Source organism: Pieris napi, chromosome 1, assembly GCF_905475465.1.
Source record: "Pieris napi chromosome 1, ilPieNapi1.2, whole genome shotgun sequence".
NCBI classification, from domain to species: domain Eukaryota; kingdom Metazoa; phylum Arthropoda; class Insecta; order Lepidoptera; family Pieridae; genus Pieris; species Pieris napi.
The window spans coordinates 10,463,182-10,719,045 of record NC_062234.1 but is presented as its reverse complement, the minus strand read 5'-3'; the positions used below and the strand labels follow the sequence as shown (position 1 = coordinate 10,719,045).

The following is a 255,864-nucleotide window of genomic DNA, read 5'->3' as shown; positions in this document are numbered from 1 at the left end:
ATGGATATGGAACCATATTTAAAATGATAATATTATCTTATGAAGAATTTTATCATAAGAATTTTATCATAAGAATTTTATTACATTTTATGTAATATGTAATAATACTAATAATTAGTTTTTTACGCACACTTCGAGTGCGGAAAGATTGTTGATGATGATGATGTTTATAACATTGTTCTAAATATGTATACATTTATTATTTATTTAAAATGTCAATGAAATGATCCATATTTTTTATATCATATTATATTATATGTAGTGGTTTTGATATTATGGGAGTTTAGACATTTGAAATTGTTATGATTTTTGCCGATTTTACTTATTGAATTACACACTCAATTGTATATTATTTAGCTAGTGTTCGTACGCATGGAGAACTATTTGTTATTGCTAATACTTTACTTGAAGGCAAAGTATTCGTTGTAGTCACTCAAACCTTTCTCATTGTTCCTATACTAATTGTTTTCTTATTCCTACAACTGATAGTTGTTTGCCCTTTTTTATTCGTATTGAAGCCATGGATATATCGAAGCGAGGTATGTACTCTTAGCTTACTATTTATTGTTAAAAATGTGTATGTAAGTTTAATCACCGACTTAGAGCCCTCCACGCTTCAATTAATAACGGCTGCATATAAACTTAGCACCGTACGTATCACAAAGACTCCCAAACATCTGTAGGTATTGGGACAAGTAAAAAACAAACAATGCAGCATCGCATGTGCAGATCACACGTGCACAGCACGTTCTTGTATCGGTATTTGCTTTGTATGCGTCCGCGTCTTTATTGAGCCGTCATACTGCATCAAATTATAGGCTTACAACTTGGCATGACGTGGTGGAATATGATTGGATAATTGAACCCAATAAATCAACGACAAATTATACGTTTCTTTAAAAAAAAAAAAAAATTATGCTTAGTACTACAAAAGAAGTTTGTATTAAAAATACATACAGACCTTTCATGTAGGTAAACGGCGGATTAAACAAGAATTAATCTCGCCAAGTCGAGCAAAAAAGCGGCACGGCGCGGGTACTTACCATCCTTTTCTAGAAACAGTTCAGGCCGTATTCGATCTTCCTATCCACTACGTTGTGCATAAAACTAGAATCCTGAATTTTAAATACATTATAGTGACGACATAAGAAGACGTTTCAGTCTTATATTGACCATATCGATATTAAAAATCTTGTATGTTTAAAATAAATAGATTGACCATCGCACTAAACAATCTAATTTATTATGTATTATAAGATACGTTGTGTTTTTATGCGATCATGGGTAAGTCATTCGATTTATTTAAAACATTAAAGATTTTTAAAATGGATATGGTTATTATAATATATTGTTATGATAGCTAATTAAGTAATAACTTAAGACAGAAAGTCCCTTAAGTAGGAACTGAATCAATTAACCGCCTTTCTATTTACATGTTGTCAGTTTGATAGATCTCACATTAAGAAGAACTAAGTTGCGAGATATGGTTTCTTTTCATGTTATGTTTTCATTAATATCAGTATTTCCAACACTATACATCTCAAAACATATAGTAAAGAACTTTAAAGAAACCTACAGTTTGTTTTAATCGACTCTGAGTGCGGCTTAAGGGCCTGATCGACGGACGAGTAAGACCGCGGTTTTAAATACCGACGAACCTGGCTCGCGGCTCGTTGGTGCTGATCGATTAGCAAGTAAAACAGTCGCAAACATGTCTTGTTCCGAGTCTGAAGCCTTATGTTATCTCGCCATAGGATAAATAAATTTTATGTTTTTATTTTATTTTTTTATTATTTTTATTTTTAATGAATTTTTTTCTTAATATCGGTTATATCCGAGTTTGGTTCATATTTTTTTGCAATATCCACAAGTTTATTATATGCTGCAAGCCTATTTGCTTTGTTTTTATACTCGCTTGATTTAGTTTGCCATAAACAGGGACAGTCTCGAAAGACATTTATAAATTGTATCATAAAATCGTGGCTACAAGTACGTAGATCCATTATTGTGTCACGGACTGAGCACGCACAGCTCTTCTGGCGCACATCCGTCCTCTAGCGCTGTCGCCGAAAAGTGACGGCTCGGCTCGCCGGCCGTGATCGACACGCGGTTTTGCATGGCGAGCCGAGTAAAAAATATAACACGACGACGAGCCGCGAGCCAGGCTCGGCGGTATTTAAAACCGTGGTTTTGCAATGATACACCGGCGAGCTTTACCGACGAGCCATAAAACCGCGGTCTTACTCGTCCGTCGATCAGGCCCTTTAAGCCTATGATCGACGGGCGAGTAAGACCGTGGTTTTAAATACCGACGAACCTGGCTCGCGGCTCGTTGGTGCTGATCGATTAGCAAGCAAAACAGTCGCAAACATGTCTTGTTCTCTTTCCTTCACGCGGTTTTGCATGGCGAGCCGAGTAAAAAATATAGCATGACGACGAGCCGCGAGCCAGGCTCGGCGGTATTTAAAACCGTGGTTTTGCAATGATACACCGGCGAGCTTTACCGACGAGCCGAAAACCGCGGTCTTACTCGTCCGTCGATCAGGCCCTTTAAAGACATTAAGACTTTGACATCGAGTCATAGTTCGCATGAATCCTCAATTCTGAATCATATCATATAAGCAATGCGTACATACCTTGGCTCCAATACGAAAGTAAAAGGCAAACAAGTGTCAGTTTTTGGAATAAGGAAACAATAATATACATTATTATTACTCGTTAACGCTTTTACGGTTAAAGCTTTTAACGTTTAATGGCAGTTAATGATATATGAAGTAACAACTATATCTAACGTAAAATGTGTATCAGTAACAAACCATACGATAACTAATAGCATTCCCAATCTTGTTCAACAGGTGGGGTCTAATGGAAGCATTGATCGAGAACTTTTTGCGACAACCCACGCCGGTATGACCATGCCTTTAATTATAGATTCACTTTCGTTGCCTTTCTCTGGTACCCTCACATCAATCAATATTTATATGATAAAGCAACGTTAGCTTTCTCGGTCAATGTTCTTTCTTAACTGAATAAGGAAATTGTATGAAGGCAGAGTGGTGTAATAGAAAAATAACTTTTACGCTTATTAAATAAATCAAAATACACGAGAAGTAATTACGTAAGTACGTACTCTTTTAGTAATTTTAAGTAGTAGAATATCGTATAAATAAAACCACCTGTGTAGAATTGAATATAGACAGTAGACACTAAAAACAACAAACAAATCTAGTCTACCAATACATCTAAAACGAAAAGTTCTGGACTGTGTTGTGATGACAACTCTACTGTATGTCTGCCAACTTGGACGTTTACCAGAGACATAGTTAACAAATAAAAGTATTCCAAAGAGGTAAGGAGAGAAGTACGAGTATACTTAATATCAAGCGCACAAAAAGAAGACGAAACGCAGATAGAAAAATATCAAATGAAACCGATGCTATGGGCAGGTAGGTCGGACACATCGCAAGAGCTAAAGACAATCAGTGGAGTGAACTAGTCCTAGATTGGCAGCCACGTTACGGTCCGAGAGCCCGAGGACGCCCGCGGCTGCGTTGATCCGACGACCTGGTGCAGCTGGCAGGCGGCACACGTACCCGGCAAACCAATGCGAGGGAACTAAGTTAAGAATTTGTATTATAATTTTTTTTTAATAATATTTTTGTAAATAAAAGGCTTATAGCAAATCACAAAAACTTAGGAATGTTTCAAAACAGACAAATCACAAAAATAGGAATTTAGGATGTTTTATAAAATTCCTTAAATTTTTATTTTAATCCAACTCAGTGAAACCCATATTTCAGCATTTATAAGCGAAAAACTGCCAACGAAGTGGCAGTCTGTCGCTGACTCAAGAACTATACGCAAAATCGAATAGTAAGGTTATTAAAGGTACATGCAACTCTTTGCATGCAAAATTTAAACAAATTATATGGAGAAATCGATACGAGCAATCTATAACTGAAAATATATACGAATACTTATTGAAATTATAAAATTCCTCAGTAAAACTTGAAACTTTAATATATGTAATAATTTTATGTGTAATTTCGTTTATTAATCAAAAGATTTTTCCGTACATTTTATAAACTGTAGTCCAGTTGCGTTTGAAGGTGATAAAATAAAAAAAACTACAGAACAGGTTTTTGTACGGTTTTCACGGAAAGATTTAGGTGTATGATTATGATTTTATGTCTGAAATATAACGAATATAAACTTCTGGATGCCCAAAAAATCAAAATAGATGTTGATAAAGAATTGGGTCACCTCCTCCAGCAGGATCAAAAATGATGTATTTAAATTTCGATCTGTTAAAAGTATTGTAATTGCACCTGCTAGTACTGATAAAGAAAGAAGTAAAAGTAAAGCAGTAATTCCTACTGATCATACTATGTAATGGTATTTGATCAAAAGATATATTTCTAATACGTATATTAATAATAGTTGTAATAAAATTAATTGCTCCTAAAATTGAAGAAATTCCAGCTAAATGTAAAGTAAAAATGGCTAAATCTACTGATGAGCCTCTATGAGCAATATTTGATGAGAGTGCCAAAGAAAATTTCCAAAATAACCACTCTGCGGAATCTTGTTAAAGTTATTAAAACACTAGATCTCATAATGCAGTTGGCTCTAGGTAAATAAAATGTATATTCTATAAAAAACATAATTGCTAGTCGCAGTAAATCAACCTTTGACACGGTAGAAAATTGTTTTATGTGCAAAGATTACAACTACGTTGTTCGAAAATGTTTCGTCATTTTAAGACTTTACGTCATTACAGTGAAACGTGTAAATATGCATGAGCTAATAATAATTGTTTGCACAAAAAAATCTTAACTTTGTGCGATCAAAGACTTGGTAGCTTGGTAGCTAATACTACTGGTGGTACTAAATACTATTTTAATATTTTAAACCTTCTTAGCTCGTGTGATTTCTTTAGCATTAAGTCTGCGCGAATGAATATCTAGTATTTTGTCAATATGTAAAAAGATTTATAGAACACAAGAATAGAGTATCTTCCATTTATGAGAACTTATTAGTAAGTTAGTGCAGATCAAATTATCCATTATATTTTTTTTATTAATCACTTAAGATAGAGTGTAATAGTTAGTCCTTACAAACATTGTGTAAAACAAAAACTTGGCGATTAAACGAAACGAAATTTGAGAACTGGCAGTAAATGTAAAATTAGAAGCATTTAATATGTATTTCTTTATTGCCGTTCATAAGTGTACATTGTATTACCTAAATGAATAAATGATTTTGCATTTGATTTGATTTGTCTTAGTAAATACGAGTATTAAAAAAAATATTGAAGATATAGTCTTCTTTGTCTCTCGTTCGCGTCATATCGTCTTTTATAAAAATCTGTTATTTTAGTTATTAATATTTCATTTTTCTATAATTCCTCAACCAAGGTGAACTCCCAATTATGTTAAACAAAGAATATTATGCCAACCTAAAATTAATATTTTTACCGCGATTCCGATAATAATGCCGTGTGGTATAATATCTTTAATATCAAAACAAACTAATCCATATTATAAGATAGATAGCCACTAAGCCCCGGAATGTTAATAGTTCATTTATCAAATTTTAATTCCTTCCTCAATTTTACGCATTACTAAATTTATCCTTCCATTCCATTCTGGTCTGTAAAACCTAACTGTACGAACTATTTTCGAGCACTGGAGCTTTCTAAAGGCTTTTATTGGTCTATGTTTACGGTGCATTTAAGCATAATGGAAACCGAACACTAAAAATTTATTTTAATTTATGTATTTGTATAAAATGCACTTTCCTATCCTCTTAAAGGATTTGTAGCTTGAAGAAGATTTATGAGTGACGGTTTCAAGATTTTGATAAATATTAAGGCGTATCGATTAAGGCTGTTATGCTATTAGAGAATTGTCTGTCTTCAACTAATACATTGGCCTTATGAATAGTTAATACGTACTGTGAGCGTCATTATTACTAAGTTGGCTTAATAATATATTGCAATCGAAGATTATACATAGGGGACCACAGCAAGGTAAACTAGTGCGGAAATCCTCGATATATTGCAAATGTTTTAGAAAATAATAAATGGAAATGTATAGATACATTTTTAGTAACATACATTTTTCCCGAATATGTAACGGAACTAGTAAATTATATAACATTGTTTCTAATAGTTTAGTGTTTTTTTTTTATAATAGCTATTTATAGTACAAGCATCTATAAACAATATTTTTAAGAATCTTCATTTTATAATAATATTTTTGCAGTGATAAGGGAGCGTTCAAGTATTACGTAACGAATTTTGAGAGGGGGGGTCCTTTTGTAAAACGTTACGATTCGGGGCGGGGATTGAATTACGCGTTATTGTTAATATTATTTTCACTTTCCAGTACTTTACACCACATAATGGTAACTTTTAGGAATAAAGAATCATTGGGTGGTCACGAAACGTTTTACTATACTTGGGAACAGTACTGTACTTGGGTTCAGAAAAACGTTACGGCGCGTTACAGGGGGGGAGGGTGTAAATAATCTCCAAAAATTGCGTGACGTATTACTTGAACGCTCCCTAACGCTAAATTGCCACGGTTTTAAATTGTATGTTTTTGTGTTCATTTGATTTTATTAGACAAATAGATGGTAAGCGTCACATACGACGTCATTCATTTGTCTAAGTGCGTCAAAGGAACTCAATGTAATTTGTTAACCAAAGACAGAAAGACACGTGATTTCATGCTAAGTTCAAATTAAGTCGTTAAATAATTTTCAGGAATTACAAAATCTGATTTAGGGAGCGTTCAAGTTCTACGTAACGAATTTTGGGGGGGGGAGTCCTTTTGTAAAACGTTACGATGCGGGGCGGGGATTTAATTAAGCCGTTATTGTTAATATTATTTTCGACTTTCCTATACACCACATAATGGTGACTTTGAGGTATAAATAGTCACTAGGTGGTCACGAAACTTACTATAGGTACTTGGGTACAGAAAACGTTACGGCGCTTATATGGGGGGGGGGGGGGGTCAATAATCTCCAAAAATTGCGTGACGTAATACTTGAACGCTCCCTTAGTCAAAGTATTTTTATCCATAACCTGCTTCATACGGTGAAGATCGTAAAGAAAATAAGAATAAAAAAATAAAAAATATAAAGAAATAAAAAAACGGTCAAAACGTTGTTGGATTTGACATACAGAGATCATACTTTGCGCTAATTTCCGACTTAAAGTCACAGGGTAACCAAAACCAAGATTTGCAGGACTGCCGCTGTATACAAACGTTTAGTTTTGTAAAATAATTGACACACATGTAGGCAAAGTGACCCAATAATTTCTTGAAATAATTTAACAGGAAATCTGTGGTAAGGCTATATAAGAAAAACTAAACCTAGCAAAATGTAGTCAATACAAATTAATCGTATATGGCTGCTTCATATACGCGAAGTATTTATTTGAAAGCTCTGACATTAATTATTGTTATTAATGAAAGATCTCCATGGCATTTAGCTTTCGCATTCATGAAGCTTTTCAACTTAAAGTATTTCTTACATAAAACTTTCGAAATGCAAATAACGGTTGAATATTTAGTAGATTGAAAAGTGTTATTAATCAAGGAATGTTTGGATTTTAAAAACTAATTGAGGTCTGCACAAAATACTAGAATACGCAATCTACATTTTGAATGTTCCATTAACGTTAAATATCCAAATATGTTTTCGATTTATGAAGCGAAAGAGCTATTTATGCTTCTAATTGAATCGCTTATTACGTTTAAACATTTTAAGGTTAAGTAACCATTAACTCTTAATAAACTATTCTAAGTATATCTGTATGACTATTCATTACATCCGTGGCTTAATAGGTAGATAAATAATAATAATAATTAAGTACACACACATAAAACTAACTATAGTTTTTCAAGTCCTCCACCAACTGGCTCCATCTCTCTCTATCTTGTACTACATATTTCTTCTTATCTTCCCCACCAACTTCTTTTAGCTCGTCAGCTCACCGTGCAAGAGAGCAGCTCCCAGCTTTAGATTGGTTGCCCTTTCCATCTTGTTACCCTTTCTTGACACCAAATGCTTTTCTTGTTCTTAGAAAAATTGTTTTTGTTTTTTTTATGTAATAGGAGGCAAACGGGCAGGAGGCTCACATCGTGTAAAGTGGTACCGCCGCCCATAGACAGTCAAAGTGCGTTGCCGGCCTTTTAAAAACTGGTATGCTCTTTTCTTGAAGGACCCTAAGTCGAATTGGTTTAGAAATAGTTCAGTGGGTAGCTGATTTCATATACTGGTGAGGCGCGACAAAAACTGCCTTAAAAAACGCTCAGTTGTTATAAACATTGATATGCCTTGAGCTTATTTAAACCCCCCCTGGATTGTAGGTCTTCTTGTTTCTTTCTTAAGTTACTTGAGTGTAGTCTCGATGGCTCAGCTTTTAATAAACACACAAATAGAAGTAGAAGAAAGCCTACTTCTTAACGATTAAAGTAACACGGACTCAGATCGCAATAAATGCAGGGCATGCAACTCAATATGTGCGGCGGTTTGCGGTCGCGTTACATTGACACCGGGGTCGCTGACCCCGACTGCAAACAGTAGCTAATAAACTTTTAATCAGTAAAAACTTAATGACAAAATAACATATAGTTCTATGTATGTAAATGTAGTAATAAGTTTAAGGACAGGTGTAACTGCAACACCCAATTGACATGCAGCAAGAGCAGGCGTAGACACATTTTTGTGGCTGTTTCGATGTGATTTTACAACATAATTAGTTATATATATAAAAGATCAATTACTGTAACGAAATTTTAAAATCTATTAAAGTTTTTTTTTAATTAAAACATTGTAGGTAATAGGAAATAGGGACGTTATGAACCAATATATGATATAAATGTAAACATTTAACCATAAATTATATACAGCATTACAATATAATAAGTTGATTGATTTGACTTATCGTCTGATATACCATCTGGTCAATTAAGGCGAGGAATATGCTATATTATATGATTTTCAAGATATCTGTGAGAACATTTTAATAAAAAACTTTCGTGTGTTGATCTAATACACTTTTACACCGTAAGTATATCACCAAAAAAAAACTCACGTCAAATCACGTCAACTCAAATGTAAAAAGGTTCTTTGTTTCAATTCGTCCAGTATTAATAATATACTCAAATTTAAAGAGTCACCATATGTATTTAAAATTTATTCATGGTCAGAGCTTGCTATGATGCTAATTTCAGACTTCCATACACAGATGGAATGGAAGAGCTAATGCGTGGACATTTTAGTAATAAAGTTAAGATATATTCAAGAAAAAGGAGTTTATTTGTCACGTCATTATCATAAATAGGAAAATGATCACGAAAGAGGAAAATCAAACTGTCCGTTTTGCCGAAAAGATACAAAATTCAGTATTCAAGCTACAAAATAGCTTTTTTGCTCAGTAGGTCACTGAAGCGTAAATGAGGAATTGTGAAGTGCAAACATTCTTTGAAATGAAGTTATTCAGAGCGGAAAATCGAGGTCTAAAAACGCCTTGAAGTAACACTGAAATGTGCCTAAAGTTTAATTTGTGAAAATTGCATACTTTTAACACGAAAAACAATGTCTCTATAAAAATTATTTAACATTGAAACTTCTCCTTAAGAAATGAATATAATGATTTCAACTATAAACAAATCATTGTCTGTCACTACGCGGCCAGGACAAATTTATTGTCATTTCAATGGCTCGGTAAGCGGGTCAGTGCAATTGATTCACTATTATGCTTTATCGCCCACTACAACTAGTATCACAGTTGGATATAAATAGTCCTTTATTGTAAAAAACTATAACATTTACAAAATACCATTAGTATCACCTCGACGTCCGCCGTTCCACAACTGAACGTTTTCTAAGGCAGTTTTTGCCGCGCACCACCACTATGTGGAACCAGCTGCCCACTGAAGTATTTCCGAACCAATTCGACTTAGGGTCTTTCAAGAAAATAGCGCACGAATTTTTAAAAGGCCGGCAACGCACTTGAGAGCTTTCTGGCAATGTGAGTGTCCATGGGCGGTGGTGTCACTTAACATCAGGTGAGACTCCTGCCCGTTTCCCTCCTATTACATAAAAAAACACTGTTAAGCGAAAAGCATATAAAAGCCACATTAATTTGTTTTATTCGATACGTGGCGAAATCACCAAGCTAGCTGCATCAATACTGTGCTACTTGTGGTGACTGGTCGGACATGAATTCGTGTATGCGGTGATATCAGTTATTTTTGACTATGTATTTGCGTGTTGTTCCCACAAGAATGTAAGTGCGTACTCCTATTTCACCATGCCTCCTGCTGATAGAGGACAATTATTCTTTGTTTTTAATTTATTTTAGTATTATAAATTACATAAGATGTCATGTCCTTACAAACGTTGGATAAAACAAAAAACTTAGCGATTAAAAAGAGTAGCGGAGAGTTATTACCAGTTCTTCTCTTCCATTCTACGCCCTTGATTTGGGAACTGGCAGTAAATTTAAAATTAGAAGCCTTTCATATACATTTCGTTTTTGACGTTCATAAGTGTACATTGTGTTATCTATATGAATAAATGATTTTGAATTTTGAATATTGCTAATAATAATTCTATTGCGTACATCATCAATTAAAAGCGGAAGAAATCCTGAACAGTTTTTTTCGACTAGTACGAAAGCATGGCAGACTGCCAATGGCAGTGTCGTGCAACCTTTAATATATGCGCTCGGTTTAAGAATAATTCACAATATACATACAACAGACCGGGTAAATATTGTTGAAATAATTCCATGGGAAGAAAATTTGACTAGAACTCTGATAATTTAGCTTCAGCAACGGGACAAGAATCAAACTTATTAAAAACAGAATTAAAAGTATTCGTTTTTGCTATGTCTGCATAATGAATAATAACCAATATGTACTTGCATTTGGTTTAATTATGTAATTGATAACAACTTTGATGTGCCTATGTAAATAATACATAATAAATAATATATTCAAACCTTTTACACAAATCCCTCCATCTATTAGTGAATATGAAATTTCACTTGGTATTTAAGTCAGCCGCGAACCGACTCACACAGCGGGATATTTGTGAAACAAAACACAGTTAATCACAAGTCATCGTCAGGATTTGTTACATAATCTGTCTAAAAAATAGCTTTGCACTTACTAGCAGTTTTGTCTGGTTTATTTTAATACAAAGTCACTCGATAGTGATAAAAATAAAATATTCTATATTCTATTCAATGTTTTTTAAATTTTGAGACTTTGACGTTTATCGTGTATCAAAGTGATTGGGGCAGAATAACGAGATAAGAAAATTATTTAATAATATGTAGTAGTTTATGAGCAAAATGGCCTTATATAAATAACCCCTGTGTACAATGAAACACATTATTTATTCTTATAAAAGGACAACGGTAAAGCTGCTAGCCCTGACCACGATAAGTGACGCAAATACACATTTCCTAAAATTATGAGTTCGCAAAAGTTCAAAGTAACCGCCTTTCAATACAAAGAACTCTGTTAAAACAATAAACATGTTTATACTATTTTAACTGATAAAATGGATAATTACCGTTGTGTTACTCTCAAGTTGATGTCCGAAAGAAATACTTTATTCCTAACAAAAGTTTATAGTTTTCAGAGCGCGGCTATATTATATTATATGTAGTAAATCGCATGTATACTAATAATATTTTTTTAAGTAAGAGTACGTATATTTTAATGCAGCAAAATCAAAATTATTATAAGAGTTTTCCTAATTGGAACGAAGTTCCTTATCGCGCGTTGTGAAAGGGGGCTAGACGGAATAAATTCTTACGAAAAGTTGTCTCGACACTTTTTTGCTATTTGCTATTGTAATACACCGATTCTCGTCCGATCACCGAAGTTAAGCAACGTCGGGCGAGGTCAGTACTTGGATGGGTGACCGCCTGAGAACACCTCGTAATGTTGGCTTTTTTTTCGTCGTAAGATTGGTGTCGAGAAAATCTATCATACTGTTATGATACCAATTAACATATAAATTAATCGAAAGGAATTTCGTTCCATCCGGGTGTCCCTTGACACCTCTAAAGTTTTTATTATTGTGGTACAGCCAATATATCTTTAAGGTATACGACATTTTCAAAGTATAAAATAGACTTGGCTTTCATATGTAACAATTCAACAAACAAATGTGGTAAAAGTTTCGTTTTGCATAAAAGGTTAGTTTTGTTAAACGCGTGACTCATACAGATGTTCTGTAGATACAGAAGTCCTCAACAGGATATTAGTCACAACGATAGATAGTGTTATCAAACTTTCCCGAAATGCATTATTGTTCGAAATATAAAAGCGGTACGAGTACGATAACAGTCAACCATGCTACTGATTGCTATGTATTTTTCCTTACTACGATATATGCAATTAATATTATTGACGACTCATTGGTCTAGTGGTTAGTACACCTGACTGCGAATCCATGGGTCCCGTGTTCGATCCCCGGCTGAGGCGAACATCGATGTGATGAGCATTTGGTGTTGTTCTTAGGTCTTGGGTGTTTAAATATGTATTTATATGTATATCTATCTATAATATGTATGTATATCCGTTGCCTAGCACCCATAACACAAGCTTCACCAGCTTAGCATGGGACTAGGTCAATTGGTGTGAATTGTCATTTAAAAAAAAAAATTATTTATGGTAAATATTCTATTTCCTTGATATACATATTTCTTGCAATACTTATCAAAAAGCAAACACAAAGTTCCGGTGTAAAGTATGACGTCTAACTTATTCGTTTAGGGTAAGGGAGCGTTCATGTATTACGTCACGCAATTTTTGGAGATTATTAGCGCCTGTAGCCTCGAGCGTGACTCCTAGATATTTGACGGACTTTTTCCACGAGATGGCTTGCCCGTATAGGGTTACTTCTTTTTTGAGTCAGGGATGTCGCCGGTGAACAGCGTGAACAGGAGGGGCGCGAGAACCGAGCATAGAGGGATTCCGGCCTTCGCTATGCCAAAGAAGAGCGCACACGTGACTCTCGGTTTCAGGGAGGAAAATTATGAGCTCCGTGATCATATGGACTCGATGAACGCACGAGAGGGCCGGCCTGAAGCCAAACTGCTCGTCGGTAATGAGCCTCTTATCTAAGGAGAAGGCTAGGAGGCGCTTTTTGACTACTCATCCAGTTTGCTCAGCGTATTGAGAAGGCTGACACTGGTACTGGGCGGTAACTGGTGGGATTGAAAATGGCCACTAGTAAGTATAACAGATAGGGCGGAGTATAGAAGGCGACTTCACTACTCAGTTTTATATTTTAGTCAATCGTACCTGCCATCTGTCTGCCATTATCTATCATCTTAATCGAATATTACTATTCCGGGGTTAGAACTCAGGTCCAAAGTCTAGAAACGAGAATCTTTGTTACATTTTAAAAACCTAAAGAATGATTACATAAGTTTTTTTGGTGTATAGCCAGCACGGTGACTTTTCATTACAAAATTTTCAAGCGTAAGAAAGTAGTTGTTAATAAGGCACGTACTTAATAATTAATACTAATTCACAGTTGCATAACCTTACCATTGCTAGTTTGCTTTTTTATTTAGTTTACAACTAACAATTTTATTGATTTAGCAAGTGAAATTCTTGTGTAAGCAAATTAAAAGGAATGACGCGGCTTTTAAAGACAAAAAACAACAGTACCTATCGTATATTAAAATTAATTTAATTTGTTTGATAACTATTTTCGACCTTTAAATTACCCACTGCAGATTATATACATATACGAGTACAAGAAAATATTTGGATTGTAGTTACAAAAGAAAGATAAAATCTTATACATGTATAATAATTAATAAGAACATCTTTTTACTGACCATTACTACTTAGAAAACAAAGAATAATTACAAATATATATTGAAAAAAAAACACTAACTTTTTTTTTATTATTCTTTAGCATCTAAGTTTGTGGTTGTCTTTTAACATAAACCCATTTTTAACAATTCTTTTTTTTTTCGTGGGGAAATGCGTTACGCATACCCTCCCGCGGCATGGTTGACCTGGTGGGGAAGGGTTATGTGGGACTCGCTGTTGTGCATACCCACTAAAACCCCACGGCGCCACCAGCAATCGCCCGGGGCAGGACACGGTAACAGCGTAGCCTTGTCCGCATCCAGCCACGCGATCAGCCGTTAGTATCACGGTCCTCTACGGCCACGAATGATGTGGAATGGTCCTTGGCACAGCAAGGGCCTTTCACATCGGCCAATTCATCCTGTTTTATAGAGCTGGATTTTTTTTTAACCATTCTGTTTTATCCCGGGATAACCTGCTTCGTATCTTTGGGAAACCATCCTCCTATCCTTTACTCAACGCCCTCTCCTCCTTTTGCCTCATTAAGGATATACTTCTGTTCTATTATTATATAAATATATTATTCCTTCGTTATTGCATTTTGGTGGCTTGTTTTCTCACTTGTTTAGGTGCAAAGATAAACATAATTTCAAATTGTTTTAAGTAATTTCTATTTTCTAATTTAGCTGCGTTAGAATGTGGTGTAATACGATACTTTGGTTTCCAATGAAATGAGAATTGAATCCGATGCATTCTGTGTAATCGTAATGCTTTCTGCAAAATCGAATGTCACATTCAATGCCCTATTTATTGGAGAAATCGAGAAGTTTTAAACATTCATTGAATTTAACTTTTCGCACTTTAAATGCGAAAATTGGATATGTAATTCGATGACATCGCACATTAACGGAGATCAAAATTAACTTAATAACTGAATTTGCAATTGTTTTTGCAATTAACGCGAGCCCCAAATGCCGTTTAAAAACACGTTATACGTGTCAATTATTAATATTCTGTGATATGATATTCAGAAGGGAGGGCAAAACTTGCTGAGTTTCTTGCCCGTTCTTCTCAGAACAAGGCCTCCTGGTAGTTTTGCGATTTGTGTGGCGTAGTCCTGCTCTTTCGTGAAATTTGTAAACGTTGTTGACATTCATAAGCATGCTCTAAGAAGCATCTAAATTGAATAAACGTATTTTGATTGATTGATTGATTGAGACAAAAGCAAAGTTTTTGACATAAATTTATGAAATTTGGGGATGAATGACGTTTTTATCACAGGAATTAAAAAGCTTTCACAACGCTTCATGAACGGCCTATTTTGAATACTACTAGGTGACCGGGCTCGTTTTGCCATGTATATCATTAATAATAAAAAAATAGGGGTTGATCGTAGAGGGGTGAAAGTTAGGGGTTGTATGTATTTTTTAATGCTATATCATAAAAAAAAAAAAATTTATCGAAAAATTAAAAAATAATAATTTAGGGGTGGACTACTCTAAGAAACATAGATGTCCGATCCTTAGACATACCCAATATGCACACAAAATTTCATGAGAATCGGTCGAGCCGTTTCGGAGGAGTTTGACTACAAAAACCGCGATACGAGAATTTTATATATTAGATTATAACCGTATTTGTGAAAATTCTATCGGCTGACGGTTTTTATTGCAAAAACACATGTTAAAAACAGTATCCTATTTATAGAACTGTAAAAGGTTCCACGAAACCAAATCTGCCTACCGAAGTGCTTGCGTTCGTAATTTTACAGTTTGACTCATAAAAAGGTGGATGTCGCGGGTGGTCTCTTATTGTAGGCTCACATACAAATCAGATTAAGCATCTATTGTTTAAAACACAAACAACACATGGTAACATTTTAATAATTTATGCGCTTCGATGCCGTGCTTAAAATACGAAGGTCCTATGTTCGATTCCCAATGAAATATAAATTAATATTTTGATCTTTCTAACGATTATAAACACTGGAAAAGGTATTCACCTCCTCATTCCTTTGTCGGACTTTTTCCTTTTTTTTCAGGATCTTTTAATGAGAGTCTGAAGAAATAATAAGAGAGATTTATCAAAATTTTATAAGCTATAGATGGTACATTGAGTTCAGTGCATGTTGAAGGGTTATTTACAGGAATTTTAGATTATAGTTTACTCACAATCAGTCATATCAAAGATATTTGGTGAAAGATTCTGAAAGACACCTCAACATCAAAGGCCTATCATCCTACACATCCGTCATGCAACAAGGAAATACAGAGGGAAACCAAACGCAAACACGTGGCAGGTCAGAGAGTTCATATTTAGTAAACAGTAATTAAACAAATGAATGCGTTCCAATTGCTTTGCATTACGAATTTAGAAACCGCGTTGCTCAAAAGTTTTTACGAGATACAGAAATGCAAAAGGCATTATTTTTTTTTTTTGATTGGACAATTCACACCAAAGTCAAAGTCAAATCATTTATTTCAATTAGACCATCTAAAATGGCGCTTTTGAACGTCAAAAAAAAATATATAAAGAAGATTCTAGTCGCCCCTTCCAAAAGGTAGTTTCGTGTGGAGAAGAATGGGCAAGAAACTCCACACTTACTCTTTTAAAATAGGTTTACAATATTTTGTTACATTTGTTAAATAATTATATGTGAAGACAATGTACTCTTAGAATAAACTACTATACTAAAAAAGTTAGTATACATGTTCCTCACATATTTACAAATATCGAAACCGTAGAATATTAACATTAAAGAGTAATAAAAATATTAAAAAAACACAACAAAACAGTGTGTAAGATACAAAAAAAAATTAATTACATTTGTAGCATTTATAAATTTAAAAAAAATAATAATAATAACAAAAATATAAACACCAATTGACCTAGTCCCATCCCAGCTGGTGAAGCTTGTGTTATGGGTACTAGGCAACGGATATACATACATATATATATAACACCCAAGACCTAAGCACAACACCAAATGCTCATCACATCGATGTTTGTCTCAGCCGGGGATCAAACCCGGGACCCATGGATTCGCTGTCAGGGGTACTAACCACTGGACCAATGAGCCGTCATATATAAATAGTAATATATTTTAAATAGTACTCGTATACCACACTCCACGCCTATTGTTTAAAAAATACGGTACATTTTCAGTACACTCAAGAAACTAAGAGTGCATCTGGCATTTTGAATCCATTACAACTGACAGACGGCGACTTCTAAGCAGCTGAACAGGTAATCTTAACCGCTATGAGCAACGTTTTACTATGAAATACGACAGCTAAATACTTACCGGGGAAATCGATCGTAATCAAAACATTTAATGTTTCCATTTCCACGAATAGGAATCAACATAGATCTGACATGAGTTCTTTTAATTGATACGTAATTTTATTACTTTGTTTACTGATTACACAGCGTAGGTATAACTATTTAAACTTCACTTAAATAAAACTTACTAAATTCTTGTCATCTCTTCATACCGTAAAATTTTGCATTAATTATTATTCATTAATATAGTTTGAGGTAAATTTGACAATACGATGCGCAGTAGTCGTTATTTCTATTATTATTTAGTTAAAATCTAGCCAAGTTATTATAAACCTAATACCAAATTGTTTTCGCTAATCTTAAGGATTATTTTTGTTATTTCGAGGGCGGAAAACGTAGAGCGCGAGACAGAGAAAGTAGAGACCAATTGTACGTACATTTGGCATAGATTAAATCTTATTAGTCTTTTGTCGTTAAATTGTTGAAAAATACTAATAATAATGTGTGGGTATTGAAATAGATATAATTTTGACATTTTAGAATAATATTTGAGATAGATGACGGCGTGTTGATACCATCACGTTATCTGATCAAACAATGAGAGAATTGTTTAACTTAGATTTTGAAAAATATTTGTACAATCAGTTTTGCTCTTCCGGAATATATACCACTGTTATCTGTGTCTTTATCTACCCTTTTATTCTAAACCCTTTCAATTTAGGAAAACATTACCAATATTTGATTTCACGTCTCTTACGCAACTTTAATGTTAAAAGCATTAAACTATATTACATAAGTGCCGCATTTTAAGGCGTTTGTGTTAAGGAAACTTGATTTGATTAATGCTATTGTGATATTAGAATTGAAAAGAAAAAGAGTATAAAAATGCAAGATCAATTTAAGTTTGAGCACATGGGCCTAATAAAATCAATACAATATTAAAATAAGCATACCATAGATCCAATCAAATGGTAATTATTTACCGATCTTTTGATCGACAATGCCGCCTTCTTGAATAGCGTGAGCATAGGCATTTTCACTTTAGTTCATTTATTAAAATGGAACTTTCAAATAATATCAATAATATTTTAACTGCTTATAATTAAATAGACAATACAGAACTACCATAGCTATTAAACTACTGTTTATAATTACTGTAATCGAGCCGCGTCGACTATAATCGTAAATAAAACTTTCAAACAATATGGCTTATTTATCTAGGCGATCTATATAGCGTATAAATACAAGAAAAATTGAGGTTGTCATGAACAAACCGATAACGGTATTGCTTAGAATATAATTAATATTGCGAGGACGCCGACAGATGTCTAATTAAATGCTCACTGTTCAGATATTGTGACAGCCGATACGCTGAGAATAATGAGTTAGCCTACCGAGTGAAAGCTTTCTGAGCTTTGATCAAGAGTACTAAGTTATTTTGATGTGGTATAGAATAAAGCTTAATCGCGATATTATTGAGAAGCCGACTCAGGTATGTCTCTGTTAACGTAAAATTGTAAACACCGTTAGATTGTAATCTATCTCGCGAGATTATAAACTGTCGAAAGATTGTGAACCTCAACGTACTGCTTACAATTTAACGTATTATTATTCGGTAGATTATACTACACTAACTTAGTTATCATTCAAACTTCTTTGGTCAATTACAGATTAATTTTACTTCCCAACAATTTCATATAACTACCGAATAATAATACGTTAATTTGTAAGCAGTTCGTTGAGGTTCACAATCTTTCGACAGTTTATAATCTCGCGAGATAGATTACAATCTAACGGTTTTTACAATTTTACGGTGACATCTCCATGCCTTGTTGAGATCTTTACTATAAACCATAATATATGCATTATGCATAGAGCTTGACGTGTTTGACTCTGGAATATGATTTCCTAGGTGAATAGAATTTTTTAGCTGGCGTGATCGACATGTTTATTAGCTATGAATATCTGTTCAGGCGTTTCAAATTTACCGGCTTTTTGTTAGCGGCAAAAATTAATTTTTAAACTTAATTTTGACCTATTGTTGTACACCCAAGTATACTGTTACCACTGAGACACTCAACACAGCCACGAAGATTGTATATACTTAAAAACTTTAAATTTATAAATACATATATGCATATATATATTGTATAAGGAATAACAAAGTTCCAATATTTGGATTTGTCATGACCGGCGAACGTTTGGCTAATATCCAAGTCGATGCAAAATAATGAACAATATACCGTCTCCATTATATCCCCGCTGAATCTGATATCGTAAAACAAATTTCGCTACCGTATAGCACCGAGTATACGTTAACATAGACAATCGGGAAACAGTGGAACCAGTAACTGTTTTCTAATAAAGATTCACTTTCTCGCGTTATGAAATCTCTGCTTTACCAGCTTTATGTGAAAGTTTTACAATTGTTCGGCAAGGGTTTTCAACGCACTAAATATACCAGGGTTGCCTGGAAGAGATTGCATAGTAATAAGACCGCCCGTTACACTATGTAGCTGAAAATTCGTTTAATAATACGCTGGTGACATTTAAGGAAGATTGCGTTAGTAAAGACATTAAAAAAAGAACATAAAAACATACATTTAAAAAAAGATAATAGAGGAGAGAGTAATATCTTTTATTAACCCTTTTTAATGTTTCTGTCTGTATGTACAGACTAAGCTCCAAAACTACTAAAAGCATCACTAACAAGTTAAAAATTTCCCGCGAAACATAAGAAAAAAGTCTAATCCAGTAACTTTAGTTAACTTAAGTTTTAATTAAGGAGGCGTAATTTAAGTGCTTGTGTTATCATTAAATAAAATACCATGTACTGATAAAAAAGAAAGAAGATCATAATAATTTTATCACGTGCAATAAAAAGTCGATTTTGCCTTTCACAAGTACAAAACATCATTCAGAAAGAATTAATTATGTCCCGTTGAAATGGTTAGTTCATAAACGGTCACAAGCTTTTGCGACGTACCTGTGGCTATTCAATTTTAACTCTAATATAAAATTAGTTTACGAAATGCTAAAGGAATATTTACTTGCTTACTTTCATTCACGTTTTTTTAATCTTATCTTATATTATTGTAGATTTGATATCAATAAATTAGTAGGTTATTTTTATTCCAATTTGTTCGTAGTAGAAATTAATAAACATTATAACTACGTAACATTTGTAAAATAAAATTTGTAAAATACTAAAATTTCTTATAATCTTTGTCAGCGCCATCTCTTCGAATTTGCGCAAACCGCTTCATGGTGTATAAAGATTACAGGGTACAGCTGCTCTGTTAGTTTACAAAACATCAAAAATGTATTCTATCAGAACTTGGAGATGGCAGCACTTATTACCAAAACTAGAAGCAAATTTTATTGAACAATTGAGGTATTTTTTTTAATGTGTTGGTGATAGGTCCATCGAGTACTTTTGTCAATTATTATACTTAAAGAATTTATTTTACTTTCTTTTTCATAAAGCAGTTAAGTGGACTATTTTCATACCATTTTCAATTCCTTTTTAAACAAAAACCTTTCATTTAAGAAGTTAATATTTCACTTAAAAATAGAAACAAAGATAAGTAAATGAAGTGATTTTATCCAATTTTATCAAACTTGATGTAAACATTTTGCTTCAAATTTTAAGTCAAGCAAACATATAACATTGTACAGCGCTTAGCACGCCGGTGACGTAGGTTGCAGCACAACAGGTAAATCCGAAAAAACATAATGCTATCCGTCTCATTCGATTCATAATGAAACAAGAAGTTAGAAAGAGACAACCGACCGTGGCTCGCGTCACAGAATTCAGAGAGCAAACAAGGCTTTCCGACTCTGTGAGTAACACTCTACGGGTTGGAAACGTTCAAACGAACGACCGGCGCCATTGCTCTCGACGTATCCGTACGAACGTGACTGTGCCTACTTTCCGCTTGTGTTTCTTTACATCGATCGTGTTAAGACATCATTACTGCGCAGTGTAAGGTAAGGAAGTTTTTATACATTGTTCTGGAAGCAGTGCGTTATAAACCGAAAAGTGTGTGTCGAAAAAAACAAAAATTACATTGTTTGAGGAGCTTTCTCGATTATTTATGCAAAGAATTTACCGAGGGCGGTGAGTACATAGGATTGGAGGCTCTTAAGGCGAGCGGCGCAGCCTTAGTCTCTTGCGCAGCGTAGGTAGCGATGAAGTGACAAATTTAGTAATAACCATGACTTGTTTCCGTGATGGCTCTTTGTGTACATCGTGGTGTTTTGTTTAGCAAAGATTACACTTTAATATTAGTTATTTATATTGATTCAATGATATATAGCAAGTTAGATCCTAAACAATTTGTGTAAACGTCTTTGAGTGCCTTATCACGCCTAATGTTTAATGTAATGAACTAATAACTGTTGCACATATTTGTGTAAGACATAAGTCACGTCGCGGTTCTGAGTCAAACATACTAAAAAATTAATTGCGAACTCGACAAAGGAAACGACAATTTATTTACATATACTGTACAAATATACACATATGCCCTTAAATATCAGATAACTTAAATTTTGTAAGCGATTAACCTTAATTGCTATCAATTATGAATATCTATGAATTTTAATTTAAGTTGATTTAGTTCTCAACTCCTATGTAATTTCAATGTATTTTATATTTTACACAATAAGTAAACTAACGATAGAGGGCTCTAGCGGCTAGCCCCACCTTCACGTGCCTTATCAATAGATATCTTATCACCATCGTTCATTTAGAACACCTACTCGAAACATAGTATTATACGCCTTTATATATGTATGTCTAAAGCAGTTTTTCATAATAATCGTTTCTCACATAATCTTTAATATGAAAAACAAACAGTTGAAGTACTGGTGGTTTTTGTTAGACGATTTGAAATCTTTATCAATGTGCTCATAACAAATTAGATAATGTCTGATGAAAATATTAGAATTATTACGAGTAACTGCAATGAAAAAGTTTAACCTTCGCTCTTAGACTCGACAATCAGACAGTCTGCCATACACTTCACTGAACATTATCAAAGCCTTGGCAACTGGTAAAACCTCTTTTGTCCCAAACTGCCATTCAATACCGTTTGGGGTATGCTTTATTTGCATAAAAAAGAAACTCTTGTCGCTTAATGCCCTTTAGTTAGTAGTTAATAGAAAAAAAACTTTTTTTTTTAAATTTACTTATACTGTCTTTTTACGACACCTTTAAAACGTGAATAACTTAATATTTATCGTCCTCCGTTTGGCAAAACATAAAGCAAATTAAATAACTAACCTTTAATTATTATTTTTGTGTGTGATCAATGCAATTATTCCCAGAAATTTCGTTCATTGTTCTGAGAAATTCAAACCGAACCAATTCGAATGATTTGGCTTTTGTGGTATTTTCTAACCGAATGAGTGACGTGTGACCTCGATATTGATCCTCAGGTAGCTGCATTGAATTGATTCCATTCGCTGCACAAAAAGAAAAATCAATTATTTTATTTCCTGTAATTTTGTTCTTAAAGAGGATATTGTCGATCGATCAAAACCATTAATATTGCATCAAGGTAAAGGTTATTTTTCATGTCATAAAGACGATCTTTAACTGCCCATTTAATTGCCATTCTAAGCCAGCTAAATTATAATACTTGATAGGCATTATTCTTCTACTTTCTCTGCGGTTATAAACCGCCACCGCCGCGTATTGATTTGCCGAACTAAATATTTATTATTCTATACTTAGCGTCATGACTAATAATATCGTTTAAAGCGAGGACCTTCTTGGTTAGTTTGTAAGATACATTATATTAGCTGTAGGTCCTCAGTTCTGTTTTCAGTCAAGAAATTTGAAGGCAAATAGCTTTTTGGGGCAACAAGGATTTTTTTAATAGAACGGGCAAAAATGCACCTAATGTTATGTAATACACACACAATGCTGGAAGGCTTTCAAGTGTGTTGCCGGCTATTTAAGAATTGGAAATTATTTTCTTGATAATCATTCATTCTGATGTCGTAAAATACAAAGCCATACTAAAGATTCAGTCAATATTCGAAGTATTTGCATCAGTGCTTAACCGAGCGCAAACAATAGCGGAACGAAGTCCATTATGGTTTTTACCAAGTCTTGTAAAAACGTAAAAAGTATCTTGATATAAAGAGAAGATGACGTCAGCTTGCCAATGATAAAGATCAATGGGCTCAATTGGAGCGGTCAGATGGCCCCAATAATCCGGCTTAGACCATTTGACCAACAATTGCAAATGCCAAATGATTAGTTACTGAGCCTTAATAAGCCGTTACAAACTTTGATACTATGCCGTTGAAATATCATGTATGTCTTAATGCTAATATATAGGATATAGAAGGCACAGCTTAGGGTGGTTATAAACTTTTATAAGTACACTTTTTTAAATAACCTTTTTCCTAAGAATGGCAGCTACATTCTTTGGTTTGTACAGAGAGACAGTTATCTTCTAATATATAAAATTCTCGTGTCACAGTGTTCGTTCCCATACTCCACCGAAACGGCTGGTGTGGAACCGATTGTTATGAAACTTTTTATCCATATTTAGTAAGTCTGAGAATCGGCTACTATCTATCTTTCAAACCCCTAAGTGATAAGGGTCGTCCACCTCAAAAATTTAGAGGTTTATATATAGAGAAAAATCACAGAAAAACCTAAAAAGTTTTCATTCTGTAAAACCGAACAGTCTCTGGGGTAGCATAGCAAAATGTTCCATGTTGGTATGTTTTAAAAAGGTAGGCTAGGCATTAAGGAGAAACAAATTTCGCGGCAGCTAGTACTATATAAAACACAATTACCACGTCTCATTCATTACCTTACCACGTTTTATTTCAAAGTGGAAGGGGGATGTTTTTGATGTTTTCGTTTAGACTCATTGGGCCTCGCTTCTAATATGTTATTAGTTATTACATGAATTATTTGTTGGGAGCAAAAATCTTTTGATTACGTACTCGAAAGCATTGCAATAACAGATATTTCCTTTAGAGTTTAGGGGATGTGACATTTTCCTCTAATTAATTGGTAATATGGCCCTTAAAATCCTTCACGACCATCTCCTAGTTTTATGTACTCGAACTCGAATAGGACAGTGATTCGGCTGAAATCTCACTTTTGGATTTTATACATATTTTTTTTATTTACTTGTCTCATTTAAGTCGAAATCACAATTTACCCTTGACCTTCGTTTGAGAATAGGAAAAACGATACGTTTTTGGATTTTTTATACATACGGGGCCTAGTTTCTTGTTCTAAAGATATTTTTATTTGTAAACCTTGCATTCCATGAAGTGTTGTCACCTTATCAAACGCTAATCATATCTGCAAACTTTTCATCTTTGATATTTATCGATTACTTTTAACCTTGTGGGTCATCAATATCGTCTGTCCCCAGCGATTATATTAAAACATAAGTTTTGAACTAATAGCAAAAAATCAGCAAAACATCCTATTAATTTTAATTATCATAATGTCTAGGTCACTGTGTTAATTGGGATAAATGTAGCAGGTAATGTATATAAACAGAGATTTTTAGAATTGTAGAAAAATATTCAAACATTCCACGTTACATTAATTATCTATGACTGTAATATGTATTACTTTTACAAAGTTAGTTTCCTCTAAATCAAGTAAAACAAGCTCAAAATCCAGTAATAAGCCCCATGTTTCTTGGAATTGCATACGTACAATCCAAGATTGTATTGAACAAGCATTGTACGTCGCTGGAAATAGTTTTGTATACAATTTACAGAGGAAAAGGAACAATCTAACGGTTAAATATATCTATTTTATTCGAACCTTCAACGCAATGTCTTTAAAACCACTAAAACAAGATATAACGTAATTTATTCAATAAATGCGACGTCGGATTTATAATGGGGATATATTTAGCTTTGTTTTTTATTAAATTTATGTTTTATAGAGTTTCTTATCGATAAGTGCCAACGCCTAAGCAAAATATAACAATATTGTAGGAAAATAATTTTAAGGTTGACACTATTTGCTTAGAAGTTCATGCACAGCGTATAAATATTCGGGGCTAAAAAATTATCTGTGAAACAGGTGCATTATGTCTGCCCCCGCATATCACATAAAATCTGGATATACTAGTAGACCGACAAACTATTCGTAACTCAGAACCTAAAACTCTACAAACACGGAAAAAACAATTATGGATTTTATTCAATTTTTAAACTTAAAATTGTTAACTTGTACGTTAGCGAAGAGGATGCAATCTCACACATAGCTTTATACATTTAACTTTGGTTTTCCCTTTGATATACGGCAAAGACGTAAATAATACGGCAATTAATTGCAGATTGTAGTAATAACCGCCACAGTAATAAATTTTTATGGCCTTAAAATTCCATTTTAATCCAAATAAATTCTCAAAATTTAACATGTCAAACGCGTACATGGACAGAAAATTCCATTGGTGCACAGCCAGGATTAAACCCTACGAACTCAGGGATATGAGTCGCACGTTTAAGCCACTAGTACACTGCTTTAATACAATAAATATGACATATTATTATCACACGACGATGGCAAAACGTCGTGAAGCGCATCACATCTGGCCCTAATATTACAACTACTTCCTAGCGATCACGACCGCTCTGTCAAGAGTGCACCGAATAGGAAGAAGATTATCACCCAAACTTACGTGGCTTATAGCCCATGTACCTTGGCTTTACTTTTCTGCATTTAGGCCAAAACACTTTTGTGTCTGTTTTTTGGCAAGTTAATGGCGTACATAGACAATTGAGTAAGTAGGGTCGGGGATAGAACTCGAGTGGAAAATTGCACGCTTAACTACGCTTTCCTTTTTTCACATAAGTGCATGGATTTTTATATCTTACCTATTCAAGCATAACTGTATTACTCGATAACCTCGTTTTTCATATCACAAGGAAATTATATCGAGTCAATAACCTACCAATATGGTATTTATTTGAAACGAAACAGGTAACAACTGGGTAAATACTGTTTATTTTCACCACCCTTGTTCGGCTCTTATAGAGCCTTTGTCCACTTAGCATAGCACATGTAGCATTAAAATTATATTGTACGAAAGACACATTTAATATGTTCCTTAGTAGTATAGAAATGTCCTAATACACTTAGTATAGGCCCTAGTTTCAAATGCAAAAGAACATGTGCTCGTACTTAACTTGTTCTGTACGTGAATTATTTAGTTTATTATGTGACATATGCCTCTAACACTATCTATAAATAAATAAAAAGAAAATATAATGTTTATGTAATAATTACAAAAAAAGAACATAACAATATATGGTAACATCAGGTTCAAAAGACACTGATTAGACACTATTTAGTTATAGTTTTAGGGCTTCTATACGGGATTGTTAAACGACGCTGTTAAAATATGCATGGTCCGCGTACCGCATTGTATTTAAAAAAATAATGGTAATAGACTATTTGAGTGATATTAGCCCACCCAAATAGCTAATCACACGCAATATTTAATTAGATACGCGGTCATGAAAGAGCTCAAAGCCTTATCAGTGGAATGTTAGTCCAAACAAGTACAAGAAAAACATGTAACTTCACTCTTTATAACCTCTCTCATTTCTTTATAGATAAGACTAGCAGACTCGGCCAAGCTTTGTTGTGGCTAAAGTTTTTGTTATATTACATAGTAGTAAACTATTCAAGGGAAACGGTAGGAGAACACCAGTCATGGGGACCCATCGGGACCATGCTTTTTTGGTTATGCCATTAAATTGTAGCTTATGTGAAACGTTGGTATACTTTCAACACAGCGCCATCTGTTAGAATTGTGACTGTCAAATAATAAAAAAATAATATTACGGGTATAAATGAAGATGTAAGCTATCCTATCTTTTAAGTTAGTTCAAACTGCACACGGTATGCAAATTTGATTAAAATCGGTTAAGTAGTTTAGGAGTCCATAGCGGACAAACAACGTGACACGTAATTTATATATATTAAGATTTATGGTAAACAGGGCCTCCCTTAATAAAAGGTGTATGCGATGTGACGTTTATATTGTACAAATTAAATAATGGTTAGTTTGCCTTAATAATAAGTATTATTTCGTACCTTAAAAAGGTTTGTAGATTAAACAAAGTCATACTAAGACGCGGCATAAATTTAATTACGTTTTGCTAATTGCTTTGCAAAGATTTATCGAAGAGAATGCTGAACTGAAATTTCATCAGATTTATTTCTCAATCGTAAAGTGATAGTTCAAATATTATTATCTTAATATATATAAATTACGTGTCACGTTGTTTGTCCGCCATGGACTCCTAAACTACCGAACCGATATCAATCAAATTTGCAATTAGTGTGATCCAACTTAAGAGATAGGATAGCTTACATCTCAATTTATACCCGCAATATAATTTTGTTGCAAAATATTTGTTTATTATTTGATAGTCACAATTCTAACAGATGGCGCTGTGTTGAAAGTACCAACGCCTCACATAAGCTACAATTTAATGGCACAGCCACCAAAAAAGCATGGTGGATTGTTATTCTCCTGCCGTTTCTCTTGAATAGTTTACTACTATGTAATATAACAAAAATCTTAGCCACAGCAACGCTTGGCCGAGTTTACTAGTATAATATAATTTTCTATACGTGTCCACTATAGAAAACGTTGGAAATACTAAACATTACCTAACCAACATGAAAACTTTCCTTCGCATCAATAAAACGTGAATTGTATCATGGTAAGTCAAGGTGAAATCAATATATTTTCAATGCTCACATGATGCAATGCACCAAGCATTCCTTTCCTTTTCGTTATTAAAACGAAAAACAAGGATGGGTATACACTCCATTCAAGAAAAGTTCGTAAATAACCAACATAACTTGACTCCTCTCTAGTACCCCATAGATACGGTTTACAGACCATTCACCTCGGACCTCGGTAGGTGTTTTTATTTCTAAATGCGTCGGCGGCAATAAGTTATAACGTAAACATTTGCGTAGTGGGTATTTAATGGAGGTCGCTTGATCGCTTTGAGCTTTATATCAATACGAGTTAGATTACTTCTATATAAATATTGAATACTACGTTTACCCGTTTACGAATTTCAGGCTAATCGACAAAGGAGAACTATTATAGAATACATATTTGGACAAAGGAATACATTTAAATTTGAAAGAAAATAAAAAACTATTTTATTTAGAATTATAATTTAACTAAATTGCGACTAGCTACCAAATTTAAATATATTTAATTTCAAGTAACAAAGATAAATACATATGATTATTTAACTCGCAAAGTTTGAAAGTATTCGAGTTAAAAAAGGAAAAGAAATAGTTATTTGTAAACTACAAGTTCTACTAATTTAGATTATACATAAGAAACGTATTGCCGCAAAACAGGCAAATAATATTTTGTCACGTTCGTGTAGTTAGAGCATAATAAGGACAAAATACATTAGCTATTTGTTATTAATCTTTTCAGTACGTTACATTAACAATTAAATTTATTTTTCGTAATGATACAGCTGAGTATGTCCTCTAAAGCTGGTGATATCATACAAATACCTGTAAGTCGCTGTTTAGTATTCAAACAAGGCTCGTATTGGCTAAGTGATAAAAGGCAAAACTTGATACATCTCAAAACAATAACTACACACATGGACTGTTATTAAGTCATCAATGTTAAGTTTTAAAAAGATTCGATTGTAAATTGCACATAAATTTGAATTTAGGTACATTATTGCTATGAAACCTTTTTTATAATAGAGGCATTGTATGAATTTTTGTACAAATACCTCCGTATACACATAAAGACTATCTTTATTACAATTTACTGTTCTGCCATGTATGGCGATCCATTATTGAGTTTTAGATTTGGAATAATAATACTTTATAAAAATAAACGACTGTCAAGTAACAAAACTGTTGAAAGCTTGAGAAAATACATTATTATTAACGTAAGACGCCCAGTGAACGGTAAAATCCCATCGTTCCCGGAATGTTTGAATTTCGAATAAACATAAGCCTTGGTTTGTTTCCTTATCAAAGATCTTTCGTAATATTGACTCTGTAAATTAACAAAATTAACTAAGTACTTATGCATGTTTGAAATTCGAATTATATTAGAAAAGAATATTTATTTCTCTTATAGACTTTTATTTATTCTCATACATACATATGTTTACATACACAAATTAAATAAATAGAGACATAGAGTTCTATTGACATGGTATACTTTCTTATATCTAAAAAAATATGTGTCATTCAATTCGAATTAAGAATGATGAAGCGGCGGATTTAAAAAAAGTGGATTATTCTAGTTTAGGAACTCGACCCAGTAATTATACAAACGTAATGTAAATGTTTTACCTTGTAGAGTCGACACCAACTAATGTAATCCAACCAATTATCTACGTACCACCACTTACTCAATACTTATCTATGAAAACTATTATGCATAAACGTATTCCACACCTAAAATATTGAAAATTTTGTCCTTATCTTTCTCGTGTCATTTAAAAAATAAATAAATGTGACAAATCATTTATTTTCCATTTGAGACATTTATATTTTCATAGTCCGTTTATGAATAAGGTCGTGGTATCTTTAAAAGAGAAAGTTTCTAAACGAATAAAACATATTTGTTCAACATAACTATATATGTATGTGAATGTTTACTTTTGACTCATAAATAAAAAATATTCCTTATGTAAAATTGTTTTTTTTTATGTTGATCTATTTAAATCAGTTTATCGTTAAAACCGAAGTGTTTTTAAAAACTACAGTTTTCTGCAAATTCTTTGAGACTAATACAAAGTAAAAACCTATAAAAATCTGATAGTATTAGGTTTTAGTACACGATATGCATATAATCGCATTGAAAACAAAACAAACATCGCATCTGTCGTTAAAATTGCAAATGGGATGTTAATTATAACCGCTTCTTTAAAATTCATAACTGCCTTAATACAGGTGAAACATTTCTTGTCTTTCGAATGCAAATTCGAAGTTTAAATATGTTGAACTACATCAGTAGATAACAAATTTGTCACTCGCCGAACGCACAGACTAAAATATGTATGAAAAAAAACATGACTGGCCAGCAATAGAAAAAAAAAGTATAAGATTGTCACTCGTCAAAGTCACTCGCATTTTATAAAAAAAATTAATGGCAAGCAATAAAAACAATAAATGTTAAAGTATAGCTGTCGCGCAAGTTGCTTGTGTATGAATAAATAGGCATATGGTTTATTCTGCACATGTGCGAATGATTAACGATTTGCCTCCGAGGTTGATCAAACATTGTTTTTTGATTTACACTCAATGTTGACGCGTTTCATGATCAAAATAATTAATTGGCTGACTTGAATTTATTTGTTGCCAATATTAAAAACAATTAAACCGTGTAATGAATTAGTAATTGGAAACAATAAATACAAAAGGCTTAACACAAATTTTTGTACTTTACAGTTGTTTATAGAAATTTATTCGTTCAAACAATCATGATACTAAGTTTCAAGGAGGACAACGTGTTTATTGCCTTATATGAATACGAGCTATGTCAATACAATAGACTGGATGACCAATCATTCCTTTAAGCTTAGTAGTTCTACGTGATTTCAACAAATGACAATGTAAAATCTAACTAATTTAATAGAATTAGTCAAGGAATCAGGGCGATAATTTAAAAGCATTTTTAAATCTTGAAAAACATTGTTATACTTTTTACAGAGATTGCGTAATGACAGAGGGAATTACCGACACGTCAGATGTAGTTTTGATCCTGTTTAAAATGCAACAATGCATTTATGTATAACTAATCCTTCTCGCAAGACTTGGACACAACTTTCTCTTTAGCGTGTCTAAACTTGTTTATACATATACCTGATTCTGCCATTTAAGTAACTCTTATGTTTAAACGACATAGAAATTTAAATATCGAAGTTCCAAATTTAAATTCGCTATAGCCATTTCCGTTACCATGTGTTGCCACTTTAAAATATTTCTAAATATGATAGGAACGCTCGCCTCCCACTGTGAAGTGCCAGTTACGGCAGAGCTATAATATTACTTAAACGTCACAACACATACAAACTTAGCCAGCCTTCGCACCTCTGTACTATTCAGGCACGTGACGGAATACACAGTAATTCAATGTACCTATATGGTTACTTGCTTGGTCATAAGATTTTGTAGAAATAAGATATTATAGCAGTATAATTAATATCTGCTACATCATGCTACTCACTACTTATCTGTCCTGTTACTTCACAGGGTAGAAAAACTTTACTAACGGACTGATATTATATTAATATAGATTTTTTACGATTTAGGTAAAACATTTTTTCACCGAATTCAATATATTTTATTTCACCGAAAATCACTATACATAACTTGTAACACTTTCTCTGAAGAAATTACTTCATATGGTTACGATCAATGTTAGAGCGTCACACGCAAATGAAAAATAACAGTATCAATAAAACGAGTTCCGTAATATTTGGATTTAAGTACCAAAATGTGTACGTAAACTCGTGCGCAGCGTAATCATGACGCATCTTTATGTGAAAGTCGAAAACTTTCGACAGACTACATAGACTATCGAATTTAATTCGATATTACCTCGTAAGCTAGGTACACTGATAAAATACATATTCATATAATATAGAAACACGGACAGGTACACACCTTAAGTCAAAAGTCAAACAATTTGTGAAGTTTACCTGCCTGCTCTTGCTACCACAAATAAGTTCCAGAACTTTTGCAATATTGTATATACATTTTATTATAATATATAACATATAAACGTAGTTAGCAGACGTACTTGGAGTCTTCCTACGTAGTAGTAGCTAGGTTAATAATCTATGGAGCTAGGAAATTTCATGCTTAATTCCGATTAGTTAAAGACCGATTAAAGGAAGCATTAAGTAAACGGGATACGGGGGATAACGGGAAAGTATATAGATTTTACCCAGTTTTAAATATTAGGTTAAGTGTAGTACATTTACCTATATGTGTATAATGCGGTCCATTGATATTTATAGCCTATTGAGAAATAGCTGAATGGATTTTCAGATGACTCATCGCAGGAAGTAGGAACCTCCAACATAGAAAATGAAGAGTCGCTGACATATATAACACCTTGACATTATAAATGTTAGAACCTTTAGTAATTAAATAGGTCAATGTCCCATTTACATTTCCTTTAGTAAAAAGTTATAGGGCGCCATAAACATGGTATGACGCACAGGCGTACAAGGTGACATTTAGTGATATACTGATATGACTTTGCTATTCTTTATCCCTTATATAGATACAACAATGCTAAAATAAGCACTCTAAGAATATTTATTATGTGATGCAAAATAATACTACCTTTTTGAATTAATTAGAATGTTTCGGCAATGTTTTGTTGCCAGTTTATAACCGACGAACTGCCTTCGCGAGTTGCACTGTGTGGCCTCGGAGGTCCAGGATTTAAGTATCGATGACAAAGTAAAATTACGGAAAACATTACCAACATAATTGAGGGCTTAAGACTGTCCCCAAGAGCCAACCCAAATACTTGAAAATTACTTAGATTGTAGAATGTGCAAAAAAGAGCTTTTTATGGCGACCGGAACTATCTATATATGCTTTGCATATAACAATAGACACACGCCCTCAATACATGTTTGGCGAACAGAACAAAACATAGATTGCTCTAGTTTCAGAAATGAGTAATCCGGTTTGCCATGCAGTAACAAAACATTAATTACAAGAAATTTGTGCTCCTGCCCCGATTAAACTTCGGAAATTTCGCAACAATCGATACGATTAGATTTCATTTACAAACATTAACAGCTATATTTGATTCCATGCATAAAGAGTAGAGTTTTGACGTATGTTAGTGCATAGACGTTTTTAGATATCTTTGACATTTGAAGCTTGTATTATCTGTATTTACAGATATTGGATTGTGAAACTTTATTTAGTGCAAGCTACAGGATATAAAATCAAAAAGAAATCGCCTCTTAACAGACTTTCCCGCGGGAACAAACTAAGCAAGTCTTCGCAGATGAAATCCATTCGCGGTCGTATCTTCAATGGCATATTTAATTACGATGTCACATCTCTGTTTATCGCATATGTGCGAGCAGGACAAGTGCATAATATATCTCTTTATTTGCGCAATTATGTGTCGTAACGAGTTTTTCTCAGAGCGGTCACTGTCTGCCGACCAAACGGAACAGGTATTGCTGGTTGCACCTGGCTTACACATATGCACTTTTTACCCGATCACTCAGATTTTTTTACATTTGACATAATTTGCAATAACCTTACTGCATTAGTAATAACACACACTCGGTACGACTCAGGTACGAAATTGAATTACCGATTTATCTATATAATCATAATTATAATACGTATTTTACGTTAGGTTTAAAAAAAAATTGTAGAGGTACATTGCACCTCACGGACCCAACCCCACGCTTCCCGCGTCAGTGGCACTGTCGCCCAGGCGCGGGGGAATGTACATTGAATTATCAAAAATAACGAATAAGGTTTTACATTTTGTTACAGAAAACTAAAGGTTTAAAGCAGAAATAATTTAGGTATGTACATTGACATTGTTTATCACAACATTTTTGAAATAATTTTCACAATTACTAATCAGTAAAGTTTCATGTCGAGAATAAGAGCAAGGATATGTCAAGTGGGTCGAGCGACAGTGTAAACTATGATAATGTATCGTAATAGTTGTATAAGATGGATCGCTGTGAAACTTATAGTCGTGGCACACAATTTTTAGATTGTTTTTTCTGTTTAGATTCAGCCTTCCCGAAAAGCCTGTTTTTATAACGTTATAATCACTGGTATTATTTCGACCTAAAACATTAAAGCATTTTTAAAACTATTTAAACACAAATTTAAATGTAATCTTGTCAAGTATTTATGGAAATTTACCAAATCGAATCGGTTCGTTAAAATATTTTTTCTGTGCACGATTGTGAGTCATAAAGTAACAAACGACGTATAGACGAATGTGGCCAGAGAACCGTAAAAAGGAATGTCACCAACATTATTGTTACTCGAATTTGAATGCTTCGTTGTAATATTAAACTCATTATTACTACTTTGTGTATATGGTGTTTCATGCACTTACATATTATATACTTTTTATAGTGTATTGTCGCTCTATATCGGGAAGGTATTTTGTCGTACGTCCAACCAAATACAATTTTGAATCAATTCAAACTTTAACATTCATAATTTATGAGTTTATATTTAACGTTTTATTTTAGGTTTTTTTTGGTTTTTCACAATTCACCGAACAAGGAAAAACAATATTTTAACGATAATTATTTTTCCCGTAATCAATAATGATAATCAATTATGTATTGGGCATTGGTACCTATCAAACGTAACACCGTTTAACATGTTCAAGAAAACATGATTTCACTTTATTCGCGTGATTATTCTTTAATAATATAAGAATTTTCCCGGCATGCAATTTCATATAAAAATCACAATAAATATATAAAATAATGACTCAACTGTTTAGTTTTTAGTTGTTTTAGAATTGCGTACTTCTTACGAAAATTCTCTAGCGATTTAGCCTAATTTAAAATCATCAATACGTAACCAAAAACATGCGACCGTCAATAATTTACATTTATTATCGACGAAGCCCCGTCGGTGGCCAGGTGCTGGTAATCTGATAGCACCAAAAACTACAGACTACCATTCGCAAAAACCGGTACCTGCAGGTGTTGTATTTGCTTGTCATTAATTAGATTGGACACCTACCTGCATTAGTATTAACTAAATAGCCTTTTAAAACAAGCCACGCGCTCGCGCTCTGTTCGCTGTAGCGATTAAACAGTACCTTCCCAGACCAACGTACCTTAAAAATAACGATTACAATAGATAACACATTCATCAATCAATTCATCAATCATAGAATATATTATATTAATAGGCTATACTTTGGTGTTCTGAACCATATGAACTTGCATTTCACAATTACGGCATCTCTATTTCGTGAAAAAAAAAATCGTTTTAAGAATAAATGATGTGTGGGTGAGGTGAGATAGCTAATTTACAAATCAATAAACGTTTCTTATCTATTAATAAACTATAATATGTTGATAAGTTGGAGCGTTTCCAAAATGTATGCATCTGATTCATATTTGGACTTCGTAAATTTGACCATATTTCGGAGTTTCGACGAAAGCTCTACGACTACCCATTCAATTGCGGCGCAAGATGCACATTTTACAACTTCTCTATAATGTTCTTTTTAATCCTAAAACTCGTTATTTAACGGAAAATTTTAAGTTCCTTTGTGGCGGTAGTTTTGATTTGCGTTCCCTTGGCAATCTAATTGTTCAAAAGTTAATTCTATCACTCCTCCTTTACTGTGAAAAGTATCCTGCTTTGGAACTCTTACCTCTTGATATCAAACGAGCTAAAATTAAATATTATTTCTCAGTCTTTAAATTCATTAATTATCAATCTTCTTTTTCAGCATTTATCTTTTGCCTCGTAATTAGCTACTTATATATATTTATTGTGACTTATTAACTCTAATATTAGCCTTTTTGTTAATATCATTATTAATTTTTAATTTCTTTTTGATGTTAGTGTTACATTTTATTGTTTGTTCTTTTATGTTAATTATTTATGCACTTCTTGTACTTCACCCTCTGTATTTATTTATTTTATTATTTAGCCATACTAGGATGGCCTGGAAGAAATCGCTTTCTAGCGATAAGGCCGCCTGTTGTCTAATAACTTATGCCTGCTTTTTTATATCATATATGTATGGTTTTGTATAAGGTAACGAAGTGTAAATAAATAAATATGTTTCTCTGTCTGGGTTCTATCTAAGAATTATTGAAAAATGGTTATTTGATAGACAGTCGATATCTTTCACCATCAACGCATCACTCAAATAACAATTTTTTTTGCTTTATGAATAAGTTAGAACTAAGTAAACAATTGTTAATAAACGTAGCTTGACAAGCGACCCTAGCCTTTATCAAAAACAGTCACTATAAAAATCTCTATCTATCTCTCGATCTCTATCTATCTATCTCAATCTATCTCTCAACTATAGTACAGCTTATTAAAGTAACACTGTAAAAAGGGCATTTTGGAACTGTTATCGTGAACAATACCTGTGTTCTATGTTCGAAAGTACCTATGCATCCGTCGCAAACAAAGAACCATTAACAACCATCTGCACAAAACCAGTAACAGTTATTTTAAACGATTATCACGCATTACGATTTCCCATTCAACTCTGAATTTACTGAACCATAGCGATATACAATCTATATTTGATACGGGTTTAATAATAACAGAAACGCAGAATAATTCAGATTCGTAATAAAAGTTCAGAATGTGAGTAAAAGTAATAATCAAACATATGGAGAAGAAAAAAAGATTATCTTAGAAATAGTTATTATTATATGACAATTGACAGGGCATCCTTTAAATCAGCTATGATAGTGGTTAGTTAACCCCAGAAAATTTATGAATTTTTGTTACGATTTATTGTATTTACTAAAGCACTAACGCTCGGCTCACTGATACATTGGTACATAAAAACAGTATTTAATGTGACAAGCATTTACAGGCAAACAAAAAAATATCGATTCATAAATTATAAAAACTAAAGGAAAATTTATTTCAGTGTGAGTTTTATCTTGAGTGTTCTAATTGTTGTTCACTTTCAACGACAGTCAAAATTGCATATCTACTGCAATGGCACTTCAAACCTTGTACTAAACATTATTATGTCCAACTTTACATCTAACCTATCCGACGGTGTTGAAAATAAATTTGTTATCGTCATGAATTTTTGGCAATCTTAAATTTTGCTTTCTTTATGTATATTTTGTCACGTAAGTATGACATCGGCAATTTGATAACAATACATGAAAGGTGGTACTATCTGGTACGTGTTTTTGAAACAATACTGGATAAAGAAATTATAAATGTTAAAAGGCTAGCAAGTGATATTGTTTGCGTCCATGGGCGGCAATCACTACGCATTTTAATTCTGGCGGACTTTCTTTTTTGGTATTATAATTTAATATTTTTGAACAAATACTTTGTAATACGATGGCTATATGGAACTAAAAAAACTTGGTTCTTTCTATATTAGAAGAGTTCTCAAACAACGTCAGTATTAAGCTACAAATTTGCATGTAGTGTGTAGTAGCATAATATTGAAAGGTCGGCAACGCACTCGCGAGCCCTCTGGCATTGAGAGTGTCCATGGGCGGCGGTATCACTTAACATCAGGTGAGCCTCCTGCCCGTTTGCCCCCTGTTCTATAAAAAAAAATATATTCATAGGAAAATTCATAATGACCAAGTTTTAATAGGTTATTATTTATAAAAATAAGTTTACAAATCGCCGATGACGCCTATTAGAAAAATAAAATATTCTAGCTTTTTTTATATGATAAATGCCTAAACAAAGAAGCTATCTATCTATTGAAACATAATACTTTCTCAGCTTTGTCCAATTTGAAACGTAAAGCATAGGGATTATATTTTATCTGTATCTCGGAATATTCTAGACATTTCAATCTTATAGCCTATTGTTTAAGAACCAAGATTACTCTCGCGTCTTGACAATAAGATAAACCTTCATATCTCGGCGTGAAATTCTTTAGTTGAGGACATGTTTTGTTTGATAAGGATGGTTCGTGTTCTAAGCATTTAAGTAGAGTGTTCTATAGGTGGCAAGACGATAACTTCGTATGGAACAAAGATGTCTCTTTGTATGTTACATAGTAAAAATACCACATTATACTTACTTGTCAGTAGAAATTAAATGCATTATCAATAGTTTCCAGGTCTTTTAGTATTTTTAATGTGTACGAGGTCCTTTAAAATCTTCAAGACCTCCTTAACGAAACAATGTACCGTTGTCAATGTTGTGCGCCATTATTTTGTCTGACACATTATTATTCACACCGCGAGTAGATTTTACGACCTTCATTCAAGGCGCCTTTTTATAATTTATTCTATATTTAGCCGCGCCTCCGTCCGGACTCCTTTTTGTAGTGACGTCACTGTAAATGAGCTTTAGGCACCTAAAAGGACAGACAATATATTTCTTAGAAGCTTGTGTTCCGAGCGCAGTATTACTATAGAAAAATTACTGACTGAAAGAATTACAGATAAACGATGGTACTATTTGATTGTGATTGGTCAAAGACACACCTGTCACGATTCGTTCTTCTGTTGGGCCATCAGTCAAGCCAAAAAACTAAAAGGAATACTTAAATGGCTTTTCATGAAAAGGGAATTTTCACGTGACGATAATCAACTCTAATAACATTTTGAAAACAGCAATATCACATTAATCTTTATGGTTCTAACTTACCTTTCGTTTCCACATTCAAACGTATATCGTAAGACCTAAACTTGTTAAATCTTGTTTAGAATTATGTCACGTGGCAGAGGCGATGCGATCTTGGAGAATGATCGTGGTTGGTTACATAGAAGGCAAAAGATCACGTGGCCAACCAACCAGATAGACCAATCCAGTGAAAGACTCAGTCTTCAAAACTGTACAATAAGATAGGCACTGGACAGAAACCAGTGGAAATAGATAGTCCGCTGCAGAGGTTTCCTTGCTGACCACGAGGCTAAGACATGAGCTAGCAAACGACTGTAGAGTGAGTCACGTGGCTTACTCCTATACAATTTGAGTGAAATAGAGCGATATGTAAGAGGAGAAATTCATATTACACTTTTCATACTTACACCATATTGAACTCAACTCGATACGCCTCCATTTCCTTCATATTTTACAATCTAGCTGCGGCTCAAACCAGTTTGTGTACTCGCCTCTTGGCCTCGATATTGTGCATAGTGGCGCGGGCGCATCAACACATTGGTTAATTCTAGTGGACAATATTTTTTACGTTTTTGTGTCTTTACTAATACGTAATTGCCAAGTAGGATATAAATAGAGTAAAAGCTATTTCATATTTCATGCAAGCTTTAAAGCTCTATAATTTGATAGTAAATATCCGATGCATAAACAGAAACATAACACCAGGTAAACTATTTTTTTACGTAATAAATTAATTGCCTTTGTGGCCTTAAACTTATTTTATCGTTTATAATAATTAACGTTTAGAAGGTAGACCCATAAATTATACAGACCTGCTTAGCTAAGTGGTATACTAAAAATTTCGGTATAATCTATATATTGTAAATAAATACTATATACTTACATATGTATTTCGGTTGTTATAATTACTAATAAAAAATATTTATATATTAAAAACTATTATTAATTAGTAGTGTACACTCACCTTAATAAGTCCAGACAGTTGTGTATTATACATTTTATAACATACTATTTTATTGAATACCAGCACGTTGGACTAATCTTTATGAATTTAATTTGCAATACGATATACTGGCAATAATTTTACAACCTCCCAGTATGTGACCCCTTGCGGAACAGTAATGAAAATTTTCAATGTTGTTTCGGCTGGAAATCTACTCATTACTGGTAGATATTTTATTGGTATTTTTTATTTGGACACTACCTATATTGCGCTGTGCATTTTTATCTCACCGACTTAAAGGAAATATCTGATATACAAAGCCTTTGTCATTGATGACGTCCGTCATCAAAGTCCATATGAAGATATGTTCTAGGAAAACTGTATCAAAGTTGACGCCCAAGTTATTCGCTGATTTATAAGTATCAATATTCTTTTTTGCCGATAGTCGGTTTCGATGGAAAAGTTATGTACAGTTTCTAGGGTGTTTATTGTGACCGAAAAAACAAGGATGATGCATTACATAAAAATTGGTTGCATCAAAGTAATAAAAACGGATGAAAATTTAAAGAAATCATGTAACAACTTTGCAGTGTTCATAGGAGACACATTTAAAAAAATATTTATTTTAATTTCTCTATTATTTATTACTTATTCAAAATAGTTGTTAATTCTTAAGACAGAAGCTCACTTTTTCTTAACGAGAGTCCAAAGAAAAAACGATTTTTATATATATTTTTATTTGTTTCAGGATCTAATAAAAGAACGTCGCTTAGAGGCTGAACGAAGTCATAGAGGTAAGATACAAATTAACCAATACCAAAATAACATTTAGATTAGATTTATTGATAGATTTTTTCTATTATATTTAGATGCTTTGTTAAACGATTTGTTAAGTTACGCAGAACTAAACTTTCCGCAACTCTCTCAATATGGCCAAGTTCTACCAAGACACAAGGAGGCAATCATAATATTCAGTTAAATAATTTGCGTTTATGAAACCTTTATATCCAGTTATTTAAGTAATAATTAATTACTCCAGGATTAACTAACGCGGAAGTAACCTAAAGGCTATTTTATTAGCATTTTATGAGTAGGCTGGGTTTATACTCAATAGGTAATTATCGCTAGAAGCTTACTTATCAAAGGATAATGTGGAGTGGAGGTAATGTACGGAAACGCATAAAGTACTGGGTCCCGAGGAAGGACTTTTCATTATAAAATTCCTGTTTAACTATAGATGACATCCCGTAACCTTTCTTCCTTAAAATAATATGATGCAGGAACTATATTTTATATTAGCCTTATATGTAATTTATGAAAGGATCACAATGACATTAATATAAAATAAACAAATAAATTGTAATAATAGTTTACTGGCAACAGAACGATCGAAGAAAATCTTGACAGTTAAAACACACATTTAGTGTTATAAATATTAAGACTTCGCTAATAATAGAAATGATAAGAAAAACTATAAAATTCACAATGCTACAATATTGGCGCAATATTTCGTGCCTCATATATCGAAATCGTTATGAAATATATGACACCGACTGGAAAATATTAAAATTGCTAGGCTAGTTGATAGATTCTCAGTTTTCTGTATCTCTTGTTTGCTTCCTTATACCTAATTAACTAATTGGTATACATCGGGACCTATGTCGAAACAATAGTTTGCAAAATAAACATCATTAATGACTAGTCGTGGGCGTCAAATATAACCTTTTATAACGTTACTGCTTAGCAATAAAGGTCAGAATGCTCAGAGGACATTACAACGTTCAAACAAATTCCTTTGCTGTCTCTGCAAACATTGACAGAAACGTTAAATACCCTCGCTTGTTTAACTATTTTGACCCGTATATTTGTTGGAATAGAGTTGATTAAGGCGAACACGTGTTATTAACAATGCCCTCATTGCAAATTGTACCATGACGCGATCTTGCAAAATTACCTTTGTGTTGGAGATGAATTCATCCACCCAGGGTTTTATTAAACGGCTGTTATGCTAACTGCTACGCGAATTCATTTTCATATTCCCTTTAGCGTCACACGTTTTCTTATGCGCTAATTTTTTGCTGTGCTCCAAATACTAAAGGAAAAATATTATACTTACGTATTAATTAACATCTCTCACATATTCTGTATCTTATTTTATATTTAATTAGCCAATTATGATTTATTTTAATTGCTTAATAACTTAAACTATTTATTATTTGCGTCATTCTAGGTTGCTTTACTTGTATCCACGAAATAAGTATTAAAACCCTTTTTAAAAATAAATCAGTTTAATTGCACCGTTTTAAGTGCTCATGTCTCTTTTTATCATAGCGTTCACACAATTACATATAAAAAGCCGGATGTGCCTTAAATATTGAAAGCAATTAGACTCATTTAGGTTTTACGAATAAGGTTAGACTTAAATAGGAAGTGTATATTTCAATCTCTAAACCGCATAGGTATAACCTCCAGTACGTTAATAGGAAAAGGATAAAGTCAATCGGGGTCAAATGCAGGATTATAATGTTTATAATAATATATCAGGCGCCGCAGTTGGCTAGGACGATATGCATATTTGCACGCACACAAATGTATGTCGATTGTATGCTAAGTGCCAGATTGCTGACATATGCCAAACATAATGAATGATACAAACAGCTTACATCATCAATAATTCTGATTTAGTAATAATAAAAAAGAAACATCTTGTAAAAATAAAGAGTGCAAGAAAACTCAATATTATTTATATAAACAACATGTCGAACAGCTACAGATGCACAAGCTGTACATAGAATTTTAAAAAGCATGTGTTGTATCACCTGCTATTATTACTTATAATTTACAATTGAAATGGCTAACGAATAAAATATTTCATATTACAAATCGATGTTATTTTAATTTGACATTCAAATAAAGTTGAAAAATAAAGGGACTAAAATGTAGCGACCAATTGTCTGATTCTATAAATGTAGCTGTTTGTGTCTTCATTATATCTATAATCTCAATACGAATAAACAACAACTCTGTTGTTTGAAAAAAAACTTGTGTAACAAAGGATTCTATATCTCGACGTAATGAGAAGTCGACAGATGGATAAATGCCAGATAAGATTTCACACAAAACAAACATCTGTTTTAAAACCATTTGAATGATAATATGGCACAGCCATTCCAAATTGGTGTGTTATTTAAAACCGAGTATTGTAACGAAATTTTAAGTTAAAGCAAAGCTTTCCAATACTCAATAATAAAATAATAATAAAGAACTTTGTATAAATAACTGGTGCCCTAACTTTACTTGCATACTACAGGGTGGCGCAAAAGAACGTGCATTTATTAAGTATAGGCTAAAAAAATAAATACAAAAGGTATAGTTGAAATAAAATATAGGACGATTAGGTAATTAAATGAAGTTTATTTTTTAAAAATGACGACCCTCCCGAAGACGACACTCCTCTAAACAAGAACGCAGATTTGTGAAAACTCTTGTCAATAAATCTGGGGTGATAATAGCTGCCATCTCCCCACGGATATTTTCCGTTAGCTGACTGATGTTCCTCGGATTGTTCATGTAGACTTTATGTTTGAGGTGTCGCCACAAACACATACCCAAAAAAAAAGTCAGGAGGCGTCAAGTCAGGGCTACGTGGGGGCCAAGGGATATCACCTCTTTTGGAAATTAGTCTTGCAGGAAACATCTGTCTCACAACCGCCATAGAGACATTTGATGCGTGACAGGTCGCTCCTTCTTGTTGGAACCAAGTCCTCTTATTCGCCATTCTCGATCTCGCAAGTTCTGGAGTCAAATATCCCTCTAACATCGTAACATAGCGGTCTGTGTTAACGGTGATGTTTCGTCCTCATGAATCTTCAAAGAAGAAAGGGCCAATCATTCCTTTGCTTGAGATTGCTGCCGTTACTTTCGGACTATGCAGTGGTTTTTGATGTTTCATTTTGAGGCTTAACTTTGCTGACTGAGGAACATCAGACAGCTGAAGGAAAATATCCGTGGGGAGATGGCAGCTATTATCACCCCAGATTTATTGACAAGAGTTTTCACAAATCTGCGTTCTTGTTTAGAGGAGTGTCGTCTTCGGGAGGGCCGTCATTTAGATGATATTACTTTTAAAAAATAAACTTCATTTAATTACCTAATCATCCTATATTTCATTTCAACTATACCTTTTGTATTTATTTTTTTAGCCTATACTTAATAAATGCACGTTCTATTGCGCCACCCTATATAACATCGGCTTTTGCGTCAAAAATGGGAAAACAATTAATCAACATCTAAATTCTTTCTTTTATAAAAAAAGTCTAATAACATAATTGATGAGCGGTAATCGCTTGTCGCAACTAACAATGTTTTCAATCCATCCCCAGCTGTCACAGACGTTATCTGTGTACATGTTAATTGCTTTACTGTTGTTTAAACTTTGCTCAGGTTCACAGAAACAATACTTACATTGTTTGGCGACTGTATTGATGTTTAGCGGTTTTTTTCTTACGTAACTAGGGTAACAAAAATCGAGCCTTTTAATAGTAATACCGTAACTTACTATACACGTTATGTTTCAGAGTTCACAACGACATGGGAGCGAGGTCCCGGGAGATACTGCTGCTCCTGGCAGTGTGCGCACTTGCTATCAGCGAGGCCGTCAACAAAACAACCAAGAAAGACGGAAAAGAAAAGGACTCCGACAACTTTCTCTTCCAGTATGAAGATTACGATGGTGGAGATGAACAGGAGGTCCTATTTAATGAAGACAGACCGTGCCCCAGAGATTGCATATGCACTGTATCCCAAGGTTATAGAATAGCGAAGTGCAATCGCTTGGAAGTTGGTACCCAGAAGTTTGGCGATGACATCACAGATCTCGTTATTGAAAATGCAGACCCAGAGTCACCTATCGTTTTGGGTGACTTTATATTCAAAAAGTTGGGACTGCATCAGATCGCAACTGTCAAAATTGTGAACAGCACAATTGCCTCCGTCGGACCCAACGCATTCCACGGTCTTCATGAACTGTACGCAGTAAATCTGTCTAACAACAAACTGAAAGCTTTACACCATGAAACGTTTGCGACTAACAAGAAACTACTATTGTTGACGCTTTCTAACAATCCTCTTAAATTCCCTGAACCTGGTACACCAGAATACTTTTTAAATGCTTCTTCAGTTCAAGAACTTGACATCTCCTACTGCAACATGCAGTACATTACAGCTAATACCATCAAGAATATGCCAGGACTAATGTACCTTAATCTTGCTGGAAACAACTTGGCAGACATGGAAGCTGATACGTTTAAGAGTTTGCTCGACTTGGAAGAGTTAGACTTGAGCGACAATAATATCAAATCTCTTCCTGAAGACCTATTCTCTGAAAATACTGAGCTGGCAACGCTCCATATTCAACGTAATCCTATCGATTCTGTCTATGGACTTCAAATTTCTGACTTGCTAACATTGAACGCTGGTCAAACGAATATAAAATTCGTAGGTCCATCAATGTTTAACGGTATGACTTACATTGCTAACCTTAACCTTAGTGGAAATAATATTGAAAAAATCCACAACCAGGCATTCCACAAATTAGTTGAACTTAACTATCTCGACCTCTCTTTTAACAACTTGGACTTCATTTCTAGTATACTTATCAAGCAAAACATTGAATTGGATATTTTCAAAATTTCAAACAATCCCAGATTAAAACACCTGCCCAAAGATGGTTTTCTATGCTCTGCAGAACAATTTAATATTTACCTATTTGAAGCAGCCAATTGCGGTCTTGATGAAATTTTTGATGACTCTTTGAAGACTTTTACGGCTTTATCTCAAATAAACCTTTCTGGAAACAACATCAAATCCATCAGTAACCAAGTCTTCTCACGATCACCAAAATTAGTCGAAATCAACCTCTCGCATAACCAACTCATGACTTTGGATGCTAAAGTTTTCGAAAAGAACAAGGAGTTAGGAAAACTGAATCTGCAAGGCAATCCGTTGAAAGTATTGTCTGTTGAAGTATTTATACATACACCCATGCTCACATGGTTGGATATGAGTCACGGTGAACTGACAGCACTATGGAAGTCCGATAAGAACCATTCTTCCAACCTTGGTAACTTGAGCTTCTTGAATGTTTCACACAATCGCATTTCTGAAATTAAACAAACAGATTTAGACAGCCTTAAGAAATTACGTACTTTAGATATCAGTAACAATTTACTTGCATGTAGTCGAGAGTTTGAAAACCTTATGTCATGGTTGAGCGAGAAGAAGGTTTCTCCCAACGCAAATTCCGCCAGTATCGCCAACTTGGCTAAAGATAATAAGGACGACATTGAAACATATAGCTGGGAAGTTCTCACCCAAAAAACTTGTGGAAGCAGTGGTGTCATTGTTCATCCTATTGAGCCTCTACCCGCAGCTGATGAAGAAATATGGGAAAGAATTGACAAAGATACAGTTGGTGATTTCGATTTAAAAGACACTCTCGATGACGGTAAAATCGATACGGTAAAATCGATAAAATCGACGGCAGACGATACAAAACTTCGCTACGATAGTGAAGCCGATGCTGATGATGACGAAGATGATGCTGACGACGAAGAGGAAGAAGGTGATGAAGATGATGATTCCGAGGAGTATGAAGATGATGACCAAAACTTGGACCTCAAAGTCAAACTTGTGGAAAAACCAGCTCAAAAGACTGAAGTGAAGTCTTCTACGCATGCACCAAAAACTGAAGAGAGCCGACAGGATAAAATGAAAATCGACATCAAGCTGTTTGAAAACGATAACTTCTACGATGATTTGGAACCTGAAGTATACGTGAACGAATCCGTTCAAGAGTCTGAACACAGCCGTTACGCATACTTGTGGCCTATTTTGATTGCAATTTTGAGTGCTTTACTGCTCCTTATCGCAATTGCAAAGGTCGTGATGGTTGTGTGTGGAAGAAGGAACAAACAAATCCGGTACAACAGTGCCATAATCGCCGCTATGAGTCACCAGGGGCGTACTAAGAAAGACTGCGGATTAGTGTACCAGCAGCTATCGGAGGATCTAACAGGCCCCGCAACACCTAAGTTGAACCGCTACGCTCCGTTACGCAACGTGACAATAAACGCGTCCGGCGTGCAGTCTTACGAGAGCAGTCCTTTCCACCACAGCAATATCGTGCCGGAAGCGGTGTGAGCACAAATGTTACACTACATTAATACTGTGTTAACTCTTAAATAAGCAGTAAGTGATAGATGAAGCGCTAGTAATCATTACTAACAAAATTGAGCATTTCAATAGTGCCTTCAAATGATATTTTTCGAACAATTTTGAATAAAGTACCAAACTAGCGCTTTGTATTATTAAAATAACAAATCGAAGTCAAATTCAACAAATTAATTTAAGATATACATAATTATTATATATTATACAAATTAGTTGTTAGGATTATTTTATGTACTTAAATTTATTAAAAATTAAACACTAATCACCATGTCTTTATTTATTTTCAAAATAGCACTATTAATTAATGACTACTCGTTGATAAATGTATATTACATTCTTATAAAATATACATGCCAGAAAATTCTATATAACAGGCAAAATAATAATAATATATTATAATTCTATAATCAAACAAATAAACTTATTTTACTTGATATACTTAATAAATAGTTAACGAGTCTTCCAAAATGTGTTGCAAATCTTCTTTTGTTTGAGGCAAAGGAGTCAGTTTCAAGAGACGGTGCTGCAAAAACAATTTACTTGATGTATTCTTTGCAACTGAATTTATACATTATTTATATAGTCTCGAGTGCCACTCATTAGGCGTGGAAAACTAGTTGATAACCAACATTTAATTATAGTTATATTATACAAAAGGTCAATGAAAGAGGCCAATTTAAATAGCATTGAATTAAAGCTAGCTTAAAAATTAAGTTATTTGATCTATTACTAAAATTAACTTTTAAACCAAAACAACGGTTTCGTGCGTTATTCTGAGCTTGACTGCATAAAATATTTGTTTTATTTGTAATCAAGAATGGCTAAGCGGAAAGGATCGCGAAATAAAGTAATTACTTTTTAAATAATAAAAAATCTCTATATATATATATAATTCTCGTGTCAGAATGTTCCTTACCATACTCCTCCGAAACGGCTCGACCGATTCTTATTAATTTTTTTATGCATATACAGTAAGTCTGTGAATCGGCTTCTTCTAACATCTATCTTTCAATCCTAAGTGATAAGGCGTGTCCCCCAAAATTTTATTTATTAGATTTTTTTTGTTTTTATTTTTTATGATACAGCATACAAAAATTCATACAATCCCTAATTTTCACCCATCAACCCCTATTTTTTTATTAATGTTTGTCGGGTCAGCTAGTAATTACATATAAAGAGTGTATAAGTGTAATAATATAAACACTATAATGTTCCTCATACATTACCTGTGGTAATGCTCCTTTGACTAGTTGTGGTATATCATCAAGTGTATAACCAAGTCCAGTCAGACCATTGTCAATCTTCATCATTTCCATGTATTTCAATATTGTGTCTGACAATATCTTCCCAGCATCTTTTTGCTTTTTGCCCGAAATATCTGTTCCTAGGAGATTAGAGGCCTCTAAATGTTTGTCAGGGTCACTCTGAGCCGTGAATTGGAATACAGCTGGTGCCGTTACGACTACTGATAGCCCATGTGGAATTATTGGATCCTTTCTAAAAGATGCAATTTATTATCTAGAACAATCTGGTTTAGAAATGTCTCGTCTAGTATCTAAAAGGCTGGATCAGCACTATAATGCAGTTTACAGTTCGTTCTCGGTCTGGTGAAATATTCTTCTTTGGATTCGACCAGACCTTCGCTATTAGGGATAGTCTGAGCACACATTGTTTTTCATTTAGGACCGCTAGCGAGCCGTGAACGGCATTAGTGTGGATACAGCCTAATTCAATCATACGTACACGTACACGTACAGAACTTGTAGCGTAATTTTATACATAAATCGTATCCCAAATCAGTAAATCACTGCGCATGAGCTAAACTAAATTAAGTCAACGATATACAGAACATTTTAAATAAATGTATGTCCCACAGTTACATCAGTTTTATATTTGAATGTCTATATTTTTTGAAGTTATACTTTAGGCGCGTTATGAAAAATTGATGAGGGTGAAATTTTACGATGCGCGCGCACCGTGAGTCGTGACACAAAATTTACAGAATAAAGTCAAGAAAACAACATTCGAATAATAATAGAATTTATGTTACACTTAATGTAAGAGAATAATAATAAATATTTACTTATTAAATTTTTCAAATGTAAACTGAACTTTATTGACTCCTTTTCCAGTCTTTGATTATTTAATTGTAATTAATTATTTGCATGCAATCAAAAACTATTTTTAATAATGCCAAAGAAGAATAACTTCTTACGCGCGTACACAAGTACACGCACCCTTTTTTTAATATACCCATAGATGGCGCGCATTGTATATTCATTCCACTGAAACTGTAAGTATAAAGTAACTCCACTGATACTTTTTGACCTTGGACTGTGCCCTGTACCATTGAAAGATTCAACACAATTATCTTAGATAAATTATTTTGTGTTTATAAAATGCTAACATGGATCGATAATAACTCGTATAATGAAAATGTTTATAGCTGTAAAGTTAATTATTTAGTTGTAGTTAAAAATTTTCAGAATAAAGTCAAGAAAACAACATTCGAATAATAATAGAATTTATGTTACACTTAATGTAAGAGAATAATAATAAATATTTACTTATTAAATTTTTCAAATGTAAACTGAACTTTATTGACTCCTTTTCCAGTCTTTGATTATTTAATTGTAATTAATTATTTGCATGCAATCAAAAACTATTTTTAATAATGCCAAAGAAGAATAACTTCTTACGCGCGTACACAAGTACACGCACCCTTTTTTTTAATATACCCATAGATGGCGCGCATTGTATATTCATTCCACTGAAACTGTAAGTATAAAGTAACTCCACTGATACTTTTTGACCTTGGACTGTGCCCTGTACCATTGAAAGATTCAACACAATTATCTTAGATAAATTATTTTGTGTTTATAAAATGCTAACATGGATCGATAATAACTCGTATAATGAAAATGTTTATAGCTGTAAAGTTAATTATTTAGTTGGGGTAAAAAAAATTGTTCTTACCCATAATCTTCGGGTACGAATTGTTTAACATTTCCTGCAATTGGATAAGCAAGTCCATGACACAAATGCACGCCTGCATTTCCGATACCTACGCCAGCCATAGTGGCCGCTAAGTGCATACTAGATCGAGCCTCGATATCGTCCGCGTTGTTTACAGAACGGGAGAAATATTTGGCAAGACTCTGTAAGATAAGATCTGAAGTCAAAATGACCTACTGGGCAAATGGGCAGTGACGAGTTTGTTTGAACGCTATCTGTATGAAACCCCGTAACCCCAAATAAGCTTGGGACACACACACATATCATTGATAATATTTCGTTATAAGCGAGTAGGAGGTCAGTTTTCAGTGACACATGGCTGGTTAATTTGTTTTAATACTACAAGCTTTTTAATTGAGAGCATAGAAAATACCCTTGTGTACAGCCGGGCATTGAAAGCAGAACCAATACCAATGCAAAGATTGACTGTTGACTTGTTGAGTAACTGATCTACTAAGTCATACAGATGAAAGGCTATACAGTATAGTAGTTATCCTTATAGCCTCTCATCTGTCCCTTTTCATCACAGAGTACACAACCTGACAGAAAGAGACAGAAGAACAGTATATCAGTCAAAAGCTTGCAAAAACAAAAAGACTGAGTTAGCTATTATGAATAAGGAAGTTTCGCCGTATTTATTTATGTACTAGCTGACCTGGCTAACTTCGTTCCGCCCTACAACCTTATAATATCGTTGTTACTTTAATTTAACTTATTTTAGGATTTCATTAATGTTAAGTATTACATTAATACAACTCTTTTGCAAATACAGAAATGTTTTATTGCTTGCCATTGCGAAAGAAGAATGGCAGTTTTACACATTAAGCATCTTCTCTCTAGCGTCAATATGGCGATACTGCATGTTAAGCACTTTCTGATATCCAACATCTTTTGATCAGGATCAAAGCATGGTTATGCATCTCCTCATTCACCTCAAGATCGGAATTTCTTGAACTGACACGAATTCGACGTAAAATGATGCGTAGTTTTGTCAACAGATGGCACCATATGGTTTTTGCATTCGTAAAATTAATTAATTTATTTATTGTTATTCGATAACTTATCCTATATTTTATTGCTTATTCTGCTATTCGGGACGGAAACAAATCCAACAAATCAAAAACCATGGCAATCGGTCCAGCCGTTCTCGAGTTATAAGTGTTGTAACAAACACGACTTTCTTTTATATATATAGATTTGTTGGAATCTTAAATTACTATCGGCTCACCTGTAAACAAAATCTTGACCACACATCAGATATAGGATTACTTCCCTGATAAACAGGTCTCAGAGCTGGATTGGTTGGCGCAGGCCCTCTCTCTGAATATGGAATAGCCGTAAAACTCTCCAACGCATGACAGAAAATATCAAAACCAGAATAAATTGCAACATTTTTTGGAACGGAGAGGGTGTGGAGAGGGTCTATAAGGGCCAATAACGGTCTTAGAGCAGCATTTGCAATAGCAGTTTTGGCCTGAATAGCTTCATAATCAAATATACTCATTCCTGTAGTTTCACTGCCCGTTCCACTGGTTGTTGGTACTAGAAATAATAGTATGAAACTTTTATATTACAGTTTTCAAAACACTGAAAATACCAGATGTGATTTTATAAAATACAACGCAGTAAACTCATTTGCCTCCAAAAAAATTAAAGAAATAGAAGCAGAAAGCTGTGGACTATAATGCCAATTACTTAACTTGCCTTAAGCAATGTTAGCCTAGTGGCTTCAGCGTGCGACTTTCATATCTGAGGTCGTAGGTTCGATCCCCGGCTGTGCACCAATGGACATTCTTTTTATGTGCGCATTTTAGCATTTGCTTGAACGGTGAAGGAAAACATCGTGAGGAAACCGACATGTCTTAGACCCAAAAAGTCGACGGCGTGTGTCAGGCACTGGAGGCTGATCACCTACTTGCCTATTAGATTTAAAAATGATCATGAAACAGTCAGAAATCTGAGGCCAAGACCAGCCCTGCGATTCTGTAACTAACTTCACAGTCGTGAAGCAGTCATTTTATGATTTTGCATTCTGATAAACAATAAACTACAACCTCCCACCTTTTGAGCTCACCTCACCTCGAAAAGTGAGTTACAGAATCGCAGGGCTGAACAGGCGCCACTGATTATTATTTTTTTTTTTTTAAGGTATTTTTTTATTTACTTATTTTAATTACTTAACCTAATATTGCACTCATAGAATAACAAATACATACTGGCTATTAATGGCTTCAACTGTACAGTGACCTCTTTTCCTTTACCAATAGGTTGATTCACATAATCCAAGAATTCGGCCTCAGGATCACAAGAATACAAGTTAGCTGCTTTACAGGTATCCATTACAGATCCACCTCCGACAGCTACAAAACTATCAAAATTGCCAGCCTTTGCAAAGTCTATGGCTGCTTTAAAGCTGGAATTTTAAATAGAATTCTTTTTTTATACTTTGTAAGAACTGGTACTACAACCCTTAGTTTTGGCCACAAATTTCTGTAACTATTTCTTGATATATTTTTTCTTAATTGAAAAGTAGGCAAATTAACCTCTGTGCATGGCACACCATAGATTTTGGGTCAAGCCATGCCGGTTTCCTCACAATGTTTTCCTTGTACTTGTACAGTGAGTACGTGACTGATAATTGCTCATAGCAATAGATGCAATGCTACTACATCAGTATTTCAAATGCAGTTATGCCATGGCTTAATTTATTTTGCAATGGCAGAAACCACAGAAAAGGCTATTTTAATATTATTAATTTAATAATACTATCAGATCTCTATGATAAAAGATATAAAATTGTAGCATAATATAAGATCTATTTAATACTAACCTAGAATCCGTTGGTTCCACCCTTACTCCATCATAAACTTTGTAATGAATCCCATGTTTGGTGAGAGAATCAAGAACTGCCTTAGTCGGACTCAAAGATACAACATTAGGATCTGTCATTACACAAACATTTTTAGCTCCAAGATTAAACAAGTCCAAACCAACCTCCTTTGTGACTCCCAGGCCATATCTCACAGTAGAACATTTGATCTAAAATATCAGTTATTAAATATAATTAAATTTATAATGTTAGAAATGAATATTTGTTTCTCCATTAAGTAACATTTTAGATATGAATTTACAAATTTCCACATGCCTTAAGATATTTTTATTGTTTAGAGAAGCTGATAGAATAAATGCATTTTTTTCAGTCACTTACTTCAAAAGCATAATCTTTGCTAGGAGTTGTGTTTGTTACGTGTATATTGCCTCTATGGCTATGAGCTGGACACTGGCAACTGTATGTTACAAAAACACCTAGTTAATTAATTAAAATAATCTTTAAGAGAAACCTCAAGCAAGTGCATCAAAACATAAAGAAAACTACTTTGTATGATCAATGGTGTTTTAAGAAATAATTAATAAAAAAGAACAATGTAAAACAATGAAAGTTATAAGTTAACTTATATAAACAAACTTCTTTAAAAATGTATTTATGAGGGAAAAGTAAATACTTTATAATTTATATACTTACGCAGCAACATTAATTGTTCTCAGCAGATCAAAAACTCGTTTACGAGACATGTTTACCTATGAATTATAAGTCATTGTAATGTAATGTAAAGCTAAACAACTTATTATGGCATACGTTGTAAATACTTTTGTTTTAAATGTATGTATTATCAAATAAGTTATCAAGCTAAAACAGATAAGAATTACAAACAATTATAGTTTGCCCCAGCAAAGACCTAGTGTTATCTATTTATAATGTCCATGTGTGTAATATAATATAAATAATGGATAAAACTCATGTCATTGTATTTTTATTATTATTTTAATAGTATAAAATCGGTTATCTTTATTGAATAATGAATACTCTTATCTCAACATGACATTCAGATTCCACAGAAATGACGTCTGTGTTCTGACTCTGACATACCACAGACTACTGACAATTCAATATTAATGCAAAATGCAAATACATAGTACAATTAATTTTTAAAATCAAATATTTAATAAATTTGTCGCAATTTGTTAAGTCCGATAAATCCGAGGAAGAATATAGATTGAATTTATCAAAGTGTTAGAATATACATGAATGGGCCCATGTCCCTTAGCTTCGGTAGAAGTTTGAGTAATATAATATCAACAAATTAAGCTGTACCCTCTTTTAAACATGAGATATTATTACAAAACGTCATTTAAATGGCTTGCCTAATGTTGTTGTTACACTCTTGAACACAAGCAATCTAAAAATATGCCGTAGAAGACACTTTCGTTTTGTTTACTCGTAAGCTCGTAACTGACTTTTAATATAAATATGTAGTTATTTCTGTCATTAATTTATGATTTAACTTATAGATCAGTTACTTTTCAACATCCTAAGCCAAACTAAAAAAGGAGTTAAAAAAACACTTAATAAGACATCGAAATGATGTAATTCATGCATTCTTATTCAGGAAATACACAATAGAAAAAGGCTTTAAACTACAAATACATTTAATATGCTACAAATTTTTGAATTAGAATAAAACATCTTAATAGCTATAGCATCATTTGGTTACAATTTTAATAAGTATCATACTGACAGGCTAAAATGGCATTAAAATATTTCATCACAATAAAGTTTTTTATGCTAGGTACTCTGTAAAATAAATATAATTTACATGGTAAAACTTTACAGGAAGATATATTGATTTAAAAGATTCGACGAAACATAAATAAATTAGATAATTAAAAATGTTTGTTTATGACAGTGACAGTACACTCTCGCATATAGTCTGTTAAGAATAAAATTCATGCTTGTTTTGTTACTTTTCACCTATTTTCATACAGTCCAAGTTTTACTCGCATAAACATTTTTCTAAATACGTATTAAAAGGATACAATAAATTATTTTATTGAATATTATTAAACAATTTTGAATAAACCAAGAGTTGTGATTAAAAGAATATTTACATTGGTTATATTTAATTCTATATTTGTAGGAGACAAAGGACAAACCCATATTAATTGATTGTTATATTGAATAATACTAAATTATGGCAACAAACTTTAACTTAGGTAACTTTACACAAAGCTGGAATTACTTACAGCTATAGGAGCTTAAATTACAATGAAATTACTTGGGAATGTGTATAAAGGTAATATATAATTTAAATATATGGTCAAAGGTGCAAATTAGAACAATACGGATATAATAAAAATTAACCAAATTGATTGGTTTTCATAATTATTTTCAAATCCTTGAAACATTAACAACCAATACTTCAATCGTTGAAATATTTGACTAAAATTTTATTTTTAAACTAAAGGTGAAACGATTTTTATAAATAATCAACGATTGAACAATCGGTCACATGTAATAAAATTTCACATTCATAACAATTATTATCAAAGTTAGTAAAAATGTTAGAAGTAAGCCGTAAGTTATGTTATTATTTGAGACCAATTGCAAAATGATCAGTGTTCATAGATGGCGCTGAGAATACAAAACACATATAAATACTGTCTAAGGGAGCGTTCAAGTATTAGGTATAAACTAATTTTTTTCCTTTTATAAAACGTTACGATGCGGGGCGGAGATTGAACTACGCGTTATTGTTAATATTATTTTCGACTTTCTAGTACTTTACACCACACAATTGTAAGTTTTAGGTATAAAGAGTCACTGGGTGGTCTAGAAACGTTTTACTACTCTTGGCGTGACGTAATAAATCAAAATCAAAATACGTTTATTAAATTTAGATGCTTCTTAGAGCATGCTTATGAATGTCAGCAACGTTTACAAAATTCACGAAAGAGCAAGACTACGCCATCCGTTCGCAAAACTACCAGGAGGCCTTGTTCTGAGAAGAACGGGCAAGAAACTCAGCACATATAATACTTGAACCCTAACACAAAATGCATCGAAATAAAAATTTTGACGCTCGATGATAAATTTCATCTCACTAGTTGACTTGGATGCCAGAAACGGGACAAATAGAAAATATTATATTAGGAAGTCCAGTGGACCGGTGCTTCAATGAGGAAATAGGAAAATAAATTTCTCCGTTTGTTTCATAGATTCTCTATATTTGGATTAGTCTTCCGTGACTTCTAGTTCTAACCACCAATAACAATTATTGATTTAGGTTGTTGTGTAATGATCAAATGGATTCCAAAGTTTTTTTAACATCATTGTTCTGTATCCCAAAATTGAATAACACTCAAATTTCACGAACATACGTGATGGTGAATTTATGGTTATCATGAGCGTAATTCTTACGTAACTTACGGCTTAGAACAAATACATAGATTTCTATAGACAACATGTAGCAACAATCTATATGATTCTACGAGAAACATCTACAACAAACTGGTCACTGGTCCAATAGATTAATAATTATTTACATTTCTGAAATATTTGGCAAATCATTATGAGCTCAAGTATAAACAAAGATAAGCGAATTAATTTTTAGGCCGTTTTTCACCGACTTTTCACCATCACATTTTCTCAAAACCTTTCAAGAGATAACGAAACGTTAATCAGCCAACTTGGGACTTAATTTACTCTTTAGAGATCAAATAACTTATATTTATTGTACAAAATGACAAAAAAACACTTTAATTTTAAAATTTCTAATTTTCAGCCAAAAAACGTTTTTTTGAGCAAAAGTACTAAAACTATAAGTGAAAAATCTTAATGGCACTACATTGAATATTTAGGATTTTATGTTTTTCACGCCTTTGAGCAAAACGGCAAACGTTTTAATATGATTTAATACAATTATTAATAGAAAGTATAAAAGAAATTGTGCGTTGCAAATTGGATCGGAATTTAATTAATAATATTTGATAAACGCACAAGGAATTAAATATATATTAATTCCTTTAGTAGTACATATTCATACACGAAAAAGCCTAAATATAAATAACGAACAAAATTTTAACACAAAATACATAGATTATAAATGTCTTTTCATGCTCAAACTAGAAAATACACTTTTACCGAAGTAAAATGCGTAAACTCTCTGACTGCAGAGAATTATTACTGGAGCTAAAAAACAAAATTCCAATAAAAACATTAAGGTATAATTAAATAGTATGTGTACATAACTTATATAATTTATTTTAGAGATGTGTTGCTATTATTGAGACGAAATGTATTTCTTAGTTATTGCGAACGTATTTTAAAAATTATTAATTAAATTTTTTTAACTCAATCTACTAAACTTACGTATATATAAGTTATACACACATACAATTATACCTTAATGTTTTTATTGGAATTTTATTTTTTTGCCGCAGTAATAATCCTCTTCAGTCAGAGAGTTGACGCATTTTCCTTCGGTAAAAGTGTATTTTCAAAACACTAATAAACGCTGACTATATTGTCTATATATTATATGAAGTTGTCAATAAATAAAACCCGCGAAGGGACGGAGTGTCTGTTGGCACTTACAATATTGGTGTTATAAATTCGTAGCAGTATAGAAATTCCGACGCAACTGTTGAACCTGCATCTATCTCTTTTCTTCATAATTACGAAGAACGAGATGGCAGTATAATCTCATTAATATGTTTCTTTAGTTTAAAAGTTTCGAGCGTTATGAAATGCTTTACAATGTATATAAATGGTAAAATACGAGACCATGTTAATACTGTATAAATTGTGCTTAGTTATCACAACGCCGTTAGATTTATTTCTAAATGGCGCCAAGATTGCATTATAAACTGTTGTTTTTACTTCAGTATGAAGACTTTGTTGAGTTAAGGCATATTACCTTTTCAAACATAATATTCTTTGAATTCAGCTCGTTTCAAATGCTTTAAGCTCTTGTGAAAGTTTTAAATTCTTTAAAATGTGTTGCATCAATTGTAATAAAATACCCATACATGAATGTTAATTTCCAAAGTACATAATGTATTGAATACAAAATACTATATGTAAATAAGCTCATAGCCGTCAAATAAACGCCGAAAGCTTAGGCCCATATCAAGTTCAGTATATATGGAAAGTCTCAATAGATAGCTTGAGCTAAAGTATCACGAAATCTCATACTTGGCGTTTCGAAGATCGCTAATATCTACCACCTTCATAATCGTATAAACGTACTGCTTTGTCTCTATCAAACAAGCAAGTTTATGCATTTGAAAGAATGAGACAAACAGTATAATTACAAATTATGAATAGCCTAATCTAGAAGAGACAAATTGTTTCTACTCCGGACTTCACTCGCGTCTGTTTGAAAATAAATAAAATGATACAATGTTGTATACTGCAACTCCGATAACGAAACGTTACAGTAACATTTTAAGCTGAACTGTTGCAACTATATCCGTCTCCGTCTCTCTAATCTGGTAGCATGTGTACGAAAGAGACGGGGAACATTCCCCTACGATTCGTTCCTTCTACCTGGCCTTCCATCCAGTTGTCGTCTTCAGTTCTCTCGTTGATAACCACAATTACTTCGCCTTCGCGGAAGGATAACTCGTCCTCGTTGTCAGCGGAACAGTCATATAGGGCCCTACATCGTCTCGTACCGCCCATCTATTAAAAATTTCCGTACATTAATAAAAATATCACTTCAACGTCGAACACAACGTGACTTTATATTTATATATTTTAACTAAAAAAAGGGTGCGTGTACTTGTGCACGCGCGTAAGAAGTTATACTTCTTTGGCATTATTAAAAATTGTTTTTGATTGCATGCAAATAATTACAATTAAATAATCAAAGACTGGAAAAGGAGTCAATAAAGTTCAGTTTTCATTTGAAAAATTAAATAAATAAATATTTATTATTATTCTCTTACATTAAGTGTAACATAAATTATATTATTATTCGAATGTTGTTTTTAAATTATGTCCAATGCCGTAGCATCTTCCGTGGGCAACTTCATTCTGTTAATTTTGTGTCACGGTGCGCGCGCATCGTAAAATTTCACTATCATCAATCTTTCATAACGCGCCTAAAGATGTAAAACTTCAAAAATTTATCTTATTTATACATTCACGCCTTTTTCCTGAAGGGGTGGACAGAGACCACGGATCTCCACTTGATACGGTCTTGACACACATACCTCTCTCGCAACATCCTTCATATATTTCATAACTCTATATATTTTAATGACGGTACATATTAAATAAATCACGTGAAACATCGACACATTTGTATTAAAAAACACAGGCATAATTTGTATGTATTTTTTTAAAGTTCTCCTCCCGATCTTTAACAATACAAACAGAGTAATATGAAATATTCGCAACATACCATAGTTATAGAAGCCGATGGTGACCTTGAATGAACACTAGAGGTGTCAGAAATATCAAGTGAGCGACTGTCACTCCGCCGCGATCTCTCCCTCGAACGCGAACTGTCACACGACAACGCTGACTGAAGACGACTATCGTCTAACCCGTCCGATATATCGCATAGCTCCAGCGATGAATCTTGACTAGAACATTCCTGAAAATGTATGAAAGACGCGATGAAGATCATAAGAAATAATTTAAGAAGAACGTTTATTAAACGTCCAGACACAGGTCGATATCATTGTGTAACTTTTTGATAAATAAAATTCTATGATCTTCAAATTGTTAATCGAATTCTCAAATAGAATAATTACAAATATTAATTTAATCTTCATTAAACTATTAATTTTATTTTATGGACCATTGTGTCTAGACGTAAGCTAGAGATCTATGTGCCTTCTAAGCACGTTTTCTAATATAAAAATATAGTTTGGGAACGAAGTTTGAAATATTGTAATTTTTTATTCACTTAAAAACATGCAATATATCGTGTTAGTATAAAATCCACAAATCTTCATTATTTACACGGTGACATTAAAACCCTACAATTGGAGATCTATTGTTAAAATATATATATTCATAAACGCACTATACTCGTAAGAATATATTGCCACCGATTATTTATTGACGTTTTTTTTTCACGTTTATATCCATTTAAAATTACTGGAATAATAAAACGGCATTCAATTGCTTTAAGTATGTACGTTTATGAATAAGTACGTGTTTCTACTCTTGGAAACTAAGGTTTTAACTACATTTCTATACATGCAGTAAACAACGCATTGAAGCGTCCTTTTGAAGATTTTATTTACGTTACTGTCAAAAGGCTACAAGAAAAAAAACTTATTTTAATGGCGAATTAATTGGAAAACGTTCTAGGGTTTGAATTTTTTAATGATCATGATTTCTTAACAATGTCTCTAGTCCAATCAAACGCGTTCACGTGCACGCGTTACGCGTATCAATCACAATCACAATCAAGTTGGTAGAAGTCAGTTGAAGTGCTGTTTAAATTTTTATTTAAACGGAATCAATTCTGGGGGTTTCATTATATTTATATGCTACCTCTCATGTATCCACAATTCCTGGAGCTTTGACGCAGACTTATCTCTACGTACTAAATTTCATTTATAATTTTTATTAAGATAAATTAATAAGTCTTCTTTCAATCCAAATACTGTTTCGATGGGGATCGGATCCAGGATCTGATAATCCTATATAACTTTTGGTTACTAATGTGTTGACGCTCATTGGTGACCAGAAAGTGGTGGTCAGAACTCATAATATATTTTCATACACTATATATTATAATTGTTATCCTTGTGGTCTTTTGACAGCATTAAATACGAAAAAACAAATATCGGGGGTGAAATTAAATCGGGAAAAGCGATTAATTACACTAAAGCTCTCTCGTCTTTACCCTTCTCAGTTTCGTTTTGTCAGCCTTTTCCGGTTGCAATCTATTTTTCTTCTGAAGAAAAAACAAATATATTCTATACTCATTTCATTCTCATTATGTTGAAATCACTATCACCTATTTTTTAAAATAAACGAAATGAGATTAAGAAAACGTATGTTTCTGATGAGAATTTTTACCTAAAATGTATGTAATCCAGAAATGTTTTGGGCAATTCTTGTAAGAGCTTATAATTCTTAATTTAATGCACGATATTATTGTTTAACAATATTCTATAGTTAAGTAACGTATAGTTCCTAAGTTTGTAATAAAAGTACGAAAGTCTCGTGTCCGTGCTCGTGCTCCAAAAACTAATGGTACTATGACATGTGCACTAAGCACTCTGTGGTATGTACAGATCTTGACATCATCCTTAATAAAAAATAATTCTTTTTATTTACCATAGATACTCAAACGACAGCCTGTTTTTGTCAACATATTTATGTTATCATTATAAACAATAAACAAACAATTTAATTTAAATACCTTATATGAAAAGTGTAAATTTTATCTAACTAAAATATTTGGCAAGACCATAGAGGATCACAATCAACATCTTTCGCTTTCAGTACTAAACTTTCCTGACATATTTTGTTATTAGTATCTAATATAATCATTTTTTTTTCTTTACCTACAACATTCCCATAGTCTATACAAAGTATGAATACAGATTAGATTAGAATCATTAAATATATTTAAAATAGGCGATTATAAATTACCTTTCTAGGCGGCGGCGTCGGTTCGTCTGTATGTGCCCCGTTATGCATGGAATGTGTTGGTGGCGGTGTAGGAGGCGGCTGTTGAGGTCGATATTTCACTGTTCCACCTAGAATATGTGGTGATACTAGTGTTTATTTATGATTAACAGTACATAATAAAACATCCCTACACTTTAGACTCAGTAAAAAGTAAAAAAAATAATATAGGTAACATAATGTACACTTATGACATGTCAGTAAAGAAATACATATTAATGCTTCTAATTTTACATTTACTGCCAGTTCTCAAATCAAGGGCGTAGAAAGGGAGAGAAGAATTGGCAATAAACTCTCCGCCACTCTTTTTAATCACCATTTTTTTTTTACAGAACGTTTGTAAGGAGGCCTCAGGCCTTCTCTACCCGAACACTGAGGTTTGCAGACTATAAGAGAATTGTGTGGGGAACTTAAACGGGAAAGAAAATATCTACCGATAGAACTAGTTCCTTGATAAACAATATCCCTCAAAGGTATATTATGTCAAGACTCTCGGGCTATTTGTAGAATGTAAAAAAAAAAACATGTCAAAACATTCTTCAAGATTATTATTTATAATTGAGCGTGCGACTCTCATCAGGTCGTAGATTCGATCCCGCCCGTGCACCAATGGATTTTCTGACTATATATATGCATCATCTAACACTCGCTCGTATGGAGAAATAAAACATCGTGAGGAAACGTCTCAAATAAAAAAATGACACGTGTCAAACAGAAGGTCGATCATATACTTGTCTATGAAATAAAAATTATCAAAGAAACGAATACAATTTGACCCTTATAGAAAGATTGTGGTGCCATTGGATTATTATAATTTAGCTTAATATAAAAAATAATAAAATGAATACTCACTATGTATAGATCTAGAGTCGGAAGGCGAGGGGGAGGGTGTAGAGCGATGGTGGGGGTGGGGGTGAGGTAGCGATACGGCTGGTGGTAGGGGAGCCACACGCTTCTTTAAGCTGTTTAGGTTATCTGTAAGGAACAATATACTTCAAGTACATTTATTTCACTCGAATGCTATCGTTTATGTTCATTAAAGTAGTTTTGTTTTATTATGCAAAGGATATTTTTTATACTTACAAACATTTGGTTTCCGTGGTAACGTGGTAGGTGTAGGGGGATGCTGAAGCGAGTCGCACGTCGACGATCGCGATCGGAGTACGGGGGACTCCCCTCCCCCTCCGCCACCCGCGTACGAAGGCGGACGAGAACGCGGACATTTCTTTTCTGGAGTCACGCTGCCGTTTTGCTATGGAATAGTAATAAACCTCCTTTTATTTTTGTGTTGTGTTGTTTTATGGGTGCAAAACTAAATCGGTAATGTATATAACTTATAATAAATATAGCAAAAGTAGTATAAGTACGAAGTATGATTAGGCATGTCACGTTAAAACTACGGAACTAATTTTGATGCAGTTTTAAATATTAAAAATTATTCTAAAAGACCGTCAACGAGCCTTCTGACAGAGTATGACCGGCACTTAATATCATATGAACCTCCAGCCCCCCCCAATTTATAAAATCAATCATTATAAATTCTTGGACACGAATGCTTGAGGAAACTTTATTAAAGATTTGTTTGTTTCTTAGAAAGGAACCAAAAACTGTTAAAAATATTTTACTTTCAAATTGAAACGAGATAATGATAAAATATAAATAATTAGATTAATATGGCATAGATAAACTAAGAATCTAGTTTATCGATACAATACAAAACTACTTACTCGTTCGTCAATTACTGTATCATCATCTGAGAAGTCTGTTGATCCTTCATCATGTGATAAGTTCCAATCAATATTGATATTTTCAAATATACTCTTTTCTCTTTTATCAACACCCTCCAACTGAAAAATAATAAGTAAATTAATATATTAAAAAATCTGTTATTATAATAATTCAATCAGCGGTTTATGGAAGCCGTTTAGCACATACTATTTGCCCCAAATTTAATAAAAATACCATCTTAAGTAAAAAATAATGTTTTTCCGAATCATGCTCACTGAGTTAAATTCTAAAATTATTTTTAGTGCAGAATGCTACACGTATAGTACGAATAATACATAAACATTCCAGAGTTCGATCCCGGCTGTGGACCAATGGACTTAGTCTAATACGCACGTAGCTCGCTTGTACGATGAAGGAAAACATCGCACCGGCATACTTATACTCCCAATACGACGGCGTGTGTCAGGCACAGAAGGCTGATCACCTACTTGCCTATTAGAAAAAACAAATAATCACGAAATCTGAGTCAATCAAGTGCTGAAGTACTATTGGTTTATACATAAAAAAATCGGTTGTCTGTAAAGTCGGTTTACTGACGATAGTTGAACGTGACAACGTCATAAGAAAATACTGATGGAATGGTTGCATTTTTCAAAAGAAAATTGTAATTTTATTTATTTGATAGATATTTTGTATGGATAGAGAAGGAGGTCACAATTGAATTGATCGATTACAATATAATCGATATAGTAAGATATATACTTTATATATAATAAAGATGCCGAACGCGGAGGCCGATTGTGCCTCTTTGTCGCTCGTTCCGCGCTCTCGCTTGCACTTCAAGCATTAAATGGAACGCCTCAGAGAGAGGTAACGCCGCATGCGTCATGTTTTTTCGTGCGTGCAGCCGGCTCCATCGAATTATAAGACGTTGTCACGTCAAAAATAAACATATTATCTTGTAACGTACATCGAGTTTCGCGTATTGAAAACAAAAGCACACACAATAAATTTCCATAATGTAAAAACCTCACCAATTCCTGGCAAGCAATATGTCCCAACTGTCTCGCGACCTGCAATGGCGTCCGTCCATTTCCATCCCTCACTGAAATATCAGCTCCAGCTTTTAGCAGGAGTTTCATCGGCTCTGTCCTATCTATCGCCGCGCACAGGTGCAAAGCCGTCATACCAGAGGCCGTGGCCTTATCCAAGAGCTGGGAGCCACCGTTTTGGACTAGAAAATCTACTATATGTAAGCAGGACCCGTCACCCAGTTCGCGAGATATCGCTAGGTGTAGGGCTGTTTCACCGCAGTCCTGAAATATTTTTTAATATGTAATGTATGGGAAAGGACATTGTTATTACTGCACACATGCTTAAACTAAATATACTGAATACATATACATATTTTGCTACCACCTTAAAAGCTCTGGGTTTTTTTTATAAAGCGCATTATATAGCTGTTCTATAGAGAAATATATAAATCGGCTTAGGGAGCGATCAAGTATTACGGTAACGGCGGTCCTTTTGTAAAACGTTAGGATGCGGGGCGGGGATTGAATTAAGCCGTTATTGCTAATAATCTTCAAAAAATGCGTGAAGTAATACTTGAACGCTCCCTTATCAGATATCACTTTTTTAAAATTAATTTTAATAATTAGGTACAGCAATTAAAATAGAATTCTCTCTAACTCATAACCGAAAAGTCCTAGTCTTTTCTTTTTCACATAGTTTAGGATAGTCATAGCTTAAGCTATATCTTGTTTCTGAATCTAATCGTTGTCTAACGAGAGTCTTCTTAACGTATTTAATATTTCATATATATATTATATGTAAATATTCTGTAAATGTCTTTGTAATTAAACTCCTCCCAAGCTGAATCGATTTTCATTTATTTTTTGTGTGGGTTCAAGAATGATTTTTTTTTAAATTAGATAACTTTTCCAGATTGAATTTTTTGTATTTAAAACGTACAGGACAACGTTGGTCGGTAGTTATACACATAATATAAAAAAAATGTTGATTTCGTTGCGGCAATTTATATAGCCAAATGGCCTCATATGAATATTAAACAGAACCTACCGAACTTGGCAATGTGGCAGCCAAATCAGCGCCTTCCGCATACGCCTGCAATAGATTCTGCAGATGTCCATTGTTAACCGCGTGTTCAACCTCCGACAACCTCTCAGCTTCATCCCTACACGTACGCGCCGCCCACGCACGATACACATATTTCTCCCGAATGAACCTTAACCTTTCATCCCTGGAAAATGACAATTATAGCGTCATCAACTGTTCATAATTAAGTGCCGTTATTACAACTTAGTTAATTTCTGTAGGCGTCTTAATTTGTAATGCCGGGCTTTTATAGCCGTAGAAGGAAAGTAAGGTCAAATATTAAAGTAAAGTAAAAAAATCATTTAATCATGTAGGTAACATAATGTACTTATGACTCGTCAGTAAAGAAATACATATTAATGCTTCTAATTTTACATTTACTGCCGGTTCTCAAATCAAGGGCGTAGAACGGAAGAGAAGAACTGGCAATAAACTCTCTGCCACTCTTTTAAATCGCCATTTTTTTTACACAACGTTTGTAAGGAGCTGCAACCATTACACCATGTTCCACATGACATATCAAGTAATTAATAATAATAACATAAATTAAAAAAAAGGGTTGTCCTCTATCAGCAGGAAGCATGGTGAAATAGGAGCACGCACTTACATTCTCGTGGGAACAACACGCAAACACATAGTCGAAATAAGCAACATCACCGCATACACGAATTAAAGTACGACCAGACTCCACAAGCAGCATGACCCGTTCACGAGCATGACGCATGGCCAGCCATATTACTTATGATTAAGAAACAAAAGAGCATAAAGTAAAATCCAGTTTACGTAAGAAATAACAAATATATTTTAATAGTGTCTCTGGTTTCCTGTAGGCACAGATCACCGTTTTAAAATCAATAAAACAGAGCATTTGAGACCTCAAAGAATTCCTTTTCAACTTACATTGTACTACCAGGTTTTAACTTCAATCTCTCGTCCAGCGTGTTCTCCATGACGTCATTGAATGTCTGATTGCCCATGTGCCGTGCGAGGAGTAACTGTGACGTGCTAAGCCGGTCCAAAGTCAAAGATTGTATCCGTGAGATGTGTACACCGAGTTCCCTGTGGCTTCCAGAACATTCTATACACACTATTATACCGAAGTTTGTTGACAGCCAAGTCGGATCTGGAATTAATAGAAATACAGTTTAAAACGTATTTTGTCTATATCTTCTGATAAATTCCTGGTAAAGTAAATCGATAACATCTCGAAATATAAAAAATATCTTTTTATTTATTTTAAAATTCGTAAGTTGAATATAATTAAACCAAATGCACACAAAACCCTACGAAATATGTTGCTTTTAATATTTGTAATACAGTTATATTGCCTATATGTAATTAACGATTACAGTTGAATAATCGTCGTGTATAAACAAATTTTCATATTTAAAAGAAATGCTACTACAACTACCTTGTTGTTTGAACATTTAAAGTAAAGGATTTCTTTACTGAAATAATCATCATTTAAGGGCTCGTTTGTTTCCTTAACATAAAAGGCGAACTCGTCTTACAACTCGTGAAACAGGCTGTCACCACGATCTATGAACAAAAACCCAACCTATTTACCTAGTGTTGCATACACAATGCATAATGTTACGCAACGATGACTACTCAATGAAAACAATACACTCGCACTTTTTATCCGTTTATCGACACTTGCACCTAATTGCTCGGTTTATTGGATACTGTCATGTTACACAGATTATTTATAGAAGTGTTTATTGTATTGTCAAACGCTGTCAACATATTCTTCTACTTCGTAGTTTTCATTACTGAAGGTCGTCGCCAGTCTTGAAAAGGCCTAACCGATACGTCGATTTGCTGCTTCCAATGATGTTAAGACGCATAATTGTCTTAATTTGGTCCACCAACCACCAACGGGTAGGCTACCCCGGTTTATTACCAGCTTGCCGAGACTATTCGGTTCCCTCCTGGCAATGTGGCCAAAGTAGCTTAGCACCAGTTTGTAAATGATAGTTGACAGTCTTGTGCTGATTTTTAGTTGGTTAAGAATGGACTTATTGGTCCTTTGTGCTGTCTATGGTATTCACAACATTCTCCTCCAACAACACATGACGAATTTCTATATCTTTTTTCGGTCCTTTGCACGAATTGACCAGGACTCTGGTCGGTACAAAAATACACATCCTAAAGCACGCTGTATCTGTGCCCATACTTATTGATCATTATCGATTGACCGTCACTTGCTCCCAAAACAAAAAACCCTGAACGTCATCACGTAACGGCGAAATTCAATTTAGATCCTACAAAATCTGTAACGCTGATTTACGTGGCTGAATATTTCTACAAATACACAGACGTAACGCAAACATTTTCAAATTAAAGTTATAAATTAAATTCCCTTCTCAATTAAATACCACTTATTAAGATGTTGATGGAAATGTCAGCTAGGTTTCATTTCGCTCTTGAAACTAAAATATACAATACAACAGTTTCATAACTTTGTATAACCGGCGTAATTTCCGCCGAGACGGCTATTTTGTCCTCAACATAGCTGCTTCTAGCGAACTTTTGTACAATATTTTTAATCTAGTTGAGTAGTTTCGTTTATATGCTGAAATTTGGAAGTTTTTTTCATATCATATAATTTTACGTTTATTGCAGTGTTAGCCGAGTGGTTTCAGCGAGCGATTATTAGAAATCATCTATTAAGAAAAATAAATAAACGTAAATAAACCTTCAAGGTTGTAGCGCCAATGGCTTCTCATTATTTTTTACTATTATAGAAAATTTATATACCCGCTTTACTATATATATATGTGTTTATATAAAATAACTACAAAAATAAACACGCAAAGGTATATATCAAGTAAAATACATTAAACTTGTGTGAGTTTCATGGTTCACTCAAAGGAGGTGACAAAAATTTAAAAATAGTTAAAGACCTACATATTAATGACGTAACTAAGATACACTTACCATTAACAGATCCACAGTCACAGCAGACCTGGTTCCCTGGCATGGACCTTACAGCCCTGATGATAGACCTCTGCAGATCCAGGAACGAATGACCCGTGTCGTTACTCTCACCCCCTTGTTGATGGAATGCCCTCATCAGGGCTCCTTCTTTGCAATTCACAAGTACTGAAGTCCAAGCGTGCTGTTCGTTCTCATCATCCGCTTGGAAATGATAGGTACGGCTACCTGCAATTGTTTTATGAGTATTTTTCATTCATAAATATTATACGTTAAACAATGCAGAAACACGCTAAAGAACATTAAAAAGGACAACGAGCGGAGACGATTTTAAAAATAAATATCTATTTGTTAAAATATGACAATAACATATTAACATGTAATTCTTATAACGTTCAACAGTTCAGGAAAATTATTATATTTTTAAATTATATTTAATTGGTATATTGATAGCTGCGTATCGTTTTATGTGCTATTTTAATGGTACAATTTCTTAACAATATTTAAAATACATATATTTAATTATGTATAATCGCGGATGCTTGGCAGACCCATGCGAATTCTTCAATACAAAGAGCGTAAGCTGTGCGCTGCGATGCGGGCTACTCTATTTAATTGTGATGAAGTTGCATGGACTGCGCTGCTTAAGTTCTCAAGTACAGTCAACCCTGGGTAAGTGAGAAGACTCTATAAGTGAGAGTAATAGCCGGGACCCGTCATTTAAAATACAAAAACAGAAACCCAAACGAGATTGACGGATTTTTTAAAGAGTAAATAAGTTCTAAATAATATAAAATATGTAGATAATACGTGCACGTTGGCACATAATTTTATCATATTACATATTTACTACATTCGTACTTGCTGTGACTTGTTATTGCTGCGTACCTCTAAAAGAGAGAAAAGGTACCCATGTACCAGCATTAGCGAGAAACTCGGGTTAATGAGAAACCTCTAGAAGCGAGAATGAGACTGTGCTCCCTTGAACTCTCGCTTATCCAGGTTTGACTAAATATCCTTTCTATAACATATTTTCATAAGTATCAGTTGTCCTTCTTGTCACATGTATGATGTTTGAGAGCAAAAATGATTACAAACCTCTTCAATTTAACTTAGATGAAGTACCAGCTGCTCCTTTGTTACAGCATAACGATCTATCCATTATCCTTACTCCCCTAAAGTACTTACATGAGACTAGATCGAATGCCCTCTTGTCCTCCGCTGCTACTTTAATCTGACACAATAATAGGTTCACTCTCGCCGGGGTCTTGTTCTCGTCCGCGTGAAAAATATCCAAGTATCCTTCAGCTGTGACTCGGCATCGTCTCTTCTGCCAAACCCGTCTCACTTTGCCTTCTGATTTTTTTAGAAGGTACCCGCTACGGGTGACACCATGCTGCTTGTCACCTTGGAGTTGGTGAAGAGAATAGCCCCCGACCGTTGCAGCGGCCTAAAGGAAATCAGGCCTTTGAAGTTTATCATCCAACACAAATATTAAGTTTTAAATGTAATATATTTCATAAGGTTTTTATGCATTTGTAACTTGCGATCTGTTATTCGTAGTTTTATTTGTGTTTAATATAAGAACTAAATTGACCTTTAAACTCAAAGTTCTGTTGTTAATATAAACACAGAGGCGTATATCATATCAAAATGCATTAATCACCAAACAGTTAAAAGTTTAAAAACAACGCCCGCACAATACGATAAGGCATATGGAATGCAATAAAATTAAATGATTTAAAGAAAAACGTAATGTGCAATGACGCATTCGTGGAAGTACGAAGTGAGGTGTATAATACCGGTGTAATAATAATGGTGAGATGTCATTCCGACTTTAACATTTAAATCCTGACAAGCACCTATCAAAATAATTCTTACTAAGATATGAGGGCCTCAGATTCTTGTAACTGTTACATAATTATTTTTCAATCTACTAGGCAAGTAGGTGATCAGCCTTCTGTGCCTAACACACCCTCAACTTTTCCTCACGATGTTCTCCTTCAATGCGAATGTTAAATGCGCATATAGGGGATCGAAATTACGACCTCAGAGAGGAGAGTCGAATGCTGAAGCCACTAGTCCAACACTGCTCACAGTATCATTATTAGATAAACTAACTAAGCAGATAACATTCGCTATAACGAAGATTATTTTATACGTTCAACGATTAGGTCAAAATCAATAATAACGACAGAAAAATACGTATGTTTAATTGTTAATTTTCCTACAGATAAGACGTCGATTATGAACGCGATGCCAGAACACCTAAACTATTGTTACCTCTCTATCCTGTGGAGCGGCCGCCCTCAACATATTCCGTAATTCAAGAAGCCTCCTCCTCTCGTCGTCTTGTTGCTGTCTTATCTTCTGCAGTTGTACGCTTAGGTCGGCAACGTACACTCCAAAATGCTCAATAGTTTTCAGTCCATCTTGAAAATAGTTCGTCTGGGCGTGGTAATATTCTACGAGGTGTTGTAACAACTCTATCCCTTTTTTCGTTTTAATCTCGTTGAATTTTATCAGATACTGAAACAACAATATTTGTTACGTTTACTATTAAAGTGATATCATTATAAAAATCGAGGCCAGCATTATGTGGAATCAGCTACCCACTGAAGTAATTCCAAACAAATACGACATGAAAACAGCGTACCAATTCTTAAAAGGCTAGCAACGCATTCGCGAGCCCTCTCATTGATAGTGTATATGGGCGGCAGTAACACTGAACATCAAATTGTTCTATTTAAAAAAAGCCAAGCAAACATTAACAGACTTAGATAGGCTAATTAGAAATCATTTCCAATTTCAGCTTATAACTTGAACTTTATTGTATGCGGTCGCTTTGTAAAGTGTAAAAAGTGGCCCTTCCGTACAATAAAATATGACGCACGCGCATAGCTCCCGATTCGCTTTTTGCTTGTGCAATATTAATAATATACGACCTTGCTGAGACGTCTCGACTATATTTGTATATTTATTTGGCAGGGTTCAATTGCATCAACAAATATGTTTGCGGACGTCATCCGCCGTCAGACGGGTGTAAGTCGCGTAAGCTCGCAGACAATTCATTTCTAGAACTGATTTTGCAACAATTCACTCTAAAAGGATCTTGTCAGACAGGCAAATTCAAGTTAGGGTCATGACAGCACGGCCCTGCGCTGCGCAAGGCCGGTCATTAACCTGCCGCCATTGTTGCTTATGCTAAACCTTTCTTTTAAACACTAACGAACTCAACAACATTATTTTTCCATAGTCAATTGTTACCTAGTAAGTTAATAGTGACGTCATCACCATGCAAAAATACCTACCTCCACTTTTACTTACAAGTTACAATGTTTAAATAGAACACCATAAACGTCCAGCACGAATGATACGCTTAATAGAAATAAACTCGAAAACCGATAGAATAGTTTAAACGAAGTTATGGAATACATAATTTATTCGCGCATAGGCTCGACTATTTTTAACTGAATAGAAATCAATAAACTAGACAGCTTACAAGACAACTACTATCAGTAGAGGACACATTTATTTTGGCTTAAAGCTAAAACATTGAAATGCTGCTACATAGTACTTAATTTAGTAAAAGGTTTTGTACACAATAATATAACATATATATTCGTGTACGTTTACGGGGTAGATTGGCTGCAAAATACTCAAAATAGAGATGAGGCCGCTTGGAGCTCTTTACTCTATACCCCGTACAGAGTAAAGAGCTCCTTGAAAAAAAACGTTATGTATACGTACTTATTTAAACATAACTTATTTTCGTTCGTTTCTATAATATTCGTGAATAAACAAGTCTTAATGGCACCAAAACTAAGTATCTGAAGCGATTATAATTTATATAATGTTATTTAAATTTGTAATAGAGTATTGTTTTTAAGGTAGGTACATAAGTTATGAACATTATATGCAGTACAAATAGCATTAAGCTACATAACAATGGTCATTAAAGTCCCAAATAATAATAAATTAGCTCCTGTCAGAAACACTAGCGCTATGCCAGATGCAATTGCCATAGCATTAATTTGTTATACGCATATCGAAATAATATAAAAGACAAATGATATGTAACGTGAAAATACTATTTTGTCTAATCAACATTGCTATGTATTATTACATTTATACGTAAATAATGAAGTGCTTGGCGTTTTAAAACTTTGGAATACAACAACAATCCAATTGTCTATATACAATTTAACCAAATCCCAAATTCGTATTGTTCCCATCTTTAAAACAACTAGTGGTTTCATTGTGCAAATTATTTGCTCGATTTTCCTATGAGCCTTTAATAACCGTCACCCACGTGTGACTACGAGGACTTAAGTTGGTACTGTATTTGTTGCCAATGTTATTTCCATAGAAACAGTATGGTAACCTCACTAACAAATATCGTACTAACCTTATAAAAAATTATAACAAGACTGTTAATATTTTAAAATCTTGCACTTTTAAAGCGTTAATACGGCTGTCGCCATAGCAATGACCTCCATAATCATCGTAACACAATCCTCAAACAATTTAAATAAATCGCGTTCAGACTTTGTTGGCATATAACGGTACTCCACACAATATCACTTGCTCGGTCACAGGGGTATGATGTAGCGTTTTTAAAAGTACTAAGTGTACAGAGAAACTTATTTCTGAGTTCAGAGGGGTCTGATAAAAGAATGCGAATGCTCTTCTCGGAAGAAATCACTTTTGGAGCAGGTGGTGACAAAAATGTTTGCTTTGACTATGTTCTTAGTATTATGCTATGACTCATAAATTCATGAAACGAATTATTAATATAAAATATAATAAGATAATTTCGTTAAAGAATATTTGTATCATCTAATTTATAGAGTCTTTTTTGCTTAGGAACTAGGTCTTTAGAAGATTAGATACGCAACGTCGCTCGCGGTACTGATTCTTTTTGCTACAAATATTAATTACACACCTCAATACCAAAATCTTTTTCTTGGAGAAATACCGAATTAGTCTATTACGTTTTTTAGTGTTTATTATACACGAAATCGCAGTTTCTTCAAATATTTAAAATTATTAACTAAATAAACATTCCGTAAAATTTCTACAGAATACCGTTGCCGGATATCAAAAGAAAGTAGAAAATATAATCAATACAAACAAATGTCTATTATGTAACATATCAAACACCTTTCACGTGGATTTCGAGAGCTTATGATACATAATTAGATAATACGCATTAAGATTTTATCAATATTATTGAAGCGTTTAATTTGCATGCAATTACCATAAGGGGAAATTTCCAATGAGGTGCTAAAGATGTGGTAAAAATATCGATTATAAGGGCTGCTTGATAGTAATAAGACTCATTTTTGTTTCAATTTGTTCATTGTTCAAATCATTTAGCGTAACTTTGCGGAAACATAATTCATATTTGTTTGTTGTATTTTTAATATTGTAAGAGAGCTCGTCAGTCATAAATCCAAAAGATCTTTCTGAAAATAATAATTCATATATTCAAATTACAATCGAGTATTTAAGACCTCTTTTCTCCAAGAACTGACACTTCTTTCTGCAAGGGCTGTTCTTTATACTCCTTATCACCTCTTCATTTAGATGTTACTTTAATGGTTTATAAAAACTAGTGATTTATTTTCTTTACTTTAACTATCTCTCACATTTGCCAAATTCTATTATTATTACCCAAAGTTTAATCACGCCGTTATCAGGCGTAATTTGCCGCGCATCAACACTACATGGCACCGGCTGCCCATTATGATATTTCCAAACCAATTCGACTTTAGGTCTTCCAAGAAAAGAGTGATACTTAAAAGGCCGTTAACGCACGTAAGCCGCGACAGTGCATCGATGGCCTGAAACTAAACATCAGGCGACCCTTCTGCCCCAACGGTTGCCCCATATTCTAAAAAATATATATTAACGTCAACACACTATTTAATGAAACCGTAACGAAACACCAAAAATCATAAAGCACCGTTCGCGAGTGAAACTAATAGTGTCATTGTAAGGTCGGTCATTCACACAGTCGTCATATCTTATATCTATGTAATATATAACTGTTAACGTCTCAGTACATAGACAAGTAGCAAATAGTATTATTTGACTTTGATAATGTTATCTTTGGAAATTGGATAATTTTAGCTTTTACGTACGTATTAATAAACTTCGGTTAGTCTAATATGTAGATATTTATCACTTTTGGAGTAATACCTCTATTGAATATTTTAAAACAACAGAAGACTATTGGGATTTGTAGTGAATTCAAACTGATTCTGTTAAAGGTATTAGGACGGGAGTGTGTTTAAAAATTGTAGTAATTACACTTAAAAAACTAACAGCATGCTGGTGGTAATAGCCGGAGGACTGGATTGCCCTTACATGGGTCATTGCAATGGACTGCAGGTCAGTTTAATTTTGTGATTTAATATACTTTAAAGCTAACATACTAATATAATATTTATGACAATATTGTAACTAACACAATAATAACCATATGGACTTATGATTGTCTGCTTGAACAAATAAATAATTAATATTATTAAAAATACTACCAAGTTTTATTCGGTTTACTGTACTTAATTTTACTACCATAAGAAATCCATAAAGTTATCTTTGGAAATGACAAAAACAGCTAACTTAGGTGTGATATATTTCAGATTGCATAAAATGTATAAACATTAGACGTATAGATCTTAATGTTCAAGATTTGTATATTTTAATAAATGAAATCGAATATTAATGCCCACAAAGTCGTTACGAAATGCACATAAATATTACCGAATAAAATATCAATTAAGCAAGATTTTACTAAAACGCTCGTGGCAATTCTATTGCCCTCTCGAGTCAGATTCGGAACCACAAATTGCACTTACAATTAATTACACGGCTAACGCAGACCCGAGCCAAAACTAATTCTAGACTGAGATTTTTACTTCATTCCACTTGGCTATAAAACTGTATGTAAAATGTTTATATATTTTTGTTGTTATTCAGACAAATCTATAACGAATGATGTTTTAACTACAAAAACTAATCAGTTGTTTAAAAACGTTTTAAATACCAACCAATATTGAAAAAAAACTTAATTACTAAGCTACCTGTTATCTACAAGGAGAGTCAATAACGTGGGTAAAATTACTATTAAAGCTATTCTTCTAACAATTAACTATCAGAGTACCGAGTACCTTAATTACACTTTGTTCATTGTCACGATATGACAGAATAAAAATACCTGTATTATTAGAGATTTATATCAGAGGGATAAAAAATTATATTATGATAGGTATAATTAATTAACTAAGCACCATTTTATTATTGATACAATAAGATATTTTAACAAATACTAGGCGTATTACGAAAAATTACTCCGACAGGAACACCAACCGGAAAACCACAGATTTCTGTTATAAACAAATTTCCCTGGATATAAGAATTCAATGACGTCTGAATTAAACGATAAAATGTAATTAACGAATTTATTTAAGCACATCACGTTTTAATAGGGATCGGTAGTGAAGTCCCATAACGACGTCACGAGGCAGATACATTTCTGTTCATTAATTTTAATTTTACACGCGATCACCCCTTTTTCCCTTCTAAGCACTTACACAAGACATGCCTTTAGGTTATATTCATTACCAATTCAGCCATAGATTAAAAATATACGATAAAACAAAAACGAATCGTTCAAATGTTTACCTCGCACATTTGCAGTTGAAATAATCTCCTCTCCTTTTCCATCTCATCAGCAATTTCGGCCGGCGTCACCTCACTACGAATAAGGCCGGCTTCCTTCGCTTGTGACTTTTTCTCCTTTTCAATTTTCAGGTACTTCGACTCATAGTCTTTGGATGCTTTGTCGAACGGCCTTTTGAGGTCACCCTTCACACCTCGTAGGTCTCCCTTCAAAAGGCTGTCTATGGGAAACATGACTATGTTGTTTATATTCTGCATCTGTGAACAATAAGAAATTGATATTGGTAAGACAGATCTTCGTATATATTACGTAAAAACTATTGGAAATATGTAATAGAATAAGCCCTAATTGCACTATCATTTAAAACAGGAGACAATCTAACAAAAATTGTATCTGTCTAAAACAGTCATCTCCGTCTACAAAAACTTAAATAAGACCTTTCTGACTTTGAACGGGTTCCTTAAGGAAAGGTATTGCCGTTATTTAAATCGCAAATGCTAAAGTGTATTTTAGTCCAAGGCCGGGTCATTTTAAACTGCTTTAATAAAAGAAATCATACCGCAGTTCTGTCAACGTTCGTTTATTCTATGTGAACAAGCGACACCTAGATCCGCCCTTGCATTTGTCAAGTGCTAATTTCTTAGTAATGATTTAGCATCTCCCTATATTAAACTATATCAGTTGAACAGAAAAACATAACACAAGCAAACAATCAAACAGTACTGTTTATCACCTATTGTTTCGCTAGCATGGTAATCTATATTACAACATTATGTCTTACTTGTGAACACTACGGCAACAAAATACTTGTTTATTATTTCATCAGTTATGTGTCAAATGCACACAAGGTTTCACAAAATATTGAAACCAAAACGAATTCTCTACAAAACCGCTCAAAAGATTACAGATATAGAATGGTTCAGCTCCCCGGTGTATTGCACAACTCAACTAGAATTCCGCTAGTGTCGGCACGGTATAGCTCAGCCTCTGGGATTGCTTCATATCGTTTTGATAGACTATTTACTTGTAAATGCACCGCCCGCATCTAAAGTACCAAACGGCAATGAGAATTTATAGCCGAGGTACACTTGTATGCAACGAGTTTAGTTGGCAATGACCTGTAAAGATACGTGAATTCTATTGCATAGAGTTATTGATGTATGGAGTGCTTCACTCGCGGTGTATGAATAAAATCCAACTAGTTCAAGTGCAATGTTAAACAAGGTCTATATTGATTCGAAGAAAACACATCACAGCATATTTTTTTATAAATGATTTATTTTTACGAGAAAAATATACATATAGCCTATTTCAGGTAAATCTTGTTATATATATTCTCTAATAAGGCATATATATATATAATCGATAATCAAACGATTAAAAGAAAGCTTACTTTAAGTTTTTTATCTCTTATGAAATAACGACACTGCCCCATTATTTTTGTCTTCAAAACACAAGCATATAATTGTTCAAAAATGATTACTCTTAATCGGGTTAAGTTTAGTCTATTATTAATTATAAACAGGTTACACGGCCCGCCGTCTTTTAATTTAAATAATAAATAAATATATCTAGGATTTAAGAGAACCTTAGTTTAACTTTCAAGTACGGATTAACATTGTTCATTTAAGTGGAAATTCTATAGACAGCCATCGAAAAATCATTGAAGCGAACACATCGATAACAAGGAGCCCGAGGGACAGCGTTTGACATGAAACCTTTCCTGGATAGTTCGCCAACCCTAATTTCTAAGTACGATGTGTTATATGTTTAATTATACGGTACTACTACTATTACTAACTTAGATTTTTATAAACCTTTATTCCTGTGCCAACAACGGAAAATAAGTCATTTAATTACTATATCCCGACGTTTCGCGTGGTTACACTTGCATGGTCACAGGTGGTCATTGCAGTGATAGTCGTGCGTTATAATTCAGAAAAGGGTTTTTGTTCTTGTGTTTTTATGTTTAAATGAATACAAAAAGTGTTTTATACTTTTAATGTGTTTCGCTTAAGACTTTAAACCAATTTTGATGATTGTTACTCGTACTTTTACTGCACTGCATCAGGTATTATACCTACTTCAAGCGTTAAACCGGAAGTGTGTTGTAGTTCTAATCTCGGACAAAAAAAAGTTTCAATGTGGGCCTTTCTTACTACAAACTAATCTAAGTAAACAAAACTAAAAACCATGAAATCAGAACGTTCGATTAATTCGTAACAGTAATGATGAAATCTTTTTTATTGATATTTACTGTGAATAATAGGTTTCGTGTTTCTTAAAATAAAATAGACAATAACGCTGTGGCAGTATAGACTATAGAAGATGGATTCGATATGGAGCCTCTTCATAACTCACAATAGACAATAGAACATCGCATTTCTTTGTCTTATACCGGAGATATAATAAAATCTTTTATTTTCTCAAGTTTACTAGTACAAAATATGGTTATAGCTGTACTAGTTGGAGATGCAATTTCTACAATACTTTTTGTTTACAATTTTGAACAAAGATATTATATACAAATAAATGTTGATGAAGAAATAGTTTTTTTTTGTAGCTTTTTAAGAAAATTATGTTTTTGCTCTACATGGAAAATATACTAGTGATTTTTATAGAAAACTACTTTATACGGAAGTTATTAAACAATCATTGTCTTTACTAACTTTAGCTTCTGGCAAGTTCCGGTGATTTAAAATTTTATTCGCATATATGGGCCTTATAATCTCGGTAACTATGAAGAAATGATTTCAGAACTTACCACTTGCATCAAAACTTATCCTCAGATTAAAAGACTAATCGCCAAGAATGACTCCTGTGAGTCAAATCTATACGTTTTCACTGACTGGAGTCATATTAAGCGCCGACTCTGAATCTCACCCTAAATGTCAACTATTGGCCTATATTATCTATTTCGTCTTCATTTCACTTAAACTTTAAAAGCTTCTTAAACTCAATGATCAAAAGGAAGTCACAAACCGGAAGTTGGCAACGGCGAGCACGGTTACTAATTATCCGTTACACGACATTACCGGCTTATCTTAAGGGAAACGCCATAATACCATAATAATAACATAAAAAGGGCAGTTTTTAAATAAATGAGCTAGAGTTATTTAAATGGACCATTTTTGCACACCGCGAATGGCTAAGTTATTTTAAGACTGGCGTATAGGAGTACAATTTTCAGAAAGTACAAGCCATTTCGGTTGATAGGCACAAAACGGTAGTGACGTCAGACCGGAGACCAAAGATATTAATTGCGCGTTAACAATTTCTATGTATGCCCCTCCCCTTAGAATTCTCCCCAGAGGCCCGTTACGAGGGTTTAAAACAGTTTTAGGCACAAGTGTCACATTTTCTACTCGCCTTTAAAAAAAAACAATTAACTTGATCGTAATTGAATTTGTTTCATAAGGAAGGCGCCGCCATACATAAAACACTTTTTCTCACAGAGTACACAATAATAACAATGATTACAGATAATTATAATTAAGAACGCGTGCGTAAAGCATATTGTATGTAAATCAAACGTCTGCTTTTCTCCCGTAGTTTTACCCACCTTGACCGTGAATTAATTTTCTTAACAAACCAAATTAGTACATAATCTACTAGTATTTTAATTAGAAACTGAATACTGAAAATATTTAGTGGACAGATCCGGACAGTCAGCTGTTTAATCAGCTCCTAGGGAAGACCTCCACTGGTAGCTGATTACACAGCTCGCTAGTACGCATAAAAATCACTAGTTAAGCAAACTATGAAGGACCAGCCATTGAGGGTTATCCATATCCACTTTGCCATCCAAGATTGGCAAAACTAGTGTTAGCTCATTAAACTTTAGTATCGCTTTTAATATTAATTGGAATTCAGTATTAATGAAACATTTGGAAATGTAGACTTATTCTTACTTAAGGACTACTATTATTACCACCTTATTGAACCGAAATCGTCAAACGACTTAACTATATGTTTGAAGACCAATGCTAAAAAGATTGTCTGAGTTCTGTAAAACCTATCACCGTTTAATTGTACTAGAGTGTTCTCATTTATATTTAATATGAGTAGAACAGTTATAGACGAACAATATATATTTACAATACTTTTGTTATCTTAAAAACTGTTCTCACTCGACGAGCTAATACTATATCAATAATTAATAAAGCGATTGCACGTTTTGTGTGTTTTTGTTCAGGAAATAATATATTTCGTTGTTATAGATAACTTTATCGCTTCGGCTGGTATCTATGTACCAGTAGCTCCAGATTAAACTACTTAGCGATTATCATTAGGCCATAATAAACAAAATATCGAAGACGTAATAAAACCGATAATATTTAAGGACAAAGGATGTTGCCGTGTCAAGGGCAGGGCGAGGATTCTGCGCACTACCCTACACCCAGATGCGACAGCTCCGAAAGAAATTGAAGTAGGTATGAAAATTAGGGCAAACAAAATATATTTTAAGGGAAAATTTGGATGCCTACCCTTGATTTACTTGCATAAAGTATTTCCGGTGAAATTAAAACTGGTTAATTATCCGTTATAAAATAAGGATTCTCTTCTCCTATATTTAAATTATAATGATCATAGTATCCTTAAAAAAACAGTGTTTATATATATTGACTAGCCTGTTTGAATTGATTTTTAAAATAGGCAAAACCTTCAACCTTAGGATTTAAGAGTCTTTATTATAAGATTCGTTTCATCACTGAAAATCATGGTTCAGAAAATGTAAAAACAATGCCTACTTGGTAAATAGGTGATCTAAAACCCTTTTTACAAACATAATATACTAACGATCGTACTTAAAGCATTAAGTGTTAACGGTTTATTTGATTGTTTTGATATTTGAATCTTTAACCATTCTATGGCCATACCGCATATGGTATACAAATATTCAGCGATATGCATATAATTTATAACAGGCAAACGAAACAAGATAAGAGCCGGCTTTCGCACATATTTAAAATTATGATAAAAAGTTTATTTTTTATCACAAGGGCGCAACTACGGTCAAACTTTGTTACTTCCAATAGCGATAGCCATACCGACAAAGGCCTCCTCCTTTCATTCTGCGCTTACTCGCCCTACTCTTGACCATACCTTGCCGTGAAACAGTTTTAGTCTTCCCATCTCTTGTACCTACTGTCCGCCTTTTCCTTTCTCCAGTTACATCTTAGTTTTAATGTAAATATTTCTAACCCTATCTGTTTCTTTATATTCAGTAAAATTTTCTCTATTGCTCTTTGATAAACCTCAAATTGTTTGATTTTGGCGGGGAATTGGTGTTTGAGATGAAACTAATATTAATAAAAGTATCTAAATGAAAATTTTGGAAAAATTAATTTAAATTTTTAAACATCTTTTTTTATACTTAGACGCAATTCCGGCAGTCAAAATTACTTGGAGAGGTTCCAATCAAGGTCCTCTGAGACTCCTACATAATCAGTATCATCAAATTCAAAATTTAGGCGACTTATTTTTGTAAGGGTAATCCCCAAAGTATCCCCTATCCCCAAATAGCAAGGGTTGGATTTAGAAATAAGTCACCTGAACTTGATGATACTATATGATAGTTCTTCGTAAACTAAAGTAATTGCAATTATGCACCAACTTATCGCAAAGATAAAAAATGTAGACGGAACGGGAAAGTGGAGATAACTTATCTTTGAATGTAACAAATTTGCTGGAAATATTATCTTAAAAGATAAGGGGAGGTCATTAGGTGCGATATCTGGCTTTGTCTTTTAATTCTATAAGTTTTCATTCACATCTGTAATAATGCACAGTCGACTATACAATATCCCATTATTCATACAATCGCTGTTTCCTCCCTTTCTGTCAAATTGTGTTTACGCTGTGTTAAAAAGAGATAGATTTGCACATTAGAACGGTGCCTCTTCTCCTTCGTAGTCTTCATTACTGAAAGTTGTGCCTGTCTTGAAAATCCCTAACCAAAACGACTTGCTGCCTCCACACCGCTCTCTCCTCAGCTTGTCTCAGGATATTAGGGACGTTGAGACCCATAATTGTCTTAATTTGGTCAGACCTTCAGGTAGGCGATCGACTCCGACTTCTCCTACCATCACCACCATCACTCCACCAGTTTGTCGAGATCATCCGGTTCTCTCCTGATATTATGACCAAAATAGCCAAACACAATTAGGTAAATAGTTGACATTCTGTTGGTTGATTTTTGCAGTCGATAGTATTCGCATCACCATATCTCGAATACCTCTATCTTATCCAAACCACTGCACGTATTGACCAGGACCATTCCGTCCAAAAATTTACCAAAGTTCTGACGAGTCTGCTCTTAGTAGTATTCGAATACTTTCTGTTTTGTTTTCTCAGTTTGCTCATTGTTGCTGTAGTCACCTGTGTTCACCTACGGGTTTCACTGTCATCATCAAATTCTTCAGAATGCGTGAGGACTCCAGCCCGATCCACTTCCATCACTTTTGTCTTTACCCTATTAATAGAATAATTAATAATATACCCTATAAAATTAATATACCCTATAAGACCAACCGTTTCGCTTGCCTGCTGAACTCTGGTAAACAGTTTCGCCATTTCCGGTTCCGAGGAGGCAAATAACGTTGTGTCATCTGCGTATCGGAGGTTACTAATTCTGTTGCCTATCCCATCTCATTCCAACGCTACCCTCATATATTTGCCATAAACATTGTACAGAAGGGAAGACAGAATACAATCCTATCGAACCCCTTTTTGCGGTTTGAAAGGTGCAGATTCTACGTCAATTACCTTGACCGGGGAGTCTTCCTTATTTAAAAGGCTGGCAATAAATTCCACTAAGTGTTCTGGAACAACCATTTCTAACAATTTGTTCTCGTAAAATATAACAAGGTCGGATTCGTCTGGTACATAATAGATGTTCTTCTTTTCCCTTCCTTCTAAAAAATATTTTAAAAAACCAGTGACGCTACAATCTCTTAGGTCTGGGCCTCAGACGTCTGTATTTGTTTCCTTATCGTTTGTTTTTCTAATGGTAGGTGATCAGCCTTCTGCACCTAACACCGTCGACTTTCCTTGCGATGTTTTCCTTCACCGTACGGGCGACTAAAAACTATATAGACAATTTTCTGCCCCAGTAAACATTAGGCCCTTTAATAAATAAGTTCAAATAAATGTAAGAATAACCATAGGGAATATTCCAAATCATGATTGATGTTGCTTGGCAAAAATACAGGGTCAAATTGCAAACATCACCCTGACCTATTTGCGAGTAGGTGTACAATCTGCGCCCACGCACCTACGTCAAAGCGTTTTATGCCGATCTTCCTCGAATATCAACCAGATTTTGATTATATTAACTTGCAATCCACATCCGACACCGAGCTTTATATTCTAAATTCAAAAATTAAAGGAAACAAAATCAATTTTATTTATAGTGACTATATTGTGTGGATTGTGTGGAAAAACACTGGCCGAGTCGCGGCCCAAAGAGAAATGAAACTATAAAAAAAAGAAAATTGTTCATAATTTAAATTTACCACGTCATCCGCAATACATATACCAGTTATAGTAAATCTTGACCCTAGCCATGCAAATAGGATGAGGAAATGAGGCTACACGTACAATTTAGATTTATATCGTTCGGTCCCTTCTGGTATCAGACTGTCCGCTGTGAATATTTCTATCACACCACTTCCGGTAGTGAACTATCACTGTTTATTAATGACGAATTATCAAATCATTCACTTATAAAACATTTTTTTTATTCTCGGCGTTTCTATGCGTTTTTATATAAAATGCAATTGTAATCCCAATACAGCCCTGCGATTCTGTAACTCACTTCACGAACTCACACAGCGGTTTTCGCATCGGCGGTCTCTCTCAAATCAGTCGTGAAGCAGTCATTTTATGATTTGGCATTCTTATAAACAATAAAGTACAAACTCCCACCTTTTCAGAATGCCAAATCATAAAATGACTGCTTCACGACTGATTTGTGAGCGACCGCCGATGCGAAAACCGCTGTGTGAGTTACAGAATTGCAGGTCAGCCCTGCGATTCTGTAACTCACTTCACGAACTCACACATCATTCATTCGTCATTTTATGATTTGGCACTCTGAAAAGGTCCCACCTTGTAGTTTATTGTTTATCAGAATGCCAAATCATAAAATAACTGCTTCACAACTGATTTCAGGGCGACCGCCGATGCGAAAACCGCTGTGTAGGTTCGAAAAGTGAGTTACAGAATCGCAGGGCAGAACCGGAACCTGGGGTGTGTCCAATAATTGTTCTTATAAATCAAATCCACTTGTTCTCATTAAATGTACCTAGGCGCTTCACAAAAGCCAGAGGCTATTTAAGACTATTTTTGGGTTACTATATATATTTTTAAACACAGCAAATTATCACACAGAAAACTTTATTATGGGACGAAATTGTTTAAATATTCATAGTTATTATCCTGACATGGTAATTAGTTAAAATATTTTAATAGCTTTATACACGATAACATTAAATTCTTCAGTAGGCTATCGCTTAACGTTCTATATTTAAAATATGTACCATACGTAATTACTAAGCAAAGAGGTTCACACAAAATCGAAATCGACGAATCTTTCCAAATCATCAAAAATGTATAAGAACTGTCTCAGTGTTTATATTTTAATCTCTGATACAATAATAGACTTTTCACTTAACTAAGAATTATATAGATAACTTAATCGATTCCTACATTTGTAGGTCACACACAAAGAACTCTTTCTAACGTATAGTAAATACCAATTCATGTTTCGCCTTCACTTTCTTTCGATTTTATTGAGGACACGCGTGAATCATTTACGGACAGAATTTTATTTCCACTTTAACTGATAAACGTGTAATTGATTTTAAATTACTTTCTGAAATGTTTTGATGAAATAAACTTGAACTTCTTTCCAACTTCTATATAACTTTATACGAAACTACATTTTAGTTAGTAGTTCCAATTGATAGCAAAATATTATTTCCCCACTGTATAAATGATATATCAACGATTACATCCGATCACCGATTATAGCATCCGATCGCATCATCAAATAACGATAACATTTTAATAAAATTTGCGTTATTTCACTTGCTATTTATTTATTACTACGGTTAATATGTTATAATTAACAACCAACAATTAACTTATAGAAACAATTTAATACAGAATATCAATTCAAAAAATACGAATCATTCAAATTTACTTCTGTTATTAGTTTACTTCAGTTTCCTCATACAATATTTGGCCTTTATATAAAACGGAGAAGACGTCTAGGGTATATAAAACTGTAGTTAGAGCGAAAATCTCTCGAAAAGTACCGGTACAACGCAATAATATTCGAGCGAGTCTTTGAACTTTCACTTCTGGTAAACATATTATGATTGCTTCTGTAAGACTTTCCTTCAATATTACTTGTAGAATTTCAAGTCTTATTACGTTCGTTTTACTCGATTAATTAATATACCAATAAACCATATCATTATATTTACGATACATTTAACTTTATTGGAGTTTACTCCTTAAGAAACGATTTGAGTTATAAGGCCCGGTACGGAAATTTTATGAGGAGTAAAATCAAGTGTAACACGAAAAGTTGAGGCGTTATGTAGAAAGAGACAAATGGATTGAACGTGTAAAAGAATGAGATGGAATACATTACACAGACTTTTCTATTTTGAATTCACGTTTTGACAGCCACGTTACAACATTGTCAGTGTTGACAGGTGTAAAAAAATAAAAGTAGATTGTCTAGCGTGCCATAGAGTTTTGTCAATCGTAATGATCAGTGAAATTAAAACTAAAAAGATTGTTCATTCTTATTCTTCTCTTACTATACGGTAACTTTGGTCACAGAAAGAAAATCCTATTTGGGCATAGATGATGGAGGTACGTTTTATTACTACTACAAACATTTATATTATAAAAACATATATTCTTACCACCTTTAGTATGAAAATATGGTCGACAGCCACAGAACATTATCGCCATTTTATCGTTTGTAAGGAGTAAACTCCAATCTTGCGTCGTAGCTGACACACACACACTTTATTTCAACCTACCTACGGACGCAACAAAATCATTTCTCCTAAATAGGGCTGATGAAATCGTTTAGTGATTTCCTAATTCAGTCTCTAATGACGCATCCGAAGTGTTAAATAAACAAACAAGTAGACCACCTTTAGGCTTAAGTAGTACTGTATTAATATAGGTTACACGGCAAAAAATTTAATTGAAACAAGTTAAAGGCGCAGTTTATTAATTATTAATCCGGTCCTCAGTCGTAAGTTACCGTTTCGTGCAAACAACATGAACTGGGGCGTACACATACAGGTAAATATACGAATACGTACTTTAGATAAAGCAACTCATTAAAATTCAAACGCTTTCCTCGTTATGTTTTAATCTACAGGTTAAAGTATTAATACGGAGTAGGTATACATGCAATGAAAAATAGTTTATAAAATATCCTTTATTTACGGGATTGTCGCCACAGCCTATTCGATCACGTGTTGACGCAATCAATGGAGAAGAATTTCTTTTAAAAAGGTGTGGCAGCATAACAATAAAATCCCATTTATAAATTTAAAGCAGCATGCATTATAACTATAACTTTTTACAAATACTCAAAGACGAGATATATCTAATTCATTATTTACTTATTCATAGAACAAACATCTATCCCTTCAATAAATTTTAAGAAGTTAAAACAGAATTTGAAACGATGGCGCGTGTGTTTTGTTTGTGGTTGGTTAAAAACAAAAGACGGATAGTGTCGCGAAATTGGAATAAAAATGTCTGTGACAAGCAAGCTTAATTGTGTTTACAATTTCACCCATCAAGGCAGTGTCTTTATTCTAAATTCAACTGCAAAACTGTTAATACCATTTTAATACACGAGATCTTGTAATACTTTTCCTAGAAACATTCTTCTAGGACAAACTTAACACAATATAAAGACATAAGTGTATTTTTTATTTCAAATCTACATACTACCTAAAACTTCAAAATTTGCTACAGCTTGCCCGACGGAGAAGACGAAAAAAGCGAACACCGCAATTGGAACTACATAGAATAGATCGCAGGAACATTGCAAACAATGTGTTTTCAGTTCAGGCAGGATCCCAAAGGATATAAAATCTAGAACGTTTTTATTATGAACTGTTGCCATTCTGATGTATGGAGAGTAGATGTACCACATACATGCATGGCATTCACTTCACATTTCACAAATAGTTTACATGCCGTGTACCTACCGCTGACGAACGCGAATTTTTAAAATACCTACCTTTTATAAGATAGAGATATTTTAAAAAGTTTTTTAATAATATTTGAGGTTCCAGCATTAGTTTTACAAAGTAAAGTGCTAAAGTGTGTAATGTAATTGTATGTAAATAATTATGCGCTTAAAAGTTCGTATGTAATACTTTTAAGTTTAATATATTTTAAACGTTTTATATTTACCGTAAAATTTTAAGGAACAAACTAACCAAATATGATAATCTAATATTACTAATTCTCGTGTTCGTTCCCATACTCCTCCGAAACGGCTCGACCGTTTCCTATGAAATTTTTATGCATATTAATTAAGGAAGTCTGAGAATCGGATAGCATCTATTTTTCATCCCCATAAATGTTAAGGTTGGTCCACTTCTAAATTTTATTTTTTTAGAAAACATTTTTGTTTTTACATTTTTCTGATACAGCATATTAAAAAATACATTCAACCCTTATTTTTCAACCCTCTACGACCAACCCCTATTTTTCATTAAAGTAGATAGTTACTTTTATTGAACTAAAAAAATGTTTCTAGAAATGTGACTAGAAATAATATACTGTATGGCAAAACGACGTTTGCCGGATCAGCTGGTATAAAACAATTTGGAAAATAAAAGGTGTGGAGGAAAGATGTGCGTTTCATACGATATAAAGGGAGGATATTCCGTCAGTCAGAGTCTGTGGTTAGACTGGGCGGCCCAAGGTCCTTGTGGCTAACTTGGAGAAGTTCTATATATAAGTTTAGGGGTCGGAATAACTTTATTACAGCGATTCAGAGTATATTGTATTGTTTATGGTCGCAAATTGTAGGTATCTCTACAAAAGCTTTATTATCAGTTGTGTAAGAACATGTATCTTAATACTTTGAGTAGCTACGGTAAATACGCTCTATAGTGTATACATATATGTAAGTACTCTTTGTTATAGAAGTAACGCGGTCATTACAACATTATAGTATAACCTATTTTAAATCAATAGACGTTTAAAAAACTCTGATGTTGGCACGGAGTCAAATATTACAACTAAAAAGCCAAGCGCAGTCAACTATTCGCTATTCACAATAGTTGAGAATTCTTGTGGCTAAATTCTTAGCAAACATTTTACTAAAATATTATCGTTAAGTTTGATTTATATTTATTTCATACAAACTTTTATAAAAGTGCTAAGCGTTTGATGAAAGTAAGAATTTTAGCTTAAGATGTACGTTAAGGCTATGTTCACATGTAACGCGCGTTAACGCGCGATCAAATTTGAAGAGCGTTCAGATGATGAGCGCTAACGTGCGTTGCGAGAGTACTCGTCAGTCTAGTTCGGTAGAACGTAGAAAATGGACGTGGAAGAGGCTATTATTTTGTGGTTATATTATAAAGAAAAATATAGAAAAAGAAAACGTACACATTGGGTTCATCCAATTTTGAAAAAAAATACAAATTATATTATATTTTTTATACAAATTTGCTATATTCCAACTTGCTGGCCTTTTGTCTACTTCATCGATTAGTAAGTCGATGTCAATATCTTCAATTTCACTCATTTTAAATGCGAGAACAAAATATAATTACGAAAATTAACAAGATTACATGCGATCGCGATGAAAGCGCGCGCTCATCTGAACAGCAAACGGACATTACATTAATATCAAAGCGCGCGTCAACGCGCGATCACCTGCGTCTAGAGACTTTTTCTCTGAGCGCCGCGTTGACGCGCAAACAGCACAGTTGAACAGTTGTATGAAAATACCACAATGTCTAGTCGCGCGATTTGAAAACGCGCGTCAAGTTTTTGCCATCTGAACATAGCCTTAGAGAGCCATAAATTAGGAACTTACCAAAGTTTTCATAAGTGCAGACAATTCTTTGGTGACGACAGCAAATTTGAAGAAGGCGGCCCCAATGTCTGGCTCCGAGTCCTTACTGAGGGCATTCCCTCCGAGCCTCTCCAGCGCCCGAGAGAGGTACATTTCATTGTCCACGTGCGCTGAAAAAAAATTAATTTCGTAACTTATATGACCTGTTTAACAATAAAAATGAGAGGGCGAAACAAAAGTAAGGTTCTTTATGCATTAACAATACTTAAATTATGTTATTATTATTAATTACTTAAAATGTCACATGGGACATGGTGTAATGGTTGCAGCTTCTTACAAACATTTTGTAAAACAAAAAAATGGCGATTAAAAAGAGTGGCGGAGAGTTTATTGCCAGTTCTTCTCTCCCGCTCTACGCCCTTGATTTGAGAACTGGCAGTAAAATATGTAAAATTAGAAGCATTAATATGTATTTCTTTACTGACATGTCATAAGTGTACATTACCTATGTGATTAAATGATTTTTTACTTTACTTTACTATAAAAGTGTATTTGAAACGAAACGGAAGCACAGATATTAATTGTTCGATTAGAATTCGTGAATATTCTAAATTATATGGATGTGTCCGAGTTCTAAACTGACATCATATCGACTATTATCCTTAATTCCAGTGAATCAGTGACTGTTTCAGTTTACGAAACGTTAAGCGGGCCATAGACGGACCGCATGTTGCAGTCAAGACCGACTGCAATATGCGGTCGCCGCACGGCGATCTGCAGTTTCCATACTAAATTCATATTCGCAATACACGGACCGCTCGAGCAGTTCCTGAGCAAACCGCATATTGCAGTCGGTCTTGACTGCAACATGCGGTCAGACGGACCCATTTACAATCTACTTTCTTATATCAACATTTAATCAGTGCTGTAAAATATAATCTTCGTAAAAATAATACATGTTGTTTTTATCATGTTATTAAGCCGAAATTACAGATATGTAAATGTATTTAATTAAGTGAACCACTCATAGAGTCAATGTTAACGAACTTCTTTTAAAGAATACAATTAGAGGCTTTCTTTCTTCAAAAAGATTATCCCAGCTTTGTAACAAAGACCTCTTCCTCTAGTGCCTACAATCGTGAGTCGTTTGTTGTTATCCGATATTCAATTAGTTTTACGGGATTAAGCTGGATCTTGCTTGATGATGGGCATACAAAGCTAGTTTTATAGATGTACACTACAAAGTATATTGTTTCATAAAAAATAGTCTCGGTTAATTTCTGTACAGTTTGTAAGGAAAACAGAAAATTTAAACATTGAAATATTTACTTTGTATGTTAGATTAATTATCGTCTGTTTGAGTGCTTGCATATATAATCGTGGATACAAAGTGACAATTCTTACGCTGCACAAATCCATAACGTATGATTAATTGTAATCATGTATTACGGGGCGTTTCAGCAGAAACAGTGACAATGTAAGTTATCCTAATAAATACTTTATTTTACAAATTTGGGTAAAAGATTCCAATTTGCCTTCTCAATCAACTGATTGCATACTCCACTTTCAAATATCCAGTGAGAGTGTTTATCAAACCACTTCGTATGGATCGGCGCAACTTTTCATCAGAATGTCCGAAAATCAAAGTGAAATAAACATAATTTCCCCGCAGGACTATTGATATTAAAATTTTGACAGTTGTTTTAGATTGATTCTGTACTTAATGGAAATGAAAATGACAGGTTGTGTTTATGATGACGTAAGTTTGTTGAACTTAATAAATGGGGGGTACAGAAATAAGACAAAGTAGTATGGTTGGGAGTAAAGCGTAAAATTTTATCAGGGCAACTAATAGTAAATACATAAATTTAACTTTTTGAGGATAAAATTTCCTACGTTCGTATATTATAATATTTTGTACACGATACACGTTATTGAAATGTAGATTTTGTAGATTTACGTAATAAAATAATTCAAATGATAACATTTAAACAAAATAATATCTTCTAGCTCTTTCTATTAATTGCGTTTACGCTGTGTTGGAAAGAGGCTATTGTTTTTCTAACGCATTTTTTCCATTGATACTTTTTAGTTGCTTGACACATGTCGACTTGTAGGTAAAGAACCAGATTATTTAGTTTTTGAAATACGGGATTCAGTCTCGATTCTGAATCTTTGAAGACTTTCCTCAATTTTGTTTTATTTAGCGCACGAGCAAGTATACAAATAGTTAAAAAATTACATATAGTATTGTCGTTTAAAAATATCAAATATAAGCACGTGCGATTCGTCGCCCATTACGATAAATCACAAAGAGATTCAAATACAAATGATTTTCCACCGTTTCTTGGAACAGAGCCAAGGGTAAGGCATAAACGACGTTATATTGACGTTGCTAAATGTCGATTTTAAATGCATGACACCAAATGCAATGTACTTGAAATAGAAAAGTATTTCTACAAAACATTTCGTGAAAAATAATTTACCGCCGATAGAGACATTATATGTCGAATGAATTTGTATCTATCTGGGACAGCTTGAAAACGCCTGTACTCAACTTTAAAAAAAATTGCTTCTAGAACACGACTTATACAGGTTGGTTGTTGTTGTTTTTTCGTCCTAGAAACATATTAGAGCGACTCATGGCCACGTGTAATACCTTTTCAGAATCCCTATTAAACTTGTAATACAGGGTCACTTTTCGGTAGAGTAATTTTTTTTCACAGTGGGGTCCGAAGGAAACAAAAGTTATGATTGAAAAAAAAAATTATATCGTATAACTTAATATTATCTTCAATACACTCAATAAACAACTATAAATAGTATGTCTAACGCAAGAACTCATCAGTATCAATCTAGTGGATATTATGAAAAAGATACAGAATGTAGATATTTTCGAATTTTAATAAGAATAAGTAAAAAAAAGTGAATTTTATTATATAAAACACAAAATAAATTATAACACTGCAGGGGTTGAGCTTAGACACCTCCCGTAGAACAATTTTTTGCAGCTGATGACCTCATCTATCCCCTATTTGCGTTTGATCCACGACTTTTTAACCACCCTGTATAAATATTAATATAATAAACACACATTCTCACGCTTTTTCCTCTAATATTTGCTTCAAAAAAATCCAAAACTCAAATCAATATCCCAACCAAAACCGCCAATATTCTAGAACGCTTCGTATGCATTCGTTTTGCTTTTTGCAGCGACCTTGCGCAGCTGCGACCCGCGAAACCAGTTACCGGCCCGTAAACAAACCCTAGCACGCGATGGAATTACATGTCAATAAACTCTTTTGAAATTCATTCGTCTTTTACATCTGTGACCCTTTAGCCATTAGATATTCTTAATCAAATATGCATTCCACTTCTCTATGCAGCTGGCATGAACTTCTGTTATTAGTATAATTATTGTAATTATCATTTATATAAAAAATTCTCGGCTCTGCGGTCCAACCCGCATTATTGGTCGTATTCCGATGTTCTATAGCCGAAAAGCTAGTCTCACTAGACTTGAATATTAAAAAAAAAAATTACTAGACATAATATGGTATCACGGACTTTTTTGTAGATATTGAAAGAATTGCCTTCTATAAAACTGTAGTCCATCACTTTGCTCTATTATCAATAGTTTCCGCAGCATATAATATAGCATCCGCTAGCATTCCGCAGCATAGATAATTGGTGTTCACGTCTTGAGTTACATTACCGAAGTTAGGTATCATACTACTAGGTTCTAAAGCCTATGATCAGGGATAACGTACGGTTCTAATTCACGTAATTGTGAAATAATTTTTCAAATCAATCCACTGTTGTGCTGCCAAACAAACAATCAAATCTTTCCTCTTTATAATATAAATGTAGTTTAATTCACAAAAAAATTTAAATTGAACAAAAAAAATTTGAAGTATATTCTACTATACAGAACTTGTTTTGAGGTTAACAGAATAGCAGAATTAATAGAAAGTTTGTCGACGTTTTTTCTCTCCATATACTGGTTTTTGCTGATAACCGCTTGAAGATGTAGGTCAGTTAGTGAACTAATAACATTCATTTAGTTAACACAGCAACACAACGCGAGCTTTAGATCGTTCGCTCCAGTTTTTAAGTGTATTAAAAAAGTCCGATGTCTTTCGTATTTTATTTAACTTTTTTTTTTCAGACGTAATTCAAGTGTTTTTGTATGTGTGGATCGCACAACAATACCACCAAAGTACAGTGTAGCAGTGACTCCTGTCAATATGTTATTGCTACTATTTAATTTAGTGTGAAAGTATAGGTTTCAACAATCAGTATAAATAAATATATAAACACGCATTCAACAACTTTGCGAGACTTTTATTTCAAGTATTATTATTATTCTACTGCGATATGCCTTAAAGTCTCAAACTTTCGATTTGCCTCATGAACGGATAATGCAAAGTAGGTACCTGTACTACATACATCCCATTATTGGTTTAATGAATTGTTATTTATTTACAATAATCTCACTTACCAAAACAAAACAAAATTTTATGATCAGTTGAGCATAACATTTCAGTATTAATATTCCAACAAGAAAACTATATACTTCCCCTATAACATAAACATATTAAAAAAACATGCTATGTAGTAAAATTTGTGTGTGATCGAAAATGCCGCGGCCGGCATTTAATACCATGATGTAATAGTTTTAATAATGTTTAATATCATGGCAACTATATTGATCTACTTGCTTCTCTAAGATGATTATTTAGGATGAGCCCTAATTACGATTCGGACTTCAAAGTTAAATATTATAACAACACATAGATAAACATAGAATCTCGTGTGGCCAACCAGACGTGCGTCGACCCACTTTCCATCTGTGACACGTGAAGGGAAACTTCACTTGGACCTCTCAGCTAACTTTAACGATTTAGAATTAATTCATGAAATTCGGCTGTCGGCTTTCCTAACTGGATGGTGCCGTTAAGATATTTCATGTAACGAAATGTATAGTAAGAAGAAATATTAAAAAAAATTGCATTGATACTATGTGAGTGACAACCAGTTATATCTGTAATAACTCCAGTAATTAAATAACGATTTACACCCTCTTATTCCTGTTAAGTAAAGCTTGCGTCAGAAGAAATGTTGCTATTTTAAACAGTGATACAATAATTTAGTTACCATCGTACAATATATATTACGTACATACGAAAATGTTAGGGATTACTAAGTATGCATATATAAATAAGCTTTCGATTGAATTTGACCTTTACAATTAATATGTTCTTGACATATATATAACAAATGATACAATAGTACGTAAGGTACTTATTATAATAATAGATTATCCGAAATAACTGAGCCCCGAGAACAAAGAACCTTTCGGCGCGTATTCTATTATCTGACCCAATCCACGTGAACTATGAAGCTCGTTGTATCAGAATGTAGGCCAATGCATTTCATCGCTCCAAATTCAGGCAAAATTCAATACGTCCCTAATCAAATCAACTACTGTCTTACTATACATACCTATCCATCTAGCAGCTATAGAATTATAGCAAACATAAGAAACTATACACATAGAAAAAATATAAAGTTTTAATATTCTATTTAGTTTAAGTTTAAATTTGCGTTTTTACTTTTGCTGTTTTGACCATATTTTTGAGTTTTTCCTTACTTTTTTGCATTTTTAAAGCATGTAATCCAAGTTTTTAAACGTATTACTATGAATTAGAAGTAGATAGACAAAGTGCTGCCTGTCCTTGTGTCGATACAGCTGCTGAGACAGTGTTGCATGTTCTGACCGACTGTCCAATGCATGGATACGACAGATATAACACTGCTTGCACAGTGGGCATAAAAGTAACACAGACGAAAAGGAAATAATGTTCAATGTTAGGTTAAGGGGTATCTTAAGGGTCATACAAACAGTTGTTAAAAGAAATATGTAGTAGTATTTAATCATTCGGGTTACCAATATCATTTACGTAAGCTATTTAATACCTCCGACGACTACATAGTCGGGGAATTATCTAGAAAACATTTATTTAAAAAAAAGTAGATACGATAATTAAGTATGAGCTTAGTTAATATAACTTTTGCCTCTGTGCTTGACACGCTCCGTCCTCACTCAGAATAGAGACGCGCGCCTAGTCACGGCTCTACACATTCCCTCTTCCACTCTACATACAGTTTAAATAGAATTAAACTCTCAAACACTAAAGGATTTCTTATCGATACGAGTGATGCCAACGAGCGGCTATTTAAAGCTACCCCGACACTTCCGAAACTATTTTAGTGCAAACTCATGTCCTCTGTGGAACGCGACTTCGTATTACTATGCACCCGATTCTGTTTTTAACTAATGCATTCCTTAGCTAAATATAAAATAAATTATGACACGAACGGAATTTGTTACTAAATCCGTGCTATAATACTTATGCTGTTGTATGTTCAGCCTTGTATAGATGCATTTTTAAATAACGTTTTGGATTCTAAACCCCCTCAATTTATATCGGATTAAATAAGGTTTTATACAGGACAATGTGTAACATTTCAATAATTAAAACTAGAGCATAATTGTAATTTAATAAAAAATAGTTAATAATAAAATAATTTAATAGCAAAATTTATTTTTATTTTTAATGAGCTATTTTGACTTAAAGAAGAAAAAAACATGACCCACAAAGTTTTTTAGGTTTGGAAAAAATGCAGCAAGTATGTCCGAATTACAATTGCATACTTCAGTCAAATCTGTAAAAACTGATAAATTCTCTCTGATAAGTAAATATTGAATCACAGCTAGATAAAATCTCTGAAAGTAAATAACATAAACGTTTACAATGTTACACAATAAAATCATTCGTGACAAGAATACGACATAAGGTAATTAATCAAAATCAAAAGACTGCAAACGTCCTGTCGTTGTTAAAGCGAAATAACAAACTTATTTCAGACTGTACACATTTCTAATGTCCGTAGATTTTATTGTCTAATATAGACTATAAAACCGTGCCTATAAGTAGCCATTAACTACAATGTTTCGATAATAAGGTATATATTTAACTCAAACTCAAAATAACTTTATTCATATAGGTAAACAAGTACACTTATGAACGTCAGAAAAGAAGTTAAATTAATTGTAAATTTACATTTACTACCAGTAGGCCAGTCAGTCAAGACAATTAATTCATTATAATTCCAAAAGTTTTCAAATTTTGATGTAAGGTCGGGAGTGGTATTAAAACAAACTATAAAATTTTGCAACCTGCTCTGCGGTCCGGAACATTGTTAAAAATAAGTTTTGGTCGTGAAAAAAATTCCAAAAGTTCTGCAAACTTGGGGAAGTTTTCGATATAATATTTCATATCACGTATAAAATTTGCAACCAACCTAAGTGTACGGAACATTTTTTGTTATTAAAAATTAATGTTTTTCTTTATTAAACTGAAGGAAAACGTTCCAAAAGTTCTGCAAATTTGACAGATATATCGAAAATAAAATAAATAACAAAAAATGTTCCGTACACTTAGGTTGGTTGCAAATTTTATACTTTAGACTGGTCTACAGTTCGCAAGTCAACGGCGTAGAGCGGGTAAGAAGAACTGGCAAGAAACTCTCTGCCACTCTGTTTAATCGCTAAGTTTTGAGTCATAAAAATTTGTTTGAACTGGAACAAATCAATCCCAAGGATTAGGATAATTTAAATATTCGTCAAATTTATAAAAAGCGTTATTGATTAAATGTACGTTTAACGAGAGCTTTGAATTTATTTAGTGATAATTCTCTAATTTCGCTTGGCTTGTAAAAACGAATACAATTTCCAAATAAGGAGTGGTTTATCTTCTGGAGCCTGGTTGGTCGTACGCTTAAATTAGTTATTAGTTCTGTTTCGAGTATTATACTGGTGAAAGTCACCATTTGGTTTAAAATCGTTTATATTTTATATACAACAAGGCTTCAAGAACTTCGAAACTATCCATAAAATTGACTTACCATTTCCAGAATTGTGTATAGCTTTTATTGCTTTCTTGAGTTTTGTTAGGCCATCTCGGTCGAAATCTAGCGTCTGAAAAAGAAAGCCACGGACATTATTTAAGCACTTCCTTAAAGACCATAAAATGTAATATGTAGCTCGGTAACACCTATGAGACAAGCAGATATTCTTTATAGGCTCAGTCAGTGTTATGTGGCTCATATACAATGGCAATACAAGGCAATAACTTTTTTGTAAAATCAATAACTATACATAACTAGCAGACCGGCCAAGAATTGCTGTGGCTAAGGTTTTTGTTATATTACATAGTAGCAAACTATTCAAGGGAAACGGTAGAAGAACACCAGTCATGGGGACCACCATGCTTTTTTGGTGGTTATGCCATTAAATTGTAGCTTATGTGAAACGTTGGTACTTTCAACACAGCGCCATCTGTTAGAATTGTGACTATCAAATAATAAACAAATATTTTGCAATTAAATAATATTGCGGTATAAATGGAGATGAAAGCTATCCTATCTTTTAAGTTGGATCACACGGTGTTCAAATTTGATTGATATCGGTTCGGTAGTTTAAGAGTCCATAGCGGACAAACAACGTGACACGTAATTTATATTATATATTAAGATTATGTTAGTCACTTATATGGCATATGTATTGGGATAATTTAGCGCATAACTCGTTGCTTAAGTACGGCATAAGCTAAGGGTAATTCAGATTTTCACTTAGCACTCCGTATCACTGTAGCACCAAAACAGATAAGCCTCGTACAATAAACTTAACCTCATTTTTATTGAATGCATGTTGGTAGTGCAATCGTATATTTGTTCACAATAGAGCCACGAGCTATTCAATTTGGTGGAGCAGCAAACATCTGCCGCGTGGCACCGGCTGGCGATCGATCTATACCCCTCGACATTCAGAATGATCTCTACAAAAATTTAATTTTTAACGGATTTTTAGTGAACGATCTGCCGTCAAAACGAGAAGACAAAAATATTAAACACGAAAATATTTTATATGCCTATTGCCTAAGATAAAATTCATCTTTATATACTGATGAAAGAAAATTTCAATTTTATAAATACATCGATGAACCTAGTGTCAGTCGAACTCATTGGGAATTATCCATCTTTTTTTAGTATTGCGTAAATAATTTTACGGAATAGCTAGTTTATAAAATATAACTTTTAAAAAGGTCGTGCCGCAAAATAGGTCACAAGGAAACCGAGCTTCTAAGTACTATTAAAATATTTTGCTTCGTTACGGCATAAAAATAAATACCTGTAAAAATTACATAAAATGTTGTGTCCCATTCTATTTCTTGTTACACAAATCATTATCATTAATTAATACTTTACGATTTAAACAGCAGTACCAATACAGATGATTATTATTAATTCTAAAACTATCGATACTAAATACGAAATATCTATTGCAGTAAATAATATGTATACGCATAAGAATTAATTAATGGCAAGTGAGACCTAAATTTAACAAATATTAGTATCAACGAACACTTTATATCCTATGGTAGGGGAGCCCACGATGCTAAATGGGGATTTACTCGAGCGTCGTAGAGACCTATTGGGATGCAAAGCTTAGATAAAAAGAAGAAGAAAATGTTATATGATAAATTCCTTTTCATCGGTGGGGGAAGCGGCTATAGATAGTTAAATATGTAAAAAAAAACTGTTGCATGGACATCCTCGAGCGCGTCAGATATTGATAGCATCTATGCCCTACGTATTTTTAATAATGTACGTATGTTAATCTGATCGTTTGCATGATGCGGGTGGTTGTATTTAAGGGTTGAAAATGAAAAAAAAATAAAAATTATCGAGCGCGTCAGATTTTCTAAGGGAGTGTTAAGTGCACCAAAAAAAAGCTCTCATTCACTAATCTGACGATTTCGATGGGACGCAAACCCACGGCCATTTTCATAATTTGCAAAAAAAAATCGCAATTTTGAAATACTCAAGCGCGTCAGATTAAGATACATGTGGTTCATCTCTATATTCTAAACGTACTGTCTCATAATCTGACGATTATCTAGAGGGATTCACCTGATCTGACAAAAAAAATTTAGAAAAACGATTCACCGAAAGGGCGATTTCTGCAACTTCCCACTACTTCCATTCCTGGGCGCTTAAAATTGATATTTTGAGCTCGCTGAGTTCAAAGAAATAACATGTCTATGCATTTGAGCTCTCCCAGCTCGAAAGTCTGATAGAATTTTCATAGAACACTATTTTTGTAATTTTCAAACCGCAATAACTTTTGAATGGATCAAGCAATTTTCACGCGGTTGGCGGCATTCGGCGCAGTTTTATCATCATCATAAGTAATATTTCAATTTTAATTGATAGAACCACAAATTTCGGAGTAATCCCGAAAAAACACTTTTTCGGGTTTCTTTCGTTCACGATATCTCTCGAACTAATCAACCGCTTTTGACGAGCTTGGTAGCGGGCGACGTGGTTTTTCAAGCTCAAAGGCGGATTAGTTTTTGAAGTTGATCAATAAAGAAACCACTTTAAAAAAAAATATTTCTTATTTTTTTAAGATTTTTCAAAATTTCTCAAAATCTATCGGTCCGAATCGGTTCAAATTCACAGGAAATGTAATTTTGAGGGAAATATTTAGAACGCCGTTTAGTAGATTCCAATCGGTTTAAGGAAATGTAGGCATCACGCAGCTGCACGCATTTAACTTTATCGACGATTTTTTGTTATTTCGGCTTGCGGAAATCGTCAGATTATATATTTTTCATTATTCTGGAATTATTTCCTTCAAAATAAAAAAAAAATTAGCTACGCTCGAGAATGTCGAGATGACGTTTTTTTTTTACAACTTTGTTGCCCTCCCCTTTTTTTCCGTCACTCTCAAATTGTCAGATTAGTGGAATATACACTTTTTAGGATGTAATTAACTCACCCTACCTTAATCTGACGCGCTCGGGAATTTCTGATGGTCAATTTTTTTTTACTAATCTGATCCTGTCTCCTTCACGCGCGGCCTTATATATGGGCCTCATATTTTGTGGAGGTACTTAACCGGGTACAAGGTATCCCCCTATATATTAATCTGGCCGCGCTTTAGTAAATCCCGAAATCCCCTCTTGGGCTCCCCTACCATATAATCATACAGGAAAATAGTATGAATTTCGTAATCAATATGAACATAGGACGAGCGTCGTTATTTGACATACGCTAGAAATTATTTAAAACCCAAAATTATATAAAATAATTGCTATTGTTTTGAAATTGATGAAAGTTACAAAAATGAACACGTTTTTATGAAATATACCTGTGACCTACTTGTAATTGCTTTAATGAGTAATTTGCATGTAAATCAAATGTAGATATATTTTAACTATTCGACAACACAAACCGTATCGGTTACAAAATTAACAGATGTTTTTACTGTGTCACAACCATTTAATCTTGCTTTTCTAAACAATTTAATTATTACAGTTAATTAAAATGGATGAATAATATTCTAAGTTTATGAACAAAATAAAATTAACAAAGGAATGTTGTAAACGCGGCATTTTTCGAGAGAACACAATGTGTTACTTAATCTGTACATAAAGCGCGATTAGCACAATGTATTGTTTACTATACCACAGACACAAAACAAAAGAAATATCTGTATAGGGATACACTGTATGCCTGTAAATGAATTAAAGTTCCTCTAGGTGTATAACTGGTATTTGCAACAAATTAAAACAAAAGTAATAAGCATAATATTATTTACATAGATTATATGTCATACAATAAATAATAGTAGACTAATTACCATGTAACTGTAGAACTATGCTAGCTAATTGAGCTACACTTCAAATGCCCCATTAAGGTAACAAATGATTTAAGGCAAAGAAAGATTTCTTCTTAATCCTATGCAAAGCTTATTTAAATGTTTACAATGTGGCTTAAGTTACTGTTAACTCTAAATAAAAGACAGAGTAAGGCTCTACTAACACCAAACCCAGTGGCAGGACCCATGGACACTACACTATGATTATTTTACTCTTTTTAATTTTTGCACCAATACAAATTTTTATTACTTACATACTCAAAAATTATTATAAGCTTTACTCATAGTATTCTGTAAGAATAGTATGTTGTGAATGTATTTATTTCAACCATGTATCAATATGATACATGCAAAAATATGCACACTGCAAATATAGGCATCATGGATAATTCAATTAATAAATAAGGTGAATTTGAGTAAAGTAAACAATGTAATTATTGTAATAAGTTACATTAATACTAAATTAATTTTATTTTGAACAAAATAAAATTAATTTAGCAGTAGTACTTGAATTAACTGATAAGATAGTTATTGTTTTCATGTGTATTATTAATATTGAATTAATTTAAATATTCAGTAATTAATTATATGGTTATATTTTAATCAAATTAACATTTTCAATTTTTATATTTCTTCTACATTATAATTTATAAATTATAAATAGTCATTTATATATAGTCTCATCTAAGCTAATTTATTCTCTTATTCTCTAAGATGACAAGTAGTGAGTAGGTAAGTAGTATATATACCTAATATAAATTAATTAATTAATTTGTTTATATTATGCAGAATTTTAATCAAACATTTTTATGTTAGCTTGTTGAAAATCATTAAGTGTTTTATATTATAATTATAAGTTTTATAATATATTATTAAAATATAACATAATCTAATAATAAGTAGTTGGCCTTTGTAAAAATACTGCTTACAGGAACTTATATAAGTATTTTTGTCTAAATACAAAAATATTTAATATAAAAATGTGCACTAAATATTTTTCTGTGGCACTATGGATTTTACTAATATGTAGATTTTAAACATCTTTAAAGTCTATATATACAACAAAAAAATGCTAATCTAATAATAATATGACTTTTAAAGCCAAGGTATGTGGAATAATTTTACTGGCTTGTAATATTTTATCAATAAGCCATAAATGCATTTCATAATATTATTAAGTAGAAAGTTATTTTCATGTACCTTATGTCAGCAGAACTTTCGCCTTATATTATATTTCTGAAACTATTCAAGCTTTAACACTGGTTAGTTTAAATAAATTTAGTGGCATTTGTTGTACAACCCCATACAATTATGCATTTACATTTAAAAATTGAATTTACAGTTACTTTTCAGGGATATGTTTTGTCTCCAAAGGGTTTCCTTTTTAAAACAATTCAGTTTATTAAATCCAAAATCTAAATTAATTGGTCCAGATAAGGGAAAATATTTAATATTGAATGTGTTAATTGTATTTACCTCTTCCAATGCAGTGATGGTTTGTCGGCATTGTGGTATTCGTGAAACAAACGTAGAGGTAGTTGGGGAATTGTAATCCTCTCGCGTTTCCTCGATAAATTCGCCAATGCCAATAAGACCCGGCATGGTAGCGGTGATCAAAGGAACAATCACTATACGAAGAACACCGATTTAGTTACGTATCACACTTCATTATTCGATTAACTAATAAGAAAATGCACGTATTATGTAGACCACATCTTTATTGCCTCACTAAGAATCACTGCAGTTTCGTTTTCAAACATTTATTTCGTCCATAAAAATACACAATTTAACACACCCATCCGCGAAATTGTAAATGTATAAACTGAAGGATTTTGAGTATGACTTATAAATGAATGAAATATGAATTGAAAGATTGTGTGCCACTGTCAAAACTCAAATGTCGAACATTGTGAGTGTTTCAAAACATAAAGTAAAGTATACACTTCTGAACCGTAGACAGAGACGGGAGAATAAGATAGACGTCACCACTAACCGTCTACAGAACAGGGTTCACAACCGTACGATAATTATCGTACATTTGCGATAATTTCATAACTACGTACGATGTACGATGGTACATGACTATCGTACGCAGATTTTACGATAATTTCCAGTCTGATAAAAAATTTGATGATTACACAGATAGCCCAATAACAATTACAGTTTTTAGTGTCAGTGGCAGTCTATTGGCTTATTTTTCTATTAGGAACTTATGCTGTCACAAGGCAACTACAGCAGATCATGAACAAAGCGTTAATGTACAAACACAAAAACGCATCAGAATGCACAGCCAAAAAGTTCACGATTTGTATGGTGACGCAGATTTGGAAGTCTTCGATAACATTTTAATACCTAACGAATTTTAAGTGATAAAAATAATATGCGATGTTTACGGACAATAGGTATATCACTTAGAGCGAACACTATATTGTTCAACGAGAAAATATTGCGTATTTTTGTTCCTCTTTGACGGAAGAGATTGAATTATTATTATTTTTTTCAATTTGAAAAACACAAGTTGACAAGATTTAAACTATAAATCGTTTGCAACATTTTATTTTCACGTTTCATATGATTTTTAAAGTATTTTTAGCCATTTTCCTGACTGTACGATAATTTATCGTATATGGATCACATATACGATAATTTTACGGCCCTGGTACGATAACTGCCTGGCTTCAGGTTGTGAACACTGCTACAGAACCGTTTGTGCCCTGTTCGTATCATTACATTGAGATAGATATAGTTTAACATAATTACAATATGTTAAACTATAAAGAAATAAATAAATAAAATAAATAAATTCTCATGTACATAATATTGTGGGTAGTGTAATAAGAATAACAGCAAATGGACGCGTACATTTCTAGGACCTGTTTTTTCTAGTATCTATTTTCAGCAATATTATAATTTATAGAACCACTCATGTAGCCACTCACGTACCTAATCAGATACCTCTCTAACAGTTAGACATCACCAGTTTAAAAAAATCTTTTATGCCAGTTGACCACAGTACTCACAATGTGAGAAATGAATAGAATTGTTAATGTGAGTCTCACTGCTCACATTAGACGAGATAGCGCCGTAAGTAACTAGGTTCACATTCAGATTTCAGAGTCACACTTAGCGCTAATTCTGACTGTGAGGGCTAAATAGAAAGCATATAAATATCGCTAAAATAGCGTACGTAGACGTATGTCTTGTATTATTTTTCAATGTCTATTGCTTAAGGAGATAAAAATGTGAGTTATGACTTATGAGTGTGACAGTTTACACTTTACCGTGTATTTATTGTATTGAACAGTGAACTCCACTCCTCTCTAGTTTTTTTCTGTACGCCTCAGCAGTCAGCATTCTGTGGCAATAACGATGACGGAGTTGTCACGAGGTATGTATTATCAATACTGAAGTATCTCAAAAAATTGTCTAATAGATTTAATAGCATAAATATTTTTCTTGTTACTTTACAGAAATCGGTGAGGTGTGGTCAAGATTATTTGACCATAGACCATTTCTTAATGGCGAGATTAAGTTTATGCTAAAGGAATTCGAGGTAAGCATCTGTAGGCAACGACTCGAATTATTCTTATACATACTTTAATGATCACGAACTCATTTATCATTATTTCAGGAAAAACGAGGGGATAGAGAAGTAGAAAACTTGTTCAACATCCTTGAAAACATAACTGATATAAAAGATACTCAAGTTGACAAAATTCACCGAATTGGGTCAACAGCATTACCAGTGTTAAGTGAAAAATTACAACAAGCATTGCTGTTGACTGAGGATATAGAGACGTTTTATACGGACATACAAAAGGTAATATATATTACAAATTTAATTTATTATGGGTCAAGCTGGTGGGTTGTACATCTCAATAGATAGTATTGTTTGTTGTCAGCAAGAGGTCACTGGTAAGCGGTAAGGTTACCCATTGTACTCTTTGTATGACGTTTTCTCATTGAACCAGATTTCTTATGAAATGAATTGTTAACATTGATTTGATTCCCATTCATGCAGTCAACTCTTGGAGGCTTGTGGTTGTGTTGCAGGCCATTTGATCACTCATGTAGTTAACCCTAGTGTTCTTTTTTTATTCCAGGATTGTGCAAAGAAGCGCCTTGAAAATAAGGAGAAAAGAAAAAAAGAATGGGACCAATTTATTGATGATATGAACTTTAAATGTCAAAGAATTGATAACACATTTGAAGAAAAGGAAGAAGAATTAAGGGATTTGTATGCAGATCTTAATCACAAGTTGAATATAACAAATAAATAAAAAAATGGATCTAAAGGGCCCCCTTGTCAACACTAATCTTAGAATATATCCTTCTCAAAAGTTAATAGAGTTTATTAAAACTATTCCTGTAACAAAAGAAGTTCCTGGAAATATTGTTACATATATTAAGAGTGAAAATAAAACCAGTTTTGAAATAAACTATGATGTTATTGATACAAAGCAAACTATGTTGACAGAGACAGATTATAATATTATAAATAAAATAAAAACAGTAGTTGAATCAGATGAAACAACTAAAGATAACAATGAAATAAAAGAAAATGTTAATTGTAATAAAGATTCCTCTGAGTTAGAGGACAGAAATGATATAGTAAATATACAAAGCAAAAAGGAAGAACAAGAAGAGGATGTACCATTCCTTACAACCTCTGATTTAGATTGGCTCTATATTTATTTAAAAAGTAAACATGACAATGGTGAAAAAGCACCATACTTACATGCATTATTACAATCATCTGAAGTTAAAGTACCTCAAAATAAAATACTTAAAAGAAATCCTGATTTAGAAGCAAGGTGTGTCAAACTGCGTGCACAACAAGAGGCAAGGGAATATAGAAAAATGACAAAAGGTGTAGATAATGTAAGGATCCGTTATCCTGAGGACAGTATTTCTTATCAAAGTAAGTATATTAAATTTAAATACCTTAGATAGTTAATTTAATTCTGTAAAAACTTTATATTATTTATTTTTTCAGTTAAGCAACTAAATCGTCATTTGATTGCAATTGGACAGTTCTTACTATCAATTTTTGCTGGTTTTCTCTTTGGATTTCGGGGTGTTGAATGGATAGTTGGCAACTTAGACTTCGGATTTAGGCTCTTACTTGGTGTTATGTGTGCATTAGTTATTGCTCTTGCTGAAATATACTTCCTGGCTAAGAAACTGAATGAAGAATTATCAGTACCAGAAACTGTTCAGCTCGGTGGACCTGTCAAGTTTGCTAATGAAGTCAATTATGTCACTGATAACAAGAATGCTATTACAAAAGAACATCAGGATTAGATACTTAAAGAAATCTAAACCTTAATGAGATATATCTTAGTATATGGATATATTATACAAGATATAAGATATATATAAAATACATTATTTTTAGTTCCCAAATGTGTACTTTATAGACCACAAGCCCATGAACAAAAAATACCTGTGAAATGACCCAACCTGAATTACGCTTAGAAGGCTGTTACTATATCTGAAAATAGCTCTGAGCACTATGCCGTCATTTCTGAGCGGTACATGTGAGTACGTGAGTGAATGGACTTTCTCAGGTACAATGGGGGAATTTCGACTAATTATTAATGTACGGCTTTGTTATAAGTGTATAGATGATTAAAAATAAATGTCGAAAAACCTAGTGCCGTACAAAAGTGATGGTGCCGGAAGTCGGTGCAAATTTTTAATTCGACGACAGTTGCAGAAGCAATATAGGTCATTTATTACTGTACGGCATTTGTGTGATTCCTTTTGGACACATATACAGATACTTTACCCGTAAACGCCGTACATATTCCCAGCGGAGCGGTCGAAAGCCAAGGGTCGCAACATATGTCTGATTAGCATATAGGTGATGATGATATGAAACAACATAAAATTAAATGATCTTGAGAGTACTTCACAAATAGATAACATTTTCCAGCATGCCGTACATTTTTTGTGGAACACATAGGTGTATGGGGTAAATTACTTTCCTCAGAAAAGAGTCATTTTCCGGTGACTTTTATCTGTACGGCAATAACACAGGTTATTAATACTTTAGACAATCTTCAATAAAAGATAAATGCCGTACACTTTCGATAGTCCGCTACCACCGCCTACCAATACAGGGCGTCCCAAAGTTATGGGAAATGAAGGGAAAGTACCTTAAATATCGTAGATAGGGTATTTTACTAAAAGAAGACTTTATGTTATTTTTAATAGTTATTAATTCTGCATTCAAAGATTTTTAAAAAATAACTTCCCTCGTCTGGGAATCGAACCGACTTAAATGTAAAAAAAAACACCCCTACTTTTATGATGCCAATCGAAAGAATGGCCAAAAACTAATAACTCTTCTTAAGTAACATAGTATTTTAAAAGAAAGTAACAGCGTGAATGTTTCTTTTTAATCAAATTAAAAACATTAACTATCGTATTCGGCCTAAAAAAATCCCCTACGAGTCTGTTACTTTAGAAAAGTTATTAGGTTTTGGCCATTCTTTCGATTGGCATCATAAAAGTAGGGGTGTTTTTTTTTTAATTTAAGCCGGTTCGATTTCCTGACGAGGCAAGTAGTTTTGAAAAATCTTTGAATGCATTCTGCATACAACTACTAACTATTAAAAATAACATAAAGTCTTCTTTTAGTAAAATACCCTATCTGCGATATTTAAGGTACTTTCCCTTCATGTCTCATAACTTTGGGACGCCCTGTATTATATTTTTATTTTTGTTAAAAATATTTTTCCTTTACCTCTCTCTGCTGGTACGATAAGGCTGTAAATATACTTTACAGCCTTATGGTAGTATACTCAGATATGTACAGTTATTAATGACCTTAAGGGACACCTCAAACGTCGTCGAAGTTTTTATCAGCTGTAAAGAATAATCTGGAGTAAAATGTACGGCATCTGGTTTTTTTTGTTTATTTATATTTGTTACATATAAAATAACAATAATCTTTGAAAATATTACTCCCCATATTACTCTAGGAGCATTTGAAAAGTCATCTAAATTTCGGAAATTTCATATATTTTTTATCATAATATTTTTATTTGTTACCATTTATAATGAACGGCTATAATGTACAACGGTAATATTTAGTAACATTACGTAAAAAAACAAGTTGCCGTACATTATTCTCTGATCTTACAGCAGTAAGGACTTGGTAAATCCTGAAATTTCGATAAATATTTAATTACACAAATATTAACTATAATATTTGGACGGCATAGTTATAAAACATTATTGTCCGTGTTAAATAATATTTTGAACATGTTGCCGTACATTTTACAATGACCTTAGGGTATATGGGTGTAGGGGTAGGGTTCCGACCCTTGGCTTTCGACCGCTCCGCTGGGAATATGTACGGCGTTTACGGGTAAAGTATCTGTATATGTGTCCAAAAGGAATCACACAAATGCCGTACAGTAATAAATGACCTATATTGCTTCTGCAACTGTCGTCGAATTAAAAATTTGCACCGACTTCCGGCACCATCACTTTTGTACGGCACTAGGTTTTTCGACATTTATTTTTAATCATCTATACACTTATAACAAAGCCGTACATTAATAATTAGTCGAAATTCCCCCATTGTACCGGAGAAAGTCCATTCACTCACGTACTCACATGTACCGCTCAGAAATGACGGCATAGTGCTCAGAGCTATTTTCAGATATAGTAACAGCCTTCTAAGCGTAATTCAGGTTGGGTCATTTCACAGGTATTTTTTGTTTATGGGCTTGTGGTCTATTAGACTACACTAACTTTGTTTCCATATCTGTAACACAGTGAAGTAAACTCCTTAAAGCTTTGAATGACTGTATTTATTTTTACTATTATATATATATATATATATATATATATATATATATGTATATATTTTTTTTATATTGTTAAAAAAAATCAAAGGATTTTCAAACATTCAAAAAAGAACAACTGTCTAAATTGTAATGCGTTTTGATTGAATCACAAGTAAGGTAATCTATGAATGGTATTATTAAAATTGTTGGAATTAGTAAATCTTTCTAAAATTTGGCTTTATTCAACTAAAAATGTACCTACAGGGAGAATGAGAATGTTCCTGCATCTCTATATAAAAACATTAGTGTGACAAATATCTTACAGGATATATTACTCAAAATTATAACAATTATATCTTTGAAAGTATTTATTTCCTCAATATATTATTCAAGATTCGAAGCCTCTATTTCAACTAATACAAGAGAAAGTTTACAAAATATAAATGTATATAAAAAGAAAAAGTTCTTTAAGATGGTTTTGTTGCACAGCTGCAGCTGTCCTCTTGTACAGCTTGCCTTTGTCGCACAAAGGCCTCCTCCAACTATTTCCAGTGCTTCCTATCCCTGGCATTGTAAAAAGCATAAGTTTAATTTTATTGAAATATACAATACAATAATTATTGGGAAATATTATGTTATGTGAAGTGCAGACTTTGAAAGTTGAATTACGCCTTTTACTTCAATTTTTTTTATTGTATATTTATAAAGCAGACTCTCACAATGTGCCTCGTCATGACTATTCACTATAAGCCGCGTACTGACTGAGCGAGCAGCCTCGCGAAGCAGCCTCGGACGTTTGCTTCGCAACGTTTGCCGCGCGAGGCAGCCTCGGTCTGTAAGTTTTCTAATCCGAGGCTGCCTCGCGCGGCAAGTCCGAGCCATCGTGAGCATCGACGCTCAGTTTAACTTGAAGTCGAATAGAGACCGCGCGTGCCCGTATAGTTTGCCCGAGACCACCATGAGGCCGCACATTCGGAAAGCTGTCGCTACCACTGCCTTTTTAATAATTCTAAGGCTTGCAAAAAAAAGAAAACAGAAAACTAAACGTTTTTGGATTAAACTCTTATACAAAAATAGATTACAGGCTGGGAACAGATTATTTGAAGAGTTGTGCTTCGATGACGAAGAAAAAAATTTCACTCGAATGAGTAAAATCGAATTTGACAATGTGTATTCTCTCATAAACGCCAAAATAAGCAAGAAGGACACAAATTTTCGAGAAGCAATATCCGCTAGGGAAAGATTATTAGTGACGTTGAGATTTTTGGCCACAGGAGATTCTTATACCAGTCTACAGTATCTATTTCGTATATCAAAACAAAGGATATCGGTTATAGTTCCTGAAGTCTGTGATGCTATAATTGAGGTGTTAAAGGATTATGTTAAGGTAAAATAAAATTACATATTTTTATTATTTTTTTATTAATCTGATTAGAAAATTGGACAAATAATATAAGAAAATTAAACAAACAAATATTTAATGATGAGGAGCTGGAGAAGGAGGAGGGGGAGGCATCGAAATTGGTGAGATAGGAGGCATTGGTGAGGCAGCAGGCATCGGTGAAGTAGAAGGCATCGATGAGGCAGTAGGCATCGGTGAAGTAGGAGGCATCGGTGAAGTAGGAGGCATCGGTGAGGTAGAAGGCATTGGTGAGGCAGCAGGCATCGAATATGTAGATGGCGTCGATGAGGAAGAGGGATGAGACATATATCTTAAATTATCGTGTTCACCATATGATTGAGTATAATAACTATAACCACTGTATGCTCCCATGTCTGCATCAAAGATAATTTTATTTATTGCATTTTTTACGTATGCTAATGTAATTTTATCATACTTTCTCAACTCATTTCCTATATATTGGCCATACACATTATAGGGATCATTTTTTTCTGATATATTATCGCTTGCACACTGTTGTAAGAGTGTTAATGCTTCAGATATGGCGTTATCAGTAAGATCATCACTTTCGTTCATTTTGGATCTCTTTTTAGGTCTAGTTGACTTTTGTTTAGGTCCTTCCGTTGTCGTCGAGTTTGAAGTTTCATTTTTTTCTTCGTTATAACCGTCATCATTTCGAGTATTATCCAGACTTGCATTCTGTAAAGATAGAAATTATTACTTAATTTTATTTACAGATACCATCATCCGAAGAAGAGTGGCTTACCATAGCGAAAGAGTTTGAGAGCAAATGGAATTTCCCACATGTCATAGGAGCAATGGATGGGAAGCATGTTATATTACAGTCGCCGATAAATAGTGGCAATGATTATGACTGTTACAAAATGTTTCCAAGTATAGTGCTGTTTGCTTTAGTTGACGCTAACTATAAATTTCTGTACGTAGACGTTGGCAGCAAAGGACGTATATCAGATGGCGGTGTGTTTAAAAATACCAATTTATATAAAAAGGTCGAAAAGAAGGAATTGAACATTCCTTCACCAGAAATATTACAAATACCGTATAAAATTGCAGTGCCCTATTTTATTCTAGGCGATAAAGCTTTTGCTCTCAATGATTACACATTGAAACCTTATGAAGGTACTCCAGAAAGAGGTTCAATGGAAAGGATTTTCAATTACAGGCTGTCCAGAGCAAGAAGAGTTGTGGAGAATGCCTTTGGCATTTTAAGCTCCGTTTTTAGAGTACTGAGGAAGCCGCTACTATTAGAACCAGAAAAAGCTACGAAAGTCGTATTGACTACCATATGCTTATATAACTACTTGCGTAGAGATTTAGCTTCCTCACAAAGGTTCACTCCCCCAGGATCATTCGATGCCGAAGTTGAAGGGACAGTAATACCCGGCCGATGGCGACAGGATACAGAAATGTCATCAATGCTATCTATTCAAGCCATACCACGGCGAGGATCAACAAATATAAAAGAAATACGTTCACATTTAGGGAGACATTTCATAACAAACGGAGCAATTTCTTGGCAGAATAATTATCAGTAAATAATAGGTACTCACTTCTTCACCTAAAGTATCTTGTGTATTTCCTGGGTGATTTCTATCTCCTAGAAAACTGAAGGCTTCATAGGCATACCAATTCGAAACATATATTTCACCACGACCTGCAGTATAAAATAAAAAAAAATAATATTAGAAATAATATTAGAAATAATATAAAAACCGATGTAACTTTGAATATAATAAAATGAATGTTGTTAACCCTAATCATAAACATTAAATAATAAATACCTGATCCTGTGATTCGGCTTTTTTTTTCTCTCGACTTTTCCCTCCTGTAAGACCCTAGTAAAGAGTCCATTTTTTTCTTTAATTCAGCTATTGGAAGGTTCATTTCCTGGCTTATTTTTCTCCATGCATCTTCCCTTAGTCCTCTATTTGTGTAATCAGGACATTGCGCATCCCAAAGTCGTCTATATTCACCATATAGTCGTATTAATTTAAGACACTGTTCTTTATCCATGACGCACAACTAACACGCAACGAATAAGCGAGGCAAAACACTACCGTCTTGAGTGAGCGCGGCAAACGTACTGAGGCGCCTTTGAACATCGACAAAAACCGACAACGTTCGGCTCGGGCCGCGGCACGCTCGGGCGAGGCAGCGCGTGCGTTTGCCTCGGGCGAGGCACGTCTTGACCGACCGAGGATTTGCCTCGCGAGGCAGCCTCGCGAGGCTGCTCGCTCAGTCAGTACGCGGCTATAGGCGAGTCAATGTATATCGCTCGAGTGCAGAGTGGTAGCCGTCCAAATTCCAAACTCGCTTTATTTAGTTGCTCGCTAGTCGCTGCGTCTACGACGTAATTGGAATGACTTGGTTAGCTACTTTGTGTCTGTCTACCAATATTACAATGGCTTGGGCAATATCACAAATATAAATGAAGTACAAATATAATTTAAGATTTTTCTTTCTTTATGCTCTTAAGCCCCCTTGCGTCCTTTGACCCGCGCCTCAAAAAGCGGAGAGGCGGCACGAGCGCACCGTCACCGCTCGCGTCGCCTCGTGGCGAGTATGGATGCAGGATGAGCAATAATAATCTATATTACAATTATTCATTCAATGCACATTCTTAAGCTTGATAGCTATATTGATATGATATTATACAAAGAATATTTTGTTTTGTTTAACCAACCTTAGTAAATAGTTTTATGTGAAGTTCTATAGAAAAAGAGAATATCAACGTAACATATTGGACAGGCTGAAAAAACATGTTGCCTTTTATATTTATGTACTTAAAATCATAAGCCACCGATGAAAATTGAAATCTGCCGACTATTGATTGTTTTTTTTTTTTATTAATGGCTCTGGCACGATTTGTGCATTAGCCAGCGTCAAGTATAGGATTTTTTATAATTCGTGCTTGTCTTAAGAAATTCGACCGTGTCCTCCATGTACAAATTTAAAATAAAACTCGCCCTCGAACCGGGAATCGAACTCGGTACCCCTCACCTATGACCTAGCTGCCACTTAATAAGACCGCTAGGCTAGGCTATGAGGCCCCTAATTGATTTAGTTTTTAACAAAAACGTATAAAGCTATTAGGCCTGGTCATTTGTACCAATATGGCGGTTCTACAGCGGTATTATAACGAAATAAAAAAAAAGGATTTTGATGGTCATAGATAGCGCTGGTAGTTGGTACAGGCGGCCCAAGCGTGTGGGCGACGGGCGTTAGTCGAACTCGTCGGATTAATACCGACTTTCAAAGGATTTGTTCCACAAAAATTCTAGTATTATCCGATAGTCCATAAAAAAATAAGAGGCGGCAGTGTTATGCCATACTTCTCCGGTGTGACTTACAGCCCGCCATACCGACGCGTATGCGTTGATTTAAAAAAAATGTGTGCGTGTACTAGGTGTACCTACACACGTAAGAAGTGAAACTTATATAAAACCTTTGTTGTACGCAGAGCCATAATTGGTTTGTTTTAAGTTTAGAGGTCCGAAACTATTTCTTTAAACACAGTAAATTTTGATACACTGCCTAGCATACAATTTACAAATTAATTGCTGCTAATTGCGATTAGCGTAGACGTCCAGAAGCGCAAAGCGAGCATACAAAGAATTAAATACACACAAAACATGGATTCAGAGCCTAAGAAACAGTCAGAAGAAAGCAATAAATAGGGAAGACATCCTAGAGCTTGCAACCAACTTTTACCAAGAACTTTACAAAAAACAACCAGAAATCACAAAAAATGAAGAAGACAACGTATATCCGAGAACGACTCATCAGGAGCATATAGATATGGATACAACGATCATGCCTATAAGTAAAGTCGAAATATTGCATCACATAAAAACCCTTAAGTCAGGAAAAAGCCCGGGGCCAGATAACATAACCAACGAGGCCCTGAAATTTGGAGCACCTATCCTACAAGGCACCTATCCACATATCTGACAATACTTTTTAACATGGTAATAGAACGAGAGGAAGTTCCAAAACAATGGCGCCAATCAAATATAGTATTGCTGTACAAAAAAGGCAACCCATTAGACATTGTGAACTACAGGCCAATCAGTTTGGTATCCGTAATATATAAATTGTTTTCATCAATAATACTAAGCAGAATATCAACAAAAATTGACAATAACCAACCAGTAGAGCAAGCAGGCTTCCGCCCAGGATATTCTACTATCGACCACATCCACACTATCGAACAAATCATCGAAAAATACAATGAATTTAACAAACCACTCTACATAGCATTTGTAGACTATTCGAAAGCGTTCGACAGTATAACGCATACATCCATATGGAAAGCGCTTAAAAATAATAAAGTAAATGAAAAATATATAAATATATTACAGAACATATACAGCAATAGTGTTGGTAGAATAAAGCTAGAAAACAAAGGCCGAGAAATTCGAATTGAAAGAGGTGTAAGACAGGGTGACCCACTTTCCCCAAAATTATTTATAGCAGTCCTCGAAGATGTATTCAAAGGTATAGAATGGAATAATAACGGCCTCTGGATACGAAACAAACATCTTACTCACCTAAGATTCGCAGACGACATAGCCGTCTTCAGTGACACCGCTACAAAATTAGAAAAAATGCTCCAAACATTAGACAGGGAAAGTCAAAAAGTCGGGCTTTACATGAATACCACAAAAACAAGAATCTTATCCAATGCCAGCCAATCAGAGTCGACAGTAAACCTATAGAATATGTTAACAACTATGTATATTTAGGAAAACAAGTATCTTTCGATAAGAACAGCAGTGAAAACGAAGTAGATAGAAGAATAAACGTGACTTGGAAGAAATACTGGACCCACAAGGAAATTCTGAAAGGAAACTAGTCTACAACACAAGAAGATAATGATGGATTCAAATATTTTACCTTGTCTTACGCATACGTGTATACGCAAGTCAAACGTGGGTTTTCAGCAAGAAAACAACTAGAAAAATCCTGTCTTGCCAGCATGCAATGGAAAGAAGCATCCTAAAGTTAAGGAGAATAAACAAAATAAAAAATTTTGAAATCCGTTAAAAAACCAAACTTACAGATGCACTTGAACAAGCTCTAAGGCTAAAATGGAAATGGGCAGGTCATATTGCTAGAGCGCGGGATAAAAGATTCTTCTTCTTCTTAAAGTGCCTCTCCACTACTGGAGGTTGGCGGTCAGCTCGTCAAACTCCTTCTTATTTTTCGCCAAGCGCATCAGCTGTTCTACGCTGGCCACTCCCGTCCATTCTCTAATATTGCGGAGCCACGACTTCCTCCTTCTGCCAGCGCGTCTTTTCCCCTCGACCTTGCCCATCATGATTACTTGAAGAAGTCAGTACCGTTCGTGTCGAAACACATGTCCCAAGTAACTTATCTTCTTCTTTTTAATGCTCAACGTGAGTTCTCGGGATCGTTTGACGCGCCGTAGAACTTCTTCGTTCGTGACTCTATGGACCCAGCTTATCCTCAGCATTCTTCGGTAACACCACATTTCAAAGGCGTCAAGTTTCTTAATGGTTGCCTCCTTCAAGGTCCAAGCCTCGCAACCATACATTACAACTGGCCAGATGTAACATTGAAGCATCCTACTTCGGAGGTGCAGACTGATGTCCTTGTTGCAAAGTACCTTTCTCATTTTGTTGAAGGAAGCACGAGCAACTTCTATTCGGGTCTTCACTTCATTTTCAGACTCCCATGCTTCAGTCAGCCATGTGCCTAGGTACTTGTATTTATTAACTCTCTCTAAAGTAGTACCTGCCACCGAGATTGTTGGGTTTAAGTCTTCTCTTCTGCTCATCACCATATACTTGGTTTTGGCGAGGTTCATTGATAGCCCCGCTCTTTTGCTGCACTCATAGACGTGGTCAACTATACTCTGTAGATCTTCAGGTGTTGTTGCTATAAGAGTGGTATCATCGGCGTATCTCAAGTTGTTAATTATTTGCCCATTGATCTTGATACCCCACTCTTTGCCTTCCAGTGCTTCAGAGATAATTGCTTCTGAATACAGATTAAATAGAAGCGGGGACAGAATGCACCCTTGCCTGACTCCACGACAGATTGAAATTAGTTCGGTTTCATCACCGTCCACTCTCACCGTGCTGGTTTGATTCCAGTAGAGGTTTTGTATTATCCTCATATCCCTGCCATCAATTCCGACTTCTTGCAGACGACGCATAAGTACCTCGTGTTTGACACGGTCAAAGGCCTTTTCGTAATCAACAAAACATATAATGACGTCTGTCTGTAAGTCTCGACATTTTTGAACAAGCACATTCAATGAGAACAAGGCTTCTCTGGTTCCTACTCCAGATCTGAACCCGAACTGGCTCTCCGAAATTTGTGCATCGCATTTGCCTCTAATCCTCTCATGTATAATCGAGAGAAAAAGTTTTAAGACCTGACTCATCAGACTTATTGTGCGATATTCTGTGCATTTCTTAGCCGTAGGTTTCTTCGGGAGGGTGATGAACGTTGAATTTAACCAATCCTTCGGCATAATCCCCGTTGCATAAATACAGTTGAAGAAGTTGGTTACCGCATCCACAAGGTGTTCCTCTAATAGTTGGAGAATCTCCACATGAATTTGATCTGGACCTGGAGATTTTCCAGTTTTGGCTCTCTTTAGAGCTTTTACTACCTCTGCTCTCAATATAGGAGGTCCAGTTTCATTTCCTGGTGTTACTGTGATTCTTCTAGTTGCATCTGCGAATATGTCTTCAACATAGAGTTTCCAAGTAGATTTCTTGCTCTCTACGTCTAATAATACATTACCACTATCATCCACTAACGTATTCCGGTTTGTCCTTTTCCGCAATCCAGCCATCTCTTTGATCTCTTTGTGTAAGTTAAAGCTGTCATGTTTGGCGTTGAGCTCTTCCAACCTAACACATTTGTCCTCATAAAATTTTGACCTAGCTGCTCGAATTTTCCTCCTGATTAACTTATTTAGGGCATTGTATGCGTGTGGATCGAATTGTTTAATCAGTCGTCTTTCTTCCATGAGGTCTAAGATTTCATCTTCCATCCACTGTTGTCTTTTGTTATATTGCGTCTGACCCAAAATAGTTTCATTAATATCGGCAATGGTTCTAACTAGAGCATGATTCACTTCTTCTACAGATGCAGTTGTATTAAAATTTTCTTCAGCCCAGCGGTTTATAGCCTTGGAGACTTTTACTCTTTTTTCCGGATGTTTGATACTGCGTATATCCGGACGACAGATGATTTTAGTCTTTTTTAGTTTTTTCAGGTTACAGCACATTTTAACTATAACGGGGTTGTGGTCAGAGTTGATATCAGCACCAGGATAGGTTTGAGCACTTTTAATCGAATTTTTGAAACGACTATTTATCGCTATGTAATCTATCTGGTTGCGAACTATGTGATCTGGTGTATGCGCTGGTGAGGTCCATGTGTAGAGCCTCCTTGGGTGAAGTTTGAACAGGGTGTTCGTGACTACGAGTTCATGTTCTTGACAGAACTCAATGAGCGCTTCGCCCCGTTCATTTCTTACCCCTAATCCATAAGGTCCGATCACTCCTGGTACCTCCCCTGCACCCACCTTTGCGTTTAGATCTCCCATTATAATATTTATGTCATGTTTCTTCGTGTATTGTAAAAGATTCCTAACTTCCGCGTAAAATTCATCCAACTCGTTCTGGGGTTTGTCGGCTGTCGGGGCATACACTTGTATGATATTTATGTTCTGCGGTTTAGCTTCCAGACGTAACAGCATACTTCGGTTGGAATGTGGTATGAAACCGCGAACGGCTTGAGCAGTTTCTTTGGTGAGCAGGACTGCCACTCCATAAGGTTCGGTTGAGCCATTTTTACCCGAGTAGTACAGTACTTCGCCCTCTGTGGTCTTGTATCGATCGTTTCCTGGCCATTTAGTATCACTAATACCCAACACCCCAATTTCTAGGCGCCTCATTTCTTTGATGACATTATGTAGTTTCCCATGCTGTTTAAGACTCCTTACGTTCCATGTTCCAATTTTTAGCCTGTGTCGTTGTTTTTGTTCGTGATCCCCTCCGGAGATTCTTCGCACCCCTGACCCATTTAAGGGACGCCGGAGACTCAGGGCCGTGGCTATATTTGTGCTATCCATGCTTAATGATCAGAGCTGATCAACTAGGGAGTATTATGACGGTGGTTTCCCGTTGCCTTCCGTCATCGCAGATTACCGCCGTACCGCCATCCTAGCTCCGCCGGTAATTCTCGATATGAGCCCATCTCTGGCCTCGATATCGTACTGGCCCTACTGCTGCCTAGCGCCAGGCTGTCGTATTAAGCTCCTACAGCTGAGCTTGCCTCTTCCGCCGATGTCACCGATGTGATCTTCTAGATCTACGCCTTCACCGCCGTTAAGGTCTTCACCTGTAACCCTAGGCAGGGGACCACGTTATACCCCGTGGTGCTGGGTCCTTCCCTGAACTCGGCCATTGAGATGTCCCGAGCCTACTAGAACACTCAATGCCCACCCCCGCGGCTTGGACGCGCCAGAGAAGAATTACTCAAGTGGCCGCCAGAGAACGTGACTCTGGTGACCCTTGAGCCGGGTTAACGGTTTTGTATGTTACCAAAACCGAAGGCCGGATAAAAGATGGACACTAGAAATAACAAAATGGACTGGACCTACTGGAAAGAGACGTATAGGACGACCAAGGGAAAGATGGATAGATGACATTGTAGAACTAGCGGGGGAAAACTGCATGAATGTTGCGCAAAACAAAGAAAAATGGAAAATTATGGAGGAGGCTTTTACCCTAAAAGGGGCCATACAAAAACCAGATATAAAAAAAATAATAAATAAAATCTAACTTAAATTTTGTTAAAACTTACTAACTTAACTAATACTAATAAAATATTAAGGAATATAAACTAACAATTGTTGTATGTATGGATTAAATAAAGCTTTAATAATAATAATAATAATTGCGATTAGCAAATTTCAAGTCGAAAATGTAATCCGTTGTCAAACTTCAAAGTCAAAAACATACTATATGTCATATTGTAACGCCGATAAAGAAGTTTGACTTCGAAAATGTAATCCATTGTCAAACTTCAAAGTCAAAAACATACTATATGTCATATTTTAACGCCGATAAAGAAGTTTGACTTCAAAAAGCAACATGGCGCGTAACGGAAAAATGTGACGCGTAACGCAAAAATGTTACACTACATTTTTTTCCAACCCCGATAAAGAAGTTTCACTTCAAAAACTTCAAGCCGAAAAATCTGCAAAAAAAATGGCAGTATGGCGGCCATTTGGAACCGTCCGAAAAGTATGGCATGGTGATTTTTGTAAATGGCTGCACGACGAAGATTAACTGTGCAAAAATTAGCCTGGTACAATTGGTTGAACTTTTTTTTAAATCAACGCATTCGCGTCGGCATGGCGGGCTGTAAGTCACACCGGAGTAGTATGGCATGACACTGCGGCCTCTAATTTTTTATGGACTATCGGATAATACTAGAATTTTTGTGGACCAAATCGTTTGAAAGTCGTGATTGATCCGACGAGTTCGACTAACACCACCACGCTTGGGCCGCCAGTACCAGCGCTATAACCATCAAAATTCTTTTATTTATTTCGGAATAAGACCCCTGTAGAACCGCCATACTGGCACAAATGACCAACTATTTTCTGTCACTATCTCCTGGCCTATATCTTTACCTCTACTAAATCTGTGGACCTATCAAAGAACCAGTGTTGCCAACTTAGTGGATATTCCACTAGATCTGGTGGTTTAGATATACGTTTTAGCGGGCGAATTTTGGTTTTAGTGGCTAGTGGATTTTTCTAGTGGTTTAGTTTGTTTCATTCAGTGGTATGGTACGACATTTAACCACTAGCACGATTGATATCTTTACAGGAAAAGACGAAAACGTTTACCTTATAAAGGAATATTTTGTCATTATGTAGGCAACTCTGTAAAATTACGTTCGTTATTTTCGGGAATTTCCCGAAACAAGTTTATCAATTTCTTAAATTATTTTGATTATGGACTTTATTTGTATGACTAATGGGTCAAATTTGATTTGAATTAATGAGATTTGTATGTGTTCGTTTCGTATGCATGCACAAAAATAGAAATACACAACACACATACTTAGTAGTTTTGGTTATGCTATGCATCGGAGCGACCTTGTTTGTTTGCAAATGTTTAGTTTATTTTTAAAACAAAATGCCAAAACTGCAATATACGCAAAAGTTCCGGGATTGTTGGTTACGGGACTCCCAATTAAAGGACTGGCTGGAAGTGGTGGAAAGTACAGCTGGTGGCGGCTGGAATTTTGGTACGAGGTGCTGGATTTCGAAGACATTGCAGGAGAAAACCGATTTGAAGATTTAGCCACGATTGCTATATCTTTATTCGTTCTACCGCACTCTAATCCTGAAGTAGAGCGATTATTCAGCATGATGAATATCGTGAAGACAAAACACAGAAACCAAATGAAGCTAGATCTACTGTCATCTATTATGACAATCCGCGCAGGTTTAAAACGCGAAGGAAAGTGTTGCAATAATTACATCTTGCCAAATTATGTAGTCCAGAAAATAGGAACGAAAGAAGTGTACTTAAAATCAGGTGTAGAGGAATCCGACTCAGCTGAAGATGATTTTTAACGATTTTGTATGTCTTCTATAAGTTTTTTTGTAATGAAAATAAACTAATTTTATAATTCAATTAATAATATTGTTCTTTTATCAAAAAATATATCCTAGCTGTATGCTATCCATCTAAAGTAAAGAGTGACATAGTCCATAGACTACTGTTTACTTCAGTAAAACATGTGTTTCCCGCGGTAAAAACAAAAAAATAGTGCTCGCGGGCTGCTTGCCTAACCTCCTATCTGCGAATATAAAAATCACATCGATCCTATATTTCCTTTGGGCGTGAAAAAAGGATAAATAAACAAACACACTTACATTTATAATATTAGTTAGTGTGTTGTTTTTCCGGACCTAATAAATAGGCTTAAAAGGCGACAAATCCTAAGTCTTGATAGACACGGTTGAAAGAGAGGAGCAGTCTCGATGGAGATTTTGCTTTGAACGCCTAACAGCTCTCAACACATCTGCTCATAGTCTAGCTGACTGATTGCAAGATAAAGACTTATAAAAAAAAAAAAAAAAAAAAAGTTAGTGTGGATTTTAGTGGTTTTCTGGTGGGTTGCGACGGCAAAATTGGTGGGTTCGTTAAAATTAAGTTGGCAACACTGCAAAGAACTCCAAACCTGTGGTTCAACTTAAAACTCAAAGTCATAAAATTGGACCTGTTTTTCGTAAACGAAACTCTGAAATCGTATAATTATTATACTATATTGCACAACTATTTAATTTGTCTTCATAATATTATTCTCCAATGTTCGGTAAGTGGTGAATCATTTTATACTAACGACGCGTACTCAAAAGTCCGTTTACCTACTACATATATAAAAGTGCGCCCGTAATAACATCATTTGTAGTTTGTACTCGTTCTCAGTGAAAGGTTGTTGTGTTTACTACGTATTCGCTGTTAAGAGCTTGTTTATTCCGTTTTTATCAGAAACTAAAGGTTGGTTTCCTTATTACTATACAGTTAAATCACTACAGCAGATGCCAATTTAAATTGAATTGCATGTAGTGTTCATGTTTTAGTTTTCTATCAATCAATTTTAATTAGCAAATCAAAATGGATTCTAACTCAAATTATTGCTTCATCACTCTTATATGTAAAATTATTACAAAAATAAATTATATACTGATGATACCTGAATGTAAATAATAGTTGTAAGAATATTCTTTTAGCTTTAAGAGCAACAATGGAGGTACAATTTAAAGTCTATACATTTTGGAATGAGAATGATAAGCCAGAAGTGAGAAGATTTGGGATAGACAAAAGTGTTGTAACTAGCTTTCAGTATTTGAATGCTAAGCTTCAAGATATTTTTCCTAAATTGAAAGGAAAAACATTCTCCGTGCTTTGGAAAGGTATGTTTTGTATTAAAAAAAAATCGAGCCTTCATATGGTACAATTCCTTTGTGTTCCTATTGAAATATTAAGATGATGCAATAATAACAAATATATTAAATGCAATGAAACATTCTAGGCCTTGAGAGTTTGTTGCTTCCACACAGAGTGGATTCACATTCCTTTTTATCATTATTACTAAAGTTATGAGTATATAAAGAATTTGTTAGGTAAGATTAAATCTTTAGCTTTTTGTTTAATTTTGACTTAATTTAATAGATGAAGAAGGTGATGATGTGATGATTTCATCGGATGATGAAATAATGATTGCACTGACATCAATGTCTGATGATCTTAAAAAGCTCTATGTCTACTGCAAAGACCCTGGAGAACAGCATGATGAGTGTGATATTGTAATTACTTCAGTAGCTGGTAATGGACAGAGTAAGTTTGTTTTATAGGCATGTAACACAGTAAAAAAAAGGCTTCAGGCTTGTTGTTTTAATTTTCCACAAAATTGTCAAATTTAGTTTTAAAAAATATGTAAGTCCATTAAATAGGCCAATTTTTTAATTATAACTATGGTTGTTCTTGAAAACCAGTAATTACCCTTAGTGAAATAAGTGAATAGAAACTCTTAATTACTGTTGTGGCATAGTTAACATGCATAACATATAACCAAGGTTTGATTTCTATCAAAACAGTTTCTATTATTATTTTTAATATAAATATAATTCTGCCTAGTGCTATAAGACTTTACAACAATTAATACTTAAAACCCTTAATAGGCAGTAGCAATGTCATACACAGTGGTGTGGTGTGTGATGGTTGCGACTCTCCAGTAACTGGTTTCCGCTACAATTGCACTTACTGTGATGACTATGACCTGTGTTCCAAGTGTGAAGCAGCAGGAATGCATCCAGAACACTGTATGGTGCGAGTACCAGTACCTACTTTGCCAGTAAGTGCTTTTCACTTTTAAATAAACTTGAGAATAAGAATTAAAGGGCAATTGTAAGTTAAGGACACATTTAAATTCCACAAAATCAAATTATTGCAAATTCTACATTTCATAAATTTGGATGCTATTTAACAATAAAAATATTAATTTCGTTTATCATATCAAAATAACTTGCAAACACATCTATATATAAAAAACATGTCATATGATTTCATAATTTAATCGACTGTCCACTAATCATGTTCTGTACGCGTCACTAATAAAGATTAACGTTGCAGCGCCCCATGATCAAAGCTGCTGTAAAAAGGTCGCGTTATTTCTTAAAATCATTACGCACGGTTGAAGAGCAATGTAAGAAACAACGTCATGAGGGCGAAAAACAGCGTGAGCATACCCATGGTCATGGTCATGGTCACGGTCACGGTCACGGTCATCGTCGCCAAGGGCGCGATGACCACCGCCGTAAACATATCAGCTGGCTTGATATCTTTGCCTCATCCTTAAATGAATTCTCGAACCCCGCCGGTGATATCCGTGGTGCGGCTCAAACCAATCCAGGTAACCAGGAAAATGTAGGGCAGAACGCAGCAAAGTCCCAAGAAGCTACCTCTAGTGCTGCATCAGGCGAAAACCCAAAACCTCCCCAATGTCCCTTCACAACTGACAAAAAAGCCTATATTGAAAATTTTATAAGGGATTACGTGTTGGGAATACCCAAGCCATCAACATCTAAGCCGGATGTAGAAATCGGGCAGGGTGATAGAAAGACAGAGAAAAATGAAAAGCCTGATGAGGCCATGTCAAAAGCAGCTGAAGATTCTACGTCCAAGCCAGCTGAAGATTCTATGTCCAAGCCAGCTGAAGATTCTACGTCCAAAGCAGCTGAAAGCAACAAAGATGAATCTCCTGATAGAACTGATGGCTGGACTGTGATTAACGAAGGTAAGATGTCGTATTATCAGTCTTTGACCCAATTTTTCAATCCTTAAAAAAAATACTAAAATTTCTCAGGTTAAGAGAACATGCAACCGCAACAAAATAACAAAATTTATTCGTGGGTATGGAAAACCAGTTTTACCTGTGTAATACGCAATGTTTGTTTTAATGTCTTGAATGACACAAAGCGTGTTGATTTAAACATTTCACTGATTAATTGAATAATGAAGCGTAATTAAGTCAAAAATCTCATTGCAGTCCAGGCAGGTCAAAATAATCACAATTTTCTAGTTTTTGAAACTTAATCTATTCATCACAATTGTGTGCGACTTCCTTAAGGAATCGTAATTAATTACGATTCAAATTCCGTTGTGCTCTTTTTCTTAATCGTACTTAATTTTAATATGTACAAAATGACACATACAATCAAGAATGCGTTTCTAAAGATTTTTAAACAGCTTTACCAATGTTATTATAGTTCTTCATGGGATGGTACATTTTACATAGAGTTCCTTGTTTGATTATTTGTGCTATTTTCGAAAAGTCGAATCATCAGTTCAATATTTATTTCATCTAGATGTGATGGAAACAGATGCAAAGGCGACTGTACCAGAGCGTCCCATTGGCTTTAACTTGCCTGAAGAGTTCCAAGAACGAGTGCGCATTAGCGAAGGGCAGAGTCTCTACCCGCCTCTTAACACTGCGACTGCTGGTAAGTAATTTAAAACAGGTTTCATATACATATTTTCATACCCTCAGCAATATTCTGTGATTTGAGCTAGCAAATCAAAGTTTGAGCATTTGTTGTAAAACATCTAAAAAACGACTGCCGCACATAACTGACAAAAAATATTTTTTGGTAACTATCCTAATATTTTTTTTGCATTTATTGCATTTCTTGTACTCTACCCTCTGTAAGTGTTTCTTTTTCATTGTTCCACATTGGGGTTGCCTGGAAGAAATCGCTTGATAGCCAGTCGTTCTTTGCCTTATAACTTTTGTTAACTGCTTTTTTAGTTTTGTTATGTGTATGTTTTTTAATAAGGTAATAAAGTATAAATAAATAAATTATAAAGATTAATTTTTTTATATGTTTGTAACGAAAAATGAAAAAAAAAAAATACTGTCCGATTTTAAAATTTATAACACATTCATTGTTATATATATATTAGTCTTGCTACTGGGTAGTCATGGTTTAGATTGCTGTATCTCTTCATTTTCACCATCATTGATTTTTAACATCTAGTGATGAATCCCAAAGAAGCTGTGATGGACCAAGCAGCAAAGCCCAGTGCTCCGGAAGAACCTGAAAAGGAAGCCACAAAGCCTAAGGTGGCTGAATCGAAACCCAAGGATGCCAAGCCTGAGACTGCTCGTCATCCAAGTAAGCATGTCTCCATTAAACTCTTTTTATTTGATTAATTCATCAAATACCTAAGCTTGAAGTTTTCGATAATTTTGCCAAGAAAACTTTTTGCAAATAACTTTAAGGAAATTTACGCTCTATCGTCGATATCAGTTAATTTAATAAAAATTTAATTGTCTAACCGTGTGTATACTTATAATAGGTTTTCTTGAAAAACCGATGTACTTTACAATAAGAAGTGGTTGGCTATAAAGACAAAAGATTTTTTCACTTTTTTTAATTAAATAAAGTTACAAATCTCTCTAGCCAAAATTACAGCTTGAATCCTTCTGAGCATGCTTCCTTCCACGATGTTTGTGAATAGGTCAATTGGATTGAGGTCAGGACTTCAAGATGGCCGACGGATCTCAAATTTTTGCACGTACGCTGCCACGTCGCCAGAACGGTGCGGGCAAAAAAGTGGGAACGTATTCCTCAAAACGTTATACAAACACCTTGAAATGAATGCCTAGATGGATTTTTTACATTTGTAATTTTATTAATTTGAAAATGTTAAAAATCTTTTTGGCTTTATTGCCAATCACTTATTGTCCATCAGTTTTAAAGAATTCACTTCACGCGTATTAATTAACACGATTATAAGTATACAGACTACGACAGACAAATAAGTTTAATTTAATTATCTGAAATCGACCTTCAAATTAAAACTCGCGTCGCCATTTAAAAAAGTACTCGTTTACTTTAAATTATAACATAAATTTATCGCAATTTTTCAAATAGCATGATTCGCTGAGTTTTATTTTTAGTTCTGAGTCACTGCTCCGATTACACATGCATTTTATGTAGGCTATAAATTTTTAAAAGCAATACACGAATATAGCGACGAATTATCGCAGTGCATTCTTGTTATTTTAACAAGGTCTAAATTTTTTAAAACTTGATTCATTTTAGTTGTTGTTCGGAAATTTATTATATTATAGTATTCGTCCAGTAGCGCTACAACGCTATGTAACCATAGTGTATTTTTTTTTATGGCTCTGGCACGGTTTGTGCATTAGCCAGCGTCAAGTATAAGATTTTTATAATACGTGCTTTTTGCCTTAGAAATTCGACCATGTCCTCTATGTACGGTTTAGGCATTCGCCCGGTACCGCAAAACCCTCCCAAAGGCCGAACAAATTTTAAATTAAATTAAAACTTGCCCTCAAACCGGGAATCGAAACCACAGCTTTCTGTCTGACACGTCATGCCGTCGATTTGAGACATTGTTTTTTTCACGACTTTTCCCTTTACCGTACCGAGTGTTATATCAGCACATAGACAGAAAGTTTATTGGTGCACGGCCGGGGATCGAACCTACGAACTTAGTTAACACTGCTATTTAAAAAAAAAAATGCACTTAAATCATTTCAGGTAGGTGACTAATATTCACTACTCAGTTGTTTTATAAGGAAATATCTTTTTCAGTTGCTCACATTCAAGCAGCTCTAGAGCAGATGATGTCAATGGGTTTCACCAACGAAGCTGACTGGCTCACACAGCTCCTTGAGACCAAGGATGGCAACATTTCTGCAGTCCTTGACTTGCTTACCCCCACTAACCCTAAGAAGTAAATGCCACCTGGCATATAAACTTCATTATATTAATAATATTATGTATGCTAATTCTATTCCTACAGTAATATAAGTAGGGTGCTTCTTAATTGGACATAATTTTTTTTCTTATGATGCGTGTGCTTTACCCACAGAATAGTGACCGGTGACCCCTAAAAACTTATCTAAGAAAAAAATATAGGTTTGTTTTTAAGGTGATAGAAGCGCATGGCGGTCTGACGCAGTAATTCAAAAATAAGAAGCACCCTAATATAAGTATTACAAATTTAAATACATAAGTGATCAGTATGGATTTTTTAATATCAAATTGATAATTTGTGTCAAACAAATATAATATCTGTTTATTTGAATGCAATTATTTAATCACAGAATGTAATGAGTAAAGCTCCAATCTAAAAGGTATTTCCTAACGTGAGTAATAATCAGCTGGTCTGTTATATAAAAAGGATAAATTTATTATTATTAAATTAATGTTACTGTCACTTATGTTTCAAATGTTCTTGTAGGTGATATGGATATAATCTTGCCTAATATATTGCCTTATATTCCTCTAGAATGGGATGGTTTTTAATTTAATATTATTCTTTCAAAAACATTGTGATAAGTGATTGATTACAAGACTGTATTGTGATATTTGGTGGAGGAAATGTTAGAATAATTTATTTTCCCTCTATATAATCTAATAAAGGTATTTTGGTGGCCAATATTGTTTAATTTCACCCTAAACCCCATTTACAGACACAACATATATTTTTGATTTTATTAATAACTATATGTTATTGTGCTTTATTTGAATACCGACGAAAATATTTAGTTTTTTTAAATGGCTATAGAAACTTTTATATTTTTTGACAACTTTTGATTGTATAAGTACATATATTTATTGTGATAAGTTCACAATTTAGAGACGCCAATAAAAGAAGCGCGATGATGATGCAAGTGAATCTTGCATTGTTTTTAGTATAAAACTTAAATTTTCCAAATTCAGATAAAGCTTATGTGATTTAAAAATTCATTAATTGTATTCATAATTTTTTTATATTTTATTTTAAGAAACCATATGAATCTCTTTTATATGAACAAACATCTTCTTTTTCGCGCAATAAAGATCTTCCCAATGCACTATCTAGACATTTTGCAGCAATGCTGTAACAAAACAATTAAATGAAAAATACAATTTCTTTCTAGTTTGGAACGCTATTGTGTATTTATACATATATCATTTCAAGCTCTACTTTTGAAAACACATTTTAATTAAGTATGACTATACTTTAAAACTAGAAGGACCACCTAAATTATGAGATGTGGGCAAACATATTATACATAAAAGGTACAAAAATTATTATAATTAATATAAAAAAATTAACTTACATTCCCTGACTAATAGCACTCTTCAATGTATCAGGAACAAGCCCCCCAACCCCGCTCATGCCAATAGTAGTGAATTTACACTCTACATTATCCATTTTTTCTGTAGCGTAATGTGCAGGGTTACCAGACACACCAATGACAACTGATACAATGCTACAAAATTCCTCCTCAGCTGATGGATCGACTACAAATTTATTTCCAATTTTACACAATGTAACCTAAAAAATAACTTAAATAAAATTTCTTAAAACTTAATACAATTTACAAATACATATACATTTTTTTGTGCATGAATATTGTACAGTAATAATCTTGTTATGTTCCTGTAATTTAAACTACCATAATTTTATCTGAGTGGAAATTGGATAGAATTGCACTTACAATAGACAACTGATGTTATTTCATAATTTTAACATTAATTTTGCTTAATTTCAAGATATATTTCTATATTTTTCATATTAATTATCTAGTGAGCCTCCAAACAAACTTTTAAGTAATTCAAAGAACCCAGACTAGACTATAGACATTATGAATTACCAAAGTTTAGTTTTAAGATTATACAATAATTGTTAGTTAAATTTTAAAATTACCAACAATGGGGCAGTCCCGACAACCAAAGGTTTACTATCAAAAGGATCATCAGATAACTGTAAATCCACATCTCCACCATCCATTAATGCTGCTTTGACAAATGGTATTCTTGTAGTAAAAAGTGCAGCCTTCACTGCTAATGATACAGCATCACATAAATTTCCACCACATTCAAGTATCTGAAATATATTAAAAATAAGTGATACTTTTTTAAAATAATTATTGATATGTTTGTATTTGTGATTTTGTTATAAAAAATGTAGCTAGACACCACTCTTCATTATTTAATAAGTGTGTAGGTTAGTACTCAGTTTCTGGTATGCATTGCTCCCAAGCTCATTAAAATATTTGATTATTATGAAATGGACTTTCACATTAATCTATTAAAATGTACAATAAAATATTAATTATTAAGATTTATAATGCTTATATTCCTTTATGATGGCAATAATCGTAGTTCATATATATACAGTATCCTATAATAAAGATTAATAAAAAAAAGTACTCACTAAAATATCTACATAGAGTTTCCAACATTGCTTTCCTTCAAAGATACACAACTGTTTGAGATTAAATGCTTGAGATGCGTGGTAGGCTCTTTGGAGTATATTGGATATACGGCTAGCTAATTGTTCTCCACCTCTTCCCTCAAACTCTGGAGTTGCATTGGCTGAGCTAAAATTTTGTTTTCTAGAATTATAATAGAAAAAGGCAACCAAATATTTGTATTTTGTAAACAGCTGTAAAATAAAGTTTTGCATGTATGGATTGCCAAAAAGCATTACTTTTGTATTTAGTTATAATAAATATATAAAATATTTTTTTATTCCAAAAATACTAGAAACTAGTAAAAATTATAAGTTGGGCTTACCAATCAACAAAAAATTCAATCTTTCCTAATCCTGGTGTTTCAGGTTTTGGAATATCTACTTCTGTTTTAACACCAACAAGAATATCAGTATTGGCTAATCGTAACCTCGCCGACCCACTTGCATGGCTTACAACATTTGTCTCCAACTCAATCGGCCTGTAGTCATAATTGGAGCGACCATCTGACCTGAAATCTTCCTAAGGAAACAAAATTAATGTAGAATATTAGCAGTAAAACTAATCAAGCCGATAATTATGTATACGGTAAAAATTCTAACTAAAAAAGTGTACCTCAATGCCATTGACAATATAAACTTTCTCAGTTCTACTTAAAAGTAATCCTGCCATTATGTATTATTTATTTTAAAGGTTAAAGTAAAAACATTTTTCACAATAATTCCATGTGTTTTTGTTTACTAAATGTTTACTTTCCGCTGTTACCTGTGGTTTATTCCACAGGTTACTAATTGTGATAAAAAATTTATATTATAAAATAACACACAGATTCATAATGCTATGTAGACTGTAGACTACAGAAGACCATTAGTTTTGAATTATTTCGAAATTCTAATTTAAGCGACAGGTCACAGGATTCAAAAACTAAGAAACCCGCTATCACAGGCACATGATATTTTTCTATAATATTATACTAATGTGTATTAAACTATATAATGTTATTTTAGATGATTAGGTTCGTAGTCATATTTTGGATATGTTCAACGCATTAAAAATTGCATAAATCTATTATTAAAACTATAATAATAATAATAATATAGCCTTTAAATTCCGAAACTCTGTCACTTTATATATTTTCACTCCAGTATATCTCGGAGTTCAGTTTGCCTCTTGGCAAAGGCCTCCTCTAACCCTTTCCACTGTTCTCTATCTTTTTTAGTTCGTCCTCCCATCTCTTGCGTGGTCGACCTCTTCTTCGTTTTCCGTCTCTAGGGTACCATTCCGTCACTATTTTGCTCCATTTTTCATGAGAGCTCTTTATTAAAACTATGGCATTCTAAAATACTAACGGTAGTATTAACCGTAAAATTCTAGCTTTTAATTATTTAATGTGCTTATTGTTTAATTCAATTGTTTTGTTTTAATGTATGTAGGTGCAATTTGTATACGAAGGTTGAACGATAAAGTTTTTTTCGATAGTGAAACGTAAATTTAAAACAAAGTTAATCAAACTAACACGTAAATTTCTTATATGTGGCTGTTTGGCCACGATTGTAAAGGATAAGCAATGACTCAAAAATTGATGATTCCAAATAAATATTTAGGTTTAAGTTACCGAAATTGTACAACGAACGATATTTCGATGTTCCTGCCAATCAGCTATATTATTTAAATGAACCAATTTGCAGTAATGTCAAGGTTAATTCTTCGGCTTTGGTCTGATCCCGATTCATTGTTAACTATAAGGGGGATCTCGCAACATCCTCTTTTAAATTGCGAGTTATCGTAATTTTTTCATTGTAACAAATTGAATTTGTACGAACTTACTAGCCATTTGACGTCTAGAATCTGAACGAATATATTATTGATATCCGAAAATGGAAATGGAATATGTATCTGATATGGTTACAAGAATGCAAAAGTTTTCGTGGGTAGATTACGTAGTTTTTGTGTTTATGTTAGCCATAAGTGCGTTTGTCGGTGTGTATTGGGGGTTTATGAAAAAACAGACGACGCAAAACGATTACCTACTCGGAGGAAGGAACATGAAAATATTGCCTGTTTCTATGTCTCTTGTAGCCAGGTAAATATAATATTTTGGTTTAGTTAATAAAGCTTTTTATTTACATGCGAAGTAATTGCGAAAAGTTTGAAGGCTCTACCAAAATCCTTCCGCGGGTTAATAGAGAGGCAACAATCAAAATAACAAAAAGTAGTAACAGACTGTGTTGGATACTACAAACTATACGTACTATAATACAGAATTAATATCATTTGATATATTCCTCATTTCTTTGTAATAACGTTTCTTTATAAAGAGACAATTTTATTTCGCTTGTTGTGATGCCTCGATGATATTAACAGTTTATTTTGTTGTTGAACATTCTATATTGGCAATTTGTAGTGCTGTTTTTGGTATTAATAACTGAAACATTTTTTTCAGTTTCATATCTGGGATAACTTTGTTAGGATCTCCAACAGAAGTATACATGTATGGAACTCAGTATTCATACATTATTATCGGCATATTCCTTATGTCAGTTTTCATGACACAAATATACTTACCAGTATTTCACGAGCTCAAGATGACGTCAAACTACGAGGTTTGTGTTGTTGTCCTTTAGATACGGCTTAGTTTTTTTTAATTGTAACAATTCTGTCTTATTTTCAGTACTTGTCTTTACGATTTGACAACAAAGTTAGATTGTTTGGTTCGGTGCTTTTTGTGTTTGCCATGGTGAGTTGAAATCTATTGAATTTTTTGTCTATGATCCGGAATAAGATATACCCTCAACTGTTATTCTATAATAACAATTTATAAATAGAAATATTAATTTCAAAATTGTATCCCCGGTAGAGTTTAAAATTAGAACACAATATATTTTATCTTAGAAAAAATTACAATGTTACAGTAAATAAAACCGTTTAAAAAACTTGACGTACCAGTTAGCAAGTTGACGGTATTCCTCAGTCTGCTCACATGATCATCCGTTCTTGCCACAGGTCTGTTCCCATTGGAATATTAATGTTATGGGATAGTGGACATGCACTCTAGCTGCGCACACCATTGTACACATATTATCTCTTAAATAATAAATTTAAAAAAAATGTCTTTGTAGCCGAATCGGACTTACAACATCTTTATTATTAATAACAGATGAGGGTATTTATTTCTTTATCTGGAAGTATTTCACTCATAGTGTGTTCTTATTTTCATATGCCTGGTTAGATTGGTTGGTTACCAATAGTAATATATGTACCAGCTTTGGCATTTAATCAAGGTGCGTAAAATTTTGTATTTGGAATCTATAAAAGAAAGGGTTTTTATAATGTAAAGTCTCTTTTCAGTGACCGGAGTAAATATACACGTCATAACACCTATTGTGTGCTTAGTTTGCATTTTTTATACGAGCGCTGTAAGTATTTTCAATTCAAATTGACATCTTATTCCTAAATCACCTTATTTAGGTAATATATGTTTTATCACATTTAGTTAGTTGCTAAAATGAGCCATAAGGACCGATCATTCAATAGCTATTTAATACGTTTCTGAATAAGGATCTTTTTTCTCTCCTTATTGTAATCGTGGAGGAAGGAAGGTTCTTTCTCCAACCTAGAGGAGGAGTCCTTTACTGAGGAGAAAGTAAGTCCGGGCAAGTAGGTCATCAGCCTTCTGTGCCTGACGCACGCTGTAGACTTTTTGGGTCTAAGGTAAGCCGAACTCCTCATGATGTTTTTCTTCACCGTTCGAGCGAATGTTAAATGCGCACATAGAAAGAAAGTTCATTGGTGCACAGCTGGGGATCGAACCTACCACAGAGATGAGAGTCGCATGCTGAAGCCACTAGGCGAATGCTCCCAATATATTACTTATCGTGGTTAATTTTCGAAGTAAGTTCTCCGCAGCAATTTTGGTAAATGTACGATAAAGAATAAAATTAAGACTTAATCATTCTGTTTCTTAAACATAACAATATATGTTTATTTATAAATTTTTAGGGTGGTCTTCAGGCGGTAGTATGGACCGATGTCATACAAATAACAGTGATGTTAGGAGCTATGGCTCTCGTAGCTATAAAAGGCACGTTGGATGTCGGAGGATTTGGAGTCGTATGGCAGCGAAATATGGAAAGTGGAAGAATCGAAGCACCTAAGTATGTAGTTAATTAATTCTGTTTTCTGTAGTAAAAAATGTTTAGTGTTTTTTCATTAAATGTTTAGTATTGTTGAAAAAGATATGTATACCAAATATAATCAAATCAGACATCGGCGTATTTGCATCGGACATGCGCCCTTATGGCAAAGTCAGTGGATTGAGGTTTCAACTAAGTAAGTTTTTTTTGTTTATGTTATTATGTATTTAAAAATTTTATATTTCTTTGATTTTCGTTATTTTGTGTATTTCTGTGTGTGTGGTCTGTTAGTAATAAATGTTATGTCTATGTTTTAAAGTTTAATATCCAAATAGAATCATCAGAGCTTTCTATTCATACAATGTTAGAGATTCTTGAACAAAAAGAGTGACGTGAGAATTATTTTAGCTGGGATTTTAATCCTACCACCCGACATACAATATGGAACCTAGTCATCGGGGGTGTGATCTACTGGCTTCAAGCCAACTCAGTGAACCAAACCATGGTTCAACGGTATCTCGCATTACCCACATTGCGAGCAGCCAAATGGTAAGAATTTTTATCTATCATAATTGAGATGCTACCGAGCATCACAACATTAATTCGAAAAGTAGTTTTTTGTGTTTTTGTTGAAAGATTTACATACAAATATTAGAAACAAACTAACTTTCCTTTGTCGTGTCAAACGCTTCGTAGAACTGCAGTGTCATCCAGAGTCTATTGCGTCTCTCTCTCTAAGGAATAGCGATACCGATCCCGACGTTTTTGTAGTCGAAGTCGGATATTGAGAGAATTACCTCAATATCCGTAAAAACTCAGTTTTAGACTGTCAAAGGATTATTGTCGATGTCTCTAATGGTAGTTACAGGGTAAAGGCCTTGTCTGGTTTAGAAATGTCAGCAAAGAAAATAAAAAAGTACTTCAAATGTTTTGTTTTATACCTTTATTGCAGCTAACTTGAAATCATTGCAGGTCAGTGTGTCTGTTCTGTATTGGAATATCAATCCTATACTGCTTTTGTTTATATTGTGGACTATTGATTTACGCGAGATTTTACAATTGTGACCCTCTTCAAACTAAGGTTAGTAACATAACATTTACAATCTCTATAACTCAGACCTAGTTAAGTCGAAATCCTTAGTAAGTCGAAAAATTCCCCGAAATAAAAGCAATAAAATCCAAAGTAAATGTTCGGGTTTGGGGCTTCTAATCTATTGTTTTTGTCTTGTACACATTAGTGTACATTCATTAGAATGAATACATTTATTGCTTACACTCGAAAAATAAAATTTGAATTCGCGCCTCTGTTAAGTCGAAAAGTTCTTGTTAAGTCGAAAACTCGTTAACTCCTTTTTTTACATTTCCCTTGACATTCAAGTTATAGATATGACACTGTATTAAGAAATAAATATATACACTTTATTCTTTTAAAGCTCTTTTCTTATTCAACAATTTATTACTTCTACCAAATAAAAATAAAATTTAAATTATATCCCTCTATTTAATTTAGTGATTCATCTGAAATTTTCAGCTGGCGAAGGCAAAAGACCAGCTACTACCACTGTTGGTGATGGATGTTCTTGGTGACTTACCGGGTCTACCGGGTGTCTTCCTTGCTGGTATATTTAGCGCAGCATTAAGGTTTTTACTTACCTATATAAAATATAATGTTTTGGGAATTTAAAAATATAAATTAATAATAAAGACTCGAGCATTCAATCTAGGAGCGATATTCGAGCAAAATCATCAATTATTGTTTTAAAATTAAAACCAATATTTTAATTAAAATTTAAGTTTGCGTAATATCCTAGATTAAGAGATATATTGAAATAACGTTTTTTTTATTAAATATTACTATAACTTTATTTAATTATATCCAAGCTATTATCATACCAAGAGTTATATTTGTCTACGGCCTACGAAGGTATTTTATGCGTCAATTTTTTACCTATTTTTTATTTTTCCAACGTAAAGATTGCACCGAAACAGAAGCCTGTTAATTTAAAACTAAAATTTGATTATTTGTTTGAATCACTTATATATTAGAAAACATATAATTTAAAGTCCATTTAACAAGAAAGGATATGAAATAAATGTGATTAATGAACCCACTATAATATACTACATTGTCTATAGTTCTCTTTCTACGAGTCTTAACTCGATGTCCGCGGTTGTACTTGAAGATTTTTATAAACCGTTCTACAAGAGACAGCTAACAGATACACAGACAAACTGGCTGTTACGAGGCGTAGTTGTTGTCACTGGAGTGCTATGTTTAGGTAAATTACTTTATACATAAGAATATTAAAAAAAAAACAATTATTAAATGACACTCTTTTAACGTGTATAAAGTCGAATTTATTACTCTCGTTTTTAGATTTACGTGTGTTAAATTTATTTTAAGTGTGTTCCTTATTTTTTATTAATTCTTGTTTTATGTGTGAGAATTTAAGAAAATATATTATGAATATTTTTAATTTATTAATTGAACAATATTTAATTTATCGGCTCGGCTCCAGCAACTAATCACTCCCCAAATGTTAGCTAGATTTTATACTACAACCCTCCCTTACAAGCCTACAGGTCCTTTAGAAAAATAACCTTATTGAAGTTATCAATTACATACATACACAAGAAGGTTGTACTGTAAATTCTAAATGTACTTGATTTCAGCTTTAACCTTTATCGTTGAGAAGCTCGGTACAATCCTTCAATTAACAATGACGTTGGAAGCGATTACAATGGGTCCACAACTTGGAGTGTTCACTATGGGGATATTGATGCCGTGGGTGGATGGATTGGTAAATACTAAATAGAAGTCTGTAATTGTTTATGGACGTATTTATATTTTTTTGCGCCTGATATTTAAGTATGATAAACCGTGTGTATGTGCTTTAATATAATATATATATATATGTACTTATTATTTTTATAAGTCTCCGCGATTTTCTGTCATTCATTTTTGCACTGTAATAAAAGGAACATTGCATTAGTGAAAATACTGCAGTATGAATTATAAGACTGAATTATTATCTATGAATAAGAAACATTGTTTTATTCATTATTTTTTCAGAATTTTTAGTTATTTCAGCATTAGGAAAATGTCAATAAATTCTAAATTTAATAAAAATTCTTGAGTCTCTTTTTTCTCTTCTGATTTGCATTTAACGGCGTTCTTCTTTTAAGGGTGCTTTAATAGGAGGCCTTAGCGGATTAGTAGTAATGGCATGGTGGTGTTTATCAGCTCAATTAGCCATCGCTAGTGGTCATATAACCCGCTCACACAAACCTCTTAGTGTTGATGGCTGCCTTTATAATTACACGTTAAATGCTAACAATATGCACGTTACGGAAAGGTAAGCTTTATAAACTCCAGAATTATATTATTATTATTAGAATTGTTGAAATACTTGTTATTTATTTCGTACTTACACAACTTAGTTAAATTATTAAAAACAATTATAAGAAGGTTAAAGCCAAATATGGATTATACTACTTTACGAAACATAGAAAGGAATATCTAATATATAAAATTCTCGTGTCACATTTTTCGTTCCCATACTCCTCTGAAACGGCTCGACCTATTCTTATGATTTTTTTTGCAGTTAGTCTGAGATTAGGCTACTATCAATAATTTTTATTTTTTAGACAACATTTTTTGTTTTGATTTTTTTATGATACAGCATACAAAAATACAACCCTTAATTTTCACCCCTCTACAATCAACCTCTACTTTTTTATTATTGTAGATAGTTATTTTTATGGTTTAAAAAAATGTTTCCTTGAAATAATATACATGGCAAAACAAAGTTTTCCGGGTCAGCTAGTTTTAATGTAATAATTGTTTTTTTTAGTGTGCAAGTTAATCCAGTGCTTCATGTATCGTACATGTGGTATACACTAGCGGGCTGCTTAATTACTATGTGTGTGGGTATGGCCGTAGCGGGTGTGAACAAAGCCTTAGGTAAAGCATATGTGCCTCCTGCACCAAAGTTACTTGCGCCGCAGATAAGGGGGTTCTTCAGGGACCCACCTCATCCAAAGGAGGAGCCTTTTATAAACGCATATGATAGCCAAAAGGTAAGAAGAATTTGTTCATATATGAAAGTCTCTACAGTCAAGTCAAGAGTAAAGAAACTTATAAAACACTAGTAGACTCGGCCAAGCGTTGCTGTGTCTAAGATTTTTGTTATATTACATAGTAGTAAACTATTCAAGAGAAACGGTAGGAGAACACCAATTCAACATGCTTTTTTGGTGGTTATGCCATTAAATTGTAGCTTATGTGAAACGTTGCTATTTATTTTGATAAGGATCAATACCTAGGTACGAATAAAGAGCCTTTTCTAGCGGTGGTATTTTAATAAAAAAAATTAATAAAAGGACGCTTATTGTGACGTAACTATAAAAGATAGCGATTGAAGGGAGTTTTTTGTTTATTTTTTTACACCTTGGGTTAGATTATTCAAGTTTTAGTAAGCAACCCCATATTTTTTGAAAATGAAACATAGCCTATGTCGTATGGTGAAAGAATTTTTAAAATCGGTCCAGTAGTTTCGGAGCCTATTCATTTCAAACAAACAAAAAATCAAATCTTTCCTCTTTATAATATTAGTATAGATCATGAGGTAGTCATAAAATGATGTTGGCAATAGGTTTGCCTGATTTTTGGGAGGTTAGAGGTTGAGGAAGGGTTATTATTATAAAGTAGGTTTTTGTGTTAGAAAAAAAACCACCCATCTTAGAGATCAAGATAAAGTGAACTGAGTACGTTAGAAAAGCCTTTTTAGAGATTACATTTCAGTTGTATATCTACTTATATGATTTCAGGAAAAAACACAAAACTCAACTTCAATAAGCATGAAGCCAATAAAGGAGATTGAAGAAATGAGCTCAAACTTAACGTTAACTTAGTTGCGTAGGACTTAAGTTTAATAAAATTTTCAATATATTGCCATTTTTATTTCAAGATACATACAGTCTATAAATAAATTGAACGAACAAACAAAATAGGAAGTGGCTAATCAAGGGACCACCTTAGCTTATGTAGGATGTGTCGGTCGACTCAATTGACTACGGTTGAGTGTGTAGGACTATAAATAAGTCGTGTTTCTTTATAGTATTAATCAAAATGGAAAAACTTCAAGTTTCGAATTTCAAAGCCTCCTTACAACACTTTTCATGGATAGATTATTGGGTGTTTGTTCTATTATTGAGTGTTTGTGGTGGTATAGGAATTTATTTTGGGTTTATACAGAAACAAAGTACGCCACAGGAGTACTTGATGGGTGGAAGGAAAATGAAATTACTACCCGTGTGCTTTTCACTAGTTGCGAGGTAAGTTAGGCCCTGCAAAAGATATTTTAATTTCGATTTGTATTAATTTTTACCTTACAAAACAAAACAAGAATAACGTTGACTTAATAAGTTTATGTATATAGTTTAGCTATTAATATTAGTTTCCTTTGGGTGGGAAAACCAAAAATCTAAGCTACAACATAAACTAACAACATAATAAATATAAATTTCAAATTTTTTATCGTTGTCAAGCCAATTCTAGCATTATTTTAGTTTTATTTCAGGAATATCACTTTTAGGCATACCAACAGAGCTATATGTTTTCGGAACGTCATATTTTTTCACAATTATTGGAACACTAATGATGTCTATTATCATAAGTAATACATTTCTCCCGGTTTTGTTTGATTTGAAGTTAACGTCTGCTTATGAGGTAATTTTACTATAAGATTTGCAGATATGGATGAAATTGCGTCTCAAAATTCGTGAATAGAAATAAATTTATTTATATATTTTTATATATTTGTTACTCGTGGTAAGAAAGCTGAAAGAAGTCACGTAAGTATGTATTAATTTACAATTTCCTGAGAGATTACTTGTTTCTTTAAGAAGTTATTTTGTAAAGATGCCGTTACTACTATTTATTACGCTATGTATTTATCTAGACCATTTTATTTTGCAGTACCTACAACTGCGTTTCGATAAAAGGATCAGAGTATTAGGATCAATTTTATTTACAACGTATTTGGTAATCAAGTTAAATTATACTTTTTAATTTTAATACAATCTTCCAGCCATTTTATAAAAAGTTTATTTTAGTTGGCGTGGCTGCCTATTGTAATTTACGTACCGGCATTGGCTTTTAATCAAGGTAAATATCTATTCAATAATCCTATCATACTTATGAACGAATCCATAAAATAACTTCCAACTTCCAGCTACCCTCTCAAATACATGCGCATACACACTCACTCATTTACTTCATTTGTAACACTAAATTTATTACTATTATTATTTTTTTACTATATTTTTTAAACTAATTTAAACATTTACCACGTAATAATTGTTTTCTAGTTACACAGGGCCTCCCTGGAGACTAGCGATATATGAATTCTGTCACAAACCCTTTTGTCATAAATAAAGTTTATATTATTATTATTATTATATCCATTACATATAGGTTATATCTAAATTAAAAATAACCAACTTTCCCTTACGCACTCCACCAGACACAAAATCCAAAATTTAACATTATCAAGGAGGTTCAATTACTTTGACATATTCTGAATTTAACGTATCTGTAGCGCATTACCGGTGTTGCGGCTTAGGATTTTTGGCGTCAATCCTGCAAAAGTACATTTTTTTTAGATTTCATGATACTTTTTACCTGTACTAATATAAGTTTACTAGTAATAATTAATTTAATCAAATCTTTATTTCAGTAACTGGCGTCAATATTCATATAGTGTCTCCAGTTGTATGCCTTGTATGCATTTTCTACACTTCTGTGGTAGGTATTGTCCAAAACATTGCAATATACGATTTCTCAAGATATATGAATTGTATTTAATCTGTTCCTAAATAATAAAAATGCGCCTAAAGGTTACCGATATCTTCGTAATTCACATTCAGTGTCGGTTCAAGTTGTGTTGAACTGAATAGAATTGTGTATCAAGAATGTAAGTTTCATACTTTGTAGGGAGGGCTTAAGGCTGTTGTTTGGACCGACGTTATTCAAACTATCGTTATGATTGGAGCAATGATTTTAGTTATCGTCAGGGGCACTATGATCGTTGGAGGTTTTGGCAATGTCGTTCAAAGAAACTGGAACACTAAAAGAATTGAGTTTCCTCCGTAAGTATGTCCGAAAACTAAGAACCTACTGTGGTGATTGTCCTAGTGCCTTGTGGCTTAGTAATTTATGCTCACGGCGTCCATATAACGCGGAGAAAGAATCCGAAGATGTGTTAATTTGAATTCTTAGACAGATGAAAGAAAAAGATATTGTTCCAAATAAATACTTTACTTTCAGATCAAATTTTGACTTAACTGAGAGACATTCTATCTACGCTGTAACAATAGGGGCCACGTTTCATTGGATTGGTAATATTGCTGTTAATCAGTCAATGATGCAAAGGTTTCTAGCGTTATCGGACTTAAATTCTTCTAAAAAGTAAGAGAGGTCTATTAAAAAATTATATTAAAAAGTTTTAACTCCGAGTATTGAAAATTAAAACATTTTTTATTACGTTACGTAATATAATTTCCTTTCAGGGCTGTGTGGGGATTTTTCTTTGGTGTTTTATTAATTATGTTACTTTGTGGCTACAGTGGTATGCTAGCATATGCTAGATATTATGATTGTGATCCCCTTGACTCCAAGTTGGCATTGGCTAAAGACCAGCTCCTACCGTTATTAGTAATGGATGTGCTGGGCGATTTGGAAGGTATGCCAGGGGTTTTCGTGGCGGGAGTTTTTAGTGCTGCCCTCAGGTAATCATTACTATAAGATTTTTTGCAGAAAAGAAGAGAGAGATTAAAATATGTTTGATGTAATATTAGATATGAATATGATATGTATTTTATTGGCACGTAAGTATTTTAATTTTTGTTTCCATATGCGTTATAAAATAAAATAAAGAACTACATGACACAATTTGATAAAGACATATCAAAAAGGTTAGTCGACATCACAGGAGACCGAAGATCTGGCAGCTACCTCGGACAAAGAGGTAGTGTAGCTATTCAAAGGGGGAATGCTGCCAGTATCTTCGGAACCTTGCCTAACGGGACTCCTTTTAATAATATATTTTAGTTTGTTAAGATTAGTTTTTTTTTCTTTCAATGTATATTATTTGATATATATATATCTATACGTACATACCATCAATTCGGTAACTTATTACTAAAGTAACAATAATTTAACTAAATTTATTTAAATTATCAAAGCTATACAATTAATTATTCTGAATATTAAACTATAAAACTGCCCCGACGTTTCGGGCAGTCGTGACCATGTTTACGATTGATTAGAATTCGGTTATATATTTTATATATGCGATACTATTACAATATTTTAATTACTTACAGCTCTCTATCTACGGGACTTAATTCTATGGCGGCTGTAGTATTGGAAGATTTTTGCAAACCATTTTTCAAGGAGTTAACCCAACGCCAAACGCAAATATTAGTTCAATCAGTCGTAGTAATTTTTGGATGTGTATGTGTTGGTATGTATATTATTTCATGATACCATATTAATCCTATTCGTTGTACCCACACTCCCTATAAACAACGCAACTCTTTATAAGTTAATTTTAAGAGATTTTAAATTAATATTAGGAGTGAGGACAAGGTACCTAAATTCTTTTCTAAAAACGTAATGTTTATATAATAATCCTTTTAAATTATTTGCCAAATAATTACGAAATAAAATTATTATACGGAATAATACTATCATAAAGTTTATTTGGCTTTCTACCAAAGACAATTTTCATCGAGTATAATACAAATTTAATTATAAATGCGTTCCGACAGGGAACCGACCCCGATACGATTATATTAAATACAGCCCTGCGATTCTGTAACTCACTTCACGAACTCACACAGCGGTTTTTGCATCGGCGGTCGCTCTCAAATCAGTCGTGAAGCAGTCATTTTATGATTTGGCATTCTGATAAACAATAAACTACAAGCTCCCACCTTTTCAGAATGCCAAATCATAAAATGACTGCTTCACGACTGATTTGAGAGCGACCGCCGATGCGAAAACCGCTGTGTGAGTTCGTGAAGTGAGTTACAGAATCGCAGGGCAGTACTCTTACGATTTTCATAATTGTAGCCCTGGTGATTGTTATTATATTATTATATATTTAAGGTCTCGTGTTTGTTGTGGAAATGTTGGGTCCTGTACTGCAATTGGCTATGACGTTATGCTCTGCATCTATGGGACCTCTAACTGGGATATTCCTAATGGGACTATTTTTACCATTTATTGATGGGACTGTGAGTATTGATATAAATGGTTATACAAAATATTTCGGTCATAGGAATCACTGTCACGTTAATTTATATAACAATGATTACGACAAGTATAAACTAATCAAACGCGTTATAAACAAATATCGAACTCGGCCTAAATATCGAACTCTTATTATCGTAGTTCAAGAATACTCTCCTGTTTTTGATGTGAAACTTCTTTAGGCGCATGAGGGAAATTTTACTGATGAAACGCAATAATTATAATAATAGCGTCACGAAGATGTGCAGCGTTTTTGTCCAAGAAAAGGGAGAGAGCGATTGAGACCGATTGAGAGAGAGTGAGAAAGGGAGAATGTAGCATGAAGCAAATTGCCATGGAGCGAGAGTAAGCAAGCAAGTGAGAAAGAGAGAGTGAGATAGAGCGAACGTCACATCACGCACAGTGCCTGCCATTAAGCGAGAGGTGGGAGAGAGCTATAGGGAAAAAGATTGAGAGAGAGAGTAAGGGAGGTCGAGAAAAAATACACGCTATTGGCTGATGTATTCGTTTAGTAGTTACATATTACGACTTTAGATGGCAATTCTGTCGCATAACGTCTTGTGCAGTAAACGCAGATTTTTTATTTATTTATATTATCATTACAGTGTGTAAACAGTGTGAATATAGATATACAAATACACAGAGTGATCATATACTAATTAATTTACAAAGAAGTTTCACTTCTGACATGTGTACTTTGTACTCACGCACTTTTTTTAAAATAAGAAAGTGATAGTAAAACAATAAATAGGTGTTTGAAAAGCAAAATGTTGGAACTTTTTTTTAGAGTGCCCTATTTGGTGGTCTTGTTGGGATAGCATCAGCTGGCTGGATTGCTGCACAATCACAACTTGCTCAGGCACATAGTTTACTTGTATTCAAAGAGAAACAGAGGTTTACATACAACTGCACTTATGAATTTGAACCTGCATGGAATTTAACTAAAACAAATGGGTAAGATTTTAACAGCATTATTTACGTTACATTTAGTAATATACACAGAAATAAACGTCACTCGCTTATTATACAAAAAAAAATATTATTTCACAATTTCATAATTAAAAAACTTTATCTGAGTAAATTAAAAAAAAAATAACACTACTGTTTACAAATGCGTCGCACTGCGACTTGCGAGTTCAGAAAACTATTAAGCTACGAAAGCAAGCATATTAGAGTATGCTCACGATGTACGATATTTTAGTGTCTTTAAATATTTTAGAAGTTTAGCTCTTTCTATCAAATTGTATTTTTGCTGTGATAAAAAGAGACTGCTACTTCAGTTGAAACGATCCAATTAGAAATACTTTATATCCCTTAAAAATTTAAAGAGTGTCATTGTCTAATTAATTATTATTTATATTTTTCTTCGGTCTATTTGTATATATTAAAACAGCAAATGCCTTTTGACTTTATTAAACATTATTCAAAACACTATTAGCTTTTTATGCCTTACCACCCGAAATGCTTCACTAGGAATAGAGAACTCCTGGTTTAAGTGTTGTTTTTAGTTGAACATGATATTTGCTACTTTGTGTATTTGAGTGATATGATATTACGATGATTAGAAACCTATATAAACTAAGCATTTTATGTAATAATACATTTGAAATTATCTAGGCCAAGGAGTAGAGATAAAATGGTAATCACTATCAATCAATATGATAAAAAAATTCTCAAAACTAGTTATTGATATCATGATTTGACAGGATGTTTCTGGAAAAACTACTTATGAACTGCCTAGCAACGCCGGTAACTCGCAATAGCAATCCCAACGTCACTGTTGTGACGAATACAAAGATACATCCCAACTGCATACAAATCGTGAGGATGGGTATTGAAAGTTATAGACTTTGCGTATTACACATTATTCAGCTATCACCCTGGGTTGCTTTTTGTATACATTCTATCAACAGGAAAAACATTCACCAAAAAGAACTGTAAATTATTTACAGATAACCAATTTTCAAGTCTAGCACAGTAATGAAAATGATTTAGGCATTGATTTTGGTATCTATCAATTATGTTCGGGATCCTTTGATTTGAGTAATTAAATTTTTTTTATGGTTATTTCAGTTGTCCTGTCGTTTTTTCAGAGACGTTCCTTACATATACAGTCTATCTCACTTATGGCTGACGGCTTTGGGGTGTACTGTAACCATTATAGTAGGATCTTTGCTAAGTTTAAGGGAACGCACCGTTTACGAAAAAGATGAAAAACTATTCTCTCCCGTGCTAAGAAAATGGATCACAAATAAAAGATGTGTATGTAAATTTTAAATGTAATAAATCCTAGTTTACACGAAAATTTATAAAATAAAGTCTAAATAATACTGTTCGATTTCTTGCGAAACGATTGATTTGGTTAAAAAACAAAAAGCTTCGATATGCTTGATAGGATTTTGAGGCTTACTGTTTCCTTTATTTTGGGGAATGTAGCAGATATATTTCCACGTCTTGCTACATAAGATAAAAACGCAAGCTTAATTAATCAATAAGCGTGTGCTTTTAATTTATGTAAAGTAAATTAATAATAACTATAATATTTTTAGGTACCGGATTTGTATATGACAAACATAAATAAAGTATGAGAACTTGCTATGTTTTATTTATTGTTATCCTAGACTTAAGGTAAATTGTATTATTTACAAATTTATTATATTATATCAATATATTTAAAAAGGAAAGCGGTTGCCAGTATTAACTCGAAATATGCCTGATCTGGAACAAAAAGGCATAGGTTTATATATATTAAAGTCAAAATTATAGCTTAAATATGAACTTATGTAAACGAAAATGTTTAAGAACGAGTAGGTTTACATGCGACTCCTTTCCTAATGTGATTCTATTTCATTTTTTTAAGTAATAGCTGTTTAACAAGTCACTCAATAAATTTAGTTAGTAATTGTAAAAAAGGGAAAATAATATTTTTATAAACTTTTGTAAAAGAAGCAACTCTTCGTATTAAATGTGTTAAATAATTAATATTTTAGTTAAATGTAAGCAATGAAGTTAGACGATTACAATTGTAATATGAAACGCGTTGTAATTCGACAAATGTCACGATTTTTCGGGCTTACAATAATGTAATTTATTTTAATATTGAAACAAAAAAGCTCTTAAATATACTTACCTTGACTTAGACAAAACACCATTTCCCATGGGATACATATCTCCAAAGCATTTGTCGTCTTCCACATTTTTCAATGTGAAGCATTCTCTGGCGACTAGATGATTATATAAAATTGTAGCTGCCATATATTCATATCCTTTGCTGTGTGAGCAAACATTGAACCAACATCCGGGCATGATATCACCTCCGTTGGGAAAGAAGTCTGCATGCCCACAAAGCTCGGAAAACCCATACAATGCTGTGTTTGTGTGTATTATTTCCACATACTGGGCGCCTGTTTTATTTAGACGATTCTTGTCATGTTTCCATAAGGGACCGGCTGGATCTAAACCTAGAATTTGATAGTGTTAATTTGAGCTTATTATTTTTTTTATATTTTTAAAAAGGCCGGCAACGCACTCGCGAGTCCTCTGGCATTGGGAGTCTGTTGCCCGTTTGCCGTTTTGTTCTTAAAATTTTTTGCAAAACAACATAAAACCTCTCTTCTTTTCAATCTTCTATCTTCTTTTAAGTATTTTTAAACGTATTATTAATTTAATAATCAGTAACATCAATTAATTAATTAAAAATCGTTTTAAAAATTAGTTCATATTAAGTGTACATTTGGACTTTCTATAGCATTTTCTCCATTAATGGCAAAGAAATAAATTCAATACAAATTCTTTAGGGTCGAATAATCTCCTTTTCACATCGAAAATGAGTGTAATTAACATAACATAACAATTTATAATTAACGGCCTGGCCACGGGGATCGGCGGTGCGAACGGCGATGCGGGAGGCGAGGCGACCATTCGCGCGGGGCCGTTTGCAGGCCACGGACCAGTCACGTTTGCCGCCGCGACCAGTAAGGAAGTTCGACAGCGAAATGTCTTTATCGAAATCATCTCGATATTGCTTGGAAAGTAATAGCTTTTGGTGCAAGACCTAATATTTGGAGAAATTGTGGAGAATTCCACAAGCAGTATGAGAAATTCAGAATATATCCAGAATTATTTTTTTGAGTATACCAGAATGAGTATTGAAACCTTCAATTATATTCTTATGAATATTCAACCAGAATTGGAGAAAAAAGTTAATGCAAATAGAATTTTAAGTGCCGCTGAAAAATTGTTTTTGAGATTAAGGTATATTAAATTAATGCTGTGGATGGCCAGACTTCCAAATAGCTGGTCTAGCCAGTATTTCAGTAACAAAAAACTCTGTATTCATTTTTCGCCGCGACCACGACTAAACTTATTTATTCCCTTCTCTATTCGCCGCGACTGCCGCTCGACTCCGTGGCTTGCACCGTACTGATTCATGCATTTGTTTCGCTCGCCCGTCGCGACGTCAGTCGCCCGCGCGATTCGCTCGGTACATTTCGCCGGTCGCATCGCTGGTCGCCGTTGCGCGTGGCTTGATTAGTACATTGCTATGAGTTTATTTCAGTCGCTAGACGCATCGCGGTTCGCACCGCGCGAATATTCGCGTCGGCGAATGTCCCGTGGCCAGGCTGTAATACAGGTTTTAATTAATAAAAAGTGGCATTGTATTATTTTTACCTGTTATTCTTTTAACGCGACCTTGGGTGGCCTTCCCAGCATTTCCGACTAAATGGGCACCCAAACTGAATCCAACTAAATGAATGTTATTATATGATACATTAAATTCCTTATAAAGCCAGTTAATAAACTCTCCCAGCTGTTGACCAATAGTAGCCACTCCTCTTTTTGCAGTCATATAATTTCTGGTTGCTAGAGCACTCCAATCTACTACTATAATATTTACGTCTTTTTTACGAAGGAATGCTGAAATTAATTTACAAATTAAAAAAAAAAATTAAATTAATTTTTGATTGTATAAATAAAATTATATTTATGTTATTAAATATTTCCACTTTAAGAAGTCAATATTTTTTGAAATTTTAGGGCACCACAATTATACATCTCTCATTCTTTTACCGACCCAAGAAGCTGTAAATTATTCATATTTTTTGCTGTTTCAAGTAAAGCTTATTATATACAACCTTCCAGGCCTAGGCCTATCTTCTATCAGCTAAGTAGGTGATTATCCTTCTGTGCCTAAGGGTCAGTACTCACATATGGTGTAACTCGATAGTTTTACTCGAAGTCGAGTAAAAATCAACGTGTGGATCGCAAAACTCACAGCTCGAAGGCTCGCACCGAGCCGGCCCGATGGAATTAAATGAAAGTAATTTCCTTCGAACCTACTCGAAGCGAGCCGTCAATCTTGACTCGATCGTGTGTACGTGACTGCGAGTGGCGCGAGGCGAGCGTCAGTCTGGTACTGTTTATCGTAATTGAACGTGTTTCTAAGATAAATGGATTTGCGAGTTTATTCCAAAAGCGCTATAGAAGACTTTATTAACACCTATAGACAGTGGGAGTGTTTATGGAATGTCAAGTCCAAAGATTACTCCCACAAAAATAAGAGAAATGAATGTTATGATAAATTTCTTTTCATTTTCATTGATTTTCTTATAAAGCACTGTGAGACTTGCTAAATACAGCCACCGTCTCCTTTGTTGCACAGTCATCCTTTGGCTCGAACGGTTCGTTGAATACTGAACGGCGCGCCTCACTCGATAGATCAATGCTCAATGTGTGGACGAAAGCCCATGCCATGGATTTACTCCACAGTTTAGCTCGATCGAGTTATACCGTATGTGAGTACTGACCTTTAGAGTAGCTTATAACGTGCGTAATTATTAGTAATTTGCTTAAAACTCAGAGTATTGTTTTTTTTATTCTAGCACAATGCAATTTGACTATGTTAAAATTGAATTCTTTCGTTATTCTAGCTAGGCTAAGACAGAAAAAGATCAAGATTTTTATTGCTTATTCTAGTAAGTGCTTACCGTCAGTTAGCATTCTATTCATTTTATTATCTCCACTGCCAAACCATCCATGAACTAAGAAAACGATGTCCTTATCTTTATTAAAGTTTGAGTTCAGGATTGACTGTTTTGTGCCGTGACTGATTACTTGCGGTGTTGTGGGATTATACCTGTTAAACATATTCGGGTATTCTGTGCCGTTTTATGAGTGTGATTACATTGAAGCAGAGACAGAATACTAAATTGAAGAATTAAATCCTAGCCAACTAAACTGTGTTAATTGTTTTAGTTTGTTGAACTTATTTCCTAATTAACGTAATATCGAGATAAAAGTATTTGAACAAAAGGGATTCTCTTGCAGATTTTATAAGCTAATATATTTTAGTAAAGTAATGATTAATAAGTTAATTCTCTTTAAACGTCTTACCTAGAATACAACCAGTAACGATGACTCATAGGATTCTTTCTAATTTGATAAATTATATTATAATCAATCGGCTCCATAATATCTACTAAATGAAGCATATTATCTCCATCTCCAGGAAAATAAAAATATCTATCTCCGTCTCGATAATCTTCATTGGGACTTAAAGTGGCTGTGTAACCTAAATTAATGGAAATATTTTTTAAATGTATGTATTTAGGCAATGTTACTTTTTTAGTTTTAAGCATGACATTATTAAATTAATATAAATTGATTGATAATGTTTGGGCGTTTAACAATAAACTTTATTATTTATATTACATAATACTAACGGTTTCTATAAATTGGTAAATAGTAATTCTGAAATTTAATACTTGCCTGATGCTATTCCAAATATTATGAGAACCAATTTCATGTTGACGAATATTTTGATATAAATCACTTGTATTGTTTCAAGATCTTCTATTAACTAATCCAAAGTAGTTACAAACAACAATTAAATATTTATCAGTTTATCAGAACAATGTATTGTTTTAGGTTAAGATTGAATTGTTCCAATCTTGCTTATATACGTAATATTTAATGTAGGTTAGACAATTTAATCTTTACATTTCAAGGCCTCGAATCGAAAAGTTTGTTAAAATATTAATTATTGGATTCAGGACAAAAAATATATAAATTACTAGCAGACCGGCCAAGCGTTGCTGTGGCTAAGGTTTTTGTTATATTACATAGTAGTAAACTATTCAAGGGAAACGGTAGGAGACAACAAATATTAGCAATAAATTAAAATTGCAACTATAATTTGAGATTTAAACCTTTTCTATCTATCCTTATCTTATCCTATCTGACCCTATCTTTTAAGTTGGATCAAACTACACACGGTGTGCAAATTTGATTGATATCGGTTCGGTAGTTTAGGAGTCCATTGAGGACAAACATTGTGACACGAGATTTATCTTATATATTAAGATATATATTAAATCTTGCATTGTTGGGTTTAGCGTGCGACTCTTATCCTGTCGGCTGAGGTCGTAGGGATCGACCCCGGCTGTGCACCAATGGACTTTCTGTCTACGTGCGCATATAGCATTCGCTCAACGGTGAAGGAAAACATCGTGAGGAAACCGGCTTACATTAGACCCAAAAAGGCGACGGCATGTGTCGGGCACGGAAGGCTTATCAACTACTTGCCTATAACATTAACAAAGGATCATGAAACAGCTACAAAAATCTGAGGCTCAAAAAAATCTGAAATCAGTCAAAAATCTGACCTAGAAAAGATTACCGCTACTGTTTTTTATTTTATTTGTAAATGATAATTAATCGCCCATGGCAACCTGACATTCTGAATATCAACAATCTATCTATTTTAAATATATTAAATATTTTTTATCTCAATTGCAATTTTGATTTATTATTAAAATTATGATAAACAAATTAAAAGATAAAATAGCTCTGACGTCATTATAATCAAACTACCGATCAGATTAGTAAGGAATAATAAGTACTAACTATAATTATATTTAATGATATATGTCTTAAGATATAATTGTGATATATTGATGCAATAAAAACGGCGTGTTACACGAATTGTTCCTGTGATGTTTTTATTTCTTTTTATAATTACAATAAATGTTCTATACAACTGTTTATTGATTTAAACATGAAATATGTAGTGCCAGTATATAAATACGTATATATGAAAAGTTTATTATAATACAGATCTTTATTGTTAGAAACTAAGTTTTTCCGTGGGTTCTGTGGATAAAAAGAAAATAATTGTTCAGTAGTAGGTTTTCAGTACGGCCATTCGCCTCCAGTCGATAGTCCGTACAGTCCAAATCTGGAATATTAAAAGTAAACTGTTATGTAAATAAACTTAAAATAAAAAAAAATCAGTTAATCTGAAGACTTATGTTTTATATCTGTCAAGTTCTGTAAAGGTGCGTACAGACTATATAAAATAACATGTTATACAACATTGCTATACAACATGTTTCAGATAATGTGGACACTGAATGTTATAAAACATGTTATTGATATGTATGCTCGGACGAACCCAGCATCTACGTTTTTTTTTGTTTTTCTTTTATTATTTAAAATGGTTATATAACATTGTTATATTGCATTGTTATTCTAATGTGTACAGTATTGTTTTATGTTATAATGTTGAATAACAAGGTTACATATTGTGGACGTGTTATAAAACACAAGTTATATAATATGTTACATAGTCTGTACGCACCCTTACATCTCCCCAAAGGACACGGATTAGTTTTATGTGATTCCAAAAACACACCAAAAACATTACTTCTTTCGACATGAGTCGATCCCAGGACCTCTGAATCGTATAACAGAATGTTATAACCAATTAGCATCAACGATAGTGGATTTGTATATACTATATGGTAAATATTGTGTCAACGTACCCTCGTTTATTTAAATTAGCGTTGCCCATACGCATCTGGGAACCACCACATCTATTTCTGCGAGCTTCATCAAGATTTGCACATTGTCTACCAATAAAGCGGTCGTATCGTACAGTTGCAGCATATAGTTGATAGCTGCGGCTGTGAGAACATGTGTTAATCCAACAACCAGGCTGTGGGTTGATGCCGCCATTAGGGTAGAAGTTGGTTTGGCATATAGGGTCAAAAATACCCATCGTACCACCGTCAGTATGTATGCACTCTACATAGGTAGCGTCTTGTGAGTTTAAGGCTTGCGGGTTTCTACCAAATTGTGGTCCAGCCGGGTCCAGACCTGTTGATATATTTGTTTTAATTTTTTTTTAGTTAATATGCGTAAGTAAAACCCAAAAAACAACTCATTCGTCTTTTTAATTTTTAATTTCTTTATATAAAAATAATTGTTTAATTGATGATTAAAGTCTCTCGCCTTACCAGAAATACGTGCCACGCGTCTGCCGAGTGTACGACCAGCATTCCCAACGACATGAGCTCCCAAGCTGTAGCCAATAAGGTGGACGTTGTTTAAATTACCACCAAAACTCGAGATCAACCAGCTTATAAAGAAAGCAAGGTGTTCACCAGTATCAGGAATCGCACGTACACTGGATGAATACAATCCATTTGCACCTCTTCGCCAATCCAGAGCAATGACATTGTATTCACCAATGTGAAGAAGGGCATCCCGGACATTGGTGTTCACTTTGGAATTTCCATCACTGTTCCATCCGTGTGCAATAAAAGCTGTTGGTAGATTTGGATTGTAGTTAGAGTTTCGTACGGAATTTGCATCGTTGTGTCTTAAACGCTGGTGATTTTGGGGATTACGCCTGCAATTATATTTTTTGTTTAACATATTATATATTGAACAATATTGCCTAAAGTAGGGCCCAATTTAAAAGAACTCATTTGACAAATCATGAAAATTCAATAACGCAACTTTGTAACGGCAGGCATAATATTTTTTTTCGTAAATTAAACTATTTACTTCAATTAATTTAGCATTCTAAACATAATATACAGTTTCTGTTCTAAAGAGAACTGAACATCGTAATAATTTTTCCCAAAAAGGTTTTCTTTTTCACTTGGCATGTACACATACAGTATAGATTGCATTCGATTCTTTGAGATAAATGTCTCATCTCAGAAATATTTCATCTTCAATGAATGCCCAAATTATTAAATAATAAAATATATTTTTCTTTTAAGTAACAATAAAAATATGTAAATAATTAAATAGGAAAATAGGACATTTTTCATAATACCTGAATCGATTCACATATTTTTGAAGTTCGTATCGATTTATTAACTTTATTTGTTGATTTAATTAGGCGATTAATTTAATGATCAGTAAAACGATACAGAGATGCGTCAGCGTTACATTTGAAATGTATATTAATAAGACTACACTCATATATATTATATATATATATATAAACCTTACCTAGTATAAAGCCAGTATTCGTTTTGAGCACCACTTTTAGAGTCAAAATTTTCAGTTGCCGCGTGAAGATCAACTAGATGTGGTACATCGTCTCCATCTGGTATCCACACGTACCGGCTCACTCCCTCTACGTAGTGACTGTTGTCTCCGGGTATAATTGGAATATAGTCTGAACTAGGTTTTGGCCCACCAGCACACACTGGAAACAAATTTAGCAACATCAAGTTTTTTACAGCAATTCCATAGAAAATATTAATTTTCTTCCTATTCGCTTTGGCGGGTTAAAAGTACGCAAGATAACAAGTGTAGCTCTTCCAGCGTTTCTCTCATCTGCTCACAAATCTAGCAGTCCGGTAGGTAAAATCCTTAGATCTTATTCTACAAACTACGAGATTGCGGATTTAACAGATGCGAGAAACGCGTTGTTAGCATCCAACCCAGGCTTGAGTTTGCCTTCTAGCGTCAACTTTCAAAGGAGCTGGGATGAACCTCTTTGTAAATCTGAATTCCAAAAGTTATTAGGTCACATTTCAATAACAGACCGCGCAAGGTTAATGCTTATCCTTCGCCAAACACTGGCACCCTTTTGGACCCAGAATCACTTCGCATTGCCATCAGCCCCCGCTTAGGAGTGCCCATATGTACTCCCCATAAGTGATCCTGTGACTTTGAAGTAAGCAGCCTTGGACACCATGGCCTACATTGCCAAAAGAGTGCAGGTCGTTTTTTTCGCCATGCCGCGCTTAACGACATTATACGCCGCTCTCCGTCAATGTTCCAGCAATTTTGGAGCCAACGGGCATCGCAAGAGACGGTGGCAAGCGGCCGGATGGAATGTCGTTGATCCCTTGGAAAATGGGACGGGCTTTAGTATGGGATGCTACTTGTGTGGACACGTTTGCCCCGTCTCACCTCCTTCGGACAAGCAAAAAAGCTGGAGCGGCCGTAGAGCAGGCAGAACATAATAAACGGCACAAATGTCTTTCCTCCAACTTTGATTTTGTTCCCTTGGGTGTAGAGACTCTTGGGTCGTGGGGTTCAAGTGCACAGGCGCTTATAATATACAACTATAGTAACGGTTCCTTAATAGGAAAGTAATAAAGTTTTATGAAAGCTCAGGATATTGTTCAAAACAAATACCAAAAATAAAAGAAATCCTGAATAAAGCATCCTATTTATTTTTACATTATTATTATAACTTTTTTTTTTTATTTTTTTTTTTTTTATAGAACGGGCGGCAAACGGGCAGGAGGCTCACCTGATGTTAAGTGATACCGCCGCCCATGGACACTCTCAGTGCCAGAGGGCTCGCGAGTGCGTTGCCGGCCTTTTAAGAATAGGTACGCTCTTTTCTTGAAGGACCCTAAGTCGAATTGGTTCGGAAATACTTCAGTGGGCAGCTGGTTCCACATAGAGGTTGTGCGCGGCAAAAACTGCCTTGAAAAACGCTCAGTTGTGGAACGGCGGACGTCGAGGTGATACGGGTGGAATTTCGTATTCTGTCTCGACGTCCGATGATGAAATTCAGCTGCAGGTATTAATCCGAACAACTCCTCTGAACACTCTCCATGGTAAATGCGGTAGAAGATGCAGAGTGACCCCACATCTCTACGCAACGCCAAAGGATCAAGCCGCTCGGAGAGGGATTGGTTGTCGACGATTCGAACCGCTCTGCGTTGTATACGGTCAAGTGGAAGAAGCTGGTACTGGGGAGCCCCCGCCCAGAGGTGAGAGCAGTACTCCATGTGGGGCCGAATTTGCGCTTTATATAGTTGCATGCGGTGGCCCGGAGTGAAGTACCGCCTCGCCTTGCTGAGCACACCAAGCTTTTTGGAGGCTAATTTAGCCTTTCCCTCCAAGTGACCGCGAAACTGAACGTCGTTCGATATGTCAACGCCAAGTATTCCAATGCTGGCTGTGGCTTTAAGAAGAGTGTTTTCGAAAAGAGGAGTAGCGACAAAGGGTGTTTTTTTAGCGGAAAACGCGCAAACTTGTGTCTTCTTGGGGTTAAATTGGACTAGGTTTAGTCTGCCCCAGTCTGAGACTCCACGTAGTAGAGTTTCGACTTCAGACACAAGTTTGTTCCGGTACTCATCGACAACTGCCCGAGAAATACCTGCCCGGCCAGTGTAAAAAGTATCCCCAGTGCTGTCATCCGCATAGCAATGAATGTTGCTAAGTTGCAACATATCATTGATATGCAGAAGAAACAGGGTCGGGGATAGAACACAGCCTTGTGGGACCCCAGCGTTCACGGGTTTAAGGTCGGAACATGCTCCGTCGATGACGACCTTGATGCTCCGATCGGCCAGAAAGCTGGAGATCCAATCGCATAATTTCTCGGGTAGCCCGTAGGCTGGAAGCTTCGAGAGCAGTGCTCTGTGCCACACCCGATCGAAGGCTTTCGCTATGTCCAAACTTACCGCCAGCGCCTCCCCCTTGGACTCAATTGCCTCTGCCCACCTATGTGTAAGGTATACAAGAAGGTCACCAGCTGAGCGACCACGACGAAAGCCGTACTGAGAATCGCTAATCAACTGGTGGCCCTCTAGATACCTCAAGAGCTGGCAATTAATAATGGTTTCCATTATTTTGGAGAACAAGGAGGTTATAGCTATTGGGCGATAGTTGGACGGATCAGAGCGATCGCCTTTTTTTGGGATCGGATGTATCGAAGCGGTCTTCCAGCACTTCGGGACAGTGCCGAGCGAGTACAGGTACCGGAAAAGGCGCGTTAAGACCGGAGCCAACTCAGGAGCACAAGTACGCAGCACAATTGGGGGGATACCATCCGGCCCGCTCGACTTATGAATGTCCAAGGAAGATAGTGCTTTGCGGACAGCACGTTGCCGGAATGTGATTTCCGGCATCGAGGAATCACACCGCGAAATGGTCGGTGGTGATCTCCCTCGGTCATCCAAAGTCGAGTTGGACGCGAAGAGACAGCCCAAAAGGTCGGCCTTCTCCTTCGCAGTGTGGGCCAGAGAGTCATCCTCCCTGTGCAGTGGCGGAATGGAGGGCTGACAAAAATTCCCCTGGACAGCTTTGGCGAGAGACCAGAAGGCTCGAGTCCCTGAAGGGAGTTGGGCCAATCTTTCGCCAAATCTGGCAATGTGCTCTGACTTTGCCTTAGTGATTTCCCGTTTGAAGGACCTGGAGGCTGAGTTATATGCTGTTTTAAGTTCGCTGGTATTGGCATCACGAGATTTCGCCGCTTCCGCCCATGCCTTAAAGCATTCTCGCTTTCGACGCGAGGCCGCCTTGCAAGAACGTTTAAACCAGGGCTGAGACTTGCCACCGATCGGCACCGCAGAAAATGGAATAAAGAGTTCCATGCCCTGCAGAACCACTTCGGCGACAGAGGCGGCGACGGAATCTGGAGCTTCCGGCGAAAAGCACATAGGCCCCCAAGGGTAGGACGCAAAGAAAGACCGCATCCCGTCCCAATCTGCTGACTTATAGTGCCAAATACGGCGACAACCCATAAAGCGGGGCCGTGAAGGGCGCGTAGATGGCACAGTACTCCGGACTACACAATGATCTGATGAACCCAATGGCGGGTCAACAGAGACTTGATAGTTCTCCGGATGTGAAGTCAGCAGAAGGTCCAACAAAGAGGGTTTATGACCATCCACATCTGGTATTCGCGTAATCGCAGGGACCATTTGTGTCAGGTCGTAGGCTAAAGCAAAGTCGTGAAAGGATCTTCCCGCGTGATCGGTAGTTTCAGAGCCGAGCCAATCGGCATGGTGGGCGTTAAAATCGCCAAGTATCACGATTTCAGCGGTAGGAACCCTTTCGAGCAGGGAATCTGTAGCCATTTGAATGTGCTCAATGAGTCGGTCAGTTTCGGTATTTCCGCTATGGGACCTATACAGGCATGCGTAGAATCGCGGATGGTCATCGCAGTCTACGCGCAGCCAGAGGTTAGATAGGTCCCTTCCTTCAAGCGTCCCGAGGCGACGAGAACAGATATCCTCTCTGACGTACACGCAAACTCCCGCCCGCGGCACAAACGAATGTTCCAATTTGTACCCCGGGTAGGAGAGGTAGGAAGTATCAGCCGGGGAGGAAATCTGAGTCTCGGTAAGAAAGAGCAAGGCCGGCTTCGCAGTCTCTAAATGGTAGTGGACTGCGTTGATATTGGTATTGAGCCCCCTAACATTTGTGAAGTCCACGGCGAGTGTGGACGGGGGTGCCTTTGTAGGATTGCTCCGTTTGCCCCGAGAACGATTAATGTAATTTTTTTTTGAGCGCAGAATTGCCCCCCCCAGAATACGAAGGGCAGCCTGTGCGTCCACCACCGGGCGCAGAGTGTCCCGGTGTTGGACGCCCAGAGGGGGATTCTCCACCGCGAGCGCGTGTGGTACCCCCCTGGGGTAGATTCTGTTTTTTTTTCTGCACCTTCATATTACTTGTGGGGGGGGGGGGGAATGGGCTCCGGGAGTCTCTCTCACCGCACGAAACGCGAGTACAATAAGGAAAACTTATTGCATCACTTCACGCCGGTTTTCTGAGAGACAGTGGTACTGCCCCGGTCGTGCCTGCCCATTTGGCTGAAGCCCGAAGGCAACAGCATGGCACTCCCACTAAAACTAATAACTATTCGTATCGACATGTAATTTGCAGGTATATTTTTAATTCAGATTGGATTTAACAAGATCTGATACGTACGACATTTATAGGCATGTACAAGAACGCGGTCTGATAGGATCACGGAAAGAAACGGCTGAGTTCCTCTAACTTTTATTCGACCATGTTTATAAATTATTATCGCATGCAACAACAAAAGCCTAACATCACAAGAGTCCTGATTATTTGCTGTACTTTTACTAAAGTTATACTTACATGATACAAATAAACTCAATAGTATGAAGAGCTCCATGTTTACAACTAAAACTAACTGTTTAGGAACTTGTTTTTATTGCAGAATCTTTTTTATCGTACTGAGATAATCAAATGATGTCGCTGTTTTTAAAAAGTGCCTTGACGTAAAAGAGTTGTCAATTATTACTATAATTATCGTGGCTGATAAAGTATTGTTTGTCGCTATTTCGATAATTATGATTTATTTCATTCTAATGAATTGCGTTAATTATTCTAGTTTATAGAGCATTAACAAAATAAATCCAACTGGAAGAGTGAAAGAGCTATAGAGCATTAATAAAATAAACCGAAAAGAATTAAAGCTTGTTAAAAAAAATTGTTAGGCGGAATGATTTTTTTCCATATATCGTTATGTATATCTTATATCGTTAAAATATCAATATATTTAGGTAAAACTTAAAAGTATACCGAAATAATTTTGCTCAAAATGGACAACATTCCATATGTATCAAGCAATTTACGAATTAAAAGTTATGTATTTTTCCAAATAAAATATGTCGTCTTAGATCAGTGTTGACATTAGATATTGGATTCTCCTAATATTGTTACTTTTAACATGATGACCTAGGCTTAAATCGTTTTAAGTAGTTGATGTACTTTTCTGTTTTTTGCTATTTTATTATTATGACATTATTTATTTTTCTTTATAAATAAGGAAAAAGCATATTGATATAATAATATATTATAAGTTATTAAATAATGAATACTCAAAGTGTGAGCGTGTCATAAATGTTGGAATCAACATGCATGTTGTGCAGACAACACAGTATAAGACACGACTCGCACGCACACATACTTACAACTACTACTATACTTGTCGAGCTTTTTTTTACAGTAAATATGTAACGACTTTCTATCAAAGCTCTATCTAGACACTTAGGCCGTATTCTTCAATGTTTAATTATTCTATGTGAAGTTTAAAATTGGTAATGCTCAAGCGGAGACAGCTATTTGAGATACTTATCGGGCCTAAAAGTTCCTTTTGGATATACCCAAGGAAAGTCCTATAAGGACAAAGTAAAAAACAAAAGAAGGAATAAAAAATAATTCTATAGCTCTCAAGAATATATATCGTCTATCTTTTTTTGCCAAAACTGTATTTAATTAATGACCTTTCCTTTGAGCGTTTAATTATACTATGGTGCAATAAATTTGATAAAATAGAGCAGATATTAGTTACTTCCCGGTTTATTGATATGATAAATTAAAAATAATTAAATATTTCTTCTAATTCTCAGATTACAGGTATCTTGATTGTTACATAACATAGCGTGTTTTTGGCGTGTAGTAATTAAACGATTTAGATAATAAACTAATTAATTAACGAATAAAGGAGCCCAATTTGATACTAGAATAATATACACTAAAAACATAAAGCACTATGCTTTTTGTTTAAAAAATTAGTTAGAGTTCGATTGATCTGCTTCATTTATACTACTTTAAAAAGTACTAAAAATATATACATAAAATATACCATCTTTCATCGTCAAAACGAAGGCAAATCCACCTTCTGTTTCTGCTAACTGCTAACGCAACATCATAATGTCTAAATCGATTTTAATCGCTTATATTTTGTACATAGTTCTTGTCTCAAGTGCCTACATGCCTACGAATATCGTTTTATTGTAAATATAGTGGTACGTCGACATAGGAGTTTATTTCGTTCCGTAACCAAAAACGATACGATATACGAGCAACGTTTGTCAAATTGCTCATATCATCCAAGGAATTTCCCCCATTGAAATTAGTTAAAATGCCGTTAATCCGTTCCAGCACCCAAAACACCACCTCAGTTGTTTTTGTTAAGTGTTTAAAATGATTTCACTCTTTATTTCAACAGACATCATCTTCTTCTTTGGACTAATTGTTATAAAAAGACTGAGCAAACAAACTGAGTAGACCTCAGTCTGAGGAGGGAGAGGGAGTAGTGTGCGATTCCTCGTGTCTCAAATCTTGCTTTCATCTCAAAGCAAAATGTCGATCGCTGTGCCGCTCGCATCTCAAACAGTCGTATTAATATACGACTGTTTACTACCATATTTATTTTTTACTAGATCGAATCACATTGAATTTTTTGATATAATTATATTAGACTTTATTATATACTAGCAGACCGGCCAAGCCTTGCTGTGGCTAAGGTTTGTGACTATCAAATAATAAACAAATATTTTGCAATAAAATAATATTGCGGGTATAAATTGAGATGTACCTAAGCTATCCTATCTTTTAAGTCAGATCAAACCGCACACGGTGTGCAAATTTGATTGAAATCGATTCAGTAGTTTAGGAGTCCATAGCGGACAAACAACGTGACGACTGACGCGTAATTTACATATATTAAGATTAACTATTAAATTTTTATCGCCCCGTACCGTTAGTAATCACAGTGAAATTGTTTTTCTAATTCAACTGTCTGCTATTGTATATGGGAATTCAAATTTTTCCAAAATGGTATTCCTATTCACTAGTGTTTTACTAATTTTTTTAGAATACAGTAATAAAAAACATGCTTATGATAAGGGAAATAGAGAAGTAGAGACTATTATTCTTCTCTTGTTCTCATTTCTTCATATTGGTAGTAACATGACAACAATACAGTAAGAAGAAAAACGACTCTTGAAATTCATGTCGTTAAGGCCAGTTTCAATATTATTTATTATGGAGAAAAGGTTGTTGCATTATTTGAAAAATAAAAAGTTAATTTAATTCTTTATTACAGTATATCGCCATATCTCCACTTATCTCCGCTTTTAATAAGGCCACTCAGACCCTGTGTTCAATCTATATAATCCACTCCTAGAAAAAAAGAAAGAGTTAGAGAAAATAAAATCAAGAACGTAACTACAAATTTGGTGTTCTAGTTTATCGTGAATGTAATTATGGGTAAGGCATGGGAGCACGATCGAACGAAATGATGAAAATTTTGTTTTAAATTAAATATTCGTACAACCAACCAAACAAAATCGTCAGATTTTAGTTTAGTTCATGAATTTTTGTAGACAACGTCGCAAGCAGAAAAAAGTAATGGTATATATTGGTTTTTGTTAGAATACAATACAATTTGACTGAAAACATGAAACGTACCCTTCCTTATGTAATTCAGTGTTGCCCATGCGCAGAGTATCTCCATTGCATAAGTTATTTTCAAGTTCGTCTTGATTAAGACATTTGAAGGCGATAAATCTATTGTATCTCACAGATGCTGCAACGTACTCGTAGCTTCTACTGTGGGAGCAGGTACTAAATAGGCATCCCGGTTGTGGATTCGTGCCTCCGTTGGGGTAAAAGTTATTTGTGCAAATAGGATCGTAGATACCCAAAATATGACCATCGGTATTTATACATTCCACGTATTTTCCGTCAGTGTTTCTTAGAGTTCTGTCCGTATCATCACCGAAATTTGGACCAGCCGGGTCCATAGCTGTAATTTGAAACATATGTATTAATCATATTACTTCAATTTAAAAATAAACTCTTCGGTTCATTTTCAGGAGATATAAAATGACTTTTTAGCCGGATTCTTATAGAAATTTCAAATTTAAATAAATTTACTAGTACTACAATCAAATTAAAGCTGTACCTGTAATACGCGCAACTTTTCCACCCAAAGTACGACCAGCATTCCCAGAGACGTGAGCTCCCAAACTGTGTCCCATTATATGCATTTTATCCCAGTCGCCACCAAAGTTGGACAACAACCACTCCAGGAATAGTCCAAGGTTTTCACCTACTTCGTCAACAACGCCGGCGCTGACTGGGTAAAGAAGGCTCTGGCGTTTACTCCAATCAACAACTATAACGTTGTAGTCACCAACATGAAGAAAAGCGTCTCTCAATAAATGGTTAACATTTGATTCCCCATCATTATTCCATCCGTGAACAATGACAACGATTGGTAAAGATGCATTGTAGTTAGAGTTTTGTACTGAGTATACATCGCTAGATATCAACTCTTGCTTGCTGTACTGGTTCAATCTGTGAACATTAATTCATTACATTAATCTGCACATAAGAATAAATAGAATGACGAAACGTTAACTTAATTAATACATTTTAATAGTACCTGGTGTATAGGTTATATATGTTTCTGCCGGATCTTAATGAAGTTGGATCTACGGGGACTTGAAGGTCAACAAGATGAGGTACACCATCTCCATCAGGTATCCATATATACCGACTTACTCCCTTTTCGTAGTGACTGTTGTCACCTGGGGTTGGGGGGATGTAGTCAGGCGGGTAGATGCTACTACCAGCAGACACTGTAATTAATATTTTATTTAAACAATTTCTGCCAACGAAATTAATGTATGACTACGATAAATTGTTATCATGAATAGCTGTTTATATCAAAGTAATATTTTTTTTAATTTGATAAAACGTATTAATTGAATACTTCAAATATTAATTAATTCATTAATAATTCACATTATTCCGTATTTTATTCAATCTAAACGAATCATAACGTTAAATAGTTTTCACATGTTTTAATAAAAAATCCGAGAAGTAATCAGTTTTTACATTAATCCTTTACAAGGTTATATAAAAATTTTAATCTACGCTTGTTTTCACTTACGAGCTAAGAAGGAAGACAAGAACACTGGTAAGAATTTCATGTCGACCGTCTTCGGGTGAACCTGTAATGTACTAAAAGCCTTCGTATTTATTAGACTATGCTTATCGCGAAGCTTGATATATTTTGTTATTACTACAAATCTTACGACATACAGGAGGTTTAATAAATGTATGTTTATCATTCCAGTATCAACCAATCAAAAAATTAAGAAAAATTTATCATCCGAAATAATAACCATTTAGGACCTAATTATGTTAATAAGCAAGTGGATGATAAATTTCTGTGCATTGCCCTGTGATCAATTGAAACAACCTATTGCAAATCTTTGTTAATATATATAATAAACAAAAATTGAAAAATAAGTAGCTGAAAAACGTGAAATAGTGGTTGGTCAGTGGTCCCAATTATTGTAAAAACTCAAATAAGTAAAAGAGTAATTTACCTTACTCTTTTACTTATTTGTAAAAGAGTAAGGTAAATTCAATTCGTCAATACGTAGGCAAAGATATTAAAAAAATTAACAAGTTAGAACGTGTTCCTTGTTTGAAATTATAACAAATTCAATACAATTCAATTGCATTGAATTGTATTAAAACACCCTGTAAATCATTATTGATACCTTTATTTTATCTTATAATCGCAAAAATTTCCATAATACATACACAATGATAATGAAAAATAGACAAACATAAGTGTTTCCCATTTTTCCTCCCTTAAAACAAAACTAAAAATGATAATAATATTTTAAATATGAAAAAAACTTTTAGTAGTTATTATAATTGTCACCTTAAAAGTATTATAATGCAAATATAAAAAAATCGGAATGCAGCTTGATTGAATAGTAAACATATCATAGAAATCGAGGAAAACATTTGTATAGAGAAAATGCACGTAATAATCCTGAGTTTATAGTAAGATAGTATGTCAAAAATTTCAAGTTATTGGAAAGTATTTATTATTTATAGGAATTCGCCCATAAATTATTTTTTTTATCAACTACAATTATTTATATTATATGAACTGTCGAGTTGACAAGTACGTTGCTCGGACAATATGTTTATTTTGTTGTATAATATTTGTTCAAATCAAATCAAAATCATTTATTCAAATAGGTACACACTGAACACTTATGAACGTCAAAAAAAGAAATACATATGAAATGCTTCTAATTTTACATTTACTGCCAGTTCGCAAATCAAGGGCGTAGAACGGAAGAGAAGAACTGGCAATAAACTCTCCACCACTCTTTTTAATTGCCTAGTTTTTTTGTTTTACACAATGTTCGTAAGGAGCTGCAACCATTACACCATGTTCCACGTGACATCTTAAGTAATTAGTTAATTAATAATAATGAATTCAATTAAAAACAAAGATTTGTCCTCTATCAGCAGGGGGTGAAATAGGATTGTTGCCTGGCCTTTGTTTTGCTTAACATTAACATGGGTATAATTTTTCATCCATTATTGTAAGTAAATGTAGATATAGTAATGACTATAGTATTAGATCCAAGATGTTGTGCAGGTGCCCATATTATATGTATATAATTATATTACAATTTATAGTAGCTATAAATTGATGCATGTTATAATTAGATTCCATGGGACTTGAATCTTTATATGAAATGTCGAATTTAACTAGTTAATAAAAGATTTAGTAGAATGTTTCCATCTAAACTAAGGCGCAACTTTGTACTAGAAAAATCTAAACGGACGAGGGGTCGAGTTACATAGTGCTTACATTGCGCTTTTCCCCACGGTGAATAACCTTTGGCCTGTTCTTCTCTATATAGCAAATCTTCAACTCTTGTTTAAAGGTCATTTAATATATACAAAAATTACAACTGCATCTCATTGTTTTTTTTTCTATTATAGATATTGACTAACACGGACCAGTATCCTCAAAAATTGTTTTGGAAAAGAGAATCCATTGGTGGAAAGCCGAAATTTTGAATGCTATTTATAAAACACCGCTATACTATACCAAATATACTCAATATATAATCGAAGTTGTCAAATAAGGTTAACCACGTAAAACCGAATTCAACGCTGAAGAATTTGCGAATATTTTATGATTTACGTTTGAATGCAAACATTCCTATTCTTTTATTTTATACTTATTTAAAACATGCCATCGAGAACCTTGTTTCACCAACCAGATAAGATAGATTCAATTGAAAAGATTAATTAACAAGACATCATATTTAGGATATCTATCAGTGAAAGATATACTAATTCAATCATTTAACTCATATTGTATACAAAATTAGAATTACGTAGGACGCTACATTTTAAAGATGCCGTTTGAATGTAAAATGTAAAGTAAGGCAGATAGTTATTTTTATTGAACTAAAACAATGTTTCTTAGACATAATATAAGTAAAAATAAAAATAAAATAAAACATAAACATAAGATACATGTCTCACTTATTCCACGTCATTAAATTTGAATTTGTGGGCATCCCTACTCATCGGCAAAGAAGACAGAGGGTGTAGGCCGAGAGAAAAAGCCGGCGTAAAAAACTCTCGGTACTCTTTTAAAAAAAGCACGGCACACGGCTAAACAATGTTTGTCGGGTCAGCTATTTATACTATATATTGAGAGATGATATAGCTATCTTGTTTTGCGCAACTTGATAACCAATTTAGAAGAAAGAGGGCCCTTGAAAGTCATGACATTACAGCCAGTTTCAATATAAAAACTATCGAGAAACGGTTATAAGGATTATTAGTAAAATACAAAAAGCGTAACATATTAAATTATAATTACTAAATAATAGTAGTTTATCTCTATGTTGCGTTTAGTAGGGCCACAGATACAGAGTTTTTTCTATAAAGCCCACTCCTAGAAAAAAGAGAGAGTAAAGAAATTAAGAACGTAAATACATATTTAAAACTAGATTTGATCTTCATGTATATTTTATTCTATCCTGTAGTTTTTTTTGTTTATAAGAATACTAAACTCACATGACCACAACTGTGTGAAATAAAATGTTGTTATTCAAAATTAAGTAGTAGCACAACCAAACAAATAAACAAAGAAAATCTTCAGTTTTAGTATAGATTTTGCAGAATTTTATTGGATTTTGTTTGATACCTACATACAATTTATATCCGAATAAAATATAAAGACAAGATAAAAATTGGTTCTGAGATAAAAATGATATTTTATTGCTAAAATAGTCAAAATGTTTACCTTCGATCATATATTTACTAGACTCTTCGTTCATCTCAGCAGCTCATAAAGCAGCAAATGTTTTAGGTTTCTTGTTAAATGTTTAGGTCAATACCATATAATTTCTTAGGTATTGGAAAAAAGTAACCAACGCCGAGAAACTAATATTAGTCGTTTCGTGCCTACATTTTCTTCGCCATCTATAGATATTATATTAAGTATTTTTTAATTGTTTACATCATTTATTTCTTGAAATAGAGGTTGGAAAAGGGCCTTCTGTAACAATAAAAAACTTGTATTTTACTAAGTCAAATGCTTATAGATATATTTTTTCGTAAAAAATGCGGTATTTATAAATATTATTTTATAAACTTACCCCAATATACATATAGATTGTCCTATGTTAGAATATTTAAAACAACGTTTTACTACGCTAAAAATGGCTAACTCACTGGTAAATCACGATTTCACCGAGGAAAGAGCAACTTTTAATTTGACGTAAAGAATCGACTTTACTGCTCATTTTAATTCAGATGAGATGTCAAATGATATTATGAGAATGCCAAATACCAACAATTTTTGAGCGTAAGGCTATGTTCAGATGGCAAAAACTTGACGCGCGTTTTCAAATCGCGCGACTAGATATTGTGGTATTTTCATACAACTGTTCACATGAGCGCGCTCAGAGAAAATGTCTCTAGACGCAGGTGATCGCGCGTTGACGCGCGCTTTGATATTAATGTAATGTCCGTTTGCTGTTCACATGAGCGCGCGCTTTCATCGCGATCGCATGTAATTTTGTTAATTTTCGTAATTATATTTTGTTCTCGCATTTAAAATGAGTGCAATTGAAGATATTGACATCGACTTACTAATCGATGAAGTAGAAAAAAGGTCAGCAAGTTGGAATATAGCAAATTTGTATAAAAAATATAATATAATTTGTATTTTTTTTTCAAAATTGGATACCAACCCAATGTGTACGTTTTCTTTTTCTATATTTTTCTTTATAATATAACCACAAAATAATAGCCTCTTCCACGTCCATTTTCTACGTTCTACCGAACTAGACTGACGAGTACTCTCGCAACGTGCGTTAGCGCTCATCATCTGAACGCTCTTCAAATTTGATCGCGCGTTGACGCGCGTTAACGCGCGTTACATGTGAACATAGCCTAAGTGTGTTGAGTGTCAAATTTTAGTTCCAAATGTAAACAAACTCATTTGAGTGGCGCTTTTGTTTATCAGAATACCAAATTGATGACACCTTCACGATTGATTTAAGAGCAAAACCGCTGTGAGTGTTTGAAGAGTGAGTTACAGAATCGCAAGGCAGATGAAACTTGTTACTCTAGCACACTTCTGCAAAATAAAGGCATTTTATACAATTTATTTTTATATTAGGCCCATTTTTTTATTTCTTATGTCTTGTACTAGTTTTATTTTTATTATCAACATTAAATTGTTCTATAATTTACAACGGTTTATAGTATAGTGCCTGGGGGTTTTCACCTCGGATTAGAGTTACAGTGAATGAATTAATATGATCGATGTGGGATATTGTTTTTTAAACTATAAATTGCAATGTTTACCCAAAATTTTTTTGTGCACTCCATTATTATAATTTAAAAAAAAATTATTATGAAAAATTAATGTTTGACCATATTTTCACTTTAAACAGTATTTTATTTTATTGATATGTTAAATCTTACCTGAGTAGACATATAGGAACATTTTTCAAAGATACCTGTGTATAAAAATAGCAGTAGGGATCTCGAACAGCAGGAGAGCGGAGCGACAGCTGCTATATGTACAATGGAATTTCTCGGCCAGTTTAGTTGCAAGTCACACGTGTTCTGTGAATATTGTGCTTCAATAACAGTGAAAATTTGTTTTTTTTGTGAAAAATTCTTGTATATTTTTGTACTGGAAGGTGTATTGATGACGACGTTTTTATATTAAACGTTTTATCTCACACACTGTTTTATTGTGTTTTTTTATATTATTTTTATTACTCTTTAATGTATAATATTCTACGGTTTCGATATTTGTAAATATGTGAGGAACATGTATACTATTTTTTTAGTATAGTAGTTTTATTCTAAGAGTACATTGTCTTCACATATTGAAGAACTTTACAATAAGCAAAATGATATAGTGTACGCTCACAGTTCTAAAAAAGCTGCTCAAGTGGTTGGAAAGGTACAAGTGGTCATCATCCTCCGTCAGTGATGGTTTGGTGGGGCGTGTCTTATCAAGGAGTCACCAAACTACATTTTTGTGAAATAGTAGTGAAATCTTCAGCCAAAGTGTATCAAGGTACAGTCTTGGATCATGTTGTGAAACCTCTCAGCAATACCCTTTTTAAAAATATATCGTGGACTTTCCAGCAGGATTCTGCACCTGCTCACAAGGAACAAACTTCTCAATCTTGGCTTGAAACCACCGTTCCGGACTTTTATAAAAGCTGAAGACTGGCTATCACCTCGCACAGACCTCAACCCTTTAGACTTCAAATTATGATCAGTTTTAGAGGAAATTGCCTGCTTTAAACGACACGGCGACCTTGAGTCTCTAAAAAAATCTTTGGAGCAAGCAGTGGCGAAATTTCTATTGGAAACAGTGCATAAATCCATAGATTCGTCGCCAAACAGATTAAAAGCCTGCATAAAAGCCAAATTTGTGCATTTACTTATGTTTTGCTGAGACTTTAATAAATATGTAGGTATAAATTTAAATAATATTACATTACTTCATTAAAAAAATGCATTTACATTTGTAACAGAACTTATGGCTGGCTACACGAGTAGTAGCTATAAATAGACGCATGTAATTGACACATTTGGATATTCATATAAAATGTCGTACTTAATTTGTTAATAAAAGCCTATGGAGATTTTTACCTTTTTATAATGCCATGCAGTTTTGCCATGCATATAAACTTAGGCGCAACTTTGTACTAGAGAAATCGAAAGACTACGTATGAGAGGTCGAGACTCGAGCTACATAGTGCTTACATTGCGCTTTTCCGCACTTCACCTTCTGTTCTTCTCTATATAGCACATAAGTACAAAATGTGGAAGCATAATATTGTGATCTTCAACTATTCTTTAAAGGTAATTTGATACGTATATATACAAAGTTCCTCAAAATATTTTTCTTGGAAAGAAGAATCCATTGGTGAACAGCGGGGTTTTGAATGTATTGTATAAAATACCCTTCTATATACTAAACTGAACGTACTACTATATATAATCTATACTATATATAATCTCTTCCTACTAATCTATAACGAACGTACTATATAATATAATCGAAGTTGCCAAACAAGGGTAACCACGTCGGTAGTGAAACCGGATTCAACGCGGCAGAAGTTGCGAATATTTTGTTGGTTATTGCATACATTTTACTGTTCTTTTGTTTTGATACTATTTTAATACATGCCATCAAGAACCTTGTTTCGCCTACCAGATACCTTATCAGATTCAATTAAAAATATTAATTAACAAAACATTTTAATCATCATATTTATCAGTGAAAGATATACAAGTACTATCATTTAAATCATATTGAATACAAAATTAGAATCACATAGAACGCAAAATTATATGATATTAATTTAATAAATATCAAAAACTCTTTTCCTTTATTTCAGTCATTAAAAATTAATAAGGCCATCGGGAACCAGTGGTTAAGCCATAGAGTCCGCTTCTGTAAACAAAACAAAATTAAACTTATTATTTTATAATATTTAATTAAATTAATAAATCAAGCTCATTTACTCATTCATGCATGTTAAGAAACGGTTTTGTTGTTTCTTAGTACTTAGTAATTTTATTTAGTCCCTAAGCCCCATAAGTTTTTATGGGACACGGAAAAATTTGCATAATCAGCCTCGTGAGCCTTCCAAAACAATAAATATCGTAGCAATGAAATTACCTTCGATTGGGTAATAGTTATTTATATACAACAACTAATGAACATACCCTCGTTTTCCTAAGTTGGAGTTGCCCATTCTATGTTGTGCACCAGTGCAACGGTTGTTGCGAGCTTCATTAAGATTTAAGCAGGCCCTTCCGACAAAGTGGTCAGTTCTTACACTAGAAGCAAATAGATCCCAAGCACGACTGTGTGAACACTGGCTATGGCTACAACCAGGCTGTGTGTTTCTTCCACCATTTGGATAGAAATCTGCATTAGCAATACTATCGAAAATTCCCAATAGTCCTCCGTCAGTATGGATTGTTTCTACGTAACCTCCATCACTTCTTCTAAGTGTGTTTGAGTTGCTTGGTCCCCATTGAGGTCCAGCTGGATCTAATCCTGTAATAAAAAGAAAAATATGCATAAAAATTGTTCTTAATTGACTTTATACATACAATATAATTGTAAGCTAACTAAAGATTACCAGTAACACGTCTAGCACGACCACCCACAGTCCGACCGGCGTTTCCAACAACGTGAGCTCCTAAACTGAAGCCAATTAGATGCACATTGTTCCAGTTGCCACCGTGGTTGGAGATGAGCCAGTTCAGGAAGTTACCCAAATGTTGACCAACACTTGGAACAGATCGCACTGAAGTGGTGTATGACCCTGCTGCGGCTCTTCCCCAATCCACAACGATGACGTTAACGTCTCCAACAGCTAGTAAAGCGTCACGAATAGTTGGATTCATTGTAGACGTTCCCTTACTATTCCAACCGTGAACGAGAACTTTGAGAGGCAAGTTTCTGTTGTAGTTGGAGTTGCGTACAGAGTTGTTGTCATTGTGTCTCAACAGTTGGTGGTTAGCTCGATTACGTCTAAAAATAAAAAGCGATATTAAAGGATTTTTCTTTGGTGTAAAAGATTCTCGTTATTTCTCAGGCCATCAACAGCTCTTACCTAGTATAGAGCCAGTATTCATTGTTGGCTCCATTCCTGGATTCAGCCTCAGCTGGTTCATGTAGATCGACTAAGTGAGGTACATCATCCCCATCAGGCATCCATATATACCGGCTCACTCCTTCCACGTAGTGACTATTATCGCCCGGAATAGTAGGAATGTATTCCGGATCGTGGATTCTGCCACCAGCACACACTATAAACGCAAAATTGGGCAAAAAGTAACTTATAAAAAGCAAATCATAATACACTAGAAGCTATTTTTGGCGTTTGCTTTCAGATGAGATTAAGATTAATTTTATTTTTCGTTTAATTTTATTTTTACTTACGTGCTACGAAAACTGATAGTGCTACGAGCACCTTCATATCTACGACGTAGGATGAAGAATATTGCAAAAGTGCGAATCTAATTGTTTTTATTGCTACTTGTATCTATGATTATCATAATAGTGATTATGATTATGCAGGATTATAGGGACTAAGAAAAGATCTAAGTGTGCATAAATGTCTGTCCGTATGTCATCTCCAGATATGAATTGTGTTTAAATATATGTTGTGTCTGTGTTTTATTTATTTATTCATGTATACGACACATATAAAATATTACATTATCAGTGTTAAAGTAGCAATTTCGTATTATTCTTGAGAATACACGTGGTGTGGCGGAGCAACCACATCCCTAGGTCAAACGAATTAAAAATATAAGCGTAGGGATATTGGTTACAGTTACTAATAGCGACACAACCCAACTTCTGAATATGTGCCGCTATGGCGCTAAGAAGAATTCTAATAATTGTCTAACACGGTATAACTAAAGCGAGAGACTGGACTGTATGCGAGGCGTTTAGTGTTGGTTGACACACGGTAGAAGGGAGTTCTCACTGCTATGGAATAATATTGAAAGAATAACAGTAAGAGAGGAAGGATTTCATATACCTCATACGATGCGCTGCAGATGTTCATTTCTCCGTAGATCGATCCAATGCGTTGCGGTTTTGTATTATTGAAAAATACAGAGTGAAATACGATTGTTTCACTGCGAATATCCATAGACTATACACAGCCGTTGCGCGGCGACTTCTCGTGTGTTATAATACGACGAGGGTTTCACAGCGATAATTCGCGTGTTGCTACGGCGAGCGTTACACGGCGACTCTTCTCCCGACAAGTGTTCTCCTTGCGCAGGATTCTTTGCCTCATTCCATCACCTTTCCGCGCGAATAGTTGTATGTGAAGGAAAGGGAAGGGAATAGTAAAGGTAGGAGGCCGTGTGACAAACCAAATACATAATGTAGATATGTGGACTACTTTCAGTTGTGTTATTTTAAAATTATGATGTTATTTGAAATTTTACAATGTACATTTAATATATATATTATATGAAAATATGTATATTAAATGAAAGTGAACATTAATTATATATATTCAATGCGATAGGCATTGACTCATTATTCACCTAATTACTGAAGATCAAGTCAAGAGTCGTTCTAAGATATAAATATTCGTGACTTTTGTTGACCACTTATTGTATTGAAGAATGTTTATATTAATTTTGTTAATTAAATATAGCTAATAATCAGCGAAGTCAGAGATTTTTGCTAGTACTCCAACAGTCTTATCTGGTCTACAAAATCAGTAACATTGATAATTTTAATACTAAATGATTGGTTTGAAATTTTATAATAGTAGACAGAAAACATCCAAACTGCACGCGCTCAACATGGACATTTGGAAATCATTCACGAATCGATTAACAAGACTTTATACGAACCTTAGGGAATAGTGGAATTGGCCCCCAGTGAGGAGGATATTACATACAGCTCAAAAACGAATAGGAACCTACCTTCCCTCAAAAGTCTGGCTATCGTAGCTATTATGTGAACCAAGGTCCATGATCTATAAACTGTGAAAGATTAGAATTTTATTGGGTCTTATAATATAGTGTCTTTAAATACTTAATTAATAATTATTTTCTATAATTAAATCACAGTCATAAAAATCCTTAATTTGCATCATATAACCTTCAAACCCAAAAAATCAGTGTCCATAATATATAAATCATATTATGAAGTTATTGTATTACAGAATTTACCAGCTAAAGGTGATATTATTCAATCAGCAACGTTCAATGAAATGCTAATGTTTTTCCATATCGTTATTATAGAATCTGGTATTAGTTTTATATCTTTTTATTGTCATTCAGGGACAATGCTTTGTCTGGTGTAAACCCACATAACGACATGGACAATTATATTTAGAATTAATAAAGAAATTTTAGTGTCGCTTATATTTAAAAATAAAAAAATTAAGTACAAAAAGTACTTCGTTAGTTCTTAGTTCTTAGTTAGTTAGTTCTTAAAGTTTTTTTTCATATTTACATAGAAACTCTAACAATTGATTGACCAAGTTAGAATTATGCTTAACATATTAAAATATTTAATCTTGTTAGTCGCATAGGTTTTATACAAATTCATTAAAAGAGGGTAAACTTTATTTATTAAACATAAACGCTTCTAAGTTGCACTTCGACAGTTCCATAGTATTTTATAGACAGTAAAACTATTTCGTAGGCCGATAGAAGTTATCATGGCCGCTAAAGGAAGACTAGTACAATAGTACTTAAATTTGTTATGCATTAAAAATTAACCGTCATACCAATCAATACGCCATTATGAATCTTATCTTAGCCTATCTTTGCTGGAAATACGGAATTTAGATTAAGTAATGACCTGAGCAAGTACAGAAAAACCATTAACTAAGTGCGTAATAAATTTATTTGCCCACGCGCAGATAGGCCAGACAAAAAAAAAGTGGCGCTACCTTTTAGGTCTGGGCCTCATATCTGAATCTGATTCGTGATCTTTTGCTTCCTAATAGGCCAAGATGAATTGCCTTCTGTGCCTGTCGAATACACACATCGTCGAATTTTTGGGTCTAAGGCATGCATTTCATCACCATTTTTCGTCGACCATACGAACGAGGGGTTGGATTTAGAAATACGTCGCATGAATTTCATGATACTGATTATGTGGGTATCTCGGGGGAACCCCTCCAAGTAATTTTGACTACCGGAACTGCGACTAAGTATTATTGTTATTAAATATAATTTTGTGTATTGTATTGAAATTCGTTAAACGAAACGTACATTTAATAATTTTCTATTATAGTCCGGTCAATTTAGACATTCGAAGTTACATAAAGTCCCAACAAGCTGAATTTCTGTGAAATTCTTCAAAACATAATTATAAACAATGTCTAGAAGTTCCCCATCATTCCCGTGTAAGGAACATTTTTTATTCAACTTCAAAGGTAAAAAAAATGAGTTTTTCGCGATTTTCAGCAAAACGGTAAGTTTTATCATAAAAAAACTTCCGGAAAAAATTGTAGATCATAAAATTATCTATAAAAAATGTATCAATACTTTTTTTCATACGAGCCACCGTTATAAAAGTTGTTATCGTCATAATATGCACACGTTTCCACGCCACCTATAAGGTAGTGTACTTAGCGCCTTTCTCTTAACGTGGTTTCCCCAGTAGGCCTACTCCACGAGTCAGTTGTGATCCTGTTTAATGTAAAACTATTGCAAAATAACGAAAATTTTCAAAGATTGGGAAAGATAAAAGCGATGTAAATTTAAAAAAAAGTGTTGAAGTTTATTCGTCTTATTCGTAAGTTTCAAATTCTTGTTCTTCTTCTCCTGCTTCTTCTAATTCAGCTTGTTGGGACTTTATGTAACTTCGAATGTCTAAATTGACCGGACTATATATAATATAATCGAAGTTGCCAAACAAGGGTAACCAACCACGTATGTAGTGAAACCGAGTTCAACGCGGCAGAAGTTGCGAATATTTTGTTGGTTATTTTTAGTGCATACATTTTTCTGTTCTTTTGTTTTAATACATGCTATCGAGAACCTTGTTTCGCCTACCAGATAAGATAGATTCAATTAAAAATATTAATTAACAAAACATTTTATTTATCATATCTATCAGTGAAAGATATACTTCAAGTACTATAATTTAATTCATATTGAATACAAAATTAGAATCACGTAGAACGCAACATTATATGATATTAATTTAATAAATATCAAAAACTCTTTTCCTTGATTTCAGTCATTAAAAATTAATAAGGCCATCGGGAACCAGTGCTTAAGCCATAGAGTCCGCTTCTGTAAACAAAACAAAATTAAACTTATTATTTTATACTATTTAATTAAATTAATAAATCATGCTCATTTACTCATTCATGCATGTTAAGAAACGGTTTTATTGTTTCTTAGTACTTATACTTTTATTAAGTCCCTCAGCTCCATAAGTGTTTATGGGACACGGAAAAGTTTGCATAGTCAGCCTCGTGAGCCTTCCAAAACAATAAATATCGTAGCAATGAAATTACCTTCGATTGGGTAATAGTTATTTATATACAACAACTAATGAACATACCCTCGTTTTCCTAAGTTGGAGTTGCCCATTCTATGTTGTGCACCAGTGCAACGGTTGTTGCGAGCTTCATTAAGATTTAAGCAGGCCCTTCCGACAAAGTGGTCAGTTCTTACACTAGAAGCAAATAGATCCCAAGCACGACTGTGTGAACACTGGCTATGGCTACAACCAGGCTGTGTGTTTCTTCCACCATTTGGATAGAAATCTGCATTAGCAATACTATCGAAAATTCCCAATAGTCCTCCGTCAGTATGGATTGTTTCTACGTAACCTCCATCACTTCTTCTAAGTGTGTTTGAGTTGCTTGGTCCCCATTGAGGTCCAGCTGGATCTAATCCTGTAATAAAAAGAAAAATATGCATAAAAATTGTTCTTAATTGACTTTATACATACAATATAATTGTAAGCTAACTAAAGATTACCAGTAACACGTCTAGCACGACCACCCACAGTCCGACCGGCGTTTCCAACAACGTGAGCTCCTAAACTGAAGCCAATTAGATGCACATTGTTCCAGTTGCCACCGTGGTTGGAGATGAGCCAGTTCAGGAAGTTACCCAAATGTTGACCAACACTTGGAACAGATCGCACTGAAGTGGTGTATGACCCTGCTGCGGCTCTTCCCCAATCCACAACGATGACGTTAACGTCTCCAACAGCTAGTAAAGCGTCACGAATAGTTGGATTCATTGTAGACGTTCCCTTACTATTCCAACCGTGAACGAGAACTTTGAGAGGCAAGTTTCTGTTGTAGTTGGAGTTGCGTACAGAGTTGTTGTCATTGTGTCTCAACAGTTGGTGGTTAGCTCGATTACGTCTAAAAATAAAAAGCGATATTAAAGGATTTTTCTTTGGTGTAAAAGATTCTCGTTATTTCTCAGGCCATCAACAGCTCTTACCTAGTATAGAGCCAGTATTCATTGTTGGCTCCATTCCTGGATTCAGCCTCAGCTGGTTCATGTAGATCGACTAAGTGAGGTACATCATCCCCATCAGGCATCCATATATACCGGCTCACTCCTTCCACGTAGTGACTATTATCGCCCGGAATAGTAGGAATGTATTCCGGATCGTGGATTCTGCCACCAGCACACACTATAAACGCAAAATTGGGCAAAAAGTAACTTATAAAAAGCAAATCATAAAACACTAGAAGCTATTTTTGGCGTTTGCTTTCAGATGAGATTAAGATTAATTTTATTTTTCGTTTAATTTTATTTTTACTTACGTGCTACGAAAACTGATAGTGCTACGAGCACCTTCATATCTACGACGTAGGATGAAGAATATTGCAAAAGTGCGAATCTAATTGTTTTTATTGCTACTTGTATCTATGATTATCATAATAGTGATTATGATTATGCAGGATTATAGGGACTAAGAAAAGATCTAAGTGTGCATAAATGTCTGTCCGTATGTCATCTCCAGATATGAATTGTGTTTAAATATATGTTGTGTCTGTGTTTTATTTATTTATTCATGTATACGACACATATAAAATATTACATTATCAGTGTTAAAGTAGCAATTTCGTATTATTCTTGAGAATACACGTGGTGTGGCGGAGCAACCACATCCCTAGGTCAAACGAATTAAAAATATAAGCGTAGAGATATTGGTTACAGTTACTAATAGTGACACAACCCAACTTCTTAATATGTGCCGCTATGGCGCTAAGAAGAATTCTAATAATTGTCTAACACGGTATAACTAAAGCGAGAGACTGGACTGTATGCGAGGCGTTTAGTGTTGGTTGACACACGGTAGAAGGGAGTTCTCACTGCTATGGAATAATATTGAAAGAATAACAGTAAGAGAGGAAGGATTTCATATACCTCATACGATGCGCTGCAGATGTTCATTTCTCCGTAGATCGATCCAATGCGTTGCGGTTTTGTACTATTGAAAAATACAGAGTGAAATACGATTGTTTCACTGCGAATATCCATAGACTATACACAGCTGTTGCGCGGCGACTTCTCGTGTGTTATAATACGACGAGGGTTTCACAGCGATAATTCGCGTGTTGCTACGGCGAGCGTTACACGGCGACTCTTCTCTCGACAAGTGCTCTCCTTGCGCAGGATTCTTTGCCTCATTCCATCACCTTTCCGCGCGAATAGTTGTATGTGAAGGAAAGGGAAGGGAATAGTAAAGGTAGGAGGCCGTGTGACAAACCAAATACATAATGTAGATATGTGGACTACTTTCAGTTGTGTTATTTTAAAATTATGATGTTATTTGAAATTTTACAATGTACATTTAATATATATATTATATGAAAATATGTATATTAAATGAAAGTGAACATTAATTATATATATTCAATGCGACAGGCATTGACACATTATTCACCTAATTACTGAAGATCAAGTCAAGAGTCGTTCTAAGATATAAATATTCGTGACTTTTGTTGACCACTTATTGTATTGAAGAATGTTTATATTAATTTTGTTAATTAAATATACCTAATAATCAGCGAAGTCAGAGATTTTTGCTAGTACTCCAACAGTCTTATCTGGTCTACAAAATCCGTAACATTGATAATTTTAATACTAAATGATTGGTTTGAAATTTTATAAAAGTAGACAGAAAACATCCAAACTGCACGCGCTCAACATGGACATTTGGAAATCATTCACAAATCGATTAACAAGACCTTATACGAACCGTAGGGAATAGTGGATGTGGCCCCCAGTGAGGAGGATATTACATACAGCTCAAAAACGAATAGGAACCTACCCTCCCTCAAAAGTCTGGCTATCGTAGCTATTATTTGAACCAAGGTCCATGATCTATAAACTGAGAAAGATTAGAATTTTATTGGGTCTTATAATATAGTGTCTTTAAATACTTAATTAATAATTATTTTCTATAATTGAATCACAGTCATAAAAATCCTTAATTTGCATCATATAACCTTCAAACCCGATCAGTGTCCAAATATAAATCATATTATGAAGTTATTGTATTATAGAATTTACCAGCTAAAAGTGATATTATTCAATCAGCAACGTTCAATGATAAGCCTATGAATTTTATTCAATGTTTTTCCATATCGTTATTATAGAATCTGATATCAGTTTGATATCTTTTTATTGTCATTCAGGGAAAATGCTTTGTCGGGTGTAAACCCACATAACGACATGGAAAATTATATTTAAAATTAATAAATAAATTTTAGTGTCGCTTATATATAAAAATAAAAAATTTAAGTACAAAAAGTACAGATTTCTTAAAGATTTGGTTTATATTTGCATAGAAGTTACTTGCTCTAAAAATTGATTGACCAAGTAACAATTATGCTTACTTTAATAAAATATTTAATTTTCTTAGTCGCATAGGTTTTTTACAAATTCATTGAAAGAGGGTAAACTTTATTTATTAAACCTAAACGCTTCTAAGTTGCACTTCGATAGTTCCAGAGTTAGTTGTAGACCGTAAAACTACTACGTAGGTTGACATAAGTTTTCATGGCCGACTAGTACAATAGTACTTAAATTTTTTATGCATTAAAAATAAACCGTCATACAAATCAATACGCCATTATGAATCTTATCTTAGCCTATCTTTGCCGGAAATACGGAATTTAGATTAAGTAATGACCTGAGCAAGTACAAAAAAAACATTAACTAAGTGCGTAATAAATTTATTTGCCCACACGGAGATAGGCTAGGCAACGTGCTAAAAAGAAACTAGTGACGCTACCATTTATGTCTGGGCCTCATATCTGAATCTGATATTCGCTATCATATTTATTGTATATAACAGCCAAGAATTTGGCTAGACAACCTGCTTCTATTGAGCAGGTTTTAGTTAGTAAGACCTTGGAAGATATTCCAAGAAATAGTATATCTAATTTAAATTAGACACTAAGACAACAGAGAGTCTCTCTGGCCTAGAATTAAAAAGTAAGCTAAGTAGATTTAAGAACAATACGATCAATCTGGTTCACCAAAATATACAAGGCATGAAAAGTAAATTACTAGAAATTGAGTTGTTTTTGAGTAGTGAAAATGTAGACATACTGTGTATTACAGAACACTGGTTAAAGACATGTGAACTTATGTTCAATTTTTGTAATCATCAGATTGGTAGTTCGTTCTGCAGAGGAAATGCAATACACGGTGGCTCATTAATATTGCTTAGTAAAAAAATAAAATTTAAAGAAAGGAAGGACATAGTGAGCCTCTCTGTGGAACGCCTTATAGAAGTATCTTGTGTGGAGCTGGAGCAATTTATCATTGTTAGTTTGTATAGCCCTCCTTCAGCTCAATATGATAGTTTAGAAAAAATATTGGAGCAGGTTCTGTACAAATTGCAAAAATCCAAGAAAAAATTGATCGTTAGTGGAGACTTTAATGTAAATTTGCTTGACAACTGTAGTTCAAGTAAACGTTTGCTAAATCTGTTTAAATCATATAATTTAATTAATACTTTTATTGTACCAACTAGGGTAACAGCCACCACGGCAACATGTATTGACAATATCTATAGTAATATAGTTCCTCTCAACGCCTGTATTATCAACAAACTTACATCTGACCACTCTGGTCAATTGTTTGAATTTGAAATACTAAAAAGTAAAGATCAAAAAAAGAAAATATGCACAATTCCTATAACAGAGGATCGGTTAGATAGATTTAGGAAAAATTTGATATTTAAAATGCCATTTTTGCGTAGTAACCAATGCCCTAATAATCTATATAGCACATTCTTTGATTCATTTATTGGTGAATTCAAAAATGTGTTCCCTCCAAAGACTTTTTTGGTCTCGGAGAAACCTACCTTTTGTGACTGGGCAACTCCGGAGCTACACAAAAAAAGGCTAAAATTGTATGAGTTGTATGATGAAAAACAGTATAATGACAGTGAAGAATTTAAAACTTATGTTAGGATATTCTCAAAAAGTTTTAGGCAAGAATGTAGAATCGCTAAGGCGAAACACTTAAGTCTTAGAATAAACAATAGCTCTGATAAGATAAAGGCTACTTGGAAAATTATAAACGAGGAGACTGGAAGAACCTCCAGAAAGGATACTGAATTCAAAGTGAACATAAACGGCAAAGTAATTAGTTCCGACCTCGAAGTAGCCTCTGCATTTGAAGAGTTTTTTACTAACATTCCTTTAAATACAACCAACGTTTTAAATTCTTCACCATCAGCCGCCCTTTTATTATTGAAAAAGAATGTTCCTGTATGCAATCATAAGTTTGTATTTAGCCGCATTAGCTGCAATGACATTATAAAAACATTTAAACAGCTAAAAATAAAAAAAACTAAAGATCTTTGGGGTGTATCTGTTTTCATTTTACAATCAGTAATCAATACTATCAGTTCAGAGTTGGCTATAATATTTAATGAATGTATAGATTGTGGAGTCTTTCCAGACCAGATGAAGATAAGTAAAATCACACCGTTATTCAAAACGGGCAGCACTTCGGACCCCACAAATTTTAGACCCATATCTGTGCTGCCAGCTTTGAGTAAAATCTTTGAAAAAATCATTCTTGAACAATTATTGACACATTTTAATAATAATAAAATTATGCATAGCCAGCAGTATGGTTTTACAAGAGGTCGCTCCACAGCAGATGCTGGCATTCAATTAATTTCCGAGATTTTAAATGCTTGGGAAAGTTCTCATGATGCCATTGGAGTTTTTTGCGACTTATCAAAGGCTTTTGACTGTGTCCATCACGAAATCCTAATCAAGAAACTTCAACACTATGGCATTGGCGAAAGGGCGCTAAATCTTGTGGAATCATACCTGAGCGATAGAATTCAAAAGGTAAATGTAAATGGAGCTATATCACAGGGATCCTCTGTTACTATGGGAGTACCGCAGGGCTCCATACTTGGTCCCTTCTTATTCCTTGTCTATATAAATGACCTGCCATTTCTTGTAAAGGAGCTTCACGAGATAGTACTGTTTGCTGATGACACTTCGCTTTTATTTAAAGTGAAACGACAAAATCCATCACTTGATAACGTAAACAGTGCCATCTCCAGTGTAGTTCACTGGTTTAATACAAATAATCTTAAGTTAAACGAAAAGAAGACAAAATGTGTTAAATTTGTAACTACAAATGTAAAAAGTAGTCATTCTCAAATAATAATTAAAGACGAGGAAATAGACTTTGTTGATAATGCGGTGTTCTTGGGAATTACTTTAGATAGTAAACTCCAGTGGGGCCGACACATAGAAGGTCTTTCGAATAGGCTAAGTTCCGCAGCGTTCGCAGTTAAAAAGATACGCGATCTTACGGATGAGAACACAGCAAAGCTTGTTTATTTCAGCTATTTTCATAGTATAATGTCATATGGTGTTATTTTGTGGGGTAATGCAGCTGACATTAAATCGATATTTGTAGTGCAAAAGCGGGCTATAAGAGCGATCTGTGGGTTGTCCCCACGGGAGTCGGTCCGAAGCAAATTTAAGGAATTACATATTTTGACTCTGGCAAGTCAATACATTTATGAGAATATTTTATATGTGCGGAAAAATATAGATATCTTTAAAAAGAATAGTAGCTTCCATAATTATAGTACTCGTAATAAAGACAAAATTAGCGCACCAACCAGAAGGCTGCATAAAACGAGTAATTCTTTCCAAGGCAATTGTATACGTTTTTTCAACAAAATCCCTAGTGAGATACAAGCGTTGTCAATAAATAAATTTAAATCGTACATTAAAGTAAAACTGCTTGCTAAGGCTTATTATAATATAAATGAATATTTAAACGATCCTAGTGCTTGGATATGAGTTGCTCCAGTATATATTATAGGTAACACGACTGAATCTCTCGGCTGCATTTCCAGACTCTGGGGCGATCGTCAACATCCACGACTGTTTTAATGTAAAGTGGGAACAAACCGTGATCCATGTGGTATCCAATTATTTCAGTATTATTATTATTTTCTTATGTAGCCAAGTCCACATTTCAAGGATCGTCATGCTCGCTTAAATGTCATTGCTTGTGGCGGCGTCCATGCGTCGGGTTGTCTCTCTCCCTAAAATATGGCGAGGGGGCCGATGGCTGGCCATGCGTCATACTCGTGAACGGGTGCTGCTTGTGGTGACTGGTCGTACTTGAATTCGTGTATGCGGTGATGTTAATTATTTCGACTATGTGTTTGCGTGTTGTTCCCACGAGAATGTAAGTGCGTGCTCCTATTTCACCATGCCTCCTGCTGATAGGGGACAAGTCTTTGTTTTTTATTTATGTTCTTATTATTAATTACTTAAAATGTCATGTGGAACATGGTGTAATGGTTGCAGCTCCTTACAAACGTTGTGTAAAAAAAAAAAAAAAAAAAACATGGCGATTAAAAAGAGTGGCGGAGAGTTTATTGCCAGTTCTTCTCTTCCGTTCTACGCCCTTGATTTGAGAACTGGCAGTAAATGTAAAATTAGAAGCATTAATATTTATTTCTTTAATGACGAATCACAAGTGTACATTGTGTTACCTACGTGAATAAATGATTTTTGAATTTGAATTTGAATTTGATACGTGATCTTTTGCTTTCTTATAGGCCAAGATGATCTACCTTCTGTGCCTGTCGAATACACACATCGTCGAATTTTTGGGTCTAAGGCACCCCTGTTTCATCACCATTTTTCGTCGACCATACGAACGAGGGGTTGGATTTAGAAATACGTTACATGAATTTCATGATACTGATTATGTAGGTATCTTGGGGGACCTAGATTGGAACCCCTCCAAGTAATTTTGACTGCCGGAGTTGCGACCAAGTATAAATAAAAGGGTGCGTGTACTTATGTACCCGCGTAAGAAGTTATACTTCTTTGGCATTATTAAAGATAGTTTTTGATTGCATGCAAATAATTAATTACAGTTAAATTATCAAAGACTGGAAAAGGAGTCATTATAGTCAATAAAGTTCAGTTTACATTTGAAAAATTAAATAAATAAATATTTATTATTAATCTCTTATATTAATGTTGTTTTTAAATTATGTCCAATGCCGTAGCATCTTCGCGCGCGCGCATTGTAAAATTTCACTCTCATCAATTGTTCATATCGCGGCTAAAGAAGTGTGCACGATGAAATTGTAGTTTTGTTTAGTTTGTTAATAAATAGTGTGATGCAACTGCGGGGGGCGGGGGCCGGGCGAGCGTGTGGTGTGTTTTCGTCTCGTTCATTCGCCTGAGGTCACTGACCACACTACATGCCGCTCGACACTGCTTCCGCAGCTGCACACTTTTTCGAAAATAGTCTTTTAATTCTTCGCCTCGTCACCAACAAGAAGTATAACTTCAAAATTCGTTAAACGAAACGTACATTTAATACTTTTCTATAAATTATTGTAATATTTCAAGCAGCGTGTTAATAACCATGTGAAACAAAATGCAAACCGCTATTATGAATGTAGATTTCGACAGAAATTACACTGACACATTCAATCCGTTACTTTCAAGTTTACGTGAATGTGCTTCTGCATTTATTTTATTTGGAGTTTTTGGAAACTTGGCTATATTTTCGAGGTAATTGTTTTATAGCACTATTAATTTTTATTTACTAACCAATTTGGGCGACGTATTTTTAAATCGTTACCCGAACGACGGTTAAATGACCACATAGACAGAAAGCCCATTGGTGCACAGCCGGATTTCGAACCTACGACTTGTTATTTACCTATTGGCCAATACTGCTCAGACAATATGTAAACTAAAAATTACTTCAACAAAGAAGTTTAAACATAAGTAAGCCCTTTAACAAATACTCACTCAGACTTAAAATTTCGATTAAATTATTAAACTATTTTAAGCGAAGAAAAATATTAATTACATATTTAACAACTAAACTGTCAAGCTGTATTTTAAAAAAGGGTTACCAATTTTATAATTAACTAGCTTTTTTCTACCACGCTTCGCTGTGGCACATTGTGATTGAATAGTTGAGAGATAAGAAACAAAACAAAGAAAACAGTTCATATAAGTTTAATTTTGCAATACTTATGGAAATATATACTTATAATGAAAAAAAAAAGATAAAAACAATCATTGATGCGCATTATATACGTATATCATGCTAGAATTTCAGCTCGACCGGTGCTGAACTTTTTGAGTTTTTGAAGCGTACATATTATTATGTTACGAAGTATTAAATGAATAATAAAGAAATTTAACTACTTATTTGGAAAATCCAGTTTTCGGTAACTCATTTTAATTAATATCGTCAATTAATAGGACAATACATACATTATAATGAAAAATGCATATATTGGCCGAGTTTTATAATTTTTGATGTGAATAAGTTCTATCTATAATATTTTAATTATATGTATAAAACATTAAAAAGATCACTCGAAAGAAAACCAACACGATATATATATAGAAAATCTTTATTAACATTGAAATATTTTTAAACGTTCGTTGTGTCTACTGGTCCTTTGTTTTAGAATGGATGTTTTGAACCTGTAGTTAATCCATACAGGCCACTTCTGAAAAAGGAATAAATATAATTTGAAATTGTGTTAGATATCAATTACCGTGTTACTTTTAGGTACTTCATGAGACTACTACGACTAATTACACTTACATTAACGGTTGAAAATTTAAGGCCCGTTCGATTAATAATACAACGTTGACTTTGGTCTTAAATCTTTCATTTTACATTCTCCCCACCCTGACCAATTTATAGAAATGTTCTGTCATTTTGTACAATAGAACAATATCATGAATTAAAATTTCAATTGTATTTTTTTTATAAGTGAATCCGCCACCCATGCCATTCCGACACTCCATTGCCAGTAGGCCGCAAGTCCGTTGCCGGCCTTTCAAGAATTGGTACGCTCTTTTATTGAAGGACCCAAAGTCGAATTATATGATATGCATTTTAACTTACCCGCTTTTGTTTAATTGAGCATTTCCCATCTTATGCTGCCTTCCATTACACCGTTGGTTGCGTGCTTCGTTAAGATTGTTACATTGTCTTCCAACAAAATGGTCATGGGTTACGCTAGCAGCAAAAAATTCGTAGGAACGACTGTGAGAGCACGGACTTAATGCGCACCCAGGCTGTCTATGTCTACCACCATTTGGGTAAAAATCAGCGTCAGCAATAACATCAAAGATACCCAGTTTACCGCCATCAGTGTGAATGGTTTCTACGTAACGTCCATCGTTTCTGCTTAGGGTATTTGAATTCCTCGGTCCCCATTGAGGACCTGCGGGATCTAATCCTGAAAGAAGATAATAGGATAGTATCTAAATTGAGTCATCGTACAGTGAGGGGCTATTGTATGCTGTTATTATTTTGACAAGAAAAGTTACAAAGCGTAAAGAAATTGCCGTTCGACCCATTAGGATATTACAGCTATGAAAGCAGAGAAAGGGTATTACAGCAGATTTAATGACGTGGAATAAGTGATACATGTATCTGATGTTCCTTAATATATAAACATTTTTTTTTTAAACATAGGTGGACAGAAAGTGCTGAGGAACTTCTACAAGAATATTTCCATTATTCAATTTACTAATATCATGTCCCTCGGACAATAAAGCTGGGGTAGCCGCAGAGCAGACGGAAAATAATAAACGGCTCAAATATAAGAGTCTTTCCTCCAACTTCGATTTAATTCCCTTTGGAGTAGAGACTTGGACCGTGGGGTTCAAGTGGACAAGAGCTAATTCAAGATTAAAGTTGGCGCAGATAGTACCGATGCCCCCAGAGCTGGTGCTTTCCTCGCTTAACGAATGAGTATCGCAATACAGCGATGAAATGCTGTCAGCGTTACAAGTACACTGCCACAGGGACCAAAGTTATGAAATTTGTTTAAAAAAATTATATTAATTTTTCTAATAGTTACTATGTAGGTTAATAAAATTGTAAATACGGTATATTTGGTAAACATTGCCTAAATATCATTCATATAGAGTGAAATAAACTTCTGTATAAATGCTAGGCTCAATAGAGATTATTACCTTTAACTTTAAATAGTAACAAATAGTTCCGTACCAGTTATACGTCCAACACGTCCATTAACGGTGCGACCAGCGTTTCCAACAACATGAGCCCCTAGACTGAAGCCAACAAGATGCACGTTGTTCCAGTTACCACCGTGTCTGGAGATCAACCAGTTCAGAAAATGACCAAGATGATGACCAATTCCAGGAACTGATTGTACTGATGTTGAGTAAACTCCAGCTGCGGCTCTTCTCCAGTCGACGACAATAACGTTATAGTCGCCAACTCGAAGGAAAGCATCACGAATCATTGGGTTCATTGATGAACTGCCTTTGCTGTTCCATCCGTGGACCACAACCTTAGTTGGTAAGTTTCCGTTATAGTTTGAGTTGCGTACGGAATTATCGTCGTTGACCGTCAGAACCTGATGGTTCGTTGGATTACGTCTAAAAATAAAAATTATTGTTTACGTTTTTTTAAGATTTCTTCAAACTATACGTCCATTTCTATATAAATAAATCTGACCTTGTGTATAGCCAGTATCGGTTATTGAATCCATTAAACAATTGAGCGTCTTTGCTGGTAGCTTTAAGATCTACCAGATGAATCTTGTTGTCTCCATCGGGCATCCATATATAGCGACTCACTCCTTCTACATAGTGACTGTTGTCCCCTGGTACAGGCGGATACTGATCCGAGTTTGGGATCGCACTACCAGTACATACTAAAAATACACAATATACAAATTAAAGTTACAAACAAGCCTTAATAGATGTTTTTACAAAGATCGATATTAATATAGGTATCGGAATACAATCTAGTTTTCTAACATAAAAGATAATAAAAATTCAAATTTTTAATAAAATGTGATGTATTTTGAGTTTAATGTATAATGAGAATTAATGATTTATTGTGAATGTTAGAAAATTAGTTGACTCACATGCTACATAAACAGATAACGCTACAAACAGCCTCATGACGATCGAGAAGTCAATATAAATTTTAACTTTTGGGGGATCTGTTATATTTATAGAAAATTACAATCTACGTAATTAAGTAAGCATATCTTATCAGATTTGCAATTTTATCGTTTATTAGTACTATTACTTCGTTTTAGCATTGTCCGATAAATGACACCAGCCCTGCGATTCTGTAACTCACTTTTCGAACTCACACAGCGGTTTTCGCATCGGCGGTCGCTCTCAAATCAGTCGTGAAGCAGTCATTTTATGATTTGGCATTCTGATAAACAATAAACTACAAGCTCCCACCATTTCACCTTTTCTTAATGTCATCCTCCCATCTCTTAGCCTGTCTTCCTCTATGTCTCTTTCCGTCTAAAGGGTACCATTCTGTGATTAGTTTTGTCCACTTTTCTTGCTTTTCTCTCATCATATGTCCTGTCCACCTCTACTTCAGCTGTTTGTATGTTGTGTATGCATTCTGAAACTTAGTTTTACTTTTGATGTCTATTAATTTTTCTCGGTCTTTTCTTTTGACACCTATTGTACTTCTTTCTATGCTGTTTTGACAAACTTTAATTTTATTTGCTAGATGTTCTGTAAATGCACATATTATATACCTCCCTCTTTTCTTTCATAGGCATATCTTTGTTCTTCATCACTTCACTGAGTGACCAATACCTTTTCCAAGTATTGGTAATCTTCTTTCAATCTCTTTTTCCATGCAGCCTTCAGTAGATATTAGCTGTCCTAAGTGTACATATTCCTGTACGTACTCTATTTGCTCATTATTTACTTTTATCGTGTCTGTTTGTGATGAGTTTGTCATGACTTTTGTTTTATTTAAATTCATCGATAGTCCAGCTTTGTCACTTACATCTGCTAGTTGTTGCAGCATCATTTCTAGTGATCTTGAATTTTCCGAGAATATTATTAAGTCGTCTGCATAGCGTAGATGGCTCAAGTTTTCACCGTTTATGTTTAGTCCCTCATTTGTCCAGTCTAGGTTCCTAAATATTATTTCCAAAACGGCAGAAAATAATTTGGGTGAGATAGGGTCTCCTTGGCGTACACCTCTCATGATAGGGAATTCTTCGCCTATATCTTCTAACTTGACTTGCGCGGTACTCTTGGTGTATGCATTACGAAGTAATCGTATGTATTTTGTTTGTACACCCTGTATTTTTAGTGCATCCCACCTTTTTTGTGTAATAATATTATTGTAGATTTAGTCCAATCCTCTGGAATATTTTCCGTTTTTATAATTTCGTTAAATATATGTATTTAAGCATCGGACCAATAACTGGTGATGTAATTTTCAGTATTTCATTTGTCTGATCAGCTTTATCGTTCTTTTGTGTACTAATTGCTGTTGTGGTTTCTTCTTTTAGTATTTCAGGTAATTCCTCTTCATCGGTAGATGCATCATATTCTCTTACCACTTGTCCCAGCTTTTGACTTTGATATAAATTTCGATAAAATTATGTAGCAGCTTTTGGTATCTCGGGTCTCTTCTCTGTTATTTTACCATCCTTCTTTTTTATATTTAGTATCCAATCCTTTTTTCGATTTAGTTCTTTCAGTGCCTTTTTTATTCCTCCGGTTTTTTCTATATAATTCTTCATAGTATTAAATCGTTTCGTTTTTCTTTCGTTCCGTAGTTTTTTGCTTATGCTTTTGCTTATTTCTGCGATTTTTCTGCGGTTGTCATTAGTTTTCTTTTCTTGTAGTAGTTCCTTACGTTTCTGTAGTAGTTTTTTGCTTTTGGGTGAGACTCGCTTCTTGCTGTTTGTGTTTACTTTTCTAGGTACAGTTTTTAGTTGGTTTAGTAGTTTGTTGTATTTTTATTGTATTGATACGCCTTCTTTACTGTCTATTGATATTTGTAAATTATTAAGTAGGACTTCTGGTTCGCCTTTGTATTGAATAACTGCGTATTTATTATGAAATCGTCTTGTTTTTTTAGGGCGTATCCCTGTCAGTGTAGCTCGAATCATTCTATGGTCTGTGTTAAAATTTAAGTTATGTATGACCGACACATCTTGTGAAACGATTGTGAAATAATTGTATTAAAACAATTATTTCTTAATCGTTGTTTGTAGGAATAAACTAACATATCTTAGTTTCGTTTTCTATCTAACCTGTAGAGTCACAAAAAGAAATCCTGATAAGTTATTTTATAATTTTACGATATTAATGTGTTTTAATTTTTTTAATTCCACAAATAGGTAGTCTTTAATGGTGAAGTATGCACGTAGCAAGTTCGAGAATATTCTACTTATGGATTTTTTTTAACAATCGTTGATAAGACAGAAAAATTGCGATAAATATAATCGTATTAGCGTTTTGATTTTGGTATAAAGCTGCGAATTTATTATTTTTATCATTATATCTTATCATGACCCCTGGTTATTTTTATTATATATTAGTCTTTAAAATGTATAAATTATTGTACGTATCTGTGTATCACATATGTTGCATTCTCCTAGCAACCAACGCAACGATGCCAAGCGACCGAATAGGGTGTTTTATATCCCTTGATGGAACAGGATTTTAGGTAGGTGGATTTGTTTGCAACGTCTCTTTTGGACAAGCACAAAATCTAGAGAGCAGATAGAAAACAATAAACGGAATCCCTATCATTCCTTAAACTTTTATTTTGTTCCCTTAGGAGTTCAACATCCTGTGCCATGGTTAATAAACTATAATTAGAGATTTATGTAGGTGCCTGGTAACCAGGGATAACTGGGCAAGCCTGACCTTGGTGCTTTTTTCACTGAGCCGTATTACTATGTTAATTCAGCGACGAAGTCATAGGAACCTATTTGTTTAGTACCAATACCCATTTATATTAATAAAACTGCTCTCTGAAATTATTTGTAATAATATTCTAGGAATATTTTAATTTGTACTAACTTGACTGGACTTGCAATGATATGGTAGAAAGCAAATCAATATTTGATAACATTTATAAATAATAAATCTTAAGCCTAGGATAATTACACGACGTCACAATCATATAATTAAATTTAATCGATATCGATTAAATAAAATATTATTCCCTAAACTATGTCGTGATAAACTTTCATTTCATTCATTATTTCATTCTTTCGTGTTTAATAAAATAAAAATTCAATTTTAAATATTTGAGTTGCATTTAATGTCGATAAAATCATCCTTGTCCTTATTAGTATTAGAAGGGCCAGCTTGCTCCAGTCCTTAAACCGTATAAGCCGTTACTGAAAAGATAAATAAAGTCTATAATGTAAAACGATACTAAGGATTTATTAGGGTTTTAAGCTATTGCATAGCTTTTATCGCGGGCTTTTAGCGCGACCAATTCAAGAAATTCCATAACGAAAAAACCTAACGCACGATGACGTAATATAGGTGCGGCCATACGCGATAGAGCGGGACAGAACGCATACTGTATTCACATCTCTCTGACAAGATCGGTGACGTAGCGTAAGCGCGGCCGGTGCAGCCGGTACGCGTTAGAGTGAGACAGACTATATAGGCGTGTTAGTCTGAGTCTGGTAGAGTGGTAGATTGAATTAATATCAAAGAAAATACTGCATGAATAAAAAATAATAAATAATTATAATTGCATAAGGTAATAAAAAAGCTATGCAATAGCTTTACCGCGGCAGTCCCCGAGTGCCACACGTTTTTTTTTTAATTTACTAATGCTATAAATAGGCAAGAAGAGTTAATCAAAGTTATAAAATTGGGAGAATATGTGACTTCATCTTATCGTTGACCATTGTTCTTAAAACAAATAATTGGCAATTGAATTACACCTGAATAAATTTGATTCTATCAAGATATTTTATCAAAATCTACCTCGTCACTTTGGTATTAAACTTACCCCTGTTTGCCGAGATTCGCGTTACCCATGTGTAATTGCCTGCCATTACAATTAGACCTTTCAGCGTCCGATATATTAGAGCATAGTCGCCCAACCAGATGACCGCGTTGAACAGTAGCAGCAAAGAATTCAGTTGCTCGTCCATGTGAGCATGTGCTGATACTGCATCCAGGTTGAGGATTTCTTCCACCGTTGGGGTAAAAGTCTGCATGTGCTATAGGATCCATGATACCAAGTATACGTCCATCGGTGTGGATTGCCTCGACATATCTACCAGAGTTTCGGTTTAGCGCTTGACTGTTTCCACCCCAGGTAGGACCAGCTGGGTCCAAGCCTGTAAAAATAAATTAATTACTTGTGTTGTACTGTAAATTAAGTGGCTTAATAATTCACAGTGGAGTTTAATACGGAAGCAGTAGGTTTGATATCTGGTGATACAATAATGGATTTTGGATTGGATGATCACTTGTTTGCCGAAACGAATGAATCAGATACAGCAGAAAGGTGTCTGCCATATTTCAGATTACGCTGTAACTGGTCTTTTTCCTGTGTAAACGTATCAAAAAATATTACTGATAAGGATTTATATAATTCTATATTAAATTAATGCAGTACCTGTCACTCTGCGAGCACGACCGCCGATCTGGCGTCCAGCATTACCAACAATATGAGCTCCCAAACTAAAGCCAACTAGATGGAGATCGTTCCAGTTTCCACCAGCGGTGTTAAACAGAAATTGAATAAAGCGACCCAGATGATTTCCAACATCTGGCGCTCCTCTTGCAGCAGTGTTATATCCTTGACTAGCAAGACGATTCCAGTCAACGACAATCACGTTACAGTCCGTGACAGCGAGGAAGGCTTCAGTGATCATTGGGTTCATGTGAGTGTTTCCGTTATTTCTCCATCCGTGAACGATGACCTTGGTAGGACGATTTCCTCTGTAGTTCGAGTTGCGTACAGAGTTAGCGTTTCCATTTTGAAGTATTTGTCTGCTGTTTCGGTTTTGTCTATAAACAACATGTATATATTTAAAGTATAAAATATGAGTGCAGTTTAGCTTATATAGAAGAGTTAAAGAACAGCTTTGTTATTGCATATATGACTTGTCAAAATTTTAACCAATGAAAAACATAGAGCACATTTCCTACTGAACAACAATAAAAAATGAATGTACCAAAACATTAACGATAAATTTTTCTCGTATTCACAACCATTGACATCAATTTGTACTTATATTTACCGTCATCTTTTGGATGCTTATTTAGATAAATTATCTTTAAAATATTGTAAAAATTATCTATCAAGTACTCGTATTTGAATAATTTGTTAAGGCATGTTTCAACTTAATCTTATATAAATTACGACCCATCTTGTTCCATATTTTCTAACAAAAACAAAATACCTTGTAAACAGCCAGTACTGGTTGTCGTTTCCGTTCCTTGAATTGAAAAAATCTTCATCTACTGGTTCATGTAAGTCGACCAGGTGAGGTACACCCTCGCCATCCGGCATCCAAATATAACGGCTTACACCTTCTACATAAAGGCTGTTATCTCCTGGCACTGGAGAATAAGAGGTTCCAGCACAGACTGTGAAATAAACCAGAATTTTAATATATATTATTTATAGCGAAAAATATGTTATCACTAAAATATTTGGGTCTTTTTAACGCTATTTTGTTCGGTGGTATTTATGTAACGCCATTATACAATAAACGTGCCTACCGTAACGGCAAACGTCCTTTTAATTGGAGGATGAAAGTTATGGAAAAGAGAACGCACGTGTATATAATAAAATCTCCTGCGCATAGTCAGGTAGCATTCCTAAGATATATAAGTCGCCGTGGCTATGTCGGCATAGAAAACATAGTTTCAAATTTATTTACGAAACAACAGATGTTTGTTGACAATTTATTGCTTTTTAATATCAATCTATGTGTACTACATTTGACTTCATTACACATTACCCACACATACTACATTTGACTTATATTCGCCTACAATGTACTTGCTATCTATACAAGCTTATAGGTACACTTAATGCAAATTAATTGTATATAATTATTGTTACAATTATATCGACTTCTTATTGAAATAGCATTTATACTCACTGGCTATAAATCCTGCAAATACTACGAACACCCTCATGATAAGGCTGCTTCGGGGGAATATTTTCATTGTAACTGTTTTGGTATTTATATGATATACTCTATCATATCATATCTTCTTTGTATCTGTGTAATTGAGTTACTTAGATAATCAATAATGAATGAGTTTTTTATAAAAATGTAATTGCGATTTAATAATATCTTAAAAACATTCACCACAGACCCCACGTGAAGGTTTTAATTAGTTTTAACATTTTATTCTTATTTAAATAGATGTACTGCGTTGTTAGTTGCGTTTTCTCAAAAACTGTGACTTTATTCGTCAGCGAACCCGCAACTAATAGTTTTTAAGTTAATCGACGCAGATCGCATCGACTGGTGAAATAACCAATTTCACCAGTGCAATCAGTCCCCTTGATAGTGGGAGCGCTACACTGTTGCTTTGGGGCTTCAGCCAAATGGGCAGGCCTGACCGGGGCAGTACCACTTTCACAGAAAACTGGCGTGGAGTGTTGCAATTGGTTTATCCTGTACTAGCGATTCTTGTGGTGAGTGAGACTCCCGTAGCCCATTTCCCATCCTAAAAAGTTTGAAGGTGCACTTTAAAAAGAGAATGCTCCAGTGGGTACCCACATGCTTCCGCTGTGGAGAACCAGAGGTTTCAGGTTGAAAAAGTATGGGTATGGTTATGGACGATAAGAGATTTATTTTTATACAGCCATACATGGCCAAATTTCAACCAAATTTTTTTATAAAACTATTATATAACTAAGCCACCATTTCAAAATCCACAAAAAAACCTTTTGCTATTCATTAATCCTCTCTAAGTATTATACTCTTTAATCATAGTATAATATCGTCATACGCTTCACAAATAGGTCGCTCTTCGCGGGAATGGGAGCTTGTTGACGCTGGACAGTGCGAGTCGAATCCACAGCAAAAATGTTATGTTTCCGGCAGAACCTACGAAGTTCTAGTAAAGCATACCCTAAAACACCCATCAAGAACTTACTAGGGTTCTTTTACATACATTTCTAAGGAACTTCTTTTGCACCCTTTGAATCATTACCCTATAATACCTTCCTTGACAATACATCACCCTAGTGGCTATGTCCGAGAGACTAGCTGAATTCTACAGGACAACCCCTAACCTCCAAAATGCTGTAATGGTATGCTCCGCAAATGAGAGAACTGGAACAAACAAAACACCAGGTTGAGAACTTTGCCAACATGCCTAATAATTTAATAACTACTATGCTATAGTCTCAGAGTATTTAATTCGGAGTCACTAGGCACGAAAACTCACTTCGAATTTGTCATAATTATAGTGGAGTTTATTTAAATCAATCTAATGCAGCAGCTTATCCAAATCATTGTTCGTCTGAATTACGGAAAAAAAACACGCGTTACTATCATTCAGAAACTTCCACTGCCAATAGAGTTGCTTTAGTCTCAACGAGTACTAAGTTATATGGAGTCGCTTAGAAGAAAAGATAAGTGGTGAAAGGAACACGTGGATGGATGACAAAGCAAAAGGCAGTAAACGAGAAATAAAATAATATATATATATATAATATATAAATCGTGTGTACCTAATGTTTTTAATATTAAGGCAATAAACAAATAAATAGTATGTAGGACGATAAACATATATTTAGGAAAATTGTGATTTTAAAATAAAAGTTACCGGTTATACGTCTAGCAACTCCTCCGATAGTACGACAAGCATTCTCAACAATATGATCCCCAGGACTGAAGCCAAAAAGGTGAAGATTTCCCCAGCTGCCACCGAAGTTACCAAATAATCTCTGCAAGTGCTGGCCAAGAAATTGGTTAACGCCTCCTGGCGTATTGCTCGGATTGAAGTAATGTAAGGTGGAGTGTAGTGCCATGATGCTGCGTTACCCCTATCCACGACAATGATATTAGTCACCAACTTGCGTTGCTATATCCCCTGCGTCTAATAACAAGATTGTTGTTCAAACAAAATATATGGTGAATCTTCAAACAGAGTAATAAAAATAATAACTGTATTACACATGATAAGAGTTGGTATAAATTTATTTATAAGCGACAGTGTAAAGCTTTCAAATTGTACGAATGCTATGATGTTACGTAAGAAACTGCCAAATTGAATATGATTGAGATATATTGTTTGGCTGATTGTTTTAAATCCACCTACATGAGATAACACAAATTAATCAAAATGTCATACTTAAAAAGATACAATCCTACTGTTTATTACCCATTACATTAGGCGTGTACTTTTCATAAAAGAAATATTTTTTTACATATGGAAGTCATAATATGTATGTAACACATTAAATCTGAAGGAGAGAGTTATGGGAAAGTTTCTTGGCAGGCACTATTGGAACAGGATCCCACTTCTCGATTCTACAGTTATCTGTTTTTTTGATTAAATTAGTTTTTAATGAATGGGAGAGTAGTTTCATCTAATTTTTTCTAAGCAACCTATCGCTTACCCATTGGATACTCCCTCAAGATTCATTAAAATTAATTTAATAAAAAAAACAGAGAGCTGCAGAATCGGGCGGTGGGGTCTTAGTCCCATATTATGTCAATAGAGATAGCGCTTTAATTAAGTCAGCCAAATAGATTATATTAGTATAGATATTTATAAATAAATTTAAGAAATTTGTTTCTTTATGAATGTAGTTATTTGTTACTAAATAACTTTGCATTTCCTAAAAAAAAATCATCTTTATTTTTTAAATTAGTACTTGATTAATATAGTATGGGACATGATATCGTTTTTAATTATTCTATAATAATTATAAAAAATACTCCTGTAGTAGGTATGGATATGTTTATATTTACTATGTATATATGGACTTCCTTTCGTTTTCTATTTAAAAGGTAAAATAAATTAATTTATTATTTTACGGGCTCAATGCGTAGAAGTTTAATTATTATATTTTTGTTGAGTCCCACATATAGTCTTTAATGGTAAAGAACGTAAGAAGCAACTTCCAGAATATTGTATTTTCAGCTTATGTAGAAATTTTGCGATCCTTGATAACACGAACACAATGCGATAAATGCAATCGTATTAGCGTTTTGATTGATGTTTTGATTAATCTGATATTTTATTTATCAATGTTTCCTATAATTACCGTTGGTATTTTTAAATACACACAAGTTATTTATAATATATGTTATATAGCGGTATCTCATTCAAAATATAAAGTTTGAAATCATCCAAGTATTCTTGTTATTAAGACCATTAAGAAAGACACAATCATCTCTCTAAAACTATGGTAAAGTAAATATATAAAAACTAGATTTCATTAGTAGCCGTTACTAATTAAACGACAAAAATAATAATTGTCTTCTTTACATTCTTCAAATACCTTGAATTAACATTAGTTTCTGGTAGCAAATTATTTACTTGACACATCTCAACAACATTTTAGTATCATCGCGATTACTAAAAATAATAATCTTGTATTTTTTTTCATATCGAAATTTATAGGATAAACATGTATATTAATTATAAGAATGAGTTGACAATTTATTAAAATTAATAACGATAAGATTCAGTATCACCCAGGTATGTGGTTCCATGCCCGTAACATGTTGATGAATTACACTTATCATGTATTAATCTTACATGTGTATTACACAAAAGAGTGATACAATCATTATTTAAAAGCTTGATTAAAACCTGCAAGGCGTACGGTGAATACCGTCTTTTTAGCATCAAGGAAAAAGACATTCATGAGTTATGTGACCTAACATTAGTTATAATAATGACATATATGTCGTCAAACGGCGTCGTTTAACTAACAGTCTGAAAGATATTCAGCCGTAGCCTTTGTTACAACATTTAATAAACGTGCTGGCTAATGCTTAGGCCATTCGTAGGTACCTATATGACATAAAAATATTTCTTATAAAAATTAAATTGCTTAAGTCAAATTCAGGATTGGATTTAGAATAACGTCGCCAGAATTTGATGATACTGATTATTAGAGACCGGATTATATGCATTTGCATATACGCATATGCATTTGCATATTTTAGCCATTCTCAGCGGTAATAGCATATTTTACCTAAGGGCCGATTTACATTATCTTAGTGTTTAGCAGAGTGCTTTAGGATAGTACTTTAGTTGAAACATGTAAACGCTACTTGCTTTAGTACGGTTCTACTTTCTTTAGTAGGGTTCTACTTCACTTTCAAGTTCAATCAAAATAGAATCGCTTTTTATTTTTGTTTCAAGTGATACCCCTCCCGCGCCCGCGCAACCCCCGAGATCTTCCCTCGTTGTGTGTAAACACGTAATTTAGTAAAATCTTTAGGAGAGTGCACAAGTCCCGTGAAACGCGTTCGTGTTTTTTGATTTTTAAAGATGGCTAAATGGTCGGAAGATACAACTATCAAATTTGTGTCTGAATATGTTGTTCACGAATGTTTGTGGAACGTTAAAAACAATTTATACAAAAACAAACAGGCTAGGCATTCTAGACCAGTGCCGATAATTTTTGAAACCAAAAAAAATTACAGTAGGATGAAACCCATTAGAAAAGCAGGAGAATATTATAAAAATTAAAGGAAAAATAATTTACGGGCGATCTGAGGTCGGGAAGGGGAAGGGGGGGGGGGGGAGTTTTAAGGGTAAAAAACGGTTTATCTCGCTTTCCGGCAAAACTAAAAGTCCTATCGAAGAAAGTTAAGTGGCAAAGTTGTAGGTAATAAAAAGATCTAAAACTTTTGTATTCACACATTTTTCACATTACCTCAAAATTTATGTGAAAAATTCAAAAAACCAAGTTATTGGTTTTTAATTTTTATCTTTTACAAATTTCTTTTTTTTTAACGAAATTTGGTGAAAACTTACCTTTCTATATACCAAATACGCTGTAATTTATTTGATTAAAAATATTTATTTTTTCACCTTATTTTGAATGAATATCGAAAAAACACCCTAATTTTCAATCGAAAATTCACCCGTCAAAATATCAGCTTTTTACAAAAAGTTGGTGTGCTTTCAGTTTGTTGAAATCGCTACTTTCCTATGGTAAAAAAATATATATACATTACCATAGTAAATCTTCTCAGAAAATGCAAAACATCGTATGCAGTAACGCCCAGACCCGTCATCCCCTTCCCTACTTCTCTTTATGAATCTTCTTTAAATTATAATTAGATGCCTATTTATTACTATTTTAAGATAACTTATATATACCTGAGTGACCTAAAAAAAATGTTAGCCTTTAGATGGGCTAAAATTTTCGTATTTCATAGAGAAGTAGGGAAGGGTATGACGGGTCTGGGCGTTACTGCATACGATGTTTTGCATTTTCTGAGAAGATTTACCATGGTAATGTATATATATTTTTTTACCATAGGAAAGTAGAGATTTCAACGAACTGAAAGCACACCAACTTTTTGTAAAAAGCTGATATTTTGACGGGTGAATTTTCGATTGAAAATTAGGGTGTTTTTTCGATATTCATTCAAAATAAGGTGAAAAAATAAATATTTTTAATCAAATAAATTACAGCGTATTTGGTATATAGAAAGGTAAGTTTTCACTAAATTTCGTTAAAAAAAAAGAAATTTGTAAAAGATAAAAATTAAAAACCAAAAACTTGGTTTTTTGAATTTTTCACATAAATTTTGAGGTTATGTGAAAAATGTGTGAATACAAAAGTTTTAGATCTTTTTATTACCTACAACTTTGCCATTTAACTTTCTTCGATAGGACTTTTAGTTTTGCCGGAAATCGAGATAAACCGTTTTTTACCCTTAAAACTCCCCCCCTACCCGTTCCCGACCTCAGATCGCCCGTAAATTATTTTTCCTTTAATTTTTATAATATTCTCCTTTTCCAATAAGTTTCATCCTACTATTATTTTTTTCACTTTTTATTTATTTTGAAGGCTATCTGCACTGGTCTATTCGGCATACACTGCCTTAAAACAAGCTATTTTATTTATTATTCATATTTAGTTTATATATATCGAATAAAATCTCGTCTTCTATTTGTTCCATAACTACCGTTAGTATTTTGCGTAGAATAGAGCGTATTTGCCGACGTCGTTGCGCGTTCATTGTGGCGCTGTAATGATACTCTACTGCAAGAAATGTAAATGTTCACTCGCAACGCACTAAAGCACTAAAGAACTTGCCTTTCAACTTGTACTAAAGTACTCTCCTAAACACTAAGATAATGTAAATCGGCCCTGAGATCAAGTTATAATGCATATTACAATATTTTTCACTCACCCTGCGTTTCGAAATGCGACCAAATTTAATAAGTTATTAATAATAGTCACAAAATATAAGGGCTTGGCTATTCAGGAATAATTGTGACTTTTTTACTGCATTTTGGAACGCAGACAGTAGCCGCGCGCGTCTTTTGTTTTGACAATTACTATAATAAAATAAAAGAGACAGAAGAACATCGCGCTCGCCTACTTCAAAGTCGCTCCACCTATTACGCATATAAATTGTTACTTGTTCAATACTTAATATACAAAATTTTTAAATAATTTTAAATTCATATAATGTTACTGTACCTATTATTGCCTATCAAAAAATAGTTTACTAATTGTATGCTGATTTTGAATTAAAAAAAATGAATACTTACTTTTCTCTTTTTTTTTGAGATTCCTAAAATTTATCATTTAATTTCGCATATTCTGCCAATTTTCGTGCATATTTCAAGCATTTTTCATGGATATAACAAGCTGTTTATGTTGCATATATAATCCGGTCTTTACTGATTATGTAGGTGTCTCGGATACTGTAGACCTTGATTGGAACAACTCCAAGTGATTTTTGCTGCCGGAGTTGCGTCTAAGTATTAAAAAAAATTGGTGTAATGTATTGAAATTCGTAAACAAACATGTGTGAGAGGCAGAATCGTATACATGACTTAATAAAGTGAAATAGGGTTTCTTTAATTTTAAATAAATAGATAATTCATACTTTTATTTGTTTTTGTGTGCCATTTATTGATAGAAATCATAAAATTTAATAAATAATAAATCTTTATCTCTGGAATAATTAAACATTTTATAAATCGATTAAATAAAATATTAATCGTTAAATTAAAATAAAATATGTCGTGATAAACTTTCAGTAAACTTTTGTTTATCAATAACATGTGATTATTACATAACCTCTTATGACATTTGTTTCATTAATTATATTTCTTATTTCTATAGCGTAGGCAATTTACAATAAAAATAAAATTTTAAATAATTTAGTTTCATTTAATTTCCATAAAAACGTCGTTGAAATAGTCGTTATTAGTATTAGAATGGCCAATTTGCTCCTGTCCTCAAACCGTACAAGCCGTTACTGAAAAAAAAAGAAAAAAAATTCTATAATGTAAAAAGATACTGAGGATGATATTTCATTAATTAGGTTTTGTTTATTTACATATACGATAAATAGGCAAGAATTGTCAATCGAAATAATAAAACTAGGAGAATAAGTGTTTGCATTATATCGTGTAGTGTTTTTAAAAGAAATAGATGATAATTTAATAAAACCTGAATAAATTTGACTCTATTAAGATATTTTCACTACTTTTATTTGATTTGGTATCAAACTTACCCGCGTTTGCCGAGATTCGCGTTACCCATGTGTAATTGATTGCCACGGCAATTGGATAGCTCAGCTTCCCATATATTAGGGCAAAGTCGCCCAACCAGATGACCGCGTTGAACAGTAGCAGCAAAGAATTCAGTTGCTCGTCCATGTGAGCATGTGCTGGCATTGCATCCAGGTTGGGGATTTCTTCCACCGTTGGGGTAGAAGTCTGCATGTGCTATTGGATCCATGATTCCAAGTAAACGTCCATCGGTGTGGATTGCCTCAACATATCTACCAGAGTTTCGGTTGAGCGCTTGACTGTTTCCACCCCAGGTGGGACCAGCTGGGTCCAAGCCTGTAAAAATAAATTCATTACTTGTGTTGTACTGTACATTAAGTGGCTTAATAAATCACAGTGGAGTTTAATACGGAAGACCTAGGTTTGATATCTGGTGATACAATAATAGTTTTTGGGTTTGCATGATCACATGTTTGTCGAAACGAATTAATGAGATACAGCAAGTGTCTGCCTCGTTCCAGATTCTGACGGATCTTTTTGTGTCTTAACAAATATTACTTATTTGGATTTAGAATTTATTTATTTCAACTTTATTTAAAGCAGTACCTGTCACTCTGCGAGCACGACCGCCGATTTGGCGTCCAGCATTACCAACAACATGAGCTCCTAAACTGAAGCCAACTAGATGGAGATTGTCCCAGTTTCCACCAGCGGTGTTAAACAGAAATTGAATAAAGCGCCCCAAATGATTTCCAACGTCTGGCACTCCTCTTGCAGCAGTGTTATATCCTTGACTAGCAAGACGATTCCAGTCTACGACAATCACGTTACAGTCCGTGACAGCGAGGAAGGCTTCAGTGATCATTGGGTTCATTTGAGTGTTTCCGTTATTTCTCCATCCGTGAACGATGACCTTGGTAGGACGATTTCCTCTGTAGTTCGAGTTGCGTACAGAATTTGCGTTTCCATTTTGAAGTATTTGTCTGCTGTTGCGGTTTTGTCTATAAACAATATGAATATATTATTTAAAGTATAAAATATGTGTGGAGTTTAGCTTATAAAGAATAGTTAATATTTAATATATGACTCGTCTAAAATTTAATCCAATAAAAAACAGAGTGCACATTTCCTTATTTATACAATAATGTTGTATAAAAACTACATGGACCAAAACAATTACGTTAAAAAATATGAATTAAAAATGATATACTATGCTTCTTAACGTAAGGTATTTCTAAAATATTATAAAAATTCAATTACATTATTTTAAAATACTGTTTCAAGTACTTGTAATTGAATAAATTGTTAAGGCCTAATTACAACAAATTTTTTTAGTTATATTTTACCAAAAAACTAAATTTACCTTGTAAACAGCCAGTACTGGTTGTCGTTTCCGTTCCTTGAGTTGAAAAAATCTTCATCTACTGGTTCATGTAAGTCGACCAGGTGAGGTACACCCTCGCCATCCGGCATCCAAATATAACGGCTTACACCTTCTACATAAAGGCTGTTATCTCCTGGCACTGGAGAATAAGAGGTTCCAGCACATACTGTGAAATAAATACCAGAATTTGATTATATATTATGTATAGCTAAAATACTAAAATATTTGGGTCTTTTTTACGTTTTTTTATGTAACGCCGTTATACAATTAATGTGCCTCCCGTCACGGCAAACGTCCGTATAATTGGAGTATGAAAGTTATGAAAAAGAGAGAGCACCTAGATGTAATAAAACCTCCTGCGTATATCCAGGCAGCATAGCGAGGCAGCATAGCTAGTCCTAAGATATATAAGTCTCGGCGTGTCTATGTCGGCGTAGAATTATAATTATATAATTGAGCACATATACATTTATTTACGAAACAACAGATACTAACAATTCATTGTTTTTTAATCTATAATAGTATTATATGCCTTAAATAGTCAGTATCTAAAAAAAAATCAGTGGCGCTACAACGTTGTTAGGTCTGAGCCTCCGATTTCTGAATCTGTTTTATGATCATTTCATTTCATTTATACACCGCTCCCTGTACCCTTCAACTTTTTGGGTCTAAGACAGGTCGGTTTCATCACGATATTTTCTATTGGTGCACAGCCGGGGTTCGAACCTCAGGGATGAAAGTCGTACGCTGAAGCCACCAGGCCAACACTGCTCAGTCAGTATCTATGAAAGCTTATGCACTTAATTCAACTTAATTGTATATAATTATTGTTAGATACACTTATATAGATTTTTTATTGATACAGTTATGAAAATAGCGTAATATACTCACAGGCTATAAATCCTGCAAATGCTACGAACACCCTCATTATAAGGCTGCTTCGGGGGAATATTTTAATTGTAACTGTTTGGGTATTTATATCATACTCTATCATATCATGTCGTTTGTAATCTACGTAGTTGAGTTACTTAGATAATAAATAATCAATAATAGTTTTTTTTTAATATCTTTATTGAAACGGAGGAGCGTGACGAGCTTTGTTGAATTTCTTGAGCTAGTTCCAGAAGAATTTCCAGTAGTCGGCCGAGTTTTGTGAAATAATTATTAACTTTATTTACAGACTCTCTGGGTGTAGCCTTATGATTTAATGTTTGTCTTTATTATGTTTTGTTTTACTCATATATGTAATCCTTTTACTAATTTTCCACAACTGTTTTGGGTTATTAAATAAATTATTAAATTTTGATCTTTCATATTTTCGTTTTAGTTTTTTTTAATATATTAAAAATCTTCACTACAGACGACCCCATTTCATGGTTTTAGTTAACAACATTTTCCAACAACCGCAATATTAATCGATAAAGTACATAAATCTTGGCAATATTATGCATTTTTCAATAATGATTCTTCATCAAAATTTGATAGTTCGTTATATTTACAAGACAAAAAACACTTAAATTATGAGGAGGGCAACGGCCTTCTCGCTAAAATCGGCTTTATTTCAGGCAACCCTTGTAACAAAATACAAAGTATGGGAAAGTGCAAGTGAGAAACATAAGAATTACAAAAATATTTTTATCGATCGAAGTTTATTAACATTCGGTATTATTCCATACAAATTAATTGTTATTTAATTATAAGTAGAAAATAAGATGTCAACGATAAAGGTTTTATATAATACATCAATTTCTACGTCGGTAATCATAGATAAATAAGTTTATCACTGGAATTTGACATACACAAGGTGGAAGTGATTTTAATGGGACAAACGTATCTCGATCATTTAATTCAATGACTAGTTGGCGTAGTTACGTTTTGAAGATCAGGTTTAGCGGCGTCAGGACATGACGACTCCAACTCCCATTGGTAAAGTAACCTGTGACAGAGGTAATTTCACCAGTGCAATCACTCTCCTTGCTAGTAGGAGTGTCATGCTGTTGCTTTCGGGCTGCAGCCAATACCACAGTTCACATGAAACTGGCGTGAAGTTATGCAATAGGTTTATCCTGTTGTACTCGCGTGATGTGTGGTGAGTGAGACACCCGGAGCCCATTTCCTAAAAAAATTGAAGGTGCCGTTTAAAAAGAGGAGGGTACACGCTTCCTCTGTGGAGAATCCACCTCTGGGCATCTTTAAATACAGATTAATCGATAATTGGCGTCGTAAGGTGTGAGGTTGAAAAAGTGTGGGTATGGATAGTAAGAGATACCATATTCTCAACGAGTACTAAGTAATGTGGAGTCGCTAAGAGGAAAATATAAGTGGAAAGGAACACATGGATTTTCCTTGTCTAAATTCATATTGTGAGCTTGAGAGAATATTAAATTTATTAAGGTAGTTTAGTAATCTAATATTAAGTTGTTAATCTAAGACCCCGGACATGGATTGGCAGAATTGAAATTGGCCTGTAGTTTTTGACAATGCCTTTTTAGCGATAAAGGTAAATTTAAGTACTGGTACAATAATAGCTTCCTTTAGTTTTGTCGGGAATATCCCTTTTTGAAAACACAGGTTGCCTAGATGACATAGACAAGGTACAAAAAGACCTCTAGTGAGTTTTAAAAATCGTTCAGGAACATTATTCCACCCAGATGCGCCATCTGATTTCAGGTTTATGATTTTGTGATCAACCTCTAGAGGGTAGTACAAAAAAGAACAAACGAGTTCAAGCTGGAGATAGGGGTTAGTGCTGGAACGGAGGAGCGTGACGAGCTTTTTTGAATTTTCTGAGCCAGTTCCATAAGAATTTCCAGTAATCGGCCGGGATTTGTGAAATAACTATTAACATTATTTACTCTGTGGGTGTAGCCTTAAGATCTAATGTTCGTCATTATTATGTGTATATCATATTTGTGTGTATTCCTTTTAGTTTTTTTCCACATCATTCGGTCATTAAATAAATTATTCAATTTTGATAGTTTTTTATTAAGTTTCTATAGATAATATAATAAAATTTAAAAAATGTGTTTCTTTATTAATGTGTCTATTTGTTACTGATTAACTTTGTAGTTCCTAAAAAAGCGACGTCATTTTAATTTTCAAAAATTTGTATCATTACATCGTTTTTAATCTAATATATAAAATTCTCGTGTCACAATGTTCGTTCCCATAGCTACTCCTCCGAAACGGCTTGACCGATTCTTATGATTTTTTATGTATATTTAGTGAGTCTGAGAATCGGCTGCTATCTATCTTTCGAACCCCTAAGTGATAAGGGGTGTCCACTGTCCACCCCAAAAAAATATATTTTTTATTTTTTATGATACAAAAATACATACAACACTTAATTTTTGCTCCTCTACGAACAACCCTTATTTTTTGTTGTAGTAGATAGTTATTTTTATTGAACTAATAAAATGTTTTCTAGAAATAATATAAGTACATGGCAAAACATCGTTTGCCGGGTCAGCTAGTTATTCCATAATAATTTACTCTTGTAGTATGGATATGTTTATTTATATTTACTATGTATGTATGTTATCCATTATGGACTAACTTCCTTTCTGCCGTTTTCTAGTTAAAAGGTAAAGAAATTAATTTATTATTTTACGATTTTAATGCTGGTAGTTTAATCATTATTTTATTTTTTGAGACCTACATATTATAGTCTTTAATGGTAAAGAACGTAAGAAGCAACTTCCAGAATATTGTACTTCCGGCTTATGTAGAAATTTTCCGATCGTTGATAACACGAACACTATACGATAAATGCAATCGTATTAGCGTTTTGATTGAGGTATTAATATGCCATTTTATGATTTTTTTTATCATTGTGTTTTATCAATAACATTGGTATTTTAAAATATACATACAACTTTATAACGTATAAAATATAATATAAAACAGTAATCTCGCGAAATCACATCGAAAATAAAAGAGTTTTCACGTTCAAAATATAAAGTTTGAATCATGCTTATTCTTGTTTAGACCATTTATGATGACACAATTTAATTGAACATATTTGTTCATGATGATCATGATGTATTCATCATCTTTAAGAAACATGGTAAGTTAAATAATGGTTAAACGACAAAAATAACAGTCTTCAAATTCATTGAATTAACATTTGTTTCTTTTGAAAATTGCCTAAATTTCTGGTAGCAAATTCTGAACCTGACACGCCTCAACAAAATTTTAGTATCTTTGTGATTACTAAAATAATTCTTTGTTGTATATTTTTATTTATTATATGTAAATTTATTGAATATACAATATTCATGTATAATAATACTGAAATTATTAAACTTAATTACGATAAGATTAAGAATCACCCATGCATGTGGTTCCACGCCCGAAACATGTTGATGAATTACACTTATCATGTACCTAATTAACTTACATGTTTATTACACAAAAGAGTGATACAATCATTATTTAAAAGGTTGATTAACCTGCAAGGCGTACGGTGAATCTCGTTACCACACAGTTACCAACAGACATCGCTAAGGCGATACCGGCCGGATAGGATATCTCTTGATGGAACAGGCTCTTGTATCTTCTTTAGGAGTACTTGTTTGCATTGTCTCCGAAGGATAAGCACACAAGCTAGCAGGGTTAAAGAGCAGGCAGAAAACAATAAACGGAAATACAAATACAAATCCATGTCATTCCTTTAACAAAGCGTTTGGGGAACTTGAAATTAATCTTGAGTCATGTGGTAAAAATCAAAATATAATTACTTCTTGTAGGTAACCCTACACTTATGAGCATCAAAAAAAAATGCTTCTAAATTTACATTTACTGCCAGTTCTCAAATTAAGGTAAAACCAATAAACTCTCCCTCACTTCTAAATCGACAAGGTTTTTTTTACAAATTGCTTGTACGAGTAAGCATCTGGAACCAGTATATCATGCTTCCCGTCACAATTTTAAACTTTTTTTTTTATTGAAATTAAAGAAACAATAATGAATTATTAAATAAAAAAACCAAACGTTTAACCTATATCTGCAAGACACGGTGAAACAGGAGCATGCTACTGTGGGAACAATACACAAACACGTAGTATCAAGGTGAATCAAGGTAGAAAATAATTATTACATAGTAGTGGAAACACCGATCTAAGTCCGACCAGTCACTACAAAAAGTTCCAACTTCTTACATTGGGCTATGGTAGGGAGCTCCAGGTCGTGGTGGAGATCGACGTTTTTCACGTAGAAGGGCGCACCGGTCGCGATTCTCATGAAACGCGACTGAAATACCCGGTGAATATGGGCGAGGGCACAATGCGCAAAGACTACGCTAGCGTATGTCATGCACGGTCGGATGCAGGCCTTGTACAAGTCACCAGGTGTCTAACGTACATGTGACTCCTTTTATTTAAGAGGAAAAGGAGGCGAGATTGGACAAAAGAGGCCTTCTTGCAAATGGCGGCTATTTAAGTATTAAATAATAATAAAATTATTTATACCACATTTTTCACGGGTTACATTAGTTATATAGTTATATATGTACAGTGACCAGTGACAGGAAACCCAGAGCCTGATTATTTTTGTTTTTGCGTGGCAAATCATTGATTGATTGATATGATTTCTATCATAACATTATAAATAACATAAGCCCTGGGATAATTACACTACGTCACAATAATTTATTAAAAGATAATATTATTATTTGTTAAACTAAAATAAAATATGTCGTGATAAACTTTTGTTTATCCATAGCATTACGATTATAAGAACAAAGCTTTGTATTGATAGAGACAAAAGGCTGACTTAGCAAAGAATTTTGATACTAACCGCCGTCTTTAATTTATTATAATTCTTATTCCTATAGAAGCATTGTACGATTAAAATAAAAATACTTTTTTAAATATTTTATTTGCATTTAATTTAAAATAATCCTTGACTTTAACAATTATCGATATGATTTGGCCAATTAGCTCCAGTCCTTAAGCCGAAGAAGCCGTTACTGAAAAAAAAAGAAAAATGAAGTCTATAATGTAAAAATATACTTCATTAATTAGGTTTTGTTTATTTACCAATGCTTTAAATAGGCAAGAATGGTCAATTGAAGTTATAAAATTGGGAAATAGGTGATTTTGTTTTATCGTTGACCATTTTAAAAAAAATGAAATTTGAATTACACCTGAATAAATTTGATTCTATTAAGATATATTATAAAAAAATCTACATACATTTAGTTATTAAACTTAACCGTGTTGGCCGAGATTTGCGTTACTCATGTGAAATTGATTGCCTTGGCAAGTGGACAGCTCAGCTTCGCATACATTAGGGCATTGTCGCCCAACCAGATTTGCGTGGTAAACGTAGCAGCAAGGAATTCAGTTGAGCGACAATGTGACCTTGAATTGACACCGAATCCAGGTTGGGGATTTCTTCCACCGTTCGGGTAGAACTCTGCATGTGCTATAGGATTCATGAAGCCACGGGTACATCCATCGGTGTGGATTCCTTCGACATATCTACCACAGTTTCGGTTGAGCGCTTGACCATTTCCACCCCAGGAAAGACCAACTGGGCCTGTAAAAATTAATAAATTACTTTTTTAGTAATTTTAACGTTGATCGTTTCAGTGGCTTAATAATTCACAATGGGGTTTAATATGGAAGTCCTAGGTTTGATATCTGGTGATACAATAATGTTTTTTGGTTTGGAAGATCACTTGTTTGTCAAAACGAATGAATCAGATTCAGCAGGTGTCTGCCTCATTCCAGAATGCGCTGTAACGGATCTTTTTATAAGTGTAATAAACAAATATTACTTATTTGGATTTATTTATTTCAACATACTTTAAGGCAGTACCTGTCACTCTGCCGATTTGGAGTCCAGCATTACCAACAACATGAGCTCCCAAACTGAAGCCAACTAGGTGGAGATTGTCCCAGTTTCCACCAGCGGTGTTAAACAGAAATTGAATAAAGCTACCCAAATGATTGCCAAGATCTGGCGCTTTACGAAGCAAGCAATTTGTTTATCTTGAATTAGGGTCACTATAAATACCGCTACTGTATGGTACGGAATTCAGTTTGATTAGGCGGTCGTTTGATTAAGCGATTTAAATCGCTTATATCAATGACGTAAGCATTTCGATGTTTACGTCATTGATATAGGCGAAACTTATATTTTCGTTATCGCTGTTGGAAGTTACCGAACACCGGCGAAGGCGCTCACTTTTTAGGTGAATTAAATTAATTTTAATTTCATATTAATGTAATAATTTTTGTAAACAACTGATAAAATTCAATATATGCTAATTTATCAATTAAAACCGTATAAATTATTGAGCTATATCCACAATAATATTAAAATAATTCTTTGCTCCTGATAAAAAATGCCTGCAAATTTAGGTGAAAATAAAACAAGCCATATTAAACGCCTGTTCCATAAGTTTTTAACGTATAATATATATTAACGTACATAGAGAATATTTGTTTCATTATCGTTTTTAATAAGAAAAATTGCTGCTATTTAAGTATCATAAAATATTTTAAATGATATATTTTAGTGTATTAAATACAATGTAAGGTTGTTGAGGTCGTAAGACTAGGAGCTATGTAAAAATGTGTTACTAGATGGCGTTAATATGCATACGATTATACGTACATCGAGACGGTGGTGGGTGAGGCCGGTCGCTCTATGTTCCTCCTCGAGATTCTTTTCAATAAGTGTTTGTCAATTTAATAAACGAAATTATATACAGTGACTTAAAAAGAATAGTCATACCCCTTTGCAGATCGCAGTTATAATTTTAGACTCAATGTAAACTCTGGGAACTACAATTTTTCAGTGAGGCAAATGAATAGACCTTTACTTTTGCAAGTTGCCAGACTATGCTGAAGAGAATTTTAGATTTCAGAGTGAGTGTTCCGTAATTAACAATCGGCAATCGGCAATGACCATAGGGATTGTTGGCATTTCTACATAAATATTCGGTTGTCAAATACCGATGCGCCAGCGCCGCAGAAATCAAGTCATCTCGTTGTCGCCGAGTTATCAGTTCTAGAGTATTTTTTTTTAGGGCGGTTCGTTGCAGTATCAGGCGATACGATGATCGCTTTATGACACAGTTCTTTAAATCGATACATCAACAGTTTGCCGATCGATAAAGAAAGGTGTACAAAATTTACAATTTATTTTTCTGGGATATTTTGTATCTCAACATTACAGTTCGGAGAGGCTTGATCGATGTCATCCTGTTTGGCAAAGCTTCAGAATAAGTTATTTGGACTTTCATGTGCGACAATCTTTCCTCCAACCAATTCATATTACTTTCAGGGGCGCTTATGTTGGGCACCACTGCTGCCTTAAAACTGCGAGATTTTTGTCGATATATTTGGTCAAAGTTTCTGTTTCACTTTCAATGACGTCGCCAAATTAGTTTCAGGCGGAAACATTTTGAACAGTGCGTGATGTGTTACGTCTTTTGCCTCAATAACAAAATATTTTACTAGTCTTAGGAATTATCAAACACTTTTTGATGAGTTCGACGTTTCCTATCTGACTACTCTGAGAAGAAACGCCGAAACAAACTCAGAGGTCACAGTCTCTTTTAAAGTCCAGACATAACAAGATTATGTGAAGACCATGTAGATGCAGTCTGAAATGGTCTTTTGAGGAAAGAACCACACAGATTGAGTGGACCTGTCAAGTCAGTGCACGCATTTGTCAGTAATCGTGCAGCTCAACTCAAAACTTAAGGAGCTTAACGATTCGACGAACAATACCAAAGATAAGACATTTGGGTAGGCCGCATAAAATTACCCAAACTGTCAGACTATGACTAAAACTGAGAAAGGGATACAATAAATAAAAAACAATGATCCACGTAGTCTTCACATTCACAATAATTAAAAATAGTATAAGTTATACTAATAATAATAAGTAATATTTGTTAGACAAATTATCTACAGTTCATTGAAATCCTATTACAGTAAAATAATGTTCTAATATATAAGTAAAATGCAACTATAAGCACAACACTGAAAGGGCTTTAAGAAAATACAGAATGTAATATATAAAAGGTAAATAAAAAAAGGGTTACATTGCGTGTTTTCTAACAGCACCGAATCTGTATGTTTAACGTAATAATTACATAATAAGTCGAAGCACTTGTATGAGAAACTTACTAGCACCATCATTTCAACCTTTGAATGCTATTCATATAGTAAAAATTCGTAATTAAACGGAAAAGTCAAACAGAGACTATTAATAGTCAGACTCTATTATCAATGCTAAACTTTGTATTATCTTACCTATCGGTATAAATAACGTATTGGTGACTTGTTTCATAAATAAAATCCACATAGATATAACATATAAACTTAACGAATCTCCAGTTAGTATAATCTTCAATCGCATGTTTAAAAATAAGCCGTTCACTAGATATGCATAATATTTCTCAGTATTTATCTGATATCCTTTAATTATTGTATGATTTACAATACCCACGATAAGTTTTTTGTATATAATAGATCGTTACTTTATACATATTGTTTTCGGTTGACAATGTACGCGGTATTTAAATGTGCCATCATCCTTTGCGTGGCTTTGCCAGGTTAGTTGTTTTAGTATTTATTGATAAAGTGTGAATTGACACACCGCGTGTGCAGTGTAATTGGAGTGTTTTCATTAATTTGCTTTTAGAACAATAAGCTTTAGATTAATACTTAGATCAAAATACTAATAATTTAATTAACTAGACAATTACAAGTCAAATGTAGTATTTGTGTTCAAAATTATATTACGGTTAATTTTGTAAAAGTCAGATGCAATGACCTCACAAACACTACTGCAACAAACTCCTTGTACATATGCAGTTCTTTAAAATGACCTATACAATCACAGCCAGCATGATATTGGCTCTCCGGATTAACACATAGAAACAGTCCACGTTCATCATCCATCAGCCACGCACTACAGATGCAGAAGCTCCTTCAACGTTGTGCAGTGTTATCAAATTGAAGTCTATCTTCTCATAATATATATAATTCGCCTTAAAAAATACTTTTACCTCCTGCGAACGTGCAAACAAATATGCAAATGTTAGTATTTGCTTTAATAAATGTGCACTTCGCTACCGTTAATACGAGCATCATAAATATGGTACCTTTTTAATCTTTACATTTGTTGCATTATGATTTATGAAAAAAATGCACGTTTCTGTGATAATTAAAAAAATATCTAAGCTAGCGATTTTCGTGTACGAAAATAATCGAATGCTTTAAATGATAGCATATAACCAATACGACCTTAATTATAAAAATATTGTTTATTTGTTCTCAAGGTTGAATTAACAATCATTCATAGTAATCCGTTTATCCAATTTTGATAATGCTATCTTCCTTATCCGTGTTTCCTGTGTAATTTTTTTAAATACAATTATTATAGAATTATTGTATTTTCACGTATTAATTTAATGCTATCATGGCATTTTAATCATAAATATAATACAAACATATTGCTCGGTAAAAGTTCGATACAATTCTAGTTTTGAATTCGTCAATAATAATGAATAATGCCAAAACAATTGTTTGTCACCAAAACAAACAAATAATATTGTTTTTCCATAAACCTTACAATAATATTGATTTTATCATATCTTATGGTAGAATGCTGTAACACTGGGTATGTTTGCCAGTATACGATAGATTTATTTATAATGATATTAAAAGTAAGAAACAACAATTCTTTTTAATATATTAGAATAGAACCTTAATGTGGCAGGAATAATATAGTCATGACGATTGCACAAATAAATGTTATGTAGCGTTGAACCTGAAAAATACCGCGGTTGGTCCGATGGGTAATATTTGTTTATTATATTATTCATGCCACAAGACCTTTAAATTATTTATTATGTGTTTCCTTGGCTATAATACAGTATTAAACATATTATTCTAATTTGTAATATTTTTTTACAGCGCTTGGGTTTCCCATGGCGGTGAATGATGTCGTTTTTCACCTGTTCACAAGGTTTGTTTATTTTTTAAATAAGATAAGTTTACCCAGCGCTTAGTATTGGTTGATCACGTAAATGGCGTATTTATATTTTGTTTTTGTGATTAATTCATTTCATTAATATGTTTTTAATATATGTGGTAAACTATAAAATATAAAAGGAAATTTCGGGAATGCTTCAGATCGTTCCAATAATATAATTTATTTCAACTATATAACAGGGCAAACCCAACTACAAGCGAGCCGCTTCTGGCGTCTGTAGCTTCAATATCCCAGTCACGTCATTTCTCCAACAGCCGTAGAACAGTCTTCGCAATTCACAACTATGGAGAAAACGTTTCTGGAAACTTCATAGCTTTCGTAGCTCCAGGTATCTATATTAATAATATTGTAACCAAACCTTTATACTAATGTTAACTTTTAATTAAAAGTAAAATAAACGATTGTCGAAGTCGTGAAAAATAATTTGATATTTAGAGTCTGACGATATGTCCTGGGAAAAAGGCAATATTAGATTAAGCACGTTAACTTTACCTTGATTTAGGACAAATATCACACCCGCATGGTTAGCTGATATCTAAATGACGATCCGAAGTAATATTAAGAGCAAGCAAGTCTCGACTCTCAAAATGATCACTGCGCATATTCCAAAATTATTTCGTTCACGTTTAATTAAGAACCTTCTGTTTCCATGACATTTTCATGATTTTTCCATTCATAGCATAATTTTTATATTTGAGTAATGTAGAAATTTAATAAAAAACGCTTCTACAAATCTTAATTTCCTTTCTAACGCACTGAGTAACGTAGAAATTTAATAAAAAACGCTTCTACAAATCTTAATTTCCTTTCTAACGCACTGGCGATAGATTCAAAGAAATTTTACACTTAATCTTTTGGAAGTCTATCAGACTGATGCAAAATACAGAAATTCATTAAATTATATGTTCATAGCAGTTTTGGTGTCTGAGGCTTTATTTTTGAGTATTTTTTAATTAAAAATGTTAATTCATAGCCCTTCTTGCCGCTGAGGATGTTAACGTCGTCGCAGTAGACTGGCGCTCTGGTTCGTTCGGATACGTCGTTGGCCTCGCAAATGTTCCACAACTTGGTACCATTGTCGCTAGCTTTGCTAATATACTTTTTAACTCCTTTGGATATAACTCCAACAATGTCCGCATCGTTGGTGTCGGCCTTGGAGCTCACGCTGCTGGTGTTGCTGCTAGAAAGATGAATGCGAACATTCCTCATATTTTCGGTAGGTATTATTCAAATATGCCTATTTTTTAGCACAGTATAGGCTTTTAGTATAGCAGTAATTTGTCAACATTATGAAATCATAAGTAAAATATTTCAAATGGTAGTTTATGAAGAAAATAAGTAAGAAACACTGTTTATTTTTATTTTATGCTCATAATAAATCGATACTATAATTAATAAGAAACATTAGAATGTAATAAGGAAAAAGTTAGGTAAATTAAGGCACTCTAATACCTTTCAAAATACGGAATATCGCTAGTATCATATGATAATTTATAAAGCAACAAGGTGTAAATTTTGTATCCTACCTATAAATATTACTCAAAGTTAAAAAGATTAACTAATTTAAAACAATATCTTTCAGCCCTAGACCCATCACTTGTAGGTTGGACTGAAAATCCGGATAAGTTGAGTACCCGTGATGCCACCTTCGTGGAGGTGCTACACACCACCGCCGGAAGATACGGTTATGATCGGCCTCTGGGTCATTTAGATTTCTATGCAAACGGCGGCGTCACCCAGCCTATGTGTGGTGATCTTCCCTCATGTTCTCACGCCTATTCCTACGTATACTACGCGGAGTCTATCGCTGCTGAAGCAGGCGCTGGTGCTAAATTCGTCGGCACTCAATGTGCTTCTTATGAACAAGCTACCTTACTTCAATGTACTGGCACTGGCAGTGCTACTTTCGGGGGAATAGCCGCCAAAACTTCGTAAGTTATAAATGTTAAAAATTGTTTATTATTTTTTACACGCTTTATATTAGCTTCACCTGTATGTATGTAACCGACTCCTTCGGACTCGATTTTGACCCACATTAAACGGACAGATTTAATTCAAACTTTGTACACTTATAAAGTATCAGCGACAATATAATAATTTCATAGGTTTATCTCGAAAAAACAATGACATTTTTTAAGTCCACAAAGCACAAAATTGAGACAACACGTATTGCTGCTAGGACTAAAAAGTGGAAAATAAATATAGTTTAAAAAAACTAAAAAAATACGCTTTTTAAGCACATCAAACTAAAAAGTGAAAAATAATTCCTAATATAGGCTGAAAATGGTAATGAACAAAAAATACTGGTATTATTGTGAAAAAGCGTGGGTTGCTCGATAGACGAAAAATATGGCACAGAGCATATAATAGTATATTTCATTACGAGTGCGGAAAGCCTGTCATTGCAAAGAGTTCCGACAAATGTCTACCCGAGCCGAGGCGCAGCCGAAGGTGAGGGTTGACAGTCGGAACAAGTTGCAATGATGGTTCCGCACGTGTACTGAACGACTATTTTTAATACAGTTGCGAAAAAATTAAGCAATTTAATAAAATATTAAAACACAATAACCTCAACTAACTAATCAGTTATTTCTTATAAAAGGTATAATTCACATATTCATTGAAATTACAGTATTTTTTACTAACTGGGGAAGTTTTAGGTTGCATATTTACTGTTTGAGACAAACTATTATTAATTTCGTATGATTGTTCATGTATATTTAATATAACAAACAACTAAACTAGCAAAGAACATTTTTGGAAAATGGCGCCAACTGTAAAAGAATATGAGCAGAGATTTTTTTTTTCTTCACCCAGACAAAGGGAACTATGCCCATACAGCCAAATCTTCAGTAGAATTTTTTATTGATATGAAATTTAATGAGATGAAATGAAATGAAACCTAACCTAAAACTCATTGAATCAAATCATTAAATCTGATATTAAAACAAATGAGTAGCTTCTTTTTTAAAATATTTGCATGAATTATAAAAACTTCTATCATTTTTTTTAGTAAAAACTTCGTGGTTGTTTTTTTCTTTTTAATAGACATTATCTTGACAGTTGGGAAAGAAAACGCACTCGTTCGGAAAAGGTAAAGAAAAAGCACGAGTGTGTAATAGCCCACATCCCGAACGCTATACGTCCCTGCAATACGCCACTTTTTGAGCAACTGTATTAAAAAATATATATTTAATACTTGTATTTTACTGATACTAGGCCCATGAGCCGTTCATATTACAAATATTTTAAACCTGTATGTTCTATTTATCAATCTTACGACGACTGTTATTTACTATATCGAATATGAACCAAGGGTACCTAAGTGTTAACATTTGTTTTTCAGAGTTTCTGGGATTTACACATTTTTGACAAATGTGCGGCCTCCTTTCGCGCAAGGGTAAAGAAGAGAGATTTTATTAAAATAAAGAGGTTATTAAGAAATTGATTTTCGAGTTTTATTTATTTAAAAGACATTGAACTCATATGGTTTTGGCTAGTAAAAAAATCAAATAAAACAAAATTAAGATTGGTTGTTTAATTTAAAAATGAGTCCTCCATCCTTAAGGTAGGGCGATCGCCGGCTGGGCATCAATGGACTTTCTTTGTATGTGCGCATTTAATATTCGTTCGAACGGTGAATAAAAATTAGACGTCGTTTGTCAGGCACAGGAAGCCGATTACCTACTTGCCTATTAGATTTACAAATGATCATGAATCAGATACAGAAATCTGAGACCCAGACCTAAAATGGTTGTAGCGCCACTGATTTTTTTATATTTAATTTAAATAAAACACACTTTATTTGTTTTTGATATATTGTAGTAGTTAGAATTAGAAAGAAATTAGTTAAATTAAACTCAAACTCAAAATATCTTTATTCAAGTGGGTAACCAAGTACACTTTTGAATTGTCAAGTTAAATTAATTGTAAATTTACATTTACTACCAGTTCGCAAGTCAAGGGCGTAGAAAAGGGTTTTGTAGGGATGTCACATTCTGCATAATAAATCGATTTTTTATAATTCGATTGTTTTTTAGCATGAAAAACCTATTATTTTTAAAATTAAAATCGCGTACAAAAATCATTTTCACTTTTTAAAAAATCTATTTTTTTTATGTGAATCATCTATAGGCTCACTTGTAAACCGAATTGTTGGCGTGGCGACGCTTGCCGTGGCGACGGGTCGGCACGCTATACTAAGGTATACATATTAGGTTGGGGAAAACGTCTTTTCGCATTATACTATGTATGAACTTGTAATAAAATCTCTTTGGCTATACTATATGTATTTGCCTGTTTTTGTTATCATTGAAAGTTGAGATTTCAAAGATAATTCCAAATTCATATTAGGATAATGTGTGATTTTTATTTATTTTTCGTACCATCAAGAGTTAAGGCTTTAGATTTTTTGCATTTAATTAATTGACATAAATGGAATTTAGACAACCAATGCAGAGAACAAATCACTAATATAAGAGTTACATGGAATACATTTCACATTATTTTTACTAAAGAAAAAAATAATAATGTAAGAATGATATTATCTTCTTTTATCCATTTTTAATAACAAGACTACATGTGTTTAATAAATTAGCCAATACTTACCAGCCTTACATTCTCTAGTAGCAAGTGGTCTTTTATTGATTATGAATAAAATTGTAAATAAGTATATACGTCCGATCACTTTTGCCGGAAGTCTACAGGAACTCTTAACACAATTTTCTCCTAACCATATGAAAATTGTCCCCAGCTTTAGTTTGCTATGCAGACCGCTTCGAGTATCTACTCCGACTAAGCAATAGCATTAGAAGTGATTGATGAAGTGAGTGATGGATAATCACATTGGGGCCTTTGTATAAAACTATCAAATTTTAAACAAAAGTTCGAATGCCTGTTCTATTTCTAAATAACGATTTAATCTATTTATAATAAATTGTTAAGTAATTGAATCTTACGATATTTTTAATGTTGTACGACCAACCTAAATAAAATGTCTAATCAAATAATTTTTTAAATCACTGAGCAGCATTAATCATTGATTCCGGAAAATAGGATAGTAAGGAGTTGTTTAACTCTTAAAATTAGCTTTCAATCTTATTTTATTTCTTCTAACGTATGTTGATAAATTTAACCGAATTTACTATGCAATTAATCAAAGCTCCTATTAAAACGATTGCTCGAATTTTTTATCAGGCACATATTTTTATGACTTGTGTATAAATCAGTTATCATAGTCAAAATCTAAAATTCTTGATGATTGTCAAAATCATAGTCCAATTGTAGAATAAATTTGTTTACTTTAAAAATAACAACGATATCAATGATAATTTTTTTATGGATTACATACATTAATCATATAAGATAACCATATTATCTGACATTCTAATAATTAATTTGAATTCGAACATATTTTGATATACCTGATTCATTATACGAGTTACTGTATAGCTTCAAAATGATTAAAATTGTTTTAATAGTATTAGGAGTGTCTTCTGTTTTAAGCTGGGGTGAGTTAAATTGCATTAAATTTGTTTTTATTTAGAAGTAAAACTAAAGCAAAAATTGCGAATCAGAGTCGCCACTTACAGTAATTTTATAATTATTAATATGTTGTTAAATAAAAAGTGAGACATAATTATCTTTCTATTCAATAATTATCAATTGGTATTTTATTCATCGACCTTTCAGGTTTAATAAATTTGTATTTCCAAAACTTAATTCGCTATTTTAAAAACCATACTGATTTCTTAAAAAATCGTGTACCGCGGCGACTAATGCGTCATCTTTAAATGTATAGCATCTGAGATGGATTTCAATAACCACTACACTAGGTTTATGGAATAAGAAGGATATTCCATCAATTTGAAGCCATCTTGAATGGCAGCCATTATAACTCAGGCCTAATGCGCGGAGGCGCTATCTTCTTTAGCCAAAAGTCAAAAATCATTTATTCATACATATATACTCGTATGTAACACAATGTACACTTATGAACGTCAAAAAATAAATATACATTAAATGCTTCTAATTTTACATTTACTGCCAGTTCTCAAATCAAGGGCGTAGAAAGGAAGAGAAGAACTGGCAATAAACTCTCCGCCGCTCTTTTTAATCGCCATTTTTTTTGCTTTACACAACGTTTGTAAGGAGCTGCAACCATTACACCATGTTCTACAGGACATAAACTAAATAAATTAAAAAACAAAGATTTGTCCTCTATCAGCAAGAGGTATGGTGAAATAGGAGCACGCACTTACATTCTCGTGGGAACAATACGCAAATACATAGTCGAAATAACTAACATCACCATCATTCACGAATTCAAGTACGATCAGTCACCACAAGTGGCACCCATTCACGAGTATGACGCATGGCCAGCCATCGGAATCCTCGCCATATTATAGGGAGAGATACAACCCGATCATGGACGCCAGTTTGCTATGCCGTTGCTTGCGTATTTCCTTATACAACTTTGTTATTTGTACTTACCGGCGGTAAACCTTAAATTTCTTCGGAGATCACGGTTTCTTTCTTGTTAGCCATGGACTGTCCATGAGTCCTTAGTAGTGAATTGCGCCAAAAATGGGTAAAGATCTTGTTGTAACAAATCCAAATAGGTTTGTGAAATTGTCGGTGGCGTTTTTTATCTCCATGTAAGAAAGCATTCTGGGCATCCAGCACGCTTACACCTTTTTCATATTTTTCACGTAATATTATGGACACATATTATCTGTCATGTGTATTTGGAAACATATTATCCCTGTCGATCTTTAAATCTTTATTTCTCCTTCTATAAAACAAACAGTTACACAACGTTCTGCCAAGACAAAGTTTTCAACGATTAATCATTATTACATGTAAGTTCTGGGCTATCCAGTATTTATTTTTTCTACTTTCCAAGGAGAATGTATCGCTTTTATTACTATGTATTTATTAAACGCCCCCCAATTCATGAAATAAATTAAAACCTTTCAGCGCTACCAACAAACCTTGGTGAATTGGATTTAACTAAATATCAATTAGGTGCTGATAATATCCACATTAGTTATGATGCAGAAAATTTTAATCCCGACGTTACAAATCAGTACCATCTATTTACAAGGTAAATTGGTTATACCGTATTTTTTAAAATTTATTATAAGATAACTTTGAAAATGGAGGTTTGGCATTGTATTATTGCATTACCATTTATTGAGTAACATAACACATATGAGTTAGGAATCGCACTTTATGCCGTGATATATATGAGATTTATAATAAATTGAAGCTTTTACAGTTGTTAGTACTTTCTAATACTGTGTTACTCAAAAATCTGACAAATAGTTGTAAGAAAATAACGCGTGCACGTTTTCAGTAGATTAGATATCATATAAATAAAACACAGTGCAACTCAGATACAACATTTTAAAACCGCGTGGTTAATGGTTATTGTAAAGATTATTTTTTTTAAATTGTTAAGTTATACCGTAGTCTTATAGTAGGTCTTGTAGAAGGTTTCGAATATTGAAGCAAATAGAGAAAGGCATTAGCTGGATGATCAAATACTAAACTTATCACTTTCTGAATGTAAAATACATGACAATACTGTATATTTCTAAATTTTAGGTTAAACCCATCGAGAAGTCAGCCATTGGTTATCGGACATAGTAATATCCTATCACAATCCAACTTTAATAATAACAAGAGGACTGTGTTTCTTATTCACGGATGGTTCAACTCTGCTACCTCAGATTTCAATAGAGAACTTGTCCCAGGTAAAGAAATAGAAATAGTTTTAATTCAATCAATACCAACACTATTCGTATAGTGCAATTAGCCCTTATTATCTTAGATGGTAAGAATGTAAAACAAAAGACGAACGTTGATTAATATCGTTTGACTATGATTTGGCAAACGCAATCACGGATAGAATCGCGTGCATGTGATTGGATTAGAGATGCCATTGGCGAATCACAATCAAACAAAACACGCCGTCGTTTAATTAATCCACCTTGCTAACAATTATAATTCCTCGTATACTAATTTGATATTGCTTTTAGTGTTACTGTCTGCCGATGACCTAAACGTTATTGTGGTGGACTGGTCTACTGGAGCAAATTCATTAAACTATAGGATCGTAAATGCAAACGCTGTGAAATCAGGTGAAGCTGTTGCAAGATTCATTGCCTGGTTAAGCCAAGAAAGTGGGATAACTTTGGAACAAATTCATCTCATTGGTCATGGACTTGGAGGTCACCAAGCTGGCGCTGCAGGGAGAGCTTCTTATGGAAGAATCGGTTATATTACAGGTATGATAATATTCTAGAGCAGAGTTGGCCTAGTGGCTTCAACGTGCGACTCTCATCCCTGAGGTCGTAGGTTCAATCCCCGTCTGTGTGGCAATGGACTTTATTTCTATGTGCCCATTAAAACGGGCCATAGACGGACCGCATGTTGCAGTCAAGACCGACTTCAATATGCGGTTTGCTCAGGAACTGCTCAAGCGGTCCGTGTATTGCGGATATGAATTTAATATGGAAACTGCAGATCGCCGTGCTGCGACCGCATATTGCAGTCGGTCGCATATTACATTAACTCACAAAGAATCTTTATAATTAGACATTTTTTATTATTTCAGGTTTAAATCCCTCTTTAATTGGCTGGGTTACCAACATTGATCGACTTTCTCCCAATGACGCATTATACACAGAAGTGCTTCATACAAACTATGTACAGGGTTATATAGGCGACTTAGGACACGTTGATTTCTATTTTAATGGAGGAATATCAATGCCCGGGTGTGACTCAAACGAATGTGATCATGACAGAAGCTTCTTATACTTTGCTGAGTCGATAGTGTCAGGCGGCTTTACAGGAAGAGAATGTTTGAACTATTACGCCGCTGTTTTAGGGATGTGCGATTTCCACCCCGGACGTCTACAAATGGGCGGTTTATATCCCAAAAATGGGTAAGTTATTCTACTTTTTATTGTAGTTATAAAATACCTAATATTCAACATACATTTTCATAAAATTTAAGTTTAAATAAGAACTTTGAGACTACATGCCATTACGAGGACTCTGAGCTAAAACAAAAATATATATATTCTTTATTAATATTACTTTAAATATATTTTAGAAAAACTGGTGTCTACTACGTGGAAACCAACCCTTCCTCACCATACTCACAGGGATAATAAGGGATGACGATGAAAAAATAAAAAAATAAACATTTAACACCTTTATTTATAAACCTAGTTAACAATAAATAGGACAAGAAGTGTTACTTCAGCTTAAGATCATCATTCTAGAATTATCATAAGTCTTGAAAGCTAGGGAGCTTGGCAAGCAAAGCTTAATACTACAAAATGCTTCTTTTGTACTCTTTAAATGATTATATCACAGATGATTAGGATGTTTTAGGTATTTAGGCCCTCGTCTTTGAGGTGCTTCAGAGGATGTGGGTGGGGCTACTGTTGTTGTAGAGTTACGTTTAGCTGGTATATCTAGAAGGCTGCTGAGAAATGCAACACCTTGTTCTGCCGTTTGGTAGACACTGGCTAGGAAGGATTCGGCATCGAATGTGTTGTCTTCCGTTGAAGATTCCTCAGTAGTTCTGTAGGAAATGAAAAATGTCAATCCCATAGTTAATTAATTTAAAATTCATATTAAAGACAAATCTATACAATTGATTATAAAACATATGTAGTACATCCTAAAATAATATACATTAGGGACATGGTAATAAACTTGAAAAAAAAAATTAATGTTGATAATGGCTTTGGTAATAGAACAAGCTGTCACTACTTACGATTCCCCTTCAGGCTGGGCAGGTGGATCTTCCATTTCCATTCCACCAGGAGTGGACTTGAAACAGCCAATGGGAAATTCTAACTGTCCCTCTCCTAAAAGTCTAGGCTCCAACTCAAGGCATCCCCTAAGACCGTCAGCGGTAGGTGCCAAGTCACTGAATTTAGCACACACCTGGGCAAACTTACCAAATACTTGAAGGCATATAGGTGCTGGATTGGTACCTAAAGAAAGACTATAAGTTATTTTGAGAAACAAATACACTACTGTCTATGTGTAACAGATAAAAATCGTAAAATTCATGAATATTGAAGATGATTTAGCATCTTCATTTTGTTTAAAATATTAGAAGTACATGTATTGTTAATGAGAGATTCTTGAGAACTTTCGCATAACAAATAGGTTTATAGTCGATATGGTTGCGGTTTATATTGATTAAACATTACATTTATTATTTATATACATATAATATTCTATATTTAATCTTTGATTGACGTCATATTATATTATCTCTTAATAGGTATACAAAAATAAGTGCTTATTAGCTACTCTGTTATTATTAAAAAACACTGACATTATTTATGAGCTTAAAGCAAAAAGCTTTCTAAATAATACGTTGATACTGGAAAGTCAACTTTCTACTAATAAACCTGAATAAATAAATCTTTTATTAATATCGCTCATTTACCTTGTATTTTTGAACTATGTAGTAAATTTTTGCCGTAGGACACGTTGACTGAAAATCCATCTTCAGGGGATAAGTATTTCATGTGAACACACCCTAAATACAGAATAAAATTTATATTAAACAAAGGAATCAATAATTACAATTAAAAACAGGTAGTTAAATTAGTAACACAATTCACGAGGATAAAAAATTCTTTCTTGATTATATAAAAGTAGTCTATTAAACGATATTAAGAAATATGTTTACAAACATACTTTAAAAGAAATATATTTATTTTTTCACAATAAGTTCGTGAGTTAGTGAGAAGATTCTGATCTTTGAATTCAATAAAAGCATCAATTATAAAATGAATAAAACATTGTGAATAGTATGGAACAAGTTACTACATTGAAACACAATATAAGACTTGGCTTCAAAATTTCAAACTTTACCTGGTCCTCCTAGATCAACAAACGTTATGTTGAAATCCACACAGCAGACACAAGCTGGGCCCTTGCAAAGGCAGTTTCTATTAGGCTGGTCATTCCTGAGCTCTGGTACTTCTATCAACTTCTTTCCATCTTCCCAGTCTAGGAAATCTATAGAATATAATTATTATTTTAAACTATTATGTTATTAAAAAAAAGGTCATCAAGTCAAACTTTAGACATCTCAATTTCTATTAGGTGTAGGTAAGTAAACAGTTTGTAAAAATAAATAATATAAAACGGTCCAATAAATAAATAAGTTAAGGGATTCGTGATAATGAATGTGATTTTATCAGGCGTAGTTACCCAAGACAAGTCAATCTTAAAAAACGCTCCAAAAATTAAAAAGTAAGTATTATAAAAATATGATAGCCCAATAAGATTGCACTGTAGACGTGAAAATGTTATATTTAAACAGTCTTCAAGAAAACTTTCCATTACATTATACTTGTCACGTCTCTGTCATAAATATTCCAAAAGAAAATGTTTTCACAATCAATACCGATTATGACGCATAATACATATTAATACCTAATTTGGAACTCCGTTTTAGGTAGCCTCTTAATACTTTCACATACACTTTCACTGCGTGCAACCACGATAACTAGCGGTCATTGTTCGCTGCGAAGGACCGAGAGTTCGTTATGTAATGCTTAACTTTTGTTATGCTTATTCGTATTACGAAACTACATTATTTTGTATTCAAGTTGGTTAGGGCGTAACAAAAAAATATTTCAGAGTTTTCTGTATATAGTAATGAGACAATTAAGCGCGTAACAATATGTTACGCACTTAATATACACACTTAACAATGATATGTTGCTATTATCATATTATTATTAATAGATATTAATTATTTCAGTTTTGAATCAAGATTACTTTAAATTTAATAACTTTTTTACGTATATAATTAAAGTGAAATAAAGCACGTATTCAGTTTGTTTGAATAAATAATTGAAAATTTGAAACTTACCTAAGATACTGGACCCATGTGCTAATGCAATAATTGCGAGGAACGAAAATGTTAATTTAAACATCTCGTGATAGGCCGTTATATTTACACGAAAAACGAATAATAAATGCGCGGTTACGTCTCGAATGAGGCGACGTTGCCAGAGCTCAGCTAACACTGCTCCTTGCCTCCGATCTCCGGCCGTTTCACCTCGCTTACTATCACAATAGACGGTGAAATTCAAAATAAAGCAATATGATCATGCACTGAGATGCACCGAGAAAGCTGCGCTTTTAATTTTTCAACTTTATTCTTACAAAGAATTTTCGCTTATTATTCACACAACAATATTTTATCCTCTTCATTCCTTTGACTTGAAACATGCAAGAAAAAAACTAAACTACGGTTATATGTATAAAATATTATTTTTTTATATTAAAAAGTATTTCAGTTATTAGTAGTTTTATAATAGTAAAACGTTTTAAACGTAACTTCGTTTATTTATTTTTATTCTAGATTTCTCTGTATTTTATTGTACACGGATTCAAGCAGACAGTGATCCACTGCTCTATAAAAAGGTCATTGAACTTGAAGGAAATTAATTCATAGCAATAGAGATATGATCAACCAATAGAATAAGTCAATATGGACATACAACAGTATGTAACAACAACAACAGTAGTATGTTTTAAATTTATAATTAGACATGCGGCCCATCGATCAGGGAAAAGGTACCTATTTTCCTGCTTCTGTCTTTTTTATTTAAATACCCCTGTCTAGTGAGCTCAGTAAGTTTAAGGAATCATTAAACTTCTTGCGCTAACAAATAAAAAAGAAAATTTGTTCGAGTATATGTTTTCATGCACGCTAAATGCATGTTATAAATATGTATAGGCTTATAATTCGGAAGTTTGATTGAAATGCGCTCGTTTTTTATACAATGCGGTATTGGCGTAATAATGACATAATATATTTATTCACGGAATGTTAACCAACTTTTTATATCGTTACATATTTAAAGAGTATCATGATGAAGAGTTATATAACAGTCAAAACATATATTTTTATCTCCTGTTACATATATTCAAATCCCTTCTTGCATGACCTACCTGTTTTAATACTTATAATGTGAGTTGCTTTCACATTGACTATATGAATGTAGACTTAAATGGTTTATATGTAATATTAAAAGATACGCGTTTATGCTAATAAAGCTTCTAGAATTTTCGACGTATTTCATCGAAGTAAATATGAATAACAAAAACGAGACTGTAGTCAGACGGAACAAACTTTCTCTCGGTAGAAAGTGACCCTAGTAGTTGTGGCTGACTTGATAGGCGCTGTGTTCTTTATTATACACATATTCTTTTCAACTTATAATAAACTTAATGACATTTATTTAAAATATGATTAATTAAATTACAATGATGATAAATCCTCGGTATTAGATTTGAACATCTGTTTTATTTATATTTTTTTCTTTATGTGCTATAATCAGCTAAAAAGAAGACTGCATTGGTTACAACGACTCGAACTCAACGAACTTTTCGAGGATAAGGTTCGAATCCTTAATCTTTTCATTTAAATTTATCAATGTTAAAGAATTTTCATACTATTTTTTTATATTTAGTTTTGTGCTTACAAATCTTATTAATTTCCCAATGACGTATAACATTTTTCCAAATGAAATTTCTATATCCGAAAGAAAAAACGAATCGTAAAATAGATGCATTTCCCAATCCTTGATCACTACTTTGTAAATTAGTCCGTGTGCTTGACACTGAATTCTACATAAGCGGCCAAGTGAGTCAACCCCTCCCTCACGATGTCTACACGATAGATAGAGATAGTTGTTCCTTGTTTTCTTGTTTTCCTTTCTCGCGCGTCACTTCACATTTCTTTCGTCGGAGTTGTTATATGGAATCAGTGCTGCATACGTCGGCGACGCCTCTGTTTTAGGGCTGGATAGTTATTTCTAATTAATTGGACGTGAACCGCCAGACGGGTGTGACTTCGGTTGAGATATTTTTATTAGTTTCAATTTGGGTTATAAATAGAAGTTTACAAGCAACGTAAGTTTTTTTTAATATTCATATGATATAGTTTATTAAAATGAATAGTAATAGTATCAAGCGGTTATTTATGAGTGTTTAATATTAGTATTATAGTGTTTTTGTTTTTTAAAATGAAAATGCATCATAGCGAGTACCTCCTAAAGATTTCAACGCGCTAGCTGCACGCGTTTCTATTTATCAATTCAGAATGTTTTCCTTCATAACATTCTAATTAAATGAGTATAATAAGAACGAAAACCTTCAATTTAATTTTTATTAATTTTATATATAATATACTGTTTTTTATTGAGAGCTTTTACATTAATTTCAGGCATGGTTGAGCTCCAAGATGAAGCTCTCCCTGATTTTTGAACTTCTGATGATATTTGTGCTACTTGCATTTGCCGCGTCAAAAAATATCAGTAAGTATTTCAACTATTCTTAAATACGCTGTTTAATTGAATATAAAAACAATCTCTTTAGGTTTGGGCCTCAGATTTCTGAATCTGTTTCATGATCATTTTTCAATCTAATAGGCAAGTAGGTGATCAGCCTCCTGTGCCTGACACACGCCGTCGACTATTTGGGTCTAAGACATGTCGGTTTTCTTACGATGTTTTCCTTCACCGTTCAAGCGAATATTAAATGCGCACGTAGAAAGAAAGTCCATTGGTGCACAGCCGGGAATTGAACCTACGACCTGAGTAATGAGAGTCGCACGGTGAAGCCACTAGGCCAACACTGCTATTTATTGAATGAATATATCTTAACATAAATATGTCATTCGACGTAGGTCATATCACTATCGATTGAAGAAATCAAGCAAAATTACATAATCATTATTCGAATAATGAGTAACAATGTGAAAGTGTATTGATTAATAAATTAATTACTTTTTAAGTCCATTTTATATTCGATTTTGTAAATATTTTTTATTCTTTTCTTTATAGATAAAAATAGGAACAATGTAAAAGGACTTCGGAATAAGGAAGATGACAATATTAAAATCGAAGACAATAGCTTGAATAGATACTGCAAATGTTCGGAATCACTGTGCAATTGTTGCAGAGATTTTTCAGTACCAGTTGTTAATTTAAACGGTCCAGGTATAAATGAAGAACGTTTGAATAACATTTAAATATTTTCGACAAAGCGAATTTTAACTCAATAATTTATTTTCACAGGATGTGCATCTCTGAGGTATTTAAACGGAGATAAAATGTCTATATCGTTGAGTTTTGGAAAAAAAGTCATAACAAACAGGACAGTTGCTAGTAAGTAATATTAGTTTTTAGATTTAGTAAACAATAATTTCTGTTTTTTATTATTATTATTAACAATTATTTTACTTACAGGTCGTAAACCAAGTCCAGTATGCATGCCTCTTCCTGGAGGTATATCGAAATTCTGCGGACGAGTTTATAACATTGCAAAAGCTGGTGAAGACTTTCGTGCTTGTCTTGGATTAGAGTTACAGTCTAAAAGCACTGTTGAAGCTGCAGTAAGAGTATCCTGCTTTAAATTTGGACCCAAAGGTGTGACATCAGAGCCAGCTGACCCGCTGCCGCTTGTACCTCAGGATGAAACAGAAACTGAGGATGATGACGATGATGATGAAGAAGAGGACGACTTCGGCTTGGACGCTGATGATGATGATGACGACGTTGATGAAGAGGAAGATGATGATGACGATGACGATGGTAATTCCATGAATTTTTCGTCAAGACAACATATTGCAATATACATAGGAATATAGAGTTTGCATAAATGTCTTTATGTAAGTTAGTAAAATAACTTTTTCTTTTTAGGTGAGATCGATGCCGTGAACGACGTAGATAGTGCCGATTATACAGGATTTAGTCTTTTAGGTGAAGACTTATTAGGAGGCCTGTTCGGATCTAGCGATGGGAAAAAACCAAACAAAAATCGAAACAAACAAGCTCAACTTACATCCAGTTCTACAACTACACGCCGACCAAGACCCAATCGTAGAACAACAAGGAGACCAAATACGAGAACAACACCAAAACCTATAACCAGAAGCACTACGGTCAAAGTAAGACCTATTAATCGTCGCCCAACTAGACGACCATCCAACAGAAGACCAACACGACGGCCAACACCTTCAAGTGCTGAAAGTTTCCCTATTTCAAATGTATCAGAAATGTCATCTGGTTTAACTTCCGCTAGTACAGAATCGCACTTATTAGGTCAATCAACAATAGTTCAAACCCAAAAAATTACCGAAAGTTCTGATTCAAACGAAAAAATTGTATCCGGAAACAACAAAATAGCAACAATATCTGCAACAACTCCAGTTACTGCGACTAGTTTTGAAGAGTCAGGTCTAGAAATGTCTTTGGCTCATATTACTGGACAACTTTCAGTTATGCCAGCAACTCAGATCATTCCAAGTCTATCAAAGGACTCGGAGACAAAGTCGAGTGAAGAACAAATATCATACGAAAAAGTGCAAACAATTACCCCTAAACCTCATTCCACCATTCCTTATGCAACAGTTGTTGATGATGACGAAGCAAACGAAGAAACGGTTCAAATAGTTCAGAGCCTTGATTCTCATTCAGAAGAAAATGAATCCGATAAAACCGTTACTGTAGATGAGAGTCGCGCACATAACAAAGACTATCATTACGAAGAATTAGTGATGCCTAAGAAAAAGCGTAGAGGTGAACAGTTTGAATTAGAAGATTTGGATGTTTTAGATCTGACTAAAATTGGAGAAAGTGTTGGACATCAATTGGGAATATTTGGACGTCATAAACGCCAAAACCAAAATAAACATAAAAAGCATAGAAATGGTAATGCTGATTATGATATTGTTAGTGGACTGGATGCAATCAATGAAAGTCTTGGATTACCGGATATTGAAGTCGCACGTAGAAGAACCAACAGGAGACAAAATAAAATGATGCGCGATTGGTCAAGAAAATAATCCTACGAGACTTATAGTACTTAATTTTAGCAAATTTATTATTTATTTTATTTATTCAACTCTGTAAATAGTTAATTTTAAATTATTTATTACCTATTAAATGTCTTTATTAAAAGCGTTCTACAATTATTTCTTTGTTTTATTTACACATTTGATAGTAAGAAAGTAAAAATATTATAAAAATTATATTCAAATCAATAATCATTTAAATAGAGATAGAGCAGTGTAGGATTCTGCGTGCGACTGTCATCCCTGAAGTCGTAGGTTCGATCCCCGGCTGTGCACAAACATTCAAACCCAGACTTATGCGATGTGCGCATTTAACATTAGCTCGAACGGTGAAGGAAAACATCGTGAGGAAACCGACGTGTCTAGACCCAAAAAGTCGACGGCGTGTGTCAGGCACTGGAGGCTGATCACCTACTTGCCTATTAGATTTAAAAATGATTATGAAACAGATTCAGAAATCTGAGGCCCAGACCAAAAGAGGTTGTAGTGCCACTGATATATTATTTTTTAATAATTTAAATATATAATTTTAACCATTAAAATTAAGCGGTATGGTAAAGATGAAAGAAAGGTAATGACATCAGAAATAATTAATGATAATATAAGATTATTTTGGCAAATCAAGTCCATAAATTATTATCTCAATACATATTATATCCGATCAGTAGCATATTGCTTCAAAGAAATACAAAGAACAGCTATTTTTATAGACGATATACAAGTAATGCACATTAAAATAGAATAACTAATTTATAAAAGCGTACTATTCTAATACAATGATAGTTACATTGATTTTATTTAATTTTTAATAATTTATCTAAAAATAATGAAAATATCTAAGCAAGACCGAATACAACACCTTATAAGTCATCATAATCATATTCAGTTTGCGTCCCCGTTACAGAAAGTAGGAATCAATACTGTCATTTGAAGTCACGACTTTCTCCTGACTGTACATTAAAATTTAAAACTTGTTTATGTTCAATGACCGTAGAACAGAAACTCTGTATTGAAACTCAGTTAGTAGATATTTAAATAGGTGGATTGGTCATGCTACAGAACAAATTCAATCAGCAAGGCAGGCGCACCTGTTGTAATTAAAGGAATTTTTAGCTATGTTTAGTTTTAAATATTTTTTTATATTCCTATTTGGAAGTTTTTCATTGTGCCATGGGAGACATGGTATGTAATTTAATATTTTCTGGCTCATTTTATTTTGTCATATTGGAATCACGATAAAAATTAATACATTTTAGGTGAATTCATAACAAAAGAAGATGGGAGGTATGATATTATAAAATTTAAGGTGCCTGAAAGTATTTGGCAGCAAGCTTTTAAACCAACTCCCTTGCTCAAGTCTCCAGTGACCATTGTAGTTCCAATAAATGTAGCAGAAAACGAGGAAAATGAAACCATATATGATGACGAGAATGAAATCGATCCAATTAATGATTCCCCTATTGAAAATGTACCAGTAAGCGATGTGCCGGTAAGCGATGCGCCTGTGACAGCTGCAGTAACAGTGTCTGATATAACGCAAAAGCCAACTGTACAAGATGAGATTCCAGGCCCTGTGGGCAATGTAAACGGAACAGTGATCAGGTTCCCATGCAATTGTAGATCTGGACAATGCGGCTGCTGTACGGGAGCTGTATTGGAACGATTTAGAACTAAAGCATGTGGAAATATATCTTTCATTCCTGAAGATTTCGTTTTTGATGTCAGATTAAGCATTAACAATAATACAGTAATTCGTCGGCGTGTTTCAGGTATTATTTTTTTAAATACTATTATTAATGATGGCATTATTTGTTGTATATGTATTTCCGTTAACACCGATTAACTGAATTTGATTGATTATTTTGTGTGAGGGAGAGAAATAGGATAACACTCGAACACGGTTAGTTATATAGATTACAGTATATAAGATATATCCTAAAAACTAAATACCGTCATTATGTTACTGCTAAAAAGATTTGAACAAGTTTTAATGTATTTTAAACAAAGTTTAGGCTTAGGCTAGTAGTTTTATGATTAGGTATACTTTTTACAGCGAGTGATCCTCCACCAATATGTATCAATCCAAGAAGAGCACCGTTTATTCGTGTTTGTGCTGAAATAAGTAACATTCGTGTACGAAATGGAAATGCTTTCGCCTGCTTGGATATTAATGCAGATATCGCCGGATTCACTATTTACTCAGCCTCGTTTAGATGTTTTGGGTATGTAAGTTTGAGATAAAACAATTGCTTTTAGTATTAGGTGTTTAATTAAACTATATTTTTCTAGATTGGGATCGGCTGGGGTCCAAACCGGCTTAAAACCTAAGCCGGTGTCTTCCGGGCCGGAACCTGTAAATTTGTTTGGAAACAGCAATAATAACAATGAAGGGACTATTTTGGATGCTGCAGGCGCACTTTTAGGAGGGGAAGGCAATCGACCGAATGGGGGACTTTTTGGGGGTGGTAATGATGGTCCCTTGGACGCAATCGGTGATGCTATTGGTGATATTTTTGAGGGACGATATTTTGATTAGATGTATTAAGGAAATATATTTATTTTATTTATTACTAATTCTAGGAATTAAACACAAATAAATATAATGTTTGGGTTTTTAATTTTCCTTTCGTAGTGAAACACAGGATAAGTTATGTAGTGAAAGTAGTTAAGACTTGGTAAATAAATTCGCTTCCACCATACAACCTGTTTAAATATCTAAAGCGCAGTGTCGAGTTTATTCACACAACGCTCTCAACACTTCGCGACTTGTTGAGGCCCAATAATGCTTCAAATAAGTTTCGTTGTCATTATAGTGACCTTGTTCTGTGAAATTGTAAACGGAAATGCAACGGATGTTACAAGTATGTGCAATAATTTTTATAATATTCACTTTCTTACGTGCAACTTAACAGTATGTGCAATATATAAATTATTCATTTTTTTTTAGACAGCTATACAAATATCACAGATGTAATTAACCTAGAAGAAAATGAGCGAAACGACATTGCATCACAATTATTAATCGACAGAATAAAGATGGGAAATTTTTCTATATTTTCACCGAACGCAAGGCAAGAAAGTAGTGAAGAGGAAGATGAACCAACACCAAATAGAAGGTGTACTTGCGCTTTAGGTGTTTGTAAATGTTGTACCGGGCCTGTGTTGGACCTTTTCAATCAAAAAGCATGTATGAAAGTTACATATCATCCAGGTGATTTTGCATTCGATGTAGCAATGTCCCTAAACGACCGAACCCTTTACGAAAACTCAATGTCAGGTAAACTAGGTGTAATAATCATACCAATTCGTTGTTTTATACAAGTTTTTAATAGTGTTTATTTGTAGGTAAAAATCCACGGCCTATTTGTATTAATCCACCGAGAATGCCCAATTTAAAAGTGTGCGCACGATTTTATAACGTATTTTTTCCTGGAAGAAACTTTCATTTCTGCTTAGGGATGACTGGAAGATGGAGGGCCTTGGAATTATTTAATCTAACCTTTGATTGTTTAAGGTAAAAGGCATTTTTTTCTTCTGGAGAATATTTTAGTAAAATTTTCAATCTCAATTAATGGCTTATTTTTTCTATGGAAATAGTTAATTTGTATTAAAATTTTAAATCTCTCGTATCTATTTTGATTTTTGTTTTCAGAATGGGAGCAAATGGATTAGCAATGATAAAGCCAGAAGAAAATGGTGGTCTACACGTTCCGAATCCGCATGGTGGTGTGGACGCCGTAATAGATGCTGGTGAAGATGATATAGAAGAATACGATGAACAAAACATAGTTCGATCACTCCTAGAAATATTCGATAGATAATCCCCCATACAATAAAATCGCGAGTGTTAAGACTTTAATTACGTACAATAAATTATTTATTCAAAACAATTCACTTTTTACTTGATAATTAAGTTTATTACAAAAAAATCGCGTGGTGAATTTGTGAAAACCTGCACGAATGGTATAGATACTTAACTATATAATTTATTTCTCGTTATCTTCTTGTTTACGATGAAAACTCGAGCATGATATTGAAAATGAGTATTTAATGATAGCCAGTGGTGGTGCGTCCATATGCGCAGGAGTTTCTCTAGAAAGTCCCGCAGTCCGCGTGCGCACCGCATCTCGCATACAAATAGATACGGCCTTTATTTGTTTGTGTTGACGTAACATACAAATGTGCTTCATTTGTTAAGTGGACCTTGAGAAAGCAACTGTAAATTTGGAATTTGAAAAGTTGATAAGAAAATGAAGGAATTTCTACCCTTTTTACTAATGACGTTGTGTGTCAGCTTCTCTACTGGTAAGTAATTTTATAAATTAACGCCTACTTTTATATACGATCAGTAAACCTTAATAATTGCAATTTCGGTTACAGGACACTTCGCTCTTTGGGGTAACAAAGAGGATAACGCAATGGACGTCTCAGATTTTTCAGTTTATTACGATTTAAATACTAATGAGGTAATAATATAGTATATAATATGTATATTAATTTAGTATATTAAGTTACTAGTATAATGTTAAAATTCATCCGCGTCAAATTACCGCGTTTATGGCAAGACTCTTCAGATGGATTCTTGGCAAAACAATAATTGCTAGGGGTTGGAAGTATAGAGGTAGATCACTTATCTACCCAAACAAACGCGTGCTTCCAAATGATGATAACTTTCTAAATACAGTGCGATTTAATAACTGTTAATACTCATCAAATTAATTAATTGGCTTAATCGTAAAATTTTCAATAATGTCCAGTAATTAATAATAATTGAAATTGATTTCAGACTATTCGAAAAATGTTGCCAAGGCCATGGTACAAACCTGGGTGGTTTATACGACTGCCGTTCAGAGGGGGTCCTTGTGAGTGTAAGGAATTAAAATGCTCATGTTGCACCGGAATTAGGATACAAGCATTTAATTATGATAGGCGAAGTAAGTTCAGTCACATACAATGTGATCATTTATCTTCATTACCAATTTCCATTTTAAATTTGCACGGGCTATAAATAAACCTGCAAATTCTTTAAGTGCAGCATTATAAATATCAGATTAAACAGTCCCAGAATTCTAAATACAGGTTACAGTATTAAAATTCAATGCAAGAAACCTGTCCAATAACTTCAATACAATTACTATGAATGCTAAATAACAAAAGAGCATCGTAGATCGAAATAATAAAATCCGTGATAAATATCGAAGAATATTCTTACTTTGATTTTAGTTAATATAACAGGTAAGAACGTTGTTGCATTAAAGTGGGCAATAGGTACAAAATTTAGTCGTATTGTTACGTAATTATTTAATGATTGTTTTTTAGCCTGTGCAATAATCGAATACCAACCAGAGGACTCTATATTTTCTATGGAAGTAAGAATGAACAACGCCAGTATATTTCAAAAAATATACTCAGGTATGTATTTTTCGATAATTAAGTAACACATTAGGGTGACATAATTAGATACGGTTCTATTCTATTGCTTTAAGCCGTTAGGAATCGATTAACCTCTATTTATTAGCCTTTCCCTTGTCATACAAGGGGCATGAACGTTCACGAACATCAAAGCCTGTTCAATGCGTTGATGAGAACCATGCTCGAGTTTCATTCATCAGTCGGGGCTTCGCATGAGACGAAATTGGAGCGTATACAGAAAAAAATCACAACAGCGTTTTAGTACTTATCCTTACAATCTTTTAATATACCCAACGTTGTTTGTGTTAGGGACGGCAACAAGATACAACAAGCTTGAAACCAGACGGAATTTACAGGCTACTAAGTCGTTAAAGATTTTATGGGAAATTATTAGTAATCCCACTAGGATTCTGTAAGAATAGTTCTGTAAGAACTTAGTTCATTTGTACCAAACGGCTTTTATGGCGTCGGAAAACGATTCTTAATTTCTGTCTCTAGGAGCGGAAATAATATATGCCATCAGGGTCTCTTAACACTTTACGCGTGTTTAATACTGTCGCAAAGGGGAAATTGAATGTTCTATGTTACGGTTTAAAAATTATGTATAATTAAATTGTTAAGATACAGAATTATCGCATTGGTGGTAACAATTGTTAAAATAGTATAGTTAGTAATCGATAAAATAAATTAAAGAAATTCATATAGAACATATTGTATGCATAACTACAACATACAATATACAACAAAATGCGACTTGGCCTAGAAAGTAGGTGATCAGCATTCAGTAGTTTTGGGTCTAAGACTCCTATGAATCCTAATCCATAATAAAGCTTTGTCATTTATTTTCATTAATTGTATTATTACGTGAGAATAAAATAATACTTGTTCTTTACACAAACCAATTGTTTATAATAAAAAATACTTTTAATATTTATACAATATAAAACACTACTAAACTATGAAAATATGTTTTTTGCAGCTCGCAATGCCCCACCCTTCTGCGTACCTGTGCCAATCCCGTACTTACCACCAACACTTGTCGATATGTGCATACGTCTGTACGATGTATCAGTTATTGACCAAAAGTTCCATGTATGTATGGATATGGACACGCGAATAGACAAGGCTCCTGTGCTGGTTTGTATAATTAAGAAATATTTAATGAAATAATAATCTATTTGTGTAAATAACGGTATATATAGTCTATGTACTACTTTTCTCCGATATAATATCCTTATTATATCTTTATAGTTTGACAATCTTTTATAAACCATAGAATAACTTTTATGTTTATCAAAACCCCTTCCTTAATACGATTTAGTTAAGCGAGGTTAACAAGTTAAGGACTTGATAGTCAAAAACTCAGAACTGACATTTAGGAATCACATTACTCAAATATATAAGAAGGCATTTAGAAATCTTGGATTCCTAATAAGGCAGACCAGAGACTTTACAAGTATTCCCACCATTCGAGTCTTGTTTAAATCATTAGTGAGAAGTCATCTGAAGCATAATGGCGCTCCAGGCTCCTTTATGATATAAAGTATAGGGTGATGCTGGAGCCGGTACAAAACCACAGTCCACAGTCCGTTTCACAAGGCATTTTCTTTTGCGAACTAGCGAACTGTGGAATCGACTCCCGGTTGGGGTCTTCCCTCGAGTGTACCTACTCCTCCCTCAAAGGCCGGCAACGCACCCACTAAAAATGGGTGTCTAGGGGCTGCGAAGACTGCCCTTTTGCTAAGCTCGTTTGCCCCCCCCCCTCCCTCCTATTATATAAAAAAAAACAAATTCATTTTACCCGCTCAGGTGGTATCCAACTTTATTCATAACAGGTTCTGTGGGATACAACGAACTAAGAGTGCGCCGAGAATTTGCACTTACCGTGTACCTGATGGTTACGTCAGGAGGCCGTTACTATTCGTACCCTCAGCGAAATCAAACCGCTCGAAAAGGGCACACAATATATGGATAATATAATTAATGTCTGCTTTATGTCAGTTCCTATACTGCAAGAAATAATTAGTATTTTTGTAAATATTTTAATGTAGTACTGTTAACTGTTGTGTTGTTTTTACACGCTTTATATTAGCTTCATCTGTATGTATGGATGTATGTATGGAACCGACTCCTTCGGACTCGATTTTGACCCACTTTAAACGTAAAAATAAATATAGTTTAAAAAAACTATAAAACACACATGGCGCTCTGTGCCATATTTTTCGTCTATCGAGCAACCCACGCTTTTTCACAATAATATCTACCAGCATTTTTTGTTCATTACCATTTTCAGCCTAAATTAGGAATTATTTTTCACTTTTTAGTTTGATGTGCTTTAAAAGCGTGTTTTATAGTTTTTTTTTAAACTATATTTATTTTCTGTGTATGTATTGTTTTGTATGTGATATAAATGTAAACGGTTGCCGTATTGGAGTAATCTGTAATGGTAGCTTATTTTGTTAAAATAAATAAATATTTGAATTCAAAAAATAAATAATACCTTTAAATTGTATTGATCGTTTTTACATAAGTGATTAATAGCTACTTTCTTTGTAGATTCTTCACTGGGATTGCATGGATGTTGGAACGGGTGGGGTGGCTTTATCTAAACCTGGAGGCAGTGGATCCATATCGACGTCATCGGCTGGAATCTCTACCACTCCAGAGCCTACGCAACTAGACAGCGATGTCTATGACCCGGTAGTGCAAGACCGAGAGACGACAACTAACGACCTGTTTAAAAATAGTATTAAATATATTTAAATTAAGTACATAATTTGTTTGATTTTATACCTTGTTTGTTTTTGTTAGTAGGTTTCTTAGTGCGATATAACGTTAATTTACCCAGTATATAAATAATAAATCTTACCTTAAATTTTAGGGTAAAATTCAGACTTGGCGCACCACCTCTAGCAAAACACACCACTAATCATTATCCATTAGGTTTAAAAATTACTTAAAAATAAGCGCGAATTATTACTTCCGATGTTAAAGTCGAATGATATCCTAAGTTTCCGTTGAAAGATGAAACAGAAAATTGGGTAAAATATAAGTCTTTTATTAAATACTTAGCGATTTTTTAGAACGCATTATATTTTCTCTAATAAACGTTTGACAAAATTATAATAAAAATGAATAATATTCCATTAGTTGTTAGCAAACGTCAAGTGCCTAAGCTGAAAATTAAACTAAAAGGTTTTGACTATTGACTTACAATACTGTATATAATCTTTCATTTTTGGTATTGACTATTGACTTGAGTAAGTTGAGTATTGAATTTTTATATAGTTCAGACTTCAGATTTCAGGCCCGGGCCGCGCGGCGAAAAATTAGATTTCTATTTTGGAAGTATACAAGTAAAATAATACATAATAAATAAATTTATCAGAAATCAAATTCATGTGACGTAAATATCTATCACCTTACTAAAAGTCGTGTTATAAATTTGCAATTCTAAGGTCTTTAGCGAAGGTGATTACCATCCCTAATATAACTTAAATTTATATCAGTTTTCTCTTATTTTTACACGATTTTTTAGTAGGTAGTTAAAATGGCAGATAATGATGATTATTATTACGGTGAAGGGTTAGTAAATTCTGCTTGAACGGTGTTGTATAAAAAAGCTTTTGTTCTTATAAATTGTGTTTGTGGGTGTCATTGAATTGCACATTTATCGTTCCTGTACTTATTTCATTATAATTTACAACTATACTAAATATATATTTTGTTTTTATAAATGTTAGGTTGTGTGTCATTTTATAAAATTTATACAATAAACTAATTTATGGCTAGTTTGCTTATAATCACTTTCTAGTCTGCATTTTTCTAATGTTATCCTTGGTGTTAGTTGTATTAATTAATGGGTCTAGGTTTCTTTTTTCACAATTACTTGCCAATTTAAAACATTGTTGTGGTTTTGTAGCTTACAGTTTAAATATATGCACTTAATTTTATATAAACTAAATATGTTGTAGGATTATGGATCCATTAGGAACAGCCCCGGAGGTAACCTATAATTGGGTTGACATAACTAAAGACTTTTTTGAAAATATAAAAGGTAAGTAATTTTTTTACACAATCTAACATTAAGTTTAAAAAAAAGTTAATTATTTTTATTAAGTTAAACTAATGTTCTAGTTTTTATGGTTTTAGTTATATTAAATGTATGTAAAAAATACAGAAGAATAGAAACCATATTTCAACAAGTTAAATAAGTTTAAAACATTGCAATATATTATGATCCTGTGCTTTTCAGATCTAGAGCTAGGAGAACTCTTGCATGATGGACATCTCTTTGGCTTGTTTGAAGCTATGTCTGCCATTGAGATGATGGATCCTAAAATGGATGCAGGGATGGCATGCAACAGAGGCAACCCAAAACCACTCAATTTTCAACAGGCTGTTGAGGTAATGTTTAAAATATCGCAAGGCAATGTCTAGTCAGACTTGTGCATAAAAATGGTGAGGATGTGAACTTCATTGTCAAAAGTTTGATACTATATATAAGTTAAATGTATGTTTTATAACAACTTAAGATCTTTTAATGTATGTCTATTTTGTTGTCACATATATGTGATATGAAATTCATAGATTTTTAACCTACTTTTCAGTGCGGAAAATTAAAAATAGACGATTTAGAACCAAGTGAACTGATTGGTATAATAGATGCTACAATGGCATGTGTAGTATCTTGGCTTGAAGGACATTCTTTAGCTCAGACTGTGTTCACTAATCTCTACTTACACCAGCCTCATTTAATAAAAAATAAACCTTTGAAGGCTTACTGCATTGCTGTGTATAAATTGCTGGATTGTATAAGGGATTGTATTAATAAGTAAGTTTCATTTAAGTAAAAACTTATCTGTCTAAATAATCAACTTTTTTATAATAATAAAATCTTAATATGTCCTCTTATGTACTGTAAATCATAACAATCATCTTAAAATTTTTTGTGTGAATTATTATTGAGTCACTGATTGATTTGCAGGTGAATTATTCAAATTTTGTTTGCATCAATTGATGATAGACAATACTAGTATTTCGGTCAACACTTAAGTAAAACATTCATTTATATTATAATTACAGAGCACAAGTTTTTGAAGAAGAAGATTTTCTGCCAATGTGCTACGGATATAGACTAGGTTCCAGTCCTCAATATGGTAATTATGACACAAGTCTAGATCTGAGTGAACAAAAATTTATTGCCATGTTAAGGGAACAAGAGGAGGAGCTGAATAAAAAGGCTAAGATTTCAGATAGTGAGGTAATCTCTAAACTCTATATTGTTTCAGTTATTAAACCCAAAATATTTTATTCAAAATGTATAGTAAAGCTACGGTTTCCTAGAAAAGCGGTGCCATTAACTAACGGCCGACATTTTACGGTAGTTAATAACGGTCGTCTTTACGGTGGCCGAGCTGTGGTTTTCTAGAAAGTAGTGCGACCGTATTTTTGAAGTGTTATTCCAATTTCGTTCGACAAATTTTGCTTCGCACCGCTTTTCTAGGAAACCGTAGCTTAACAGTCCAATAAAATAAATTTATTTAAGATATTGAAGTAAAAAATAAACAAGAGCAGTTAAACAATTTAAATCATCAGAATATTGTTAGAATTATTGTAGAAAGGTGTAGACAATTCATCTCTAGACATCATCTCAGAATAAGCATAACATTCAATCTGAGCTGTATGTTAGTTTTTTTAAGGTACATAAAAAAAATTTAACATACTTTTTTCTCCAACTGATCTCTTTTTTTTCTAACAACCTTAATTTCGTTAAGTATTAAGATGTATGTATGTTTATATGCTGACAAAGCTACATTGAAATATAAATTATTTCAGATGGCGGAGGCCTGGGTGGGTTTAGCAGCCCGGATAAGGTTTACTCGAATGTTTTATCAAGCATTGCAACTTATCACTAAGAGAGATGGAGTATCTGGAGCTGATTGCGTTGCACTGCTAAATGGTTGCTCGGAGATGATGAAGGTCATCATCAGAACTTCTGGGAAGGGGACACAGCCTGTTGAGAATTGTGAGGTTTATATAATGTTTACATGATAGATACTAAGAATTGGTTTTGGGAGTTTTCTAATAATCATATTATAAGTTCCTAGCTTTTAAGTTAATTTAATTTATATGATATATCATATAAAAATTTTGATAGTCAGTCTAATAAAACATATAATTGATTCCTTTCTATAATTATTATTATTGCTCTTGAAACTTACATACACGATAATATTCATTGACCATTTTCTTATAGCTTTGTAATACTAATAATTCCAGCCGATGCACCAAACAAACAAATAAAATAACTTTAATTAATTGTTTTTTTTTAAATTCCAGCCGATGCACCAAACCCGATGGGCTTCGAGCCAATGATGAATCAGCGTCTATTACCCCCAACATTTCCGCGATACACACGTATAAAGGCCAGACCAGAAGCCCTGCAGTACTTCGATGAGATGGTCACTCGCTTAAGACATGCCTGGAAGATTACGTCATGCACCAATTTTCATACAGCACTGGTTCGTCCATGTATATTCCGTTGCCACCTTTATGGCCTCAGATTCCTATATCAATGATACATTGTTTGTATGCAGAATTTTTTAAAAATAAAATAAAATATGTTTATTATGGAATATAAGATACAGGTATCACTTATTCCACGTCATTAAATTTCAATCGGTAGACATCCCTACTCTTCGCCAAAGAAGTCAGAGGGTGTAGGCCGAGAGAAAAAGCCAACGTAAAAAACTCTCGGTGCTCTTTTAAAATAGCAAATCATCAAACAAAATGACTATGTCAAACATAACAATTTTAAAACAAATATCTCAAATTAATTAGAAGTAGCCTGTCTAGCACTAGTCCCAGGCCCTTTTATCAACTAGATAATTGTTAACTTTATAGTAAGCCTGTTTACACAGCTTTTTTTTAATACATTTCTTAAATTTGTTAAAAGTCAGAGATAAAAGAGCCTCTGGGATTTGTATTAAAGAAAAGTATCCCTTTTCCAAAAAAAAATTGCTTCACTATAAGATTTGTGTAGCTGGGGTTAGAAGGTTAGAGGTTCGCGCTATTCTATATATAAATAAAACATGAAGTTTGCCCTGCGTTGGCTTTGGAGTACTATTTTCAAAAAACCAAGCTTTTGTACGACCGTCTACAACACGTGGAACTATTATCTTTTGCTGCTTTAAATTAGATTAATCAAATGGACACAGTTATCAATATTGATGCAATAATTAATTAATTATTTATTTATTATTATTAATTAAAATTGTACGAATAACAGTAGTTTAATGACAGTTAAACGTTTCAGGATTTCTTTATGGAGTTCAGCCGCCAACGCGCCTGTATCCTGTCCAGGTCGGCGTTACAGCTTCTGTACCTAAGTCCCTCCCCTGCCGCGATGACGACTATGGGCCCCGGTCCCGCTCACCGTATCTTCATGGACATCCTCAGAGATTCTATCAAGAGCTTTGTAAATCCACCGGCTTTGGCCAAACTGCCTCCTGGAACTACTCCTCCCGTAAGAAATTTGTAATTATCCTTTGCGGCCTTAGCGTATTAATTCGTCATAGTCGTAGAATAGTGACGGATCTGACAAATAGTAAACTTTACAGGGCAGCCATTGAAAATAATATAATCATGTTACTTTTTGTCATAACTATTTTCATATTCTTTCTGTTATTATGAAAATTTGCATACAAGCAAACAAAAGGGTTTGTTTTGAAACAAAATAAAAATAATAACATTAAATTACACAGTTTTCTAGAAAAATCACATGCTTCTATCAAATCCGTCACTTTACCGACTGATTAATTTGAAATTTAAAACACATGGATTTTTTTTAATGTAGCCGTAATGTTCCAAATATGATAAAAAGTGGATTTAGTTTTTTTTTCAAATCCGACATTGTTCTACGATCATGACGAAATATTTCTATACTATAATTTCAGTCTTTAAATGCTCGAACTTATACAATATTATGTATTGTTTATATGTATTCTTATTCCAACTGTGAACGTTCGTGAAGTGGAACTAATACGTATGCAGGGCGCTTGTTAATTTTTCCATACAAAAATGTTGCCCTAAATGCCTGTAAAGTATCTTATGTTTGTTGATAGTAATTTGTTTAAATTCGACGAAACATTTCTTCAATTCAATTGGGACACATTTCTGCCTCTGTTTAATTGATATTTTTTTAACCTTCCTTATATTTGACATTGTATTGCGGATAATCAGATGCTCTGCCGTGTAATAATGCTTTTATATAAACAAGATTTATATATGTATACTAGTGGACCCGACAGACGTTGTCCTGCATGATATTTCAAGCGATTAGTAAAGCAAAGTATGAAAGTACGACTGCAGCGCCATCTGGCGGGCTGATTTGTGAATCTAAACCATTCCCAGATCCCCTTGAACACACACAAAAAATTTCATCATAATCGGTCCAGTCGTTTGAGAGAAGTTCAGTGACATACACACTCACAGAAGAATTATATATATAAAGATGTAAAAGAAAAAATCACTAATTTTCGAATATACATTAACTTTTTAACAATGGAAAACTGCATTAATTTGTTTATCTCATGTAATGTGTTGGTTGATAAGGACTCCTAGATATTTGGTGTATATTGAACTGATGGGCATAGGCACAGATGTAGGGTAATGCAAGAATGAAGTTTAAGTGATGCTAATGACTTTAGCCTAGAATGTTTTGTTATATTTGGCAAATAATGAATCTAGTATTTGCAACCAAAAACAATACTTTAAATTTTTCAGGCTCGTGAATTCATAGACAAATTCCTGTCTCGTTGTGTCCGTCCGTTCGCGGCGTTTCTTCAGGTTTGCGGACACAACCGGGCGAGGCAACGGGATAAACTAGCCATGCTGCTTGATGAATTCGCTGGCTTGGAAGAAGAGGTACTTATAATTTAGATTTCATACAAAATAAATAAGGGTGCAGCGATATTGTAGTCACCGCAAGCGCGCAGCAAGTATAGTGCCATGTTAGGAAACAATCAAAGGACCAAATTGTACGTTTCTGGATAGCTCGAAGGACCAAAATGTACGGTTCCTTTAAATAATAGAAGATTTTAGTTTTACTCTATTTTAACCACACGTTATTAATTTATTATTTATTTACACTGCACAAGAATTAAATAAAAATATTAAGAGGAAACTTAAAACATGGTTCAACGGGCGGCCTTATCACTTCCAGGCAACCCTGAATATTAATAACCTAGAATATTATAAATAAAATTGTGTGTCCAAAACAACTAGTACATATTAATGTAATACATATATATAATATATATGCAATAATTTTCTATAATACTGTAATAGGCGGAAAGCGTGGACGCAGTCATAAGCGCGACCATGGGTACGCCAGCGCGAGCGTGTTTTGGTACGTGGGTGCTCTACCACGTACTACGAGTTATGATCGCATATCTGCTATCCGGGCTGGAGTTGGAGTTGTATAGTGTACACGAGTACCATTATATATTTTGGTAAGTGAATATTTTTATGTGGGACTATGTATGTTATCGTCCCGTATTCTGACTGTCAAAGCGACTCCAGTAATGGATAGAATTATTAAGTTTACTGGCAGAATTTAGAGATTTACTCTATATATTTTTTTAATTATATTCAAATATGTAATAGTTAGTTAGTGCTTTGCATAGATGGCGCTATTAGCAATAAATTCATTAGTTTAATTGCACCGTTTTAAATAGATATATTGCCATAAAAAAATAGAGTACTCATCTGTGTCTTTTCATCACAGTGTGAACTAGTATTTACGAACTAGGTCATTCATAGGCAATTTTTTTAGAAAAATATTAAATATGTTAATCAATAACATGAATAGATATTGAAATTCAAGTTGCGAGTTATTTTTTTAGCAAAATTTATAAATAAGCAGATAATGCTGAAATATTGTAATAAAAATTATGAAATGTACTATTATTGTTTTCAGGTATTTATATGAGTTTCTGTACGGTTGGCTTGTGTCTGCTTTGGGGCGGGCGGAAGGCCTAAGCGGGGAAGCAAAGCGTTCGGAGAAAAAAAGTGGTTCACGGAAACTGAAGAAGAGAGCTCGTCCCTCAGCAAGAGAGGGTCTTATGTGTCAAGTGCTACAGAGTATGTGCGGGGGATATTATAAGGTGATTATATAAAGAAAATACTCGTCGAATTGATAATTGTATCTTTAATTTATTTAAATCAGTTCAGTAGTTTTTAGAGGGGAATTTATAAATAATAGGAACACGTATTTACAGTGAGTTTAATTTTTCTAGTTACTAAACTATTTGTTACTTAGATTTGTATTGTAACTTATTATGTACTAAACAAATATTTATTTTTCGTTTACGTTAAATCCAATTCATAAGTCATACATAGGGAGCGTTCAAGTATTACGTCACGCAATTTTCCCGCAAACCCCCCCCCCCCCCCCTCCCAAAATTCGTTACGTAATACTTGAACGCTCCCTTAGGCGTAAGCATCTGTTCAGTTCACTCTGAATTTTACTTACAGAACAAAAAATCGATGACGCAGTATTTGTTCTAAGATTAATGAGACACACAATTGTGTGTATAATTTAATATTTAGTTTGAATTGTAATGACCATTTGGATGCGCAGGCGTTGGTAGCCTTCAAGCTCCAAGGCAAGATTCGTCAGCCGCAGTGCGAGTTCGACAACGAGGCGGTGCGGTACAAACATCGCTTCGCGCCTCTTGCGGTACTGACGCCGCCGCAAGTTCATTATCATGAGTTTTGTGAAATGACACGCCCTTTGCAGTAAGTATATTTAATTTTTATTAAGTACTAGCTGACCCGGAAAACGTTTGTTTTGCCATGTATATTATTTCTAGGAAACATTTTTTTAGTTCAATAAAAATAGCTATCTACAATAATTAAAAAAGGGGTTGATCGTAGAGGGGTGAAAATGAGGGGTTATATGTATTTTTGTATGCTGTATTATAAAAAAAATATTCTAAAGTATAAAAAGATTTTTTTTTGGAGAGGACACCCCTTATCACTTAGGGAATTGAAAGATAGATAGTAGCCGATTTTTGGACCTACTAAATATGCACATAAAATTTGATAATAATCGGTCAAGCCGTTTCGGAGGAGTATGGTAACTAAAATTGTGGCTGGCGTTGTGCAAGATGGACTGCTGGAAATAGCAAATAGAAAATTGTGGAATGCTTTGCATGAGGCTTTTGCCCGTAGGGAGTCTTTATTCTTTTATAGAACGGGTAGGAGGCACACCTGATGTTATGTGATATCGTCGCCCATGAACACTCATTGCCATAGGGCTCGCGAGTGCGCTGCCGGCCGTAAAGAATTGATACAATATTTTCTTGAACGAAGTCGAATTGGTTCGGAAATACTTCAGTGGTTCCACATAGGCCTACTGTTTTGCAAAAACTGAACTGAAAACTGAACCCAACTGAACTGCTCAAGTTCATACCAAAATCTATTGTTTCTATTCTGTACCAATCAACATTTCATAGTGAACGAAATTGAACATTTCAATTCAATTTCGAACATTTCAATTCAATTTCGTTTCAGAATTTTAAAAAATCAACTCACTTCATACTTTATTTATAACTAACCGACCCTCAGTAGAATTACAGTCCCATTTATAAGCCTTAAAATATGTGCTACGGATATGCAATATCTAAAGCCATTGCTTACAAAGGAGGTTCATATCTTGATAAGAAAACTTTTATAACTGTATTTCCAATACAATGAAATTTTCAGATACGAAAACCCTATAATATTATACCTGGGCGGCTGCAAACACTTTCAACAAGCTAGAAATCTATTGGAGACCATCACAACACCAGACCAAGAGGTAAATTGTACAAGTCTAATATCATTTGAAGTATTAAAAACCTTTCATCTGTATAGGTATGTTATCTAAAGCTGGAGGCTTCAACACATTTATACTTTGTGCTTGTGTACTGTCTGTGAATAAGCGCGAGGCGTGACGTCACACTGAAAATGCATCATGAAAAGACTGTCCGTCTCTCTCGCGCTCGGTCAAGCTTATGAGTATAAAAGAGACAGTTATTGTTTTGATTTTGCTACTGTTTATAAATACATGTTGATCTTTTTTCTCATTATAATTTTGTCTCTGATTGTTTACTTATTTGGTTGGAAGTTAGAATACTTAGAAAAAAATGTCTTATGAAATAATTGGTTCCGGCAGAACATTAACAGGACAATCTCGTGAAATAGTGTACAATGTTCTTAATTATTTTAAGCATCTTAATAAAAACAGTTTAATGAAAGAATTGTTAGTGAAGTACGCAATCAAAATAATATAATATATTATATTAACGTATAATATATCATATCCAGAAAAAAACACATAACCCAACCCACCTAACCTTACTAGAACCAGAGTAGACTAAATATAGAGCAAAAAAGTCATATTTTTAAACATACTGTATAGTGAAATTGCATTAGTGTGAGTACTGTGAACGCGCCAGCTTTCGATAACCGACCTATATATTTATATTATTATTCTTTTCGTCCGTGCGACGGCCTTGATTTGAGAACTGGGAGTAAATTTAAAAAGATATTTTATTAATAAATGGTTTTTTAAATAACAATAATTAGTGACAATAACGTTAAAAATAATTAGCAACAAAATTATATTTTTAACGAAAATAATTTAAACATTTAAAACAATTACAGGTACTAGATTTACTGAAGGTGGCGAAAACGAATTTCATAGTATTGAAATTACTGGCTGATGGCCACAAAAGCGATTCCAGTACGCCGCCAGACTTCGATTTTTCCGTACATAGACATTTCCCTATAATTAAATTAGTTTAATAAGATTTTATATTTCTAGTGTAAAACTTGTAAATGTTATAAATATATATGGTTTAATTTAACGTGTTTTGATATTTACTGTTTATACATTATATTTTATGTATAATGTATAATTCGGAATTCGCAGTTTTTTGTTTTTAACTGGTATAAGAAATCTTTAATAAAACAGATATAATTACTCCAAACCCAAGTAATTGAACTCACTTAACATGATTTTCACTAGATAACACGTGTCTTTATAATTAAAGGCCGGCAACGCACTCGCGAGCCCTCGGGCATTGAGAGTATCCATGGACGGCGGTATCACTTAACATCAGATGAGCCTCCTGCTCGTTTGCCACCTGTTCTATAAATAAAAAAAATTACAATTTATGTAATTCTGATCGGGCCGCAATGTTTACCACAGTCAGTATAGTTTGATTTCGTTGATCGTTGGATCTTTATTAATATTACTGATTGTTGTATCTGCGCACGACTCCACTCGCGGGCTGTGGCGTTGCTTTTGAAAAATTATTTTAAAAGCTAAATGCTTCATATAATTTTCAATTCAAGTGTTCAAATATTATGCATTTGTAAATCGAATCTTATTTAACATTAATCTCAAATAAGTTTATTATCAACCTCCTTTCCAGCCAGTGTCTTTTATAGAAAAAAATAGGCAGTCCTTGTACCGTTTATTATTAAAATAACTTATTCAACTGACAATATTATGTTTCTCTTTTCATACACACTACAAAATACAATAAATTCTCTGATAATTTTGTTAAATACGTTCATAATAATATGCTATAAAATAGAAGCAATATAGAATTTAAGCGAATTAGGTGTTTATTACATACATTTTGTAAAACAATTTTATAAATCTTTGATAATTATATTTTATAATTCTAAATATTTTATCATATTTAGTTTTCTTCTTCATCAGAATCAGCATCCGATACATCAGTGTAGCAGTCGTGTTCTATCGCATTTACGTTGAGGAAGTCCATCGGTTGTGGTCCTGGAAAACACAAAACATCAAGTTCGATTCTGTCTGAAAAACTTCAATGGGTTAAAACAATCTATTATTAACGACAAAGTGAGCCTCAGCGAAATCTTATATTATTTTTATGATAACAATTTCCTCATGAAGCTCACCTTTTGTTATAACCGTCCGTGAATAGCACTCATTATCCAGTGAACTCTGCCTTTTGTGTATATTACCTGTATGCGAACACCTACGTTAGCTTAACGTTGTCGCCTCGCCTTTTTCTACTTAAGTATTTACTTAATGAAGTAAAAATGAATTAATATTGGAAATTACTTTCTATGAGAAAGTCAACGCCTAGAACTTTTTTGCTAGCAAATGTCACTTCGAGTAGTCTTGTGGTATGAAAATAAGACCATAGATAGAAGTAATGGTTGTCTACTTTAATAAATAATATGGTTGAAATGTATCTTAACGAAATATCCCGTAAAAAAGGCCTTTGTTACCTATGCTATTAACAGATACACACAACAGTTACAACATATACAGTTTGTAACTAAATTATATTTTTTTAAATCTATGTATGGTTTCCAATGTTAATCCAATTCCGACTTCGGAAATATTTCTGTAAAATAAGGTACCTTCTGTGTATACAACACTCGCCCCAAAGTCCTGTACAGGTGTTGGTGTAACAGGACGATCAACTTTGATGACGGCAGATGCGTTTTCCTCTTCTCTATCACCTTCTTCGTCACTCTCTATTATTATTTCTATCTCTTCACAGTCTTCTATCTAGAAATGAAAGAAAACAATTTTATGATCTATTGCAAGGTTTATGGTAGATGATTTTTTATTATTTCAATGATAAAAGACGGGACGAAGAGATTTCTATTTTTGTATCACTTCGTTGCATATAACTACTCAGTTTGTACTCACAAAACATTATAATTAGGACCGTAATTGGTGGCCTTATAGATGATAAGATCAGGCAGGAAAGTAGGTATTTTTTTTATAGCGATGTACAAGTATTGCCTAGAAGATAAATAAAGAAAGGCAGGGTGGGATATACACAGATAGAGAATGAAGCGAATCCTTATCCCGGAAACACTGAAATATAATTTATACTTCCTGAATTCGGGATTTATAATATAGTCATCTCTTTTTCGATTAGTAGAGACATGACGTAACTTTAATAGAAAAGAGGTTAACAAGGCAGCTTAATACCGCCGATAAATCATAGAATACATAACGTGTACATTACTGTGTACCTACTGGGATATCAAGGGATTGTTGCTTATTCCTAAACTCCCGACGTAGCTGCGCTGACGTTGGTGTTGGTGCTGCTTTACTGTAACCCGGTGAAGGGGTACCAAGTCCACTACTCCCTTCATTAACCTGATACCCAACGTCAAGGTTCAAGGCCAAGTTCGGGGTACCAGCGAAACGCCGCTTACGCAGATGACAGCCTGATTCTTCGTCGACCATTGTGTTTCTTATGGTAATCCTGTAGGAGAGGTATAAATTATCAAAAGACCACCTTATGGTCGTAAACCATTATGTATAAGTCTTGGTAACTACAGAACAGCGTATATACGAGCTACAAATTGTAAGTGTATTGATGGGAACACAAAAGTCAAACTGGAAGTTGACAGAATTTAATTAGACATGGAATAATGGACCCCAAATAATATTAGCTATGTTGTATGACTGCCTGGCTAATTTCTCCTACAAAAATTATTCGCACCCAGTAACTCTGTCCACAACGTAATAAATGAACGTAAAAAACATACAAATTTTCACTTAGAAATATATATTACTTGTTACACAATTTTCTTAGAAACAATCAAACACGTATTCACAACGGCACCACAGGAAACTCTCTCCGTCAGACCTACATCGGTCTACTAGACCAAGGACTCGAACTCGAGCTCCAAAGAAGCCATATGATTTAATCCGTGCACTATGAAACCTTTTGACGAGGTTGTTATGTATAACTACCACCCGTGGCTTTACGCCAATTTTAGGACCGAATTCTGCTTGAATTTGCTAAATATTATTCATAAACGCGTTAATATACTAATCTGTTAGTTAAATGTCAATTTATTTTATTTAACAAGTGAAACAAGAGTGCTAATGAAATATAATTTATGGCCATTTAAAGCATAAATAAACATAGCGTACCAATTCTTAAAAGGCCGGCAACGCACTCGCGAGCCCTCTGGCATTGAAAGTGTCCATGGGCGGCGGTATCACTTAACATCAGGTGAGCCTCCTGCCCGTTTGCCCCCCGTTCTATAAAAAAAACATTACATATAGGTATATACTATATATATTTTAACTGTATCATAAGGAATCTTTAGTCTTTTTAATGTTTTGAGTTTTCTAATTAAAATGAAATAGCATATACGTTGTACTTCCATCATCGCCATGCGAATATACAGACGCAATGTCGTATTATGCCTGTATGTATATAGAAATTATGATAGCGAAAATAACTAGACATATGAAATCCTTTATATACAACAATAGAATGTTGGATGAAAATCAACTTTAGGGAGATTATAGGTAATTTCACATTTTCTTTGTTGTTCAACTGTCTCGTAGTCCGTAGACTTTAGAGATTTATGATATAATTAATTGTTCTTAGAACATTTCATATTTTAGATAAGTTGTCCAGTAGATAGGACAAAATATTTCAAAGGGTAAAAACTGAAAACGTATTTCTTCTAACTAAGTTACTAAAACTACTCGTAGATCCCGATGGATGGACAGGAAGCTGCCACTAGTAACTGTACTGGTACATATTAAGCTAAATTTTAATTGCATCATTGACGTAATATGATAGTATGTTTCTGTAAAAAGGTACACCTCGAATGTACCCACCTTACTAGAACTGTAGTTGTGTACTAAAACCAATTAATATATATTAAATATTTAAAAAAATGTAATGTATGTCTTAGAAATATATTACAATTGAAAAATATTATAAGTATTCGTTTACCAAATTTTTTAAAGTATTTCGTTATAATATAGCATTTTAATATTTTCATAGAGATCGAAGAAAATGTTTCCAATCCCCGACACTTGAAGGTTTTCACCGCCCACTTAAACGCTAATGCCTAATTATACTTATTTAGTACATAACAGATAATCATATTTTTACCACATATAATTTATCCATTTTTATTTGGGGTTGTATGAATATTGTGTTAAATGGATAATTTGGGTTTACTGGTATTTTTATAGGTTTTAAGGTGGCCATAAGGTTTTAATTGATATTTCTTAATAAATAAATTTCATTTTTCATTATTAGTTTAAATTTTTTTTTATTACAATAATTAATTCGAGTATAGAACTTGTATATAATATAGTATAGTATATTATATACAAGTGCTATACTATATATATAGCACACATTAATAAAACAGACATAGCAGTAACTTGGGTAGTTGTCTTACATATAATAAGGTGGGTTCTATGCAGATTGAAGACAATCTTCAGGTAAAATTGACACTCCGGAAGGAATGTTTTAAGTTAATATAAATTACAAGTAATATACGTCGATTAAAATTACATTAAAAGTAGTTTGACATATAAAGTAACCTTTTACTCTTAATATTTGAAGATAGAGGGAGGCATAAATAGGTTAATGATTTCATATTATTTATTTATTTATTTCGTACTCTTACAGCTAACATATATATAATATATATAATAAAAAGCAAAAATACTGACCACATAGCCAAGATAGAATACATAATATAAACAAAAAACTTCAAATACTACAGAAGGAAAAAGCTGTTCAAAAAACAAAAATTATCTAGTAATTTGGCTGTGTTGTGTGATAGGTAGTGTAAAAGTGTGGGTACGTGTATATGTGGGGGTGTGCACAAGATCCAGGTGATTTTGCGCTATGGATACTCTTAATACTCCTTTTAAGAATATTCCGCGACAGCTGAAACCAGTCAAGGCTAAATATTGGTCGTTGTATGTCCGGGCAAAACTGAGTTTTTGGCATAGTTGTGTGTGTGTGTGTTGATGTGAGGAACGTGGAACAAAGCATGATCACGCGTCTTTATATGTATTAAACTTATTATAGGTCTTATATGAGATACATTTTATAAAGTTGTTTTGAATCTTTTCCATTTTTTTTTGTACGGTGTAACTAGGTGACCAAACCGAGTAACCATATTATACTTTATCCATACGTTCTCATCGGACGCTTTACTTAATTTTAACCTGTGTTACTTTCCTGTGATGACTATCATATATAATGTCGCGTTCCTATCTATCTCCTTGGCCGGCGTTATTGGGATCTCAAATCATATAGCCTGCCCATGCTACATTCGTTGTACTGTAGCAACAATGTCATTTAATTTTGTTATTAGATTTCGTTGCTTTGAAATTTATTAACTAACTTCTTTATTATCGAACTATGCAGTCACATAACTCCTCAATAGGGCGCCATATTTATATTAATATAATTAGACGCAGACATTTCTGCGTCTGCTTCATTGAACTTTCTTTATACGTCATACACCTAGCGACACCCAAGATCTCATATCGATCACATATGAGTATGTATATGCGACGAAGGTGGAAAAAAATACAAATTTTGAGTTTCCAAAACAAGAAAGGCAAGTTTTATTGTAAAAATATTACTTACTGATGTCAGAACCATAGCGTTTATAAAATAAGCAATTATTTATACCATACGGTCACTTGGCCAGATTACAAGCGGTCGACCCACTTATTTGAGGCCGACAACGTATAGTAAGGTTCATAATTGTGCATTATTTTGGCATTGCATTTTGGTGTAAGCTTGCGACTTATTAGAACAGTTGTTACATTAACATGCTTCTTCGTGTGCTAGCTTTGTTTGAAATTCTATTATACATGAAATTCATATTAGTGCAGGTTTTATATTTTCTAATAAATAACAGATTTATTTTTAAAATTAGTATTGTAAATATGGAGTTTTAAAATTGTTATACATAGATGATTTTCTGTCTGTAGAATTTACGTTACCTTAACAGGGCTGTCGGTGAGCTGATTAAGATGACTAAATATTATTATGATTAAAATAAATAGCTTAAGGTTCCAAAAAAGTACGAAGCAAATATGTATCTTAAGTAATTTAACATTGGCAAGTAGCAGACAATATTTTTTTTTATTTTGGTTACCAAAATTCAGTCTGTAGTTTTCGGAATAATTTAGAGATTTGCGATCGATAAAATATACGTTTGTAAAATGTAAATATCGGTCAGGTGGTAATTAACCAAGTTGCAATCTGTATTATCGCTGGTTGTCCTTCTGAATTGTATATAAAAGCCAACACTGAGATATTACGAAATACTTTCGAAAAAGGATCAGTGAGGATAACATCGCAATATGGAAAAATTCGTATTTTTATGTATCGTGCTCATGGCTTGTAGTCTTGAAGCTCATGTAAGTATATTTATTAGATATTTATATATATATATATATATATATATATATATATATATATAGATATTTAAAGATTTTACTAAATAACTAATCTGTCTCTTTACATGATAACCATTGATTTTTAGTAAGAGAGGAAAGGTAATTTTTCAAAGGTTTATATTCTAACGTAACATTATGTAAAGGCGTTTTACCATAAAATGTATTATTAATGTACAAAATGTTTACAGAACGTGCAGTTATCAAAAGATCAAAAAGAAAAAGTACAACAATACACCGTAGAATGTATCAAAGAAACCGGAGTTAAGACTGAGCTCATAGAAGAAGCGAAAAAGGGCCAATTAAGCGATGATGGGGGCTTCAAAAAATTCTTATTCTGCTTCTTTCAAAAAACAGGAATGCTGACATCTGATGCAAAACTTAATACTGAAGTCGCTTTATCAAAGCTCCCGCCAGGAATAGACAAAGCCGCAGCTTCGAAATTGCTTGATGAATGTAAAGCGAAGAAGGGCAAGGACAGCGCAGACACAGCGTATGAAATCTTTAAATGTTATTATAGTGGCACAAAACAACACGTAATTTTTGCTTAGGTTTATTTTAGAAGGTTATTTTTATGAAATAAATACTTTTTTTTTTTTTTTTTTTTTATTTTCTTAATGGTATTCCTACAGCTACTTACAAGTACTATAAAATATTCAAAAAATTACACTATACACAAGAGCCAAAAATGGAACACACATTTAAACATACACAAAACACAGTTACACCTATACAAATACAAAAAAAACAAAAAAATTACAAAGAATATATGTATGTATGTAAATTCTAAATTCTACGATTCACAGTTCATTACAACACATTTATTATAAAGAAGGAATAACAAAGCCATTATCTAATAAAAGATACTAGATTTTTTATATCATTTCTTAAACATTTTTTAGATACATTAAATATTTCTATTTGCTGGTAATTCCTATTATAATCTGAAGGTATACGATGCATGACTGAGTTACGCAAATAGTTTGAATTAAACCGAGGAATTTTAAATAGTTGCGTTTGCCTTGTATTGTGTGAAGAAGGGGCGTGAAAAAGTAAAAGCGGCAATAAGTCAGGACAGTCAATTAAACCATTGCAAATAGCGTGTAAAAATATAAGGTCATATTGTTTACGTCGACATTCCAATGATTCAATACCAAAGTACTTGCAGGAATCTATATAGCTACTGTACTTTCGGAAATCCTTAAAACTTAAAAACTTAAGAAACTTTATTTGAATGTTCTCTATTGCTTCAATGTATTTCTTGTAGGTTGGGGACCAAACAGTGCATGCATATTCCAGTGTACTCCTAACAAAAGCAAAGTACAGGCATTTTATACATTTTATATTCCTGAAAGATTTGCATACTCGTTTGACGAATCCAAGTTGTTTATATGCTTTTTCTGTTATATTATCTATATGTTCTGAGAAAGACATCTTATCATCTAGTAGTATCCCCAAGTCTCTAACTAAATTCACCTGTTTAATTGTTGTATCTCTTATCTTATAACAAAATTGTATTTTCT

The 255,864-nt window shown here is 33.8% G+C and overlaps 29 protein-coding genes across 40 annotated transcripts; 15 read left to right on the top strand and 14 right to left on the bottom strand.

Moving 5' to 3' along the window:
* Positions 1–20,986: 20,986 nt before the first annotated feature.
* LOC125053743 (protein artichoke) lies at positions 20,987–46,880 on the top strand. Of its 2 annotated transcripts, XM_047655281.1 has the most exons (4): positions 21,013–21,140; positions 33,712–33,743; positions 40,203–40,248; positions 44,032–46,880. In XM_047655281.1, the coding sequence occupies exon 4, from the start codon at positions 44,045–44,047 to the stop codon at positions 46,652–46,654; it is 2,610 nt and encodes an 869-aa protein (XP_047511237.1). In that variant the 5' UTR covers positions 21,013–21,140; positions 33,712–33,743; positions 40,203–40,248; positions 44,032–44,044; the 3' UTR covers positions 46,655–46,880. The 2 variants fall into 2 exon arrangements, with proteins under 2 accessions (XP_047511227.1, XP_047511237.1); XM_047655271.1 differs by lacking the exon at positions 33,712–33,743 and having other exon boundaries at positions 20,987–21,140.
* Positions 46,881–46,946: 66 nt separating this feature from the next.
* Positions 46,947–53,383, bottom strand: LOC125053755 (probable hydroxyacid-oxoacid transhydrogenase, mitochondrial). Its single transcript, XM_047655293.1, has 8 exons — positions 53,223–53,383; positions 52,908–52,986; positions 52,530–52,738; positions 51,916–52,112; positions 50,928–51,241; positions 49,661–49,842; positions 47,911–48,181; positions 46,947–47,207 (listed from the first exon to the last, which is right to left on the bottom strand). The coding sequence occupies exons 1-8, from the start codon at positions 53,270–53,272 to the stop codon at positions 47,124–47,126; spliced, it is 1,386 nt and encodes a 461-aa protein (XP_047511249.1). The 5' UTR covers positions 53,273–53,383; the 3' UTR covers positions 46,947–47,123.
* Positions 53,384–57,423: 4,040 nt separating this feature from the next.
* On the bottom strand, positions 57,424–102,379 carry LOC125055321 (arfGAP with SH3 domain, ANK repeat and PH domain-containing protein). 2 transcript variants are annotated; one of them, XM_047657745.1, is made up of 17 exons: positions 102,024–102,379; positions 96,728–96,800; positions 88,778–88,926; positions 75,672–75,926; positions 70,263–70,508; positions 69,168–69,429; positions 67,983–68,207; positions 65,943–66,165; positions 65,007–65,187; positions 63,959–64,240; positions 62,924–63,043; positions 62,280–62,448; positions 62,049–62,171; positions 61,161–61,267; positions 60,406–60,456; positions 58,945–59,139; positions 57,424–58,220 (listed from the first exon to the last, which is right to left on the bottom strand). In XM_047657745.1, the coding sequence occupies exons 1-17, from the start codon at positions 102,147–102,149 to the stop codon at positions 58,023–58,025; spliced, it is 2,985 nt and encodes a 994-aa protein (XP_047513701.1). In that variant the 5' UTR covers positions 102,150–102,379; the 3' UTR covers positions 57,424–58,022. The 2 variants fall into 2 exon arrangements, with proteins under 2 accessions (XP_047513701.1, XP_047513708.1); XM_047657752.1 differs by lacking the exon at positions 60,406–60,456.
* A 1,463-nt stretch (positions 102,380–103,842) lies between these two features.
* Positions 103,843–104,986, top strand: LOC125055360 (biogenesis of lysosome-related organelles complex 1 subunit 5). The gene is made up of 4 exons (XM_047657793.1): positions 103,843–103,935; positions 104,018–104,100; positions 104,179–104,367; positions 104,651–104,986. The coding sequence occupies exons 1-4, from the start codon at positions 103,917–103,919 to the stop codon at positions 104,825–104,827; spliced, it is 468 nt and encodes a 155-aa protein (XP_047513749.1). The 5' UTR covers positions 103,843–103,916; the 3' UTR covers positions 104,828–104,986.
* LOC125055349 lies at positions 104,832–105,958 on the top strand. Its single transcript, XM_047657781.1, has 2 exons — positions 104,832–105,468; positions 105,544–105,958. The coding sequence occupies exons 1-2, from the start codon at positions 104,832–104,834 to the stop codon at positions 105,849–105,851; spliced, it is 945 nt and encodes a 314-aa protein (XP_047513737.1). The 3' UTR covers positions 105,852–105,958.
* Positions 105,959–109,307: 3,349 nt separating this feature from the next.
* Positions 109,308–111,467, top strand: LOC125055332. The gene is made up of 2 exons (XM_047657765.1): positions 109,308–109,736; positions 110,489–111,467. Exons 1-2 carry the CDS (start codon positions 109,308–109,310, stop codon positions 111,305–111,307), a joined length of 1,248 nt encoding a protein of 415 aa, XP_047513721.1. The 3' UTR covers positions 111,308–111,467.
* LOC125055339 (myosin tail region-interacting protein MTI1-like) lies at positions 109,736–111,932 on the bottom strand. The gene is made up of 3 exons (XM_047657777.1): positions 111,554–111,932; positions 111,323–111,426; positions 109,736–110,450 (listed from the first exon to the last, which is right to left on the bottom strand). Exons 1-3 carry the CDS (start codon positions 111,783–111,785, stop codon positions 109,827–109,829), a joined length of 960 nt encoding a protein of 319 aa, XP_047513733.1. The 5' UTR covers positions 111,786–111,932; the 3' UTR covers positions 109,736–109,826.
* Positions 111,933–121,037: 9,105 nt separating this feature from the next.
* Positions 121,038–127,318, top strand: LOC125063041 (sequestosome-1-like). Of its 4 annotated transcripts, none has more exons than XM_047669278.1 (8): positions 121,038–121,157; positions 121,576–121,758; positions 122,018–122,182; positions 122,527–122,699; positions 122,978–123,641; positions 124,228–124,347; positions 124,882–125,019; positions 126,469–127,318. In XM_047669278.1, the coding sequence occupies exons 1-8, from the start codon at positions 121,151–121,153 to the stop codon at positions 126,612–126,614; spliced, it is 1,596 nt and encodes a 531-aa protein (XP_047525234.1). In that variant the 5' UTR covers positions 121,038–121,150; the 3' UTR covers positions 126,615–127,318. The 4 variants fall into 4 exon arrangements, with proteins under 4 accessions (XP_047525234.1, XP_047525225.1, XP_047525216.1 ...); XM_047669269.1 differs by having other exon boundaries at positions 121,039–121,157; positions 124,213–124,347; positions 124,897–125,019; XM_047669260.1 differs by having other exon boundaries at positions 121,040–121,157; positions 124,213–124,347.
* A 315-nt stretch (positions 127,319–127,633) lies between these two features.
* On the bottom strand, positions 127,634–129,898 carry LOC125063060 (exosome complex component RRP42). Its single transcript, XM_047669300.1, has 6 exons — positions 129,738–129,898; positions 129,448–129,644; positions 129,086–129,251; positions 128,576–128,755; positions 127,986–128,203; positions 127,634–127,760 (listed from the first exon to the last, which is right to left on the bottom strand). The coding sequence occupies exons 1-6, from the start codon at positions 129,792–129,794 to the stop codon at positions 127,658–127,660; spliced, it is 921 nt and encodes a 306-aa protein (XP_047525256.1). The 5' UTR covers positions 129,795–129,898; the 3' UTR covers positions 127,634–127,657.
* Positions 129,899–130,851: 953 nt separating this feature from the next.
* On the top strand, positions 130,852–138,206 carry LOC125052974 (sodium-coupled monocarboxylate transporter 1-like). Its single transcript, XM_047654113.1, has 14 exons — positions 130,852–131,205; positions 131,566–131,725; positions 131,794–131,859; positions 132,352–132,403; positions 132,471–132,538; positions 133,122–133,276; positions 133,664–133,804; positions 134,228–134,336; positions 134,787–134,896; positions 135,392–135,534; positions 135,929–136,056; positions 136,442–136,611; positions 137,110–137,335; positions 138,086–138,206. The coding sequence occupies exons 1-14, from the start codon at positions 131,000–131,002 to the stop codon at positions 138,167–138,169; spliced, it is 1,818 nt and encodes a 605-aa protein (XP_047510069.1). The 5' UTR covers positions 130,852–130,999; the 3' UTR covers positions 138,170–138,206.
* A 26-nt stretch (positions 138,207–138,232) lies between these two features.
* LOC125052985 (sodium-coupled monocarboxylate transporter 2-like) lies at positions 138,233–145,188 on the top strand. 4 transcript variants are annotated; one of them, XM_047654123.1, is made up of 13 exons: positions 138,233–138,592; positions 138,827–138,986; positions 139,236–139,301; positions 139,373–139,424; positions 139,996–140,063; positions 140,253–140,407; positions 140,586–140,726; positions 140,828–141,046; positions 141,644–141,783; positions 142,431–142,558; positions 143,362–143,528; positions 144,668–144,836; positions 145,124–145,188. In XM_047654123.1, exons 1-13 carry the CDS (start codon positions 138,387–138,389, stop codon positions 145,160–145,162), a joined length of 1,710 nt encoding a protein of 569 aa, XP_047510079.1. In that variant the 5' UTR covers positions 138,233–138,386; the 3' UTR covers positions 145,163–145,188. The 4 variants fall into 4 exon arrangements, with proteins under 4 accessions (XP_047510079.1, XP_047510087.1, XP_047510093.1 ...); XM_047654148.1 differs by having other exon boundaries at positions 138,478–138,592; positions 138,838–138,986; positions 145,124–145,187; XM_047654131.1 differs by lacking the exon at positions 145,124–145,188 and having other exon boundaries at positions 144,648–144,833.
* On the bottom strand, positions 145,152–149,141 carry LOC125053003 (endothelial lipase-like). Its single transcript, XM_047654161.1, has 5 exons — positions 148,968–149,141; positions 148,562–148,710; positions 147,246–147,491; positions 145,705–146,035; positions 145,152–145,292 (listed from the first exon to the last, which is right to left on the bottom strand). The coding sequence occupies exons 1-5, from the start codon at positions 149,063–149,065 to the stop codon at positions 145,247–145,249; spliced, it is 870 nt and encodes a 289-aa protein (XP_047510117.1). The 5' UTR covers positions 149,066–149,141; the 3' UTR covers positions 145,152–145,246.
* A 1,416-nt stretch (positions 149,142–150,557) lies between these two features.
* Positions 150,558–157,820, bottom strand: LOC125059486 (pancreatic lipase-related protein 2-like). The gene is made up of 5 exons (XM_047664292.1): positions 157,728–157,820; positions 152,880–153,078; positions 151,871–152,265; positions 151,397–151,730; positions 150,558–150,810 (listed from the first exon to the last, which is right to left on the bottom strand). Exons 1-5 carry the CDS (start codon positions 157,762–157,764, stop codon positions 150,765–150,767), a joined length of 1,011 nt encoding a protein of 336 aa, XP_047520248.1. The 5' UTR covers positions 157,765–157,820; the 3' UTR covers positions 150,558–150,764.
* A 2,643-nt stretch (positions 157,821–160,463) lies between these two features.
* On the bottom strand, positions 160,464–162,434 carry LOC125055096 (lipoprotein lipase-like). The gene is made up of 5 exons (XM_047657339.1): positions 162,340–162,434; positions 161,830–162,025; positions 161,347–161,741; positions 160,851–161,187; positions 160,464–160,562 (listed from the first exon to the last, which is right to left on the bottom strand). The coding sequence occupies exons 1-5, from the start codon at positions 162,377–162,379 to the stop codon at positions 160,517–160,519; spliced, it is 1,014 nt and encodes a 337-aa protein (XP_047513295.1). The 5' UTR covers positions 162,380–162,434; the 3' UTR covers positions 160,464–160,516.
* A 6,578-nt stretch (positions 162,435–169,012) lies between these two features.
* Positions 169,013–170,780, bottom strand: LOC125051050 (pancreatic triacylglycerol lipase-like). The gene is made up of 5 exons (XM_047651183.1): positions 170,725–170,780; positions 170,396–170,591; positions 169,919–170,313; positions 169,497–169,833; positions 169,013–169,221 (listed from the first exon to the last, which is right to left on the bottom strand). The coding sequence occupies exons 1-5, from the start codon at positions 170,759–170,761 to the stop codon at positions 169,176–169,178; spliced, it is 1,011 nt and encodes a 336-aa protein (XP_047507139.1). The 5' UTR covers positions 170,762–170,780; the 3' UTR covers positions 169,013–169,175.
* Positions 170,781–174,357: 3,577 nt separating this feature from the next.
* LOC125055139 (pancreatic triacylglycerol lipase-like) lies at positions 174,358–176,127 on the bottom strand. The gene is made up of 5 exons (XM_047657412.1): positions 176,072–176,127; positions 175,743–175,938; positions 175,266–175,660; positions 174,844–175,180; positions 174,358–174,569 (listed from the first exon to the last, which is right to left on the bottom strand). Exons 1-5 carry the CDS (start codon positions 176,106–176,108, stop codon positions 174,524–174,526), a joined length of 1,011 nt encoding a protein of 336 aa, XP_047513368.1. The 5' UTR covers positions 176,109–176,127; the 3' UTR covers positions 174,358–174,523.
* An 8,069-nt stretch (positions 176,128–184,196) lies between these two features.
* On the bottom strand, positions 184,197–186,811 carry LOC125055171 (pancreatic triacylglycerol lipase-like). Its single transcript, XM_047657463.1, has 5 exons — positions 186,718–186,811; positions 186,303–186,501; positions 185,829–186,223; positions 184,716–185,052; positions 184,197–184,311 (listed from the first exon to the last, which is right to left on the bottom strand). The coding sequence occupies exons 1-5, from the start codon at positions 186,752–186,754 to the stop codon at positions 184,266–184,268; spliced, it is 1,014 nt and encodes a 337-aa protein (XP_047513419.1). The 5' UTR covers positions 186,755–186,811; the 3' UTR covers positions 184,197–184,265.
* A 3,064-nt stretch (positions 186,812–189,875) lies between these two features.
* LOC125051251 (lipase member H-A-like) lies at positions 189,876–192,773 on the bottom strand. The gene is made up of 5 exons (XM_047651466.1): positions 192,721–192,773; positions 192,013–192,199; positions 191,223–191,617; positions 190,608–190,941; positions 189,876–189,978 (listed from the first exon to the last, which is right to left on the bottom strand). The coding sequence occupies exons 1-5, from the start codon at positions 192,755–192,757 to the stop codon at positions 189,933–189,935; spliced, it is 999 nt and encodes a 332-aa protein (XP_047507422.1). The 5' UTR covers positions 192,758–192,773; the 3' UTR covers positions 189,876–189,932.
* A 7,024-nt stretch (positions 192,774–199,797) lies between these two features.
* On the bottom strand, positions 199,798–202,621 carry LOC125051522 (lipase member H-A-like). The gene is made up of 5 exons (XM_047651898.1): positions 202,581–202,621; positions 201,669–201,855; positions 200,912–201,306; positions 200,308–200,641; positions 199,798–200,049 (listed from the first exon to the last, which is right to left on the bottom strand). Exons 1-5 carry the CDS (start codon positions 202,615–202,617, stop codon positions 200,004–200,006), a joined length of 999 nt encoding a protein of 332 aa, XP_047507854.1. The 5' UTR covers positions 202,618–202,621; the 3' UTR covers positions 199,798–200,003.
* Positions 202,622–211,161: 8,540 nt separating this feature from the next.
* Positions 211,162–216,156, top strand: LOC125054704 (pancreatic triacylglycerol lipase-like). Its single transcript, XM_047656736.1, has 6 exons — positions 211,162–211,263; positions 212,630–212,681; positions 212,888–213,036; positions 213,682–213,924; positions 214,291–214,639; positions 216,055–216,156. Exons 1-6 carry the CDS (start codon positions 211,215–211,217, stop codon positions 216,110–216,112), a joined length of 900 nt encoding a protein of 299 aa, XP_047512692.1. The 5' UTR covers positions 211,162–211,214; the 3' UTR covers positions 216,113–216,156.
* Positions 216,157–218,099: 1,943 nt separating this feature from the next.
* On the top strand, positions 218,100–221,897 carry LOC125054553 (pancreatic triacylglycerol lipase-like). The gene is made up of 6 exons (XM_047656525.1): positions 218,100–218,218; positions 219,687–219,813; positions 220,317–220,465; positions 220,751–220,999; positions 221,329–221,659; positions 221,830–221,897. The coding sequence occupies exons 1-6, from the start codon at positions 218,167–218,169 to the stop codon at positions 221,885–221,887; spliced, it is 966 nt and encodes a 321-aa protein (XP_047512481.1). The 5' UTR covers positions 218,100–218,166; the 3' UTR covers positions 221,888–221,897.
* Positions 221,898–221,918: 21 nt separating this feature from the next.
* On the bottom strand, positions 221,919–224,817 carry LOC125054544. Its single transcript, XM_047656512.1, has 5 exons — positions 224,629–224,817; positions 223,620–223,766; positions 223,189–223,281; positions 222,502–222,724; positions 221,919–222,306 (listed from the first exon to the last, which is right to left on the bottom strand). Exons 1-5 carry the CDS (start codon positions 224,690–224,692, stop codon positions 222,090–222,092), a joined length of 744 nt encoding a protein of 247 aa, XP_047512468.1. The 5' UTR covers positions 224,693–224,817; the 3' UTR covers positions 221,919–222,089.
* Positions 224,818–226,583: 1,766 nt separating this feature from the next.
* On the top strand, positions 226,584–229,743 carry LOC125054146 (nucleoprotein TPR). The gene is made up of 6 exons (XM_047655875.1): positions 226,584–226,679; positions 226,993–227,083; positions 227,612–227,767; positions 227,846–227,935; positions 228,017–228,361; positions 228,470–229,743. Exons 2-6 carry the CDS (start codon positions 227,011–227,013, stop codon positions 229,612–229,614), a joined length of 1,809 nt encoding a protein of 602 aa, XP_047511831.1. The 5' UTR covers positions 226,584–226,679; positions 226,993–227,010; the 3' UTR covers positions 229,615–229,743.
* Positions 229,744–230,622: 879 nt separating this feature from the next.
* On the top strand, positions 230,623–232,222 carry LOC125051489. The gene is made up of 4 exons (XM_047651800.1): positions 230,623–230,805; positions 230,880–231,392; positions 231,677–231,845; positions 231,913–232,222. Exons 1-4 carry the CDS (start codon positions 230,739–230,741, stop codon positions 232,157–232,159), a joined length of 996 nt encoding a protein of 331 aa, XP_047507756.1. The 5' UTR covers positions 230,623–230,738; the 3' UTR covers positions 232,160–232,222.
* A 55-nt stretch (positions 232,223–232,277) lies between these two features.
* Positions 232,278–233,513, top strand: LOC125051496. The gene is made up of 4 exons (XM_047651828.1): positions 232,278–232,484; positions 232,571–232,900; positions 232,969–233,137; positions 233,276–233,513. The coding sequence occupies exons 1-4, from the start codon at positions 232,406–232,408 to the stop codon at positions 233,442–233,444; spliced, it is 747 nt and encodes a 248-aa protein (XP_047507784.1). The 5' UTR covers positions 232,278–232,405; the 3' UTR covers positions 233,445–233,513.
* A 104-nt stretch (positions 233,514–233,617) lies between these two features.
* LOC125051492 lies at positions 233,618–237,806 on the top strand. Its single transcript, XM_047651816.1, has 6 exons — positions 233,618–233,928; positions 234,004–234,089; positions 234,410–234,557; positions 234,943–235,035; positions 236,015–236,172; positions 237,592–237,806. The coding sequence occupies exons 1-6, from the start codon at positions 233,874–233,876 to the stop codon at positions 237,796–237,798; spliced, it is 747 nt and encodes a 248-aa protein (XP_047507772.1). The 5' UTR covers positions 233,618–233,873; the 3' UTR covers positions 237,799–237,806.
* A 511-nt stretch (positions 237,807–238,317) lies between these two features.
* LOC125051471 (N-alpha-acetyltransferase 35, NatC auxiliary subunit) lies at positions 238,318–247,952 on the top strand. Of its 3 annotated transcripts, none has more exons than XM_047651781.1 (14): positions 238,318–238,506; positions 239,010–239,092; positions 239,291–239,442; positions 239,646–239,869; positions 240,121–240,298; positions 240,874–241,063; positions 241,378–241,559; positions 242,354–242,563; positions 243,823–243,963; positions 244,387–244,550; positions 245,018–245,204; positions 245,681–245,838; positions 246,808–246,901; positions 247,750–247,952. In XM_047651781.1, the coding sequence occupies exons 2-14, from the start codon at positions 239,014–239,016 to the stop codon at positions 247,888–247,890; spliced, it is 2,100 nt and encodes a 699-aa protein (XP_047507737.1). In that variant the 5' UTR covers positions 238,318–238,506; positions 239,010–239,013; the 3' UTR covers positions 247,891–247,952. The 3 variants fall into 3 exon arrangements, with proteins under 3 accessions (XP_047507737.1, XP_047507728.1, XP_047507744.1); XM_047651772.1 differs by having other exon boundaries at positions 238,318–238,620; XM_047651788.1 differs by having other exon boundaries at positions 238,362–238,391.
* A 597-nt stretch (positions 247,953–248,549) lies between these two features.
* Positions 248,550–250,381, bottom strand: LOC125055105. 2 transcript variants are annotated; one of them, XM_047657351.1, is made up of 4 exons: positions 250,130–250,381; positions 249,499–249,649; positions 249,028–249,093; positions 248,550–248,890 (listed from the first exon to the last, which is right to left on the bottom strand). In XM_047657351.1, the coding sequence occupies exons 1-4, from the start codon at positions 250,340–250,342 to the stop codon at positions 248,796–248,798; spliced, it is 525 nt and encodes a 174-aa protein (XP_047513307.1). In that variant the 5' UTR covers positions 250,343–250,381; the 3' UTR covers positions 248,550–248,795. The 2 variants fall into 2 exon arrangements, with proteins under 2 accessions (XP_047513307.1, XP_047513315.1); XM_047657359.1 differs by lacking the exon at positions 249,028–249,093 and having other exon boundaries at positions 250,130–250,377.
* A 3,794-nt stretch (positions 250,382–254,175) lies between these two features.
* LOC125051324 (general odorant-binding protein 56d-like) lies at positions 254,176–254,935 on the top strand. The gene is made up of 2 exons (XM_047651566.1): positions 254,176–254,305; positions 254,533–254,935. The coding sequence occupies exons 1-2, from the start codon at positions 254,249–254,251 to the stop codon at positions 254,890–254,892; spliced, it is 417 nt and encodes a 138-aa protein (XP_047507522.1). The 5' UTR covers positions 254,176–254,248; the 3' UTR covers positions 254,893–254,935.
* Positions 254,936–255,864: the final 929 nt, after the last annotated feature.

Bases quoted from the DNA above. Each gene is read 5' to 3' on its own strand.
- LOC125053743 (XM_047655271.1), top strand. From the start codon at position 44,045: ATGGGAGCGAGGTCCCGGGAGATACTGCTGCTCCTGGCAGTGTGCGCA.
- LOC125053755 (XM_047655293.1), bottom strand. From the start codon at position 53,272: ATGTCTCGTAAACGAGTTTTTGATCTGCTGAGAACAATTAATGTTGCT. The intron at 49,843-50,927 runs GTGAGCCGATAG...CTTATCTTACAG, and splicing joins GGTCAAGATTTTGTTTACAG to AGTCTTGCCAAATATTTCTC. The intron at 47,208-47,910 runs GTAATGTATGAG...TTGTTTTTGCAG, and splicing joins TCAAAGGAGCATTACCACAG to CACCGTCTCTTGAAACTGAC.
- LOC125055321 (XM_047657745.1), bottom strand. From the start codon at position 102,149: ATGCCGGGTCTTATTGGCATTGGCGAATTTATCGAGGAAACGCGAGAG. The intron at 69,430-70,262 runs GTAACAATAGTT...GATTTCCTTTAG, and splicing joins CCGCTCCACAGGATAGAGAG to GCCGCTGCAACGGTCGGGGG. The intron at 60,457-61,160 runs GTAATTTATAAT...TTTTTTCTTCAG, and splicing joins CGACGCCGCCGCCTAGAAAG to AAGAAAAATAGATTGCAACC.
- LOC125055360 (XM_047657793.1), top strand. The intron at 104,101-104,178 runs GTAAGCATCTGT...TCATTATTTCAG, and splicing joins TTATGCTAAAGGAATTCGAG to GAAAAACGAGGGGATAGAGA. The intron at 104,368-104,650 runs GTAATATATATT...TTTTTATTCCAG, and splicing joins TTTATACGGACATACAAAAG to GATTGTGCAAAGAAGCGCCT.
- LOC125055349 (XM_047657781.1), top strand. From the start codon at position 104,832: ATGGATCTAAAGGGCCCCCTTGTCAACACTAATCTTAGAATATATCCT. The intron at 105,469-105,543 runs GTAAGTATATTA...TTATTTTTTCAG, and splicing joins GGACAGTATTTCTTATCAAA to TTAAGCAACTAAATCGTCAT.
- LOC125055332 (XM_047657765.1), top strand. From the start codon at position 109,308: ATGAGGCCGCACATTCGGAAAGCTGTCGCTACCACTGCCTTTTTAATA. The intron at 109,737-110,488 runs GTAAAATAAAAT...TTTTATTTACAG, and splicing joins TGTTAAAGGATTATGTTAAG to ATACCATCATCCGAAGAAGA.
- LOC125055339 (XM_047657777.1), bottom strand. From the start codon at position 111,785: ATGGATAAAGAACAGTGTCTTAAATTAATACGACTATATGGTGAATAT. The intron at 111,427-111,553 runs GTATTTATTATT...TTTATACTGCAG, and splicing joins AAGCCGAATCACAGGATCAG to GTCGTGGTGAAATATATGTT. The intron at 110,451-111,322 runs GTGAGTACCTAT...CTATCTTTACAG, and splicing joins AAGATACTTTAGGTGAAGAA to AATGCAAGTCTGGATAATAC.
- LOC125063041 (XM_047669260.1), top strand. The intron at 122,183-122,526 runs GTAAGTTTGTTT...AACCCTTAATAG, and splicing joins AGTAGCTGGTAATGGACAGA to GCAGTAGCAATGTCATACAC. The intron at 122,700-122,977 runs GTAAGTGCTTTT...TTAACGTTGCAG, and splicing joins TACCAGTACCTACTTTGCCA to CGCCCCATGATCAAAGCTGC.
- LOC125063060 (XM_047669300.1), bottom strand. From the start codon at position 129,794: ATGGCAGGATTACTTTTAAGTAGAACTGAGAAAGTTTATATTGTCAAT. The intron at 128,756-129,085 runs GTGAGTACTTTT...AATATATTTCAG, and splicing joins AACTCTATGTAGATATTTTA to ATACTTGAATGTGGTGGAAA. The intron at 128,204-128,575 runs GTAATTTTAAAA...GTTATTTTTTAG, and splicing joins TCGGGACTGCCCCATTGTTG to GTTACATTGTGTAAAATTGG.
- LOC125052974 (XM_047654113.1), top strand. From the start codon at position 131,000: ATGGAAATGGAATATGTATCTGATATGGTTACAAGAATGCAAAAGTTT. The intron at 134,897-135,391 runs GTTTTTACTTAC...CATTGTCTATAG, and splicing joins ATATTTAGCGCAGCATTAAG to TTCTCTTTCTACGAGTCTTA. The intron at 135,535-135,928 runs GTAAATTACTTT...ACTTGATTTCAG, and splicing joins CACTGGAGTGCTATGTTTAG to CTTTAACCTTTATCGTTGAG.
- LOC125052985 (XM_047654123.1), top strand. From the start codon at position 138,387: ATGGAAAAACTTCAAGTTTCGAATTTCAAAGCCTCCTTACAACACTTT. The intron at 139,425-139,995 runs GTAAATATCTAT...TCTTTATTTCAG, and splicing joins GGCATTGGCTTTTAATCAAG to TAACTGGCGTCAATATTCAT. The intron at 140,408-140,585 runs GTAAGTATGTCC...CTTTACTTTCAG, and splicing joins AAAAGAATTGAGTTTCCTCC to ATCAAATTTTGACTTAACTG.
- LOC125053003 (XM_047654161.1), bottom strand. From the start codon at position 149,065: ATGCTTCATTTAGTAGATATTATGGAGCCGATTGATTATAATATAATT. The intron at 148,711-148,967 runs GTAAGACGTTTA...TATGTTTAACAG, and splicing joins CGTTACTGGTTGTATTCTAG to GTATAATCCCACAACACCGC. The intron at 145,293-145,704 runs GTAAGTATATTT...TTTTTGTTCCAG, and splicing joins GGTGTTTTGTCTAAGTCAAG to ATCAGGCATATTTCGAGTTA.
- LOC125059486 (XM_047664292.1), bottom strand. From the start codon at position 157,764: ATGGAGCTCTTCATACTATTGAGTTTATTTGTATCAT. The intron at 153,079-157,727 runs GTAAGTATAACT...ATTTGTTTCCAG, and splicing joins ATTGAGTTTATTTGTATCAT to TGTGTGCTGGTGGGCCAAAA. The intron at 152,266-152,879 runs GTAAGGTTTATA...ATATAATTGCAG, and splicing joins GAATACTGGCTTTATACTAG to GCGTAATCCCCAAAATCACC.
- LOC125055096 (XM_047657339.1), bottom strand. From the start codon at position 162,379: ATGAAATTCTTACCAGTGTTCTTGTCTTCCTTCTTAGCTC. The intron at 162,026-162,339 runs GTAAGTGAAAAC...TATTAATTACAG, and splicing joins CTTGTCTTCCTTCTTAGCTC to TGTCTGCTGGTAGTAGCATC. The intron at 161,742-161,829 runs GTACTATTAAAA...TAATGTTCACAG, and splicing joins ATATATAACCTATACACCAG to ATTGAACCAGTACAGCAAGC.
- LOC125051050 (XM_047651183.1), bottom strand. From the start codon at position 170,761: ATGAAGGTGCTCGTAGCACTATCAGTTTTCGTAGCAC. The intron at 170,592-170,724 runs GTAAGTAAAAAT...TTGCGTTTATAG, and splicing joins ACTATCAGTTTTCGTAGCAC to TGTGTGCTGGTGGCAGAATC. The intron at 169,834-169,918 runs GTAATCTTTAGT...TTTTTATTACAG, and splicing joins TCGTGCTAGACGTGTTACTG to GATTAGATCCAGCTGGACCT.
- LOC125055139 (XM_047657412.1), bottom strand. From the start codon at position 176,108: ATGAAGGTGCTCGTAGCACTATCAGTTTTCGTAGCAC. The intron at 175,661-175,742 runs GTAAGAGCTGTT...TTTTATTTTTAG, and splicing joins GAATACTGGCTCTATACTAG to ACGTAATCGAGCTAACCACC. The intron at 174,570-174,843 runs GTATGTTCATTA...TTTTGTTTACAG, and splicing joins TCCAACTTAGGAAAACGAGG to AAGCGGACTCTATGGCTTAA.
- LOC125055171 (XM_047657463.1), bottom strand. From the start codon at position 186,754: ATGAGGCTGTTTGTAGCGTTATCTGTTTATGTAGCAT. The intron at 186,224-186,302 runs GTCAGATTTATT...TTTTATTTTTAG, and splicing joins CGATACTGGCTATACACAAG to ACGTAATCCAACGAACCATC. The intron at 184,312-184,715 runs GTAAGTTAAAAT...TTCCTTTTTCAG, and splicing joins GCTCAATTAAACAAAAGCGG to AAGTGGCCTGTATGGATTAA.
- LOC125051251 (XM_047651466.1), bottom strand. From the start codon at position 192,757: ATGAGGGTGTTCGTAGTATTTGCAGGATTTATAGCCA. The intron at 192,200-192,720 runs GTGAGTATAAAT...TTTATTTCACAG, and splicing joins ATTTGCAGGATTTATAGCCA to TCTGTGCTGGAACCTCTTAT. The intron at 191,618-192,012 runs GTATTTTGTTTT...TGTTGTTTATAG, and splicing joins CAGTACTGGCTGTTTACAAG to ACAAAACCGAAACAGCAGAC.
- LOC125051522 (XM_047651898.1), bottom strand. From the start codon at position 202,617: ATGAGGGTGTTCGTAGCATTTGCAGGATTTATAGCCT. The intron at 200,642-200,911 runs GTACTGCTTTAA...TTATTTTTACAG, and splicing joins TCGTGCTCGCAGAGTGACAG to GCTTGGACCCAGCTGGTCCC. The intron at 200,050-200,307 runs GTAAGTTTGATA...TTTTTTTTTCAG, and splicing joins GCGAATCTCGGCAAACGCGG to TAACGGCTTGTACGGTTTGA.
- LOC125054704 (XM_047656736.1), top strand. From the start codon at position 211,215: ATGTACGCGGTATTTAAATGTGCCATCATCCTTTGCGTGGCTTTGCCA. The intron at 213,037-213,681 runs GTATCTATATTA...GTTAATTCATAG, and splicing joins CATAGCTTTCGTAGCTCCAG to CCCTTCTTGCCGCTGAGGAT. The intron at 214,640-216,054 runs GTAAGTTATAAA...TTTGTTTTTCAG, and splicing joins GGAATAGCCGCCAAAACTTC to AGTTTCTGGGATTTACACAT.
- LOC125054553 (XM_047656525.1), top strand. From the start codon at position 218,167: ATGATTAAAATTGTTTTAATAGTATTAGGAGTGTCTTCTGTTTTAAGC. The intron at 218,219-219,686 runs GTGAGTTAAATT...AAAACCTTTCAG, and splicing joins GTCTTCTGTTTTAAGCTGGG to CGCTACCAACAAACCTTGGT. The intron at 221,660-221,829 runs GTAAGTTATTCT...AATATATTTTAG, and splicing joins GGTTTATATCCCAAAAATGG to AAAAACTGGTGTCTACTACG.
- LOC125054544 (XM_047656512.1), bottom strand. From the start codon at position 224,692: ATGTTTAAATTAACATTTTCGTTCCTCGCAATTATTGCATTAGCACAT. The intron at 223,767-224,628 runs GTAAGTTTCAAA...TATATTCTATAG, and splicing joins ACATGGGTCCAGTATCTTAG to ATTTCCTAGACTGGGAAGAT. The intron at 222,725-223,188 runs GTAAATGAGCGA...GTCTTTCTTTAG, and splicing joins ACATAGTTCAAAAATACAAG to GTACCAATCCAGCACCTATA.
- LOC125054146 (XM_047655875.1), top strand. From the start codon at position 227,011: ATGAAGCTCTCCCTGATTTTTGAACTTCTGATGATATTTGTGCTACTT. The intron at 227,084-227,611 runs GTAAGTATTTCA...TTTTCTTTATAG, and splicing joins TGCCGCGTCAAAAAATATCA to ATAAAAATAGGAACAATGTA. The intron at 227,768-227,845 runs GTATAAATGAAG...TTATTTTCACAG, and splicing joins TGTTAATTTAAACGGTCCAG to GATGTGCATCTCTGAGGTAT.
- LOC125051489 (XM_047651800.1), top strand. From the start codon at position 230,739: ATGTTTAGTTTTAAATATTTTTTTATATTCCTATTTGGAAGTTTTTCA. The intron at 231,393-231,676 runs GTATTATTTTTT...TACTTTTTACAG, and splicing joins AATTCGTCGGCGTGTTTCAG to CGAGTGATCCTCCACCAATA. The intron at 231,846-231,912 runs GTATGTAAGTTT...ATATTTTTCTAG, and splicing joins GCCTCGTTTAGATGTTTTGG to ATTGGGATCGGCTGGGGTCC.
- LOC125051496 (XM_047651828.1), top strand. From the start codon at position 232,406: ATGCTTCAAATAAGTTTCGTTGTCATTATAGTGACCTTGTTCTGTGAA. The intron at 232,485-232,570 runs GTATGTGCAATA...ATTTTTTTTTAG, and splicing joins AAATGCAACGGATGTTACAA to ACAGCTATACAAATATCACA. The intron at 232,901-232,968 runs GTAAACTAGGTG...GTTTATTTGTAG, and splicing joins TTACGAAAACTCAATGTCAG to GTAAAAATCCACGGCCTATT.
- LOC125051492 (XM_047651816.1), top strand. From the start codon at position 233,874: ATGAAGGAATTTCTACCCTTTTTACTAATGACGTTGTGTGTCAGCTTC. The intron at 234,090-234,409 runs GTAATAATATAG...AATTGATTTCAG, and splicing joins ACGATTTAAATACTAATGAG to ACTATTCGAAAAATGTTGCC. The intron at 234,558-234,942 runs GTAAGTTCAGTC...ATTGTTTTTTAG, and splicing joins ATTTAATTATGATAGGCGAA to CCTGTGCAATAATCGAATAC.
- LOC125051471 (XM_047651772.1), top strand. From the start codon at position 238,586: ATGGCAGATAATGATGATTATTATTACGGTGAAGG. The intron at 242,564-243,822 runs GTAAGAAATTTG...TAAATTTTTCAG, and splicing joins CTCCTGGAACTACTCCTCCC to GCTCGTGAATTCATAGACAA. The intron at 246,902-247,749 runs GTAAATTGTACA...AAACAATTACAG, and splicing joins TCACAACACCAGACCAAGAG to GTACTAGATTTACTGAAGGT.
- LOC125055105 (XM_047657351.1), bottom strand. From the start codon at position 250,342: ATGGTCGACGAAGAATCAGGCTGTCATCTGCGTAAGCGGCGTTTCGCT. The intron at 249,650-250,129 runs GTAGGTACACAG...TTTCATTTCTAG, and splicing joins AACAATCCCTTGATATCCCA to ATAGAAGACTGTGAAGAGAT. The intron at 248,891-249,027 runs GTGAGCTTCATG...TGTGTTTTCCAG, and splicing joins ACGGACGGTTATAACAAAAG to GACCACAACCGATGGACTTC.
- LOC125051324 (XM_047651566.1), top strand. From the start codon at position 254,249: ATGGAAAAATTCGTATTTTTATGTATCGTGCTCATGGCTTGTAGTCTT. The intron at 254,306-254,532 runs GTAAGTATATTT...AAATGTTTACAG, and splicing joins CTTGTAGTCTTGAAGCTCAT to AACGTGCAGTTATCAAAAGA.